General features: G+C 46.4%; 1 protein-coding gene across 1 annotated transcript; it reads left to right on the top strand.

Moving 5' to 3' along the window:
- The first annotated feature begins 53,002 nt into the window (after positions 1-53,002).
- Positions 53,003-261,598, top strand: LOC138299495 (sialic acid synthase-like). Its single transcript, XM_069237774.1, has 6 exons — positions 53,003-53,224; positions 124,127-124,342; positions 145,501-145,600; positions 156,351-156,505; positions 219,813-220,079; positions 260,890-261,598. The coding sequence occupies exons 1-6, from the start codon at positions 53,093-53,095 to the stop codon at positions 261,091-261,093; spliced, it is 1,074 nt and encodes a 357-aa protein (XP_069093875.1). The 5' UTR covers positions 53,003-53,092; the 3' UTR covers positions 261,094-261,598.
- The last annotated feature ends 26,760 nt before the right edge of the window (positions 261,599-288,358 follow it).

The raw sequence follows: 288,358 nt of genomic DNA, 5'->3' as shown, positions 1-288,358 counted from the left end.
TGCCATTCCATGTGTTCTAGCCACCAGTAGATCTTTTTCCTGGCCTCCGTGGACAGGGTGATTAATTCCAAATAGGAAAAATCCTTCCGAGGATAAAAGATCTGGAGCCATTGCAGTGCCCGGTAACAAATCTGGCCCAGGAAAATTCTCTGAATGGATGAGGCTAAGAGTCCCACCAATCAAGCCAGGAACCTCAAAGATACTGTCAAAGAGGACAGAGTTTGTCTCAATTCCTTATTGATCAATAGGATTTACTGAGATGGAAGATGTAATGTTGCTTGGCAAGAATTCACTGTGAAACCCAGAAATTCTTTCACTTGGGATGGATATGTCGTAGTTTGACTCTTGCTCTAGGCAAGACTGCTGGTTTAAGAATGACAGTTCTTATGTTTGTAGGTGACTAGGCCAATCCTACAAGTCGCAACTGTCGTCATAACCCTCCCGGCTCACAAGCAGTACCTCATCAAAAGCCCAAACAGTAAAAGGTGATTTGTGGCAGCCTTTACGCATAGACTTAAGAGTGCGACATCTCAGGGAGGTAGTAGTTAAACAGAGATTACCCCTTTCTTACATGAACAACATGTCTCAGTCAAAGACAGGCAATGGAGAAGATGCAGAAAAGTTTCAATCGTTTTTTGTTAACAAGACTGAGATCTACAATAAATTGCATGGGCTGCAATGATTAGGATAAAGAACAATGCAAGAAACAGAATGGTGAAAACAAGAGCCATGAATACAAATACCCCGACCATCTTGCAATAACATGAAATGTGAAATATATGTGAAATAGGCCCTAATATCCTAGCATGATGAACCTAATGTCTAACCTAAAGCTAGGTGTGTTAAACCTAATCTGCCAGTAACATGTCCATGAGAAGAGCCCCCCAACCCTTGTTACCTTGGAATGAGGTCTCTAGATCAGACTCCCTAGAGACACGAAGACTAGGTCAGCATCAAGGCGACGTGTAGCATAGATAGCATTAATGGCATCTGGTAGGAATTCCTTTGATTATCTTGTCTGTGTGAGATGTATTTACACAGATCTGGTAGGACCCCTGATGCAAGTATGTTCCCAAACAATAGATAAGAAAGCATGCTTGGGGCGGCAATTATATAAACAATTCCCTGAAAAGGTACACTATGTTACTGGCACACGAAAGTGGGAAAGTACATAGTGTGACAACCTATGTATCTCATTTATCTTTGACGCTGATAGTGACGCTTTTACAGAATGGCACTGATAACGTGAAGCTAAAGCATCTTCCTAAGTATAAACATGGCAGCAATCTTGGAAGAATTAATTAAATAAATGTGCTAAAGCAGAGCAAGCTAAGTAGGTTAAAAGTCACTGGGTGACGGGGGCACAGGCCTGCAAGTGAAATTCTAGGCTAACCTCCTGATTCCCATTAAAACTAAATAGGATCCATTACAGATACAGACAAGATTTTAGAATTTTGATTATGAATCCCACATCCTGTAACAAGTTGACTGCCCAGTGTGTAGATGGCAAATCAGTTTGTCCCTAGTTTGGGTCAAGATGAGCACATTATCCAGCTAAATAATAAGACGTACACCTCTAAGACTGAGAGCTTCAAACACCAGCTTCATCAACTTGGTGAAGCACCAAGGGTCGGAAGACAGTCCAAATGGAAGGGCGGTAAATTTGTACCATTGAGTTCTCCAGTAGAATTGAAGAAAACACCTGTGTGGTGGGAACATCAGGACTGACAGCTAGGCATCCTTCATATCTAGACGCACTAATCAATTGTTGACCTGTAACAGATCCCTGAGGAGATGGATACCTTCCATATTGAAGTGGCGATAAACCACTCAAGATTTGAAAGCTTTCAAGTTGAGGACCAACCGAGAACCACCTCCTTTCTTCTGCACCAGAAAGATAGTGCTGATGAATCCCCTGGGATGAGGAATCCTCTGCACTATAGCCCCTTTCTGCAAAAGACTTTGAATTTCTTTGTCTATCAAAGACAACTCTTGTTGGGAAAAAGACAGATGAGTAGGAAGCGTGTCCTGAATGGGGTTCTTGTAAAACTCTATCTTGAACCCCTGGACCGTCTATATGATCCATGGATTATTCGAGATTTTTTGGCAATGAAATAGAAAATGATGCCCCCTCCCGCTTAAACCACTTGAAGGGGAGAAATTAAGGTTTCCCTGTGGCATCTGCAGATCCAGCATAGGCACATCTGAAGGTGTTTTTGCCCTAATTGCCTCTGGATTGTTTCTGTATGGAGGGGTAGAAGGTATTTTGTCCTTGGGTGGGGCTGTAACCACCCCTCCCTCTAGGCTGGAAACCTCTGGTAGAGGTTTGATTAAATCCACGGCCTGGTGCTTGACCTCTATAGCATCCGGCTTTACAATAAAGAGAGCCCTGAAAAACTTTCTTCAGTGAGGGTTGAGCTTTATTCAGTTTAGAAAATGTAGCCACATATTTTCCCAAATCAGTCACAAAATGGTCGCCGAACAAGTGACCATTTGCCAATGCACCTGCATCCTCTGGTGCCAGTTCTGCTAATTTTGGATCAATCTTCATGAGAATGGAGTATCTCCTCTGAGGAAATGGTGCAGTTTGCATTCCTCAGCATTTAAATAGAGCTTTGGGCCCAGACCCAAATTGGAGCACTAGTGCCACCACCACTATGTACCTGAAGGAAATAAACTCTTGCTGCAAGTTAGTCCTGTGAATTCTTCCCGTGTTGGTGTGGATGCTGAATGAAACACAGCTTCTGACCCACCCAGAAACAACCCGACACCACGTAAATAAAACAAAAAAAGACCCCAATCTGTGTGAACTAAACAGCAAACCCATAAATGTACAAAAATGAAAAACCCCAGTACTCTTAGATATCAGTGCGATTGGTAAAAAACTGTGTGTAAATATAACAGCTAACCGCTAAGTATGAAAAATGACAAAGTGAAAAACCGATACCCTTTGATGATAGTACAAATGGTGAAAAACTGTGCATGAATCAAACTATCAACGATAACAAACAAGCCTCCTTCATTGTACGTATTCTATGTTCTATCAACCCAGAAGGTAAAGATGCCTCTATGCAACTCCCCCATCAGAACATGTACTCATAGTGGCATAATAGTAGACATACATTGCATCTGTGAATGAAATTTCAATAATATCAAACACATGACATAGGTTTTACAATGGAAATGATGCAATCTAAATTAAACATGTTTCTGAAACAATGCTGCACAATGGTTAAATCAATACAATAACATCACACAATAACTCATGTGAGTAAATGTGCAGTTGAAACACAGTACACCAAAGACACCAGTACTTTTTTCATGCAAAACCATGTCAACCAATTAGGAATAAGGTTGATGCATGCTGATGGGATGCTATAAAAAAACAGGACATCTCTAATTTATCATTTAACCTGTGTGGAAGAAGACTGTCTAGATATCTAACCCAGATGATCTCTCATTGGGATAACCAATTTTGAGTGTTCCATTCAAGTTTCAACAACACTGCTTCCAGAATGGTAAACCGTAACTGAGCAATGCTCTGCTTATCATCAAGTCAGTGAACCACTAGGCATGAGATTCTGTTCTTATTTCTAGGCTAGCTCTTGTGTTCAGTCATGCAGGTTTTCGATTTTGTGTTCTGTTTTGCCTACATAAAGGCGGCCACAGGGACATTTGATTGTGTAAATGCAGGAAAGTACCATCTTGCCTGGCATGTTACCCCCATTTTTCACATGTATGTCAGTATGTTTTTGCCTGTCTCACTGGGTTCCTGCTACCCAGGACCCCAGTGCTCATAGTTGTGGTCTGAATGTGTGTTCCCTGTATGGTGCCTAACTGTGTCACTGAGGCTCTGCTAATCAGAACCTCAGTGCTTATGCTCTCTCTGCCTTTAAAACTGTCACTGCAGGCTAGTGACAATTTTTACCAATTATAATTGGCACACTGGAATACCCTTAAAATGCCCTAGTATATGGTACCTAGGTACCCAGGGTATTGGGGTTCCAGGAGATCCCTATGGGCTGCAGCATTTCTTTTGCCACCCATAGGGAGCTCAGACAATTCTTACACAGGACTGCCACTGCAGCCTGAGTGAAATAATGTTCACGTTATTTCACAGCCATTTTACACTGCACTTAAGTAACTTATACGTCACCTATATATCTAACCCTCACTTAGTGAAGGTTAAGTGCAAAGTTACTAAGTCTGAGGGCACCCTGGCACTAGCCAAGGTGCCCCCACTTAGTTCAGGGCAATTTCCCAGGACTTTGTGAGTGCAGGGACACCATTACACGTGTGCACTACATATAGGTCAATACCTATATGTAGCTTCACAATGGTAACTCCTTATATGGCCATGTAACATGTCTAAGATCATGGAATTGGCCCCCATGCCAAATCTGGTATTGGGGTGCCATTCACATGCATCCCCAGGGCTCCAGCATGGACCCCGGGTACTGCCAAACCAGCTCTCTGGGGTTTTCACTGCAGCTACCACTGCTGCCAACCCACAGACAGGCTTCTGCCCTCCTGGGGTCTGGGCAGCCCAGTCCCAGGAAGGCAGAACAAAGGATTTCCTCTGAGAGAGGGTGTTGCACCCTCTCCCTTTGGAAATAGATGTTAAGGGCCTGAGAGGAGTAGCCTCTCCTGGCCTCTGGGAATGCTTTGAAGGGCACAGATGGTGCCCTCCTTGCATAAACCAGTCTACACCGGTTCAGGGATCCCCCAGCCCAAGCTCTGGTGCAAAACTGGACAAAGGAAAGGGGAGCGACCACTCCCCTGTCCATCACCACCCCAGGGGTGGTTCCCAGAGCTCCTCCAGTGTGTCCCAGACCTCTGCAATCTTGAATGCAGAGGTGTGAGGGCACAATGGAGGCCTCTGAGTGACCAGTGACAACAGGTGACATCAGAGACCCCTCCTGATAGGTGCTTACCTGACTAGGTGGCCAATCCTCCTCTGAGGGCTATTTAGGGTCTCTCCTGTGAGCTTCTCTTCAGATAACGAATGCAAGAGCTCACCAGAGTTCCTCTGCATCTCCCTCTTTGAGTTGTGCCAAGGATCGACCGCCGACTTCTCCAGGACGCCTGCAAAACTGCAACAAAGTAGCAAGAAGACTACCAGCAACATTATAGCGCCTAGTCCTGCCAGCTTTCTCGACTGTTTCCTGGTGGTGCATGCTCTGGGGGCTGTCTGCCTTCACCCTGCACTGGAAGCCAACAAGAATTCTCCAGTGGGTCGACAGAATCTTCCCCCTGCTAACACAGGAACCAAACTTCTGCTTCACCGGTCCTCTGGGTCCCTTCTCATCTTGACGAGCGTGGTCCCTGGAACACAGGATCTGGATCCAAGTGACCCCGAAAGTCCAGTGGCCCATCTGTCCAAATTTGGTGGAGGTAAGTCCTTGCCTCCCCATGCCAGACAATAATCCTGTGTACTGCGTGAACTGCAGCTGCTAGGGCTTCTGTGCACCTGTGCAAGGAATCCTTCATGCACAGCCCATGTCCCCAGCACTCTGTCCTGCATTGCTCAACTCGCTGTGTTGACCACCGGCTTCGTGGGACCCACTTTTGTAGTGTTGAGATGACTGCCATGCTCAGTTTTCTTGAACACGTGTTCAAGTGCTTCTGTGGGGGCTGTCTGCTTCTGCATGGGCTCTCTGTTTTGCTGGGCACCCCCTCTGTCTCCTCCTCCAAGGGGCGACCTCCTGGTCCTTCCTGGGCCCGGGCAGCACCATTTTTATTCAACCATGACCCTTGCAGCTAGCAAGGCTTGTTTGCAGTCTTTCTATGCATAAACAACTCTGCATCCTCCAGCACACCGTGGCACATCTTCTGTGCAAAGGAGAAATTCCTGGCATTTTCCTTTGTTGCAGAATCTTCAGCTTCTTCCACCCGGAGGCAGCCAGTTTGCACCTTCATCCGGGATTTAGTGGGCTCCTGCCCCCCGGACACTTTTGTGACTCTTGGACTTGGTCCCCTTCCTTTACATGTCCTCAGTTCCTGGAATCCGTCTTCAGTGCTTTGCAGTCTGTTGTGGTCTTTGCAGAATCTCCTATCACAACTTTAGTGTCTTTCTGGGTAAGTATAGTAACTTTGGGGTGGGGTATCTTGGACACCCTTAGTGTTTTCTTACACTCCCAGCGACCCTCTACACACTACACTAGGCCTGGGGTCCCTAAGTGGTTCACATTCCACTTTCTTAGTATATTGTTTGTGTTGCCCCTAGGCCTATTGCATCCTATTGTATTCTACAGTGTTTGCACTACTTTCCTAACTGTTTACTTACCTGATCTTGGTTTGTGTGCATATTTTGTGTATTTTACTTACCTCCTAAGGGAGTATATCCTCTGAGATATTTTTGGCACATTGTCACTAAAATAAAGTACCTTTATTTAAAGTAACTGAGTATTGTGATTCTTATGATATTGTGCTATATGATATAAGTGGTATAGTAGGAGATTTGCATGTCTCCTAGTTCATCATAAGCTGCTCTGCTTTTGCTACCTCTATCAGCCTAAGCTGCTAGAACACTACTAATCTACTAATAAGGGATAACTCTGCTTTTAAAATTGTCACTGCAGGCTAGTGACTAATTTTACCAATTCTCATTGGCACACTGGAACACCCTTATAATTCCCTTGTATATGGTTCCTAGGTACCCAGGGTATTGGGGTTCCAGGAGATCCCTATGGGCTGCAGCATTTCTTTTGCCACCCATAGGGAGCTCAGACAATTCTTACACAGGACTGCCACTGCAGCATGAGTGAAATAACTTCCACGTTATTTCAAAGCCATTTTTCACTGCACATAAGTACCTTATAAGTCACCTATATGTCTAACCCTCACTTGGTGAAGGTTAGGTGCAAAGTTACTTAGTATGTGGGCACCCTGGCACTAGTCAAGGTGCCCACACATTGTTCAGTGCAAATTCCCCGGACTTTGTGAGTGCTGGGACACCATTACACGCGTGAACTACATATAGGTCACAACATATATGTAGCGTCACAATGGTAACTCCGAACATGGCCATGTAACATGTCTAGGTCATGAAATTGTCACCCCAGTACCATTCTGGTATGGTGAGGGGGCAATTCCATGCATCCCCGGGTCTCCAGCACAGAACCTGGGTACTGCCAAATTTGCTTTCTGGGGTCTCCACTGCAGCTACTACTGCTTCCAACCCCTCACACAGGTTTCTGCTCCCCTGGGGACTGGGCAGCCTGGCCCCAGGAAGGCAGAACAAAGGATTTCCTCTCAGAGAGGGTGTTACACCTTCTCCCTTTGGAAATAGGTGTGAAGGGCTGGGGAGGAGGAGCCTCCCCCAGCCTCTGGAAATGCTTTGATGGGCACAGATGGTGCCCTCTCTGCATAAGCCAGTCTACACCTGTTCAGGGATCCCCCAGCCCTGCTCTGGCGCAAAACTGGACAAAGAAAAGGGGAGTGACCACTCCTCTGACCAGCACCTCCCAGGGGAGCTGCCCAGAGCTCCTCCAGTGCATCCCAGACCTCTGCCATCTTGAATGCAGAGGTGTGAGGGCACAATGGACAGCTCTGAGTGGCCAGTGCCAGCAGGTGACGTCAGAGACCCCTCCTGATAGATGCTTACCTTTCTCAGTAGCCAATCCTCCTCTGCGGGCTATTTAGGGTCTCTCCTGTGGGCTATTCCTCAGATAACAAATGCAATAGCTCACCAGAGTTCCTCTGCACTTCCGTTTTCGATTTCTGCCAAGGATCGACCGCAGACTGCTCCAGGACGCCTGCAAAACTGCAACAAAGTAGCAAGAAGACTACCAGCAACACTGTAGCGCCTCATCCTGCCGGCTTTCTCAACTGTTTCTGGTGGTGCATGCTCTGAGGGCTGTCTGCCTTCACCCTGCACTGGAAGCCAAGAAGAAATATCCCCGTGGGTTGACGGAATCTTCCCCCTGCTAATGCAGACACTAAACTTCTGCATCAACGGTCCTCAGGGTCCCCTCTCATCCTGACGAGCGTGGTCCCTGGAACACAGGAGCTGGGTCCAAGTGTCTCCCACAGTCCAGTGGCCCTTCTATCCAAATTTGGTGGATGTAAGTCCTTGCCTCCCCACGCCAGACAGTAATCCTATGTATTGCGTGATCTGCAGCTACTCGGGCTTCTGTGCACTTTTCCAAGACTTCCTTTGTGCACAGCCTAGCCTATGTCCCCAGCACTCCGTCCTGCATTGCCCAACTCGCTGAGTTGGACTCTGACGTTGTGGGACCCTCCTTTTGGGTCTGAGTCAACCGCTGTCGTCAGAACTTCTATGTGCCTGTTCCGGTACTTCTGCGGGTGCTGCCTGCTTCTGCTGGGGCTCTCTGAGTTGCTGAGTGCCCCCTATGTCTCCTCCTCCAAGGGGCGACATCCTGGTCCTTCCTGGTCCCCGGCAGCACCCAAAATCCTCAACCGCAACACTTGCAGCTACTATTGTAAGGCTTCTTTGCGGTCTTTCTGCGTGGAAACAACTCTGCATCCTCCAGCACACCGCAGGACACCTTCTGACCAAAGGATAAGTTCCTGGCGCCTTCCGTTGTTGCAGAATCTTTCGCTTCTTCCATCCAGAGGCAGCTCTTTTGCACCTTCATCTGGGGTTTAGTCGGCTCCTGCCCCCCTTGGACACTTGCGTAACTCTTGGACTTGGTCCCCTTCCTTTACAGGTCCTCAGGTCCAGGAATCTGTATTCAGTGTTTTGCTGGCAGTTGTTGTTCTTGCAGAATCCCCTATCTCGACTTTACTGTCTTTCTGGGGTAGTAGGGTAACTTTACTCCTACTTTTCAGGGTCTTGGGGTTAGGTATCTTGGACACCCTTAGTGTTTTCTTACACTGCCAGCGACCCTCTACAACCTACACTAGGCCTGGGGTCCATTCGTGGTTCGCATTTCACTTCTGGAGTATATGGTTTTTGTTGCCCATTTCTACCTATTGCATTCTATTGTGATTCTACATTGTTTACACTACTTTTCTAACTGTTACTAACCTGATTTTGGTTTGTATGCATATCATTTGTGTATATTACTTACCTCCTAATTGAGGGTATCCTCTGAGATACTTTTGGAATAATGTCACTAAAAAAAAGTACCTTTATTTTTAGTAACTCTGAGTATTGTGTTTTCTTGCGATAAAGTGCTACATGATATAAGTGGTATAGTAGGAGCTTTGCACGTCTCCTAGTTCAGCCTAAACTGCTCTGCTATAGCTACCTCTATCAGCCTAAGCTGGTAGAACACCTCTATTCTACTAATAAGGGATAACTGGACCTGGCACAAGGTGTAAGTACCACATGGTACCCACTATAAGCCGGGCCCGGCCTCCTACAATTATATAATGGTTTGTTCACACTTCGCTTGTTCATCAATATGATTTCACACAATTATTTAGAATTTATGTGTCACGCTGTGACTGGCTGAATTTTATTTGTTAGATAATTTTATTCTTTTGCATGTGTCCTTTCACTGTATAGCGCTATAACGCCATTGGGCATGTTCAAACTATATATAACTGCATTGAATAAATTACGGAGCACCACTTGGTTGTTTGTGAAACATCACAGGATGACAGGTCACACCGGACCAGAGGCCGTGTGTGCTTGGATTGGACTGGTGGAAGATTAGTCATGTGATCAACAGGCCGATCTATGGGCCATGAGATATACACAAAGAAAGGGCAGGGGAAAAGGCTGAAAGGTGTGTCTCTAGGGAAGTACCATCTTGCCTGGCATGTTACCCCCATTTTTACTGTCTGTATATTTTTTTTGCCTGTGTCACTGGGATCCTGCTAGCCAGGACCCCAGTGCTCATAAATTGTGCCCTGTATGTGTTCCCTGTGTGGTGCCTAACTGTATCACTGAGGCTCTGCTAACCAGAACCTCAGTGTTTATGCTCTCTATGCTTTTAAAATTTTCACTGCAGGCTAATGACTAATTTTACCAATTCTGACAGGCACACTAGAACACCCTTATAATTCCCTAGTATATGGTACCTGGGTACCCATGGTATTGGGGTTCCAGGAGATCCGTATGGGCTACAGCATTTCTTTTGCCACCCATAGGGAGCTCAGACAATTCTTGCACAGGACTGCCACTGCGGCCTGAGTGAAAAAACGTCCACGTTATTTCACAGCCATTTTACTCTGCACTTAAGTAACTTATAAGTCACCTATATGTCTAACCTTCACTTAGTGAAGGTTAGGTGCAAAGTTACTTAGTGTGAGGGCACCCTGGCACTAGCCAAGATGCCCCCACATGGTTCAGGGCAATTTCCCCAGATTTTGTGAGTATGGGGACACCATTACACGCGTGCACTACATATAGGTCAATACCTATATGTAGCATCACCATGGTAACTCCGAACATGGCCATGTAACATGTCTAGGATCATGACATTTTCATCTCCAATACCATTTTGGTATTGGGGGGACAATTCCATGCATCCCCGGGGCTCCAGCATAGAGCCCGGGTACTGCCAATCTAACTTTCCGGGGTTTTCTCTGCAGCTACCGGTGTTGCCAACCCTCAGACAGGTTTCTGCCTCCCCTGGGGCCTGGGCAGCCCCGTCCCAGGAAGGCAGAACAAAGGATTTCCTCTGAGAGAGGTTGTCACACCCTCTCCCTTTGGAAATAGGTGTGAAGGGCGTGAGAGGAGTAGCCTCTCCCGGCCTCTGGAAATGCTTTGAAGGGCACAGATGGTGCCCTTCTTGGCATAAGCCAGTCTACATCGGTTCAGGGATTCCCCCCAGCCCTGCTCTGGCGCGAAACTGGACAAAGGAAAGGGGAGTGACCACTCCCCTGACCAGCACCTCCCAAGGGGAGGTGCCCAGAGCTCCTCCAGTGTGTCCCAGACATCTGCCATCTTGGATGCAGAGGTGTGAGGGCACAATGGACACCTCTGAGTGGCCAGTGCCAGCAGGTGACCTCAGAGACCCTTCCTGATAGGTGCTTACCTTTTGTCTGTAGCCAATCCTCCCCAGAGGGCTATTTAGGGTCTCTCCTGTGGGTATCTCACCAGATAACAAATGCAAGAGCTTACCAGAGTTCCTCTGCACTTCCCTCTATGACTTCTGCCAAGGATCAACCGCTGACTGCTTCAGGACACTTTCAAAACCACAACAAAGTAGCAAGAAGACTACCAGCAACATTGTAGCGCCTCATCCTGCCGGCTTTCTCAACTGTTTCCTGGTGGTGCATGATCTGAGGGCTGTCTGCCTTCCATCTGCACTGGAAGCCAAAAAGAAATCTTCCGTGGGTCGACGGAATCTTCCCCCTGCTAATGCAGGCACCAAACTTCTGTATCACTGGTCCTCTGGGTCCCCTCTCATCTTGACGAGCGTGGTCCCTGGAACACAGGAACTGGATCCAAGTGTCCCCGACAGTCCAGTGGCCCTTCTGTCCAAATTTGGTGGAGGTAAGTCCTTGCATCCCTGCGCCAGACAGTAATCCTGTGTACTGTGTGAACTGCAGCTGCTAGGGCTTCTGTGCACTTTTGCAAGACTTCCTTTGTGCACAGCCTAGCCCAGGTCCCCAGCATTCCGTCCTGCATTGCCCAACTCGCTGAGTTGGACTCCGACTTCGTAGGACCCTCTTTTGTCGTGTTGAATCAACCGTCATGCTTAGATCTTCTGAACGCCTGTTCAAGTGCTTCTGCAGGTGCTGCCTGCTTCTGCAAGGGCTCTCTGTGTTGCCGAGCGCCCTCTCTGTCTCCTCCCTCAAGGGGCGACCTCCTGGTCCTTCGGGGCCCTGGCAGCACCCAAAATCCTCAACTGTGACATTGGCAGCTAGCAAGGCTTGTTTGCGGTCTTTCTGCTTGGAAACAACTCTGCATCCTGCAGCACACCGCGGACATCTTCTGACCAAAGGAGAACTTCCTGGCGTCTTCTGTTGTTACAGAATCTTCGGCTTCTTCCACCCAGAGGCAGCCCTTTTGCACCTTCACCCGGGGTTTAGTGGGCTCCTGGCCCCCCGGGACACTTTCCTGACTCTTGGACTTTGTCCCCTTCCTTTACAGGTCCTCAGGTCCAGGAATCCGACTTCAGTGCATTGCAGTCTGTTGTTGTCTTTGCAGAATCCCCTATCTCGACTTTACTGTCTTTCTGGGGTACTAAGGTAACTTTACTCCTACTTTTCTGGGTCTTGGGGTGGGGTATCTTGGACACCCTTAGTGTTTTCTTACACTGCCAGCGACCCTCTACACCCTACACTAGGCCTGGGGTTCATTCGTGGTTTGCATTCCACTTTTGGAGTATATGGTTTTTGTTGCCCCCTAGGTCTATTGTCTCCTTTTGCATTCTATTGAGTGTTTACACTGCTTACTTACCTGATTTTGGTTTGTGTGTATTTTTTGTGTATATTATTTACCTCCTAAGGGAGTATATCCTCTGAGATACTTTTGGCATATTGTCACTAAAATAAAGTACTTTATTTTTTAGTAACTCTGAGTATTGTGTTTCTTATGATTTAGTGCTAAGTGATATAAGTGGTATAGTAGGAGCTTTGCATGTATCCTAGTTCAGCCTAAGCTTCTCTGCTATAGCTACCTCTATCAGCCTAAGCTGCTAGAACACTACTACTGTACTAATAAGGGATAACTGGACCTGGCACAGGGTGTAAGTACCACAATGTACCCACTATAAGCCAGGCTAGCCTCCTGCAGTGTCTCAATTGATGATCTGGCCCAGATGGGAGTAGCCCTGCAGCACTGGGAGCAAGCGGTGATTAAGGCATTTGCTGAAACGAAAAAGGTTGAAATTAAGAGGGATGGTGCAGGCTGAAAGGAACGAGAGGAAAGGGCAAGTCTGAAATTCACAAACAAATACAAGTAATGATATCAAATAAATACAATAAGGGCCAGCTGTAAAAAAATAAACAAAAAGGCAGTAGCCAAGAAAGTTTTTCTGGCTGGCTGGTCACTCCAAACCTGAGGCAAGGTGTCTTGGGGAGAGGGGAACATAGTCATAAGATACATGGGCTGACCAGTGACACAGGGTCTCACAAATGAAGAGGACAAGGACAAATGTTGGAAGATGCAGCACAGGGGATGAGGATATCCAGGTGAGAGGGTCCTGCAGCCAGCATAGGGAGCACAGGGGTGTGGTATGAGACAGGGGCCAGAAGAGACAATGGGTACACATACGTGGATGAGGTAGGGTCCCAGAAATAAGGGATAAGGTCAGTTGAGCAAAAACCCAAAGTTCACACACAAATGCAGATACGGAGAACATATAGTTGCAGCTCTTAATCAGCTGCAAAAATGTTCAGAGAAAGTGGGTAACATCATATGCTGAATTTCTACTAAGCTGGTCACCCAAGGCTAAACAGAGTGTCTGTAATCCACATACTGTCAGTCAACAGACATCTCTCCAGAGTCCAGTCCAAGACGTGATAGGTTATCCTGCTGTGGAGCTTTTACTGTGCTGGGCTGTCTGTGCTCTCTCTGGTGTTGCCATGATGCAGGCCAAGACCGAGTGAGTCGAAAGGTGAGTATGTTTGTTTAGTCTCCCTCGGACCTGGACAAGGTATGGAAGAGGTCCAGAATGAAAGAGGCCAATCAGTCCCAAGATGTTGTACAACGGGATGTCCGTGTGGCAAGAATTACTGATTGCTGCATTGACAAATGTTTGACTATGAGCAGTTTTTTGGGATGTTGGTCCACTCTTGGTGAAGGTTCACACCTCTTGCAGTTTCCGGTTTCAAATGTAGATACTGGATCTAATCTGTATGCAAAAAGAGAAAAAAACTTGAAAGCTTAAAGGGTGTAGATCAAGTGTTTGAAATGTGCACAGTTGTGGAATATGTAAGATTGTCTAGGTCAGAATAATGCAACATCCACCCAGGAATCAGTTTTCAGACATAAACAGCTTTTCGGAATGTAATTCTTGATTTACGGGCTACATCGTAGACTATATATGGCAAATGTGTCCTTACATCGTTTCAGGATATATATATATATATATATATATATATATATATATATATATATATATATATTTTTTTTTTTTGGTTCACATCGTTCCCTTTCAGTAAACTAAAGGATATTTAAATAAGAGCTATTTCAGCAGCTTAGGCTTTCTGCTACATCAAGGGTTCCTTCGAAAAAGACAATTAGGACATAAATCTGGGTGGCCAACCATAATATATTAGACATTGCTACACTCGCATGGTGTAGGTAACGGTGCGTTTGTTGGGGTTACTAGGGCAATCAGTCAGCAAATTATTTTCATTGGTTACCTTGATGGTAGTCGCTGTGATATCTGGAAGAAATTAGTATTGTACAATAAGTTGCCAAGATAATATAGAACAAATGAATTGCACTTCTACTCTGAGTTTATATAAGCACTGATGTCTCAGAACTGAGGTGCTCACAGATCTTTTGAAAAGCCCGTTCATCAAGACATGCATAATATATGAAAATCTATGCCTTGAGTAAATCAACACACCATACATCATTATCACTCTAAGTGGCATATTTGCAAGCCCCTATCACCACCTTGTACCACCCTAGCATATTTTTTTTTACACTGATGCGACGTTAAGGAGGCCTTTCACTTGCGCCAAATTTACAAAGAGGTGCAATGCTTGCATTGAGCCACTTGGTAAACCATTGCACCACAGTATGCCTGTGCCAGGCATAATGTATGCAAGGGCGACGTCCCGACACAGGGCGGCCCGAAGAAATGGTGTGATGAAATTTAAAACATTTCACTGCACCATTTTTCAGTTATTTTTAACACCTGCTCAGAGCAGGTGTTAAAAGGATGGTCCCATTTTAATAAATGGGCCTTCGTGTGCTTTGCTGCGCTAGTGTCTAAATTTTTTACACTAGTGCAACAAAGCGCGTCAAAAATGTTGATGCTGTTGTCTTAACGATCGCCATGGTGCGTCACATTGTAAATATGGTGCAACCATGGTGTTGTTGGGAGGGATGACGCAAGAAAAGTGGCACATCGGGAATGACGCACCACTTTCGTGTAAAAATTCCCCTAAGTATAATATCCACACAGCCTCACAGGACACCTCTATCCTGATTTCCAAATGCACTGGTATCCTACTCCTGGTATATCTACAGAGCTGAAAGGAAAAACACTATTTTCTAAATCTTTTTTTGTTGGACTCCCACTTTGTCTCAAAACATTTCAGTAGCTGCTTTATGCAAGTAATTCCATCTGAAACAATAGTTTAGTGTTTAGAATGTCTGCTACAGAGAGTTTCTTAACTGGCAGGTTCACGGGTTCATATTCCTGAAGCACTAACTCAAATGTTTATTGTGGTCAATGCAAATGACTACCACTGGCTTTAGAAGCTTGATGCTGACTGCCTCAAAGTGCTCCACTTTATAGGTGCTGTACAAATGCAATTTCATCTGCAGGTCCCAAGAGGGATCCTTAATGCAGGGGCCGGCAACTTTGGAATGGTCTGTCTCTGCAGGTAAGAATAAATGAAGTATTACTTCAAATTCAGAAGTAATTGAAGATCTGCCTTGATTTGTCAGTGCTTCTACGCATGTCCTTTGTTTACTTCTTCATCTCTCAGATGGTTCTAGCTTTCAGTGGCATAAAACATGTAGGTGCCCAGCAATTTAAAATCAAATTGAAATGCTTTAATAAACCAAAGTATAAAATGTGATAAGTGTAGGTCTTTCATTCTATCCATTCTATTGTTGGTTACAGAAAAGAACTTAAATAAAAGCTGTCAAAAGATTGGCTAGTTGACCACATGCCATGGAAATTGTATAACCTGTAGGTAAGAAGCTCCATTTCCAAAGACATAACTCAGAAAGTTGAGTGTCTACTACAGTGATGTGTGAGTAGCTTGTACGTCACAGGTTCTGAAGATAATGAAGATCACTTAGGGGGTCAATACAACATTGGTGGTAAAAGCCGCTTACAGCCGTGCAGAAGACTGCCAACACACCGCTGCGGCCGCGTGTAGGAGGCTGGACTGGCTTGTAGTGAGTACCAAGGGGTACTTGCACCTTGCACCAGGCCCAGTTATCCCTTATTAGTGTATAGGGTGTCTAGCAGCTTAGGCTGATAGATAATGGTAGCTTAGCAGAGCAGCTTAGGCTGAACTAGGAGACGTGTGAAGCTACTACAGTACCACTTAGTGTCATATGCACAATATCATAAGAAAACACAATACACAGTTATACTAAAAATAAAGGTACTTTATTTTTATGACAATATGCCAAAGTATCTTAGAGTGTACCCTCAGTGAGAGGATAGGAAATATACACAAGATATATATACACAATAGCAAAAATATGCAGTATAGTCTTAGAAAACAGTGCAAACAATGTATAGTTACAATAGGATGCAATAGGGAAACATAGGGATAGGGGCAACACAAACCATATACTCCAAAAGTGGAATGCGAACCACGAATGGACCCCAAACCTATGTGACCTTGTAGAGGGTCGCTGGGACTATTAGAAAATAGTGAGAGTTAGAAAAATAACCCTCCCCAAGACCCTGAAAAGTGAGTGCAAAGTGCACTAAAGTTCCCCTAAGGACAAAGTAGTCGTGTTAGAGGAATAATGCAGGAAAGACACAAACCAGCAATGCAACAACTGTGGATTTCCAATCTAGGGTACCTGTGGAACAAGGGGACCAAGTCCAAAAGTCACAAGCAAGTCGGAGATGGGCAGATGCCCAGGAAATGCCAGCTGCGGGTGCAAAGAAGCTTCTACTGGACAGAAGAAGCTGAGGTTTCTGCAGGAACAAAAAGGGCTGGAGACTTCCCCTTTGGTGGACGGATCCCTCTCGCCTTGGAAAGTCGAGCAGAAGTATTTTCCCGCCGAAAGGATGCCAACAAGCCTTGCTACACGCAAATTGTGCGTTTGGCGTTTTTGGACGCTGCTGGGGCCCAGGAGGGACCAGGAGGTCGCAAATTGGACCTGAAGAGAGAGGGGACGTCGAGCAAGACAAAGAGCCCTCACTGAAGCAGGTAGCACCCGGAGAAGTGCCAGAAACAGGCACTACGAGGATGCATGAAACGGTGCTCGCCGAAGTTGCACAAAGGAGTCCCACGTCGCCGGAGACCAACTTAGAAAGTCGTGCAATGCAGGTTAGAGTGCCGTGGACCCAGGCTTGGCTGTGCACGAAGGATTTCCGCCGGAAGTGCACAGGGGCCGGAGTAGCTGCAAAGTCGCGGTTCCCAGCAATGCAGCCCAGCGAGGTGAGGCAAGGACTTACCTCCACCAAACTTGGGCTGAAGAGTCACTGGACTGTGGGGGTCACTTGGACAGCGTCGCTGGATTCGAGGGACCTCGCTCGTTGTGCTGAGAGGAGACCCAAGGGACCGGTGATGCAGCTTTTTGGTGCCTGCGGTTGCAGGGGGAAGATTCCGTCGACCCACGGGAGATTTCTTCGGAGCTTCTGGTGCAGAGAGGAGGCAGGCTACCCCCACAGCATGCACAAGCAGGAAAACAGTCGAGAAGGCGGCAGGATCAGCGTTACAGAGTTGCAGTAGTCGTCTTTGCTACTATGTTGCAGGTTTGCAGGCTTCCAGCGCGGTCAGCGGTCGTTTCCTTATCAGAAGGTGAAGAGAGAGATGCAGAGGAACTCGGCTGAGCTCATGCATTCGTTATCTAAAGTTTCCCCAGAGACAGAGACCCTAAATAGCCAGAAAAGAGGGTTTGGCTACCTAGGAGAGAGGATAGGCTACTAACACCTGAAGGAGCCTATCAGCAGGAGTCTCTGACGTCACCTGGTGGCACTGGCCACTCAGAGCAGTCCAGTGTGCCAGCAGCACCTCTGTTTCCAAGATGGCAGAGGTCTGGAGCACACTGGAGGAGCTCTGGACACCTCCCAGGGGAGGTGCAGGTCAGGGGAGTGGTCACTCCCCTTTCCTTTGTCCAGTTTCGCGCCAGAGCAGGGGCTAAGGGGTCCCTGAACCGGTGTAGACTGGCTTATGCAGAATTGGGCACATCTGTGCCCAACAAAGCATTTCCAGAGGCTGGGGGAGGCTACTCCTCCCCTGCCTTCACACCATTTTCCAAAGGGAGAGGGTGTCACACCCTCTCTCAGAGGAAGTTCTTTGTTCTGCCATCCTGGGCCAGGCCTGGCTGGACCCCAGGAGGGCAGCTGCCTGTCTGAGGGGTTGGCAGCAGCAGCAGCTGCAGTGAAACCCCAGGAAGGGCAGTCTGGCAGTACCAGGGTCTGTGCTACAGACCACTGGGATCATGGAATTGTACCAACAATGCCAGGATGGCATAGAGGGGGCAATTCCATGATCATAGACATGTTACATGGCCATATTCGGAGTTACCATGGTGAAGCTACATATAGGTAGTGACCTATATGTAGTGCACGCGTGTAATGGTGTCCCCGCACTCACAAAGTTCAGTGAATTGGCTCTGAACAATGTGGGGGCACCTTGGCTAGTGCCAGGGTGCCCTCACACTAAGTAACTTTGCACCCAACCTTTACCAGGTAAAGGTTAGACATATAGGTGACTTATAAGTTACTTAAGTGCAGTGTAAAATGGCTGTGAAATAACGTGGACGTTATTTCACTCAGGCTGCAGTGGCAGGCCTGTGTAAGAATTGTCAGAGCTCCCTATGGGTGGCAAAAGAAATGCTGCAGCCCATAGGGATCTCCTGGAACCCCAATACCCTGGGTACCTCAGTACCATATACTAGGGAATTATAAGGGTGTTCCAGTAAGCCAATGTAAATTGGTAAAAATGGTCACTAGCCTGTCAGTGACAATTTGAAAGTAATGAGAGAGCATAACCACTGAGGTTCTGGTTAGCAGAGCCTCAGTGAGACAGTTAGGCACCACACAGGGAACATATACATGCACACCTATGAGCACTGGGGCCCTGTGTGACAGGGTCCCAGTGACACATACATATAGGCCACAAACCTATGAGCACTGGGGTCCTGACCAGCAGGATCCCAGTGACACATAACAAACATACTGAAAACATAGTGTTTTCACTATGAGCACTGAGGCCTGGCTATCAGGATCCCAGTGAGACAGTGAAAACAGTGACAAACACCCTGACATACACTCACAAACAGGCCAAAAGTGGGGGTAACAAGGCTAGAAAGAGGCTACCTTCTCACACCGCGGAATTCCGCCACAGCTATTATGACCCACATCTCGGAATCTGACAAAATTCAGACACCCACACAAGTCCGCCACACCAAAGGTCAGTGATAAACTGGCGAAAACAAAACCGACACCGTAACGCCAACAGAAAAACGCCCACACTATCACGACACACAAATCCACGCGGCGGTCTTTCAACCGCGGTATTCCATTGGCGGTACACACCACCGCACTCAAAATACACACACATCTACAAACCACCACCACATTGGACAATTTGAAATACACACACCTGATACACATACACACACCACTCCCACACACCCAATACAATATAAAACACACACCCACATCACCCACAAACCCCTACGACCACAATTACATTGGGAAGGCCAGAGAGAGACACCACCATCAACAAACTAGCATCCACAGGCACACAACACCATCACCAACACAACTTCCACACACAAAACACCACACACCACTACATATCACCACACATATCACCACACACACCACCCTACACATCACCTACACCACCCCATAGAACAGCAAAGAAAGCCCAGGTTCTCGGAGGAGGAGCTCAGGGTCATGGTGGAGGAAATCGTCCGGGTAGAGCCACAGCTATTTGGATCACAGGTGCAGCGCACCTCAATTGCAAGGAAGATGGAGCTATGGTGAAGAATAGTCGACAGGGTCAACGCAGTGGGACAACACACAGGAAATCGGGAGGACATCAGGAAGAGGTGGAACGACCTACGGGGGAAGGTGCGTTCCATGGTCTCAAGACACCACCAGGCGGTTCAGCGGACTGGTGGCGGACCCCCAACTCCCCACCCACAAATAACAACATTGGATGAGCAGGTCTTGGCGATTCTGCATCCTGAGGGCCTTGCAGGAGTCGGTGGAGGAATAGACTCTGGTAAGTTAAATCTTAACTATTACATCCCCCACCCTACCTGCATGCTATCACATACCCCCACCCTCGCCCCCACCCCTATCACTCCAACTCCTCACAAATGTGCCAATATCACAAACCACACATCCCAACACCAAGCCCTGCATGCAACAACAACGCATGGACACCCATCACTAAAGCATGCCCACTGCACATACCCATACACCCCCCTAAACCATCATCACACAAGCTCACACACAGGAATGCCAGCACTGGGGTGCACGGTCACCCACCCATTGCACACCATGACACACACAGAAGCAATACTCATGCCTTTCTACCCCTGCAGGACCACTACCCAACGTCACCAGACAGGAGGGTCCAGACATGTCCACTCCACCCACAGAAGAGGCCCACAGTGATGACAGCATCTCTGTCCACCTGGATCTAGATGACCAGCCCGGACCATCAGGGGCCTCGGGACAGTCGGTTCCCCTCACACAGGCACAGGCCACCACAGACCTTCCCCCCTCAGGAAACACCAGCACAGCACCCACCCAGCGGGCCCATACCTCCGTCCCCAGGACACGTCAATCAGCTGTGTGTCCACCACTACAGGGAACCCAGGATAACCCACCACCCCAACAACAACAGGGACCTGGGGGCAGTGGCAGTGGGCACACGGTCCAGGGGACCGAGGCCCAGGAACACAGGGGAACTGGGAGGGCTGCTGTGTGACAGGGGGCGTACAGGCCAAGAGAACCCACTCTCCACGAGGCCCTCTCCTCCATCATGGGAGCCTACCACCGCTCCCAGGAGACGATGGCAACAGTACTGGCCAAGTTTCAGTAGACCCAGAGGATGCAGTAGGGACAGTATTTGGGGTTCAGGGAGGAACTCAGAACCATAAACTCCCCCCTGGGCACCATCATAGGGGTGCTGAAGGAAGTATTCAACAACAGGAGGGACACTGTGGCACTACAAGGGGCCCCTGACACTAACATGGACTATGAACTGCCCACCACCTCCGCCGGCGCTAGTGGACAGGAGGCACCGCCACAGGACCACCACACCAGCACCCCACCCTCTGCAGACGGAGAACCACCCCGCAAACGGTCACTGAGATCCAGGAACAAGACAAAGCACGATGCCAAGACCCCCGCCAAGAAATGGGACCACCCTGATTGTCATCCCACTGTCCCACTTTGTCACCCTGTCCATATTGAAACTGCCCCACCTCCACTTCCTATGCCCATATGGGCAATGCACCTGTGAGACTAATAGACTGGACTCTGCCATGGACACTCCTCCGTCATCACCCCTCACCATTTAACTTCCCCCTCCAATATTTTGTATTTAAATAAACACACCTAAAGCTCCAAAAGATCTGGAGTCTGTCTGTGATTTCGAAATAGTGTATTTGGAATTACAGTGACAAAATGTTCTTGAAATGGTAATGTCAACATACATTGCCCATTACATACACTGAACTTGTTTTGTATATTATTCTCTTATGAAAAGTAAACAATGACAAAGTGGTAAGTAGTTGCAAGTACTTATCTCACCGCAGCACAACCAATGTAGGAGGCTGGCCTGGCTTGTAGTGGGTACCAAGGGGTACTTACACTCTGTACCAGGTCCAGTTATCCCTTATTAGTGTAGAAAAGGTGTTTCTATCAGCTTAGGCTGATAGAAGGTAGCTATAGCAGAGCAGCTTAGGCTGAACTAGGAGACATGCAAACCTCCTACTATACCACTGGTGTCAAATGCACAATATCATAAGAAAACACAATACACAGATATGCTAAAAATAAAGATACTTGATTTTTATGACAATATGCCAAAAGTATCTCAGTGAGTACCCTCAGTATGAGGATGCCAAATATACACAAGATATATGTGCACAATACCAAAAATATGCAGTAATAGCAAAAGGAAGTAATGCAAGCAATGTAAAGTTACAGTAGATTTCAATAGGAGCACATAGGTATAGGGGCAACACAAACCATATACTACAAAAGTGGAATGCGAACCACGAATGGACCCCAAACGTATGTGAACTTGTAGAGGGTCGCCGGGACTGTAAGAAAACAGTGAGGGTTAGAAAAATAGCCCACCCCAAGACCCTGAAAAGTAGGTGTAAAGAGCACCTATAACCCCCAGAGAACACAGAAGTTGTGATAGGGGGTTTCTGCAAGGAAGACCAACACCAGCAAAGCAACAACAGTGGATTTCCGGACCTGAGTACATATGAAACAAGGGGACCAAGTCCAAGAGTCAGGATGATGTCCAGAGTGGGTAGATGCCCAGGAAATGCCAGCTGAGGGTGCAAAGAAGCTGCCACTGGATGGAAGAAGCTTTGGTTTCTGCAAGAACGAAGAGGACTAGGAATTCCCATTTGGAGGATGGATGTCCGACGTGGTGAAGAAGCTTGCAGAGGTGTTCCCACGCAGAAAGACAGCAAACAAGCCTTGCTAGTAGCAAGGGTCGCTGTTAGGGTTTTTGGATGCTGCTGTGGCCCAGGAGAGACAAGGATGTCGCCTCTTGGATGAGGAGACAGAGGGGGCGCCCAGCAGGTCAGGGAGCCCTCACAGAAGCAGGCAGCACCCGTAGAAGTACCGGAACAGGCACTTAGAAGAGGAGTGAACCGGAGTCCACCCGAAGTCAGAAAAGGGAGTCCCACGACGCCAGAGGACAACTCAGAAGGTTGTGCACTGAAGACTAGAGTGTCGGGGACCCAGGCTTGGCTGTGCACGAAGGAAATACTGGAAGAGTGCACAGGAGCCAGAGCAGCTGCAAATCACGCGGTACCCAGCAATGCAGTCTAGCGTGGGGAGGCAAGGACTTACCTCCACCAAACTTGGACTGAAGAGTCACTGGACTGTAGGAGTCACTTGCACAGAGTTGCTGAGTTCCGGGGACCACGCTCGTCGTGCTGAGAGGGGACCCAGAGGACCGGTGATGCAGTCTTTTGTTGCCTGCGGTTGCAGGGGGAAGATTCCGTCGACCCACAGGAGATTTCTTCAGAGCTCCTGGTGCAAGAAGGAGGCAGGCTAACCCCAGAGCATGCACCACCAGGAAACAGGCGAGAAAGCAAGCAGATGAAGCGATACAAGGTTGCAGTAGTCGTCTTTGCTACTTTGTTGCGGTTTTGCAGGTGTCCTGAGGAGTCAGCGGTCGATCCTTTGGCAGAAGGTGAAGAGAGAAGTGCAGAGGAACTCTGGTGAGCTCTTGCATTCAGTATCTGAAGAATTCCCCAGAGCAGAGACTCTAAATAGCCAGAAAAGGAGGTTTGGCTACTTAGGAAGGAGGATAGGCTAGTGACACGGGTAAGAGCCTATCAGAAGGAGTCTCTGACATCACCTGCTGGCCCTGGCCACTTAGAGCAGTCCAGTGTGCCAGCACACCTCTGAATCCAAGATGGCAGAGGTCTGGGGCACGCTGGAGGAGCTCTGGGCACCTCCCCTGGGAGGTGCAGGTCAGGGGACTGGTCACTCCCCTTTCCTTTGTCCAGTTTCACGCCAGAGCAGAGCTGGGGGATCCCTGAACCGGAGTAGACTGGCTTATGCAGAGATGGGCACCATCAGTGCCCATCAAAGAATTTCCAAAGGGAGAGGGTGTAACACCCTCTCTCTGAGGAAGTCCTTTGTTCTGTCTTCCTGGGCCAAGCCTGGCTGGACCCCAGGAGGGCAGAACCCTGTCTGAGGGGTTGGCAGCAGCTGCAGTGAAACCCCAGGAAAGGCAGTTTGGCAGTACCCGGGTCTGTGCTAGAGACTCGGGGGATCATGGAATTGTCTCCCCAATACCAGAATGGCATTGGGGTGACAATTCCATGATCTTAGACATGTTAAATGGCCATGTTCGGAGTTACCATTGTGACGCTATACATAGGTAGTGACCTATGTATAGTGAACGCGTGAAATGGTGTCCTGCACTCACAAAGTCAGGGGAATTTGCCCTGAACGATGTGGAGGCACCTTGGCTAGTGCCAGGGTGCCACACACTAAGTAACTTAACACCCAACCTTCTCCAGGTGAAGGTTAGACATATAGGTGACTTATAAGTTACTTAAGTGCAGTGGTAAATGGCTGTGAAATAACGTGGACGTTATTTCACTCCGGCTGCATTGGCAGGCCTGTGTAAGAATTGCCAGAGCTCCCTATGGGTGGCAAAAGAAATGCTGCAGCCCATAGGGATCTCCTGGAACCCCAATACCCTGGGTACCTCAGTACCATATACTAGGGAATTATAAGGGTGTTCCAGTATGCCAATGTGAATTGGTGAAATTGGTCCCTAGCCTGTTAGTGACAATTTAGAAAGCAGAGAGAGCATAACCACTGAGGTTCTGGTTAGCAGAGCCTCAGTGAGACAGTTAGTCATCACACATGGAACACATACAGGGCACACTTATGAGCACTGGGGCCCTGGCTGGCAGGGTCCCAGTGACACATACACTAAAACAACATATATACAGTGAAATATGGGGGTAACATGCCAGGCAAGATGGTACTTTCCTACACAACCCCCCAAACGAAGGACAATAAGACTAGCCATGAACTGATGAGTCTTCATTGTCTAAGTGGAAATATCTGGAGAGTCATTCTGCATTGGAGTGGGTACTCCAGGTCTATGTTCCACTGTATAGTCCATTCCCTGTAGAGATTTTAGAAGTGAGTGCCAAACAGGTATGGCCTCAACTTCTTCAGTGCCCAGACCACAGCAAAGACCTCCCTCTCTATGACAGACCAACGCTTTTCTCTAGGGGTCAACCTCCTGCTGATAAAAGCAACAGGTTGATCGTGGTCCTCAGAATTGAGTTGTGATAAGACTGCCCCTACCCCTAATTCAGATGCATCAGTTTGAACAATACATTTATTGGAGTAACATGAGCTTTTAAGGACAGGTGCAGTGCACATGGCCTGTTTCAGATCCTCAAAAGCTTTCTGACAGCTAGCTGTCCACAATACCTTTTTAGGCATTTTCTTGGAAGTGAGGTCATTAAGTGCGGCTGCAATGGAGCCATAGTTCTTAATGAACCTCCTGTAATACCCACTGAGGCCTAAGAAGGCTCTCACCTGGGTCTGAGTTGTAGGGGGAACCCAATCCATGATTTTCTGGATTTCCCCTGAAGTGGTGCAATCTGTTCTCCACCTACCAGGTGTCCCAGATAATCCACTTTCCCCTGCCCTATCTGGCACTTTGAAGCCTTGATAGTGAGGCCTGCCTTTTGCAGGGCCTCCAAAACTTTCCACAGGTGGACCAGGTGATCATCCCAGGTGGAGCTAAAGACAGCTATATCGTCCAGATATGCTGCACTAAAAGCCTCCAGCCCTTGCAGGACTGTATTCACCAACCTCTGAAAAGGGGCAGGTGCATTTTTCAAAACAAAAGGTATTACTGTAAATTGGTAGTGCCCTCCAATAGTCGAAAATGCAGTTTTTGCTTTAGCATCCTCTGATAACTTGATCTGCCAATACCCTGCAGTCAAATCAAAGGTGCTTAGATACTTGGCAGATGCCAGTGTATCTATGAGCTCATCTGCCCTGGGTATAGGGTGAGCATCAGTTTTAGTTACCTGGTTGAGACCTCTGTAGTCTACACAAAACCTCATCTCTTTCCCATCTTTTAAGTGAGGCTTTGGTACAAGCACCACAGGAGAGGCCCATGGGCTTTCAGAATGTTCAACCACTCCTAGTTCAAGCATTTTCTGAACTTCTTGTTTTATGCAGTCCCTGACATGGTCAGGCTGCCTACAGATCTTCCTTTTGACAGGCATGCTGTCTCCAGTATCTATAGTGTGCTCACACCAAGATGTGGTGCCTGGCACAGTAGAAAAGAGTTCAGAAAACTGACCTAGGAGATTTATGCAGTTATCTTTCTGCTCAGCAGTAAAACAGTCTGCCAAAACTACACCTTCCACTAGAGCATCTTGTTCTGTGGAAGAGAAGAGATCAGGGAGAGGGTCACTCTCTTCTTCCTGTCCTTCATCTGTTGCCATGAGCAGGGTAAGATCAGCCCTGTCATAGTAGAGTTTTAGGTGATTGACATGGAGCACCCTAAGGGGACTCCTGGCAGTGCCCAGGTCAACCAAGTAGGTGACCTCGCCCTTCTTTTCAACAATGAGATGGGGTCCACTCCATTTGTCTTGGAGTGCTCTTGGGGCCACAGGCTCCAATACCCACACCTTCTGTCCTGGTTGGTACTGAATCAGAACAGCCTTCTGGTCATGCCATTGCTTTTGGAGCTCTTGGGTGGCCTGAAGGTTTTTACTGGCCTTATTCATGTACTCGGCCATTCTGGATCTTAGGCCGAGTACATAGTCCACAATGTCTTGCTTGGGAGATTTTAAAGGTTGTTCCCAACCCTCCTTCACAAGTGTTAGGGGACCTCTTACATGGTGTCCAAATAAGAGTTCAAAAGGGCTGAAGCCCACACCTTTCTGGGGTACCTCTGTGTAAGCAAAAAGGAGGCAAGGTAACAGGACATCCGATCTCCTCCTGAGTTTTTCAAGGAGTCCCATTATCATTCCTTTGAGAGTTTTATTAAACCTCTCTACCAGTCCATTTGTTTGTGGATGATAAGGTGTGGTGAATTTGTATGTTACACCACATTCCTTCCACATGGCCTTCAAGTATGCAGACATAAAGTTGCTACCCCTGTCTGATACAACCTCTTTTGGGAAACCCACCCTGGAAAAGATTCCCAGGAGGGCTTTTGCCACTGCAGAAGCTGTAGTGGTCCTTAGAGGAATAGCTTCAGGAAATCTTATGGCATGGTCCACTACCACCAAGATAAACCTATTGCCTGAAGCAGTAGGAGGGTCAAGGGGGCCAACTATGTCAACCCCTACCCTTTCAAAGGGGACCCCGACAACAGGCAGTGGAATAAGGGGAGCGTTTGGAGTGCCACCAGTCTTGCCACTGGCTTGGCAGGTCACGCAGGACTTACAAAAATCCTTTGTGTCCTCTGACATCCTAGGCCAGTGAAACAGGGGGACAAGCCTTTCCCATGTTTTAATCTGACCCAAATGTCCAGCCAAGGGAATGTTGTGTGCTAGAGTTAGGAGGAACTCTCTGTACTGCAGAGGAATGACCAATCTCCTGGCTGCTCCAGGTTTTGGGTCCCTTGCCTCTGTGTACAAGAGGTTGTCCTCCAAGTAAACTCTATGTGAGTCACTGACATCCCCATTTTGCTGTTTGACAGCTTGCTGTCTTAGACCCTCTAATGTGGGACAGGATTGCTGTGCCACACTCAACTCCTCCCTGGCAGGCCCCCCTCCACCCAAAAGCTCAGCAGAGTCTGCTGCCAGCTCCTCTGGTGAAGGTTCTGCACAGGGGGGAAATTCTTCTTCCTCAGAAGTAGAATCATCTGTAGAGGGAGGGGTAGTGGTTAGGGATTTACCCTTAGTAACCCTAGCTTTAGGGAGCACTTGGTCCATTGTTCCAGGATCCAAGTCACCCTGTCCTTTTTGCTTTTTGGCCTGAGCCCTTGTCAAAGCACAACTATATGCCCAGGAATGCCCAACATTGCTGCATGAGTCTCCCACTCCACTTCTGCCCAAGCTGATGTCTCTAAATTGGTCCCTAGTAGACAGTCTACAGGTAAATCTGAGGCAACCACAACTTTCTTTGGACCAGTAACCCCCCCCCCCCAGATGAGATTCACAACAGCCATGGGGTGGCTAAGAGTGTTGTTATGAGTGTCTGTCACTTGGTACTGGTGACCAAGTAGGTGTTGTTCAGGGTGTACCAGTTTCTCTATTACCATGGTAACACTGGCACCTGTATCCCTGTAGGTCTGAACCTCAACACCATTGATTAGGGGAAGTTGCTTGTACTTATCCATATTAAGGGGACAAGCAACCAAGGTGGCCAAGTCAATGGCACCTTCAGAGACTAGCACAGCCTCTGTGGTCTCCCTAACAAGACCAACCCCAATTAAATTACCAAATGTGAGCCCAGCTACTCCCTTGGATTGGCTATTAGTAGGTTTGCTCCCACCACCACTGCTATTACTAGGAGCACTAGAGGTTGCAGTAGGGTTTGTGGTAGTGGGAGGCTTGGTGCTTTTCTTTGGACAACTGGCATCAGTTGTCCAATAGCCTTTTACTTTACATAAATGGCACCATGGTGTAGGAGGCTGGCTTGGCATGTAGTGGGTACCAATGGGTACTTACACCTTGCACGAGGTCCAGGTATCCCTTATTAGTGTAGAGGGGTGTCTAGCAGCTTAGGCTAATAGAAAAGGTAGCTTAGCATAGCAGCTTAGGCTAAACTAGGAGGCGTGTAAAGCTCCTACCATACCACTGGTGTCATATTCACAATATCATAAGAAAACACAATTCACAGATATACTAAAAATAAAGCTACTTTATTTTTATGACAATATGCCAAAGTATCTCAGTGAGTACCCTCAGTATGAGGATAGCAAATATACACAAGATATATGTACACAATACCAAAATATGCAGTAACAGAAATAGAAAACAGTGCAAACAATGTATAGTCACAATAGAATGCAATGGGAGCACATAGGGGCAACACAAACTATATACTCTAGAAGTGGAATGCGAACCACGAATGGACCCCAAACCTATGTGAGCTCGTAGAGGGTCGCTGGGACTGTAAGAAAACAGTGAGGGTTAGAAAAATAGCCCACCCCAAGACCCTGAAAAGTGGGTGCAAAGTGCACCTAAGTTAACCAAAGAGCACAGAAGTAGTGATAGGGGAATTCTGCAAGGAAGACCAACACCAGCAATGCAACAATGATGGATTTCCTGACGAGAGTACCTGTGAAACAAGGGGACCAAGTCCAAGAGTCACGATCAAGTCGGGAGTGGGCAGATGCCCAGGAAATGCCAGGTGTGGGTGCAAAGAAGCTGCCACTGGATGGTAGAAGCTGTGGATTCTGCAAGAACGACAAGAGCTAGAAACTTCCCCTTTGGAGGAAGGATGTCCCATGTCGTGAAGAGTCTTGCAGAGGTGCTTACGTGCAGAAAGACCGCAAACAAGCCTTGCTAGCTGCAAGGGTCACTGTTAGGGTTTTTGGATGCTGCTGTGGCCCAGGAGGGACCAGGATATCGCCAATTGCGTGAGGAGACAGAGGGGGCGTCCAACAAGACAAAGAGCCACTCAGAAGCATGCAGCACCCGCAAAAGTGCTGGAACAGGCACTACAAAGTGGAGTGAACCAGAGCTCACCCGAAGTCACAAAGGAGGGTCCCACGACGCTGGAGGACAACTCAGGAGGTCGTGCACTGCAGGTTAGAGTGCCGGGGACCCAGGCTTGGCTGTGCACAAAGGAAATCCTGGAAGAGTGCACAGGAGCCGGAGTAGCTGCAAAACACGCGGTTCCCAGCAATGCAGTCTCTCATGGGGAGGCAAGGACTTACCTCCACCAAACTTGGACTGAAGAGTCACTGGACTGTGGGAGTCACTTGGACAGAGGTGCTGAGTTAAAGGGACCTCGCTCGTCATGCTGAAAGGGAGACCCAGAGGACCGGTGATGCAGTTCTTTGGTGCCTGCGGTTGCAGGGGGAACATTCCGTCGACCCACAGGAGATTTCTTCGGAGCTTCTAGTGCAGAGAGGAGGCAGACTACCCCCACAGCATGCACCACCAGGAAAACAGTCGAGAAGGAGGCAGGATCAGCGTTACAAGGTCGCAGTAGTCGTCTTTGCTACTTTGTTGCAGTTTTGCAGGCTTCCAGCGAGGTCAGCAGTCGATTCCCTGGCAGAAGGTGAAGAGAGAGATGCAGAGGAACTCTTATGAGCTCTTGCATTCGTTATCTAACGAATTCCCCAAAGCAGAGACCCTAAATAGCCAGAAAAGGAGGTTTGACTACTTAGGAGAGAGGATAGGCTAGCAACACCTGGAGGAGCCTATCAGAAGGAGTCTCTGACATCACCTGCTGGCTCTGGCCACTCAGAGCAGTCCAGTGTGTCAGAAGCTCCTCTGTTTCCAAGATGGCAGAGGTCTGGAGCACACTGGAGGAGCTCTGGGCACCTCCCAGGGGAGGTACTGGTCAGGGGAGTGGTCACTCCCCTTTCCTTTGTCCAGTTTCGTGCCAGAGCAGGGCTGGGGGATCCCTGAACCGGTGTAGACTGGCTTATGCAGAAATGGGCACCATCTGTGCCCATGAAAGCATTTCCAGAGGCTGGGGGAGGCTACTCCTCCCCAGCCCTAACACCTTTTTCCAAAGGGAGAGGAAGTCCTCTCTCTGAGGAAGTCCTTTGTTCTGCCTTCCTGGGCCAAGCCTGGCTGGACCCCAGGAGGGCAGAAACCTCTCTGAGGGGTTGGCAGCAGCAGCAGCTGCAGTGAAACCCCGGGAAAGGTAGTTTGGCAGTACCCGGGTCTGAGCTAGAGACTCAGGGGATCATGGAATTGTCTCCCCAATGCCAGAATGGCATTGGGATGACAATTCCATGATCTTAGACATGTTGCATGGCCATGTTCGGAGTTACCATTGTGATGCTATACATATGGCGTGACATATGTATAGTGCACGTGTGTAATGGTGTCCCCGCACTCACAAAGTCCGGGGAATTTGCCCTGAACAATGTGGGGGCACCTTGGCTAGTGCCAGGGTGCTCACACACTAAGTAACTTAGCACCCAACCTTTACCAGGTAAAGGTTAGACATATAGGTGACTTATAAGTTACTTAAGTGCAGTGGTAAATGGCTGTGAAATAACGTGGACGTTATTTCACTCAGGCTGCAGTGGCAGGCCTGTGTAAGAATTGTCAGAGCTCCCTATGGGTGGCAAAATAAATGCTGCAGCCCATAGGGATCTCCTGGAACCCCAATACCCTGGGTACCTCAGTACCATATACTAGGGAATTATAAGGGTGTTCCAGTATGCCAATGTAAATTGGTGACATTGGTCACTAGCCTGTTAGTGACATTTTGGAAAGAAATGAGAGAGCATAACCACTGAGGTTCTGGATAGCAGAGCCTCAATGAGACAGTTAGTCATAAAACAGGTAACACATACAGGGCACACTTATGAGCACTGGGGCCCTGGCTGGCAGGGTCCCAGTGACACATACAACTAAAACAACATATATACAGTGAAATATGGGGGTAACATGCCAGGCAAGATGGTACTTTCCTACACAATCCCCCCCCAAACGAAGGACAATACGACTAGCCATGACCTGATGAGTCTTCATTGTCTAAGTGGAAATATCTGGAGAGTCCATCTGCATTGGAGTGGGTACTCCCAGGTCTATCTTCCACTGCATAGTCCATTCCCTGTAGGGATATGGACCACCTCAACAATTTAGGGTTTTCACCTTTCATTTGTTTTAGCCAAAGTAGAGGTTTGTGGTCTGTCTGAACAATGAAGTGAGTGCCAAACAGGTATGGCCTCAACTTCTTAAGTGCCCAGACCACAGCAAAGGCCTCCCTCTCTATGGCAGACCAACGCCTTTCTCTAGGGGTCAACCTCCTGCTGATAAAAGCAACAGGTTGATCCTGGCCCTCAGAATTAAGTTGTGATAAGACTGCCCCTACCCCTAATTCAGATGCATCAGTTTGGACAATGAATTTTTTGGAGTAACAGGGGCTTTTCAGGACAGGTGCAGAGCACATGACTTGCTTCAGCTCCTCAAAAGCTTTCTGACAGTTTGCTGTCCATAATACCTTTTTAGGCATTTTCTTAGATGTGAGGTCAATAAGAGGGGCTGCAATGGAGCCATAGTTCTTTATGAACCTCCTGTAGTACCCAGTGAGGCCTAAGAAGGCTCTCACCTGAGTCTGAGTTGTAGGGGGAACCCAATTTATAATAGTTTGGATTTTCCCCTGAAGTGGTGCAATCTGTTCTCCACCTACCAGGTGTCCCAGATAAACCACTTTCCCCTGCCCTATCTGGCACTTTGAAGCTTTGATAGTGAGGCCTGCCTTTTGCAGGGCCTCCAAAACTTTCCGTAGGTGGACCAGGTGATCCTCCCAGCTGGAGCTAAAGACAGCTATATCATCTAGAAATGCTGCACTAAAAGCCCCCAGCCCTTGCAGGACTGTATTCACCAACCTCTGAAAAGTGGCAGGTGCATTTTTCAAACCAAAGGGCATTACTGTGAATTGGTAGTGCCCTCCAATGGTGGAAAATGCAGTTTTTGCTTTTGCATCCTCTGATAACTTGATCTGCCAATACCCTGCAGTCAAATCAAAGGTGCTTAGATACTTGGCAGATGCCAGTGTTTTACTTGATTAGAAGAGGGTTAGGACCCACCACCCCCACCAAAGTGTTTTTGTGGGCCTGATGAAGATTCATTTTTAGATTTGTCCCCACCCTTGTCTGAAGACTTACCATCCTTCTTCTTGCCATCCTTGTCACCCAATGTATGAACCTTTCTGTTCACTCTTGTTCTGACCCATTTGTCTGCCTTCTTTCCCAATTCTTGGGGAGAGGTCAGATCTGAGTCCACTAGATATTGGTGTAACAAATCAGACAAACAGATATTCAGAATATGCTCTCTCAGGATTAGATTGTACAGGCTTTCATAGTCAGAAACTTTACTGCCATGTAACCACCCCTCCAAGGCCTTCACTGAATAGTCAACAAAGTCTACCCAGTCTTGTGAGGACTCTTTTCTGGTTTCTCTGAACTTAATCCTGTATTGTTCAGTGGTTAAGCCAAATCCATCCAAGAGTGCATTCTTTAAAACTGTAAAATTATTGGCATCACTTTGCTTCACAGTAAGGAGCCTATCCCTACCCTTTCCACTGAAAGATAGCCATAGGATAGCAGCCCACTGCCTTTGAGGGACCCCCTGTACCATACAGGCACTCTCAAGTGCAGCAAACCACTTGTTAATGTCATCCCCCTCCTTGTAAGGGGGAACTATCTTATGCAGATTCCTAGAATCATGCTCTCTCACAGGATTGCTATCAGGAATACAGCTGCTGCCACCATGGGGTCCAAACCCCAACCTCTGTCTCTCTTTTTCTAAGTCTAGGGATTCCCTGTCTAGAGCCAGCTGTTGCTGTTTACGCTTCAGCCTGGTCTCTTCCACTCTCAATTTATTGAGTTCCCTTTCTAACATCATGTCATCAGGGTGGGTGGGTTGGGAATGTTTTGACACAGAAGAAAGATTTGAATGAGCAGAGGGAGACCTGTCCCTAACAGTTGGCACCGTAACAACCTGGCCTCCAGGAACAAAAACATCCCTACTTTGATGGGAGCTTCTATTACTACCAGCTATGCTAGGTGTTCTGCTAAGGGGCAGATTAGGAAGGGAACCCTGTAACACTCCCTCCAGGGCCTCCCCTAAATCAGAGTGTGAGCTATCTATCAACTTTTCAGATGAGGTGCCACCCTGGGCCTTATCATTCTCAATAAGCATATTAGACAGAAGATCTCTAGAAGGGTTCTTTCCTACCACTAAACCTCTATCAATGCAGAGACTCCTTAGGCTCTTAAAGTTAAGGTGGTCATAAACTGTATTGACCAAATTAAGAGGAGTTCCTACACCAGACATGATAGAAAAAGGTTTAGGGACAGATAACAATTAGAAAAAGTTTAAGGACTTTTTAAAGAACAGAGATAAAAAAACTTTTTCAACTTTTTGAAACTTTTAGAAAGTTTTAGGAGTACTTTTCAGCACTTAGCAGATAGTGTAAGAGAAGAAAAGCAAAACTTTTTGGTTAGGTGTACATACACTGAACTTGTTTTGTATATTTTTCTCTTATGAAAAGTACAAAATGACAAAGTGGTAAGTAGTTGCAAGTACTTATCCCACCGCTGCACAACCAATGTAGGAGGCTGGCCTGGCTTGTAGTGGGTACCAAGGGGCACTTACACTCTGTACCAGGTCCAGTTATCCCTTATTAGTGTAGAAGAGGTGTTTCTAGCAGCTTAGGCTGATAGAAGGTAGCTATAGCAGAGCAGCTTAGGCTGAACTAGGAGACATGCAAAGCTCCTACTATACCACTGGTGTCATATGCAGAATATCATAAGAAAACACAATACACAGATATACTAAAAATAAAGGTACTTTATTTTTATGACAATATGCCAAAAAGTATCTCAGTGAGTACCTTCAGTATGAGGATGCCAAATATACACAAGATATATGTACACAATCCCAAAAATATGCAGTAACAGCAAAAGGAAGTATTGCAAGCAATGTAAAGTTACAGTAGATTGCAATGGGAGCACATAGGTATAGGGGCAACACGAACCATATACTCCAAAAGTGGAATGCAAACAACGAATGGACCCCAAACCTATGTGAGCTTGTAGAGGGTCGCTTGGACTGTAAGAAAACAGTGAGGGTTAGAAAAACAGCCCACCCCAAGACCCTGGAAAGTAGGTGTAAAGTGCACCTATAACCCACAGAGAACACAGAAGTCGTGATACGGGGTTTCTGCAAGGAGGACCAACACCAGCAAAGCAATAAAAGTGGATTTCCGGACCTGAGTACCTGAGAAACAAGGGGACCAAGTCCAAGAGTCGCGACAATGTCGAGAGTGGGCAGATGTCCAGGAAATGCCAACTGAGGGTGCAACGAAGCTGCCACCAGATGGAAGAAGCTTTGGTTTCTGCAAGAACAAAGAGGACTAGGAACTTCCCCTTTGGAGGATGGATATCCCACGTTGTGAAGAAGCTTGCAGAGGTATTCCCACGCAGAAAGACCGCAAGCAAGCCTTGCTAGCTGCAAGGGTCGCGGTTAGGGTTTTTGGATGCTGCTGTGGCCCGGCAGGGACCAGGATGTCGCCACTTGGATGAGGAGACAGACGGGGCTACCAGCAGGTCAGGGAGCCCTCACAGAAGCAGGCAGCACCCGTAGAAGTACCGGAACAGGCACTTGGAAAAGGAGTGAACCAGAGTCCATCCGAAGTCAGAAAAGGGAGTCCCACGATGCCGGAGGACAACTCAGAAGGTTGTGCACTGAAGGCTAGAGTGTCGGGGATCCAGGCTTGGCTGTGCACGAAGGAAATCCTGGAAGAGTGCACAGGAGCCGGAGCACCTGCAAAGCACGCGGTACCCAGCAATGCAGTCTAGCATGGGGAGGCAAGAACTTACCTCCACCAAATTTGGACTGAAGAGTAACTGGACTGTGGGAGTCACTTGGACAGAGTTGCTGAGTTCCAGGGACCACGCTCGTCGTGCTGAGAGAGGACCCAGAGGATCGGTGATGCAGACTTTTGTTGCCTGCGGTTGCAGGGGGAATATTCCGTTGACACACGGGAGATTTCTTCAGAGCTCCTGGTGCAAGAAGGAGGCAGCCTACCCCCAGAGTATGCACCACCAGGAAACAGGCGAGAAAGCCAGCAGATGAAGCGATACAAGGTTGCAGTAGTCGTCTTTGCTACTTTGTTGCGGTTTTGCTGGCGTCCTGAGCAGTCAGCGGTCAATCCTTTGGCAGAAGGTGAAGAGAGAAGTGCAGAGGAACTCTGGTGAGCTCTTGCATTCGGTATCTGAAGAATTCCCAAGAGCAGAGACTCTAAATAGCCAGAAAAGGAGGTTTGGCTACTTAGGAAGGAGGATAAGCTAGTGACACGGATAAGAGCCTATCAGAAGGAGTCTCTGACGTCACCTGCTGGCCCTGGCTACTTAGAGCAGTCCAGTGTGCCAGCACACCTCTGAATCCAAGATGGCAGAGGTCTGGGGCACGCTGGAGGAGCTCTGGGCACCTACCCTGGGAGGTGCAGGTCAGGGGAGTGGTCACTCCCCTTTCCTTTGTCCAGTTTCACGCCAGAGAAGGGCTGGGGGATCCCTGAACCGGAGTAGACTGGCTTATGCAGAGACGGGCACCATCTGTGCCCATCAAAGCATTTCCAAAGGGAGAGGGTGTAACACTCTCTCTCTGAGGAAGTCCTTTGTTCTGTCTTCCTGGGCCAAGCCTGGCTGGACCCCAGGAGGGCAGAATCCTGTCTGAGGGGTTGGCAGCAGCTGCAGTGAAACCCCAGGAAAGGCAGTTTGGAAGTACCCGGGTCTGTGCTAGAGATTCGGGGGATCATGGAATTGTCTCCCCAATGCCAGAATGGCATTGGGGTGACATTTCCATGATCTTAGACATGTTAAATGGCCATGTTCGGAGTTACCATTGTGACGCTATACATAGGTAGTGACCTATGTATAGTGCACGCGTGAAATGGTGTCCCCGCACTCACAAAGTCTGGGGAATTTGCCCTGAACGATGTGGGGGCACCTTGGCTAGTGCCAGGGTGCCACACACTAAGTAACTTAACACCCAACCTTCACCAGGTGAAAGTTAGACATATAGGTGACTCATAAGTTACTTAAGTGCAGTGGTAAATGGCTGTGAAATAACGTGGACGTTATTTCACCCTGGCTGCAGTGGCAGGCCTGTGTAAGAATTGTCAGAGCTCCCTATGGGTGGCAAAAGAAATGCTGCAGCCCATAGGGATCTCCTGGAACCCCAGTACCTCAGTACCATATACTAGGGAATTATAATGGTGTTCCAGTATGCCAATGTGAATTGGTGAAATTGGTCACTAGCCTGTTAGTGACAATTTAGAAAGCAGAGACAGCATAACCACTGAGGTTCTGGTTAGCAGAGCCTCAGTGAGACAGTTAGTCATCACACAGGGAACACATACAGGGCACACTTATGAGCACTGGGGCCCTGGCTGGCAGGGTCCCAGTGACACATACACTAAAACAACATATATACAGTGAAATATGGGGGTAACATCCCAGGCAAGATGGTACTTTCCTACAAAACCCCCCAAACGAAGGACAATAAGACTAGACATGACCTGATGAGTCTTCATTGTCTAAGTGGAAATATCTGGAGAGTCCATCTGCATTGAAGTGGGTACTCCAGGTCTATGTTCCACTGTATAGTCTATTCCCTGTAGAGATATGGACCACCTCAACAATTTAGTGTTTTCACCTTTCATTTGTTTTAGCCAAAGTAGAGGTTTGTGGTCTGTCTGAACAATGAAGTGAGTGCCAAACAGGCATGGCCTCAACTTCTTCAGTGCCCAGACCACAGCAAAGGCCTCCCTCTCTATGGCAGACCAACACTTTTCTCTAGGGGTCAACCTCCTGCTGATAAAAGCAACAGGTTGATCCTGGTCCTCAGAATTGAGTTGTGATAAGACTGCCCCTACCCCTAATTCAGATGCATCAGTTTGAACAATGAATTTATTGGAGTAACATGGGCTTGTTAGGACAGGTGCAGTGCACATGGCCTGTTTCATCTCCTCAAAAGCTTTCTGACAGCCAGCTGTCCACAATACCTTTTTAGGCATTTTCTTGGAAGTGAGGACATTAAGTGGGGCTGCAATGGAGCCATAGTTCTTAATGAACCTCCTGTAATACCCAGTGAGGCCTAAGAAGGCTCTCACCTGGGTCTGAGTTGTAGGGGAACTCAATCCATGATTTTCTGGATTTTCCCCTGAAGTGGTGCAATCTGTTCTCCACCTACCAGGTGTCCCAGATAAACCACTTTCCCCTGCCCTATCTGGCACTTTGAAGCCTTGATAGTGAGGCCTGCCTTTTGCAGGGCCTCCAAAACTTTCCACAGGTGGACCAGGTGATCATCCCAGGTGGAGCTAAAGACAGCTATATTGTCCAGATATGCTGCACTAAAAGCCTCCAATCCTTGCAGGACTGTATTCACCAACCTCTGAAAAGGGGCAGGTGCATTTTTCAAACCAAAAGGCATTACTGTAAATTGGTAGTGCCCTCCAATAGTCGAAAATGCAGTTTTTGCTTTAGCATCCTCTGATAACTTGATCTGCCAATACCCTGCAGTCAAATCAAAGGTGCTTAGATACTTGGCAGATGCCAGTGTATCTATGAGCTAATCTGCCCTGGGTATAGGGTGAGCATCAGTTTTAGTTACCTGGTTGAGACCTCTGTAATCTACACAAAACCTCATCTCTTTCCCATCTTTTGAGTGAGGCTTTGGTACAAGCACCACAGGAGAGGCCCATGGGCTTTCAGAATGTTCAACCACTCCAAGTTCCAGCATTTTCTGAACTTCTTGTTTTATGCAGTCCCTGACATGGTCAGGCTGCCTATAGATCTTCCATTTGACAGGCATGCTGTCTCCAGTATCTATAGTGTGCTCACACCAAGAAGTGGTGCCTGGCACAGTAGAAAAGAGTTCAGAAAACTGACCTAGGAGATTTATGCAGTTATCTTTCTGCTCAGCAGTAAGACAGTCTGCCAAAACTACACCTTCCACTAGAGCATCTTGTTCTGTGGAAGAGAAGAGATCAGGGAGAGGGTCACTCTCTTCTTCCTGTCCTTCATCTGTTGCCATGAGCAGGGTAAGATCAGCCCTGTCATAGTAGGGTTTTAGGCGATTGACATGGAGCACCCTAAGGGGACTCCTGGCAGTGCCCAGGTCAACCAAGTAGGTGACCTCGCCCTTCTTTTCAACAATGAGATGGGGTCCACTCCATTTGTCTTGGAATGCTATTGGGGCCACAGGCTCCAATACCCATACCTTCTGTCCTGGTTGGTACTGAATCAGAACAGCCTTCTGGTTGTCACGCCATTGCTTTTGGAGCTCTTTGCTGGCCTGAAGGTTTTTACTGGCCTTATTCATATACTCAGCCATTCTGGATCTTAGGCCGAGTACATAGTCCACAATGTCTTGCTTGGGAGCGTTTAAAGGTTGTTCCCAACCCTCCTTCACAAGTGTTAGGGGACCTCTTACAGGGTGTCCAAATAGGAGTTCAAAAGGGCTGAAGCCCACACCTTTCTGGGGTACCTCCGTGTAAGCAAAAAGGAGGCAAGGTAACAGGACATCCGATGTCCTCCTCAGTTTTTCAAGGAGTCCCATTATCATTCCTTTGAGAGTTTTATTAAACCTCTCTACCAGTCCAGTTGTTTGTGGATGATAAGGTGTGGTGAATTTGTACGTTACACCACATTCCTTCCACATGGCTTTCAAGTATGCAGACGTAAAGTTGCTACCCCGTCTGATACAACCTCTTTTGGGAAACTCACCCTGGAAAAGATTCCCAGGAGGGCTTTTGCCACTGAAGGAGCTGTAGTGGTCCTTAGAGGAATAGCTTCAGGATATCTTGTGGCATGGTCCACTACCACCAAGATAAACCTATTGCCTGAAGCAGTAGGAGGGTCAAGGGGGCCAACTATGTCAACCCCTACCCTTTCAAAGGGAACCCCAACCACAGGCAGTGGAATAAGGGGAGCCTTTGGAGTGCCACCAGTCTTGCCACTGGCTTGGCAGGTCACGCAGGACTTACAAAAATCCTTTGTGTCCTCTGACATCCTAGGCCAGTAAAACAGGGGGACAAGCCTTTCCCATGTTTTAATCTGACCCAAATGTCCAGCCAAGGGAATGTCGTGTGCTAGAGTTAAGAGGAACTTTCTGTACTGCAGGGGAATGACCAATCTCCTGGCTGCTCCAGGTTTTGGGTCCCTTGCCTCTGTGTACAAGAGGTTGTCCTCCAAGTAAACTCTATGTGAGTCACTGACATCCCCATTTTGCTGTTTGACAGCTTGCTGTCTTAGACCCTCTAATGTGGGAAAGGATTGCTGTGCGACACTCAGCTCCTCCCTGGCAGGCCCCCCTCCACCCAAAAGCTCAGCAGTGTCTGCTGCCAGCTCCTCTGGTGAAGGTTCTGCACAGGGGGGAAATTCTTCTTCCTCAGAAGTAGAATCATCTGTAGAGGGAGGGGTAGTGGATAGGGATTTACCCTTACTAACCCTAGCTTTAGGGAGCACTTGGTCCATTGTTCCAGGATCCAAGTCACCCTGTCCTTTTTGCTTTTTGGCCTGAGCCCTTGTCAAAGCAAAAATATGCCCACGAATGCCCAGCATTGCTGCATGAGCTTCCCACTCCACTTCTGCCCATGCTGGTGTCTCTAAATTGTTCCCTAGTAGACAGTCTACAGGTAAATCTGAGGCAACCACAACTTTCTTTGGACCAGTAACCCCCCCCCCCAGTTGAGATTCACAACCGCCATGGGGTGGCTAAGAGTGTTGTTATGAGCGTCTGTCACTTGGTACTGGTGACCAAGTAGGTGTTGTTCAGGGTGTACCAGTTTCTCTATTACCATGGTAACACTGGCACCTGTGTCCCTGTAGGCCTGAACCTCAACACCATTGATTAGGGGAAGTTGCTTGTACTTATCCATATTAAGGGAACAAGCAACCAAGGTGGCCAAGTCAATGGCACCTTCAGAGACTAGCACAGCCTTTGTGGTCTCCCTAACAAGACCAACCACAGCTAAATTTCCAAATGTGAGTCCAGCTACTCCCTTGGATTGGCTATTAGTAGGTTTGCTCCCACCACCACTGCTATTACTAGGGGCACTAGAGGTTGTAGTAGGGGTTGTGGTAGTGGGAGGCTTGGTGCTTTTCTTTGGACAACTGGCATCAGTTGTCCAATAGCCTTTTACTTTACATAAATAGCACCATGGTTTTTTACTTGATTAGAAGAGGGTTTGGACCCACCACCCCCACCAAAGTGTTTTTGTGGGCCTGATAAAGACTCATTTTTAGATTTGTCCCCACCCTTGTCTGAAGACTTACCTTCCTTCTTCTTGCCATCCTTGTCACCCAATGTATGAACTTTTCTGTTCACTCTTGTTCTGGCCCATTTGTCTGCCTTCTTTCCCAATTCTTGGGGAGAGGTCAGATCTGAGTCCACTAGATATTGGTGTAACAAATCAAAAACACAGATATTCAGAATATGCTCTCTCAGGATTAGATTGTACAGGCTTTCATAGTCAGAAACTTTACTGCCATGTAACCACCCCTCCAAGGCCTTCACTGAATAGTCAACAAAGTCTACCCAGTCTTGTGAGGACTCTTTTCTGGTTTCTCTGAACTTAATCCTGTATTGTTCAGTGGTTAAGCCAAACCCATCCAAGAGTGCATTCTTTAAAACTTTAAAATTATTGGCATCACTTTCCTTCACAGTAAGGAGCCCATCCATACCCTTTCCACTGAAAGATAGCCTTAGGATAGCAGCCCTCTGCCTTTGAGGGGCCCGATGTACCATACAGGCCCTCTCAAGTGCAGCAAACCACTTGTTAATGTCATCCCCCTCCTTGTAAGGGGGAACTATCTTATGCAGATTCCTAGAATCATGCTCTCTCACAGGATTGCTATCAGGAATACTGCTGCTGCCACCATGGGGTCCAAACCCCAACCTCTGTCTCTCTTTTTCTAAGTCTAGGGATTCCCTGTCTAGAGCCAGCTGTTGCTGTTTAAGCTTCAGCCTGGTCTCTTCCACTCTCAATTTATAGAGTTCCCTTTCTAAAATCATGTCATCAGGGTGGGTGGGTTGGGAATGTTTTGACACAGAAGAAAGATTTGAATGAGCAGAGGGAGACCTGTCCCTAACAGTTGGCACCCTAACAACCTGGCCTCCAGGAACAAAAACATCTCTACTTTTATGGGAGCTTCTATTACTACCGGCTATGCTAGGTGTTCTGCTAAGGGGCAGATTAGGAAGGGAACCCTGTAACACTCCCTCAAGGGCCTCCCCTGAGTCAGCGTGTGAGCTATCTATCAACTTTTCAGATGAGGTGCCACCCTGGGCCTTATCATTCTCAATAAGCATATTAGACAGAAAATCTCTAGAAGGGTTCTTTCCTACCACTAAACCTCTATCAATGCAGAGACTCCTTAGGCTCTTAAAGTTAAGGTGGTCATAAGTTGTATTGACCAAATTAAGAGGAGTTCCTACACCAGACATGATAGAAAAAGGTTTAGGGACAGATAAAAATTAGAAAAAGTTTTAGGACTTTTTAAAGAACAGAGAGAAAAAAACTTTTTCAACTTTTTGAAACTTTTAGAAAGTTTTAGGAGTACTTTTCAGCACTTAGCAGATAGTGTAAGAGAAGAAAAGCAAAACATTTTGGTTAGGTGTACATACACTGAACTTGTTTTGTATATTTTTCTCTTATGAAAAGTACAAAATGACAAAGTGGTAAGTAGTTGCAAGTACTTATCCCACCGCTGCACAACCAATGTAGGAGGCTGGCCTGGCTTGTAGTGGGGACCATGGGGTACTTACACTCTGTACCAGGTCCAGTTATCCCTTATTAGTGTAGAAGAGGTGTTTCTAGCAGCTTAGGCTGATAGAAGGTAGCTATAGCAGAGAAGCTTAGGCTGAACTAGGAGACATGCAAAGCTCCTACTATACCATTAGTGTCATATGCACAATATCATAAGAAAACACAATACACAGATATACTAAAAATAAAGGTACTTTATTTTTATGACAATATGCCAAAAAGTATCTCAGTGAGTACCCTCAGTATGAGGATGCCAAATATACACAAGATATATGTACACAATCCCAAAAATATGAAGTAATAGCAAAAGGAAGTAATGCAAGCAATGTAAAGTTACAGTAGATTGCAATAGGAGCACGTAGGTATAGGGGCAACACAAACCATATACTCCAAAAGTGGAATGCGAACAGCGAATGGACCCCAAACCTATGTGAGCTTGTAGAGGGTCGCTTAGACTGTAAGAAAACAGTGAGGGTTAGGAAAAATAGCCCACCCCAAGACCTTGAAAGGGAGGTGTAAAGTGCACCTATAACCCACAGAGAACACAGAAGTCGTGATAGGGGGTTTCTGCAAGGAGGACCAACACCAGCAAAGCAATAAAAGTGGATTTCCGGACCTGAGTACCTGTGAAACAAGGGGACCAAGTCCAAGAGTCGCGACAATGTCGAGAGTGGGCAGATGCCCAGGAAATGCCAGCTGAGGGTGCAAAGAAGCTGCCACCCGATGGAAGAAGCTTTGGTTTCTGCAAGAACGAAGAGGACTAGGAACTTCCCCTTTGGAGGATGGATGTCCCACGTCGTGAAGAAACTTGCAGATGTGTTCCCACGCAGAAAGACCGCAAACAAGCCTTGCTAGCTGTAAGGGTCCCGGTTAGGGTTTTTGGATGCTGCTGTGGCCCAGCAGGGACCAGGATGTTGCCACTTGGATGAGGTGACAGAGGGGGTGACCATCAGGTCAAGGAGCCCTCACAGAAGCAGGCAGCACCAGTAGAAGTACCGGAACAGGCACTTGGAAAAGGAGTGAACCGGAGTCCACCCAAAGTCAGAAAAGGGAGTACCACGACACTGGAGGACAACTCAGAAGGTTGTGCACTGCAGGTTAGAGTGTCGGGGACCCAGGCTTGGCTGTGCCCGAAGGAAATCCTGGAAGAGTGCACAGGAGCCGGAGCACCTGCAAATCACGCGGTACCCAGCAATGCAGTCTAGCGTGGGGAGGCAAGGACTTACCTCCACCAAACTTGGACTGAAGACTCACTGGACTGTGGGAGTCACTTGCACAGAGTTGCTGAGTTCCAGGGACCACGCTTGTCGTGCTGAGAGGGGACCCAGAGGACCGGTGATGCAGTCTTTTGTTGCCTGCGGTTGCAGGTGGAAGATTCCGTCGACCCACAGGAGATTTCTTCAGAGCTCCCGGTGCAAGAAGGAGGCAGGCTACCCCCAGAGCATGCACCACCAGGAAACAGGCGAGAAAGCCAGCAGGATGAAGCGATACAAGGTTGCAGTAGTCGTCTTTGCTACTTTGTTGCGGTTTTGCAGGTGTCCTGAGCAGTCAGCGGTCGATCCTTTGGCAGAAGGTGAAGAGAGAAGTGCAGAGGAACTCTGGTGAGCTCTTGCATTCGGTAGCTGAAGAATTTCCCAGAGCAGAGACCCTAAATAACCAGAAAAGGAGGTTTTGCTACTTAGGAAGGAGGATAGGCTAGTGACACAGGTAAGAGCCTATCAGAAGGAGTCTCTGACATCACCTGCTGGCCCTGGCCACTTAGAGCAGTCCAGTGTGCCAGCACACCTCTGAATCCAAGATGGCAGAAGTCTGGGGCACGCTGGAGGAGCTCTGGGCACCTCCCTTAGGAGGTGCAGGTCATGGGAGTGGTCACTCCCCTTTCCTTTGTCCAGTTTCGCGCCAGAGCAGGGCTGGGGGATCCCTGAACCGGTGTAGACTGGCTTATGCAAAGATGGGCACCATCTGTGCCCATCAAAGCATTTCCAGAGGCTGGTGGAGGCTACTCCTCCCCAGCCCTGACACCTTTTTCCAAAGGGAGAGGGTGTAACACCCTCTCTCTGAGGAAGTCCTTTGTTCTGCCTTCCTGGGCCATGCCTGGCTGGACCCCAGGAGGGCAGAAACCTGTCTGAGGGGTTGACAGCAGCAGCAGCTGCAGTGAAACCCCGGGAAAGGCAGTTTGGCAGTACCCGGGTCTGTGCTAGAGACTCGGGGATCATGGAATTGTCTTCCCAATGCCAGAATGGCATTGGGGTGACAATTCCATGATCTTAGACATGTTACATGGCCATGTTCGGAGTTACCATTGTGACGCTATACATAGGTAGTGACCTATGTATAGTGCACGCGTGAAATGGTGTCCCCGCACTCACAAAGTCCGGGGAATTTGCCCTGAACGATGTGGGGGCACCTTGGCTAGTGCCAGGGTGCCCACACGCTAAGTAACTTAGCACTCAACCTTCACCAGCTGAAGGTTAGACATATAGGTGACTTATAAGTTACTTAAGTGCAGTGGTAAATGGCTGTGAAATAATGTGGACGTTATTTCACTCAGGCTGCAGTAGCAGGCCTGTGTAAGAATTATCAGAGCTCCCTATGGGTGGCAAAATAAATGCTGCAGCCCATAGGGATCTCCTGGAACCCCAATACCCTGGGTATCTCAGTACCATATACTAGGGAATTATAAGGGTGTTCCAGTATGCCAATGTGAATTTGTGAAATTGGTCACTAGCCTGTTAGTGGCAATTTAGAAAGCAGAGAGAGCATAACCACTGAGGTTCTGGTTAGTAGAGCCTCAGTGAGACAGTTAGTCATCACACAGGGAACACATACAGGGCACACTTATGAGCACTGGGGCCCTGGCTGGCAGGGTCCCAGTGACACATACACTAAAACAACATATATACAGGGAAATATGGGGGTAACATGCCAGGCAAGATGGTACTTTCCTACAACTGCCAACTCAAGCACCGCTGAACAGGGCACCGCAAACTGAGGCACTGCTGAACAGGGCACCTCCAACTCAGGCACCGCTGAACAGGGCACCGCCAACTCAGGCACTGCTGAACAGGGCACCGCCAACTCAACCTCCGCTGAACAGGGCACGCCAACTCAGGCACCGCTGAACAGGGCACCGCCAACTCAGGCACCACTGAACAGGGCACCGCCAACTCAAGCATCACTGAACAGGGCACCGCCAACTCAGGCACCGCTGAACAGGGCACCGCCAACTCAAGCACCGCTGAACAGGGCACCGCCAACTCAAGCACCGCTGAACAGGGCACCGCCAACTCAGGCACCGCTGAACAGGGCACCGCCAACTCAAGCACCGCTGAACAGGGCACCGCCAACTCAAGCATTGCTGAGCAGGGCACTACCAAATCAGGCACCGTTGAACAGGGCACCGCCAACTCAAGCACCGCTGAACAGGGCACCGCCAACTCAACCACCACTAGCCCATGAGCGGCAGGGGCACCGACGCAACTGGGACCGTCACGGGGTGCGTGATGCACTCTAGGCACCTGTCCCCCTCCAGAACCAGTGGAGACATGCATCCACTATCTCTGTCCTTCACAGGATGAAGCTCTCTGGGCACCAGTCCCCCTCTAGAACCAATGGAGACATGCATCCACTACCTCTGTCCTTGACAGGATGAAGCACTCTGGGCTCCAGTCCCCCTCTAGAACCAATGGAGACATGCATCCACTACCTCTGTCCTTCACAGGATGAAGCTCTCTGGGCACCAGTCCCCCTCCAGAACCAGTGGAGACATGCATTCACTACCTCTGTCCTTCACAGGATGAAGCTCTCTGGGCACCAGTCCCCCTCCAGAACCAGTGGAGAAAGGCATCTACCTAAGAGACTGTGGCTTTGCACTCCCCAGGATGAAGCAGTGGGCAACCCACCCACTGTAGAGACTTGAGAGACTGTGGCTTTGCACTCCCCAGGATTGAACAGTGGGCAAACCACCCACTGTATGGACTTGAGAGACTGTGGCTTTGCACTCCCCAGGATTGAACAGTGGGCAAACCACCCACTGTAGAGACTTGAGAGACTGTGGCTTTGCACTCCCCAGGATTGAAGAGTGGGCAACCCACCCACTGTAGAGACTTGAGAGACTGTGGCTTTGCACTCCCCAGGATTGAACAGTGGGCAAACCACCCACTGTATGGACTTGAGAGACTGTGGCTTTGCACTCCCCAGGATACATCATTGAGCATGGAGCCCCCTCGTGGATCTGGCGTCGTGCACTCATCCGGCTGAGGTGCCCCTCCTTCCCTTCCCCCTGAGGTGCCTGTTGTATTTCTATCTGATGCCCCTGCAGTGTTCTCTCTGATTTGATCTGGTATCGTGTGTGGGCCTCGCCCATGCATTTTGGGCCCAGTGGTCCACGGACTATAAATGGTGCAATACCTGGACTACTATTCTTGGTGTATGTTTTGTAAATAGTGTTTATAAGTATATTTTTGCGTACTGCATTTTAATATATTCCAATGGTTACACTCATTTCCTTTTGTCTTTGCATTCTTCCTGGGGGGTTGAGGGGTGTTACTATAATGTATAGATATGTATCAGTGTGTGTTTTGTAGTGGGTGAGGGTGGGGGTGTTGCGTGTGTGTGTCGATGTTTTTTGCCTCCCCTGTGTCGTAGGTGCAGTACTCACCGTGGTCTTCGACACCGGCGTTGGTGCTCCTGTTACAGGAGCAGGAAGAGTATTGCGGTTAGGATTTGGAGTTCCGGGTCCATGGAGTCGTCGTTCCTCGTGGAGTGTGTAGAGGTGAGCGTTTTCCCTTCGAAATTCCTGTTTCCACCGTGTTTTTATCCACGGTGAATCCGCCCCGGAAAAGGTGGCGGATTGGTAGGTTGTGATACTGTGGGCGGTACTTTGGGGGTCATTCTGACCCCGGCGGTCATGGACCGCCGGGGCCAGGGTTGGCGGGAGCACCGCCAACAGGCTGGCGGTGCCCCGCAGGGCATTCTGACCGCGGCAGATGCTGCGCCGCCATGGGGATTCTGACACCCCATACCGCCATCCTGTTCCTGGCGGCTCTGCCACCAGGAACAGGATGGCGGTATGGGGTGTCGTGGGGCCCCTGGGGGCCCCACAAAGAATTTCAGTGTCTGCTCAGCAGACACTGAAATTCGCGACGGGTGCAACTGCACCCGTCGCACCTTCCCACTCCGCCGGCTCCATTCAGAGCTGGCGTCCTCGTAGGAAGGTTGTTTTCCACTGGGCTGGCGGGCGGCCTTTTGGCGGTCGCCCGCCAGCCCAGTGGAAAACCCAGAATCACTGCAGCGGTCTTATGACCGCGGTGCGGTATTCTGGAGGGGGGAACTCTGGCGGGCAGCCTCCGCCGCCCGCCAGAGTTAGAATCACCCCCTTTGTCTTCCGCCTGTCTGTTGGCGGTGACCGCCAAGCTGTTTATCTGTACCGCTGTGGCGATCGGAGTGTTAAAGTAGCTGTCTTTGTTGGCGGTTTCCGCCACGGTCGTAATTCCAACTTTTTTACCGCCGGCCTGTTGGCGGTCTTACCGCCGCTTTAACACCGACCGCCAGGGTTGTAATGACCACCTTAGTGGTTCAGTACACTTGCTGAACAAAAGTATGGATAAGAGGGGAGAGGGTTGTGCTACCATCCTTGTTGGATCTTGGGTGTATTAACACACTCGCAATTTTGAGAATAAGATTGCACCATGGGGGCTTGAACTACAAGGTAATGCCTTCCAACTGTTAGAACATTATTACAGCAGTATCAAACTCATTTTGTACAACTTCCTTATAACTGACCATCTGGGGGGCTTATATTTCATAATGTATGTTTACTTTTTGCTCAGGCCTTCCCCTGTAGACAAGTGGTTATCATGCAGCCCTAAACACACTACATTGTGCAAACACACTTCAGAAATCTGAGGTCAAACCTAGTAACTTGCAAAAGAGAAAATTTGAAGGAAATGCGGCATAACCATCGGTTTATCAAAATACAATGTAACATATTTTCTATTTTCATTAAAATGCAATATATATTATAATTCTGCTGAGTAGTTTTTGTTAGGGCAGCGGTTCCATAGGAAAAGTGGTTTTATGTTGGTAATATCGTTGCCTTTGTTTGACAAACAAATCTCCACAAAAATTTGCACAAAGACAGCAATTTTTGACTAGCTTGTGAATGGGAGGTTTTGAGGTGATCCATCAAGTGGAGGCCACGAAAAAAGGGGGGAGGGCCAAAACATAAAATCATCATGCATTTTCCTTAGACTTCTTTAGGTGGAGCTGCAGGAAAAACGGCTTAATGTAATTTTACCAAATTTGACTGGGAGCTAGATCTAGGGCCACAGATTGTGCTTTTTGTGGTTTGGTGTAAATCCATTCAGTAATTTTTGAGAAATTAAGGTTTAAAAACAATTGTTTATCTGAATGGTTGAGTCTTGTGGAAGTGGTAATTTAGGAGTACAGCATTCTGGTTGGCCCAGGGAGCTTTATTTCCCTAAATTCATGTCGCTCCCATGGGAGCCAGACTCCTGTGGAAGTGAGCACTCTGATTGACTGCCAGCAACATCAGAAAAAATGTTTCTGGTGGCCATTAGAGGGATAGGGGACTAAGGGGCATATTTATACTCTGTTTGCGCCGGAATTGCGTCGTTTTTTTTAACGCAATTTCGATGCAAAACTAACTCCATATTTATACTTTGGCGTTAGACGTGTCTAGCACCAAAGTCCATGGAGTTTGCGTAATTTTTTAGCGTGGACACCTACTTTGCGTTAATGAGATGCAAGGTAGGCGTTCACGTCTAAAAAATCGACTCCGAGGCATGTGCGTCGGATTTATACTCCCGGGCAAAATTCACGCCCGGGAGTGGGCGGGTCAAAAAAAATGACGTACGGCCGCTTTTGCGCCGTTTTTTGCGCCTGCAGAAAGCAGGCGTTAAGGGACCTGTGGGCCCTGAAGGAGCGCAGAGGTGCCCTCCCATGCCCCCAGGGACCCTCCCTGTCACCCTTGCCCACCCCAGGAGGACACACAAGGCTGGAGGGACCCATCTCAGGGACATTAAGGTAAGTTCAGGTAAGTATTTTTTTTTTTTTTTTTGTGGCATAGGGGGGCCTGATTTGTGCCCCCCTACATGCCACTATGCCCAATGACCATGCCCAGGGGACATAAGTCCCCTGGGCATGGCCATTGGGCAAGGGGGCATGACTCCTGTCTTTGCTAAGACAGGAGTCATTTCTATGGGGGTTGGGAGTGAAAAAAAATGGCGCAAATCGGGTTGAGGCGAAAAAATTGCTTCAACCTGACTTGCCCCATTTCTTGACGCCCAAGCCCCATATCCCCCTACACCGGCGCTGCCTAGTGTACATCGTTTTTTTCCACGCACACCAGGCAGCGCCGGCGGCTAACGCCGGCTAACGTCATTGAATAAATACGGCGCCCGCATGGTGCTTCAGAATGGCGTTAGCCGGCGCTAATTTTTTTGACGCAAAACTGCGTTAGCGCAGTTTTGCGTCAAAAAGTATAAATATGGCCCTAAGTTTCCTGTACAGAAGTAAAAAAATTAAAGTAATAAATGGGGCAGGATAGGGATACCCTAAACCCAAAGGCTCCATGGGGTGACTAAGAAGGGCTTACCTGGGCCAAAAAAAAACTGAAAAAAATTGAGGCATAGCCAAATTGATTATTTATAGGCCTCAGGGACCAGTCCCCAGGGCTGTATTCAATAAGGGAAGAAGGGCTGCATGGACTCCATCCCATTAAAGGGCCTGGGCAGCCCACGTCCTGGGCCGAAATATGCATATAAGGGGAGGGGGGTCCTCCCAGGGACCCCAGAGACGATTTTAATATTAAAGAGGGGTATGCGGCTTCGCTCACCAACCCATCACAGGCCCAAGGGAGCCCACCACCAGGGCCGACGTTTCTCAAAATGGGGAGGGAGGCTGTGCTCTACACCCCCCCAGCCACGAAAGACCCTGGGAGGCCCATCCCACAGAGTTGCTAAAGTAACCACCCTGGAAAGGGATTTACCCAAGATCTCGCAAGCAGCGATTCCATGTTGTGTGAGGGTTGGGGGACAGTTTGTGAATGCTACAAACTCGTGTGTGTGTGTATAAGACAGTTTACAAGCTAGCCCAGCATTGCACACCTCGAACTTCCCACTTACCGCTCATTGTGTGAAACTTACTCTCGTAGATCAGTGTCTGCATTTTTTGGGGGAGAAATAATTCTTTTTTTTGTCTTAGGTATTTGAAAACATGTGTATCCAACATTATTATTTCAGTAGGATTTTCTAAACGTGATGTGATGTTTACAGAACAATAATGAGTGTTCGACGTCAAGTTCACATCAGATCGCAAAAAACTAAATGTGGAGAGATTGCAGGGTATAGAACCTGTACTGGCAAAATCAGTGGTTACATTATCAATATTTTTTTTTACATTATGCGTACTTTCAGTTCCAGGTACAGCATGTCGCAGTTATTTGCTCACAACCATGCCAAATTAGGTCAAATATCAAATCGTGATTACAAACCAGGTTTGCAGGAACCAAGGTCCACGTGGCACATTTCATTTTGGGATTATTGAAATCTGTCCCTTAAACTGAGTGGCAGAATGCAGGACGCGGCGTGCAATAAACACACGTGCAGTTTCATTAGTACCCTCCCTACAGTTGCAAAAGGTAATTTCCAGCATTCAGCAGAATGGAATTTTAGGTAGAGAGAAGTAAAATATAGTTACTTCTGCCTCATATAAGTCAAAATGTTAGCAGTGCCTTGATAAGCAGAAGCAGTGTAGTAATGTAAGCAGACATAATGACGACCCCTACTTATACACCTTGCATCCTGCAATAAAATATACAAATACTATGAGGGATCTCATCTACTTTTAATTTGCCTTTCCATTGTCGTTTCCGCTTTTACTTTGTTCCTGGCACACAGCAAAAATACTTTGAAATTGCGCGTCTTTAAAGTTCCACCAGTTGATTACAAAATAAACAACTGAAATGTCTCCTCAGGGCAGAACGGGTGAGAACAGTAGCTTTGCTCTACAAAGCTTGGTATCAAGCAGTTACCTAGGATGTAAAGCATATTAATAGGCCCTTTTTTTCCTTAGCCTTGCTGTGCATCTTAGAGGGAGCAGTGGTTGGTAAAAAATAAATGTCAACGATTTAGGGGTATGGCTGGAGGCCTGGTAATGTCAGGCAAACCACAGACACTGCCGCACTTAAGTGAGTCCCCAGTCCCCACACGCACCGTTCAGTAGTAACCTTGATAATTTGTATTTATGAGATACCTTCCAGAAAACAAACTAAAAACACAAAACTCAGAACGTTCGAGTTTTTCAAGCAGGCCGCTGAGTTTTTCATTCAGTCTCGATTTTTATTTTGCATTCTGTGATTTGTAGTCCTGGTCATCTCATCATTAAAGGAAGACTGTAAATCCCCCCAAAACGTAGAAAAAGCCCAAGACTGGATGAACTAAACATGTAAGGACCTGGTAATCTTTAAACCTTGGAATGTCAATCAAAACAGTGGAAAACGCCGCACGTTATCCATGAAGTGAAGAAAGCGAGCCCCGGCTGCCCACAATCACGAGAGAAAAAGAAATGCCCCTCTTCCGCAAAGGATCAACAGCATATCTCCAATACAACTAAACTCCTATTTAAAATGCGAAGACAGGCTGCGCTGAAAACTCACACTTTCTCACAAAATAAGCACGTTTCCCTGAAATACACTGCTAAAATATACCCGTTAAAATTAAACACATAGAAAAACGATGATATTGTACGTACCTGCCGGACAATGAAAAAGAGACCCTGCACATAGCGCTATAATTACGTGCGCGGTATCTATGCTACATCTAGTTTTCTTTGTCAAAGTGTTTAGACCCATATTTATACTTGTTTAGCGCTGCATTTGCGCCGCTTTTGCCTCAGAAAGCGGCGCAAATGCGGCGCTAAACAAGTATAAATATGGGCCTCGGTGTTTTCTCTGCTTTTGTAAAAACGGCGTCTCGAAATTGTTGCCTACGATTCATGAATCAACCCAGCCCATCACCTGTGTCGTATGTTTTGTTCTATTTGCAATATTTAACGAGTAGCCTAAAAACATTTACTTAAAACCTACGATAGAAAGCCGAAAGACAAGTGAGTTGTACCTTGTTCGATACTTTGCATCTGCTGTATCGCTGTCTGCTAATCATTATTCTAGATCGTAACCTGTTTTGCATTGTGTCGTATTCTCAATTAGCATTTTCTGAATTTGCGCAACTTGTCACAAATCAGTCATAGATAGATAGATAGATAGAGAGAGAGATAGATAAGATGAACCGCTCAGTGAGCTGTCAACAAGAAAGTGTATTATTAGACATCAAACCTATCAAAATAAAGACATGGTATGGTGCGTTTCACAAATCTACTAGCCTCTTGGTTGTGGACAAAAAATACAAAAACTAAGCAAGCCTAGACAGCTCACAGCCCTAAGGTCAGTGCTTGAAAAGGAGAAATAGAAGTGCGGGTACTCTGTAACCAGAGTACCTGTTTGTTTCTGAGAACTGCCGGTACTCTCTAATTAAAAGTATTCAGTTTTTCGAGAGAAGTGCAGGTACTCTCCCTCTCAAAAATGTACCGGCCCATTTAAAGCACTGCCTAAGGTGAAGATATAAAGAGATAATGTAGGACCTATTACTTAGATAAGAAAAACTGTCACATCAGATTTGACCAATATTTTCGCATTAAAGTGTTACATATTGTCACTGCATAAATAACAGAAACATTCATGAAGGGCGGTTATGAGGTCTTTTTTTAGACAGTCGAAGCTCGGGGCTGAAGAGCAAAGGTTCTTCAAGCAAAAATATAAATTATATTGCACAGTTATTGGAAACTCTGTTTAAGGTTACCTTAACCGTGAAGCTGTCAACACAATCTATATTTTCAACCAAAAAACAACCAAGGAAGCACCTAGAAAATGTATTGGCAGATTGAGTAAGGACTTTAAATATTCATAACAGGGGATTGGTTGGCCAGTGAATGACGTACGTGCCTCCTTGTCTTTATCTATCAGAAGTGCCAGTGGGTGCGTCCTCCTTCCCTGCCAACCGTCTCTGTGTCGCACAGTTACGAGACTGGGCATTATCACCATATTAAGCACATTTGCCGCTAATCAGTGATAAGCGATGCCTCTGGAATTCGAGTTATGTCCAGGTCGCTTGATTGGTGGGGACCACCCATGCTTCATCATCGCAGAGATCGGTCAAAACCACCAAGGCGATCTAGAGACAGCCAAGAAAATGATCAAAATGGCCAAGGTAACTAATGTGTGTTGCGAGTGGAAGGGAGGGGAGGGGGGAAAGAGGGATAGAATAAGGCGTGGGGCGGTTGAGGTACACTTTGAGGAGAAATTATTGAATTAAAATGATGGTACAGTCAGGAATCACAGGACTGACTTAGCAAAACTGAAAAAAGCTGACTAAGTAATGAGATCCAACAAAGATAAGGGATTGGAGGGGGCTAGGGGGGGGCCAAGGCGTAGAGGTTAGGCCCTCTATGGGGAGGGTCTTTAACGGGAAACTGAGACATAGCTTGAAGTTGCGAAAGAGTAGCAAGGTCAGTGCTTTAAATGGGCCGGTACTCTCCAGTACTGAGTACCGGCACTTTTTTATTTTGAGAGGGAGAGTACCGGCATATTTCAAGAAAAACGTAATACTTTTAATTGAAGAGTACCGGCACTTCTCAGAAACAAGCAGGTACTCTATTACAGAGTACCTGCACTTATATTTTTCCATTTAAAGCACTGAGCAAGGTGTTTCTGGAATAACAGGGCAGAGATGAAGCCAAGTGTGACGTGACATGTCACTTAAGTAGAGATTTGCTGAGCTTAGTTGGAAGGGAAAGTGGATGCATATTCCAAGCATTTTTCACACAGAGCGTTCCTTGCCTCTGTCCATTACCTCTAAAGTCATGTGCTTTAGCTTGCAGAGCAGGAAATGTATAGAACACTACACGTCTGCAAAATTCCTAGTTATAGTCAAGCAAATGTTTTAGTTCTAGGTCTAAAGTGTAATGGGAAATTACAGTCACCATACGTACAATCCAAATATACTCTGAAACTGAGAACCAGCAATCTTCATACACACTCAGTGATAAAAAAAACTAAGGCCCATATTTATACTTTTTTAGCGCCGCATTTGGGCCGATTTTTGACACAAAAGCGGCGCAAACTTACAAAATACAATTGTAAGGCCCATATTTATACTTTTTGAGCGCCGCATTTGCATCATTTTTTTACGCAAAATCGGCGCAAACTTACAAAATACAATTGTATTTTTGAAGTTTGCGCTGCTTTTGCATCAATAAATGACTCAAATGCGGCGCTAAAAAAGTATAAATATGGACCTAAGTGTTTTTCTTGTAGATGCCAAACTGATTTCAGTTACCAACTCACTCCTAAAAATTTAAGTATTCTCTTGCACCTCAAACTTCAATGTACCTCGCTCCTCATTGCTTTGATCTCACATCTTTCCCTTAGGATTGTGCAGTGGAGATGTTTGACCTGAGCACATTCCAAAAACTTCCTTACTGGTTCCTATTCATTAGTCCATAGATCCTGCCAGTGCCTCACTTAAATAATCGAAGTGGTTGAAACCCATGTTCATAAATATCTTGGTGTACTTGCTTTTCATTACAGCAGGCCAGTAGAAGGTATTACGATCAATGCGAAGAATCTTGAGGATATTTATAAAAACAAGTTAAACGTTCAAAACATATTTTCAATACTTCGAAAGACTTTATTGAACTCTTTCTCCAAGATCTTCTATATGGTTCTCTTTAGAAATTTCCTCTGAGATCGCTGACCCAAATCTTTTCTTTAAATTCATTCTGACTTCTTACACCCGACTCCGTCTTGTAATATTACGCAGCATTTCTGGTTATTACCTCCGAATGGAAAAATGAAAGCCAACTGAAGGGTCTTTACCTGTAATTCTTTAGAGGAACATTTGTTTTCACAGAAAAAGAATAGAGAGAAGAGCTCAATAAAGTCTTTCGAAGTATTGAAAATATGTTTTGAACGTTTAACTTGTTTTTATAAATATCCTCAAGATTCTTCGCATTGATCGTAATACCTTCTGCTGGCCTGCTGTAATGAAAAGCAAGTACACCAAGATATTTATGAACATGGGTTTCAACCACTTCGATTATTTAAGTGAGGCACTGGCCGGCCTTGTTTACAGGCATAACTGTAGAAAAAAAGTCATTGAAATTGGCATGTGTGTTGACGATAATACAATCAAAACAGAAAACGAAAAATAAAGAAAGCCTATAAAAAGTGAATGTTGGGCAATTTCCTAAGTAGGGGGACAATGGGGGTGCACCAAAGTTCTAATGAAAGGAAGTGTCTTGCTCTTGGTACTGGGCTCAAGAAAGTCTCCAATGTGACATTGAACGAGGAATCCCAGCCATAGGGAACATAGAATGCGATGAGAATAGAAGACAATGTCACGATCTGCAGATGAGGTGAAGGGAGATGATTAGCCTATCCAAGAAATATTGATATCCAAGTCCCTGCAGAGTTTTATTGGCTCTAACTACCAACTTTACCTGTATTAGAAACTCATAAAAACATTTCAGAGGACAGGGGTTCGGAATTGAGTGTTTAAACCCCCAAACATTTAGGGACATTCAAGTAGCCATGTACCATATCAGGCAGAATTGCAAACTGAGAGGAAATCTACACCAGTCATAATGGAGCTCTGCACATATGGCATTACTCAACCCAGTGCACTGTGACCAAATCATGAGGCTGACAGCATAAACACTCTCTAAGAGCTCTACTGTTAAATTCAAAGTAAATGACCAGCATGGTTACAAATAAAGTAAAGTGGACCCACAGACTGGTACAACTTTGGCAGACCCAGTCCATTGCCTCGTCTTCTAAAATAGAATCCCATACCGAGTGCCCCTAGCAAAGTTTGTTCCACGCCAACGAGCCCCAGATTCCTCACCCATACCTCTAAACATGAGTTGCATGTCCAGAATTTAATAAGACTACAAGGCTATAGAAACATTGCATTTGCTTTGTGTGCTGTAATGCTCCAACAATGATTAACCTTACTAAAATTTCGAACAATTGGATACATTACATTTTCTATTTGCTCTGCAGTTATAGTAATGCATTAGCACACGCAATTTGCTATACAATTGAACTATTGTTCGATACAAACTTTTTAAGAGAAGGCAAATGCTATTGGGTTTGCAAGCTTTTACAGTCTACCCCTACCTTTCAAACACACTGCAACTTTTACATTCCAAGTAAAAAGCACTTGCAATTCAGAACACAACAAGGGATTTAGCCATTAACGGTAAATAAAAGGCAAAAAACAATTCGAAGGCAAGCAGATGAGTTGGCAGCAAAACACCTTCTATTGCCTTCTCCTTTTCTGTTCTTAATTCAAATGTGATATGTTATATCTGACTTGTAATATTCTGAAAGATAGTATGCAGCCCTGCAAGTCTCCTCAGTTTAGCACATTGTGTGAGTATGTAGCAGCCTACACCAAGGAGCCAGATGGTGGTGTCCCAATGCTTTCTAATACTTGGGGTCTACACCTAAACCCAGAAGACCTAATGCGAAAAGGCATAGTAAATGGTGTATAGCACAAAGCTCTGACTTAACTTTCAGACACTCTAATAACAATATAAGACACCTAGCTATGCCCAATCCTTCATATAGTAACATGATTACCCTAACCTTAATTTGTAAAACAATATAAAATTCCAAATATTGTAGTGGTCCAAAGTAGTACTTAGAGCCGCCACCCACGTTGCCGAATACCAAGGGTGCATAGAATTGATTCTACATAAAGCCTCCTTCTCCCACCACCCAAAACGTCCTATCTGTGTTCTCACTCCTGCTGGTTCTTATTCGTCTCTTGTTTCCGTCTTGGGCACTATTTATAGTTCTCTTCCCCCTTTTTGCTCACTTTTCTGCCTTTCTCTGTCTTTCCCCGGATCAAAGTTTGATCAATACAAATAAGCATAATTCTCCCACAATGTACCCATCGCTTGCAACGCGATTACCTGCAATAAAGTATTGATTAGATTCACCTACCGAGCTCGTGCGCACTCTAGTTGTGCAAACCTGAAACTCCTAATTAGATGCACAGAGAATTGTGCAAGCCATTTGCTGAATTAAACACCACTGGGGCAAGAGAAGTCCCAGGTATATTTGCGAGAGTGCCTCAATTACCAGCCGGGCATTATTGGTTCTTGTCCCAGCTTTGGAAAGGGCGTTTGACGAAAAAATGTGTGATTCTAGGTATGTGTCTTTTTTTTTCTCCCTGTCTCTCAAATTGCAAAGAGGTGTCGGGTATGTAAAATATATGTACATGGATGATATAAATCAACTATAAAGTCTTCTGTCCTAAATACACTTTCAAAGTCCCCTTGACATTCAGGGTTGTGTAATCGAACCTCTCTTCAACACCCACGCATACATACTATACCTTTAAATATGCACTACCTTAGATTTGAGATGCTCCTGCTGCACATTAAACATTTTCTCTGCAAAATGCTTTGCTGCCCGTTGGTGGTAGACTCAGTGAAAATCAAAACCTAAAACAAAATAAAAGCACGTCTTAACCCCCTCGGCTCCAATCCCTTTCTTTGAAGACGTGAAGATCTGGAAATGGAAGCAAAGTAATTCAGGAGCTCACAAACTGGGTAGAAACAGAAAAGGGGTGGAGCTGAAGGGTGGAGTCCAGCGAACACTGAGTCACGATGAAGGATGATGCCACCAGTAGGAGAAGAGCCAATGAAAGCTAGTCTTTGGCAAGACAAAGGACGCTTTAGAAATTGGCAACAAGCACTGTAAAAACAATGTCAGTAAATACGTTCTGGCTAACTTTAGCGATCACAAACGGAATGCGTTCTAAGGTAGTTTAGGGCTTAGAACACCTGCTTCAGAGATCGGTGAGCAAGTCTCAAGGCATAATACCTTAACATTTGTTCAGGTGGTTTAACACACTTGCTGGCCAGACCTTTGAGTTATCTCTGATCACACTACTGAAATATAAAATACCTTTGAGGGTAATATCCCTATTGCAGTGCATGGCGTGTAACCTCTAATCCACAAATGTGCATTCATTGTAAGACAGTTCATCGGGTTAGTTAGTGAATTGCACAGATTCTTGTGTAACCAATAGGTCACAGGTTATAATCATGATAAAATAGCTTCGAGTGTTCTGCACCAGCTGCAAAGGCAGCAGCTTTCAGATTGCAAGGCAAAGGTGAATCCCGAAAGATTTAAACTCAATCAGTAGTTCTTAACCTGTGGCCCGAGGACCCCCGTGGGTCCACGACTGTTTTACAAAGTTGAGTAATATTGCAATTAATCATCAGTTAAATTTAATAAAGTATATACGAATAAGGAAGCACAATTTAAAATCTGAAAATGTTTTGTATATTTTATTATGAATTTCATTAAATATTTCAATATTTGAGCATTTGTTTGGCGTAGTCTTGTTTCGTAATTTTGTGTATTGCTTTGAGATCCAGCTCATAAAAATGACCTAGGCCCGAGATCCCCAGCTTCCAATAATGTTTCAATTGGTTCCCAGATTCCAGTAATGATTCGTTGTGGGTTCACAGAAGTCAAAAGGTTAAATACCACTGACCTAAATGGTTTATTATTCTAAGGATTGCTAAATGGGTTTCTTTGAGTAGTAATGAACACTATTAAGAACCAAAAACAGTCTAGCTTATTCTGTACCCTGTGCAAATGGTGATGATTAGTATAATTATGCACACCCCCCTTACATTCTCATTGCAGCACTTACAGACCTATATATCTTACAAAGGTACGAACTTTGGGTTGTTAAAATACTATCAAAGGGCAGCTTAACTCACATTAAGTTGCAAACTGAGGCAGTAAGTGAGTCTCTGTTTCTCTTAATGGATCGCTGTTTCTGAAATTATGAAACCATAGTATGATCACTCACTTATGCTCCAGTTGATCTCCAACACCTGCTCCCAGATAGAACACAACTGACGAAATTGAATTACTGATAGTCCGTAAAGTGAACCACTTGTGGCTTTACTGAAAACAGCCCCAATATCTCTTACCTTCAGGCTGTCCTACCAGGACAAAATCTCATCGTATGTGGGAGCCACTGCATGTGACCCGTTTTTGTTGAAAAGCTTAAGACACACTCACTATGACCTGTGGGGCTGCCAGAACCCCACTGAAACCCAGTTCCTGCACTGTACCAGCTGCGGGAAACATCCTTTACAACAAAGTCTTGCTAACTCAAGACTTTTCCAACGAGGCAAAAACAACTCAGACTCCGGATCCACAACAACGTTGTTAACGCAAGCAGAACCACACTTGCATTAACAATGACTCCCTTTTCTCTGCCTTAACCACGCATGTGCTGAACAATGCACAAGGGTGGTTGTAGGAAAGTACCATCTTGCCTGGCATGTTACCCCCATATTTCACTGTATATATGTTGTTTTAGTCTATGTGTCACTGGGACCCTGTCAGGCAGGGCCCCAGTGCTCATAAGTGTGTGCCCTGTATGTCTTCCCTGTGTGATGTCTAACTGTCTCACTGAGGTTCTGCTAACCAGAACCTCAGTGGTTATGCTTTCTCTCAGCTTTCCAAATTTGTCACTAACAGGCTAGTGACTAAATTTATCAATTCACATTGGCATACTGGTACACCCATATAATTCCCTAGTATATGGTACTGAGGTACCCAGGGTATTGGGGTTCCAGGAGATCCCTATGGGCTGCAGCATTTCTTTTGCCACCCATAGGGAGCTCTGACAATTCGTACACATGCCTGCCAGTGCAGCCTAAGTGAAATAACGTCCACGTTATTTCACAGCCATTTACCACTGCACTTAAGTAACTTTAAGTCACCTATATGTCTACCCTTCACCTGGTGAAGGTTGGGTGCAAAGTTACTTAGTGTGTGGGCACTCTGGCACTAGCCAAGGTGCCCCCACATCGTTCAGGGCATATTCCCCGGACTTTGTGAGTGCGGGGACACCATTACACGCGTGCACTATACATAGGTCACTACCTATGTATAGCGTCACAATGGTAACTCCGAACATGGCCATGTAACATGTCTAAGATCATGGAATTGTCACCCCAATTCCAATCTCTAGCACAGTACCCGGGTACTGCCAAACTGCCTTTCTGGGGTCTCCACTGTAGCTGCTTCTGCTGCCAACCCCTCAGACAGGTTTCTACCCTCCTGGGATCCAGGCAGCCCTGGCCCAGGAAGGCAGAACAAAGGATTTCCTCTGAGAGAGGGTGTTACCCCCTCTCCCTTTGGAAATAGGTGTGAAGGGCTGGGGAGGAGTACCGTCCCCCAGCCTCTGGAAATGGTTTGATGGGCACAGATGATGCCCATCTCTGCATAAGCCAGTCTACACCGGTTCAGGGATCCCCCAGACCTGCTCCGGCGTGAAACTGGACAAAGGAAAGGGGAGTGACCACTCCCCTGACCTCCCAGGGGAGGTGCCCAGAGCTCCTCCAGTGTGTCCCAGACCTCTGCCATCTTGGAAACAGAGGTGTTGGGGGCACACTGGACTGCTCTGTGTGGCCAGTGCCAGCAGGTGATGTCAGAGGCTCCTTTTGATAGGCTCTTACCTCTCTTGGTAGCCAATCCTCCTAACTTGGTAGCCAAACCTCCTTTTCTGGCTATTTAGGGTCTCTGCTTTGGGGAATTCTTCAGATAACGAATGCAAGAGCTCACCAGAATTCCTCTGCATCTCCCTCTTTACCTTCTACCAAAGGATCGATCGCTGACTGCTTAGGACACCTGCAAAACTGCAAAACTGCAACAAAGTAGCCAGACGACTACCAGCAACACTGTAGCGCCTAATCCTGCCAGCTTTCTCAACTGTTTCCAGGTGGTGCATGCTCTGGGGGGTAGCCTGCCTTCACCCTGCACCAGGAGCTCTGAAGAAATCTCCTGTGGGTCGACGGAATCTTCCCCCTGCTAATGCAGGCACCAAAAGACTGCAACACTGTTCCTCTGGGTCCCCTCTCATCCTGACGAGCGTGGTCCCTGGAACTCAGCAACTCTATACAAGTGACTCCCACAGTCCAGTGACTCTACAGTCCAAGTTTGGTGGAGGTAAGTCCTTGCCTCCCTACGCTAGACTGCATTGCTGGGTACAGCGTGACTTGCAGCTGCTCCGGCTCCTGTGCACTCTTCCAGGATTTCCTTTGTGCACAACCAAGCCTGGGTCCCCAGCACTCCTTCCTGCAGTGTACAACCTTCTGAGTTGTCCTCTGGTGTCGTGGGACTCCCTTTTGTGACCTTACATGGACTCCGGATCACTTTCCTTCCAAGTGCCTGTTCAGTAACTTTTGTGGGTGCCGCCTGCTTTTGTGAGGGCTCCCTGAGTTGCTGGGTGCCCTTATGTCTCCTCCTCCAAATGGCGACATCCTGGTCCCTCCTGGGCCACAGCAGCACCCAAAAACCTCTACTGCGACCCTTGCAGCTAGCAAGGCTTGTTTGCGGTCTTTCTGCGTGGGAACACCTCTGCAAGCTTCATCGCGATGTGGGACATCCATCCTCCAAAGGAGAAGTTCCTAGTACTCTTCTTTCTTGCAGAACCCCAAGCTTCTTCCATCCAGAGGCAGCTTCTTTGCACTTTCAGCTGGTATTTCCTGGGCTCCTGCCCACTCTCGACACTATCGCGACTATTGGACTTGGTCCCCTTGTCTTACAGGTACTCAGGTCCGGAAATCCACTGTTGTTGCATTGCTGGTGTTCGTTCTTCCTGCAGAATCCCCCTATCACAACGTCTGTGCTCTCTGGGGGTAGTAGATGCATTTTACACCTACTTTTCAGGGTCTTGGGGTGGGCTATTTTTCTAACCCTCACTGTTTTCTTACAGTCCCAGCGACCCTCTACAAGCTCACATAGGTTTGGGGTCCATTCGTGGTTCGCATTCCACTCTTGGAGTATATGGTTTGAGTTGCCCCTATACCTATGTGCTCCTATTGCAATCTATTGTAATTATACACTGTTTGCATTACTTTTCTTGCTATTACTTACCTAATTTTGGTTTGTGTTCAAATATCTTGTGTATATAACTTATCCTCATACTGAGGGTACTCACTGAGATACTTTTGGCATATTGTCATAAAAATAAAGTACCTTTATTTTTAGTAACTCTGTGTATTGTGTTTTCTTATGATATTGTGCATATGACACCAGTGGTATAGTAGGAGATTTACATGTCTCCTAGTTCAGACTAAGCTGCTTTGCCATAGCTACCTTCTACCAGCCTAAGCTGCTAGAATCACCTCTTCTACACTATTAAGGGATAACTGGACCTGGCACAAGATGTAAGTACCTCTGGTACCCACTACAAGCCAGGCCAGCCTCCTACATTGGTTGTGCAGCGGTGGGATACGTACTTGTAACTACTTACCACATTGTCATTGTGTACTTTTCATAAGAGAATCATATACAAAACAGTTCAGTGTATGTACACTTAACCAAAAAGTTTTGCTTTTCTTCTCTCAAACTTTTTACAAAGTTCTGAAAAGTTTTCTAAACCTTCTAAAAAGTTTTCTAAAAGTTAGAAAAAGTTTTTTTTCTCAGTTCTTTTAAAAGTTCTGAAACATTTTCTTCCTTCTCACTATCTCTAAACCTCCTGTTATCATGTCTGTGGTAGATTCTACTCTTAAAATGGTCAATACAACTTATGACAATTTGAATTACAAGAGCCTAAGGAGTCTCTGCTTAGATAGATGTTTAGTTATAGGGACAGATCACCCTCTGTTGTTTCCAATTTGTCACCTGTGTCTAAACATTAGAGGATAACTTGTTAGAAAGGGAACTCAAAAAGTTGAGGGTTGAAGTAACCAGACTGAAGCTTAATCAGCAACAGCTGGCCTTATATAGGGAATCCCTATACCTGGAGAAGAAAAGACAGAGATTGGAGTTTGGACCCCATGGGGGCAACAGCAGTATTCCTGATAGTAATCCTGTTAGAGAGCATGATTCCAGGAATCTGCACAAGATAGTCCCCCCTTACAAGGAGGGGGATGACATCAACAAGTGGTTTGCTGCACTTGAGAGAGCCTGTATGGTACAGGGGGTCCCTCAAAGGCAGTGGACTGCTATACTGTGGCTATTTTTCACTGGAAAGGACAGGGATAGGCTCCTTACTGTTAGAGAATGTGATGCTAACAATTTTGCAGTTTTGAAGGATGCACTCTTGGATGGATTTGGCTTAACCACTGAACAATACAGGACTAAGTTCAGAGACACCAGACAAGAGTCCTCTCAAGACTGGACAGACTTTGTGGACTGTTTAGTGAAGGCCTTGGAGGGGTGGTTACATGGCAGTAGAGTATCTGACAATGAAAGCCTGTATAATCTTATTCTGAGAGAGCATATTCTGAATAACTGTATGTCTGACTTGTTACACCAATATCTAGTGGACTCAGATCTGACCTCTCCCCAAGAATTGGGAAAGAAGACAGACAATGGGTCAGAACAAGAGTGAACAGAAAAGTTCATACAGGGGGTAACAAGGATGGCAAGAAGAGGGATGGTAAGTCTTCTGACAGGGGTGGGGACAAAAGTAAAACAGAGTCTTCATCAGGCCCACAAAAATCCTCTAGTGGCAGTGGTGGGTCCAAATCCTCTTCCAATAATCAACTTAAAAAGCCTTGGTGTTATTTGTGTAAAGTCAAAGGCCATTGGGCAACTGACTCCAGTTGTCCAAAGAAAAACACCAAACCTCCCACTAACACATCCCCTGCTGCAAATTCTAGTACCCCTAGTAATAGCAGTGGTGGTGGGAGCAAACCTACAAATAGCCAATCCAAGGGAGTAGCTGGGCTCACTATTGGTAATGTAGTTGGGGTTGGTCTTGTTAGGGAGACCACAGAGGCTCTGTTAGTCTCTGAAGGTGCCATTGATTTGGCCACCTTGGTTGCTTGTCCCCTTAATATGGATAAGTACAAGCAACTTCCCCTAATACATGGTGTTGAGGTTAAGGCCTACAGGGACACAGGTGCCAGTGTTACCATGGTAATAGAGAAACTGGTCTACCCTAAACGAACACCTACTTGGTCACCAGTACCAAGTGACAGACGCTCATAACAACACTCTTAGCCACCCCATGGCTGTTGTTAATCTCAACGGGGGGGGGGGGTTACTGGTCCAAAGAAAGTTGTGGTTGGCTCAGATTTACCTGTAGGCTGTCTACTAGGGAATGATTTAGAGACATCAACTTGGGTAGAAGTTGAATTGGAGGCTCATGCAGCAATGCTTGGCATTCCTGGACATATTTATGCTTTGACAAGGGCTCAGGCCAAAAAGCAAAAAGGACAGGGTAACTTGGATCCTGGAACAATGGACCAAGTGCTCCCTTAAGCTATAGGTAGCAAGGGTAAATCCCTACCCACTATCCCTCCCTCTACAGATGATTCTCCTTCTGAGGAAGAATAATTTCCTCCCTGTGCAGAACCTTCACCAGATGAGCTGGCAGCAGACACTGCTGAGCTTTTGGGTGGAGGGGGGCCTGCCAGGGAAGAGCTGAGTGTGGCACAGCAAACCTGTCCCACATTAGAGGGTCTCAGACAGCAAGCCGTCAAGCAGCAAAATGGGGATGTCAGTGACTCACATAGAGTTTACTGGGAGGACAACCTCTTGTACACCGAGGCAAGGGACCCAAAACCTGGAGCAGCCAGAAGATTGGCCATTCCCCTGCAGTACAGAGAGTTCCTCCTAACTCTTGCACATGACATTCCTTTGGCTGGGCATTTGGGCCAGATCAAAAAATGGGAATGGCTTGTCCCCCTGTTTCACTGGACTAGGATGTCAGAGGACACTAAAGATTTTTGCAAGTCTTGTGTGACCTGCCAAGCCAGTGGCAAGACTGGAGGCACTCCAAAGGCTCCCCTTATTCCACTACCTGTGGTTGGGGTGCCCTTTGACAGGGTAGGGGTTGACATAGTTGGCCCCCTTGACCCTCCTACTGCTTCAGGCAATAGGTTTATCTTGGTGGTTGTGGACCATGCCACAAGATATCCTGAAGCAATTCCTCTAAGGACCACTACAGCTCCTACAGTGGCAAAGGCCCTCCTGGGAATATTGTCCAGGGTGGGTTTCCCTAAAGAGGTTGTATCAGACAGGGGTAGCAACTTCATGTCTGCAGACTTGAAAGCAATGTGGAAGGAGTGTGGTGTTACCTACAAGTTCACCACTCCTTATCATCCACAGACTAATGGACTGGTAGAGAAGTTTAATAAAACTCTCAAAGGTATGATAATGGGACTCCCTGAAAAACTCAGGAGGAGATGGGATGTCCTGTTACCTTTCCTCCGTTTTGCTTACAGGTAGGTACCCCAGAAAGGAGTGGGCTTTAGCCCCTTTGAACTCCTCTTTGGACACCCTGTAAGAGGTCCACTAAGACTTGTGAAGGAGGGTTGGGAACAACCTTTAAAAGCTCCCAAACAGGACATAGTGGACTGTGTACTTGGCCTAAGATCCAGAATGGCCGAGTACATGAAAAAGGCCAGTAAAAACCTTCAGGCCAGCCAGGAGCTCCAGGAGCAATGGCATGACCAGAAGGCTGTTCTGATCCAGTACCAACCAGGACAGAAGGTGTCGGTATTGGAGCCTGTGGCCCCAAAGGCACTCCCGGACAAATGGAGTGGACCCCATCTAATTGTTGAAAAGAAGGGTGTCAAGACCCAGTTCATTGGGATCTGCACGTTGCTAATCAAGGGGCCCTCCTCCAGGCAGCACCTACTCAGTTGCCACAATGGCGCTGAGGATTGGAGAGGCCTGGCGGGGGGAAGGGACGGAAGGGAACAGCCAGGAGGGAGTTCTGAAAGAGAAATTGTTAAGCACAAAGTATCACTACATTATCATATGCTCAAAAGTAATGACATAAGAAAGCAGAAAACAGAGGTCTGAAAGGAGATTCAAGGATCTAATGATGGCACTCAGGCCAAAACCACAAGACTAAGCTACAATCACCAAAAGCATATCAAGAGCATATGTCAGAAGCTCAAAAGGAACACCGCTAACTAAATAAGAAGTAATAGCAGTTTCTTCAATCAGTAACGTCGATAAGCATGATCATCACAAGATGATAAGAAATGTCTCTCTCAATGTACGATCAGCAATAATACTGCTTCTTAATAAACACGCAAACATCAGAAAAACAACATAACAATAACTTACACGTAAGATTATTATTAATCACATAGAGACAATATTCATCTGAACTGTGCCAAAAGGTAATTGACTCTTCCCCTGAGCAAACGCGTTACCAAGGGAAAAATGCCGACTGAAAGAATCCAGTCGCTTTGACAACCAGAACTCTGCTAGTCTCTGAGAATCCAGGAGAAGTGGATACAAAGTAGCAGGATTTCACAAAGCTGGCGGGGAAGCCCCCGTCGGAACACTCTTACCAGTGCGAGTCCGTTCACTCGCTGAAGGAGAATTCTTTCTCTGGATGACAAGAGAGATGGAAAGCTCTTAAACAAGGAGGATCCAGAATAGCAAGCACTGGAACAGGGGTGGGGCTGGCTTATATAGCCTGACCACACCCAAATCATACCCAAAGATGATTGCAATGTGGGACTGCTGGGAGTTGTAGTCCTAGGCTCGGGGGCAATGCAACCCCCACTTACTATGGCCTCCAGGCAGATGGAATTTTCCACAAAGAGGGTACGAACGGCACAATCTGCAGCACAGAAGAGCTGGGCAGACGCGTATCGCATCAGGGAGATTGTGGCAACCTTTAAAGGGGTCGTTGCTGAGACCGCGCCATGGTGCAAGAGCGCGCTGAACCCAAGTCCTGACAAAGGGTGAGGTTACCTATCTGGTAGACCTGGGCACTGCCAGGAGTCCCCTTAGGGTGATTCATGTCAACCGCCTAAAACCCTACTATGACAGGGCTGATCTCACCGTGCTCATGGCAACAGATGAGGGACAGGAAGAAGAGAGTGACCCTCTCCCTGATCTCTTTTCCACCACTGAAACTGATGCTTTAGTGAAGGGAGTAGTTTTGGCAGATTGCCTGACTGCAGAACAGAAAGACAACTGCATAAATCTCCTTGGACAGTTTTCTGACCTCTTTTCAATTGTGCCAGGTACAACTTCCTGGTGTGAACACATAATTGATACTGGTGACAGCTTGCCTGTCAAGAGTAAGATTTATAGGCAGGCTGACCATGTCAGGGACTGCATAAAACAAGAGGTGCAGAAAATGCTTGATCTGGGAGTGATTGAACCTTCTGAAAACCCATGGGTGAGTCCTGTGGTGCATGTACCAAAGCCACACTTAAAAGTTGGAAAAAGGGAGATGAGGGTTTGTGTAGACTACAGAGGTCTCAATCAGGTAACAAAAACTGATGCTCACCCTATACCCAGGGCAGATGACCTCATTGATACACTGGCATCTGCAAAGTATCTTAGCACCTTTGATTTGACTGCAGGGTATTGGCAGATCAAATTGGCTGAGGATGCTAAACCAAAGACTGCATTTTCAACTATAGGAGGGCACTACCAATTTACAGTAATGCCCTTTGGTTTGAAAAATGCACCTGCCACTTTTCAGAGGTTGGTGGACACAGTCCTGCAAGGGTTGGAGGCTTTTAGTGCAGCATATCTAGATGATATAGCTGTATTTAGCTCCACCTGGGATGAGCACCTGGTCCACCTTTGGAAAGTTTTGGAGGCCCTGCGAAAGGCAGGCCTCACTATCAAGGCCTCAAAGTGCCAGATAGGGCAGGGAAAGGTGGTTTATCTGGGACACCTGGTAGGTGGAGAACAGATTGCACCACTTCAGGGAAAAATACCGACAATCATGGACTGGGTTCCCCCTACAAATCAGACCCAGGTGAGAGCCTTCTTAGGCGTCCCAGGGTATTACAGGAGATTCATTAAAAACGATGGCTGCTCTAGCAGCCCCTCTTAATGATCTCACTAGTAAAAAGATGCCTAAAAAGGTATTATGGACAGCTAGCTGTCAGAAAGCTTTTGAGGAGCTCAAACAGGCCATGTGCTCTGCACCTGTCATAAAAAGCCCATGTTACTCCAAGAAATTCATTGTTCAAACTCATGCATCTGAATTAGGGGTAGGGCAGTCTTATCACAACTGAATTCTGAGGGCCAGGATCAACCAGTTGCTTTTATCAGCAGAAGGTTGACCCCTAGAGAAAAGCGTTGGTCTGCCATAGAGAGGGGGGCCTTTGCTGTGGTCTGGGCACTGAAAAAGTTGAGGCCATACCTGTTTGGCACTCACTTTATTGTTCAGACAGACCACAAACCTCTACTTTGGCTAAAACAAATGAAGGGTGAAAACCCTAAATTGTTGAGGTGGTCCATATCTTTACAGGGAATAGACTATACAGTGGAACATAGACCTGGGAGTACCCACTCCAATACAGATGGACTCTCCAGATATTTCCACTTAGACAATGAAGACTCGTCAGGTCATGGCTAGTCTTATTGTCCTTCGTTGGGGGGGGGGAGGGGTTGTGTAGGAAAGTACCATCTTGCCTGGCACGTTACCCCCATATTTCACTGTATATATGTTGTTGTAGTCTATGTGTCACTGAGACCCGGCCAGGCAGGGCCCTAGTGCTCATAAGTGTGTGCCCTGTATGTGTTCCCTGTGTGATGCCTAACTGTCTCACTGAGGCTCTGCTAACCAGAACCTCAGTGGTTATGCTCTCTCTCAGCTTTCCAAATTTGTCACTAACAGGCTAGTGACTAAATTTACCAATTCACATTGGCATACTGGTACCCCCATATAATTCCCTAGTATATGGTACTGTGGTGCCCAGGGTATTGGGGTTCCAGGAGATCCCTATGGGCTGCAGCATTTATTTTGCCACACATAGGGAGCTCTGACAATTCTTACACAGGCCTGCCTGTGCAGCCTGAGTGAAATAAAATCCACGTTATTTCACAGCCATTTACCACTGCACTTAAGTAACTTATAAGTCACCTATATGTCTAACCTTCACATGGTGAAGGTTGGGTGCAAAGTTACTTAGTATGTGGGCACCCTGGCACTAGCCAAGTTGCCCCCACATCGTTCAGGGCAAATTCCAAGAACTTTGTGAGTGCGGGGACACCATTACATGTGTGTACTATACATAGGTCACTACCTATGTATAGTGTCACAATGGTAACTCCGAACATGGCCATGTAACATGTCTAAGATCATGGAATTGTCACCCCAATACCATTCTGTTATTGGGGGGACAATTCCATGATCCCCCGGGTCTCTAGCACAGCACCTGGGTACTGCCAAACTGCCTTTCCGGGGTCTCCACTACAGCTGTTGCTGCTGCCAACCCCTCAGACAGGTTTCTGCCCTCCTGGGGTCCAGGCAGCTCTGGCCCAGGAGGGCAGAACAAAGGATTTCCTCTGAGAGAGGGTGTTACACCCTCTCCCTTTGGAAATAGGTGTGAGGGCTGGGGAGGAGTAGCCTCCCCCAGCCTCTGGAAATTCTTTGATGGGCACGGATGGTGCCCATCTCTGCATAAGCCAGTCTACACCAGTTCAGGGATCCCCCGGCCCTGCTCTGGCGCAAAACTGGACAATGGAAAGGGGAGTGACCACTCCCCTGACCTGCACCTCCCAGGGGAGGTGCCCAGAGCTCCTCCAGTGTGTCCCAGACCTCTGCCATCTTGGAAACAGAGGTGTTGGGAGCACACTGGAATGCTCTGAGTGGCCAGTGCCAGCAGGTGACGTCAGAGGCTACTTCTGATAGGCTCTTACCTCTCTTGGTGGCCAATCCTCCTAACTTGGTAGCCAAACCTCCTTTTCTGGATATTTAGGGTCTCTGCTTTGGGGAATTCTTCAGATAACGAATGCAAGAGCTCACCAGAGTTCCTCTGCATCTCCCTCTTCACCTTCTACCAAAGGATCGGCCGCTGACTGCTCAGGACACCTGCAAAACCGCAACAAAGTAGCCAGGCGACTACCAGTAACATGGTAGCGCCTAATCCTGCCGGCTTTCTCGACTGTTTCCAGGTGGTGCATGCTCAGGGGTAGCCTGCCTTCACCCTGCACCAGGAGCTCTAATGAAATCTCCTGTGGGTCGACAGAATCTTCCCCCTGCTAACGCAAGCACCAAAAGACTGCAACACTGGTCCTCTGGGTCCCCTCTCATCCTGCCGAGCATGGTCCCTGGAACTCAGCAACTCTGTCCAAATGACTCCCACAGTCCAGTGACTCTTCAGTCCAAGTTTGGTGGAGGTAAGTCCTTGCCTCTTTAAGCTAGACTGCATTGCTGGGTACTGCGTGACTTGCAGCTGCTCCGGCTCCTGTGCACTCTTCCAGGATTTCCTTCGTGCACAGCCAAGCCTGAGTACCCGGCACTCCTTCCTGCAGTGCACAACCTTCTGAGTTGTCCTCCGGGGGCGTGGAACTCCCTTTTGCGACTTAGCGTGGACTCCAGTTAACTTTCCTTCCAAGTACCTACTCAGGTATTTTTGCGGGTGCTGCCTGCTTTTGTGAGGGCTCCCTGAGTTGCAGGGCACCCCCTCTGTTTCCTCCTCCAAGTGGCGACCTTCTGGTCCCTCCTGGGCCACAGCAGCACCCAAAAACCTCTAATGCAACCCTTGCAGCTAGCAAGGCTTGTTTGTGGTCTTTCTGCGTGGGAACACCTCTGCAAGCTTCATCGCAACGTGGGACATCCATCCTCCAAAGGAGAAGTTCCTAGTCCTCTTCTTTCTTGCAGAACTCCAAGCTTCTTCCATCCAGAGGCAGATTCCTTGCACCCTCAGCTGGCATTTCCTGGGCTCCTGCCCACACTCGACACTGTCGCGACTATTAGACTTGGTCTCCTTGTCTTACAGGTACTCAGGTCCAGAAATTCACTGTTGTTGCATTGCTGGTGTATGTTCTTCCTGCAGAATCCCCCTATCACGACTTCTGTGCTATCTTGGGGTAGTGAGTGCACTTTACACCTACCTTTCAGGGTCTTCGGTTGGGCTATTTTTCTAACCCTCACTGTTTTCTTACAGTCCCAGCAACCCTCTACACGCTCACATAGGTTTGGGGTCCATTCGTGGTTCGCATTCCACTTTTGGAGTATATGGTTTTTGTTGCCCCTATACCTATGTGCTCCTATTGCAATCTATTGTAATTCTACACTGTTTGCATTACTTTTCTTGCTATTACTTACCTAATTTTGGTTTGTGTACATATATCTTATGTATATAACTTATCCTCATACTGAGGGTACTCACTGAGATACTTTTGGCATACAGTCATAAAAATAAAGTACCTTTATTTTTAGTAACTCTGTGTATTGTGTTTTCTTATGATATTGTGCCTATGACACCAGTGGTATAGTAGGAGCTTTACATGTCTCCTAGTTCAGCCTAAGCTGCTTTGCCATAGCTACCTTCTATCAGCCTAAGCTGCTAGAAACACCTCTTCTACACTAATAAGGGATAACTGGACCTGGCACAAGGTGTAAGTACCTCTGGTACCCACTACAAGCCAGGCCAGCCTCCTACAGTGGTTAAGGCAGAGAGAAAGGGAGTCAGCATCGGGAGAGGACACGGTCAGGTAAGTGGGGTTTTGGTGGTAGTTTTTAGGGTGGGGTTGTGGGGTAATTTTGTTTTAAGGTGGTCTGGCTAATTTTATATTTAGGGCGGGTGGGGGGCGGGGTAATTTTGTTTTTGGGGGTGTGGGTAGAAGTAATTTTGTATTCAGGGCGGGTGGGGCAGGTTTTTAGGGGTGGGCGGTGGGGTCGGGGTAATTTTGCATAGTTAGAAAAGCATGCGTGGTAAATGCATTAGTGGAAACAATGCGGCCGTTGTTCTGACCGCATTGTTTAGGCATGTGTGGTTGGCGCATGCGTTGTTTCATCATACATCCCCAGCTGCTGGAACTGTAATGCAGTTTTTGATTGTCCAACAAACTAGATTAGATTTTTGCAGAGCCAAACATCAGGCCAATCTCTTCAGTGTAGTCCCACAAAACGGTTTACTTAGTAAATATAATACTAATTTCATTTTGACTACAATTTTTATGCTTCTTTATTACTTAGTCAGCATACAGTTCTCTGCACTTAGATTTACTTGGAATAGAGTTTACACTGAAGTTGGCCATGTAAGTCAACTATGCTGCTCCCTTAAAACTACAAATTGAAAAAAGTGTGTGGGGTGTTGTTGCTATCCCCTCACAGTGATTTCTCAACCTTCAAAAGTTAACATATAGGAGTTAATGATTTGGTGTCCACGGTAGCCTGTCTGGCTTTTAAATGTGCCTTGAATCTACTTCTGCAAGATAGTCACTCAGCGCTCAGTCAAAAAATGCGTGCACACAAAAACTGAATTTTGGTGTAGAATAAGAGGATGTGTATGCCTCGAAATGTGATTTTAGGATGCAGAGCAGCTACAGCAACGGTGGGGTTCTTTTAGACAAAAAGAAAGGATTAGGTGACATTGAGCCCAAGTTGTAAACACTGCGAAGGTGGTATCGCCGTTCCCTAAAGAAAGTCATAAATATGTGGGAATCCAAAAAAGCCTAACAGTGATTTTACACACCGGTTGTGCTTGCATGATTCTAGTGTAGGGCTGTCGAAGAGCAAATGAGCTCCTAAAACAGCACATTTCTCATATATGGCATGGGCTGTAAGGAAAAGAGTTATAGTTAGTGGAAACAATCCCAGTGGAAAAAAGAGATAAAAAAACTATGCTGCATTCTCACCTTAAAATCATCATAAACTGTAAATTTTCACTAACAGAAAATCTGCCTTTTTAGTGTGAGGCGTGAACATGGAAATGGGTCATTTTAGAGGACACTCATTGTTGGATTAGGAATATTTCGTTATTTATTATATATATAGCATGCACCACACCCACCCGTGCTCCCCTGAGCTGTAGTAGGTCCTGAAATAACTTGGGTAGATTAACTAAATGGCATAGCGATTTAAGAGAGCCATATAACGTTTTTGCAATAACTAGAGTAGAGTTTAGTGAAACAACCCCAGAATGCTGTCTAAATCATCAAAATAAAAGGCGTAAAAGTAGCACCGAATTGAAGCTATTAGGATAACATTAGCTTGAAGGGCTTAGGGCATAGTATACGGACAAAGACATCCAGAAAATCTTTGTTCTTTCCTGATTTTGCTAATTTTGTTTGGGTTAAAGAACCCCTCTCTAATTTGGGGATTCTGTTGGAGAAAAAGAGAGCAAATGCATTGAGTAGTTTTGAAAATAATAAATGAAACAGTAACCTTACGAAATTTGTAGACATATATCAATGCATTTTGAAGTCATATATATATTTTGTTCAAGAATGCCAGAGAATGAGCACCACTCAGAAGAATATTGACGTTTTTGAACCTAGTTCTAATGCAGTCAAACGAAGGAGAGGGTTAACCTTTTGACATTGAACTCTTCTTCTTGAGTAACGACGTTTCGGACACCTACAATAAGGAACTCATAATTTTCCCTATAATCAAAATATATATGAAATATTACTGCAGGAGAGCCCAGCAATAAAGCAAATCCTTAGAGACGTAGCTTAGTCCGTAAGATTGTGGGTGGTGGTGAGATTCAGATTTTCCAACAATCATGCTGGCAAGCAGGTTGAAAAGATATTTTCTAAAATAACTAACATTTTTAGTACTTTCAAGAGAGGGAGAATGTATGCACTTTTTTGTCTGCTTATATGTAAACAAACTCCTTGTGAAATCTGACAGTCACCTCACCAAACCCAACTGAAAACCCTTGCACCAAACTATTTATTTATCAGAAAATACATTTATTAGCGGAGCTGTAACACCCCAAAACACCCACTCCCTTGCAAATTCTTTTCTAGAAAGTTGGAATGGAGGGAGAGTAAATCACACAAGCTGACGTTCAGTACTTTTTTCTTTTTGTCTATTCATCTATAATGAGGGATGGGTTCTGGTTCATGCAAAAGTAGGGGTGGGCGAAAAGTTCAGCTCCACCAGCGAAGTTCGTTGGGGCATATTTATACTCCGTTTGCGCCGAATTTGCGTCGTTTTTTTCAACGCAAATTCGACGCAAAACTAACTCCATATTTATACTTTGGCGTTAGACGCGTCTAGCGCCAAAGTTCATGGAGTTAGCGTAATTTTTTTGCGTGAACACCTTCCTTGCGTTAATGAGATGCAAGGTAGGCGTTCCCGTCTTAAAAAATGACTCCCAGGCATGTGCGTGGTATTTATACTCCTGGGCAAAAATCTCGCCCGGGAGTGGGCGGGTCAAAAAACCCCGCATTTGCGCCTCTTTTTAACGCCTGGGTCAGGGCAGGCGTTAAGGGACCTGTGGGCTCAGAAGGAGCCCAGAGGTGCCCTCCCCTGCCCCCAGGGACACCCCCTGCCACCCTTGCCCACCACAGGAGGACACCCAAGGATGGAGGGACCCATCCCAGGGAAGAAAAGGTAAGTTGTGGTAAGTATTTTTTTATTTATTTTTTGTGGCATAGGGGGGCCTAATTTGTGCCCCCCTACATGCCACTATGCCCAATGACCAAGCCCAGGGGACACAAGTCACCTGGGCATGGCCATTGGGCAAGGGGGCATGACTCCTGTCTTTGCTAAGACAGGAGTCATGTTAATGGCGTCTGGGCGCCCCCAAAAAATGGCGCAAATCGGGTTAAGACGATTTTTTTGCCTCAGCCTGACTTGCCCCATTTTGGGACGCCCAAACGCCATTTTTCCCTACGCCGGCGCTGCCTGGTGTACGTCGTTTTTTTTCACGCACACCTGGCAGCGCCGGTCGGCTAACGCCGGCTAACGCCATTCAATAAATACGGCGCCCGCATGGCGCTTCGGAATGGCGTTAGCCGGCGCTAATTGTTTTGGCGCAAAACTGCGTTAGTGCAGTTTTGCGTCAAAAAGTATAAATATGGCCCGTTGAGTTTTGCCCACTCTGTGTTCCGCTTGAAGCACAGAGTTCTGGCAAAACTCCACCAACTGCTGCATGGCAAAGATTTTTTGCACATGTTGCAGCTCGCTAACGTTAAGTTGGCAAGCGCAAGCGGCAATTTTTGTGTTTTTCGGGCGCTAGAAGGCTTCCCAGTGAGATTTCTTAATGCAGGGGGTCAAAAAAATCTATCAGAAAATCTACTTAAGTAGCAGAAAGAAGTAGCGCCCTCTAGTGTGCCATGTGGTGCCTTTCGAGGCGATTTGACATCATGGAACAAGCGCACGGCCCTAAAAATCAGCGTTAGTAGCACAACTGCTCGAATTCCACCCACTCACGGAACTCCACAGAATCTCACAGAGCTTTTATGTAACTCCATTGAATTCCGCAGATTGAAACTCCCAACAGTTCCACCTAGGCCTAAGGCACAACACCTTGCTTTCCAAAGACATTTTAAAGAAATAAATCGCAATTTGCAATAAATAGCTAGATATGTCTGTCCTATAAGAAAACACGAAGGTCAGAAGTGAAGTTGTTTGGGATAAGCCATGATTTGGCTGCTTGAGATGTGTTTAAAGTTAACCACCATTTGATCACTAAATACGTAAATTAAATAAAGAGGGGCTATAAGTGTGGTGCGGCTTTACCCACCTGTAGTGCTGCATCGACCTGCCATCAAAATTGTTCACTCGCAAAAGCTGCCGTGCATCTTCTCTTCAAGAGATCCATGAATAATGAAGTACCACACGCTCTAAGTCTTGTTTGAACTGCTACCTCATCTGAAAAACAGGAGATGGGAAGGAAAAGAGCGCTAGACTTTGCTGCCACCTGGCGGAACTTTCCTGCACGACTCAAATCACACAAGATTTTCCTGACCTGTTCCGTTAGGCATGTGTAAATAAAGCAATTAAAATCATCCTATTATTTTCAAAGAAATTGTATTTTTGTTTCTTTACGTACATTGGAAAGACCGAGATATTTTATACACAGTTAAATAAATGTCTCAAGGTCGCATTTAACGACCAAAGAAAGCAGAAAAACATTTCCTAAGAAAATAAGTTAGTCGATGGCATCTAATTATCACTGTCAATGTGTAATGATGTCACAAGAAGAGACGTTAAAGGAAATTATGTAACAACCGTATTATGCCCATCACTTTAATGGAAATGAGCAGTCGTTATTGCCCTCAGGTGCATGGAATGGTTTTTATTTAGAACACTGTAACTGAAATACACTTAAGCCGGGTAGAGGTTTTCTACTCCAACACTTCAAGGCTTGTCTTCCTGTTTCTCCCTGTTCAATTAAAGATGCCAGTTTTTTTTTTATGTAGTATATCAAACGTGACTCGGTAATACATATATCTCTTCCAGAAGAGTTACATTACGCTTCTTGGTAAAAAACATTAATAGATTTTTGTCAATTGCTTTATTGGTGATTGCGCATCCAAATATTTAGAAAAATGTGCTAATTGGTGCATTTTCCACTCTGTCACAGATGCCATTGAGATCGTTCTAATAACTAGGGCAGGGGCATAACTGAGGTCCTTCTGCCCCTGAGGCACCCACAAAGGGGGGAGGGGAGCGGGGGAGGTAAACCTTCGGTGAGGGGGGGTAGGGCGGAGGAGGGGGCAAACCCTCCAGGGCCCCTTATTCAGATCGAGACCAGTGATTATCTGTGTGATATCTGGTGACTCAGGGCCTTTGAACTAGGGTAGACTGAATGACACTCGGCACCATGTGTTTGAGTATTCACAGCTGCATTCAGTCCAGTCCATTGCCCCTGGATAACTGTTGAAGGATTGTTGTTCTAGTTAGCAGTGAGAAACTGTGGCGCCCATTCTCCGGAGCTTCCGGTTGTGCTAAAAAATATCAAAAAATGATTTCCGAAGAAAGAGCACACACACAAGATAAGACCAAAATGCTCTTTCAAGCACGAGATGACGCCACAGGGTCCTGAATGGTGTATCTGCGCCGTAAACTTTGATCTTTTGAAGTTACAACACTAGAGACACTATTAAGACGATGTTTCAGGCTTTCGAAAACTTTCAAATAGTGTCTTAAACAACGGAATCCTCTCATATAATTTCATTAAAATGTCAGCCCCGTAGAAGACGAATAGAAAGAAGTAATTTCTCATGAAATGGCACACTAGGCTTCTAGCCCCATCCAAACGAAAATCAACTGGAAATACTGAGCACTGCTGCAGTCATTTGAAGCAGACAATTGTTATTTGTGCCCCTAGACCCTTTGATCTTGGAGGAAAGGATGGGCTTTGAATGTAGGTCATGGTATGGTTAATGAGGTCTATGTAGCCTCTGAGATATGTTTGTTGTCAACAAACTATATCAGTGCCTTTTTTTTGTCCAATCAATAAGTGAAGCTGGTGACAGAGTCTTAATCAGCTGTGTGGAAAAGTCCACTCACCTGAATGCCCAGTTTTATTTTAAGGCCTTCGTTATGAATTAGATCAGACAGCTCAATTTTCCATGGGAAAAGTTAGAATGTGATTGTCTAGATGTTTCCTGAAGCCGAACTTTCTTTCCTGTAAGAATCCCAAAAAATATGCAGTAGATCTATGAATGCAAAAAACTCTCCTTCAGTTCAGTTGCCACTCAACCTTTCTACATTTATAAAACCCATACGATTCACCATGAAACCAGCACTATAGGAGACTAGCCTGGTTTGTAGTGGGTACCTTGGGTACTTACACCTTATACCAGGTTCAGTTATCCCTTATTACTGAAATGTAGTAGTGATTTAGCAGCTTAGGGTGATAGAGGTAGCTGTAGCTGAGCAGCTTAGGCTGAACTCGGAGACATGCAAAGCTCCTGCAATACCACTATATTTGCACAGTACTTATACACAAGTAAAGACAATACTCAATGTTACCAAAAATAAAAGTAGTTTGTTTTAGTGACACAAGGCCAAAAATATCTTAGGGGCAATACTCTTTCTGGAGGTAAGTATTATACACAATATATACACTGGACACCAAAATAAGGTAAGTAATTAGTCATAGGATAGTGCAAGCAATAGCAAATACCATAGAATGCAATAGGAAGACATAGGTCTAGGGACAACACAAACCATATACTAAGAAAGTGGAATGTGAATCAGAAATTCCCCCTTGAGAAATGTAATGTGTAGAGAATCGCTGGGAGAGTAAGAAAACCACAAAGTTGAGTAAAATACCCAACCCCAGAGCCCAGGAAAGTAGGAGTAAAGTACTGCAAGTTTCCTTAGGACACACTACAAGGCATGATTAGAGGTATTGCAAGAACCAAGCAAGACTACAAACAACAAACAATGGATTCCTCGACCTGAAGACTTGTAAAGAGAGGACACCAAGTCCAGAAGTCGCAGAAGATTCCAGGAAGGACAGGAGCACCTGCCAACCTAGAAGATAGTGCAAAAGAGGATTCACCGGTTGGAAGAAGTCTACAGAAGAGCACCAAAGAAGTTGGCTGCGGGTTCCTCCATGATGCAAAGGATGTCCCACTTGGAGATGTTGGATGCAGCCGAGTTGCAGCACTGGATTCGTCCAACAATCCTTGGTTCAAGCAATGTCATGGATTGCGTCAAACTGGTGCTGCCTGGACACAGGAGGGACCTGAGGACCTCATCTCGGACTGACAAAGCAGAGGGGGCTCCCAACACTGGAGGGAACCCACAGATGACTAGTCAGCACCCGCAGAGGTCCCAGGACATGTGGTCAAAGAAGGTACAAATTATGATTGTTGCAGCACTACAAAAGAAGGTCCATTGCCACCGGAGAACAACTCAGCGAGTTGAGCGTTGTAGAATAGAGTGCTGGGGACCTGAGCCAGGGTATGTATGAAGGATTCTTGGAAATAGTGCAGAGAGGCCTCAGGAGGTAAAGATGACGCAGTGCTCAGGGGTACTGTTGCAAACGGGGGAGGCAAGCTCTTTCCTCCTCCAAATTTGGACAGGAGGACCTTAGGACAATCTGTGTCCAAGGGGTCCACCATCTGTGTTCCTAGGAGCACGCTCAATGGCAGGAGAAGAATCCAAGAGAACCAGTCATCATCTTAGAAAGTGCCTGCTGGAGCAGGGAAGTGACTCTGTCACTCCACAGGAGATTTCTTTGGTCCTTCTGATGCAGTGTGGAGATAGGGAGTCCCCAGAGCGTGACCACCGTGGAAACTGTTGAAGTTGCTGGCTGGAGCTGAAGTTGCAGAGTCGAAGTAGCCCTTCTGGACACTTTGTTGCAGTTACAGCGGTTCCTGGAGCAGTCTACGGTCGATCCGAGGTCAGAGGATGAAGTAGTAGCTGCAGAGTATTCCTGATGGAAACTTGCAAGCAGAATCTGAAGAGAAACCCACAGGAGAGACCCTGTATAGCCATGAGAGGGGGATTGGCTACCTAACCAGGTATGCACCTATCAGGAGGGAGTCTCTGACATCACCTGCTGGCCATTCAGTGGCCTCCAGAGTGTCCCCACACCTTGGAAAACAAGATGAATGAAGTCAGGGACACACTGGAGGAGCTCTGGGCACCACCCCTGGGGTGGTGATGGACAGGGGAGTGGTCACTCCCCTTTCCTTTGTCCAGGTTCATGCCAGAGCCTGGACTGGGGGTCCCTGAACTGGTGTAGACTGGCTTATGCAAGGAGGGAAGCATCTGTGCCCTTCAAAACATTTCCAGAGGCTCTAGGAAGCTACCCCTCCCAAGCCTGTAACACCTATTTCCAAAGGGAGAGGGTGTAACACCCTCCTCCCAAAGGAAATGCTTTGTTCTGCCTTCCTGGGACTGAGTTGCTCAGATCCCAGGAGGGCAGAACCCTGTCTGTGAGGTGGTAGCAGCTATAGCTGCAGTGCAAGCCTCAGAGAGCTGGTTTGGCAGTACTGGGGGCCGATGGTGGAGCCGGCAGGTTGCATGGAATTGGCTCCCCAATACCAGATTTGGAATGGGGGACAATTCCATTATCTTAGACACCTTACATAGCCATATTCGGAGTTACCATTGTGAAGCTACATATAGGTATTGACCTATATGTAGTGCACGCGTGTAATGGCGTCCCCGCACTCACAAAGACCAGGTAATTGGCCCTGGACTGCGTGGAGGCACCTTTGCTAGTGCAAGGGTGCCCTTACACTTAGTAACTTTGCACCTATCCTTAAGTAAATGAAGGTTAGACATACAGGTGACTTATACGTTACTTAAGTGCAGTGAAAATGGCTGTGAAATAGTGTGTGCACTATTTCACGCAGGCTGCAGTGGCAGTCCTGTGAAAGGGTTTGTCTGAGCTCCTTATGGGTGGCAAAAGAAATGCTGCAGCCCTAAGGATCTCTTGGAACCCCAATGCCCTGGGTACTTAGGTACCATTCACTAGGGACTTTTAAGGGGTGGGATCCAGTGTGTCAATTAGAATTGGTAAATTAAGTCACTAGCCTAAAGTGACAAATGAGGAAGCAGAGAGAGCATAAGCACTGAGGTTCTGGTTAGCAGAGCCTCAGTGACACAGTTGAGCACTACTGACAACACTCACTTTAGGCCACAAACTATGAGCACTAGTGTCCTGGCTGGCAGGATCCCAGTGAGACGGGCATAACACACTGACATATAGGGTTTTCACTATGAGCACTGGGGTCCTGGCTACTGGGATCCCAGTGACACAGTAAAAACACACTGACACACACTCACAAACCGGCCAAAAGTGGGGGTCACCATGTTGGAAAGAGGCAACTTTCTCACATTAACAAGCCCATAACATCAGCCGCCAGAGAGTTCTATGGATGTCCACTGCAGGCAAGGCTGCATTTCAAAATCTAGTGCCTGCACTGAAAGGCAGATCACTTTAAAACATGTGTTGTCATCTTCATCATCATCACGCTGATTGTTGGTGGAGCTTGTCCTTTTTGCACAGTCATCCTCAGATTTTTGCCTTCTGTTGCTGAACCCGTTTATGTTGGAATTAGGACTGTGCATTTTTCCCAGCTAATCAGTCATAAAGTGCTTGTGCACTCTCCTTAAAAAAGATACAATTGGGACATATCTGATTGTTACATTCAATACAATATAGATCCTTAGGGCCATATTTATACCTTTTGACGCACAACTGCGCCAACGCAGTTGTGCGTCAAAAATTTTAACGCCGACTAACGACATTCCAAGCCCAATGCGGGCGCCGTATTTATTGAATGACGTTAGCCGGCGCTGCGGACTGGTGTGCGTCAAAAAAAATGACTCACACCAGGCAGCGCCGGCGTAGGGGAAAATGGAGCTTGGGCGTCAAAAAATGGGGCAAGTCAGGCTGAGACAAAATTTTGGCCAATTTTAGCAATTTTAGCAAAGACAGGAGTCATGCCCCCTTGCCCAATGGCCATGCCCAGGGGACTTATGTCCCCTGGGCATGGTCATTGGGCATAGTGGCATGTAGGGGGGCACAAATCAAGCCCCCCTATGCCACAAAAAAAATACGTAAAAATATACCTACCTGCACTTACCTTTCTTTCCCTGGGATGGCTCCCTCCATCCATGGCTGTCCTCCTGGGGTGGGCAAGGGTGGCAGGGGGTGCCCCTGAGGGCATGGGAGGGCACCTCTGGGCTCCTTCTGAGCCCACAGGTCCCTTAATGCCTGCCCTGATCCAGGCGTTAAAAAACGGCACCCATCAGGCTGGGTGCTGTTTTTTAAGGCCTGCCCCCCCCTGTGCGTCAAAATGACGTCACAGTGTAAATAAGGCGCACAGGCCTGAAAGTCATTTTTTAGAAGGGAACGCCTACCTTGCATATAATTAACGCAAGGCAGGTTCCCCCTTCTAAAAAATGGCGCACATGGTGGAACTTTGACGCCCGCTGCGTCGGACGTCAAAGTATAAATATGGGGCAGTGTTTGCGCCAAATGTGCGTCAACATTTTTTACGCACATTCGGCGCAAACAGAGTATAAATATGGCCCCTAGTACTTGGTACTAAATGTACCCAGGGCCTGTCAATTAAAAGCTACAAGTGGGCCTGCAGCACTCATTCTAAACTGCCATTTTGATCAGGCAAAATAAACATTTTGCCAGCCTTAAACACTTCTTTTTAAAATGTATAAGTCACCCCTAAGGGAGGCCCTAAAGGCTTGTAGGACACTGTGTACTATTTAAAGTAGGACATGTGTGTTTAAGTTTTACATGTTCTGGGGGTGAAAAACTCTTAAAGTCGTTTTTGTACTTTTGTAAGGCCTATCTCTCATATTGACTACCACTGGGCTGCCTTATTATATTTAGTGAGTGTAGGCGGCTGGCCTGGCTTATAGTGGGTACCTTGTGGTACTTACACTTTGTGCCAGGTCCAGTTATCCCTTATTAGTAGATTAGAGGTGTTCTAGCAGCTTAGGCTGATAGAGGTAGCTATAGCAGAGCGGCTTAGGCTGAACTAGGAGACATGCAAAGCTCTTACTATACCACTTATATCACTTAGCAAAATATCATAAGAAAACACAATGCTCAGAGTTACTAAAAATAAAGGTACTTTTTTTAGTGACAATATGCCAAACGTATCTCAGAGGATATACTCCCTTAGGAGGTAAGTAATATACACAAAGGGCCATATTTATACTTTTTGACGCAAAACTGCGCCAACTCAGTTTTGCGCCCAAAAAATTAGCGCCGGCTAACGCCATTCTGAAGCGCCATGCGGGCGCCGTATTTATTGAATGACGTTAGCCGGCGTTAGCCGCCGGCGCTGTCTGGTGCGCGTTAAAAAAAATGACGTACACCAGGCAAGCGCCGGCGTAGGGGGAAAATGGCGTATGGGCGTCCACAAATGGTGCAAGTCAGGCTGAGGCAAAAAAATCGCCTCAACCCGATTTGCGCCATTTGTTTACGACTCCCAACCCCCATTGAAATGACTCCTGTCTCGCTCCCCTGTCCTCACAGCGCCACCAGATCCAGATCCCCTGTTCTGCCTTCTCTTTTGCCTGCATCGCTGCCTGTGCCCTGAGTGTCTGTGTTGCCGTGTGTCTGCGTTCGCGCTCCCCTTTTTTTCCTTCTGTATCCCCGAGTGCCTGTGCTGTGTGATCGCGCTCCCCTTTTTTCCTTCTGTATCCCCGAGTGCCTGTGTTGTGTGATCGCGCTCCCCTGGTTTTCTTCTGTATCCCCGAGTGCCTGCATCTTCTGAGTGCCGTCCCCCTTGCCCTCCCGCCGTCTCCCCCTTGTTTTTCCTGTTTTTCTGCGCCTTTCGGCACTTCGCCATTTTTCTAGGCCTCCTCGCCTTCGGAGCCTTTTTCCCGCCGCTTTTTTGCTGCTTTTTTCGCCCTACCCGCCCTCCTCCTGCCTCCCAGCTGACCCCGCCTCCCCGGCTACCCCTTAAATGGCGGCCGCTGCGAGGCAGTAGTAGTGACCCTTGACCCCAGGGTAGGTCGCTCCCCTGTCCTCACAGCGCCACCAGATCCAGATCCCTTGTTCTGCCTTCTCTTTTGCCTGCATCGCTGCCTGTGCCCCGAGTGTCTGTGTTGCCGTGTGTCTGCGTTCGCGCTCCCCTTTTTTTCCTTCTGTATCCCCGAGTGCCTGTGCTGTGTGATCGCGCTCCCCTTTTTTCCTTCTGTATCCCCGAGTGCCTGTGTTGTGTGATCGCGCTCCCCTGGTTTTCTTCTGTATCCCCGAGTGCCTGCATCTTCTGAGTGCCGTCCCCCTTGCCCTCCTGCCGTCTCCCCCTTGTTTTTCCTGTTTTTCTGCGCCTTTCGACACTTCGCCATTTTTCTAGGCCTCCTCGCCTTCGGAGCCTTTTTCCCGCCGCTTTTTTGCCGCTTTTTTCGCCCTACCCGCCCTCCTCCCGCCTCCCAGCTGACCCCGCCTCCCCGGCTACCCCTTAAATGGCGGCCGCTGCGAGGCAGTAGTAGCGACCCTTGACCCCAGGGTAGGTCACTCCCCTGTCCTCACAGCGCCACCAGATCCAGATCCCCTGTTCTGCCTTCTCTTTTGCCTGCATCGCTGCCTGTGCCCCGAGTGTCTGTGTTGCCGTGTGTCTGCGTTCGCGCTCCCCTTTTTTTCCTTCTGCATCCCCGAGTGCCTGGGCTGTGTGATCGCGCTCCCCTTTTTTCCTTCTGTATCCCCGAGTGCCTGTGTTGTGTGATCGCGCTCCCCTGGTTTTCTTCTGTATCCCCGAGTGCCTGCATCTTCTGAGTGCCGTCCCCCTTACCCTCCCGCCGTCTCCCCCTTGTTTTTCCTGTTTTTCTGCGCCTTTCGGCACTTCGCCATTTTTCTAGGCCTCCTCGCCTCCGGAGCCTTTTTCCCGCCGCTTTTTTGCCGCTTTTTTCGCCCTACCCGCCCTCCTCCCGCCTCCCAGCTGACCCCGCCTCCCCGGCTACCCCTTAAATGGCAGCCGCTGCGAGTCCGCGCAGTGGGCGCGCCTAAGGCAAGCCCGTCTGCGCCCGTCCGCGCCTGGACCCCTGGCCCCCGCGCCCCCCGCCTGACCTACGACTCCACCACCCTCGTCAACCTCAACCCCGGCCGCACTCCGGGCTGCTACCGCGCCCCTCCCAAACGGACCCACGGACCCTTCACCTGCAGCAACTGTCACTTCACCTGCCTACGGACCAACACCGCTCCCGTCAAGAACGACTCCCCCGGAAGCAATCTCCACTGCATCCTGGTCAACACCCGATCCGTCCACAGGCACGCCATCGAACTGTGGAACCTCATCAACTCTACGAACCCAGACATCGCCTTCCTCACCGAGACCTGGATGAATCCCTCCTCGGCACCCGACATCGCCATAGCCATCCCCGACGGCTACAAAATCATCCGGAAAGACCGCACCAACCGCATCGGAGGAGGCATCGCCATTGCACACAAAAACTCCATCCGCATCTCAACCGACACCGACAACTCACTCCCCGACGCCGAACATCTCCACTTCACGATCCACAGCGACCCCAAGACCACCCTCAGAGGCACCCTCATGTACAGACCACCAGGACCCCGCACCAAGTTCAGCGAAGACATCGCAGACTTCGTCAACCCTCACGCACTCTCGTCCACCGACTACATCCTCCTAGGAGACCTCAACTTTCACCTGGAGAACCTCACCGACAACAACACCACCGCCTTACTGGACAATCTCACCAACCTGGGACTGAATCAGCTAGTCAACACCCCCACCCACTACGCCGGACACACGCTCGACCCCATCTTCTCCTCCAGCAAACACATCACCTTCAGCCACACCACCGAACTCACCTGGTCGGACCACAGCTGCGTCCACTTCATCTTCAAGAAGACCACTGTGCACCACCACACCCAGCAACCACCAAGAAGACACTGGAATCGTATCACCACGGATCAGCTCGCATCAACCCTCTCCCAGAACCGACCCACCAGCACCACCGACCCAAACGAAGCCGCCAACAACCTCACCAACTGGATCTCCGACTGCGCCAACCTCCTGGCCCCCCTGAAAACTCAAGCCAGCACCAACAACCACAAGAAAAACTCCTGGTTCACCCCCGACCTCAAGGACTCCAAGAAAGAATGCCGCGCCCGCGAGAAGACGTGGCGCCTCAACCAGACCGAAGAGAACATGTCAGCTCTCAAGGACGCCACCCGCCAACACCACCAACGCCTCCGCGCCGCACGAAAAACAGCCTACCGGATCAGACTTGACAACAACGCCCACAACAGCAAGGAACTATTTGGCATCGTCAAAGAGCTCTCCAACCCGGACGCAGAAAACAACTCCATCCCTCCATCACAGGACCTCTGCGACTCCCTCTCGACCTTCTTCCACCACAAGATCACCGACATATACAACAGCTTCCCGACCACCGACGCGAACCCCCCCCCGGAACCCGCTACCGACATCGCCACCATCCTCACCTGGAGCCCAACCACCACCGAGGAGACCACCCGCGTCATGAACTCGATCCACTCCGGATCCCCATCGGACCCCTGCCCGCACCACATCTACAACAAAGCCGACGACATCATCGCACCGCACCTCCGAGATGTCATCAACGCCTCCCTCACCACCGCCACCTTCCCGGAGAGCTGGAAACACGCAGAGCTCAACGCCCTCTTAAAGAAACCCACAGCAGACCCCACCGAACTCAAAAACTTCCGGCCCATCTCTCTCCTGCCGTTCCCCGCCAAAGTGATTGAGAAAATTGTCAACACTCAACTCACCAACGCCCTGGAAACCAACGACTCCCTCGACCCCACACAGTTCGGTTTCAGGACCAACCACAGCACCGAAACCGCCCTCATCGCAGCCACGGACAACATCAGAGCCCTGACCGACAAGGGTGAGACCGTGGCCCTCGTACTCCTGGACCTCTCCGCAGCCTTCGACACGGTCTGCCACCGCACCCTGATACGACGCCTCAGCAACGCCGGCATCAGAGGCAAGGCCCTCGAATGGATCATCTCCTTCCTCTCCGGAAGGACTCAGAGAGTCCGCCTGCCCCCCTTCAGATCCACAGCCACGAAGATCATCTGCGGCGTACCTCAAGGATCCTCCCTCAGCCCCACTCTCTTCAACATCTACATGACCCCCCTGGCGAACATCGCACGCAAACACGGACTCGACCTAATATCATACGCCGACGACACCCAGCTCATCTTATCCCTCACAAACAACCCCACCTCAGCTAGGACCAGATTTCATGAAGGAATGAAGGAAGTGGCGAACTGGATGACAGACAGCCGCCTGAAACTGAACGCCGACAAGTCGGAGGTCCTCATCCTCGGCCCCACCCCCACCGCATGGGACGACTCCTGGTGGCCCCCCGCCCTAGGCAGCACTCCCCAACCCACCGACCACGCACGCAACCTCGGCTTCATCCTGGACTCATCCCTCACCATGACCAGACAGGTGAACTCGGTGACCTCAGTGTGAGAAGGTAGCCTCTTTCTAGCCTTGTTACCCCCACTTTTGGCCTGTTTGTGAGTGTATGTCAGGGTGTTTGTCACTGTTTTCACTGTCTCACTGGGATCCTGATAGCCAGGCCTCAGTGCTCATAGTGAAAACACTATGGTTTCAGTATGTTTGTTATGTGTCACTGGGATCCTGCTGGTCAGGACCCCAGTGCTCATAGGTTTGTGGCCTATATGTATGTGTCACTGGGACCCTGTCACACAGGGCCCCAGTGCTCATAGGTGTGCATGTATATGTTCCCTGTGTGGTGCCTAACTGTCTCACTGAGGCTCTGCTAACCAGAACCTCAGTGGTTATGCTCTCTCATTAATTTCAAATTGTCACTAACAGGCTAGTGACCAATTTTACCAATTTACATTGGCTTACTGGAACACCCTTATAATTCCCTAGTATATGGTACTGAGGTCCCAGGGTATTGGGGTTCCAGGAGATCCCTATGGGCTGCAGCATTTCTTTTGCCACCCATAGGGAGCTCTGACAATTCTTACACAGGTCTGCCACTGCAGCCTGAGTGAAATAACGTCCACGTTATTTCACAGCCATTTTACACTGCACTTAAGTAACTTATAAGTCACCTATATGTCTAACCTTTACCTGGTAAAGGTTAGGTGCAAAGTTACTTAGTGTGAGGGCACCCTGGCACTAGCCATGGTGCCCCCACATTGTTCAGAGCCAATTCACTGAACTTTGTGAGTGCGGGGAGACCATTACACGCGTGCACTACATATAGGTCACTACCTATATGTAGCTTCACCATGGTAACTCCGAATATGGCCATGTAACATGTCTATGATCATGGAATTGCCCCCTCTATGCCATCCTGGCATTGTTGGTACAATTCCATGATCCCAGTGGTCTGTAGCACAGACCCTGGTACTGCCAGACTGCCCTTCCTGGGGTTTCACTGCAGCTGCTGCTGCTGCCAACCCCTCAGACAGGCAGCTGCCCTCCTGGGGTCCAGCCAGGCCTGGCCCAGGATGGCAGAACAAAGAACTTCCTCTGAGAGAGGGTGTGACACCCTCTCCCTTTGGAAAATGGTGTGAAGGCAGGGGAGGAGTAGCCTCCCCCAGCCTCTGGAAATGCTTTGTTGGGCACAGATGTGCCCAATTCTGCATAAGCCAGTCTACACCGGTTCAGGGACCCCTTAGCCCCTGCTCTGGCGCGAAACTGGACAAAGGAAAGGGGAGTGACCACTCCCCTGACCTGCACCTCCCCTGGGAGGTGTCCAGAGCTCCTCCAGTGTGCTCCAGACCTCTGCCATCTTGGAAACAGAGGTGCTGCTGGCACACTGGACTGCTCTGAGTGGCCAGTGCCACCAGGTGACGTCAGAGACTCCTTGTGATAGGCTCCTTCAGGTGTTAGTAGCCTTTCCTCTCTCCTAGGTAGCCAAACCCTCTTTTCTGGCTATTTAGGGTCTCTGTCTCTGGGGAAACTTTAGATAACGAATGCATGAGCTCAGCCGAGTTCCTCTGCATCTCCCTCTTCACCTTCTGATAAGGAATCGACCGCTGACCGCGCTGGAAGCCTGCAAACCTGCAACATAGTAGCAAAGACGACTACTGCAACTCTGTAACGCTGATCCTGCCGCCTTCTCGACTGTTTTCCTGCTTGTGCATGCTGTGGGGGTAGTCTGCCTCCTCTCTGCACCAGAAGCTCCGAAGAAATCTCCCGTGGGTCGACGGAATCTTCCCCCTGCAACCGCAGGCACCAAAAAGCTGCATCTCCGGTCCCTTGGGTCTCCTCTCAGCACGACGAGCGAGGTCCCTCGAATCCAGCGACACCGTCCAAGTGACCCCCACGGTCCAGTGACTCTTCAGCCCAAGTTTGGTGGAGGTAAGTCCTTGCCTCACCTCGCTGGGCTGCATTGCTGGGAACCGCGACTTTGCAAGCTTCTCCGGCCCCTGTGCACTTCCGGCGGAAATCCTTCGTGCACAGCCAAGCCTGGGTCCACGGCACTCTAACCTGCATTGCACGACTTTCTAAGTAGGTCTCCGGCGACGTGGGACTCCTTTGTGCAACTTCGGCGAGCACCGTTTCACGCATCCTCGTAGTGCCTGTTTCTGGCACTTCTCCGGGTGCTACCTGCTTCAGTGAGGGCTCTTTGTCTTGCTCGACGTCCCCTCTCTCAGCAGGTCCAATTTGCGACCTCCTGGTCCCTCCTGGGTCCCAGCAGCGTCCAAAAACGCCAAACGCACGATTTGCGTGTAGCAAGGCTTGTTGGCGTCCATCCGGCGGGAAAACACTTCTGCACGACTCTCCAAGGCGTGGGGGATCCATCCTCCAAAGGGGAAGTCTCTAGCCCTTGTCGTTCCTGCAGTATTCACAGTTCTTCAGCCTAGTAAGAGCTTCTTTGCACCAACCGCTGGCATTTCTTGGGCATCTGCCCATCTCCGAGCTGCTTGTAACTTTTGGACTTGGTCCCCTTGTTCCACAGGTACCCTCAGTCAGGAATCCATCGTTGTTGCATTGCTGATTTGTGTTTTCCTTGCATTTCCCCTCTAACACGACTATTTTGTCCTTAGGGGAACTTTGGTGCACTTTGCACTCACTTTTCAGGGTCTTGGGGAGGGTTATTTTTCTAACTCTCACTATTTTCTGATAGTCCCAGCGACCCTCTACAAGGTCACATAGGTTTGGGGTCCATTCGTGGTTCACATTCCACTTTTGAAGTATATGGTTTGTGTTGCCCCTATCCCTATGTTTCCCCATTGCATCCTATTGTAACTATACATTGTTTGCACTGTTTTCTAAGACTATACTGCATATTTTTGCTATTGTGTATATATATCTTGTGTATATTTCCTATCCTCTCACTGAGGGTACACTCTAAGATACTTTGGCATATTGTCATAAAAATAAAGTACCTTTATTTTTAGTATAACTGTGTATTGTGTTTTCTTATGATATTGTGCATATGACACTAAGTGGTACTGTAGTAGCTTCACACGTCTCCTAGTTCAGCCTAAGCTGCTCTGCTAAGCTACCATTATCTATCAGCCTAAGCTGCTAGACACCCTATACACTAATAAGGGATAACTGGGCCTGGTGCAAGGTGCAAGTACCCCTTGGTACTCACTACAAGCCAGTCCAGCCTCCTACATTGGTTGTGCAGCGGTGGGATAAGTGCTTTGAGACTACTTACCACTCTTGTCATTGTACTTTTCATAAGAGAAAAATATACAAAACAAGGTCAGTGTATATACACATAGCCAAAAAGTTTTGCATTTCCTCTTTTCACTCTTTTCTAAGTGCTGAAAAGTACTTCTAAACTTTCAAAAAGTTCTTAAAAGTTTAAAAAGTTTTTTCTGTCTTTCCAAAAAGTTCTGAAAACTTTTTTCTCTTTGCCTATCACTTTAACTCTCTCTAAAAATGTCTGGCACAGGCCAAAAAGTTGAACTGTCCAAACTTGCATATGATCACCTTAGCTGGAAAGGAGCAAGGAGTCTCTGCATAGAGAGAGGTTTGAGTGTAGGGAAGAATCCTTCCTTAGAACTGTTAATTAATATGCTTAGAGTACAGGATAAGGCCATAAGTGCCCAATCTGTAGAAAAAGTAGCTAATGGTTCTCAATCTGATCCAGGGACTCCCCCAGGAAAAGGTTCAGGAAAGAAACTTCTCAGCCTGCCCATTACTAGACAGTCTAGCATAGTTGGTACAGAGGTTGAATCACATCATACTGATGATGTGCTCTCACATTATGCTGGTAGCCAAGCTGTTAGGGTGCCCCTTGTAAGGGACAGGTCTCCTTCTGTTCATTCCCATCATACCTCTGTATCTAGAAATGTCCCTCCCACCCACCCTGATGACAGATTGTTAGAAAGGGAGCTCAATAGATTGAGAGTGGAACAAACCAGACTGAAGCTCAAGAAGCAACAGCTGGATTTGGATAGACAGTCTTTAGAAATAGAGAGGGAAAGACAGAAGTTGGGTTTAGATACCCATGGTGGCAGCAGCAGTATTCCCCATAGTCATCCTGCAAAAGAGCATGATTCCAGGAATCTGCACAAGATAGTTCCCCCTTATAAGGAGGGGGATGACATTAACAAGTGGTTTGCTGCACTTGAGAGGGCCTGTGCTGTACAGGATGTCCCTCAAAGGCAGTGGGCTGCTATCCTATGGCTATCATTTAGTGGAAAGGGTAGGGATAGACTCCTTACTGTGAAAGAAAGTGATGCCAATAATTTTACAGTTCTTAAGAATGCACTCCTGGATGGTTATGGCTTAACCACTGAACAGTGCAGGATAAAGTTCAGAGAGACCAAAAAGGAGTCTTCACAAGACTGGGTTGATTTCATTGACCATTCAGTGAAGGCCTTGGAGGGGTGGTTACATGGCAGTAAAGTTACTGATTATGAAAGCCTGTATAACACAATCCTGAGAGAGCATATACTTAATAATTGTGTGTCTGATTTGTTGCACCAGTACCTGGTAGACTCTGATCTGACCTCTCCCCAAGAATTGGGAAAGAAGGCAGACAAATGGGTCAGAACAAGGGTGAACAGAAAAGTTCATACAGGGGGTGACAAAGATGGCAATAAGAAGAAAGATGGTGAAAAATCTCAAGATAAGCATGGGGATAAGGGTAAAACCAAAGATCCCACTTCAAATCTTAAACACTCTTCAGAGGGTGGGGATAAAACAAATTCTTCCTCTTCTTCCCAACCTGCACACATTAAAAAGCCTTGGTGCTTTGTGTGTAAAAACAGAGGCCATAGGCCAGGGGATAAGTCCTGTCCAGGTAAACCCCCTGAGCCTACCACCACTAATACATCAAGCTCTAGTGCCCCTAGCAGTAGTGATACTAGTGGTGGGACTGCTGGCAACAGTCAAGCAAAGGGTGTAGTTGGGTTCACTTATGGGTCCATAGTTGAAACTGATGTAATCAGTCCCAAGACAGTTTCTGTCACACCTAGTGGCATTGGCCTTGCCACACTGGCTGCTTGTCCCCTTACAATGGATAAGTACAGGCAGACAGTTTCAATAAATGGTGTTGAGGCCTTGGCCTACAGGGACACAGGTGCCAGTTTCACTTTGGTGACTGAAAACCTAGTGCCTCCTGAACAACACATCATTGGACAACAGTATAAGATTATTGATGTCCATAACTCCACTAAGTTTCTTCCCTTAGCTATAATTCAGTTTAGTTGGGGTGGAGTTACTGGCCCTAAGCAGGTGGTGGTATCACCTAGCTTACCTGTAGACTGTCTCTTAGGTAATGACCTAGAGGCCTCAGGTTGGGCTGATGTAGAGTTTTATGCCCATGCAGCCATGCTGGGCATCCCTGAGGAATTGTTCCCTCTCATTTCAAGTGAAATGAAAAAGCAAAGGAGAGAAGGCCTGAAAACTCAGGATCCCTCTCCAGCAACAGGTAAAAAGGGTATCACAGTATCCCCTAACCACCCTACCATTCAGGATACTATTCCTGTGGTGGGAGAAACCTCTCCTGGGGTGGCACCTGTTCCAAGGGAATCATCAGCTGGCAAAGCTGGACTCCCTGAGGTGGAAGTACCTCTCTGTGGGATAACTAACATTGGTGAGAAAAAGAGCACCATTTTAGTTAACATGGAGCATCCCTCCAACCCTCCCAGAGAAACTTTAGTGCAGAAACTCTGCACTGCCTCACAACACTTAGGACAGCATCCCTGCCCTAGTGTGGAGCTGATAGGACAGCATCCCTGCCCTGCTCCAACCCAAGAGAAACAGCATCCCTGTTCTCTCTTCCAGCCATATGGACAAAGTTTTTGCCCAGCTATGGCTTTTCTGAGACAGCATCCCTGTCTGGCATTTCCATCACTACAAATAGGTTCAGTGGACAATTCCCACTGCTCTAAACTAAAACTTACTGATAGAAACTCTGAAAATACATCTTCACATTGTTGCTTAGCTAAAAAACTTCAAACAGGGTGGTTTACATCCCCACAGGGAAGTAACCATATAGTGGATGATAAAGGGAGTAACCAGTCTATTGCAGAGCTACTCTCTACTTATCACCACTTAGACAATAAAGTCTCAACTGGCCAAGGTTAGCCTTATTGTCCTTCGTTTGGGGGGGGGTTGTGTGAGAAGGTAGCCTCTTTCTAGCCTTGTTACCCCCACTTTTGGCCTGTTTGTGAGTGTATGTCAGGGTGTTTGTCACTGTTTTCACTGTCTCACTGGGATCCTGATAGCCAGGCCTCAGTGCTCATAGTGAAAACACTATGGTTTCAGTATGTTTGTTATGTGTCACTGGGATCCTGCTGGTCAGGACCCCAGTGCTCATAGGTTTGTGGCCTATATGTATGTGTCACTGGGACCCTGTCACACAGGGCCCCAGTGCTCATAGGTGTGCATGTATATGTTCCCTGTGTGGTGCCTAACTGTCTCACTGAGGCTCTGCTAACCAGAACCTCAGTGGTTATGCTCTCTCATTAATTTCAAATTGTCACTAACAGGCTAGTGACCAATTTTACCAATTTACATTGGCTTACTGGAACACCCTTATAATTCCCTAGTATATGGTACTGAGGTCCCAGGGTATTGGGGTTCCAGGAGATCCCTATGGGCTGCAGCATTTCTTTTGCCACCCATAGGGAGCTCTGACAATTCTTACACAGGTCTGCCACTGCAGCCTGAGTGAAATAACGTCCACGTTATTTCACAGCCATTTTACACTGCACTTAAGTAACTTATAAGTCACCTATATGTCTAACCTTTACCTGGTAAAGGTTAGGTGCAAAGTTACTTAGTGTGAGGGCACCCTGGCACTAGCCATGGTGCCCCCACATTGTTCAGAGCCAATTCACTGAACTTTGTGAGTGCGGGGAGACCATTACACGCGTGCACTACATATAGGTCACTACCTATATGTAGCTTCACCATGGTAACTCCGAATATGGCCATGTAACATGTCTATGATCATGGAATTGCCCCCTCTATGCCATCCTGGCATTGTTGGTACAATTCCATGATCCCAGTGGTCTGTAGCACAGACCCTGGTACTGCCAGACTGCCCTTCCTGGGGTTTCACTGCAGCTGCTGCTGCTGCCAACCCCTCAGACAGGCAGCTGCCCTCCTGGGGTCCAGCCAGGCCTGGCCCAGGATGGCAGAACAAAGAACTTCCTCTGAGAGAGGGTGTGACACCCTCTCCCTTTGGAAAATGGTGTGAAGGCAGGGGAGGAGTAGCCTCCCCCAGCCTCTGGAAATGCTTTGTTGGGCACAGATGTGCCCAATTCTGCATAAGCCAGTCTACACCGGTTCAGGGACCCCTTAGCCCCTGCTCTGGCGCGAAACTGGACAAAGGAAAGGGGAGTGACCACTCCCCTGACCTGCACCTCCCCTGGGAGGTGTCCAGAGCTCCTCCAGTGTGCTCCAGACCTCTGCCATCTTGGAAACAGAGGTGCTGCTGGCACACTGGACTGCTCTGAGTGGCCAGTGCCACCAGGTGACGTCAGAGACTCCTTGTGATAGGCTCCTTCAGGTGTTAGTAGCCTTTCCTCTCTCCTAGGTAGCCAAACCCTCTTTTCTGGCTATTTAGGGTCTCTGTCTCTGGGGAAACTTTAGATAACGAATGCATGAGCTCAGCCGAGTTCCTCTGCATCTCCCTCTTCACCTTCTGATAAGGAATCGACCGCTGACCGCGCTGGAAGCCTGCAAACCTGCAACATAGTAGCAAAGACGACTACTGCAACTCTGTAACGCTGATCCTGCCGCCTTCTCGACTGTTTTCCTGCTTGTGCATGCTGTGGGGGTAGTCTGCCTCCTCTCTGCACCAGAAGCTCCGAAGAAATCTCCCGTGGGTCGACGGAATCTTCCCCCTGCAACCGCAGGCACCAAAAAGCTGCATCTCCGGTCCCTTGGGTCTCCTCTCAGCACGACGAGCGAGGTCCCTCGAATCCAGCGACACCGTCCAAGTGACCCCCACGGTCCAGTGACTCTTCAGCCCAAGTTTGGTGGAGGTAAGTCCTTGCCTCACCTCGCTGGGCTGCATTGCTGGGAACCGCGACTTTGCAAGCTTCTCCGGCCCCTGTGCACTTCCGGCGGAAATCCTTCGTGCACAGCCAAGCCTGGGTCCACGGCACTCTAACCTGCATTGCACGACTTTCTAAGTAGGTCTCCGGCGACGTGGGACTCCTTTGTGCAACTTCGGCGAGCACCGTTTCACGCATCCTCGTAGTGCCTGTTTCTGGCACTTCTCCGGGTGCTACCTGCTTCAGTGAGGGCTCTTTGTCTTGCTCGACGTCCCCTCTCTCAGCAGGTCCAATTTGCGACCTCCTGGTCCCTCCTGGGTCCCAGCAGCGTCCAAAAACGCCAAACGCACGATTTGCGTGTAGCAAGGCTTGTTGGCGTCCATCCGGCGGGAAAACACTTCTGCACGACTCTCCAAGGCGTGGGGGATCCATCCTCCAAAGGGGAAGTCTCTAGCCCTTGTCGTTCCTGCAGTATTCACAGTTCTTCAGCCTAGTAAGAGCTTCTTTGCACCAACCGCTGGCATTTCTTGGGCATCTGCCCATCTCCGAGCTGCTTGTAACTTTTGGACTTGGTCCCCTTGTTCCACAGGTACCCTCAGTCAGGAATCCATCGTTGTTGCATTGCTGATTTGTGTTTTCCTTGCATTTCCCCTCTAACACGACTATTTTGTCCTTAGGGGAACTTTGGTGCACTTTGCACTCACTTTTCAGGGTCTTGGGGAGGGTTATTTTTCTAACTCTCACTATTTTCTGATAGTCCCAGCGACCCTCTACAAGGTCACATAGGTTTGGGGTCCATTCGTGGTTCACATTCCACTTTTGAAGTATATGGTTTGTGTTGCCCCTATCCCTATGTTTCCCCATTGCATCCTATTGTAACTATACATTGTTTGCACTGTTTTCTAAGACTATACTGCATATTTTTGCTATTGTGTATATATATCTTGTGTATATTTCCTATCCTCTCACTGAGGGTACACTCTAAGATACTTTGGCATATTGTCATAAAAATAAAGTACCTTTATTTTTAGTATAACTGTGTATTGTGTTTTCTTATGATATTGTGCATATGACACTAAGTGGTACTGTAGTAGCTTCACACGTCTCCTAGTTCAGCCTAAGCTGCTCTGCTAAGCTACCATTATCTATCAGCCTAAGCTGCTAGACACCCTATACACTAATAAGGGATAACTGGGCCTGGTGCAAGGTGCAAGTACCCCTTGGTACTCACTACAAGCCAGTCCAGCCTCCTACACTCAGCATGCTTCAACACCCTACGCATGCTCCGCAAGATCTTCCGCTGGATCCCCACCGACACCAGGAAGACTGTCACCCACGCCCTCGTCACCAGTCGCTTGGACTACGGGAACACCCTGTACGCGGGCATCACCACCAAGCTGCTGAGGAAACTCCAACGGATCCAGAACGCTGCCGCAAGACTCATCCTGGACATCCCTCGCCACCACCACATCTCAGGACACTTGAAAAAACTCCATTGGCTCCCCGTCAACAAGAGGATCACCTTCCGACTCCTCACCCACGCACACAAAGCCCTTCACAACCTCTGACCCAAACTCATCAACAACCGCGTCTCCTTCTACACTCCTCCGCGCACTCTACGATCCGCCGGACAGGCCCTGGCAGCCGTACCCCGCATCCGCAAAGCCACCGCCGGAGGAAGATCCTTCTCTTTCCTGGCAGCGAAGACCTGGAACTCTCTGCCCAGCCACCTTCGCGCCATACCTGAACACCTCTCCTTCAGAAGGCAGCTCAAGACCTGGCTCTTCAAGCACTGATCCCCCCCCCCCCCCCAGCGCCTTGAGACCCTTTATGGGTGAGTAGCGCGCTTTATAAATGCGAATGATTGATTGATTGATTGATGCCCCCTTGCCCAATGGCCATGCCCAGGGGACTTCTGTCCCCTGGGCATGGTCATTGGGCATAGTGGCATGTAGGGGGGCACAAATCAGGCCCCCCTATGCCACAAAAAAAATTAACAAATAATACTTACCTGAACTTACCTTAATGTCCCTGGGGTGGGTCTCTCCATCCTTGGGTGTCCTCCTGGGGTGGGCAAGGGTGGCAGGGGGTGTCCCTGGGGGCAGGGGAGGGCACCTCTGGGCTCATTCTGAGCCCACAGGTCCCTTAACGCCTGCCCTGACCCAGGCGCTAAAATCCGGCGCTAATGCAGGTTTTTTAGACCCGCCCACTCCCGGGCGTCATTTTTGCCCGGGAGTATAAATACGACGCATATGCATCCGAGTCATTTTTTAAGACGGGAACGCCTACCTTGCATATCATTAACGCAAGGAAGGTGTTAACGCGAAAAAATGACGCTAACTCCATGAACTTTGGCGCTAGACGCGTCTAACTCCAAAGTATAAATATGGAGTTAGTTTTGCGTCGAATTTGCATCGAAAAAAATGACGCAAATTCGGCGCAAACGGAGTATAAATATGCCCCACAATATGAACTCACAAACCAAAATCAGGTAACAGTTAGAAAAGTAGTGCAAACAATGTGGAACACTATAGAATGCAGTAGGGAGAAATAGGCCTAGGGGCAACACAAACCGTATACTCCAAAAGTGGAATGTGAACCACGAATGGACCCCAGACCTAGTGTTGTGTGTAGAGGGTGTCTGGGAGTGTAAGAAAACACTAAGGGTGTCCAAGATACCCCTACCCCAAGACCCTGAAAAGTAGGAGTAAAGTTACCCTATTACCCCAGAAAGACAGTAAAGTCGAGATAAGGGATTTTGCAAGGACAACAATGGACTGCAAAGCACTGAAGATGGATTCCTGGACCTGAGGACCTGTAAAGAAAGGGGACCAAGTCCAAGAGTCACGCAAGTGCCCAGGAGGGGGCAGGAGCCCACTAAACCCCGGATGAAGGTGCAAGAATGCTGCCTCTGGGTGGAAGAAGCCAAAGATTCTGCAACAACAGAAGGTGCCAGGAACTTCTTCTTTGGTCAGAAGATGTCCCACGGCATACTGGAGGATGCAGAGTTGTCTCCACGCAGAAAGACCGCAAACAAGCCTTGCTAGCTGCAAGAGTCACGGTTGAGGATTTTGGGTGCTGCCAGGGCCCAGGAAGGACCAGGAGGTCGCCCCTTGGAGGAGGAGACAGATGAAGGACAATAAGCCTAGCAATGTCCTGACGGGTCTTCATTGTCTAAGTGGAAATATCTGGAGAGTCCATCTGCATTGGAGTGGGTTCTCCCAGGTCTATGTTCCACTGTATAGTCCATTCCATGTAGAGATATGGACCACCTCAACAATTTAGGATTTTCACCTTTCATTTGTTTTAGCAAAAGTAGAGGTTTGTGGTCTGTCTGAACAATAAAGTGAGTGCCAAACAGGTATGGCCTCAACTTTTTCAGTGCCCAGACCACAGCAAAGGCCTCCCTCTCTATGGCAGACCAACGCTTTTCTCTAGGGGTCCACCTTTTGCTGATAAAAGCAACTGGTTGATCCTGGCCCTCAGAATTCAGTTGTGATAAGACTGCCCCTACCCCTAATTCAGATGCATCAGTTTGAACAATGAATTTCTTGGAGTAACATGGACTTTTTAGGACAGGTGCAGAGCATATGCCTGTTTGAGCTCCTCAAAAGCTTTCTGACAGCTAGCTGTCCATAACACCTTTTTAGGCATTTTCTTGCTTGTGAAATCAATCATTAAGAGGGGTTGCTATGGAGCCATAATTCTTGATTAATCTCCTGTAATACCCTTTGAGGCCTAAAACAGCTCTCACCTGGGTCTGAGTTGTAGGGGGAATCCAATCCATGAATGTCTGGATTTTCCACTATAGTGGTGCAATCTGTTCTCCACCTACCAGGTGGCCCAGATAAACCACTTTCCCCTGCCCTATCTGGCACTTTGAGGCCTTGATAGTGAGGCCTGCCTTTTGCAGGGCCTCCAAAACCTTCCAAAGATGGATCAGGTGCTCATCCCAGGTTGAGCTAAAGACAGCAATATCATCAAGATATGCTGCACTGAAAGCCTCCAACCCTTGCAGGACTGTGTTCACCAACCTCTGAAAAGTGGCAGGTGCATTTTTCAAACCAAAGGGCATCACTGTAAATTGGTAGTGCCATCCTATAGTTGAAATTGCAAGCTTTGGTTTAGCATCTTCTGCCAATCGGATCTGCCAATACCCTGCAGTCAGATCAAAAGTGCTAAGGGCCAGATGTAGTAAAGGGTTTTTCCCATTCTGTGTCAATGGGAAAATGTGTTCGTACATATGGCCCTAAGATACTTGGCAGAAGCCAGTGTATCATTGAGCTCATCTGCCCTGGGTATAGGGTGAGAATCAGTTTTAGTTACCTGATTGATCCCTCTGTAATCTACACAAAACCTCATCTCCCTCTTTCCATCTTTGGTGTGGGGTTTTGGTACAAGCACCACTGGGCTATCCCATGGGCTTTCAGAAGCTTCATTCACTCCAAGATCCAACATTTTCTGCACCTCTTGTTTCTTGCAGTCTCTGACATGGTCAGGCTGCCTATAAATTTTACTTTTGACAGGCAGGCTGTCTCCAGTGTCAATGGTGTGTTCACATCAGGATGTTGTACCTGGTACAATTGAAAAGAAGTCTGAAAATTGGCTTAGGAGATTGATGCAGTTGTCTTTCTGTTCTGCAGTCAGACAATCTGCTAAAACTACTCCCTCCACTAAGGAATCTGCTTCAGTGGTGGAGAAGAGATCAGTGAGAGGGTCACTCTCTTCTTCCTGTCCCTCATCTGTTGCCATGAGCAGGGTGAGATCAGCCATGTCATAGTAGGGTTTTAAGCGGTTGACATGAATCACCCTAAGTGGACTCCTGGCAGTGCCCAGGTCTACAAAATAGGTAACCTAACCCTTTTTCTCAACAATTAGATAGGGTTCACTCCATTTGTCTTGGAGTGCTCTTGGGGCCACATACTCCAATACCCACACCTTCTGTCCTAGTTGGTACTGGATCAGAACAGCCTTCTGGTCATGCCATTGCTTTTGCAGCTCCTGGCTGGCCTGAAGGTTTTTACTGGCCTTTTTCATGTACTCAGCCATTCTGGATCTTAGGCCAAGTACATATTCCACTATGTCCTGTTTAGGAGCTTTCAAAGGTTGTTCCCAACCCTCCTCCACAAGAGTGAGTGGACCTCTTACAGGGTGCCCAAAGAGGAAGAAGTCCACTCTTTTCTGGGGTTCTGCCCTGTAAGCAAAAAGGAGGCAAGGTAACAGGACATCACATCTCCTCCTGAGTTTTTCAGGGAGTCCCATTATCATACCTTTGAGAGTTTTACTAAGCCTCTCTACCAGTCCATTAGTCTGTGGATGGTAAGTAGTGGTGAACTTGTAGGTAACACCACAGTCCTTCCACATTGCTTTCAAGTATGCAGACATGAAGTTGCTACCCCTGTCTGATACAACCTCTTTAGGAAAACCCACCCTGGAAAAGATTCCCAGAAGGACCACGCTCGTCAGGATGAGAGGGGACCCCGAGGACCAGGGATGCAGTCTTTTGGTGCCTGCGTTAGCAGGGGGAAGATTCCATTGACCCACAGGATATTCCTTCTTGGCTTCCAGTGCAGGGTGAAGGCAGGTGACCCCCAGAGCATGCACCACCAAGAAACAGTCACGAAAGCCGGCAGGATGAGGTGCTACAATGTTGCTGGTAGTTGTCTTGCTACTTTGTTGCGGTTTTGCAGGCGTCCTGGAGCAGTCAGCGGTCAATCCTTGGTAGAAGTCGAAGAGGGAGATGCAGAGGAACTCTAGTGAGCTCTTGCATTTGTTCTTGCTTTCGCCACTGTCATAATACTGTGGTCCAAGACCGCCAGGGTTGTAATGAGGGCCTCTGTGTATTGTGTTTTCTTATGATATTGTGCATATGATATAAGTGGTATAGTAGGAGCTTTGCATGTCTCCTAGTTCAGCCTAAGCTGCTTTGCCATAGCTACCTTCTATGAGCCTAAGCTGCTAGAAACACCTCTATTCTACCAATAAGGGATACCTGGACCTGGAGCAGGGTGTAAGTACCACAAGGTACCCACTATAAGCCAGGCCAGCCTCCTACAACGCAGTACACAGGATTACTGTCTGGCGTGGGGAGGCAAAGACTTACCTCCACCAAACTTGGACAAAAAGGGCCACTGGACTGTTGGAGTTACTTGGATCCAGCTCCTGTGTTCCAGGGACCATTCTCATCAGGATGAGAGGGGACCCAGAGGACCGGTGATGCAGAAGTTTGGGGCCTGCGTTGGCAGGGGGAAGATGCCGTCAACCAACAGGAGATTCCTTCTTGGCATCCAGTGTAGGGTGAAGGCAGACAGCTCTCAGAGCATGCACCACCAGGAAACAGTTGAGAAATCCGACAGGATGAGGCGCTACAATGTTGCAGGTAGTCTTCTTGCTACTTTGTTGCGGTTTTGCATGCGTCCTGGAGCAGTCAGTGGTCGATCCTTGGCAGAAGGCGAAGAGGGAAGTGCAGAGGAACTCTGGTGAGCTCTTGCATTCGTTATCTGGTGAGATGCCCACAAGAGAAACCTTAAATAGCCCTCAAAGGAGGATTGGCTACAGATAAAGGTAAGCACCTATCAGGAGGGGTCTCTGATGTCACCTGCTGGCACTGGCCACTCAGAGCTGTCCATTGTGCCCTCACACCTCTGCATCCAAGATGGCAGAGGTCTGGGACACACTGGAGGAGCTCTGGGCACCTCCTCTAGGAGGTGTTGGTCAGGGGATCGGTCACTCCCCTTTCGTTTGTCCAGTTTCGCGCCAGAGCTGGGCTGGGGGGATCCCTGAACCGGTATAGACTGGCTTATGCAGAGATGGGCACCATCTGTGCCCATCAAAGCATTTCCAGAGGCTGGGGGAGGCTACTCCTCCCCAGCCCTTCACACCTATTTCCAAAGGGAGAGGGTGTAACACCCTCTCTCAGAGGAAGCCCTGTCTGAGGGGTTGGCAGCAGCAGCAGCTGCAGTGGAGACCGCGGAAAGGCAGATTGGCAGTACCAGGGTTCTGTGCTAGAGTCCCAGGGATGCATGGAATTTTCCCCCCAATACCAGAATGGAGTAGTGAACTTATAAGTTACACCACACTCCTTCCACATTGCTTTGAGGTATGCAGACATGAAGTTACTACTTCTGTCTGACACCACTTCCTTAGGGAAGCCCACTCTGGAAGAGATTCCCAGGAGGGCCTTTGCCACTGCAGGAGCTACAGTGTTCCTTAAGGGGATGGCTTCAGGGTACCTAGTGGCATGGTCCAAAACCACCAGGATAAACCTATTGCCTGAAGCTGTTGGAGGGTCAAGGGGCCAACTATGTCAACCCCTACCCTTTCAAAGGGCACCCCAACCACAGGAAGTGGAATTAGGGGAGACTTTGGAGTGCCACCAGTCTTGCCACTGGCTTGGCAAGTCACACAAGAGCGACAAAACTCTTTAGTGTCCTCTGACATATGAGGCCAGTGAAACAAGGGACTAAGGGGGTGATTCTGACCTCGGCGGTAAAATGCCCTTACCGCCGGTCATAAGACCGCCATAACACCGCCGCGGCCGCGGTCAACCGCCACGGTCATTCTGACCCACAACGGCCAAACCTCCAAAAATCCGTCCTCCACTGCAGCCCGCCACATCGGCGGGCAGCGATAAACTGGAGATGACCAAACCTCCACCGTCACGCCAACAGAAATACGCCCATGCCATTACGACCCACGAATCCACACGGCGGTCATTCAAACGCGGTATTCCATTGGCGCTACACACCGCCGCGGTCAGAATACACACACATCACCAAAACACAGCCACATTGGACAATTTGAAATACACACACCTGATACACATACACACACCACTCCCCCACAATCAACCAACTATAAAACACACACCCACATCACCCACAAACCCCTGCGACCATAATTACTGAGAGAAGGAGAGAGAGACACAGCAGACAATCCATAGCAAGACACACTGAGGCACACTACACCATCACACACACCACATAGTAGCACAAAGCACCACTCACCAACACACTCCTCATCACATACACCACCCCACACCTCACCCACACCACCCCATGGCACCCCAAAGGCACCCACGCTTTTCGGACCAAGAACTCCGGGTCATGGTGGAGGAAATCCTAAGAGTGGAACCCCAGCTCTTCGGCTCGCAGGTGCAGCACACCAGTATAGCCAGGAAGGCGGAGCTATGGCAGCGGATCGTGGACAGGGTCAACGCGGTGGGACAGCATCCCAGGAATAGGGAGGACATACGCAAAAGATGGAACGACCTACGGGGGAAGGTCCGATCGATGGTCTCCAGGCACAACATTGCTGTCCACAAGACTGGCGGCGGACCCCCACCCACCCCTCCCGAATTTACATCGTGGGAGCAAGAGGTCTTGACCATCCTGCATCCTCAGGGCCTCGCAGGAGTAGCCGGAGGAATGGACTCTGGTAAGTCCCATCTCAACTACTATATCCCCCCCACCCCACCAGCATGCCAACCCACACCCCCACCCTCACCCCCAACCCCCCAGCACACATCCTCCCTGACAATGTCTCACCAGCACAACCCACCCATCCCAACACCAACTCCTGCATGCCAACACAAATCATGGGCACCCATCACCTAAGCATGACCACTGCACTAACCCCTCCCCCCCACTAAATACCCTCACAACACCTCCCTCCAGGGAATGCCTGCACTGGGGGACAAGGGCACCCACAACACGCATGCTATTGCACACACAGAAACAATAACCAAACTCTCTCACCCCATGCAGGACCCGAACGACAACACACCAGCCAGGAGGGTCCAGAAGTGTCCATCCCACCACCGGAACAGGCCCACACTGAGGATAGTAGCTCTGTCGACAGTGAACCTGATGACCAGCCCGGACCATCGGGGACCTCTGGGCAGTCGGTTCCCCTCAGGCAGCCACAGGCCACACCAGACCCGACCCCCTCTGCCGACACCAGCACAGCTCCCACCCAGCGGGCCCATGCCTCTGTCTCTAGGACAGCTCAATCAGCGGTGTGTCCGCCACTACAGGGCACCCAGGCTAACCCAACACCCCACCAACAACAGGGACCTGGGGGCAGTGGGAGCGGGCACACCGGCCAGGGGACAGAGGCCGGGGGAAACCGGGCAGCTCGGAGGGCTGCTGTGCGACAGGGGGGGGAGGAGAGGCCCAGGGAACCCACTCTCCAAGAGGCCCTCACCACCATCATGGGGGCATACCACCACTCCCAAGAAACGATGGCGACGGTACTGGCCAGGTTCACTGAGATCCAGGCACAGCAGGAAGAACGCTACATGGGGTTCAGGGAGGAGCTGAGAATCATCGGGACCGCAATGGGGACCATCGTCCTGGCCCTCCACAGGATAGAGGACGCGTTGCGGGACCATGGTGCACCACACAGGGCCCCTGTCACTAGGCCGGACCAGGAACAGCCTACCACCTCCGCCGGCGCTAGTGGACAGGAGGTCCCAACACCTCGACAGCCCCCCAGAACCCCACCTCCTGCTGAAGAACAACCACCCCGTAAGAGGAGCCTGAGACCAAAGAAAAAGACAGAGTAGGATGTCAAGACCCCCGCCAGCAGGACATACCCCCTGAACTCTTCCCACTGTCCCACATTGCCACCCTGTCCAACCATGAACTGCCTATGCTCCATCCTTCCACAGGCAAAAGAACAATGCACCTGTGAGACTGAGAACTGGACTCTGCCATGGATATTCCTCCACCCCCACCCATCACCCTTAGAATCACATGTACCGATATCTAGCACTGTAAATAAATCACATTTAGCACACAAATCTGTTTTAAGTCATGCTGTATTATTAACAAATGTATTACATATTACTGCTCAATTTCTGTTCTGTCAATTAGTCATGACAACATACCAATGTCAATACGCTGTATTTCATGGGCGAACCAAGCAGAAGTCAGGTACTGAGTCAGACAGCACTGAGAAGGGAAGGGAAAGGCAAAAATTACCCAAATATATCTGGTGGGAACTACAGAAAGTACAGATGCAGGAGGCTAGAAGCAATTGGGAAATGGCGTGGGTGATTCTTACCTGGGTGTTACTGGAAATACTGTTGTATCACTCTATCCCTATTGTCTGTGTCGTCCTCTGAGTCTTCCTCCTCTTCACTCTCCACAGGCTCCACGGCTTCTACAACACCACCATCTGGACCATCCTCCTGCAGGAAAGGCACCTGGCGTCGCAAAGCCAGGTTGTGAAGCATACAGCACGCCACGATGATATGGCACACCTTCTTTGGTGAGTACATTAGGGATCCACCAGTCATATGCAGGCACCTAAACCTGGCCTTCAGGAGGCCAAAGGTTCGCTCAATCACCCTCCTAGTACGCCCATGGGCCTCATTGTAGCGTTCCTCTGCCCTTGTCCGGGGATTCCTTACTGGGGTCAGTAGCCACGGCAGGTTGGGGTAACCAGAGTCACCTATTAGCCACACACGTTGTCTCTGTAGCTGCTCCATCACATAGGGGATGCTGCTATTTCGCATCACATACGCGTCATGCACTGACCCTGGGAACTTGGCATTTACATGGGAGATGTACTGGTCAGCCAAACAGACCACCTGGACATTCATCGAATGATAATTTTTTCTGTTTCGGTACACCTGCTCATCGTCTTTTGGGGGTACCAAAGCCACATGGGTCCCATCAATGGCACCAATGATGTTGGGGATATGTCCAAGGGCATAGAAATCACCCTTCACTGTAGGCAAGTCACCCTCCTCGGGGAAAATGATGTAGCTCCGCATGAGTTTCATCAGGGCAGACAACACTCTGCTCAAAATCTTAGAAAACATAGGCTGAGACATTCCAGATGACATGGCCACTGTGGTCTGGAATGACCCACTGGCCAAAAAATGGAGGACTGACAAAACCTGCACCAGAGGGGGAATCCCTGTGGGTTGGCGGATGGGGGACATCAGGGCTGGCTCCAGCTGGGCACACAGTTCATGGATAGTGGCACGGTCAAGTCTGTATCGAAGTATTATATGGCGTTCTTCCATTGTCGACAGGTCCACCAGCGGTCGGTACACGCGAGGATTCCTCCTTCTCATCGCAAGTCCCAGCGGACGGTGCCTAGGAAGGACAACATGGAGCACAGAGTCAGCCAAACCACATGTACGTACAGACAGCTTGCACAGTTAAAGAATGGCAATGGGTTGAAAGGCGTGTATGTGTGGCAATGCAAGGCCTAGGCCTGTGTGTCGCAGTCAAAATTAAGCCATGTGGGCCCTTGAAATGGCGGCTGCCTGACCTGTGAAGTGGGACAATGGGATGTGAGGTCAATGCGCTGGCGGGGCACACCGTGGCGGTAGGCAGTCGAAGACCGCGGCGCAAAGCCGCATTGGTTAACATTGAAGCCTATGGGTTTCAGGAACCAATAACGAAGTGCGCCGGCGGTCGCGGGACGCACCGCCGCGGTACGCACCGCCGCGGACGTGACCGCCATTTTCTATCTGCTTAATCACTCGAGACCTGATCATCCACAGGAGAGGACCTATACTGCAAGTGCTGCTGTGAACTCGGTCTGGAAGATACAATGGCTGCTGCGACTGGGGAAAGGGCCCCTGCCTTCACGTCTGAAGAGTTGGAGAAGCTCGTGGATGGGGTCCTCCCCCAGTATGCGCTACTCTACGGTCCTCCAGACCAACAAGTGAGTACACCGGGTGCTAATGGAATGGGCTATGCCTGTGTGGATTGGGGTGGATGTAAGTTGGTGGGGTGGGGGGCGAATGAGGAGTGCAATGCCCGACAGATGAGAGCATGTGCCATATGGCAAAGTGGGTGGGGGGGGGGCAATTACATCTAACATGCAGGTCATTGATGATTTCCTCCTTTCCACTCTGTACATGTCTAATAGGTCAGCGCCCATCAGAAGATCGAGATTTGGCGTGCCATCGCCAAGGAAGTCCGGACCTTGGGGGTCCACAACAGACGGGGCACCCACTGCCGCAAGAGGTGGGAGGACATCCGCCGCGGAACAAGGAAGACCGCAGAAACACTGCTGGGGATGGCCTCCCAACCTAGGAGGGGTGCCAGTCGCACCATGACCCCCCTGATGTCCCGGATCCTGGCGGTGGCCTACCCTGAATTGGATGGGCGCTTTAAGACATCACAGCAGACACAAGGGGGTGAGTATCAGCACATTCTCCTATCTTTCTGCGCAGTGGAGGCGTCTGGGTGGGGGAGGAGGGCTGTGGGTGACATTAGGCCAGGGCGCTTTCTGTAGTGTAGTCCTCTCCCTTAGGCATGGCCCTGTGCCCCCGGCCCCCACCTCGGTAGGGTGACAAGTACAGCCATTGAAGGTCCAGCATCTCCCATGTGCGCGTTTGACGTCTCTTGGCCTGTTGACTTAGTCAGTAGTACTGAGTAGTGTACCCCGAATGCGCGGCTTAGTGCATTAGGCACCTGTGTCTGTCCTCTCCGCCAACGGTGTTGACATTGCATGCACTCAACCTGGTCTTCTTTTTTCTCCCCCCACCCTTTCTCTTCATCTTCTTGTGCATGTGTGCATTAGCATCATCAGGCGGAGGAGATATGGCATCGGAGCACGAGGGAGCTGCAGGACACAAGGCCCCGGTGGGCCCAGGAACAGACACCGAGGGCACCAGTGATCCGGAGGGCGAGGGGAGCACCACGACGGGGACCGCTGGTGAGAGCAGCGAAAGCGACACGTCCTCGGATGGGAGCTCCCTAGGGGTGGCGGCAACATCCGTGCCCCCGCCTCTACAGGTACAGCCGCCACCCAGCGCACCAGCCCCGCCCTCCCAGCAGCCCCTCAGTCTTCGCTCCGTGCCGGTTCGCCCAGGAAGGCGCGCGTCTCCTTCGCCCCAGGCACCTCAGCCCCTGCCCCTGTTGCCCCTGCTGCCCTCAGTGCGGAGCTCATTGACCTGGTAAGGACGCTCATTGTTGGGCAGACAACCCTTTTGAATGCCATCCAGGGTGTGCAAAGGGAGGTGCAACAGAGCAATGCGTACCTGGAGGGCATTCATTCGGGTCAGGCTGCCCATCAACGAGCGTTCACTGCTCTGGCCTCAGCACTGACGGCAGCCATTGTCCCTGTTTCCAGCCTCCCTCTTCTTACTGCCTCCAGCCTGTCTCTGTCTCCTGTTCCTCAGCCTATCCCATCCACACCATCAGACCAGCCTGCACACACCTCAACACCCAAGAGCAGCTCATCCAAACACAAGCACCACAGATCCCGCAAACACTCACCCGAGCAACACCCAGATGCAGACATGCCAACAGCCACTGCCACCCCTGTGTCCCCCTCCTCCTCGTCTCCCTCCTCCCTCCCTGTGACGTCTACACTCACACCTGCATGCACCCCAACATCAGCCAGTGCTTCCATCACCACCTCACCCTCCAGTACAGTCCACACTCGTGCAGTCACCACCCCCACTGCCATGTACACGTCCCCTGTGTCCTCTCCCACTGTGTCTGTCACCCCCTCTTCCAAGACACACAAACGCAGGCAGCCACCCACCCAACAGCCATCCACCTCACGACAGCCTACAGCACCAGCACCTTCACCCAATGACAGCACACCTGACTCTCCTACAACCACCTCCTCTACCTCCACTTCCATCTCCACTTCTCCTACCCTTTACCTTGGCCCTAAAAAACTTTTCCTGGCTAACCTTAACCTCTTTCCCCCCAATGAGCTCCCCCATCCATCTTCAAAGAGTCCCAAGAGCACCGCAGCCACCACCAGCCCAGCTTCGGGTGTCACTGTTGTGCCTGGGTTCTGGAGCCCACCCTTTGCCAGCAGAGACACATCGATCAGCAGCAAGGACACGTCCAGCCCCCCCCCCCCCGGCAAGAGGACCCGCAAAAACAAGGACCGCCGTGCGAGGACCGACAGGGCTGCCCCCAAGGAGCAATGTGCGGCCACTTCACCACCCACACCATCTAGGGGAGGCAAGGGCCCGAGAGCCCCATCAAAGGAGCGGAAGGGCAGCAGGAGCGCGGAGAAGGTGGACCCCACATGCCACATCCCAGCTAGGAAGGAGGACACTAAGGAGGCCAGGAGTCCGTCCCCGAAGGGTCCAGAAACGTCACGGTCCGAGGGCGACTGAGCAGGGAGTCCAGGCCAGGTCTGGCTCCCTTGACCTGCTGGATGAGCACCGCTGAACAGGGCCCGCGGTGCAGAAGAGCACCACTGAACAGGGCCCGCGGTGCAGAAGAGCACCGCTGAACAGGGCCCGCGGTGCAGAAGAGCACCGCTGAACAGGGCCCCGCCGTGGAGATAGGCACCGCTGAACAGGGCCCGCGGTGCAGAAGAGCACCGCTGAACAGGGCCCGCCGTGGAGATAGGCACCGCTGAACAGGGCCCGCGGTGCAGAAGAGCACCGCTGAACAGGGCCCCGCCGTGGAGATAGGCACCGCTGAACAGGGCCCGCGGTGCAGAAGAGCCCCGCTGAACAGGGCCCCGCCGTCTCAAGCACCGCTCTTCTGGGCCCTTCCACTGAGGCACCGCTCCGCTGGGCCCTTCCTCTCAAGCACCGCTCCGCTGGGCACCGCCGTCTCAAGCACCTCTCCGCTGGGCACCGCCGTCTCAAGCACCGCTCCGCTGGGCACCGCCGTCTCAAGCACCGCTCCGCTGGGCACCGCCGTCTCAAGCACCGCTCCGCTGGGCACCGCCGTCTCAAGCACCACTCCGCTGGGCACCGCCGTCTCAAGCACCGCTCCGCTGGTCCCTTCCTCTGAGGCACCGCTCCGCTGGGCCCTTCCTCTCAAGCACCGCTCCGCTGGGCCCTTCCTCTGAGGCACCGCTCCGCTGGGCCCTTCCTCTCAAGCACCGCTCCGCTGGGCACCGCCGTCTCAAGCACCGCTCCGCTGGGCACCGCCGTCTCAAGCACCGCTCCGCTGGGCACCGCCGTCTCAAGCACCGCTCCGCTGGGCCCCGCCGTCTCAAGCACCGCTCCGCTAGGCCCTTCCTCTGAGGCACCGCTCCGCTGGGCCCTTCCTCTCAAGCACCGCTCCGCTGGGCAACGCCGTCTCAAGCACCGCTCCGCTGGGCACCGCCGTCTCAAGCACCGCTGAACAGGGCACCGCCATCTCAAGCACCGTTTATGGTTCACTGTGCCCACCATGCCTCCTCCTTGACCAGTGGAGACTGTCATCCACCTGATGGACTGTGGCTTTGCACTCCCCAGGATGGTCCAGTGGGCAGCCCACCCACTGTAGAGACATTGAGAGACTGTGGCTTTGCACTCCCCAGGATGGTCCAGTGGGCAGCCCACCCACTGTAGAGACATTGAGAGACTGTGGCTTTGCACTCCCCAGGATGGTCCAGTGGGCATGGTGGCTCCTCGTGGATCTGGTGTCGTGGACTCATGTGGCTGTGGTGCCCCCCCTTCCCTTCCCCCTGAGGTGCCTGTAGTTTTTACATCTGATGCCCCTGCAGTGTTCTCTCCAAAGGACTCAGGTCTCCTGTGTGGGCTTTGCCCTTGTTTCTCAAGACTTTGGCCCACGGACATGCTGAATTCGTAGGATGTGCAGGACTTGGTACTTCAGTTATACACTGATGTGTATGTCATTAGTTTTGTTGTGGATATCTTTCATGGTTGTACGCTAATTTTCTGGAGCTTTTTGCTACATAAATATTTATTCCAAATATGATTATGTCCTAGCATTTTTCAGGGGTGTTTGGGTGGTGTCACTGTGACTTAGTGCTCTGCATTGGTGAGTACATAGTTGGGAGGGGGGGATGGGGGGTCGCATATGTGTGTGCCCGTAACCTTTCGTTCTCCCCCTCCCGTGTGTCGTAGGTGCAGTACTCACCGTTGTCGTCTGCGCCGGACTTCGTACTCGTGGTAGATGAGAAGGTAGACGAGAGCAGGTAGGATGTTTAATTCGGGTTCCATGCTGTCCTCCTTCCTCCTGGAGTGTGTAGTGGTGAGCGTTTTCCCGTCCGTAGTCTGTTTCCGCCGTGTTTTTATCGGCGGTGCTCCCTCCCCGGAAAAGGTGGCGGATTGGTGAGTTGGAATAGTGTGGGCGGTACATTGTCTGCCGCCTGGCTGTTGGCGGTGACCGCCGCGCTGTTTGTTTGTACCGCCGTGGCGGTCGGAGTGTTAAGGTGGCTGTCTGTGTTGGCGGTTCCCGCCAGGCTCAGAATCCCATTTTTTTTACCGCCAGCCTGTTGGCGGGTTGGCCGCCGCTTTAACACCGACCGCCAGGGTTAGAATCACCCCCTAAGTCTGTTCCAAGTTTTACTTTGGCCCAAATGCCCAGCCAAGGGAATGTCATGTGCCAAGGTAAGAAGAAACTCTCTGTATCGCAAGGGAATGACCAATCTCCTAGCAGCGCCAGGTTTAGGGTCCCTTGACTCAGTATACAGGAGGTTGTCTTCCCAATACACCTTACGGTTATCACTGACATCCCCATTCTGCTGTTTGACAGCTTGCTTTCTCAAACCCTTTAGTGTGGGACAGGTCTGCTGTGCCACACTCAGCTCTTCCTTAGCAGGCTCCCGTGCACCCAAAAGCTCAGCAGTATCTGCTGCTAGCTCATCTGGTGTAGGTTCTGCACAGGGAGAAGATTCCTCTTCCTCAAAAGGGGAATCTTCTGTAGAGGGAGGGATAGTTGGCAAGGATTTACCCTTTCTACCCCTAGCTTTCTTTTGGGAGCACTTGGTCCATTGTTCTAGGATCCAAGTTTCCCTGTCCTTTTTGCTTTTTGGCCTGAGCCCTTGTTAAAGCAAATATATGCCCAGGAATGCCCAGAATTGCTGCATGAGCCTCCAACTCCACTTCAGCCCGAGCTGTCTCCAAATCATTGCCTAGTAAGCAATCTACAGGTAATTCAGTGGCTACCACAACTTTCTTTGGATCAGTAACCCCCCCCCCCCCATTTGAGATTCACAACAGCCATGGGGTGGCTAACGGCCTTATTTATACTTTTTGGTGCAAAACTGCACTGAGGCAGTTTTGCCCCAAAAAGTTTTGAACTGGCTTGCACCATTTTTTAGCACCAGCTGGGCACGATATTTATGGAATGGTGCAAGCCGGTGCAATGGGTAGGTTAGCTGAAAAAAAAGAATGACGTTAGGCAGTCTTGAATCAAAATAAATGATTCTGACCAGATTAGCATCATTTTTTGATGCTAAAGGGCATATTTATACTCCGTTTGCACTGAATTTGCGTCATTTTTTAAAAACTCTAATTCAGTGCAAAACTAACTCCATATTTATACTTTGGTGCTTGACCCGTCTAGCACCAAATTTATGGAGTTAAAGTCATTTTTTGGAAGTGGAAACCTACCTTCCCTAATGAGATGCAAGGTAGGCGTTCCCGTGCAAAGAAATGACTCTATGGCCTTAACACCATATTTATACTCTCATGCAAAAATGGTGCAAGGGAGGGAGGAGGGGTCAAAAAATGGAGCAAAGCTTGCTTTGCCCCATTTTTTAAGACCTGGGTCAGGGCAGGTGTTAGGGGACCTGTGGCCCTATTTCCATGGTGGAACACCATGGAATAAGCCCAGAGGTGCCCTCCCTAGGCCCTAGGGGCACCCACACCCACACTAGAGGGACTGAGAGGATGGGGGACCCAATCCCAGGTAAGTACAGGTAAGTGCATTTTATTTTTGAAAGTGCCATAGGGGGCCCTGACATGGGCCCCCATACAAGGCACAGGGTGCAATGGCCATGCCCAGGGGACCCATGTCCTCTGTGCTGGCCACTGGGGTGGTGGGCATGACTCCTGCCTTTTCTAAGGCAGGAGTCATGTGGCATGGTAGGTTTAGCACCATAAAATGACGCTAATCTGGTTAGAGTCATTTTTTTTTTACTCTAACCTGCCTAAAGCCATTTTTTGGTGCTAAACCCTCTTCTTCTATACTGCCAGCCCCACCCGACTAAAGTCATTTTTTAAAACTCTAGCCTACCCTTTGCACCGGCTTGCACCATTCCATAAATATGGTGCCCGGCTGGTGCACAGAAATGGTGCAAGCCGGTGCTAAACTTTTTGGTGCAAAACTGAGTTAGTGCAGTTTTGCAGCAAAAAGTATAAATAAGGGCCAATATTTTGTAAGTTTGTGCCACTTTTGTGTCATAAAATGACGTTAATGCGGTGCAAAAAACGTTTAAATCAGGGCCTTGGTGCTAGATGGGTCTAGCACCAAAGTATAAATATGGAGTTAGTTATGCACCGAATTAGAGTAAAAAAAAATGACACTAATTTGGTGCAAACAGAGTATAAATATGCCGCAGAGTATAAATATGCCCCTAAATATGGCGTTAAGGCCATAGAGTCATTTTTTGCACGGGAACGCCTACCTTGCATCTCATTAAGGCAAAGTAGGTCTCCACTTTCAAAAAATTACTTTAACTCCATAAATTTGGTGCTAGAGGGGTCTAGCACCAAAGTATAAATATGGAGTTAGTTTTGCACCGAATTAGAGTTAAAAAAAATGACACTAATTCGGTGCATAACCCCTAAGTGTGTTATTGTGAGCATCAGTCACTTGGTACTGCTGACCAAGTAGGGGTAGATCAGGGTGAACCAGTTTCTCTATAACCATAGTTACACTGGTTCCTGTGTCGCTGTAGGCCCCAACTTCAACACCGTTAATTAGGGGTAGTTGCTTGTACTTACCCATATTAAGGGGACAAGCAACCAAGGTGACATAGTCAATGCCACCATCAGAGACTAAAACAGCCTCTGTGGTCTCCCTAACAAGACCAACCCCTAACTACACTGCCAATAGTGAGCACAGCTACACCTTTGGATTGGTAATTTGTAGTAGAGTGGTGGTGGGCTTGTAGGAGGCTGGCCTGGCTTATAGTGGTACCTTGTGGTACTTACAGCTTGTGCCAGGTCCAGTTATCCCTTATTAGTAGAATAGAGGTGTTTCTAGCAGCTTAGGCTGATAGGGGTAGCTGTGGCAAAGCAGCTTAGGCTGAACTGGGAGACATGCAAAGCTCCAACTATACTACTTATATCATATAGCACAATATCATAAGAAAACACAATACTTAGAGTTCCAAAAAATAAAGGTACTTTATTTTAGTGACAATATGCCAAAAGTATCTCAGAGGATACCCTCAATTAGGAGGTAAGTAATATACACAAAGTATATGTACACAAACCCAAAACAGGTAAGTAACAGTAAGAAAAGTAGTGCAAACAATGCAGAATCACAAAAGGATGCAATAGGTAGACATAGGTCTGGGGACAACACAAACCATATACTCCAAAAGTGGAATGCAAATTACGACTGGACCCTAGACCTATGGGAGGTTGTAGAGGGTCTCTGGGAGTGTGAGAAAACAGTAAGGGTGTCTGAAATACCCCACCCCAAGACCCTGAAAAGTAGGAGTAAAGTTACCCTACTACCCCAGAAAGACAGTACAGTTGTGATAGGGGATTCTGCAAGAACCACAACCGCTACCAAAGCACTGAAAATGGATTCCTGGACCTGAGGACCTGTAAAAAAAGAGGACCAAGTCCAAGAGTCACGCAAGTGTCCAGGGGGGCAGGATCCCACTAAACCCGGGATGAAGGTGCAAAAGGGCTGCCTCTGGGTGGAAGAAGACCAAAGATTCTGCATCAACAGATGGTGCCAGGATCTTCCCCTTTGGGGAGAAGATGTCATATGGTGTGCTGGAGGTTGCAGAAGTGTTTTCATGCAGAGATACCACAAATATGCCTTGCTAGCTGCAAGAGTCACAGTTGAGGACTTTGAGGGCTGCTGGTGCCCAGGAAGGACCAGGATGTCGCCCCTTGCAGGAGGAGACAGAGGGGGTGCTCAGCAACTCAGAGATCCCCTGCAGAAGCAGGCAGCACCCACAGAAGTACCGGAACAGGCACTTCGAAGATCTGAGGACAGCGGTCAACTCAGAGTCACAAAGGAGGGTCCCACGGCGTCGGAGTCCAACTCAGCGAGTTGGGCAATGCAGGACGGAGTGCTGGGGACCCAGGCTAGGCTGTGCACAAAGGAAGTCCTGGAAAAGTGCACAGAAGCCCTAGCAGCTGTAAATCATGCAGTACACAAGTTTGCTGTCTGGCGTGGGGAGGCAAGGACTTACCTCCACCAAATTTGGACAGGAGGGCCACTGGACTGTGTGAGACACTTGGACCCAGCTCCTGTGTTCCAGGGACCACGCTCATCAGGATGAGAAGGGGCCCAGAGGACCAGTGATGCAGAAGTTTGGTGCCTGCGTTGGCAGGGGGAAGATTCCGTCGACCCACAGGAGATTTCTTCTTGGCTTCCAGTGCAGGGTGAAGGCAGACAGCCCTCAGAGTATGCACCCACAGGAAACAGTTGAGAAAGCCAGCAGGATGAGGTGCTACAATGTTGCTGGTAGTCGCCTTACTACTTTGTTGCGGTTTTGCAGGCGTCCTGGAGCATTCAGCGGTCGATCCTTGGCAGAGGTCGAACAGGGAAGTGCAGAGGAACTCTGGTGAGCTCTTGCATTCGTTATCTGAGGAATAGCCCAGATGAGAGACCCTAAATAGCCAAAAAAGGAGGATTGACTACTGAAAGAGGTATGCACCTATCCGGAGGGGTCTCTGACGTCACCTGCTGGCACTGACCACTCAGAGCTGTCCATTGTGCCCCAACACCTCTGAATCCAAGATGACAGAGGTCTGGGAAACACTGGAGAAGCTCTGGGCACCTCCCCTGGGAGGTGCTGGTCAGGGAAGTCGTCACTCCCCTTTCCTTTGTCCAGTTTCATGCCAGAGCAGGGCTGGGGGATCCCTGAACTGGTGTAGACTGGCTTATGCAGAAATGGGCACCATCTGTGCACATCAAAGCATTTCGAGAGGCTTGGGGAGGCTACTCGTCCCCAGCCCTTCACACCTATTTCCAAAGGGAGAGGGTGTAACACCCTCTCTCAGAGGAAGTCCTTTGTTCTGCCTTCCTGTGACTGGGCTGCCCAGGCCCCAGGGGGGCAGAAACCTGTCTGACGGGTTGGCAGCAGCAACAGCTGCAGTGGAGACCCCAGAAAGGCAGTTTGGCAGTACCAGGATTCTGTGCTAGAGACCCGGGGATGCATGGAAATGTCCCCCCAATACCAGAATGGTATTGGGGTGACAATTCCATGATCCTAGACATGTTACATGGCCAAGTTCGCAGTTACCATTGTGACGCTACATATAGGTAGTGACCTATATGTAGTGCACACGTGTAATGGTGTCCCCGCACTCACAAAGTCTGGGGAATTTGCCCTGAACGATGTGGGGGAACCTTGGCTAGTGCCAAGGTGCCCACACACTAAGTAACTTGGCACCTAATCTTCACCAAGTGAGGGTTAGACATACAGGTGACTTATGAGTTACTTATGTGCAGTGAAAAATGGCTGTGAAATAACGTGGACGTTATTTCACTCAGACTGCAGTGGCAGTCCTGTGTAAGAATTGTCTGAGCTCCCTAAGGGTGGCAAAGGAAATGCTGCAGCCCATAGGGATCCCCTGTAACCCCAATACCCCGGGTACCTATGTACCATATACAAAGGAATTATAAGGGTGTTCCAGTGTGCCAATGAGAATTGGTAAAATTAGTCACTATCCTGCAGTGACAATTTTAAAGCAAAGAGAGAGCATAAACACTGAGGTTCTGGTTAGCAGAGCCTCAGTGATACAGTTAGGCACCACACAGGGAACACATATAGTCCACAAACTTATGAGCACTGAGGTCCTGGCTAGCAGGATCACAGTGACACATATCAAACACACTGACAACATAGGGTTTTCACTATGAGCACTGGGCCCTGGCTAGCAGGATCCCAGTTAGACATTAAAAGCACCCTGATATATATTCACAAACAGGCCACAAGTGGGGGTAACAAGGCTAGAAAGAGGCTACCTTCCTACAGGGAGGTTTGGTGTTTTTCTTTGGACAAGTGGAGTCTCTTGCCCAATGGCCTTTTACTTTACATAAATAACACCAAGGCTTTTTCTGATTGTTAGAAGAGCATTTGGACCCACCACCCCCAGAGGATTTTTGTGGGCCTGATGAAGACTCCAAATGTTTTTTATCTTTGTCCCCACCCTTGTAAGAAGTCTTACCATCCTTCTTCTTCCCATCCTTGTCACGCCCTGTATGAACTTTTCTGTTCACTCTTGTTCTGACCCATTTGTCTGCCTTCTTTCCCAATTCTTGGGGAGAGGTTAGATCTGAGTCTACCAAGTACTGGTGCAACAAATCAGACATACAATTATTCAAAATATGCTCTCTCAGGATTAGATTATACAGGCTTTCATAGTCAGTCACCTTACTGCCATGCAACCAACCCTCCAAGGCCTTCACTGAACAGTCAACATAGTCTTTCCGGTCTTGAGAGGACTCTTTTCTGGTGTCTCTGAACTTAATCCTGTGTTGTTCAGTTTTTAAGCCAAATCCATCCAAAACTGCATCCTTCAAAACTTTGTAGTTATTAGCATCACTTTCTCTGACAGTAAGGAGCCTATCCCTACCCTTACCAGTGAAAGATAGCCACAAGATAGCAGCCCACTGCCTTTGAGGGACCAACTGTACCATACAGGCCCTCTCAAGTGCAGCAAACCACCTGTTAATGTCATCCCCCTCCTTGTAAGGGGGGACTATCTTATGCAGGTTTCTGGAATCTTGCTCTCTAACAGGATTGCTATCAAAAACACTGCTGCTGCCACCATGGGGAACTAACCCCAATCTCTGTCTTTCCCTCTCTGCATCTAGAGATTCCCTGTCGAAGGCCAGCTGCTGTTGTTTAAGCGTCGGCCTGGCCTCTTCCAACCTCAGCTTTCTGAGTTCTCTTTCCATTAAGTTATCCTCAGGATGGGAGGCTTGGGAATTGTGAGACACAGAGGAAATATAGGAATTGGCAGAGGGAGACCTGTCCCGAACTAGCTGGACCCTAGTAACGTGGCCTTTAGGAGTGAAAGGTGCCATACTAATGTGTGCCCCCCTCCCACTACCAGTGTCACTAGGTGGCCTGCTAGCTGGCAGGTCTTTGAAAGAATCCTCCCCAGCATCCTCAGGGGACTCCTCTGAGTCTAGCTGGGTTCCCCCTTTTCTATCTCCTGTTTCTGGGATGGGCCAGACTGGTTCTGGTCATTTTCTAGGAGAAGGCTAAAGAGAAAGTCTTTGGTAGGATTCTTGCCAATGCTTAAACCACTTTCAATGCAGAGACCCCTCAAACTTTTAAAGTTTAAACTCTCATATGTTGCCATAACAACTGTGGGAGTAAGCTCTACTGCAGATATGATTAAAAGGTTTAGGACAGAAAGAAAATGTTTTTGGAACTTTGAAAGAGCAGAAAAAAAACTTTTTCAAACTTTTGAAAACTTTTAAAAGTTTTCAGATCTTTTCAGAAACGTTTTGGAAAGTTTTAGAGTAGGACGTTAAACTGTTTGGTTCAATGTGTATATCTTGAAGTATTTGGTATATGTTTTTCTTATGAAAAGCACCAATGACAAAGTGGTAAAGCAGTTACAAGTACTTATCCCACCGCTGCACCACCAACGTAGGAGGCTGGCCTGGCTTGTAGTGGGTACCTTGTGGTACTTACACTTTTTGCCAGGTCCAGTTATCCCTTATTAGTAGATTAGAGGTGTTCTAGCAGCTTCGGCTGATAGAGGAAGCTATAGCAGAGCAGCTTAGGCTGAACTAGGAGACAATCAAAGCTCCTACTATACCACTTATATCACTTAGCACTATATCATAAGAAAACACAATACTCAGAGTTACTAAAAATAAAGGTACTTTATTTTAGTGACAATATGCCAAAAGTATCTCTGAGGATATACTCCCTTAGGAGGTAAGTAATATACACAAAATGTACACACACAACACAAAATCAGGTAAGTAACAGTTAGAAAAGTAGTGAAAACAATGTAGAACACAATAGAATGCAATAGGGAGAAATAGGCCTAGGGGCAACATAAACCATATACTCCAAAATTGGAATGTGAACCACGAATGGACCCCAGGCCTAGTGTAGTGTGTAGAGGGTCACTGGGAGTGTAAGAAAACACTTAGGGGCATATTTATACTCTGTTTGCGCCGAATGTGTGTCAAAAGTTTTGACGCACAATCGGCGCAAACCCTGCCCCATATTTATACTTTGACGTCCGACCCCGCGGGCGTCAAAATTCCACCCTGTGCGTAATTTTTTGGAAGGGGGAACCAGCCTTGCGTTAATTATATGCAAGGTAGGCGTTCCCTTCCAAAAAATGACTTTAAGGCCTGTGCCCCATATTTATACTCTGATGTCATTTTGATGCACAGGAGGGGGCAGGCCTTAAAAAATGGCGCACAGCCTGATGGGCGCCGTTTTTTAACGCCTGGGTCAGGGCAGGCGTTAAGGGACCTGTGGTCTCAGAAGGAGCCCAGAGGTGCCCTCCCATGCCCCCAGGAACACCCCCTGCCACCCTTGCCCACCCCAGGAGGACACCCAAGGATGGAGGGACCCATCCCAGGGAAGTTGAGGTAAGTTGGGGTAAGTATTTTTTTTCGTTTTTTTTTTGTGGCATAGGGGGGCCTGATTTGGGCCCCCCTACATGCCACTATGCCCAATGACCATGCCCAGGGGACATTAGTCCCCTGGGCATGGCCATTGGGCAAAGGGGCATGACTCCTGTCTTTGCTAAGACAGGAGTCATGTCAATGGAGGTTGGGCGTAAAAAACAGTGGCGCAAATCGGGTTTGAGGCCTGAATTTTGCCTCAGACCTGACCTGCCCCATTTTTTGAGGCTCAACCCCCATTTTCCCATATGCCGGCGCTGCCTGGTGTGAGTCATTTTTTTTTTACGCACACCAGTCCGCAGCGCCGGCTAACGTCATTCTATAAATAAGGCGCCCGCATGGCGCGTTGGAATGGCGTTAGCCGGCGGTAAAATTTTTGACGTACAACTGCGTTGGCACAGTTGTGCGTCAAAAAGTATAAATATGGGCCTAAGGGTGTCCAAGATACCCCACTCCAAGACCCTGAAAAGTAGGTGTAAAGTTACCGTACTACCCCAGAAAGACAGTAAAGTCAAGATAGCGGATTCTGCAAGGACAACAACTGACTGCAAAGCACTGAAGACGGATTCCTGGACCTGAGGACCTGTAAAGGAAGGGGACCAAGTCCAAGAGTCACGCAAGTGTCCAGGGTGGGCAGGAGCCCACTAAACCCCGGATGAAGGTGCAAAAGGCCTGCCTCGGGTGGAAGAAGCCAAAGATTCTGCAACAACAGAAGGTGCCAGGAACTTCTCCTTTGGCCAGAAGATGTCCCACGGCGTGCTGGAGGATGCAGAGTTGTTTCCACGCAGAAAGACCGCAAATAAGCCTTCCTAGCTGCAAGAGTCACGGTTGAGGATTGTGGGTGCTGCCAGGGCCCAGGAAGGACCAGGAGGTCGTCCCTTGGAGACTGAGACAGAGCGGGGCGCTCAGCAATACGGAGAGCCCATGCAGAAACAGGCAGCACCCACAGAAGCTCCTGAATAGGCACTTAGGAGATCTGAGGATGACGGTTGAACAAAAGAGGGTCCCACAACATCAGAGTCAAACTCAGCGAGTTGGGCAATGCAGGACGGAGTGCTAGGGACCTGGGCTAGGCTGTGCACAAAGGAAGTCTTGCAAAAGTGCACAGAATCCCCAGCAGCTGCAGTTCACGCAATACACAGAATTACTGTCTGGTGTGGGGAGGCAAGGACTTACCTCCACCAAATTTGGACAGAAGGGCCACTGGACTGTCGGGGACACTTGGACACTTGGACCCAGCTCCTGTGTTCCAGGGACCACGCGCATCAGGATGAGAGGGGACCCAGAGGACCAGTGATGTAGAAGTTTGGTGCCTGCGTTGGCAGGGGGAAGATTCCGTCTTTTCACAGGAGATTTCTTCTTGGCTTCCAGTACAGGTGAAGGCAGACAGCCCTCAGAGCATGCACCACCAGGAAACAGTCGAGAAAGCCAGCAGGATCAGGCGCTACAATGTTGCTGGTAGTCTTCTTGCTACTTTGTTGTGGTTTTGCAGGTGTCCTGGAGCAGTCAGCGGTCGATCCTTGGCAGAGGTCGAAGAGGTAAGTTCAGAGGAACTCTGGTGAGCTCTTGCATTCGTTATCTGGTGAGATACCCACAGGAGAGACCCTAAATAGCCCACAGAGGAGGATTGGCTACAGAGAAAGGTAAGCACCTATCAGGAGGGATCTCTGACGTCACCTGCTGGCACTGGCCACTCAGAGCTGTCCATTGTGCCCTCACACCATCCAAGATGGCAGAGGTCTGGGACACACTGGAGGAGCTCTGGGCACCTCCCCGCGGAGGTGCTGATCAGGGGAGTGGTCACTCCCCTTTCTTTTGTCCAGTTTCACGCCAGATCAGGGCTTGGGGGAATCCCTGAACTGGTGTAGACTGGCTTATGCAAGGAGGGCACCATCTGTGCCCTTCAAAGCATTTCCAGAGGCCAGGAGAGGCTACTCCTTTCTGGCCCTTCACACCTATTTCCAAAGGGAGAGGGTGTAACTCTCAACCTGTCTGAGGGGTTGGCAGCAGCAGTAGCTGCAGAGGAGACCCCAGAAAGTTAGTTTGGCAGTACCCGGACTCTATGCTGGAGACCCGAGGATGCATGGAATTATCCCCCCAATACCAGAATAGTATTGGGGTGAGAATTCCATGATCCTACACATGTTACATGGCCATGTTCGGAGTTACCATTGTGACACTACATAGAGGTATTGACCTATATGTAGTGCACACGTGTAATGGTGTCCCCACACTCACAAAGTCCAGGTAATTTTCCCTGAACAATGTGGGGGCACCTTGGCTAGTGCCAGGGTGCCCACACACTGAGTAACTTTGCACCTAACCTTCACCAAGTGAGGGTTAGACATATAAGTGACTTCTAAGTTACATAAGTGCAGTGTAAAATGGCTGTGAAATAACATGGACGTGGCAGTGGCAGGCCTGTGTAAGAATTGTCAGAGCTCCCTATGGGTGGCAAAAGAAATGCTGCAGCACATAGGGATCTCCTGGAACCCCAATACCCTGGGTACCTAGGTACCCTATAATAGGGAATTACAAGGGTGTTCCAGTGTGCCAATCAGAATTGGTCAAATTAGTCACTAGCCTGCAGTGACAATTTTAAAAGCAGAGAGAACATAAACACTGAGGTTCTGCTTAGCAGAGCATCAGTGATACAGTTAGGCACTACACAGGGAACACATGCAGGGCATACTTTATGAGCACTGGGGTTGTGGCTAGCAGGATCCCAGTGACACAGGCAAAAACAAACATACATACAGTAAAAATGGGGGTAACATGCCAGGCAAGATGGTACTTTCCTACAATGAGTTAGATTTGGAACATGCAGAGAAATTCTGTTTACACTCAATTGAACTGTAATTTAGAATCTTCTCCAATGATGGTCACAATATGTTACAATTCTGAAAATGTCACATTTAGAAAGAAATGTTCTTGTCCCAATTATTTGTTCCTTCTGGCCGTGTCCTGGGTCACATGACTGTGAATGGCTCTGCTGCTGATCTGTGTGTATTGCTTCTTGGCAGTAACATAAAGGGGGCTGAGGTGTGAACATGATCGGCCATCCTGGCAAGATCACTGGGAGGGGATATTCCCAGCCTCATCTGCGCTTCAAAGGGCTTTGCCTTCTGCGCACAAAGGAATCCAACACCATGCCTATCCTGCCTTTTGTCACTTCCCAGACAGTTTGGATCCTTGACACAGGAAGGGAAAGAACTTTCCAGAACCACATGATGGCGTAGGACAAGGAATGCCCCCAAACAAAGGCTGGCACCAGGTATAAATATTGGACCTCCAGAGCCACTTATGAGAACACTCCTAGACCTGTGTAAGGTAAAGAAGATGGACTGCTCGGCTGCTAGTGGACTGCCCAGCTGCTTTAAGGACTACCTTGACGGAGGACTGGACTTGCTTGTCTTCAGCCCAGGCTAACCACAGTGACTACAATGGTCAGTTGACTGAACTCCTCTGTGAGCTACATGGGACCCAACAAGCCTTGAGTGGCCTCCCTGCAACTGCTCAGCTGACCCGGTGCAACTGGACCTGCCCAGACCTGCAACTGGATCGGCCTGAGACCTGGTGGCCTCTGCTTGAGTAAGTCCCTGATCACCAAGTGGTGCCTCCCCAGGTGCTGGATACTTGGCTAGCATCAGAGTGTGCTCCTCATAAAGAAAAGGTGAAGAAAGCACTGGAGTTTATGCTTTGTGGGACCATAAATGGGCCCACAAATGGTGGTCAAGACAACCGCCAACCGGACGATTTTGTGAGACTTACTTTGTATGCCACCAGTGACAACTGGCAACACAAGACCGGGACTTTGCGCTACAGCAACAACAGCCTGCAACGACCACTAACATGAAGCTACAGCCTTGACCATCAACCAAGCATGACCAGCTCTTCAATCTACAGAGATGATTGCCTGTGACGCCTGACCTGCTCTTTCATCCTACAGTGATGACTGTCCGCAATGCTCAGCCTCCTCCTTGTGGCTTCCTCCAACTCGCATGGAACATTTTGTGTTGGACTTTGAAGATAACTCTTCAGCTGGACTAACTTGATCCCTGTATCCAACCTGCTTTCCATCGAGGTCGGCTTGAATTTGCAACTTTCTAGTGCATCCAGATGACCACGAGTGGAGCATTTTTCTTCTGGGCACTATTTAAGAATTTTGAAATTACATATCTCTGGATCTACTGATTGAATTTTTGCCAATCTGGTATAATTTTATTTATTAAAATTTACTCTATTTATCTAAATTGCTTCGGGGGTTTCTCATGAGGTATTTTGACTTTATTACGGTTTGTATACTGCATAAATACATGTTGTATTCAAAATGAAACTGACTTCTTTATGCCAAGATACCAGAGGGTTAAGCACAGGTTAATTTAGTGACTTTTGTGGTTTGCCCTGACAAAGATTGTGGTTGTTGTTGTTATTCTTCTTCTTTTTCTTCTTCTTCTTCTTCTCCTTCTTATTATTATTATTATTATTAATAATAATAATAATATAATTACATAACAATATTAGCAAACAATGAGAATGATGATACTAGGAATAATAATAGTAATAACTATATTGATATTATGTGTAACAATAATAGTATTATTACTATTACTAACACTACTACTGTAACTATTTTTATTTGGAAGAGCTCCAGGAAAAAAACAATACAACAAAAACAAGACAAGATGTCTTGGAAGGGTGATAGTTTTACCCTTCCGTAGTGTTTTGTTTGCTATCATCAGATTTCTAATGCTTTCTCTAATACTTTTGTATCACTCATTTAATAAATTAAATATTCCATTGCATTGTTCTTTATACCACTGCTATATAAATTTGTCTGAGAGATATCAGACGTTCAGCTAAAACAGCGAATAATTCTGAATCCACGTAACTGTCTTAGGGGTGCATTTAGCTGAGTCCTCTTCGTGCATATATCTACAGTTCATTGTGTATAAAAACTTCTATTGCACTTTTTAGGATTGCGGTGCAGACTGTGCCAAGTTCCAGAAGAGTGAGCTGGAACATAGATTCATCAAGAAAGCTCTGGACAGACCATACACCTCCAAGCACTCCTGGGGAAAGACTTACGGAGACCACAAGCGCCACCTGGAGTTTAGCCACGATCAGTACAGGGAGATGCAGAAATATGCAAACGAGGTTGGAATTTTCTTCACGGCCTCTGGCATGGACGAGGTGAGGTATTTCTTTTGTATGAGGGCTACCACTGTCAATATATTAGGTTTGCTGTTACATACAGTGAAACTTCCCACTAAAACAGGCCATCTAGTACAATGGAAAACCGTTCTTTTTGTCAAGCCTTTCATCTCTATCGTACGCATTCAAGAATGTTATTTTATATTATATTTGCTTGAATTTTAAGACCTATTGTGACGTAATTGACCAGAGAGCCTTGTGAAAGGCAGAATCTGACAATGATGATCATGTTCGATCCATATGGCACGTCCACTCTTTACGGGGACACAAGAAACACCACTCTCGTCAGCAAAGTAGGCCCTTATCAGTGAGCTCTAGTTTGACCTTAGGTGCCACAGTAAGTTTTGAAAAGAAAATGTAAATGCCAGAGTTTACAGTCATGCGTTATAGTCAGTAGCAACATGGAGATCATCAACTTTTCCGTACCTTGTCATCGCACAAACACCTGTAGGCATGGCAAATCAGGGTTTAGTTCTATAACTGAATGAATTTAACAATTGCCACCCAGGCCTTCGTTCAACAAGAGCTTCGTGTTTTTGCTTCTATACTTGCAAGTTCTCTGATAACTGGTAATTAATTAGGCTCATTTACAGCCTGAAGGTTAGACCGCCCAGCCTCAGTCTCAGTGGATGAAGTTGCACCTCCACTAAATTGGTGGGTAGACCGACACATTTAAAGGATTCCACTAACTTGGTGGGACGTTTTTCCCCACAGACGGCTCCCACTAGCACATTAAGGCGCATATTTATACTTTTGTAGCGCCGCATTTCCGTCATATTTTGACGCTCAAGCGGCGTAAACTTACAAAATAAAATTGTGGCCCATATTTATACTTTTTTAGCGACTCATTTGCGTCATTTATTAATGCAAAAGTGGCGCAAACGTACAAAATATAATTGCATTTTGTAAGTTTGCGCTGCCTTTGCGTAAAAAAATTTAAGGAAATGCAACGCAAAAAAGTATAAATATGGGCATGTATTTTGTAAGTTTGAGCCTGTATTGCATCAAAAAATGACGCAAGTGCGGCGCTAAAAAAGTATAAATATGGGCCTTAGGACCCGATTTATGAAAAGTTAGCGCTGCCTTTATGCTATTTTTTTATGCGAAAGAGGCGCAAACTTACAAACTATAATGATATTTTGTAAGTTTGTGCCGTTTTGTGTATCTTGTAAGTGTGCACGGCTTTTGCATCAAAAAATGACGTGAAGGCGGCGCTAACTTTTCATAAGTCGGGCCCTTAGGGCCATATTTATACTTTTTGGCACAAAACTGCGTTTGCGCAGTTTTGCGTAAAAAATTATAGTGGCGCCTTGTGCCATTCCAGGATGCCGGCCAGGCGCGAAATTTAGGGAATGGGGCAATCCGGCACAGAGGGTGGGCTAGCGTAAAAAAAAATGATGTTAGCCGGGTGGGGGTGACGGTATAGAAGGGGATTTTGCACCAAAAGATCACGTTAGGCTGGTTAGAGGCAAAAAAAAGCATTTAAGCGACCTAGCGTCATTTTAAGAAGCAAAACCATCCAAACCAAAAGACTCCTGTCTTAAAAAAGACAGGAGTCATGCCCATCACCCCAATGGCCAGCACAGGGGACAAGGGTCCCCTGGGCATGGCTATTGCACCCTGTCCCATGCAGGGGGCCCCAAGATGGGCCCGATGGCACTATAATTAAAAAAAATGCTTACCTATACTTACCCTACTTACCTGGGATGGGGTCCCCCATCCTCTGGTGTCCCTCTGGTGTGGGTGGGGTGTTCCTGGGGCTTGAGGAGGGTACCTGTGGACCCATTTCATGGTGTTCAAGCATGGAAATGTGTCCACAGAGGGCCCCTAATGCCTGGTCTGACCCAGGTGTTCACTAATGGTGCAAAGCAAGCTTTGCACCGTTATTTAGTCCCTCCTCCCACCTGTGCATCATTTTAGCACGGAGTGAAAAATATGGGGCTATGGGGTTAGCACAATTTTTTGGATGGGAACGCCTACCTTGCATCTCATGACGCAAGGTAGGTTCACACATCTGAAAAATGGTGCAAACTCTAATATTTTGACTTTAGACATGTCTAATGTCAAAATATAAATATGGAGTTAGTTTTGCACCGAATTTGCATAAAAAGTTGATGCAAATTCGGTGCAAATGGGGTATAACTATACCCCTTAGTTAGTGGAATTAAAGTCATGAGTGTGCAGGCCGGAAAAGTACCCTCCTATGGGCATCAACATTTTCAGTACCCAAATTAGAAGTCATTTTGATGTGCTACCAGAGCATCAGACCCACCTTTCTGCAGTTCTGCCGGAGTCTAACATGGTTTACTTGGCGTACTGTCACAGAGGCGGCCCCACTTAAAATGGTGACAAACCAAAATACCTACATTGAGTGGCTGGGACACCAGCATATTCAGCGGACCTCTCATTCCATTTCGTGCAGTTGACAGGAGATCCAACACAAGGAAGGTGGTCTTCCCCTGCCTTTTCCCCTAGAAAGGGACATGCTGAAATATAAATGCTTAACATAACGAGATGTGACGATTTTCAGTTTGTGTGAGATACAAAAAATCCCTAACAACGATTCAGCAGGCATCAGATGCAGTGAAAGTGTAGTCCTGGAGAACGTGGGGCCCTGTGCTCCAGACATGGACCCTCATTACAATCCTGGTGGTCGGTGTTAAAGCGACGGTAATACCGCAAACAGGCCGGTGGAAAAAAATGGATTACCACCGTGGCGGAAACCGCCAACATAGACAACCACTTTGACACTCCGACCGCCATGGCGGTACAAACAAATAGCGCGGCGGACACCGCCAACAGACAGGCGTAACACAATGTACCGCCCACCCTATCACAACACGGCTATCCGCCACCTTTTCCGGGGCAGAACCACGCAAATAAAAACACGGCGGAAACATTACACAGAAGGAAAAACACACACCTCTCCGCACCCCACTAGGATCCAGGACGCCATGAAGCACGAACTGCAGATTCTGCCGGCGATGGTCTTCCTGCTCCTCTATCAGGAGCTCCAATGACAGCGGCGACGACCACGGTGAGTACTGCACCTACAACACAGGGGAGGGGGAGGAAAAAGAGAGTGACACACACATGCAACACGCAACACCCCCACCCTCACCCACAACAACATACACACAAACACATGCTGCAACATTACACATACACCTCCCCACCCCCAATGAATAACGCAAGGACAAAAGGAAATGATTGTAATGATTGTAAAAAAAAAGAATCCATCAGTCAAAACTCAAAATCCAGTATATACAATTATGTACACCAACTACACAAGTCCGAATAGTGCACCGATCATTGTCCGTGGACCACTGGGCCCAAAAGGCATGGGCGAGGCCCACACTAGATACCTAACTCCAAACGGAGAGAACACTGGAGGGGCATCACATAGAAAATATACAGGCACCTAAGGGGGACGGGGAGGGGGGCACCTCAGCCTGATGAACGCACAACATCACTGCTCCACGAGGGGGCTCCATGCCCTTTGATGTATCCTGGGGAGTGCAAAGCCACAGTCTCTCAAGTCTCTCCAGTGGGTGGTTTGCCCAATGCTACATCCTGGGGAGTGCAAAGCCACAGTCTCTAAAGTCTCTCCATTGGGTGGTTTGCCCAATGCTGCATCCTGGGGAGTGCAAAGCCACAGTCTCTCAAGTCTCTCCAGTGGGTGGTCTGCCCACTGCTGCATCCTGGAGAGTGCAAAGCCACAGTCTCTCAAGTGGATAACAGTCTCCACTGGTTCTGGAGGGGGCTTTGTGCCCAGAGTGCTTCATCCTGCCAAGGACTGAGGTAGTGGATGTGATACTCCACTGGTTCTGGAGGGGGCTTTGTGCCCAGAGTGCTTCATCCTGCCAAGGACTGAGGTAGTGGATAACAGTCTCCACTGGTTCTGGAGGGGGCTTTGTGCCCATAGTGCTTCATCCTGCCAAGGACTGAGGTAGTGGATAACAGTCTCCACTGGTTCTGGAGGGGGCTTTGTGCCCAGAGTGCTTCATCCTGCCAAGGACTGAGGTAGTGGATGTGATACTCAACTGGTTCTGGAGGGGGCTTTGTGCCCAGAGTGCTTCATCCTGCCAAGGGCTGAGGTAGTGGATGCCTTTCTCCACTGGTTCTGGAGGGGGCTTTGTGCCCAGAGTGCTTCATCCTGCCAAGTACTGAGGTAGTGGATAACAGTCTCCACTGGGTCTGGAGGGAGCTTTGTGCCCAGAGTGCTCCACGTGTATTGTGGCTGCAACAATACACTTGCCTGGGCGTGTATGCCATGAGATTGCAGAGGTACAGGTAGGTTGATACGCCATGGAGGCAGAGACATACCCCACACTTCTGCAGCTTTGCATTCCATATGCAGGTGGTGCCACTGGCTCAGTATGTCGCGGGGCTGCTGGCGGTGCTTGCGGCGGTGTCCGTCGCGGTGGTGCTTGCGGCCGGCTCTGTGGCAGCGGTGCTTGCGGCGGGAACTGTGGCGGCAGTGCTGGCTGCGGGGTCTGTGGCAGTGGTGCTGGCAGCGGGCTCTGTAGCAGATGTGCTGGCAGCGGGCTCTGTGGCAGCGGTGCTGGTGGCGGTGCAGGTGGTGGTGCAGGTGACGGTCTTCTCTGCCGCACAGGTTGGCATTGACGTGGACAGAAGGTGTGACACTGGTCCCTCAGTCGGTGCTACCATGCCCTCTCCTGACCTGCCCTTCAGTTTCTGGCCCTTCCCCCCCTTTGATGGTGGCGCAGCTGTCTTGCCACTATCCCCTTTCGTTTTCCCTGACCCCTTGGTAGCAGGTGTTTTCGGCTTCTCCCTCCGGGATGTGGGCACCTTTTTCACCTTGGCAGGTGGCAGAATGTCCTTGCCCTCGCTCCGTGACACACTGGCAGCGCTGATGGTTGGCGCGCTCCATGATCCCGCAGATGCTAGCACCACTGCGCCTGGGGGTGTGGTGGCTGAGGTGCTGGGACCTGGAAAGCCTGGCCCTAGGGGAAGGACGGGGGGGAGGTGCAGGGAAGAGGTCAATATTAGCCAGGGAAAGTTTTTTAGACACACTGGGACGGGTAGATGGAGGGGGTTTGGGAGTGGAGGTAGAGGAAGTGGTTGTAGGAGGTGTACATCTGCTGAATTTGGGTGAAGGTGCATGGGCTGGAAGCTGTTGTGAGGTGGATGGCTGTTGGGTGGGTGTGTACTTGCGTTTGTGTACTTTGGGAGGAGGGCTCACAACACACTGGGAGAGGACACTGGGGATGTGTGAATGGTACTGGGGGTGGTGAGTGCACATGAGCGGTTTGTGGTGATGGGCGTGCTGGTGATGGAGGTAGTGGCTGAGGATGTAGTGCATGCAAGTGTAAGTGGAAACGAGACAGGGAGGGAGGAGGGAGATGTGGAGGAGGGGGACACAGTGGACACAGTGGAGGCAGTGGATGTTGGTATGAGTGCATAGGTATGATGCTTGTGTGAGTGCCTGTGGGATTTTTTGCTTATGTTTGCCTGAGCCACCCTTGTGTGTTGAGGTGTGTGCATGCTGGTCTGATGGTGTGCTTGGGATAGGCTGAGGTACAGGGGATTGGGTCTGGGAGGAGGAAGTTGGAGGGGGAGGCTGGACACAGGGACAATGGCTGCCATCAGTGCTGAGGCCAGAGCCTGAAATGTTCTCTGTTGGGCTGCCTGCCCAGAATAAATGCCCTCCAGGTATGCATTTGTTTGTTGCAAATGCCTCTCAACACCCTGGATGGCATTCAGAATGGTAGACTGCCCAACAGTGAGGGATCTCAGGAGGTCAATAGCCTCCTCATTGAGGGCAGCAGGGGGTGACTGGGGCAGGGCCTGAGGTGCCTGGGGCGAAGGAGATGCCCACCCTCCTGGGTGAGAGGGCACAGGACACATGCTGAGGGGCTGCTGGGAGGGCGGTGCTGGTAGGGGGGGTGGCGGCTGTACCTGTTGATGCAGAGGGCACAGAGGGGACCACCACCGTAAGGGAGCTTCCATCAGAGGAGGAGTCGCTGTCACTGCTGTCTGCTCCTGTCCCCGCTGTGAAGCTCCCCTCGCCCTCCGTCCCACTGGTGGCTTCAGACTCCGTTGTTTTGCCCTCCAGGGCCAAGTGGGATGCAGCTCCCTCCTGCTCAGGTGCCAAAGCTCCTCCGCCTGATGATGCTATTGCACACAAGAACAGGGAGACCACAAAAAGGGTGGGGGGGGACAGAAGAAAGACATGTTCAGTGCATGCCACACCACTACCATTGGCGGACACAACAGACACAGCAGCCCTCAGCACTACGCCATGCACTTATAGTTCCTAGATTTATCACATGCCCATGGGGTACAAGGCCTTAGCCCGATTGCTGCACACCTGGAAGTCACAGGAGCCTGAATATGTGTAGATGGCACTAACCACTAGTGGGGTTGAGGTGCCACAGAGCCTGCCTCACAAGGGACTTTGCCTTCAAAGCTCGCCCTGGCCCAGGGGAACCCAATGCCCACCTCCCCCGCCCAGACACATTGTAATGCCCACAAAGTCAGCAGAATGATAGTGTACTCACCCCCTTTTGGTTGCTGTGATGCCCTCAAGCGCCCATCCAACTCCGGATACGCCATCACCAGGATCCGGAACATGAGGGGGGTCATGCTGCGACGGGCACCCCTCCCACGTTGGGAGGCCATCCCCAGCTGGGCCTCCACTATCTTCTTGCTCCAGCGGCGAAGGTGATTCCATCTTTTCCTGCAGTCGGTGCTCCGTCTGTGGTGGACCCCCAGGGTCCGGACGTCCTTGGCGATGGCACGCCAAATATCGTTCTTCTGGTGGGCACTGACCTAGAGGAATAGTACAGGGGAAAAGGAAAGTCTTTACCAGTCTGGACCGTCATCCTCTTTGGCCCACGTTCCCACCCTTGCCCTGACGCACATACACTCACCGTCTGCACATGCAGGCCACAGTACCCTCCCCATTTTTCTTCCATCCACACCACTCCAAACAGGCATTGCCCATGCAGCATTCTCACAGTGTACTCACCTGTTTGTCTGGAAGACCGTACAGTTGCGTGTACTGGGGGAGGACCCAATCCACTAGTTTCTCCAACTCCTCCGAAGTGAAGGCAGGGGCCCTTTCCCCAGACACATGAGCCATCGTCGCTTCCAGACTGATGTTACAGCAGCACTTGCAGTGTAGGTCCTCTCCTGTTGAAGGTCAGGTATCAAGTGAGGGAACAGACAGAAAATGGCGGTCACGTCTGCGGCGGTGCGTACCGTCACTGCTGGCGTACATTGTCATTCGCTCCTGGGACCCATAGGGTCCGATGTTAACCAATGCAGGATTGCGCAGCGGTCTTCGACCGCCTACCGCAACGGTGTACAACACCAGCGCAGTTACCTCATATCCCCTTGTCCCACCTTACAGGTCAGGCAGCCGCCATTTCAGGGGGCCACATGGCATTAATTTTAACTTTGTCACACCAATGTAGGCCTTGCATACACACAGTAACAGGTACATTGCAGATTAATAAATGTGTGCAAATGAAATTTTGTGATACCTCAGTGTTGGCTGACTCTCTGCTCGCTGTTCTCATCCATAGGGCACGTCCGCTGGGGCAGGTGATGAGATGGCGGCATCCTCCGGTGTACAGACCGCTGGTGGACCTGTCGACAATGGAAGAGAGACACGTAATAGTCACCTACAGACTTGATCGTGTAACAATCCATGAACTGTGTGCCCAGTTGGAGCCAGACTTGATGTCAGCTATCCGCCATCCCACAGGGATACCCCCTCTAGTGCAGGTCCTGTCAGTACTCCATTTCCTGGCAAGTAGTTCCTTTCACACAACAATGGCCATTGCATCAGGGATGTCCCAGCCAATGTTCTCTAATGTGTTGTCCAGAGTGTTGTCTGCCCTGCTGAAACACATGCGCAGCTACATCGTGTTCCCTCAGGTGGAGGATTTCCCCACAGTGAAAGGTGACTTCTATGTCCTGGGACATATCCCTAACATCATTGGTGCCAGTGATGGGACACATGTGGCCTTGGTACCCCACCGCAGGAGTGAACAGGTTTACAGAAACTGGAAGAGCTACCATTCGATGATTGTGCAGATGGTGTGTTTGGCCGACCAGTACATCTCCCATGTGAATGCCAAATTTCCTGGCTTAGTGCACGACGCTTACATTCTGAGGAATAGCAGCATCCCTTATGTGATGGGGCAACTCCAGAGGCACCATGTGTGGCTACTAGGTGAGGACAAGGACCCTATACAGTGTGAATAGTTGTCTGGGCTTGTCCCTATGGGTTAGTGTGTGTCTAACAGTTGTCCCTCGACATTTGCAGGTGACTCTGGTTACTCCAACCTGTCATGGCTACTGACCCCAGTGAGAAATCCCAGGATAATGGCAGAGGAACGCTACAATGATGCACATGGGCGAACTTGGAGGGTGATTGAACGGACCTTCGGCCTCCTGAAGGCCAGGTTCCGATGCCTCCATATGACAGGTGGTTCACTCTACTACTCACCAAAGAAGGTGTGCCAGATCATCGTGGCCTGCTGTATGCTACACAACTTGGCTTTGCGACAGCAGGTGCCTTTTCTGCAGGAGGATGGTCCAGCTGGTGGTCTTGTGGCAGCTGTGGAGCCTGTGGACAGTGAAGAAGAGGAGGCAGAAGAAGAGGATATTGACAACAGAAACAACATTATCCAGCAATACTTCCAGTGAGACACAGGTAAGAATATGTCACTGTCTCACACATCTCATTCTATTGTTGGAGCTAGCATAAGTCTGTCATTTTCACTCAGTGTATGGACCCTGACTTGTCACTTTGCCTTTCCATTTAACAGATGTGGGTCCCACTTTGTGCCCTCTACTATATTTCCTCCAGTCCTACAGCTGTGTTTCATCGGTATGTGAAAAATTAAATTGACATTGCTATATTCCATAGTTATTGCAATTACACATTTGTGAAAGCACAGACTGACTCCAGATTGTTTTGTGATTGAAGTGTGTTTATTTCTGTGCAAATAAGTGGAGGGGGTTGTGTAAAATGGGCAGGGGTGATGGTGGAGGAATGTCCATGGCAAAGTCCAGTCTATTTGTTTCACAGGTGCATTGTCCAATGGGGCATAGGAAGTGGAGCAATGGCAGTTGATGGATGGACAGGGCGACAAAGTGGGACAGAAGGGTGACATTCAGGGGAGATCTCATTTCCTGGCAGGCATCTTGGCAATGTTCTCTGTCTTTTTCCTGGATCTCAGGGACCGTTTGCGGGTGGCTCTCCATCTGCAGGGGGTGGGGTGCTGGTGTCGTGTTCCTGTGGCAGTGCCTCCTGTCCACTAGCGCCGGCAGAGGTGGAGGGCTGTTCATCATCAAGGCTAGTGTCAGGGGCCCCTTGTTGTGCCACAGTGTCCCTCCTGGTGTTGACAAGGTCTTGCGGCACAACTGCAATGGTGACCAGGGTGGTGTTAATGGACTTCAGTTCCTTCTTGATCCCCATATAGTGTTCCTCTTGCAGCCGCTGGGTCTCCTGAAACTGGGCCAGTACTGTTGTCATCGTCTCCTGGGAATGATGGTACGCTCCCATGATGTTGGAGAGTGCCTCGTGGAGAGTGGGTTCCCTGGGCCTGTCCTCCCCCTGTCGCACAGCAGTCCTCCCAGTTCCCCTGTCTTCCAGTTCCTCTGTCCCCTGAACCGTGTGCCCACTGCCACTCCCCCCAGGTCCCTGATTGTCTTGGGTTGGTGGGTTTGCCTGGGTTCCCTGTAGTGGTGGACACACTGCTGATTGACGTGTCCTGGGGACAGAGGGATGGGCCCGCTGGGTGGGTGCTCTGCTGGTGTTTCCTGAGGGGGGAGGCTCTGTGGTGGCTTGTGCCAGTATCAGGGGAACTGACTGTCCCGAGGTCCCTGATGGGCCGAGCTGGTCATCTTGATCCAGTTGTACAGAGCTGCTGTCATCACTGTGGGTCTCTTCTGTGGGGGGACTGGATATGTCTGGTACCTCCTGTCGACTGACGTTGGGTAGGGGTCCTGCAGGGGTGTAAAGGCATGATTATTACATCTGTGTGTGCCATCATGTGCAATGGGTGAGTGACCCTGTACTCCAGTGCTTGCATTCTTGTCTAGGTCTTTGTGTTATAATTGGTTTGGGGTCTGTGTGGGTATCTGTAGTGGACATGCTTGGGTGATGGATGTCCATGCATTGGTGTTACATGCAGGGCTTGGTTTTGGGATGTGTGGGTTGTGTTGGTGGGGTACCTGTGGGTTGTTGGGGTGATGGGTGTGAGTGTAAGGGTGGGAGTATGTGATGGCATGCAGGTGGGGTGGGGGGGATAAGGTAGTAAAGATTTGCCTTACCAGAGTCCAGTCCTCCTCCTACTCCTGTGAGGCCCTCAGGATGCAGTATTGCCAAGACTTGCTCCTCCCATATTGTTAGTTGTGGGGGAGGAGGTGGGGGTCCACCGCCAGTCCTCTGTACAGCAATCTGGTGTCTGGAGACCACGGAACGCACCTTCCACCGTAGGTCGTTCCACCTCTTCCGAATGTCATCCCTAGTTCTTGGATGCTGTCCCACTGCGTTGAACCTGTTGATGATTCTGCACCATAGCTCCATCTTCCTAGCAATAAAGGTGTGCTGCACCTGTGATCCGAATAGCTGTGGCTCTACCTGGACGTTTTCCTCCACCATGACCCTGAGCTCCTCCTGAGAGAACCTGGGGTGTCGTTGAGGGGTCATGATGTGGTGTGGGTGATTTGTGAGGTGGTGTGTGTTATGATATGTGAGGGGATGTGTTGTTGTGTGTTGTTTGAGGTGCGTGGATGTTGTGTGAGTGATGATGTTGTGTGTCTGTGGATGCTGGTGTTGTTTAAGGTAGTGTATCTCTCTGGCCTGCTTTCAATTTCTGGTAGTAAGGGTTTGTGGTTGATGTGGGTGTGTGCCTTATATTGGATTGGGTGTGTGGGTGTGGTGTGTGTATGTGTATTAGGTGTGTGTATTTCGAATTGTCCAATGTGGTTGTGTTTTGTAAATGTGTGTGTATTTTGAGCGCGGCGGTGTGTACCGCCAATGGAATACCGCGGTTGAAAGACCGCCTCGTGGGTCGTGATAGTGTGGGCGTATTCCTGTTGGCGTGATGGTGTCAGTTTTGGGTCGTAATAGCTGTAGCGGAATTCCGCCGCCACAGCAGTGTGTTGGCGGTCTTCTGCACGGCGGGAAGTGGGATTTACCGCCAGGGTTGTAATGAGGGCCATGGATTTTAGTTCCCAACCGGATACAATTGGTTCCATTTATTCTACTAGGCCTATGACACTCCTGCTACGCCCCTCTCCTTAAGGAGTCATAAAAAAGAAAAGTACCAACCCGACTACCACCTCTCAAAATCTAAAAAACAGTTAAACACTATAGTGCAAAATGATAAACAACTACAAATAAAAATCTCCTAAAGCACATACACAAATAACATGGCCTGTAAGTATTTACATCATATAAGCCTCCTAAACTGGATGCCAAAAGTTTGCTTTAGCCACCGTTCAGGCACAGTTCAAACATGCATGGTTGTGTTTTTTTAAAAATAATTTTACACGTTTCTCGTGGCTTACACTGCAGTCTTCTTAGTTACCTAAATATTTCAGCTAGCAGCTACCCAATGTAGACATGAAATAAGACGCCTAATTCACAAAGCCTTTTTTAGTATTTGACCTATATATGGAAATTCACCAATACATCACACTAAGTGGTGAGTGTATGTCCAACACATCTACTGAAAAGGCTGTTTATATTAAGACGATATGTATGAGGACATGGTCTTTGTCTCTTGGTAAGTAGAAGACAAAATAAACAAGCCCAAGTCTTTGAAATCTGTGCACTAACTACATGCATTAACCCCATCAGCTCAGTTTCCACTGTGGTAAAAATGCTTTGCCTTCAGACGTAGTAGGGCGTCAATTGATAGTTTGCAACTCAAACAACGCCAATGGTTATACAGCAAAACACAACATCTATACAACTACATTTATTGCAGAACGCTCCTTCTTTCCTTACTTGCTTCATCATCACTAGCAGGAGGAATTCCATATCTCTGTGGAGCGCCACGTGGGGGATTGTCCACCTCTGAATTACCACACACCCTGCAAAAAAATGTAATTGTTTGTAAGATTCTTTGACAATTAATGAGTTTACCTGAACAAAAAATGCACCGGAACTAGACTTGAGTGTTTAATAGCTGACTAATGCTTTATCTAGTAGAAATTGTGATAAACCAACTTGAAGATAAAACAGACACACGATTTCACGAACCGAAAAAGTATGGTCTAATCCAAAACTAGACTAGCAAATAAACAATCATAACTAGTAAAAAACCAAATGGCACAACACTTGGAAAATTAGAAAATATTGAGAGATCAGGAACTAGAAGAAAATATAATACGAATTTGAAGGTAGGTGTTGTTGGTGATTTAGGGTCTGATCTCGAAGAATAGACTGATCATGATTTTAATACAAATATAACCTTTAACCTCCTCTACCAGAATGGCAATAATAATACAGATACATTTGAAAGTAAGTTAATAAAAATATTGAGAACATTATATAATTGAGTTTATACCTGGGGGGTATAAAAACAGAAATCTGGAGCTAATGGAAGTCAATTGGAGAAAAAGCTGATGACATACATATTGTACGTAAGCCCTCGGAACTACGAGGTACAGTGAAAGTGTAACTAGACAGTTCCCTGAAAAACGTTCATAGATGACTGGTGAAATAACATGCTCAGGCAAACTGAAATTATCTGATGCATGAAATTAAATGTGTAACACTTTATGAAAGGTTTTCAAATAGAATTTTATGATGGTAAAAATGTATTCCTAGTATACAATGTCATACTGTGTATATTTGTATTTTAAATTCAAAGCCCTTAGTAAAGTATTTCAGGCTTTGTGGACAGAGCAAATGTCTCTTAAATAATCAATCTGGAGATAGGTCATGCAGACTGAAAATAATTTTATGCTGCATAGATTATTGGGATTTCTCTAAGGACGTTATTTCCAGGTATGCATCTACAATGACAGACTCACGACACTTAAAACAAAATACCTCCAGTTAATCCAATTTATACTAGGGTGACCAACGAAATGGTATAACTTTGCCTGAAAAAAATTATATTCACTTTAGGATTCATACTACAGACAAATGCAAGGATTGGTTTTAGCCACCATCTTTCTCTCTTCTGTGACAAAGTGATCATTGTATGTTCGGATAAGATGGTGACATAGGGCAAGGTAAATTACACATTTACAGAAATTATGTATTCATTGCTCTAGTGATCTTCATGTAACCTGAGATGATGACCTAGTGTAATTTGATCGATTTGTGGGAATATTACATGCAATGTTGTTAACCTGTAATTTAAATGCAATAAATGTAAAGGACATTTTTATTAAGTAAATCTTAGATTGTTTGTGCTGAATCCCTTTTTTTAATCGGAAATGTATGTAGTACACCTGCTATAAATTCTTTATTCCACTTGCAGAGGTCACTCTCTGCTTCTCTAAACCAGAGAGTTCTACTTTGAGTGATTCTGTGCCAATCCTATTTGCTCAACACACTCTGTGCTTCAGATGGATTTTTTCAGGATTGTAAAAAAATAGAGTTAGACGATACCCACTTAAGGTATTACAAGATAAATATGATGAAGTTTGGTAAAGAGAGACATTTTGATTTGCTAGATATGGCATTCAGGGATTCACTGTGTATGGTAGGATAAACAAGACACATCTCATTTAAAGACTACTAAGTTGAGTGATCAAACAAATAGTGGTCTATCTTGAGAGAACCATTGGGAGTCCAGAGCTTAGATGGGGTTCTAGCAGAATACATAGATTCAGAATATTTAATCACTTCTAAGAAACAATCCAGCTTGAGCGAAAATATTGTCCAAAACTATTTAGTTTGGAGACACAGCCACAAAGAAAACTAGAGCAGCTGATCCTACCCAGAAAGTGCTCAATAATTTTCAATGTTTGCTACCTATGTGCTGTTGGAAATGACCTGCATTTTGCGTGGTATATCCCAAATGTTTTGCCCTCACTGTTTTTGATGGCTGTAGAACTCTGTGCACTTTAGCTCTGATAACCAGTGTTAAAGTGCCTGTGCCCCATTTTAACCATGATGAAACTGACATACCATTTATTGGCATATTGAGCTTAACTATATGTTTGTCGTACATGTTGCCATAGTGTAGCCAAGAAGTGTAAGTTAAAAGTTACATGTGGAATGCAGCACCCATTGTGCCATCCAGAACAGTGACCATGTAAATATGACTATAGGCCAACCAGCTGTAGGCTAGCTGTGCAGAATTAATCTGCAAATTCAACACGTCCGAAAACCCCCTTTTGACAGGTCTACACTTTCTATTTAAATATTCATAGGTCACCAATAAGTAGGTCTTACTGTCGTAATGGCAGGGTTCTTGTAACATAAAAGTAAGACATGTAAAAGATAATGTTAAACATGTCTTTACAGTGAAAAGGCCCTAAAAGCTGTTTTCACTGTAGCAGAGTTAGCTGCTCCATAGGATGGCATTGGGATATAATATTACATTTAATATTGCCATCCCTGCCAAGGAAGCAGTTACAAAATTCCTTGTTGACCTTTTGAAATATTTATTATAAACCCAAGCTATTGGTAAAGTCAGATTTGTAATGAACATTTTGAAAGAGATACTTTTAAAAAGTAAAATTTTCCCTGCTTAAAGCCTCTAGATACCCATTTGCACCTGTCACTCGGTAGCTGAATAGCCCCTTTGATGAGGTGTGAACTTGGACCCAGAGCTAAGACAAAAACTTTGGGTGTGGGGAGGTATTCTGTTCCTCTTGCAGAAGAACCATCTAGGCTGTGCCTAAGAACTTAATTAACTACAAATGTGCCTATCCTGTCACAGGCTGATATAGCTAACACCTGGGCCTGCACCCTCCTTTGTCCTGCTAGTCCGACAGGCAACAATCCTATTGGGAGAGGATCTGCCGCCAGTATTGGTTTTGTGTTACCACAGAGGGGTTGCTCATTTCCCTGAACAGAACTCTAAGGTGGGCAGAATGGCTCTGCACAGGGGAGGAAAGGTTCTGCCATCTTGGTTTTAGGTACAGAGGGGTACTGTAGAATTTGCTTGCAGTAGGACACACGGGAAGTGCTGCAAAAGTGGGTAGGGATTGCCACTAGGAACTCTACTTCTCTTGGTTAAGGAAGGGATTGGAGTGCCAGCCATAAAAGTGTCACCTACCTAAATATGACACCCACTGTACCTTCCTCAGAACAGTTTCTGGATATGTCAAAGAAGAGAAAAGTGCTAGACCTGTTGCCTGTGATCTGAAAAGAGTCTTGAAGACTGGATCTGCTGTCCCTCTTTTACCTAGGAAAAAGAAGTGGACTACAAGCATCATAAGACAGGCCTCCTGTTCAAGCTACAGTAACACAATAAGATACAAGAGGCCTTTCCTGTGAATGCTCAGCTGACCAGTTCCAACTGGACCTGACCAGGACCCTACAGCTGTCCTCTGCTGGAGTGAGTCTGACTCTCAAGTGCTGTACCCAAGGTCCTGGACCCTTGCGGTTGTAAAATGCACTCCTCCTAATCTTTCCAGATACCTGGGATGTAGAAACATTTCAGTCCAAAGACTTTCTAAGGATGGAGCTCAACCTGCCAAATCAATCTGATGAAGATGCATTGTATCTGGGCATAAAAGATTCAGGTTGCATCAGCTCAGAGCTTTTCTACAGCAACAAATCCAATTCAGAAGGATGTCACAGAGAAGGATCAGACTTCATGGAGCCCTTTTCAGCTACAGGCTGCGACCTTGCCGCACTGGAAGAATCTGAGCTTCAAAAAAGTAACTAAGTCTGAAGCTAGCAGTCTTCACCTGTAGGAGGCTGGCCTGTTTTGTAGTGGGTACCTTGAGTACTTACACCTTATACCAGGTCCAATTATCCCTTATTAGTGAAATGTAGTAGTGTTCTAGCAGCTTAGTCTGATAGAGGTAGCTATAGCAGAGCAGCTTAGGCTGAACTAGGAGACATGCAAACCTCCTGCAATACCACTTATAATTACACAGTACTTATACACAAGTAAAGACAATACTCAGTGTTAAAGGTAGTTTATTTGGGTGACCCAAGGTGAAAAATATCTTAGAAGAGCCCCTGCCAACCCAGAAGAGGGTGCAAATAAAGAGTCACAGGTTGGACGAAGACTGCAGAAATGCACCCAAGCAAGATGTCAGTGGGTTCTTGCATGATGAGATGAATGTCCCACAAAGAGATGTTGGATGCAAGTGGTTTTTGGTGCTGGATTCGTCCAACAAGCCTTGGTTCCGGAAAAGTCGTGTTTTGCGTCAAAGTGATGCTGTCTGGACCCAGGAGGGACATGGGGGCCTCAACTCTGTGTGAGGAGGAAGAGGGGGCTCTCAGCACTTCAGAGAGCCCTCAGAAGATCAGAGAGCACCCACGGGAGTCCCAGGACACGGGGACAAAGGAGGTGCAAAATGCAGTTGTTGCGACACTACACAGGAAGGTCCCACGCCGATGAAGAATAATTCAGTGAGTTGAGTGTCACAGGATAGAGTGCTGGGGACCTGGGCCAGACTATGCTTGAAGGAATTTTGCAAATAGTGCACAGAGGCCTCAGGAGGTGAAGAAAACGCGGTGCACAGGAGTACTGTCGTACTCTGGGAAGGCAAGGTCCTACCTCTTCCAAATTGGGACAGCAGGACCTCAGGACGGTCTGTGTTGAAGGGGCCCACCAGCTGTGTTCTAAGGAGCACGCTCGACACCAGGAGATGAGTCCAAGAGAACCGGTTGTCGACTTAGAAGGTACCTGCAAGAGCAGGGAATTGACTCCGTCACTCCACGGGAGATTTCTTTGGTCCTTCTGGTGCAGGGTGAAGACAGCGAGTCCTCAGAGCGTGTATACCATGGAAACTGTTGCAGTTGCTGACTGGAGCTGAACTTGCAGAGGAAAAGTATCCCTTCTGGATACTTTGTTGCTGTTACAGCAGTTCCTGAAGAAGTCTGCAGTTGATCTGAGGTGAGAGGATGAAGTAGTGGCTGCAGAGGATTCCTGCTGGAAACTTGCAAGTAGAATCTGAAGAGAAACCCACAGGAGAGACCCTAAATAGCCCTGAGAGGGAGATTGGCTACCTTATCAGGTACGGACCTATCAGGAGGGGCTCTGACGTCACCTGCTGGCACTGGCCACTCAGAGCCCTCCAGAGGGTCCCCACACCTTGGAAAACAAGATGGCTGAAATCTGGGACACACTGGAGGAGCTCTGGGCCCCTCCCATGGGGTGGTGATGGACAGGGGAGTGGTCACTCCCCTTTCCTTTGTCCAGTTTCAAGCCAGAGCAGGGACTGGGGGTCCCTGAACCGGTGTAGACTGGCTTATGCAAGGAGGGCACCATCTGTGCCCTTCAAAGCATTTCCAGAGGCTCGGGGAGGCTACCTCTCCACAGCCTGTTACACCCATTTCAAAGGGAGAGGGAGTAACACCCTCCTCCCAGAGGAAATACTTTGTTCTGCCTCCCTGAGTCTGAGCTGCTCAGACCCCAGGAGGACAGAACCCTGTCTGTGAGGTTGGCAGCAGCTGTAACTGCATTGCAAGCCTAAGAGAGCTGGTTTGGCAGTACTGAGGGTCCATGGTGGAGCCCCCAGGATGCACAGAATTGGCTCCCCAATACCAGATTTGAAATGAGGGGACAATTCCATGATCTTAGACACCTTACATGGCCATATTCGGGGTTACCATTGTGAAGCTACATGTAGGTATTGACCTATATGTAGTACACACGTGTAATGGCGTCCCCGCACTCACAAAGTCCTGGGAATTGGCCCTGGACCATGTGGGGGCACCTTTGTTGGTGCAAGGGTGCCCTCACACTTAGTAACTTTGCACCTAATCTTCAGTAAATGAAGGTTAGATATATATGTGACTTATAAGTTACTTAACTGCAGTGAAAATGGCTGTGAAATAATGTGTGCACTATTTCATGAAGGCTGCAATGGTAGGCCTGTGGAAGAGTTTGTCTGAGCTCCTTATGGGTGGCAAAAGAAATGCTGCAGCACATAAGGATCTCTTCGAACCCCAATGCCCTGGGTACCTGGGTACCATATACTAGGGACTTATAAGTGGGTCAGGTGTGCCAATTGTAACTGGTAAATGAAGTCACTAGCCTATAGTGACACATTTAAATGAAGTGAGAGCATAAGCAGTGAGGTTCTGGTTAGCAGAGGCTCAGTGACACAGTTAAGCACTACTGACAACACACACATTAGGCCACACACTATGAGCACTGGGGTCCTGGCTAGCAGGATCCCAGTGAGGCAGGCAAAGCACCCTGACATATAGGGTTTTCACTATGAGCACTGGGGTCCTGGCTGTCAGGATCCCAGTGACACATTAAAAACACACTGACACACACTCACAAAGAGGCCAAAAGTGGGGGTGACCATGCTGGAAAGAGGCTTCTTTCTGACAAATGGGCAAAGGTACTAAAAATATCTGGCTGGCAAGGGACCATCTCTGGGCATGAAGTTCAAATTTTTCCCACTCTGAGCTTCACCAATACCTCGTCCTGCAGCTATCCAACTTTGTCAAAAGGAAAGGTAAGGAATGCACTGTATCTATGCGATACAGCGCATTCCTGTCCCAACTGTGCTGGTGCCGTTTTGGCTGCCTTTCGCCAATGCAGGCACTCTAGCACCATGGTGCAAGGGTATCTGCAATGTCAGCAGGATTGTTTTTGCACAGGAAGGGGCACCCATGGAACACGTCTCTGTTGCAGAGTAAGGAAACAGTGATTTGCACTGTCTTGCCTTACTCCATATCTGTGAGGCCATTCAAAAATGTAAAGTCACACAAAGTGGCTTTGCATGGCCTCATGGATATGGTTGAGAGGGTTGTGCTACTGCTGCATCACTAAAAGTGACGCAACAGCAGCACAAGCCTCTAATAAATATGGCCCTTGGTTTCTGTATCTGACCTGTGCTCCAACACGATTGGTCTTAACTTGTACCAATGTCAAGCACAACCACGTGACCACAGTTATTGCTTAACAGTTTTTGGCACTATTTTGAACCTTCAAATTTAACTGTCCATAATTCAGGTTTCCGTAATTAGATGTTCATATTTTTTCTATAATTATATTTACTAACATTGCCTCTATTTTTCTAAAATGGTTTGATGTTTTTCTTGTAGTTTGTTTTGACTTTAATCCTGTTTGAGATCTGCATACATATTTTACACATTACTTCTAAGTTAAATCTCCCTGCTCTTTGGCTTTGCTACGAGGAGATTAAGCTCATGTTAATTTAGGGACTTTAGTAATTCACCTTGACACGGAATTGCGATTATTATTATAGGTTTGTACCTACCCCTTCAACTAATACCCACGTTTTCTACTTGCGCAAGATACATTTGCTTGTGGGTATTCTAAATAGGATTTATTTACATATTTGGAGGTCATTCTGAAAACCAGGTGTAACTGCATCTCTTGAGTAGGTCAAACTTCATAACGAATCTGGAATCTGGAATCATTGTCATTGTCAGTTTAAACCACATTGGAATGGGAAGAAGCAGATCAGACACTTTCATGATTCAAGTGACACAGCATTTTTGAAATCCAACAATAAATTAACTGTTAAACAGTACTGGTAGGTGAAAGTGAAAGTGAAAAAATGAACATGCGTATTTTGCCATGTTTAAAATGAAATTTGGAAGCCATAAGGAAATGCTATAAGTTGTGTCTTAATATGTGTTAGATCTTAGCCTGTGTCGTTTCAGCATTGCTTTTTCTTAACAGGTAACACAAATAAAGGCCCAGATTTATGAGGGCCTAGCGCCATTCCAATGCCACATCAGTGTCATTTTTTTACGCTAATGTGGCGTTAGACGGCCAAAAACACAGCGCCATATTTACAAAGAGGCGCAATGCTTCCATTGCACCACTTTGTAACCCCTTGCCCCAGATTATGCCTGCGCCAGGCATAATGTATGCAAGGGGGGTATTCCGGCTCTGGGAAGGCCGAAACAATGGCGCAAAGAAATCTAGGAGATTTCTTTGCATAATTTTTATTGCCATTTTTAACACCTGCTAAGAGCAGCCGTTAAAAAGAGTCTCCCATTGTTTTAAATGAGCCTCTGGGTGCTTTGAAGGATTAACGTCAACATTTGTGACGCTAATCCTGCAAAGCGTCGGACTAGTGTAAAAAATTATGACGTTAGTCGCCCTGACTTCCGCCATGGTGCGCTGTATTTTAAATATGGCACACACATGGTGAGGGTGGGGAGGCGCTAAGGGGTGCAAGAAAAGTGCGCCACATTTCATAAATCTGCCCCAAAATGCCTTGGGGTATGTCATGTAGGATTTATAACTTGCCAGAAGGCCACAGCAATATCTTCAAATGTTAACAACAGAACTGATTCATGAAGCAAGCAAAATCAACACATGAAGAAGGCAAAGTATATCTTACATCATATCTGTAATATATTGTGCTTTTTTATTAGCATACATTGCCATGTGACTTAGGTGTAATCTGTTTTGTCCTAAATGGATAGGTATCATTATAATTCCACACATGTGTGTAGTTTACACAAATCTATTACACATTAATAAGGGAAGATGTGAGATAATGAACATTTTAGCCTGTGCTTTTCCTTTGGTTAATGAAACACCCCATTTATACCCTTTTTCAAATAAACTATACTGATTGGTAGGCTTCCCCTCACTTTCTAAACAACAAGCAGCTGGTCCATTAATGTGAAAATAAGAGTCAAAATATGGATCAGCTTCATTCGTAAATGTTTATTAATACCCCAAAAAGTTGACAACTTTTTAAGTGTTAGAATACATAGGTTGTCGTTTTACATTTCTGTGACACTCTCCATGGAATGCTACTCTTCCAATTACAGAGAAAATTTACCTGAGCAATATGTACCCTCACACTGCATACAAAACACGCACCAATCATGGAATGTCTAGGTACATTGCACATATATTTTACTTTTATGAATCATATGTAATTTCTGAATATACGCATTTACCTTTTTGGTATATGCCTGCAGTCGCCGGCATAAAAGCTTGTGACTCGGCAGAGATGTTTTCAAAAGGGGGCTCATATCTTGATTTCTATTACAGATGGCAGTTGAGTTTCTTCACGAGTTGAATGTTCCCTTTTTCAAAGTAGCATCAGCCGATGCAAACAATTTCCCATATTTGGAAAAAGTCGCAAAGAAAGGTAAGTATATTTAACTGCAGAACAATGTACCAAATAAAAATACCCACTGATCTTCTAAGATTTAAGTATGTAATTGTAGAATTATTGCAGAAACGTACCATTGCCAATGTATAAGGCAAACAAGAAGGCCCCTAGTTAACCAATGTTTTATATCACTTCATAGGTCTCTTCTGGTACAGAAAGACACCCACATCTCACCTTCACAGATACAATCCCCAGGAAGGTATCAGAGCAGTCCGCCCCATGGCCGCAACTACTACCCCTACAATGTAATTTCTACCGAAGCATAATTGTCAGTTATATGGCATCTGCACCCTCCCACACCCTCTTCAAATGAGCAAATCAGGCCGAGATAAACATGCACTATATTTAATAGATATGTGCAGTTATGAATTAAAAACATGTTCTGCTCATCTTTTTAATGCTTAGGTGCCCAATATTTACAATTGGTCACCTAGGAATCGGTAAATTGAAACATCTTTGCTGGAGTTAGATAACGTTACAGGCCTAAGATGTAGAAAAGTTATTCCTGTCAGTGGCATAGAATTGGTTCGATGAGCCCTTCTGCAGACACAGAAATGGCTATCTTACCCCCAGCCTGGGCATTAAAAGGCAGCTATAATTCAGACAAAGTGACCCCCCCTCGCTCCTGGGCCCTTCTGGCACTGAGCCTGCTGCACTATTGATAGACACACCCCTGATTCCAGTAAGCATTACAGTATTATCAGGTAAAAAACAGTCTGAGTTATCCTTTTAAAATTGGGACTGCTTCATCCTGTGGGGGCCGATTCATAAAGGTATTTGAACATTTAAGTGTTACGTCCGTGACCAGAAAGCACATTCCCCATTAAATGCCAGATTCTGACCCTGTTAATCAAGATTAATGAACTTTTTAAAAAAGCAGATTATACTTATTGTGGAGGAAAATCAGTAAGTTTAGTATAAGGCGAGAGAAAAGGCATAAATGATGAGAATAATGTACTAACTGGGAACCTTTGACAATGTCAAGTTCACAAAACCTCTGCAGATAGTTCTGCTAACACAGAATTTTGATTGCAACATGTGTTACAGGAGTGATATAATAATGTAATTGACCATACATATATTGTGTTTTTTAATGTTACTAATGTAAAGTGGATCACCTACATCTTATTATGGACGGTGCATTTACTGTAGAGAATCAGACATGCACATACATGTGTGTTTTATTGTTTGATTTTAACATGCCGAATTGAAGTCTATCTATCTATCTATCTATCTATCTATCTATCTATCTATCTATCTATCTATCTATCTATCTATCTATCTAAAAAAAAAACAAGAAAGGGATGGTATAGCTAGGTTCTGAATTTACTTGCACAAAACCAAAGAAATTCAGCTGTTAGAGTTAGTTCAAGTAACTATAACTCCCGGCCTAACGTAACTATAACTTGTGCTCTCGCCATGCACTTTTTTTTCTTCAATATTTTGACTGCTAATGTTTCACTGATATTTTTATTGACGTTATAAAAGTTGTCATGAGTGCTGTAATATCTGGGGTAATTAACAGTGCGTGGCGAGGACGCTAGTATAGTTACCTTAGGCCGCAAGTTATAGTTACTTGAAATATTCATAACTAAAATTGCTGAATTTCTCTGGTTTTATGTGAGGAAATTCAGGTCCCCAGGACTTCGGGGGGGGGGAGTAATGAAAATTACTATACATTAAAAAAAATAGAAATTCACTGAAAAACACAAAGGCTACAGGGAAGTTAGAGTTAGGAGAGAAAATTAAAGAAAACCATAGAAATTCACTTAAAAAAACAAAGGTTATAGGAAAGTTATAGTTAGGCTCACATTTTAAATGTACAAAACCATAGAAATGTGCAAGTTATAGTTAATCTCATGCCCTAATGTACCTATAACTCACGCCCTCACCATGCACTACTAATTACCCTACAAATTATGTATCTCATGATATCTTTGATAACATCATTGATGATAATGTCAATGTAATATTTGCAGTAGTAAATTCAGCGTTGATGACATATTTGATACCATTATTGATATCACAGTAGCATTTGCAGTAAAAGTTTTGACAAAAAACTGCATGGTGGGTGTGCAAGTTATAGTTAACTTAGGGCACAAGGAGGACACATTTTTTCAAAGATGTGAAATAACTTTGGCAGCATATGTGAGGAGCAAGATTGCATTAAATGAAGCCTAATTTTGAAAAAACACGTGGCCTTTGGATTTTGAAATATTTAAGCCTGGATTATATTTTGATGTGAGACTGTGATTAAAAATGCTATTAAGCATGATTTGTATACATATGGCAGTCAGCAATGGTATATTGACATTTCAGGTGCATTATGGGATTAGTAGGAATGCACGCTGGTTATGTGTGATCTGTGATTGAAGGCGTGTGATTAAATGCACTGAGATTTGGCTCATCTGTTAGCAAGGCCACTTACGGCAGAAAAGCGTCAGGCTTGATATGCTGCCATTCCAGCTACAATAAAATGCTAGTACTTCATAGAGCTAGGCTTCATCATTTTCTTCTTCTAGTGTGATTAATGTGCGGGACGCTCCATGCCCGTTTTTGAAGCCTCCCTGCAGGGATGGTGGCTCCTATCAATTTGTGAAAATATATATACATATATTAGATACTGGCAGTCGCAAAAAGTATTTTTTGACTTGCCTATATCTTTGTCACTGTTTGATAAATCTTCACAAAATCTTTCAAAAAAGTGTCCCAGAGATTCTTGGAGCGCATGGAAAGTTTTGGGGTTATTTGTCAAGCGGTGACCGAGAAAAAGGGAGCCAAAAAAACATTGCATTTCCCATATTCATTTCTTTAGGAGCATGACATGACTACAGCCCCAGACCACTGGACGGAATTACACCACATTTGGCAAAAAGCTAGCTGTTGGCACGCAGGTTGTGCGTTTTGATAATTGGTGTAAATCTAAGAATCCGAGAAATTTAGGAAAATTCAAATTTGTATATCTCTGCCCACAAAGTATTTGTGAACAAAGACGAGCTCATGCAGGGAAATGCAGTAGTCTGATTGGCTGCTAACACTTCAAACTAGGAAGTAACTAAAACTCACTCCTAAGGTAACTATAACTCGCACCTTCGCCATGCACAGCTAATTACTCCACATATTATATCATTGATGACGTATTCTATGCCATGTTTCATAGTCTCGCTACAACATTTTCAATAAAATTATTGATGAGACAACTGTGCAAGGCAAAGCTGTGTGTTATAGTTACCTTAGGGTGGGAGTTTTAGAACTGTAACTATGACTGCAAAATTTCTAAGGTTTTGTACGAATAAATTCAGAACCTAACTGTAATATATATATATATATATATACATATATATATATATGTATATATATGTATATGTATATATATATATATATATATATATATATATATATTACTTAGGTTAGTGGAGGTCACCACAAGGTTGTTATAGATTTTTGTTTTGCTAATAACTATGGCACCGTTTGATGAATCTTCATAAAATTATTCCAAAAAATGTGACACTCACTTCAGTGTATCTAGGGATGCAAAGACTCTTTGAACTCTCCTGATCTTGTGCTGAGATCTGATTGGCTGCAAACACTTCAAAAAGGAAATGTTCTCAACTATATTGGGACTTGACTTTAGCAGAGTCCCAGAAAAAATGATTAACAAAAAGATAAGGGGTCAGGGTAGGGACATCCTGACTCCTTAGCTCTGGTTCTGAGGTCCCAGAGGGACCCTCCTCAGAGCAAAGAAAGCATTTTTTAAAAACTTTTTACAGTAAGTCATGGTGAATCCGTAGGTCTAGTGAATTTTCTTTAAAGAGTGGGGGTTCCTGCGCTTGTTTAAATGAAGCCCCTGAGTGGCCCTGGAACATCCAGGGGCATTGAACTGTTGAATACAGGGAGCCGCCTGCCCCAGCCCCAGGGCCACAACCTCTCTGGGGTGAATGTCTAATGTCTCTAGCCCTCCCCTGGGCTAATATTCAATGCAATTCAGCAGGCCACCTGGCCCCCTGACATACCTGGGAACCGCAACCTCCCTATTGTCTAATGGGCTATTGTCTAATGATATCCGGGGGATCTGCATGGCCCCCTCAGCCCGTGGACTGCCATCTCCCCGGGGATAATGTCTAAGTAAATGCAGGGGGATGCTCCACCTTGTGCAGCCCTGGGGACTGCCACCTCCCCAGGGCTAATATCCAATTAAATATGGGGGGCAACCAGCCCACCAAAGCCCACGGGACCGCCACCTCCCCAGGGCTAATTTTAAATAAGACATGGGGTCCACTTCAGAATACCAGCCACTAGGACCACCACCTCCTTTGGGCCAATTAAAATGTTGGAGGGGGCCGTGCGGCCCCCTTTGTGGAACCAATAATGGCCCTGTGGACAGCAACCCCCAGGGCCAGCTCCTGCTATGTCCCAGGGTGCCCACACCGGGACATGGCTGTTTGATGTCAAACAGCTCTCACTTGCTGGAAGAGGAGGTTTCCTCTGTTTCTGTACCTGCATAGATGCAGGCAGGGAAACAGAGGAAACTTCTCACATACAGGGAGCTGCAAGTTTAGCAGTTCCCTGTCTGTGACAGCAATGTCTGCTCCTCCAGGAGGTGGGAAGCTGGCTGGGACAACAGAGGCCTTCAGGCTTCCCCCGTGGTCCCCAGTGGTGGTGAGGACGCAAGTTATAGTTACCTTAGGGCACGAGTTATAGCTACTTGAAATAACTAACTACAACAGCTGAATTTCTATGGTTTTGTACGTGTAAAATCTGAACCTAACTACAATGTCCCTGTAACATTTGATTTTTTTAGTGAATGCCTTAGGTTTTTTTAATTCTATTCCCTAACTATAATGTTTCTGTAACCTTTGTTTTTTCTGTGAATTTCTAGTTTTTTTTTTTTTTAACATTAACAAAGATGCCCATTGCCATGCACAGTTGTGGTGGCCAGGGATTTGACACAGGGCCTGGCTCCATAATTCCCTTATTTACTGCAGTATCCTCAGTAGAAAATCCTTCCAATTTTCCACTTCGACTCCATCAAGATGGCATTCAGATGCGGCACACTTTTGCCATGAATCCAGAATGTTAGCACTCTAGTTGCTCATTAGAAAAGTGTAAGCTGCTAATCACCAGGGAGTTAACTGGCAGTCTGCTGCTGGTGTTGAAAGTGCATGTTTCAGTCAGCATGACAGAATGTTTTAATGAAATAGAAGAGAAAGATATTTGACAAACTCACTTAAAACGTGCTATTTTTTCTTTCTAAACCACAAACCATACATTTTATGACAAAATTAACCACCCTCTTTGTATTCCTTCGTAAATTAAATGTTTGATGTTTTACCAGTTTGATTCAATCACAATGGCTTCAGGTGTGACGTTAGTCATAAATGAAACTGTTAGCGCTCTAGTTGTTCTCTAGAACACAACGGCAGGCTGCAGTAGAACACATTGGAATAAACTGACAGGCTGCTTCTGTTGGAAGTCCATATTTTACTGAAAATGTCTGACTTTATTCTCATATGGCTAAGAAAGATAGTGTGAATTTATAGAAAATATGCTCTCATTTTCGCTTCTGGAACACCTTCCATTACCTCCATGGGAAAATCATGAGAAAACAGTTTTCTCTCAAACATGACTCATGAAGTCGTAGCAGGGTAAAATCATCATAGAACACACCACAGTTCCTAAAATTAGTATGGTACCATTAACAAATGATTTATATTGTAACTAAAATGTATTACCATGAATATGTTCTCCTTTTTGTGACTCTTAAAACTCATTTATTCACTACAATGCATTTCAGTGGGGTGCTATAAAATATATTGGTCCCAAGATGGCTGCCATCACTTTCTGGGTGAAGTGCTAACAGCCAATCAGATCTTGCCATGAGATGTGTGCTTAGGCTCTGCCCAGATATACAAATGTTTCCTTTATTTTCTAAAAAACTACTGGACAGATTTACACCAAATAAGAAAAAACTGTCTCTCTGGACCAAGATCTACCTTCCTGCCAAATTCAGTGTAATTCCATACAGCAGTTCAGGCTGTAGTTGTGTCTAAAATCTATATGGAAATCAAAATGGGAAACACACTTTTTTAACCCCCTTTTTTCTCGGCCTCTGCTTGACGGACCACCGTTAAATGTGCCTTTGAGGTCATATTAAGTTAGCGTAAGCAAAGGGCTGAAATATTTAGTTCTTGTTGTTAACTTCAATGTGGTGTTTTGCTGTCATTGCAATGTTCTTTCTTTGCAAGTTAATTCGTGCAAGTCTATAGTTAATGAAAGGTACGATGTGTGTTAAAGATGAGTAATGGCAGGATACTTTGGCAAGGACAAATGTAGTGCTAACGAATAGAGAAGAAAGGACTCCTGTCTGTGTACCCACCCGAGAGACATTCAAGATCATCATGCTGTACAAATTCTGGGATGTGAGGTTCGATGGGAGGTGCCAGATTCAACTGTGCAAAGACAATGGGAAATTACTAGTCTTGATCATGTGGTTTTCTCAAAGGTTCTGTGGGTTAAATTGGTATACACCTAGTTATAGTAGGACAGACTGTAATTAGCCTTTGACAAAAGCAGATTCCCATGAGACTTGGAGGGGTATAGACTTCTCTACAGTACTCTTATTCCTTTGTGTGGCTTTATGCTACACTTCTCCTCTCTACCTGAACTTCTACTGAGGTTTCTGCTGTGCTGACACTTTCCTACATTTCCGAAGAATTAATTATGATTTCCTTTTAGTTTAAAATAGGGTAATTAGGTTAACTTAGTTTTGCCAATGATTTAGCAAGAGGATCACTACTTGAATTCCGATCATCAGATCTTATTTCTTATCTTTGGTATTGCCTCAACTAAAATTCTTTTATACCTCATGCTCATACGATTCAACTTTGCTCAATGATTTACTTCACCTTTGGTAATTCTATACTTACATGGTATGTCCTTGAGATTCAGTTATATCAGTTTGGCTCTTAATTTGTAATAAACATTTGAACTTTATTCTCTACTTTCTGGATCATCATGCTGTCCAAATTCTGGGATGTGAGGTTCGATGGGAGGTGCCAGATTCAACTGTACAAAGACAATGGAACATTACTAGTCTTGATCATGTGGTTTTCTCAAAGGTTCTGTGGGTTAAATTGGTATACACCTAGTTATAGTAGGACAGACTGTCATTAGCCTTTGACAAAAGCAGATTCCCTTGAGACTTGGAGGGGTATAGACTTCTCTACTCATATTCCTTTGTGTGGCTTTATGCTACACTTCTCCTCTCTACCTGAACTTCTACTGAGGTTTCTGCTGTGCTGACACTTTCCTATATTTCCGAAGAATTAACTATGATTTCCTTTTAGTTTAAAATAGGGTAATTAGGTTAACTTAGTTTTGCCAATGATTTAGCAAGAGGATCACTACTTGAATTCCGATAATCAGATCTTATTTCTTATCTTTGGTATTGCCTCAACTAAAATTCTTGTATACCTTATGCTCATACGATTCAACTTCACTCAATGATTTACTTCACCTTTGGTGATTCTATACTTACATGGTATGTCCTTGAGATTCATTTATATCAGTTTGGCTCTTAATTTGTAATAAACATTTGAACTTTATTCTCTACTTTCTGGATTTAATGTGTGACCATATAGGTTATACTGTTACTTGATTTGAAGTATTGCTTTTACTCCCCTTTCTCCCAACGGGACTCCTAAAAACGTATTTTGAATGAAGAGAAGTAAGAAAATGGGCATCAAGCATCTTCAGTTCCCCATCCTGAAAACACTGCTTTACATTGACATCATGCTTGAATCAAGGCTTCAGTGGTTAGGGTCTTGCCAGGGTTGAGCACAAACAGAAAAAGAGAACGGGCACTCCATGTCTGGCCCAAATCATAGCAAAATATCTAAAAAAAAAAACACTGAAAGAAGGGAGTCGCTGGGGAGTGAAAATACAGATATTTTCCTTAATGTGGGAGAGAATGGATACTGTGAGTGCCCCCCTCACTAATGGCTCACCTGCTGACATTCCCTCAACATTCTTCCTAAGCTTTTTATTTGGACAGTTAAGTGCCTTGCCATGGCTGCAGAGTGTTTGCCCAATGCCCTCCAGATGCAAGAAAGAGGAGGCTAGTTCTTCACAAACATCCTTTGTATCACCCGGACCATAACTGTGGTGGAGCAACCAGTAATGAACACATGGTTTTATAGGCCTGTGTGTAAAGACGGAAATCACCCCAATGGCTGCAGTTTGAATTTTAAAATACAGAAATAAACTAGGTTCAATGTTCCGTTGGGCCTCTGGGCCCCACTGACACTGCACCTGCTGCACCAATAGAAGCTACCCCTTGAGAGGAACCTATCAGTGTCATGCTGAAAGTCAGTGCAGGAAATAAAATAACACCTCGTAAAGGCACAATGTATGTGATGAATGATAGGCTTAGGTGAATAAATGTACTGAGAATGACCACGCATGTAATGCTGACAACTCTAGCAGAAAGAAAGCTTGAACTGGTTTCTCAGACTCTTAAACATTTGCCATCAGCTTTAAGTGGAAGTCATGGAAAGCTAAGCAATCTATCTCAGCATAGTATCATGTGCATGTTAGACCTGAATCTCTGAAACAACTCACTGAGTTACTTTCTACACGGCATTGCTGCAGATGCATTAATCACCTGAACTCTTTTACTATTATTAGACACTAACGCTTTAGTTCGTGTCTTAACCCACTGAGCTATATCACTGATTGATACACTGGCCTAGTTGACATAACCATTCAACTCACTGGTATAACATTCCTAATGTTGAAATCTTCAGGGAAAATGAAGGTCACATACTAACATTTTGTTGAGGCTACTAGAGATTTTTAGCCTTCTCAGGATGAATAATGTACAGGCTCAGTTATAGGTAATAAAACGTGATATGTAGAGTGCAAATAAACATGTGCGTGTCACATCCTCATATGAGCAGTCCTCAAAACCTTATTTCAAAGGTAGTAGTTGATCAGATAATGTTCATTCTTTGAGTTCATGGCACTACTTGGGTTACATACGTTGCATGAGTATAAGGTTGTGTTATAAGCTATTAAATATAATGGTGCTTACTGTTTCCAAATATTCCTCTTATAAATAAAATCTATATTTATGGATTTGTGAGGTTGTTAGATTTCACTCCACATTTTAGTCCACATACTTAGGCCCATATTTATACCTTTTGACGCAAATCAGCACAAAAGGTTTACTGCCGGCTAACGCCATTCCAACGCATCAGCCGGGCGCCTTATTTATGGAGGGGTGGGCGAGGGTGTCAGGGGGTGTCCCTGGGGGCAGGGAAGGGCAACTGTGGACTGCTTCCATGGTTGGATACCATGGAAATGAGCTCACAGGTCCCTTAACGCCTGCCCTGACCCAGGTGTTAAAAAATAACTCCAAACTGGTTTAGAGTAATTTTTTAGGGCCCTCCCGTGCGTCATTTTTGCACGAGAGTATAAATAAGGCGCAAAGGCCTTAGAGTCATTTTTTGCCCCTGGAACGCCTACTTTGCATCTCATTAACGCAAGGTAGGTTTCCACAGTAAAAAAATAACTCAGACTCCATAAATTTGCCGCTAGACAGGTCTAGCGCCAAAGTATAAACATGGAGTTAAGTTTGCGCCGGATTTGCTTAAAAAAAAATGACGCAAATCCGGCACAAACAGAGTATAAATATGCCCTTTAGTTCCCTGCAACAGGGCTCTTATACAGAGGTCTTAGGCCCATATTTATACTTTTTGATGCAAATCCGCGCCAGTGCTGATTTGCGTCAAAAAGTTAACGCTGGCTAACGCAATTCCAAAGCACCAGCCGGGCGCCTTATTTATGGAATGACGATAGCCGGCGCTGTGGCCTGGTTAGTGTCAAAATAAATGACTCTGACCGGGCAGCAGAGGCGTAGGGAAGAATGGGGGTTGTGCATCAAAGAATGGTGCAAGTCAGGTTAGAGTCAAAAATATTGACTCAAGCCTAAGTAGCGTCATTTTTTGACGCCAACCCCCATGGAAATAACTTCTGTCTTAGCAAAGACAGGAGTCATGCCATTGTGCCCAATGGCCATTCCCAGGGGACTTCTGTCCCCTGGGTATGGCCATTGGACATAATGGCATGTAGGGGGGCTCAAGTTAGGCCCCCCATGCCACTTTACAAAATAAAACAAAATACTTACCTCTACTTACTGTAGATGGGTCCCCCCATCCATGGGTGGGCGAGGGTGGCAGGGGGTGTCCCTGGGGGCAGGGAAGGGCACCTGTGGACTGCTTCCATGGTCAGAGACCATGGAAAGAACCCACAGGTCTCTTAACTCCTGCCCTGACCCAGGCGTTAAAGAATGACTCTAAACTGGTTTAGAGTCATTTTTTAAGGCCCTCCTGTGCGTCATTTTTACATGGGAGTATAAATAAGGCGCAAAGACCTTAGAGTCATTTTTTGCCCTGGAATGCCTACGGTAGGTTTCCACGGTAAAAAAATGACAAAAACTCCATAAAGCATAAAAATGGAGTTAAGTTTGCACGGATTTGCGTAAAAAAAAAAATTTACGCAAATCCAGAGCAAATAGAGTATAAATGTTCCCCTTAGTTCTAAGCCTCACGCCTATTAGAGACATTATAGACTAACCGCCATTTCTTCTCACTTAAAGCACTGGGTCGAACTGACTAGTTGTACATCTAACTGGAAATATGATTCTAATTAGTTTTGTTTCCTTCAGGGCGTCCAATTGTGATTTCCAGTGGGATGCAGTCTCTGGACACCATGAGTCGAGCTTATCAGATCGTGAAACCCATCAATCCGAATTTCTGCATCCTCCAGTGCACAAGCGCTTACCCATTAGACCCAGAGCATGTCAACCTTCGGGTCATAAAGGTCAGTAAAATGTTTTGACATTTTATGATACAAAAATATTGCCAGAGGTCTTTCTAGTGAAGAAATATTATCATAAAATATATTTAGTGCACTTGAAAAATAAATAGCCAGTTGTTCTGAGACTAGCATTTCAGTAATGAACACATCCTACTACAGTTGGATTCTCCAAGCATTCCTATTCCTGCCAAGGCCCTCATTATGACTGGCCCAATATATAGTGTAATGTTCAAGGCACCTGCTAATACCTGAATCCTCATCAGGTGTGATAAATACGTCCCATTATAAGTTCTATTGGGAGCAACATTTTTACTCCACCAAAATCCACTTTCTGTCCATGATAAACACCAATAGTTTTGATCTGGCAATGTATATCACAAACCTCATAATTGCAAAATGTGCAGCAGCAGGATTTAGCACATATTTTGCAATTAAACAGGTCACTTGTAATCAGGATACAAATAAGCCACAAACAAAGCAATTTAAGCAGAAATACAGTCTACATAACTGTAGGAAAGTACTATCTTTCTTGGCATGTTACTCCCAATTTCTGCCTGTTTTTCAGTGTGTTTTTGTTGTCTCATTGGGATCCTGTCTGTGGCCTATATGTCAGCGTGTTTTACTGTGTTGTCAGTATTCTTTACTATGTCACTGGAGTTCTGCTAACAAGAACCCCAGTGCTTATGCTCTCTATGTTTACCAAACTTGTCACCATAGTCTAGTGACTCCATATTCCAATTCAAATTGGTACACTGGACCCCCCTTATAAGTCCCTAGCATATTGTACCTAGGTACCCAGGGCATTGGGGTTCCAGGAGATCCTTATGGGCTGCAGCATTTCCTTTTGCCACCCACAAGGAGCTCATACAAACACTCCTTCAGGACTGCCACTGCGGCCCGAGTGAAATAATGCAAACACTATTTCATAGCGATTTTCACTGCACCTGGTAACTTAAATGCCACCTGTATGTCTAGCTTCAGTTACTGAAGGCTAGGTGCAAAGTTACTGTGTGTGAGGGAAGCCTTGCACTAGCAAAGGTGCCCACCACATTGTCCAGGGCCAATTTCCCGGACTTGGTGAGTGCGGGGACACCATTATCAGCGTGCACTACATATATGTCAATACTTATATGTAGCTTCACATTGGTAACCCCGAATATGGATATGTGAGGTGTATAAGATTGAGAAATTGTACCTCAAATCCAATTCTGGTATTGGGGGCCAATTCCATGCACGCTGGGAGCTCCACCCTGGACCCCCAGTACTGCCAAACCAGCTCTCTGAGGTTTCCATTAAAGCCCCAGCTGCCGCCACCTCACAGACAGGTTTCTGCCCTCCTGGGGATTGAACAGCTCAATCCCAGGAAGGCAGAAAAATGCATTTCCTTTAGGAGAGGGGTGTTACACCCTCTCCCATTGGAAATAGGTGTTACAGGCATGGGAGGGGTATCCTCCCAGAGCCTCTGGAAATGCTTTGAAGGGCACAAATGGTGCACTCCTTGCATAAACCAGTCTACACCGGTTCAGGGACCCCCAATCCTTGCGAAACTGGACAAAGAAAAAGTGACCACTACCCTGTCCATTACCACCCCAGGGTTGGTGCCCAGAACTCCTCCAGTGTGTCCTAGACTTCAGCCATCTTGTTCTCCAAGGTTTGGGAACACTCTGGAGGCCTCTGAGTCGCCAGTGCCAGCAGGTTACATCAGAGACCCCTCCTGATAGGTCGATACCTGATAAGGTAGCCAATCCCCCTCTCAGGGCTATTTAGGGTCTCTCCTGTGGGTTTCTCTTCAGATTCTACTTGCAAGTTTCCAGCAGGAATCCTCTGCAACTACTACTTCATCCTCTGACCTCAAATCGACCGCAGACTGCTCCAGGAACTTCTGTAACAGCAACAAAGTATACAGAAGGGCTATGTTTCCTCTGCAACTTCAACTCCAGTCAGCAACTGCAACAGTTTCCACAGTGTGCACGCTCTGGGGACTCCCTGTCTTCACCCTGCACCAGAAGGACTGAAGAAATCTTCAGTGGAGTGACGGAGTCACTTCCCTGCTCTTACAGGCACCTTCTAAGTCGACGACCAGTTCTCTTGGACTCCTCTCCTAGCGATGAGCATGCACCTTGGAACACAGGTGGTGCTCCCCTTCAACACAGACTGTCCTAATGTCCTGCTGTCCAAATTTGGAGGTGGTAAGAGCTTGCCTTCCCCGTTTACGCCAGTACCCCTGTGCACCCCGTCATCTTCACGTCCTGAGGCCTCTGTGCACTATTTGCAAGAATCCTTCATGCACAGCCTGGCTCAGGTCCCTAGCACTCTATCCTGTGATGCTCAACACGCTGAGTTGACCTCCAGCGGCATGGGACCTTCCTTTGTAGTGCTGCACCAACTGCAATTTGCACCTTCTTTGTCCCGTGTCCTGGGACCTCCATGGGTCGTGCTTGGTCATCTGTGGGTTCCCTTCAGTGTTAGGAGCCCCCTCTGCCTCCTCAGTCTGAGTTGAGGCCTGCCTGAACCAAGGCTTGTTTGACGAATCCAGCACCAAAACTCACCTGCATCCAACATCTCTTCGTGAGACATCCACTGCATCATGCAGGAACCCGCGGCCATATTCCTTTCGTGCATTTCTGCAGTCTTCGTACAACCGGGGACTCTTCATTTGCACCCTCTTCTAGGTTGGCCAGGGCTCCTGTCCTTCCTGGAACTTCTTCTGACTTCTGGACTTGGTCTCCTCTCTTGCCAGGTCTTCAGGTCCAGGAATCCACCATTTGTTGTTTGTAGTCTTGCTTGGTTCTTGCAATAACTCTAATCACAACTTGTAGTGTGTCCTAAGAAAACTTGCAGTACTTTACTCCTACTTTCCTGTGCTCTGGGTTGGGGTATTTTACTCACCTTTGTGGTCTTCGTACTCTCCCCGCGATTCTCTACACACTACACTTGTCTGTGGGGGGGGGGGGGTATTCGTGATTCATATTCCACTTTCTTAGTATGTGGTTTATGTTGCCCCTAGACCTATTTTCTCCCATTGCGTTCTATAGTATTTCCTATTGTTTGCACTATCCTATGTCTAATTACTCACCTTATTTTGGTGTCTAGTGTATATATTGTGTATAATACTTACCTCCAGGAAGGGTATTGCCTCTAAGATATTTATTGCCTTGTGTCACCCAAATAAACTACCTTTATTTTTGGTAACACTGAGTCTTGTCTTTACTTGTGTATTAGTACTATGTAACTATAAGTGGTATTGCAAGAGCGTTGCATGTCTCCTAGTTCAGCCTAAGCTGCCCTGTTATAGCTACCTCTATCAGCCTAAACTGCTAGAACACTTCTACATTTCACCAATATGGGATAACGGGACCTGGTGTCAGGTGTAAGAACCCAAGGTACCCACTACAAACCAGGCCAGCCTCCTACGCGGTGAACAACCATACCATTTGTCTTTTGTTTTCTGTGGACCCTTGCTGTGCTGGGAAGCTTAGTGAAGCGTGTAAGTTTGTTATCACGTGTGCCCACTGTTCACCGATCTTACTTGTCTCACCTTCAAAAATCGATGGTCCATTGGCCTGCTTCCAAGGATCATATTTTACCTTGTCCTTCTCACTATATTTGATCCTCTTCGTCAGTGGGCATAAACTAGTTGCGGATTGCTGGCAGCTGAACATATAAGGTGGTTGTCTCGCTCCTTTGAGGTCTATTTCTATTGTGACAGGGTTGTGTCCACTCTCAGATATTTCGGTCACAGCATAGTTTAGACATCTGTGCCATAATGCCGAACTCAAAAAAATATAGTCTAGTGTGGAAATATTTTTGAATGTTGGAATGGGTGGGCCCAGCATCGTGGTCTTGCAATGAGACAATCTCAGTTCGTATTCTTTGAAGAAGGTTTCTAAGGCGGATCTTAAGGGATCTCTGGGGAGTCCTGCCACCTGTGCAAGGTGTCAAGTGTTGAAATCTCCAGCGATTAAATGTTCATGATATGGATACTTGTGTAAGTATTCCTTTAGTGTAGACAAGATTGACTTGAGCTTTGTCTGTTTGGTTTCTCGATTTGGGTTTATATATAAGTTTATGATAGATATCAGTTTTAGTTTTGTGGTCAGGGCTAGTCCGTATATGGTTATTACGTGGACATCGCTGGTTGATTCCTCCCAAGGGACTAGTTTAAACACTAGATCTAATTTGGCATATGTTGCAAGACTGCCCATGTGCCTTCCGAACAAGTTATTTTTTTTTTGCAGGAGTCTGAGTGGTTGCAAAACCAGGTGTAGATTGTGGTTCCTTCAACCAAGTTTCCTGGAAGCACAAGATATCTGAATGTTTAGAAAGCCCTCAATGTTAGGGCTGGCAATGAGAGAGTCCAGCCCCACCAAATTCCAACTGATAACCTTGATCGCTTTATCTGAGTTAATTGGTGGGGGTCCTATAGTGTTAAAAATGCATTTTCCCTTTGATGTTCAGGGCTGTGGGAAGCAAATCCCAGGCATGCCTTCCCGTGGTGCTGTGATCAGTTCTTGCATTCTCCGGTTGGGGCTCTCCGACGTACCTTATCAGCTTTACGGAGATTTTCTTATCTATTGTCAGGGGTTTTACCACCGGGGTGCCCCTCAGGGCTCTGAATGATCTTTTGGATGGGCGTGTAGCCTGGTTTCCTATGGTCAGCACTCGAGGGTAATGCTATTTTCCTAGTTTGCTGATTTTTATGCCCCAGTCTTCCAGCAGTCCCTCATATTCAAATATTTTATCAACCATGCCCCGGTTAGACCAAGATGCTAATGTAGATTCGCTCGGGCAAATCCATGCATATTTGTTGAAGTTTACTGTTAAGAGATCCCCTAATGTAAGGTTCGAGAGTGATGGTATGTGATGCAGTAATTGCAAGATATTTGACATCTTAAGTATATCCCAAGGACCCTTTGATGCATAATTATTATTGTCAGCTGTTCATTGGTTACCTTCTGATTTGCACTGTTTGTATTTGAAGACCCTTGGTGCTCCCACTATTTCTCTAGCCTGTATGTAGTAGGATGTTCTCATATAGTGGTATGTATGGATATTTGTTATCTGTGCTCTCTGCTCCAAGCATCCACCTGAGCGAACTCTATTGCTTCTATGCGTACAGACTTCCCAGAGATATTCCTCTTGTCTACCTTCCTTTTCCATTCCCAACAGTTGGTTGCTGTTGCCTTGTATGGATACTTCCTGGAGTTGATGCCAAGTTGCAGGACTCATCATGATCCCTCTATTGTATCTTTCATGTGATTTAGGAGCATTGTGGTTTACGTGTAAGGGGGTCCCTACTGCCTTGGCCCATGAGATGCTCCTCCTGCCGTCTGGGTCCGGCTGATGATTCGAGGGGACTGCTTCTTATTGGCAGCCCCTTTTATGGGGACGTCACCCCCCTCAACCATGACCAATTGCTCTAGGCTCATCGCAGATCACTGGCCAGTGAAGCTGTTTGTTTTCCTGTTGGGACTGAGTTGTCCTTTCCTGTTTCACGGTCTTTGCCATTAGGGAGCACCTGATCAGTGTCTGCTTTGTGTTCTTTCGGCCCAGCGTTATGGCTGTCTTCCAAGTTTTTGTCCTTATGAGACTTTTGCTTCCCCTCCCCAGCCTGATCGGTTGCTATACTGATGTGTGCCTGAGCGCAGGTTTCATGTGTCACGCTTGATTGCGGTCTCTGCAGAAAGATTGGGTAGGACTGTATCTGACCGGATGCCCTCGGGTGATTCCCAATGCAGCTCTGTATATTGTTGTTTTTGTGGCTTTAAATGTTTTATAGCTATTTTTTCTGTTGTCTTGTTAGTTGCGGTTGATGCTTGATCCTGGGGTCATGCTCACACAGAGACTTGTGGTTTACGTCAGGGTCTTGCTCTTCTGTGCTGTTTCCAGAAGTGCTTGTATCTACAGAGGGCTGCTGTGTTGAGAGTTTCACTGTTTGTTGCATGTTATTTGGTTCTGTCTCCATGCTTCCATCCTCCCCTTCTGGAGGAACGGCAGAACCCCCTTTGTAGGATGGTTCAATAGACACTGTCTTCTGCCGGTTTTCCACTGCTCATTAGCCAGTTATTTTTTTGTTGTTGTTTCTGGTGGCTGTATTACAGGGCTGGATAATACTGGTTAGTAAGCCTGGCAGGGTCCCTAGTTTATATGTTATGTCATCATTTTGTGACACCTCCACCACCTTATCCTCCTTCCATCTGTTGTCCCAGTTATCTAGTTTCCCAGATAACGAGTTCAGTTTGCTGTCTAGTGTTAGGACACTTTGGGCCAGCATGTGGCTTAATCCCAGATGGATCTCCATTTTGTGTGACTGCCAGGTTGGGGCTTTAACTGCAGCTAGGAGGGAAGCATTGATAGTCTCTATGATGTAATCTGATCTACCCACTTCTCCCATCTAATGTCAAATCAATTCCCAACTTGTTAAGGAGTTTCCACAGTTTTGATCTGTTGATGCAGTTAACAGCCATCGACAATTCCATAAAAGCGAGATGTAGTATAGTCTGTTTTGCCTCAGTATAATTTCCAATAATCAAGTGTCGATTGAGACATTGCTCTATTGTTCTATACCATTATGAAAGCCAAACTGGCAGGGATTCAAGATATTATTTTTGTTAACCCACTACAGTATTCTGTTAAACAGAACTCTACCAAGAATTTTGGTGGGGATGTCAATCAATGAGATAGGATGGTAGCATTTGGGATCTGAACAATTCCCTTTCTTAAAAATAGGGACAATAACCAAAGTAACCCAGAAGTTTGGAATCATAGAAATGGTACAAGCTATTGTAGACGTTAGGCAGCAGTGGGGCCTGAATGATTATGTTGCACTTAATTATGACAATCGGGACTTCATCCGGCACTGGTGCTTCCCCACCTCTCCGTCGCACTCTACTGAATGGAAACCAAGACTTTCTGCAAGGGAACTAATAAAACAAGCATTTGCAATGCAACGGGTGTCGCATTTGCTCAAGTTAGAGCTATTAGCGTTGTGTAGGAGGCTGGCCTGGTTTCTAGTGGGTACCTAAAGTACTTACACCTTATACCAGGCCCAGTTATCTCTTATTAGTGAAATGTAGTCAGTGTCTAGAAGCCAGGCTGTCTAGAGGTAGCTGTAGGCAGAGCAGCCAAGGCTGAACTAGGAGACAGGCAAAGCTCTTGCAATGCCTCTGTAGTCACACTGTACTCACACACATGAAAGAATACTCAGTGTTACCAAAAGTAAAGGTACTTTATTTTAGTGACACAAGGCCAAAAATACTTTGAAAAGTATACTCCCTTAGGAGGTAAGTAAATTAAACAACATGTACTCTAGTAACCACAAACAGTTAAGTAAAAAGTCAGAAAATAGTAAAAATAGTGAGAATCACCATAGGTTGCAATTGGCCTAGGGGGAACACAAACCATAGAGTAAAATCCTGAAAGGTGAAATTTGGTTTCCCACCTAGGCAAGTGTTGTTTGTAGAGGGACGCTGGGAGTGTAAGAAAACACCAAAAGTAAGTAAAATACCCCACCCCAGAGCCCAGGAAAGCAGGAGTAAAACACAGCAAGTTTCAGAAAACACACTAGAAGTTGTGGTAAAAGACAGTGCAAGAACCAGAAGAGAATGCAAGACACCAACGATGGATTCCTGGACCCGAATGCCTTTAGAAGAAGGGGACCAAGTCCAAGAAGCACTGAAGAGTCCAGGGAGAACAGGAGCCCCTGCTAACCCGGATTAAGGTGCAAAAGGAGAACCACCGGTGAGAAGACAAAGTCAGTATTACATCAAAGAAGATAGATGCGGGTTCCTGGTTGGTGCAAAAGATGTTGCACGCTGGATGGATGAATGCACTCTGGTTTGCGTCACTGAATTCCAGCAACAAGCCTTGGTAAATGCAAAACTTGTGTTTTGCAAAAAATGGCGCTGCCTAGGCCCAGGAAGGACTAGGTCGACTCTACCCCGGAGAGGGAGACAGAGGGAGCTCTCAGCAACTCAGAGAGCCCTCAGAAGACCAGGCAGCATGCACAGGAGTCCCACGGCATGGGGACAGAGGAGTTGTAAATAGAGGTTGTCACAGCACTACACAAAGGGATCCCACGCTGCTGCAGAACAACTCAGTGAGGTGAACATCACAAGATAGAGTTCTGGGGACCTGGGCTATGCTGTGCACAAAGTAATTCTTGGAAAAGTGCACAGAAGACTTCGGAGCTGCAAAAAACATGGTGCACAGGGGTGCTGCCTGGCACAGGAAGGCAAGCTCTTATTCCACCAAATTTGGACAGCTGGACCTTTGGACAGTCAGGGTCACTTCGGTCCACCACCTGTGATCCAGGTTCCACGCTCGTCATCAGGAGAGGGCACCCAGAGTGCGGGTTGTCACTGCAGAGAGGTGCCTACTAAAATAGGGAAGTGAATCCGTCACTCCACGCGAGATTCCTTTGGTTCTTCTGGTGCAGGCTGAACACAGTCAGCCTTCAGAGCGTGCACAACCTGGAAACTGTTGCAGTTGCTGGCAGGAGATGAAGTTACAAGTTTGCAGAAGTCATCTTTGCTTCTTTGTTGAAGTTATGGAGAGATACTGGAGGAGTCAGCGGTCGATCCTTGGGTAGAAGATGAAGTAGAGGATGCAGAGGATTCCTGCTGGAGTCTTGAAATCCGAATCTGAAGAAAGACCCATAGGAGAGACCCTAAATAACCCTGACAGAGACATTGGTCACCTAACCCAGTATGCACCTATCAGGAGGGATCCCTGACGTGACCTGCTGGCACTGGCCACTCAGATGCTCCCAAATTTCCCAGACCATCCTGAAAACAAGATGGCAGAACCCAGGAACACTCTGGAGGAGCTCTGGGAACCACTGCTGGGGTGGTGATGGACAGGGGAGTGGTCACTCCCCTTTCCTTTGTCCATTTTCATGCCAAAGCATGAACTGGGGGTCCCTGAACCGGTGTAGACTGAATTATTCAAGGAGGGAACCATCTGTGCCCTGCTAAGCATTCCCAGATGCTCTGGGAGGATACCCCTCCCATGCCTGTAACACCTATTTCCAAAGGGAGAGGGTGGAACACCCCTCTCCTAAAGGAAAAGCATTGTTCTGCCTTCCAGGGATTGAGCTGCTCAAGTCCCAGGAGGGCAGAAGCCTTTCTGAGAGGTGGCAGCAGCTGGGGCTGCAGTGGAAACCTCAGAAGGTTAGTATGGCAGTACTAGGGGGACATGGTGGAGCCCCCAGAGTGCATGAGATTGTGCCACCAATACTGGAATCTGTATTGGGGTACAATTCCCAGTTGTTAGACACCTTACATGGCCATATAAGCGGGGTTACCAGTGTGAAGCTGCATATATGTATTGACCTATATGTAGTGCACACTTATAATGGCGTCCCTGCACTCATGAAGTCTGGGAAAATGGGCCTGGACGATGTGAGGGCACCTCTGCTAGTGAAAGGGTGCCCTCACACACAGGTACTATGCACCTAACCTTCAGGGTCTGAAGGGTAGACATATAGGTGACTTATAAGTGACCTGGTGCAGTGAAAATGGCTGTGAAATAGTGCCAAAATAAATGCTGCAGCCCATAAGGATTCCCTGGAACGCCAATGCCCTGGGTACTAGTATGTACCATATACTAGGAACTTTTAAGGGGGGTGGGGGCAGTACGCGAATTTGGAGTGAAATACTGAGTCACTAGTATGTAGTGACAAATTTATAAACAGAGAGAGCATAAGCACTGGAGTTCTGATTAGCAGGACTTCAGTGACAATTTAGAAAACAGCGAAATAGACTGACAAGTAGGACACAAACCATAAGCACTGGCGTCCTGACTAGCAGGATCCCAGTGACACTGTCAAAACACACTGACAAATAGGTAAAAAATGGGGGACACCATGCTAGAAAGAGGCTATTTTTTCACACGTTGTAAACTCCTAACTGGACTTTTCTTGCCACATAAATTGAAAGAAAAAAAACGAGCGTGAGCGTGCTATATAAAGCGCGAGCACGCTATATAAAACCCTAGCGCGATCGCGCTGCATGGAAAATAAAAAGATAAAGTAGTGCAGAAACCAGGCTGAAAACATGGAGCCTCGCAATTTTACACTAGTTGGCCGGTGTGCTAAATGAGGGATAAACACAGGATAAGGCATGGCGTATGCATGCCTTTCACTAATGAAATCAAGCGGGTTTTAACAGGCAAGCTGACGAACCAATGAAAGTGAGAGGCGTGACATGGACTTGGTTAAAAGCCCAAAGAGAGATTACAACAGGGACCAAGCGCTTGTGCACTAGTCCCTAAAAAGGTGATGAATCCCTAAGAACTACCTTCGCACAATTAGACTCACTATCTGCATAAATGTTCTCGGTGGCACCAATGTCTCCCCATTTATGTGACAGCAAGTTGATGTACTTTCCTGGTCTAAAGATCTCATACTTGATACACTTCTCCAAAAGGTCTTACTATCTTTGGTTTGGGCAACTCCAATTAGTAAGGCCCACTGGCAGGTGATAACTGCCTTCCTTCTCTTACTTATTACTAACTTATAATACCTTCGCCGGATGGCCAAAAATGCACAATTGCTGGGGTGCATATTTAAAGCTCTACGCAAAAGGCGACTGGCCAGAAAGCATTCATGGCTGAACCAACAATTGGCCTTGTGTGTTGATTTAGTAGGTGCAGAATGGGACTGTCTGATCCTAACACAGAATGCAATAAAAGAGATAACAATCGCCCCTTTTTCAATATCAACCATTAAGCAACCCAAAACTAACTGCACATGTTCAGCTCTCACCTTTCTGAGAAAGTCTGGGGAGTCAGACAATTTCCAGCAAAGTCTGAGATTATAAATGGTTGGCGATAAATTACTAAGGCCAGGTACAACTTGTGGGATATCGCCAAGGGGCACTTGTAAGGCTATCTCAATTGGATTGTGGTCGTCAAAATTTTTGTACTAATAACAGTGCCAGCAAGCAGGAAGTTTCTTAAATTTCGGGAACTGAAACTATAATCAATTTCTAAGGAACTATTCCTTCTCCTAAAAGTGGGTAACCCCGGCTTGCCAGACCCAGCTCCCTCCATCACGTTATGCAGATCAGAGGAGGTGAGAAAGACCTCCAACTCTTTGCCTCTCTTGTCAGTTCTTGTAGGCGCCGCTGGCTCTTTTCCTACTTGGAGGCTAGGTAATCAAGAGTTAAAATCGCCCCCCAGGCAAATATACTTTTGCTGATCCTGATGAGATTTACTCTCCACAGTGGCTGATACATAATCAAACAATTCCCGGTATTTTTGATTGGGCACATTAAGATATTCATCATTATAAAAGTTGATGAGAAACAGTGATGGGCCTACTTGTAAAGAACAGCTTGATAATCACTTCCTGGGGGTTTCACCATCTTTGCATGGCCCCCAAGTAATAGATTATTCCAGATGGTCAGTCATTTAGAGGCTTGGTCGGAATGGGACAGTACAGCAGTTATGGTAAAACACATGGTCCCTGATTTATACTTTTTTTAGCCGCATTTGCGTTATTTTGGTATGCAAATCGGCGTACACTTACAAAATATAATTGAATTTTGTAAGTTTGCGCCTCTTTTGGGTAAAAAAATGACGGAAATGCGGTGCTAAAAAAGTATAAATCAGGGCCATAAAGCCTTTGAAAACTATGGGATTACTGTCCCATGTTTCCTGCATTATTATAATGTCCTATGACTTTATAAACAATTGCCAGTCAGGAAGTGATATCTTGGAATGGAGGCCAGCAATATTCCAATTTAATATATTAACTTGGGAGTTTTTGGCATGCAGGATCATTAGGGCAGAAGCTGAAATGGGCAATCCGGCGTTAATATGAATTCACTTGACAAAGCGTTCTCTAGGCAATAAGACTTTAAAGTTGTGCCTAGACAATCAGGCTATGTAGGGATCATGGGCACTACTGGAGCAGGATCTGCCAGTTTCAGGGGCCTTGGATGTGCGATGTATTTTCCAGATGCCATCAGTGCACCCCTCACAGCTGGCCTGGGCATTTTCAGCCAGTCAACCTCATTGCAGTCTGCTAAGGCTGCATAACTGTTATTGCATATAATACCCTGGGATGGCTGGGGCCAGTAGTCAAAAAGAGATGGTTGTAATGTTTGCTTTGGTGGCTTATAGAAATTGCCCAAGGTGTAGGAGGCTGGCCTGTCTTGTAGTGGGTACCAGAGGTACTTACACCTTGTGCCAGGTCCAGTTATCTCTTATTAGTGTAGAAGAGGTGTTTCTACCAGCTTAGGCTGATAGAAGGTAGCTATAGCAGAGCAGCTTAGGCTGAACTAGGAGACATGCAAAGCTCCTACTATACCACTGGTGTCATATGCACAATATCATAAGAAAACACAATACACAGATATACTAAAAATAAAGGTACTTTATTTTTATGACAATATGCCAAAAGTATCTCAGTGAGTACCCTCAGTATGAGGATGCCAAATATACACAAGATATATGTACACAATACCAAAAATATGCAGTAATAGCAAAAGGAAGTAATGCAATCAGTGTAAAGTTACAATAGATTGTAATAGGGGCACATAGGTATAGGGGCAACACAAACCATATACTCCAAAAGTGGAATGCGAACCACGAATGGACCCCAAATCTATGTGAGCCTGTAGAGGTTCGCTGGGACTGTAAGAAAACAGTGAGGGTTAGAAAAATAGCCCACCCCAAGACCCTGTAAGGTAGGTGTAAAGTGCACCTACAACCCCCAGAGAGCACAGAAGTCGTGATAAGGGGATTCTGCAAGGAAGACCAATACCAGCAAAGCAACAACAGTGGATTTCGGGACCTGAGTACCTGTAAGACAAGGGGACCAAGTCCAAGAGTCACGACAGTGTCGAGAGTGGGCAGATGCCCAGGAAATGCCAGCTGAGGATGCAAGGAAGCTGCCACCTGGTGGAAGAAGCTTGGTGTTCTGCAAGAACAAAGAAGACTAGGAACTTCCCCTTTGGAGGATGGATGTCCCACGTCGTGAAGAAGCTTGCAGAGGTGTTCCCGCACACAAAAACTGTAAACAAGCCTTGCTAGCTGCAAGGGTTGTGGTTAGGGTTTTTGGATGCTGCTTTAGCCCAGGAGGGACCAGGATGTCGCCACTTGGATGAGGAGACAGAGGGGACGCCCAGCAAGTCAGGGAGCCCTCACAGAAGCAGGCAGCACCCGCAGAAGTACCAGAACAGGCACTAGGAAGAGGAGTGAACCGGAGTCCACCCGAAGTCAGAAAAGGGAGTCCCACGACGCCGGAGGACAACTCAGAAGGTTGTGCATTGCACGTTAGAGTTTCGGGGACCCAGGCTTGGCTGTGCACAAAGGAAATCCTGGAAGAGTGCACAGGAGCTGGAGCAGCTTCAAATCACGCGGTACCCAGCAATGCAGTCTAGCGTGGGGAGGCAAATACTTATCTCCACCAAACTTGGACTGAAGAGTCACTGGACTGTGGGAGTCACTGGGACAGAGTTGCTGAGTTCCAGGGACCACACTCGTCGTGCTGAGAGGGGACCCAGAGGACCGGTGATGCAGTCTTTTGTTGCCTGCGGTTGCAGGGGGAAGATTACGTCAACCCACAGGAGATTTCTTCAGAGCTCTTGGTGCAGGAAGGAGGCTGGCTACCCCCAGAGCATGAACCACCAGGAAACAGGCGAGAAAGCCGGCAGGATGAAGCGATACAAGGTTGCAGTAGTCGTCTTTGCTATTTTGTTGCGGTTTTGGACGCGTCCTGAGCACTCAGCGGTCGATCCTTTGGCAGAAGGTGAAGAGAGAAATGCAGAGGAACTCTGGTGAGCTCTTGCATTTGGTATCTGAAGAATTCCCCAAAGCAGAGACCCTAAATAGCCAGAAAAGGAGGTTTGGCTACCTAGGAAAAAGGATAGGCTAGTAAGAAAGGTAAGAGCCTATCAGAAGGAGTCTCTGACGTCATCTGCTGGCCCTGGCCACTCAGAGCAGTCCAGTGTGCCAGCACACCTCTGAATCCAAGATGGCAGAGGTCTGGGGCACGCTGGAGGAGCTCTGGGCACCAACCCTGGGAGGTGCAGGTCAGGGGAGTGGTCACTCCCCTTTCCTTTGTCCAGTTTCGCACCAGAGCAGGGCTGGGGGATCCCTGAACCGGTGTAGACTGGCTTATGCAGAGATGGGCACCATCTGTGCCCATCAAAGCATTTCCAGAGGCTGGGGGAGGCTACTTCTCACCGGCCCTGACATCTATTTCCAAAGGGAGAGGGTGTAACACCCTCTCTCTGAGGAAGTCCTTTGTTCTGCCTTCCTGGGCCAGGCCTGGGTGGACCCCAGGTGGGCAGAAGCCTGTCTGAGGGGTTGGCAGCAGCTGCAGTGAAACCCTGGTAAAGGCAGTTTGGCAGTACCCGGGTTCTGTGCTAGAGACCGGGGGATCATGGAATTGTCCCCCCAATGTCAGAATGGCATTGAGGGGACAATTCCATGATCCTAGACATATTACATGGCCATGTTCAGAGTTACCATTGTGACGCTATACATAGGTAGAGACCTATGTACAGTGCATGCGTATAATGGTGTCCCCGCACTCACAAAGTCCGGGGAATTTGCCCTGAACGATGTGGGGGCACCTTGGCTAGTGCCAGGGTGCCCACACACTAAGTAACTTTGCACCCAACCTTCACCAGGTGAAGGTTAGACATATAGGTGACTTATAAGTTACTTAAGTGCAGTGGTAAATGGCTGTGAAATAACATGGACGTTATTTCACTCAGGCTGCACAGGCAGGCCTGTGTAAGAATTGTCAGATCTCCCCCCATGGGTGGCAAAAGAAATGCTGCAGCCCATAGGGATCTCCTGGAACCCCAATACCCTGGGTACCTCAGTACCATATACTAGGGAATTATAAGGGTGTTCCAGTATGCCAATGTGAATTGGTGAAATTGGTCACTAGCCTGTTAGTGACAATTTAGAAAGCAGAGAGAGCATAACCACTAAGGTTCCGGTTAGCAGAGCCTCAGTGAGACAGTTAGTCATCACACAGGGAACACATACAGGGCACACTTATGAGCACTGGGGCCCTGCCTGGCAGGGTCCCAGTGACACATAGACTAAAACAACATATATACAGTGAAATATGGGGGTAACAAGCCAGGCAAGATGGTACTTTCCTACACAACCCACCCCCCCCCCCAAACGAAGGACAATAAGACTAGCCATGACCTGATGAGTCTTCATTGTCTAAGTGGAAATAACTGGAGAGTCCATCTGCATTGGAGTGGGTACTCCCAGGTCTATGTTCCACTGTATAGTCCATCCACTGTAGAGATATGGACCACCTCAACAATTTAGGATTTTCACCTTTCATTTGTTTAGCCAATGTAGAGGCTTGTGGTCTGTTTGAACAATGAAGTGAGTGCCAAACAGGTATGGCCTCAACTTCTTCAGTGCCCAGACCACAGCAAAGACCTCCCTCTCTATGGAAGACCAACGCTTTTCTCTAGGGGTCAACCTCCTGCTGATAAAAGCAACAGGTTGATCCTGGCCCTCAGAATTGAGTTGTGATAAGACTGCCCCTACCCCCTAATTCAGATGCATCAGTTTGAACAATGAATTTATTGGAGTAACATGGGCTTTTTAGGACAGGTGCAGTGCACATGGCCTGTTTCAGCTCCTCAAAAGCTTTCTGACAGCTAGCTGTCCACAATACCTTTTTAGGCATCTTCTTGAAAGTGAGATCATTAAGTGGGGCTGCAATGGAGCCATAGTTTTTAATGAATCTCCTGTAATACCCAGTGAGGCCAAGGAAGGCTCTCACCTGGGTCTGTGTTGTAGGGGGAACCCAATCTATGATAGTTTGGATTTTCCCCTGAAGTGGGGCAATCTGTTCTCCACCTAGTAGGTGTCCCAGATAAACCACTGTCCCCTGCCCTATCTGGCACTTTGAAGCCTTGATATGGAGGCCTGCCTTTTGCAGGGCCTCCAAAACCTTCCACAGTTGGACCAGGTGATCATCCCAGGTGGAGCTAAAGACAGCTATATCGTACAGATATGCTGCACTAAAAGCCTCCAACCCTTGCAGGACTGTATTCCCCAACCTTTGAAAAGTCACAGGTACATTTTTCAAACCAAAGGGCATTACTGTGAATTGGTAGTGCCCACCAATAGTCGAAAATGCAGTTTTTGCTTTAGCATCCTCTGATAACTTGATCTGCCAATACCCTGCAGTCAAATCAAAGGTGCTTAGATACTTGACAGATGCCAGTGTATCTATGAGCTCATCTGCCCTGGGTATAGGGTGAGCATCAGTTTTTGTTACCTGGTTGAGACCTCTGTAATCTACTCAAAACCTCATCTCCCTTTTTCCATCTTTTGACTGAGGCTTTGGTACAAGCACCACAGGAGAGGCCCACGGGCTTTCAGAATGTTCAACCACTCCCAGTTCAAGCATTTTCTGAACTTCTTGCTTTATGCAGTCCCTGACATGGTCAGGCTGCCTATAGGCAAGATGTCTCCAGTATCAATTGCAGGTGCTGTAGTGGTCCTTAGAGGATTGCTTCAGGATATCTTGTGGCATGGTCCACTACCACCAAGATAAACCTATTGCCTGAAGCAGTAGGAGGGTCAAGGGGGCCAACTATGTCAACCCCTACCCTTTCAAAGGGAACCCCAACCACAGGCAGTGGAATATGGGGAGCCTTTGGAGTGCGCCCAGTCTTGCCACTGGCTTGGTAGGTCACGCAAGACTTACAAAAATCTTTTGTGTCCTCTGACATCCTAGGCCAGTGAAACAGGGGGACAAGCCTTTCCCACGTTTTAATCTGACCCAAATGTCCAGCCAAAGGAATGTCGTGGGCCAGAGTTATGAGGAACTCTCTGTACTACAGGGGAATGACCAATCTCCTGGCTGCTCCAGGTTTTGGATCCCTTGCCTCTGTGTACAAGAGGTTGTCCTCCCAGTAAACTCTATGTGAGTCACTGACATCCCCATTTTGCTGTTTGACAGCTTGCTGTCTGAGACCCTCTAATGTGGGACAGTGCTGCTGTGCCACACTCAGCTATTCCCTGGCAGACCCTCCTCTACCCAAAAGCTCAGCAGTGTCTGCTGCCAGCTCATCTGATGAAGGTTCTGCACAGGGAGGAAATTCTTCTTCCTCAGAAGTAGAATCATCTGTAGAGGGTGGAATAGTGGGTTGGGATTTACCCTTACGAACCCTAGATTTAGGGAGCACTTGGTCCATTGTTCTGGGATCCAAGTCACCCTGTCCTTTTTGCTTTTTGGCCTGAGCCCTTGTCAAAGTAAAGATATGCCCAGGAATGCCTAGCATTGCTGCATGAGCCTCCAACTCCTCTTCTGCCCAAGCTTATGTCTCTAAATAATTTCCTAGTAGACAGTCTACAGGTAAATCTGAAGCAACCACAACTTTCTTTGGACCAGTAACCCCACCCCCCCCAGCTGAGATTCACAACAGCCATGGGGTGGCTAAGAGTGTTGTTATGAGCGTCTGTCACTTGGTACTGGTGACTAAGTAGGTGTTGTTCAGGATGTACCAGTTTCTCTATTACCATGGTAACACTGGCACCTGTGTCCCTGTAGGCCTGAACCTCAACACCATTTGTTAGGGGAAGTTGCTTGTACTTATCCATATTAAGGGGAAAAGCAACCAAGGTGGCCAAATCAATGGCACCTTCAGAGACTAACACAGCCTCTGTGGTCTCCCTAACAAGACCAACCCCAACTAAATTACCAAAAGTGAGCCCAGCTACTCCCTTGGATTGGCTTTTAGTAGGTTTGCTCCCACCACCACTGCTATAACTAGGGGCACTAGAGGTTGCAGTAGGTTTTGTGGTAGTGGGAGGTTTGGTGCTTTTCTTTGGACAACTGGCATCAGTTGTCCAATGGCCTTTTACTTTACATAAATAGCACAAGGCTTTTTTACTTGATTAGAAGAGGATTTGGACCCACCACACCCACCAGAGTGTTTTTGTGGGCCTGATGAAGACTTATTTTTAGATTTGTCCCCACCCTTGTCTGAAGACTTACCATCCTTCTTCTTGCCATCCTTGTCACCCCCTGTATGAACTTTTCTGTTCACTCTTGTTCTGACCCATTTGTCTGTCTTCTTTCCCAATTCTTGGGGAGAGGTCAGATCTGAGTCCACTAGATATTGGTGTAACAAATCAGACACACATTTATTCAGAATATGCTCTCTCAGGATTAGATTGTACAGGCTTTCGTAGTCAGAAACTTTACTGTCATGTAACCACCCCTCCAAGGCCTTCACTGAATAGTCAACAAAGTCTTCCCAGTCTTGTGAGGACTCTTACTGGTTTCTCTGAACTTAATCCTGTATTTCTCAGTGGTTAAGCCAAATCCATCCAAGAGTGCATCCTTCAAAACTGCAAAATTATTGTCATAACTTTCTCTCACAGTAAGGAGCCTATCCCTACCATTTCCATTGAAAGATAGCCATAGGGTAGCAGCCCACTGCCTTTGAGGGCCGCCCCTGTACAATACAGGCCCTCTCAAGTGCAGCAAACCACTTGTTAATGTCATCCCTCTCCTTGTAAGGGGGAACTATCTTGTGCAGATTCCTGGAATCATGCTCTCTCACAGGATTACTATCAAGAATAATGCTGCTGCCACCATGGGGTCCAAACCCCAACCTCTGTCTCTCCTTCTCTAAGTCTAGGGATTCCCTGTATAGAGCCAGCTGTTGCTGTTTAAGCTTCAGCCTGGTCTCTTCCACTCCAAACTTTTTGAGTTCCCTTTCTAACATTTTGTCATCAGGGTGGGTGGGTTGGGAATGTTTTGACACAGAAGATATATTGGAATGAACAGAGGGAGACCTGTCCCTAACAGCTTGCACTCTAACAACCTGGCCTTCAGGAACAAAAACATCCCTACTATGATGGGAGCTTCTAATACTACCAGCATTGCTATGAGGTCTGCTAGGGGGCAGGTTTGGAAGAGAACCCTGTACACCTCCCTCAAGGGTCTCCCCTGGGTCAGAGTGTGAGCTATCTACTAACCTTTCTGATGAAGTACCACCCTGGGCCTTATCATTCTCAATGAGCATGTTAGATAGAAATTCTCTTGAAGGGTTCTTTCCTACCACTAAACCTCTATCAATGCAGAGACTCCTTAGGCTCTTAAAGTTAAGATTGTCATATGTTGTATTGACCATTTTAAGAGAAGTCCCTACATCAGACATGATAGAAGAAGGTTTAGGGACAGTGAGAAGAGAGAAAAAGTTTCAGGACTTTTTAAAGAACAGGAAAAAAAACTTTTTCAAACTTTTTGAAACTTTTAGAAAGCTTAGAAGTACTTTTCAGCACTTAGCAGATGATGTAAGAGAAGAAAAGCAGTTTTTTTTGGTTAGGTGTACATACACTGAACTTGTTTTGTATATTATTCTCTTATGAAAAGTACACAATGACAAAGTGGTAAGTAGTTGCAAGTACTTATCCCACCACTGCACAACCAATGTAGGAGTCTGGCCTGGCTTGTAGTGGGTACCAGAGGTACTTACACCTTGTGCCAGATCCAGTTATCCCTTATTAGTGTAGAAGAGGTTTTTCTAGCAGCTTAGGCTGATAGAAGGTAGCTATAGCAGAACAGCTTAGGCTGAACTAGGAGACATGCAAAGCTCCTACTATACCACTGGTGTCATATGCACAATATCATAAGAAAACACAATACACAGATATACTAAAAATAAAGGTACTTTATTTTTATGACAATATGCCAAAGGTATCTCAGTGAGTACCCTCAGTATGAGGATGCCAAATATACACAAGATCTATGTACACAATACCAAAAATATGCACTAATAGCAAAAGGAAGTAATGCAAGCAGTGTAAAGTTACAATAGATTGCAATAGGAGCACATAGGTATAGGGGCAACACAAACCATATACTCCAAAAGTGGAATTCGAACCACGAATGGACCCCAAATCTATGTGACCTTGTAGAGGGTTGCTGAGACTGTAAGAAAACAGTGAGGGTTAGAAAAATAGCCCACCCCAAGACCCTGTAAGGTAGGTGTAAAGTGCACCTACAACCCCCAGAGAGCACAGAAGTCGTGATAGGGGGATTCTGCAAGGAAGACCAACACCAGCAAAGCAACAACAGTGGATTTCCGGACCTGAGTACCTGTAAGACAAGGGGACCAAGTCCAAGAGTCGCGACAGTGTCGAGAGTGGACAGATGTCCAGGAAATGTCAGCTGAGGATGCAAGGAAGCTGCCACTGGGTGGAAGAAGCTTGGTGTTCTGCAAGAACGAAGAGGACTAGGAACTTCACCTTTGGAGGATGGATGTCCCACGTCGTGAAGAAGCTTGCAGATGTGTTCCCACGCAGAAAGACTGCAAACAAGCCTTGCTAGCTGCAAGGGTTGCGGTTAGGGTTTTTGGATGCTGCTGTGGCCCAGAAGGGATCAGGATGTCGCCACTTGGATGAAGAGACAGAGGGGGTGCCCAGCCAGTCAGGGAGCCCTCACAGAAGCAGGCAGCACCCGCAGAAGTACCGGAACAGGCAGTGGAAGAGGAGTAAACCGGAGTCCACCCGAAGTCAGAAAAGGGAGTCCCACGACGCCAGAAGACAACTCAGAAGGTTGTGCACTACAGGTTAGTGTGTCGGGGACCCAGGCTTGGCTGTGCACAAAGGAAATCTTAGAAGAGTGCACAGGAGCCGGAGCAGCTGCAAATCATGCGGTACCCAACAACGCAGTCTAGCTTGGGGAGGCAAGGACTTACCTCCACCAAACTTGTACTGAAGAGTCACTATACTGTGGTAGTCACTGAGACAGAGTTGCTGAGTTCCAGGGACCACGCTCGTCATGCTGAGAGGGGACCCAGAGGACCGGTGATGCAGTCTTTTGTTGCCTGCAGTTGCAGGGGAAAGATTCCGTCGACCTACGGGAGATTTCTTCAGAGCTCCTGGTGCAGGAAGGAGGCAGGCTACCCCCAGAGCATGCACCACCAGGAAACAGGCGAGAAAGCCGTCAGAGTGAAGCGATACAAGGTTGCAGTAGTCGTCTTTGCTACTTTGTTGCGGTTTTGCAGGCGTCCTGAGCAGTCAGCGGTCGATCCTTTGGCAGAAGGTGAAGAGGGAAATGCAGAGGAACTCTGGTGAGCTCTTGCATTTGGTATCTGAAGAATTCCCCAAACCAGAGACCCTAAATAGCCAGAAAAGGAGGTTTGGCTACCTAGGAAGGAGGATAGGCTAATAAGAAAGGCAAGAGCCTATCAGAAGGAGTCTCTGATGTCACCTGCTGGCCCTGGCCACTCAGAGAAGTCCGGTGTGCCAGCACACCTCTGAATCCAAGATGGCAGAAGTCTGGGGCATGCTGGAGGAGCTCTGGGCACCTCCCCTGGGAGGTGCAGGTCAGGGGAGTGGTCACTCCCCTTTCCTTTGTCCAGTTTCGCGCCAGAGCAGGGCTTGGGGATCCCTGAACTGGTGTAGACTGGCTTATGCAGAGATGGGCACCATCTGTGCCCATCAAAGCATTTCCAGAGGCTGGGGAGGCTACTCCTCCCCAACCCTGACACCTATTGCCAAAGGGAGAGGGTGTAACACCCTCTCTCTGAGGAAGTCCTTTGTTCTGCCTTCCTGGGTGAGGCCTGGCTGGACCCCAGGAGGGCAGAAACCTGTCTGAGGGGTTGGCAGCAGCAGCAGCTGCAGTGAAACCCCGGGAAAGGCAGTTTGGCAGTACCCGGGTTCTGTGCTAGAGACCCGGGGGATCATGGAATTGTCCCCCCCCATGCCAGAATGGCATGGGGGGGACAATTCCACGATCCTAGACATATTACATGGCCATGTTCGGAGTTACCATTGTGACGCTGTACATAGGTAGAGACCTATGTACAGTGCACACGAGTAATGGTGTCCCCGCACTCACAAAGTCCGGGAATTTGCCCTGAACGATGTGGGGGCACCTTGGATAGTGCCAGGGTGCCCACACACTAAGTAACTTTGCACCCAACCATCACCTGGTGAAGGTTAGACATATAGGTGACTTATAAATTACTTAAGTGCAGTGGTAAATGGCTGTGAAATAAAGTGGACGTTATTTCACTCAGGCTGCACTGGCAGGCCTGTCTAAGAATTGTCAGATCTCCCTATGGGTGGCAAAAGAAATGCTGCAGCCCATAGGGATCTCCTGGAACCCCAGTACCCTGGATACCTCAGTACCATATACTAGGGAATTATAAGGGTGTTCCAGTATGCCAATGTGAATTGGTGAAATTGGTCACTAGCCTGTTAGTGACAATTTAGAAAGCAGAGAGAGCATAACCACTGAGGTTCTGGTTAGGAGAGCCTCAGTGAGACAGTTAGTCATCACACAGGGAACACATACAGGGCACACTTATGATCACTGGGGCCCTGCCTGGGAGGGTCCCAGTGACACATAGACTAAAACAACATATATACAGTGAAATATGGGGGTAACATGCCAGGCAAGATGGTACTTTCCTACACAAGTGTAATGTGACAAACTTGATTCCAGCTGTTGCCTCCAGTGTGCAGATGCCCAGTAATTTCCCTGCACTGTGAGGGTGCCTGAAATTTACAATGATGCAGTCCTTGGCTATGATTTTACCAGAAGGGCCAATCCAAATGATCCTCCATGCATTATAACATCATTACTTTCCGTAGGGCTGAAGTTCTGGTGCGCACCAAGCTAGTGGGTAACCTTGTTCAATAACTCTGCCCATGTCTCCTTCTGATTGTGTTTTAAGGGCAGCACACTTGCCTTCATCAAATCATAAGGACAGGCCTCAGAAGGTAGATTTAAAATTGTAGAGTTAGAATTATTAACCATACGTCAGCCTCCCATGTGCAACCTGCCCATGTGGTTCTGGCTATCAGCTGTGGTTGGTAAATAATTATTGCCAACAACCCTTGCACCCTGATTAATGTCCATATGGCCTGGGCTACCATTTGGCATGTCACTCTGTGTAGCGGGCATGGGGTTGGCTGCAGCCTGGGCAAATGCCTTGCCTTGAATGTGGTTTCTGGCTGCACACACTGAGGGCCTATCACCAGGTGCACTGCACACGTGGTACAGTTGGACCTAGCAATAGACGTCCAAATGGAGTTTGAGAAAAGTTTCTATGTGTATTTCTGTTGGCTCAAGATTATTTTTTACTGATCTTACTTGAACTTCCAGGATCATGGAAAGTCTAATATAAATTTAGTCAGTATTAACATTACCCATAGTTAATGAGCTTAGCCCCTTTCCAGTTGATATTTGCCCTGACTGGTATTTCGCCTTGAAGTGCGGATACTAGACTTTTTACGATAAGTTGCAGGTTCAAAAGGAGAAGTAAGGCTGTTGTACCTCAAAGGGGCTGGATAGATACCAGGGTTTATTATAACGGTTGTAGCTCCTTAAATGATGGTGGAACCGTGGAGGGTGTACTCTGTTTCCCCTGCATCCCTGACAATGACCTCCTCCATGAGGCTACTAATGTGAGCTACACCTATGCTATTTGCTACACCACAGAGGCTGCTCCCATGCCCTAAGGTTAGTCTATGTTCGGTTAGGGCAATTTCTTTTGACGTATTCCCTATTGCACGTTCCAGTATGGTGTTATTACATGTAGGTTTGTGTGGGGGTCCAGAACATCCAGCCACCTTGCACTTGCCCATTCTGGTAGAACATTGAAGAGAATGTCTCCCCTAATTGTCAAAAGTTAATCACCCGTATCAGAGCGGTGGCCCAGCCTTGTCTGGCAGCAGACAGGTACAGACCCGGGAACGTCATGCGCTACGGGGAAAGAAGCCTCTTTTTGAAGTGCCCAACTGGTGTGAATTGCAGCATCCAATCAACACAAGCTTTATTCAGTAATAAGTAACCATCAAAGCATAAAACCACAGAAATCCAAAAATTACATACATAATAAATAAATGAATAAGAAAGATAAAAGCATCAGTCACTAATAAGATACGATTTTAAAAGACAGGTGCATGTGTGCCATGCGGCCACAAGGAACCTGCTAACCGCATAAATTATTGTATCACAAACAGTATCCTGATGGCGACACTGCATTGTCGTATGCCCATATTCCGGCAAGCTGGACGCATCCATTTACACCGGGGAAGGGCATACGCTGGACAGAAAAACATAAAATGTGCAACAGATTCAGAAACATGATTACAGCCAGGACATAGATCGGATAACCGGTAGTAGTCTCCTGCTACTGATTGAGGACATTAACGGTAAACACCCAAATCTAAAACGAGCATACAGGCTCTTGCCCAATAGGTCAGGGATGAAATCTAAATAAGATTCAAACTGAGGATACCATTTAAAATCAAGGAATTGAGCGGTCAGTCGTCCATATGATGTACATAGAGAATAATTATTTCTAACATAAGACCAATAAACAGATTTCAGAAATTGTTTCTGGGCTTTTCCCAAATTCTGGGGATTCTCCCAATAGTTCCCAAGTCCCAGGGTGCGAAACCATTTAGACACATACCTTAGCCAGGGGATAGAGACTGCATTTGGTCTATTTAGAATGTCTAGAAGGGAGTCCCTATAGACAGCAAGCTCTGGTGTAGTCCAGATCCTTACCCAGAAAAGTAAGGGTCTCAGGGCTATCACATCAGAGATGCGATTAAGCCCGAGATCCAAAAAGACCAGAGTCAAAAGTGTACTACGTGGACATGCAAGTAGAGCTCTGGCAAAATTATTTTCACCCACAGACAATTTGTTGGTATTAGAAGAGCCCCACACCTCAGCACCATAAGCCACAGCACTCTGCGCTTTTGCCAAATAAATCTTAATAGCCGGGGAAACAGCTTTCGTGGCAGTACTGTTATAGAAGAGCAGAATGGCGCCTGACCTGTGCTGAAGAAGTTAAACACTTTTAATGATCTGGTTCTCCCAGTGCATGTTATTTGTGATTCTTACTCCCAAATAATCTATTGAGCAAACCTTGCTTAAGGGAGCCCCATCTAAAGTAATAATACATCTCCTAACTGGTTCTGAACTGAGTACCATCAGTTTGGTTTTACTGGCATTAAGTTCCAGGCCATGGTCTGCCCAGAAAGCATTAAACCTATCAACAAGGATCTGAAGACCCATAGGAGTTTAGAAATGAGGAGGGAATCATCTGTGAAGAGTAATATGGGATTTTTTTGCGCATTAGGGGAGGGAGTGTCATTTTGACAAGAGGACACAACATGCACCACCTCATTAATAAATAAAGTAAAAAGAGTTGGTGCAAGAACACATCCTTGGCGAACCCCCCGCTGGATGGCTATAAGATCAGTTAGTTAACTGATGGCTACCCCATCCCATCTGGGCATATGTAGTCTCATGCAACCATTGTAGCAGATAGATTATATTAACAGGGGTACCTATTCGGCGCAGAACATCCCACAACTTTTCTCTGGGCACCATGTCAAAGGCAGACCGAAGGTCTACAAAGACAACATATACATTTTGCTTCACCAGGGCATCCTATTTCTAATATAAGAGGGTCAGTCTAAAAACCTGATCCACCGTGCTGATTTTCAGGCAAAAGCCCACCTGAAGTGGAGATAGCACCTGATGTTCTTGTGCCCAGTCCAATAGCCTATCCAAAAGCTGCTTAGCAAAGATTTTCTGAAGATTATCAATAAGGCTGATTGGTCTATAATTAGCAGGGGAACTCGCATCACCCTTTTTATAAATGGGGATTATTTTGGCTCCTTTCCAAGTACTTGGAATTGGGCCCCCTGTGGCTATGGCATTTGATATCATATTTATAAGCCAGGACCAGCTTACTGGTTAAAATGTTAAAAAAATCTCCCGGTATCTTATCAGGGCCTGGTGCTTTGGCAGATTTCAAAGAATTAATAGCAGCTGTAGTTTCCGCCAACGAAAAAACAATACAGTCTTCATGACTAAAAATATCCGTACTTTGATCAACAAGCTTATGACACATTCTAGCCAGCTGCAAAGGGAGGGGTTCCTGAATCACAGGAATACTAGGTGGCACAAAAAGTTGGAAAAAGTACTCCACCCAGCTTTCAGGTTGGATACGGACGAATTATACCATTGTCCCCTCTAGGTCTATTGGACAATAACTTCCAAAATATCCCACTGTCATTATGTTTAGTTGCATCAAGCAATTTCTGCCAAGCTATGTCTACCCAACTTTTTTTTGCCTGAATTAAGATTTTATTATAGGTGAGTCTAGCTATTCTAATCGCCCCCTGTGAGCGAGTCATAATGGCTGACTTTAGAGCTAATTTGGCATTAGGCTTTAAAATTATCAGAGGATTGCTTGGTAGTAGTCGTCCTGTAAAAAATAGCCTGTAAATTCCTTACCATTCCTTCATGAATGCTAAGGATAGGAATGTCACTAACCTCATGCCCCCTATAGCCGGCCATAACATCTAAAAATAATTAGATTTTCCTAATCAAATAAGGGTTAGACATTACTTTTGCCCAACTAACAGGAGTATGACTATTGTTCAGGAGGGACCCTGAAAACCACAGTAATATGGGTATTCTGCGATCTTCTAAATACGTTACTGTGTAAGTGACGAAGGTCCACCTTCATGTCTATTGACAATGACCAAGGCCTAACATCCACTAAAAAATAGTCAATAACACTGGAAAACAACCCTCGCTTAAAAGTAGGTGCAATATTCGAATCAGAACAAGTGCTTCCATTGCATGCTCTTAATCCATATTTAAAACAGAGGTAGGTCAACTGTAAGGCAGCACGTGAGCCAGTACACTGTGTATTTTTCATCAATTGAGGAATACCCCAAAGTTCATCCTCTTCGACCGTCAAGTCACTATTTAAACAAAAAGGTCCAAAAATGCAGTTCATTTCCCCTGCAACCACTAATTTGGTTGAGGGATGCAAAGTATCCTTATATTTGGACAACTGAACCAGTGTCTGAGACTCTAGTCCCCGAGAGACCGTCCTGGCATATACATTAATTATAGTCATCTTAAAATCAGGGTTAAATATAAGCTGGACACAAAATAAATCGGGAGAGTCTATGTTTAGGAAAAAATTATCACACTGTAAGTTCTTATTTAACAGTATCATAAGTCCCCCCTTAGCATGGCCAAAGCCCCCCAATGCTGGCTGGGCCACGGAAAAATATGTCAGAAACCTATCCAGGAAAATCGGGTCTTCAGCCCAAGTTCCCTGGAACAGGCAAATGTCCTGCTTGTTAATATAATTAACCCACTTGGGATCTCCCAACTTCTTGCCCAGCTCAGCCAGATTCCAAGACATGATGGAGAGTTCTGAACTAATTGTCAAAACTCTAGGGCTAGAGCACAGAGCTTCTCCAGAATTTACAAACCCCTCTCCAGAACTAGTCCCAGAAAATAGGGTATGTTAAGGGGGAACGATAGGCAGTCAGTCTGCTTCTGATGGTGAATGAAGATGGTTGACTAACGGGACCAAAGTACACCTTTGACCAGGGTCGCATTCCCTGCCCACTGGACCATCATATAAAATTGGAAATCTACCAGAGGGCTGATGGAGTTTGAGTCTAATACCAACCCTCTGGGATTCCTGAGATAACAGGTACGTAGTTCAAAATCAATGAGGTTATCCACCAGCAACCTGTCTACAAGACTAATAGAGATAAAATCGAGGTTTGAACCTAACTGACTGTGTCTGCCCCCCTCAAGAATATCTGCACGAATAACAGAGAGGCAGTTTCACTGAGCTTGTAGCCAATAAATGACCTTATTTATGAGGGAGTCCTGGGTTTCCCAGGAGCCAGTAGGTCGCTTTGGTACCCCAACCACATGAATAGTACTTCCTTTACTCCACGAGCCTCGACCCTCATTCTTAACAACAGGTCGGCTCGTTCCAACCCGAAATAAAACATCACCAAATTGTTTGAAAAAATCAGTAGAGGAAATAGTTGATCCAGCATGCACCTGAGTACCAATAGTCCCCCGAGAACCCTTAGCAAGATCAACAGACTGGGCTTTATGCGACCCCTCTGGCCTGCATGTGTTCCTGTCTTTGAGACCAGAATTGCAGCATCCCTCCTCCACCCACACAAGCAAAGAGCAGAATGGAGCTTGCAGTCTGCCCCCAAAGTCTCTCTCAGCTCATTCTGCACTACAGGAAAAGAAGCGTCTTTTTTGAAGAGCCCAACTGGTGCGTGTTGCAGCGTCCCTTCTCCAGCCACACAGGCACAGAGCAAGTTGAGGTTTTCAGCCCATCCGCGAAGCCTCTCTCCGCATGTAGAGAGGAAGTACATATCAGGTATGATACTTAAGCATTAAGCTAATGATGTAAAATGAGGTTTTTACTGGTATCATTGACTGGCATTTTAGAAGAGGTATTACGTCATGGCTGGAAGAGATCTAGAGCTTATAATCCAAGCCACAAACAAGTATCTACTGGTTGAGAAGACTATGGTCCTAGAGGAGTCAAAAGTAAGAATTCTACAGGCAGTCCTATATCTGTCTGGGCCCAGTACAAGGCATAGGTGGGGGTGACACCATTTGCCTTCTAGGGCTGATGTAATATGGAGAGAGAAACAAAAAATGAGCAGTGTCCTTAATTTTATACCCACACAGTTTGCACTCTTGCGTTAGAAGGGAACCTGCAGAGCATTTGCTAGTAAAAGCCCTGAGAGGAAGAATACCAAAATGAAATTTAATATATACACTTTCCGCAAGAGAGAGGGCAAACTCATCAAGAAAATCCTTATGTTTGTGGAATGGTTTGTATGACAAGATCTGAGTAGATAAAGAACCCAGATTAGTGGACTGGTGCCACTGGCAAATAGAAAATCCCAGTAGTTTTTTAAAGAAAAGATTTAGAATTTAAATTGATAGACTCAGGAGAGGTGTAAATCAATAAAAGACCTAGTTTTGTGAAGCATTTCTGTAGGTGCATAAGCCACTTGATTTTATGGCCTGAGTCTAGATTTTTAATTTCTAAAAGGTCCCTCTGAAACAGGCCCAGATCTCAGTTCCACCAAAGTCTGACCCAATAAAGGAGGGTTCTTAGGATTGCAAGATGTTCAATGCCTCTGTGGGTAGTATTGATGATTATGGGTAAAGAACTGGTGGACCTGGGCAATTAAAGCAATAATGAAAGGAAATTAAACTCCTTCACCTTTACTGGGTTAAGATTGGTACTTCCCCATAACTCAGCATCATAAAGTGCTGCTTTTTTGGGTTTGGGCCTTATATTTCTTCAAAGCTGGTGAAATAGGCTGCTGTTAGGTGGCTTTGTGTATTTTTCAAATACCAGCCAAGGTGTGATAGATAGTCAACTGCTTTGGAGAATTACCGGCAACCAGGAAAAGAAGTTTGTTATCCTTACCCATAGGTAATAAAAAGTGTGCACCAACTTCAGAGGAGTATTACCAAGGGTGAATCAGAACTTAAACATGTTTATGAAGTCTAAAGGCCATACGTTTGGTCTTTTGGGTGTTAATTCCTATCCCTCTAGAAAGACAAAATCCCTCAAATTTGGTTAGGATGGTTCGTATGCCAGATGGTGTCCGATAGAAGAGTAAGGTATTATCTTGTGAAGAGGAGTGCATAGACCTTGTTTTTGTTCAACTTTGGGACATCAACTTTCTCAACATCAAGATGGTCAACAACCAGAGAAAGTAAAATGGGTGCCAATACTCATCGCTGGCGAACTCCCCTTTATAAGGGGATGGGGTCTGTCATCTCTCCAGCAGAGCCCCATCTCACCGTCACATAATTAGATTGATGGAGCCTGATGAGGATTGCAAGAATATTGGGGGAACTCCAAGATCATCTAGAACTTCCTAAAAAGTATGTGTAGGGACCAGATCAAACGCAGCCCTAAGATGAACAAAGGCCACGTAAAGATGGCCTTTCAGAAGAAAACATATTTTAAGATGATGAGAAACAAAATGAAGCAATGGGTCTGTAGTAATGATCTTGCACCAGAACCCTGCCTGAAAGAGAAATAAGATGTTGGCTTCATCTAGCTAATCCTGAAGCTTGGAAAGAAGCTGAAAACAAAATATTTTTGGAGATTGTCTAAAAGGCATTTAGGCCTTCAGGGTCACTCCTATCCCCCTTCGTAAAGATAAGTATGATATGTGCCCCAGATCAGGTATATGGTAAGTCTACTCCTTTAAGAATGTCATTAGAAAGGCAATTTATATCAGGAGCCCAAATATCAATCTCTGATTTAAATGTCTCCTGTGAGAGAATCAGGTCCAGGGGCCTTTCCTTGATGTAGGGATTCAATGGCTAGTCTTGTATCTGCAAGAGAGAAAGAAAGATCTTTGTATAGTGAAATAAAAAATGTGGGGTTAGCGGAAATAGGTTGATCATATAAAGTATTGGCATAAAGGATCGGGAAGTGGCCTATCCAGACTGATGGTGGAATAAAATGGTGGCGCTGGCCCCAGAATGGTCATGTGAAATGATCCTCCAGAAAAACACATCTTGCCTACCCTGGGCATCTAACAACAGTGTGTTAGGGTCAGGGTAATAGTATGCATTAGCCAACTTGGCCAGAAGGAAAGTGTCAATCAATCAATAAATCAGGATTTGAAAAGATAGGCTAATTACCCAGCAGGTTCTCCAGGTACTTGCATGTCCCGGAGGCTTATTAGAACAGGCAGGTCTTGAGGGACATTTAGAATTCCGGAAGTGAGGTGATGGTCCAGAGATGTGTAGTGAGGCTGTTCCAGATTTTTGATGAGATCTGGGCAAAGAAGCGTCCTTCACTTATACTTCGGTAGATGCGGGGAGTATGACCAAGTGAAAGGGAGTGTAGTCTTCTCAATGGTTGGTGTGGTTGTCTCAAAAGTTTAGGAGGTGGTTAATGTACAAGGGTCCTTGGTTTTGTAGAGCCTTGTGTTCTTGGGTGAGCAGCTTGAATTGGTATCTCTTCTGCATGGGGAGTCAGTGGAGTTCACAGAAAAAGATATTCCTAGCCCCTATTCACATGAAACAGGTTCATTGCTGATCACCAATGTTAGAAATGGTGTCTCCAGTTGGCAGAGGTATTCACCTTTGTCCAAATAGGGACCACACTACTAGTCAGGGTAAGTCACACACATTCCAAACTATCCTGTGCCCACCCTCTGGTAGGTTGGCACTGAGCAGTCAGACTTAACTTAGAATGCAATTTGTAAAGTATTTGCGCATTAAATCATACAGTAACAGTGGAAATACAACAAAAATGCACCACATAGGTTTAGAAAAATATAAGGTATTTCTCAAGTTAAATTAAGATCAAAACGATAAAGATTCAATAAGCACAAGTTGAAATATCACTTTTGCAAGTTTAAAAAGAGTCTTAAATCTATTAAATCAACAGTTGTCCTTTATTTGCAATAAGTACCTGGTTTGCATAAAAAATAACACGCATGGAGACCGCAGAGGAGGAGGTGAGTGGAAAAATGAGGTGTGCTTTGGAATTTCCGGTACGGCACAGACAATGTGTAGTTTCTTCCCACTTAGCAAGGGGTTTTGCATTGAATTTGGTGTGCAGTCTTGGTTCCTCACTGCGATGCGGGTTTCACTTTGACACCCAGGGACGATGCGGGGAAAGTCCTGGGCCTGTGGGAAGGAGTCACAGCCGTTGGTCGATCCGGCAGACGATGCGTTGAATTTTCTGTTGCACGGCAGGCGCTGCGTCGAATCTTCACTCAGGAAGTCGGGCTGTGTCGTTGAGGCTCAGCTGTGCATTGATCCGGTAGGGCTGTGCGCTGATTTTCTGGTCGCAACGCAGGTGCTGCGTCAATCTTCGCTTGGGAAGTCGGGCTCTGTCATTCCGGTTTGGCTGTGCAGTGGTTTTCACATTGCAGGGCAGGCTGTGCATCGTTTCCGACAGGCTGTGCATTGATTTTCAGCTCACAATGAGTTTCCTTGAAGAGGTGAAGTATTTTTGGCCCTGAGATTTCACAAAACAGGAGGCAAGCTCAATCCATGCCCCTGGAGAGTACTTCTCAGCAAAATCAGAGGGCAACAGGGCAGCAGGGCAACAGCAGGGCAGTAGTCCTTCACAGCAAAGCAGTCCAGAAGAGTCCTTTGGGTAGCCAGATAGTTCTTCTGGACAGGTTGCAGGTTCAGATCCAGAAGTGTCTGATCTGGTGGGGTCTGGGACCCCGTTTATATACCCAAAAATGCCTTTGAAGTGAGGGAGACTTCAGAGTGGTTTTGAAGTGCGCAAGGTCCCCTTTCAGTACAGGTCTGTCTGCCAGGGTCCCAGTAGGAGGATTGGCAGTCCATTGTGTGAGGGCAGGCCACTAGCCTTTGAAATGTAAGTGTCAGGCCCTCCACCCTCTGAGCCCAGGAAGACCCATTTAGTATGCAGATGAGTGCAGGTGTGACTGAGTATCCAGTGTTGGTGGTTGTCTAGGTGAAATGCACAAGGGAGCTGTCAACCAGCGCAGCCCAGATGTGGATTGGAGACAGGCTGTAAGGCACAAATTGAATTTAAGTACAGAGAAATACTCACTTTCTAAAATTGGCTTTTCTAAAATATAATAATAAATCCAACCTCACCAATAAGCAGGATTTTGTATTACCATTCTGCCCATACTAAAAATTACCTGGCTACCCCTTTCTGATCAGAACCTACCACTCAAACAGTATATGAGGGTACCCTTAATGTTATCCTATGAAAGGAGCTGGTCTCACAGTAGTAGAAAACAAATTTAGGAGTGTTCCACTACCAGGACATCTAAAACACACATGTACGTGTCCTGCATTTTACCTACATAGCACCCTGCCCTATGGGTTACCTAGTCCTTACTTTAGGGATGACTTGTATGTAGAAAAAGGGGAGTTTCAGGCTTGGCAAGTACTTTTAAATGCCAAGTCTAAGTGGCAGTGAAACTGCACACACAGGCCTTGCCATGGCTGGCCTGAGACATGGTTAGGGGACTACTTATGTGGGTGGCACAACCAGTGCGGTAGGCCCACTAGTAGCATTCAATCTACAGGCCCTGGGCACATGTCATGCTCTTCACTAGGGACTTACAAGTATTTCAAATATGCCAAATGGGTGTGAACCAGTGTTGCCATGTTTAAGGGAGAGAGCATATGCACTTTAGTACTCCTTAGCAGTGGTAAAGGGCAGCAAAAACAGTGTCAGAAAAGCGGAGAGAAGAAGGCAAAAAGTTGAGGGATGCCCAACCTAAGGCTGTCGGGTCTAACATGTGTCCCCCTGCCCACCCAGCTGAAAGTGGAGAGAGCTACCCAACCCATTGGGAGCTCTCATCGCCAAGGTGGAAGTATCTGGAGAGACCATCAGCATTGGCGTGGTCAGTCCCCGGGCGATTTTCCACCATAAAGTCCATCCTCTGTTGGGAAATGGACCACCTCAAGAGTTTAGGATTTTCACCCCTCATCTGCATGAGCCATCTGAGGGGCCTATGGTCTGTCTGAACCCAGAAGTGAGTCCAAACAGGTAGGCTTCTTCAGTGCCCAGACCACAGCAAATGCTTCTCTTTCTATGGCACTCTATCTTGGTTCCCGTAGTAATAGTCTTCTGCTAATGTAGACTACTAGTTGGTCTAGGCCCTTCGCATTCAGCTGTGCTAGAACTCCCCCTATGCCATGCTCTGGAGCGTCTGTCAGCAAGATGAACTCCTTGGAGTAGTCATGCACATGGCTTTTTTGAGAGTCAAAGGATTTCTGACAAGCCTCTGTCCACTTCACCAACCTAGGTTGCTTCTTAGATGTGAGTTCTGTTAAGGGTGCCACTATGGTGCCATAGCCCTTAACAAATCTGTGGTAGTACCCAGTGAGACCCAAGAAGCCTCTCACCTATGTCTGGGTTCTAGGTGGTTGCTTGATCTTGATTGTCTCATTCTTGGCCTGGAGTGGCTGCACCTTGCCACCACCTACTAGGTGTCTCAAGTACATCACGGAACCATGCCCAATCTGACACTTACTGGCCTTGATTGTCAAGCCTGCCTGCTGCAGAGCCTGAAGCACCTCTTTGAGGTGGAGCAGGGGTTCCTCCCAGCTTCAACTGTAGTTGTCAGTGTCGTTTAAGTAGGCTGCGCAGAATGCATCCTTGCCAGTTAGGACCCCGTTAACCAAACGTTGGAAGGTAGCGGGCATTTTTCAGTCCAGTGGGCATTACTCTGAACTGGTAATGTCCCTCAGGAGTAGAAAGAGCAGATCTCTCTTTAGCCCCCTCAGTCAAGGCGATCTGCCAGTACCCTGATGTGAGATCAAAGGTACTGAGGAATTTGGCAGCGCCTAGCCTGTCTACGAGCTCATCAGCTCGGGGATGGGGCGAGCGTTATCTTCGTGACAGGGTTGAGACCGCGATAGTCTACACAGATCCTAAGTTCTGGCTTGGCACTGGGAGCAGCAGTCTTGGAAACCAGCACCATTGGGCTGGACCAGGGACTGCTGGACTTCTCAATCACCCCAAGAGCCAGCATCTTGGCAACTTCCTCCTTGATGCTAGTCCTCCCTTTGTCTGACAACCTGTAAATGGTGTTCTTTACAGGGGGACTGTCTCCTGTGTCAATATCATGGACACACAAGTGTGTGAGTCCGGGGGTGAGGGAAAACAGGAGGAGTACTGTTCCAGTAACTGGTAGCAGTCCCCTCTCTGATCCAGGGTCAGGGAGTCAGAGAGATTGACACCCTTCAGTGACCCATCACCTTCTTTGGCAGAGAGGAGGTCGGGGAGAGGTTGACTCTCCTCTTCCATACCCTCATTTGTCACGAGAAGCATGCTGACCTCAGACCTCTCATAATCAGGCTTTAGTCGGTTCTGATGGAGCACCCTTAGCGGGTTTCTAGGGGACTTGAGGTCCACTGGGTAAGTGGCCTCTCCCTCCGCTCCTTGATTTCAAATGGGCTAGTCCAGCGGTCCTGGAGGGCCCTAGGCTCTACTGGCTCCACCACCCATACTTTGTCACCAGGTTGAAATTCTATCAGGGTGGTCTTCTAGTCATACCATTGTTTTATAACCTCTTGACTGGCCTCGAGGTTGGTCTTGGCCTTCTTCCAGAAGCACTGCATCTGGTTAAGGAGGGCCAGCATGTAATTGACAACATCCTGGGGGGGGGGATTCCTGGGAGCTTTCTCCTACTCCTCTTTTTCCGTATGCTTAGGGGTCCCCTGACAGGGTACCGATAGAGAAGTTCAAAGGGGCTGAACCCCACTCCTTTCTGGGGCACCTCTCTATAAACAAAGAGAAGGCATGACAGGATAACGTCCCACTTACGCCTCATGGCCTCAAGGAGGCTTGTGATCATGCCTTTCAAAGTCTTGTTGAATTTTTCTACAAGACTATTGGATTGAGGATGGTATGGGGTGGTGAACCGGTAGGTCACCCCACACGCATCCCACATGGACTTCATGTTTGCAGACATGAAGTTTGTGCCTCTGTCAGAGACAACCTTTTTTGGGAATCCCACAGGGGTAAATATCCCCATCAGAGCTCTGGCCACCACTGGTGCAATCACTGTCCTCAGAGGGATTGCCTCTGGAAAGCGGGTGGCATGGTCCACCAAAACCAGGCTAAACCTGTTGCCTAAGGCAGTCTTGGGGTCCAAGTTACCGTTGACATTGATGCCCACCCTTTCAAAGGGGGTGTCAATGATGGGGAGTGGGATCAGGGGGGCCCTGAGCCTTTTCCCACTAGCCTGGCAGGTTGGGCAGGACCTACAGAATGCATCTGAGGCCCCCCCACATTCTGGGCCAATAAAAGTGGGTGACAAGTCTGGGGAAGGACTTGTCTTGTCCAAAATGTACCGCCAGGGGATGTCGTGAGCCAGACCCAGAAGGAAGGCCCAGTAGCACAGGGGGACCACCAACACATGTGCTGCTCCAGCTTCCGGCACCCTAGGTTCACTGTAGAGGAGATCATTCTCCCAATTGATATGGTGGTCATGCAGACCCACTCAGGCAACCCTAATCTACAGGTGATACCTTAGATCAATCTCCTTCCAAGTAGTATGCTCAAGGTCATTGCCTAACAGACAGTCTACAGGCATGGCAGGACTCACAGCTACTTTCAGAGTCCCAGAGACCCCCCCCCAACTCAAAGGTAACCAGAGCAACAGGTAGGTGGCTTTCACAATTGTCAGCAACTGTGACCTGGTGGAATATTTTGGGGATAACCTGCTCTGCTGACATCAGCTGACCCCTGACAGTAGTCTCGCTTGCTCCTGTGTCACGCAGATCCTCCACCCTTTGTCCATAAATGGTGAGCCACTGCCTATACTTGGAAGTATTAGCAGGCATATGGGCTTTTATTACCATTTCCTCATCCCCCAGGCACACTAGGGACACCTCTGTCTGTTTCCCAAAGCTAACTGGGACTACCTCCTCCCTGAGTGCTGCACTAGCCAACCCAGGTGTTTGCCCTCTGGGGACACTAGGAGTCGCCCTTACAGTGACCATACTTAGTGTACATTGGGGTACAACCTCCCTTTCTTAGGATCAAAGAACCCTGGTTTCTTTTTGAAATAAGTTTGGGACTGGTTATCGCTATCCCATTGGGAATTATTTTGGGGGGCTTTTGAGAACTTCTTATTTTTTATTTTTTTTCCCCCCTCTTTCTTCTGGTGAGAACCCTGACCACCTTTGTAGGTGTCCCCCATATACCTTTTTGGACACTCTGGTGCTAACCCAGAGGTCCACCTCCTTAGCAAGCTTCCTAGGATCAGTCAGCTTACTGTCAATCAGGTGCTGGTGCAACTCTGTAAAGCAAATACTGAACATATGTCCTCTCAGGATCAAATCATACCCTTATAATCATTTACTTCACTGCCCCTCACCCATCCATTCAGTGCCTTGCTAGAAAAATCAAAAAAGTCTACCCCAGCTTGTGTGGAGTGTTTGGTACTGTCCCTGAATTTCTGGTGATACTTTTCAGGGGTCAGTCCAAACGTAGCAATTAAAATGGCTTTCATGTGTTATGGTCCTCTGGTTCCATTGTGAGAAGTGTGTCCCTCCCAATTATTGGTACATGGATAACATTGGTTCAATTGATCTTTAACTTTGGGTAGGTGGTGTACACGTAGCTATTGTATGTCACTGTTCAAACACAAGTTTTATCCTCACCGATGTGTTTAAGGGAGAGAGCATGCTTCATCCTCGGGTCCACCTTGGACCCTGTAAGCTAAGGTAGGCTTCAGCTAAATTTTGGGAGCACTTTGGATAGCCTGCTGGGGGTCTAAATATAAAAATACTTCACTAGTCACTCAAGTATCCCTTTGTTATCCATGATAGTGGGTATGATTAAAGCAATATGTTTGTGAGGGTCTTTTTATAAGGAATTATGGTCCTATACCCTCTTTTCCGCGTCAACATGTTTCAGTCCTTTATTTGCCCATACAGTGGTCCCAGGCCTTCATCAGTACGAAAAACAGAGGAACCCCAGTCCCTGGCCTATTCATCAAGTTGTCTGTCAGTAGTTGGTGACAGAAAATGTTTTACTCACATGCATGTAGGGAGCACACTAACATCCCTGGAGTATGTGAATTAAAGACGGTTCCTGAAATAAAAGAAACATATGAGGAAAAAAAAAAACTTGTGTCACATTCTATACATAGTGTGGGCTACATTTGTGATGAACTGTAGTGGTTTTCAATATTCTTCACTGGAACCCGCATGCTCAATATTTCAGGTGTATTGTATGCACACAGTGTCTGTGAGAAGAAGACAATCTGAAGCCCAATTGTGCGTCATATCAGCCATTCCAAGAAATGACTGTAGAAAACAACTCACAAGGTAAAGTGGATAGAAAAGCACACGCTGTGTACATGACAGAACAGAACAATAATGGGATCATTCAATGGATGTAATAAAATTATGGAATACACAAACCTCTTTTGGGTAGTCATCATGCTTCTCAGGGGGAGACGGAGGGCATGAACCTGTAGTCATACACTGGATGTGAGATATTTAAATGTCCCCCCATTATTGTCACCATATTTTCCTTTTACTGCTCATCTCCAAAAAGCTTCAGCTCTCAAAGTGATGTTACCACCAAGGCCCCAGGATATAGGACCTGTGGCCTAACGTTATGGTTCAATATTCATAATGAATGAGCCTAAAATCTTAATCACAGGGAAGTAAAAGGGGATCATGCAACTGACTCCATTATTCACAGTGGCGTTGAATGTATGCTTAACCTCATCATGCACACCCAAACAGCTCTACTTAGCCATCACTCTCATATTTATATATTGTACACATCATTAAATTTGATAGAGATCATGACTGCCACCAACCATCTAATTTAGAAAGCGGGGGGAGCACAGTGAAAGCAAAATGGCTGTGCAACTGTTTCCATAATTCACACTTTCAGTGGGGTCACAAATGTGCTCAGCCCCATAAGCACACTGACCATGCAATGCTATATTATCATTACTCTCAAACATATATGTACAGGTTGACTGAATAACAATCACATGTGCCACCTCTCATGGGATTGGGAGGGGAAGATATGACTACCCTCTTCTTTTAAGGAAGTAAGATGCTCCATTCTCACGTTTTCAAGGGTAACACCCTGCCCAAGAGAAACTCACTCGTGTCCGCTCAGCCCTGCCTTGTGCTGCTGTATGCATTGCCACTGGACATATCGGGCACCATTTTAAGGCATGGCCATTTGCATGACATACGCCAAACACAGAGAAGGGACTCCTCCCGCACAGGTTCCACCTTAATCAACATTGTCGAAGAACTAAGCATAATAAGTTATTTATGTGACCTACTGTTCTTCCTGCACCCCGAGGTAAAGTCTACTCATGAATATTTCTCATATTACTCTTTAGAAAACAAAGTACCATGTTCTAATAAGATTCTGATGGCAGCTAGTTTTTATAATGTATCTCAGTGAAGTAATGGGACTCTACAGGAATATTGTCACAATTCACCCACAAAGTTACCATTAGTTTCAATGTAACTGCAAAAGCATTGTAGATGGCCCATACTGCAAAAGTGTCATGTCTGGGAGAGATGGATTTTCAATTGTGTGTAATACAAGGAGGATGGATTCTCACTTGTAGTTTTCTGTTTCTAAAAACAAAAAAAATACAATAGAACATTACTTGGGGGCAGTGTTATATATCAAGTTATCTAAAACAACATTCATTGATTACAAATCACAGGGTCTTGTAGTGTACAAATAATCAATGCTTCTTTTATCAACCAGATAAAAAAAAAAATGACAGTTCTACCTGTATATGACTGTTAATTAATTTTGCCTTATACTCATTAAGTCGTATTAGAGCATTCCAAGGAATGTTGTCGTTCAGCCCTGTGTCGTGAGTTCTAATTCTATGCACCCATTTTTGTTCCTTTTGTAAGAGTAGTCTCTGATTTTTTTGATTTGTTCTATATAATTGTCCAGTTAATGTTGTTTTCAGTATGTGCCATTTCCAGGTAATGTGCGGTCAAACTTGTTGAGGTCTTTTTGCATCGGATGGTACTCTTGTTTTACACAATCCTTATTTTGAACTTCTGTGACATCATCCCTATGTACTTCAAGACACTTAATAAGGTAAACAATGTATTCAGAGCCAGTTGAGTTGCCTGAGGTGGAATGTGATGTGGGTTCATAGGATAAGGCTGAGGATGAGTCTGGCTGCAACGTTCTTTATTGTCTTAAGTCTCTGTAGGAGGAGTGTGGCGATTCCTATGTAGAAAGTGTTGCTGTAGTCCAGTCAGCTGGTGAGGAGGGCCTGTGTCAGAGTGCATCTTGTATGTAGGAGTAGCCACTTGAAGATCTTAAGTGCCATGTGCAAAGTGAACAAGCAGGTGGATGAGATTGCGTTGATCTGTGATTTAATGGTGAGCTTGTTTTTAAATGTTGATTCAGAGGTTTCTGGTGTGGTCCGAGGAAGTGAGTGCGGGCTCTAGCTCTGATGGCCACCAGGAATCGTTCCTTGTGTTGCTGCTATTGCCAAAGAGCAGAACTTCCGTCTTGTCTTCTACTTCTTGTTTTTCCTTTTCAGGCCTATAAAAAGTGCAATGTGCGCAATATAGCATACAAATGTAAAATATGCAATAAAAAAAATTAAGAATGTAAGAAAATGTAATACATTCCTATAAGGGCAACCTTATCAAATAGCAGCATACATACAAACAATCAAAATACAACAGAAGCACATATCTATAAATATGACCAAGAAATGCACTTTCCAACACAATCCATCAAGAGCTTGAAGACAGCTTAATGAACATGAATCAATGGATCACAACACAAATCTGCTGTTCAAGGAAGACTTTGCGATAATACCTATACACCCACCACTAGTGTCCCAGGGCCTTAATAAATGTTCTACAAGGAACTTGAAAGAAAATTTAGTTAAGCACTCAACAGTCCTACCCCAGGGCCCCAATAGATATTGAAAAAGGATCAGAAAAATTAAGAGATCTTATAACATATCCTTTTATTCACAGCTTATACTATAAATTTGTGGGCCGCCGCAGCAGAATGTATATTATATTTAATAAGTAGTGGCCTTAAAAAGTGGTGACAAATATTCTGTAATACGGGGCACACAAATAATACATGATTAGAATCCTGAATGTGTAGGTGACACAGCTCACATCTTGTATCTTTTTTAGGGATTTTGCCCCAAATGCCCGTGATCATACGTAAAAGGAGCAAATCCAGTCAGTAAAATAATTAGCCTTCTGATCCCATGAGGTAGATTTCATAATAAATTTGGCTGAGGTTTACTCCCCAGATTGCTCTCCTGCACCACCTGATTTTGTGGATTTAACTGATATAGGGCAATATCTCTGGCAAAGCTTATCTGGGACACAGAGACCTTGTTTAGGCTCTTCAAACTAGATTTGGGCACACACCCATTTACATTTAGATCAACCCCAAAAGTTTTGTTAGCCCGCACAAAGGACCTGAAACACACAGTCCTTTCTTTCAAAATGGAAAACATTTTAAACCCCAAAGCTGCCCGTAATGTTCACTCCTCACCACCCAAGAGAGTTTCCCCATCTTAGAACAGCAGCCAACACAAGAGAAAAAGAAGATACTGCAACAGACTCTAATCAGTTGCCCATACATCATTTTAATCCAGTGCTTCCTTACAAAACAGAGTATACCTATCTTTCAGCTGCAAAACTACCGCTTTGCCACAAAACGTGTTGGGTATACCAGATGTAAGGAGCAACGTAAGGTTAACTATATATATATATATATATATATATATATATATATATATATATATATATATACATAATTAACATCATGTTTCCATAGGAGATGCATTTTTTGTGTTAATCTCCACAAAACATTCTAAAATGTGCTACATTTTGACTAGTTTAGGCATGGAAAGTTTCAGAGTGATCCGTCAAGCGGGGACAGAGGAAAAAAGAGGGGGTCCCAATGTTTTCCCCATTTATTTTTCCATAGGAATTTTAGATACAGCTACAGCCCAAACCCCTGAAAAGATTTACACCAGCCCGCATGCTTCCAGCAGATAGTAACAAACTTGTGTTCTCTTTCCCTGCCCGCACTGATGCGAGCAGGGAAACAAAACGAATATTGCTCCTGCCTGGAGTGAGCAAGTATAATCAACTGCTCCCTCCACGTGGGAGCAATGCTGGCTCCCGCACTATGCAGGGAGTTGGCTGGGGCTGTGTGGGCCCTGGGGCCAAACCTTTTTTCTGCAATTCAGTCCCAGGGGATGTCCGCTGTTCTGCCACTCCCCCTCCTGCTTGCCCTACATGTTCCATAGTGCTGTCATTGCCTCTCTCGCCTGCCCTTCATTGCCTGAGTCCATGCCCCTGTCCCTTCCCTCCATGGTCAGTTGGTAAGCCCGTGCCCCGCCCTCCATGGCCCATTGTTCTACCATGTCCCCTCCTCCCTCTCCTGCATGGTCAGCTTGCTACCCTTGCCTCCATACCCCCGCCTTCTGTTGTCAGTGTGCATGCTCTACCCCATCTTGCCTGCTCTCTATGGTCCATTGTGCTGCTACAGCCCTTCCCACCTTCCATGCGTGATCAGCTTGTTGCATCTACACCCCTCCCGTAGCCCTTCATTATCTGTGTACAGGCCCCTGACCCCTCCCTCTTGCACTTCATGGTCTCTTGTGCTACCACTGCCCTCTCACCTGCCCTGTGTGGTTTTTATGCTGCCAATATCCCTGCTGTCCATGGCCCGCTGTTCTGCCACTGCCCCTCCCGCCAACCTTGCATGGTCAGTTTGTTGCCTTTGCCTCTATTCCTTCCCTCTGACTTCTGTTGTCAAGTCTGTGACCCTGACCCCTTTCTCCCCACAGTGTTCCAATGAATGCTACTGGTGTTCAAAGTACACGTTTCAGTCTGCATGTGAGAACGCTTTACTGAAATGGAGGAGGAAGATGTTTGAGAACGCATAGAAAATGTGTCTTTTTGCTTTTTACAGCACGACTAAACAATTCAGTTCATTTGAGAAATTGTAAAGGAAAAGTTTTACGTTTTACAGTTTTTATCTAATCAATATGGCTTCAGGTGTGGCACACTTTTGTCATAAATAAGAATGTTAGCGCACTAGTTGTTTATTATAATGCTGTGAGAGGCTGCAGTATAATGTTGTGGGAGTCACTAGGCACTGGGCACCATTCTTACCATTCCTCCTGTGATAGACCTTTGCAATATGCATGAGTGATAAAGGAGAGTTAGCTTCTGTTCAAAATTTAAATACCAGTGTAACCCATTTTGTCACAAATTAAGGACCAAGAAATGGTAAATAAAGTTAAACTAATTTTATTACAGATTCAAAGCCAAACTAATATAGATGAATCTCAAAAACATGTTATATAAGTACAGAATCACCAAAGGTGAACCGAAACGTTGTATAAGATTAAATCGTAATTATATAAGGCATACCAGAATTTCAGTTGAAGCAATACAAACAATGAGGAATAGAATCTGATGATCAGTGTACAAGTTTTGATCCTCTTCTCTATTCATGAATTAATATAAAGCAGTCTAAAATAATCATAAACTAAGTTAAAGTCAGGATAACTTAGTTAATTCTGGGAAAATAGGTTAGCATAGTGGAGACCTCAGTAGAAGTAGAGGTGTTGTGTAGCATGAAGCCACACAAAGATAATAAGGGCAGAGAGGTCTATACTCCTCAGAGTCCAATGAAAATCTGTTCTCTTAACTAACAGTGTGAATACCAATTAAGCCCCCAGAACCTTCTAGAATTTAACTTCATCAACACCTTTAGTTTTCCATCTTCCCACAGTTGAAAATGGCAACTCCATTTGAATCTCCCATACACATGAATAGAAATCTTCTTAGTTTATTAGCACCTCTTGTCCCTGCCAAAGTTTCCTCCCGGACCTCACTTTCTCTAACACAGAATATGCCTTTCACTAACTGTGGAATCTTATGAACGCATCTGCAAGGAAAAGAACATTGCAGCACAAGCAAAATTTCACAGTGAGGTTAAACACAAGAAACCAAATGCTTATGGCCTTTGGTCAAGCTAACTTAGCAAAACAGTCAGTGCACATTTGGAATAAATGGTTAAAAGTGCATTTTACAGTTACAGAATAAATGCAAACATTTAAAAATGAAAGCATGAGTACATAAGGGAAACTTCAGTAAAGCAGTATAACTCAAAATGCACAAATGTAAATATGAATGAGAACTACAAACGTTCATGTTAAAATTAAGTATTAAAACACACACATATATGTAACTCTAGGCTTTACAGTGAATGTACCATTTAATAATTTATTTTGGTGGTTCACTTTACATTAGTAATGTTAGGGCACGCAGAATATATGACCTTAATCACAAGTGTGTTTGATTTCCATAACGTATAGGGGTGAAACCGAACGTACGCTTCTCCATGAAATAGCATGTTTTACAGAGTATGTCAGACTTTATTCTCATGTGGCTTATGAAGATAGTGTAAATTTACAGAGAATAGGCTCTCGTTTTAGCTTTTGGAGCATCTTCCATGATCTCTATAAAAAAAACGTGAGAGAATTTTTTTGAGTCTCAAAAATCCAAGCACAGGATCAGCATTTTACATTGGCCAAAATAACCTAAGAATACACCAGACAATCTAAAATTAGCATAGTGTACCACCAACAAATTATATACATTGCAACAAAAATTTATTACCCTTTATATGTACACCTTTTGAGACCCTAATAAACAGTTTTTTTCTACACTGAATTTCAAATGGATCATTTCCCAGAGTCCTGTAATGTTTGCCACAACATGTTGTCAATGTTGTAGTCAGCCAAACAGGGGAGGCCCTTTGGGACCTCCTCCCACACATGCCCTTTGGGGTCAGGGTGTACTCACCCTGCCCCCTGACATATTTTTTAATCCATTTTCAAGACACAGTGGACCATGTCCCTGAGTGCTGTAATGGTTGCCACACCTTATTCTTTAGGTTGTGATCAAGCAGTCAGGATTGACTAGTACATTTTAAAGTGGCCAATCAGAGCATACCTGGACAGGCTTTGCACAGAGTTCTCTATTTCACAAAAGCCTACTGAACAAATGTACATAAAATCATAAAAAGTATGCTTTCTGAGAAATATGGTGTAATTCTACTCAGCCATTTTTTCCATTGCGCTGTTTAAAATCCATATGGAAATTGCATGAGTAAATTGTTTTGGAACCCCTTTTTCTTGACATCCATTTGGCAGATCACTCTGAAACTTTTCATGAAGGAGCTGAGGTGGTTGAACACTTTTTTTTAAAGGGGGGTGAACATTTATCCTACAGTACTAAAGTTATTAGGAAAACAAACAGTGTTTCTTGTTTGCACAAAGTACCTGGTTAGCGTCAAAGATAACACACACAGAGACCGCAGAGGAGGAGTTTGGTGGAAAAATAGGGCATGCGTCGGAATTTCTGGCGCAGCACGGACGATGCGTCGGATGCATAGTTTCTTTCCAGTTTATATACCCAAAAATGCCTTTGAAGTGGGGGAGACTTCAAAGAGTGGTTTTGAAGTGCACAAGGTCCTCTTTCTGTACAAGTCTGTAAGCCAGGAGGTCCCTAGGGGTTTTGGCAGTCCATTGTGTGAGGGCAGACCAATAGCCTTTGAAATGTAAGTGTCAGGCCCTCCACCCTTCCAGCCCAGGAATATCCATTCAGTATGCAGATGAGTGCAGGTGTGACTGAGTGTTCTGTGTTTGTGGTTTTCTGGGTGAACTGCACAAGGGAGCTGTCATGCAGCCCAGCCCAAACATGGATTGGAGACAGGCTGTTAAGACACAGATGGATTTTAAGTGCAGAGAAATTCTCACTTTCTAAAAGTGGCATTTCTAAAATAGTAATTTAAAATCCAACCTCACCAAAAAGTAGGATTTCTTATTACCATTATGGCCATACCAAATATGACCTGTTTACCTCTTTCTGATCAGAATCTACCACTCAGACAGTAAATGAGGGTAGCCCTAATTCAATCCGATGAAAGGAGCAGGTCTCACAGTAGTGGAAAACAAATTTAGGAGTTTTCCACTACCAGGACAGATGAAACCCACATGTACCTGTCCTGCCTTTTACCTACATTGCACCCCGCCCTATTGGTTACCTAGAGCCTACCTTAGGGGTGAATTATATGTAGAAAAGGGGTGGGGGCGTGGCCAAGATGGCTGCCGAGACGGACGCTTAGAAAACAGCTCCGCCTCAGACCTGTGAAAACTCCTGCCAGATATAGCGAATCCACCAGCCATGAATTATTAAATAGCGGTGGTAACTAAGCAGAGGTGACCTGGAATACCCGGGGGTCAATATTAGATACCGGAGCTGCTGGATTGAACTGACAGTGAGTGTGGCCTACACAGAGGTGAGAGGAACAAGGCCTGGGCCTGGGCAGAGGGTGGATGTGGGGGCGGAATGGAGTGGCACTGGTTCGACTCTCGTTCAACTGGTGCCCTGCTCGTGGCGGAACGAGGCTGAAGCCTGGGCTGGCAGCAACAGCTAGGTCTACACTGCTCCCTCGGAGGGCCTCGAGAGTCCCATTTCAAGGAGCTCCATCGGTCGGCGAGCACCGGACTAGCGAGGAAGAACCTGACCCGCAGACCGGCACTGACAAACCGAAGATGCTCGGTGAATGTGGAAAGAGGCATGCAAAATAATAGCCCTCAATTGCGCCTGTGAGGGTACGCCAAGTAGATAAAAAAGTACAACTTGATTTCGGAACTGTTTCTAAAACTGCATTGTTACCCTCCACAGAGCGATTGGGACAGTATGGAAAGCCCTACCGAGAGGAGACCTTGGGAAACACACACACCACAAATGCAGTAACTCACACAGGTGGCAAAGCCCGAAGGCACAGCTGGCAGATGTGCACTGGAGTGGTATAGGGAGATTTGGGTGAACATACAGTCTCAGGGAGACACCTGGGTTCTGAAAGGCGTTCCTTACTGCTCCTCCTTGGGGTGCTTTGTTAAGGGGCCCTACTGATTGTCACTTGCCACGCTAGTGGACTGGATCCCATTACAAGGGCTGGCGCTGGAGAACCGACCCATGAGGGGAGCTTGGGAAGGTGCGAGTTAAGCAATAGCCTCCCGCTCATGCCTGTAAGAAAACTCAAACCAGATGAAGGGGTGCAATCTGATCAAGGTGCCCCTTCTCACACTGCGAGGCCGCCCTTCACACAGTGATGCCTCGGGACAGCATGAGAAGTACTGCTAAGAAGGGAAAATAGGAGACACACTTACCACAGGTACAGCAAGCCAAGAAGCTGACCCTACCCATAGGTGAGGCTGATTGACGTGAATCAATCTGTACAGAGCAATCCAAGAAAACGCAGGAATTGATATGGACAATTGAGTGGTGAGAGGCACCATTTCTGTAACATTGCTGCTGCGGAAGCTAGAGAATCAGATCCCTGGGCGAATTCTGGCTGTACAAATGCTGGGAATAGGAATTGTGTGAAAGAAATGATGGGTAAAACCAATGCCGCCAGATCTTCCTTGCGGTGTGAGCAAGAAGATCCCGCTGAACAGTCACTGACTCTGCAGAACTTGGAAGCCACCCTTCAAACACACTCAGGACAATTAGAGAAGATACTGCAGGCTATCATGGACACCAAGCTGTCTCTGGAGAACAGAATAGACACAGTTTCCCCGGATTTTAACCTGCTCAGGGCTGACCACCATACACTGACAGATAGGGTAACAGTGACAAAATCAACCATACAATCCATGGATCCCACAGTTTCAGAACTGCGGAATCAAGTGAAGCGACTAGACTTAGAAGTGAAAACATTACACCAATGAGCATAAGATGCAGAGATCACTCTGTAACAATGTAAGATTCATAGGATTTCCGGAAAAATGGAAAGGCAGAATACAGAATTATTTCTAGAGCAATGGATCATGAATATGGTGCTGAAAGGGACAATACCAAAAATGTTCTCTATAGAACGGGCCCATAGGATCTTAGGAAGACCACCAGCCCCAGGAGTGCCTCCCCATCCACTTATAGCACGCTTTTTTAATTATACAAATCAAGATATGATACTACAACATTTTCGGAACAATGGTCCTGATCGTTGTGAAGGGGCCTCCATAACGGCTTATCCGGGCTTTATGGTTGAGGTGCAACGCCAATGTTATTCCTACGTGAAAATCAAACAAAACCCTTCAGGACCACAAAATCAAATATGCTCTGATGTTTCCTGCCAAACTCCGATTAACTATGGACGATCACATCCATATATTCCCTCCACCAGAAGATGCCTGGACATGGATGCCTGCTAAAGGCATCGCCCAACCTTCAACCGAGGGTGAGGACCGATAGGAATGGCTAACTCCGGTTGCCCGTCGGCGGTCCCAGAAGAGATCACAGGCTAAATCCACAAAAATGCAAGCAGCTACAGAACGTGTGAAAACACTGCAGGATACGGTAATCCACACTGAAAATTCTTTTGCACTATTGCAAAACAGCTCATAGATCCACTCAGACTCAGATAAGGGAAGTTCTGGATCGACGTTCACGGGTGTGACTATAGGCCCCGGATGTTACTCCCCAAACAGCGGATGACCTCTAGGAATGAGGCATAAATTTCTTAATCTCACACTCACCTGGGAAAGTGATCTCGTCACCCATGAAGACACGAGATGTGGGCCTTTACCGATTAGACAAAGCAGAATGTGGGACTCCAGGGGACCACAGGGACCTCTGCTCTGAATTGAAGGGAGGACAAGACATACAGGCTGATAACAGAGAGTTATTTATACTGAATCGGCGAATGCTTTATAACATGGAAAGAGCTGTGGATGGCTTTGTCTTGTCTAACTTTTATCCTTTTTACAGGGCCATGGCACTGACTCTCAATGGAAGCTGCCACGTCTCCCCAGACAGTTTCTACATGGACAGCCCTCATTTGTAATTGTTGTATGCTTTCTCTTTTGTTAGTATTAGGGGTAATTAGAGGTGAGCCTGTGTGCTACCAGTTCTGGCGTTTAAGGTTACTCTCGGGGGAGAGGGGGGCTACACATAGTATATATCAACAGGTTGCACTACAGTCCAATGCAATGATCATACATTTACGCCATAAAAAGTTGCAGATTAATACCCCCAGCGATGGGAACATACCAAAACACACAACACCAAGAACTCTCATAAAACACGGGTACCTACAATTTAAACACTATACAGAGCTATAATATTCTATCATGGAATGTGTGAGGGATAGCCACACCTGCCAAGAGACATCGAATTCACTCATTCCTTAAGCGTCAAAGTGTTCACTTCGCTATCCTACAGGAAACGCACCTGCTGGACAGTGAACTACAGAAATTAAGGAAGCGCTGGCGGGGTCGGATATACGGCACCTCTTCCTCTGCATTCGCGAGGGGGGTCCTGATATGGATTGTGCCATGGGTACCTTATGTGCAACAAGCCCAGAAAGCAGATACAGGAGGACATTATGTTGCATTGGAGGGGCAGTTGGATGGTAGACCATTGTCGATCATGGGGGTCTATGACCCCAATTTTGCACAGAGTGAATTCCTAAAGGCACTTACTCCTGCCCTACTGGATTACCCTATGGTTCCTAACATTTGGGGAGGTGACTTCAACTGTGTTCCTGATGTGGAATTAGACCGTTCATCCTCTCCTGTAGAAGAAGCAATAAGTAGGAGAACCTCTGGTTCTTTGACATCTTGGGCTAAGGATAATGGATCGCATGATATGTGCCGTACAGGCCATCCGACACACAGGGAGTACTCTTTTTACTCCCCGATACATGATCTCCGTACCAGAATAGACTTGATCTGGGGAACCTCCTCTATGTGCCGTACAATAATACACTCAAATTATCTTGCTAGAACTCCCCACTGCTGCTCACCATTCGATGGGGGAAACGGCTCTCCATCGTACCCACCTGGCGACTGCAGAGTAAGGCACTAATGGATACTCCATTTAGGGAGGAATTAGCCAGTTGCATTATACAATACTTGAGACTTAATACTGGCTTTGCTGCCCTGAGGGCCACGGCCACGGCCATAAGGGGTGGTAAGGGGTTACTGTCTGTCGGCCACATGGAGAGTGTGCCGTTTGCTATGCAAGGAAGTTATCACACTGGAAAAGGATATGCGTGCACTGGAAATAGAAATCGCACATCACAAAGTGCCATATGAGTGCCTTTGTGATAAATGCAAATTATATGATAAGGCAGACCAGCGCCTACGTCAACATGATTACTATTATTATCTAACAAGATTGCGTGCAGAGGGTGACCAGTCTGGTCGGCTTTTGGCATGATTAATCCACGAAGAGCGGCAACACACCACAATGGGGATGATAAAGCTGGTGGATGGGACAACGGTTTCCTCCTAGGCTGCCATCAATGACGCATTCAGAAAATATTACTCAGTGTTATACCAATGCAACTGACACGCGATACTCCACAGCTGGAATGCTTCCTAAATGAGACACAGCTCATAAAGCTTTCCCTTGAAGAACCCTTCCGATTGGAGGAAATTAACTTGGCCATATCGCAAATAGCCTGCAATAAAACACCTGGCACAAATGGTTTACCAATAGAATATTATGCACATACTCAGCACACCTCTCCCAACCATTACTATCTGTGTTCGAGGAGGTGTGGACCCGAAGGATGCTCCCGGCATCCCAATGAGGGGCGCTGATAGTAGTACTCCCCAAACCTTGTTGTGAACCCACAGATGTAAAATCGTACAGACCCTCCTTAACCTTGACTGTAAGATATTGGGCAAGGTGTTAGCAAATAGACCTGCCCCTATCATTCATACCTTGCTTCAAGAAGACCAAAATGGTTTTATACCAAGTCGTAATACGTTTCTGAACATACGTATATTATTAAGCATTCTCTGTGATACTCTGTGATACTCCATCTAAGGCATACAGTAGTGTAGCTTTGTCTCTAGACATAGAGAAAGCATTTGACACTCTAAGTTGGGAATTTTTATTTGCCCCATTAAAGCATATGTGGTTTGGACAGGGATTTGTGAGATGGGTGCAGACTTCATACGCCAATCCAACTGCTAGGGTAAAGACAGGAGGACTGATATCTGAGAGTTTTCCAATTGGCAGAGGGACGAGACAGGGTTGCCCACTGTCACCCCTTTGTTCGCTCTCGCGATGGAACATTTTGCTGCTCAATTACACATGCGAGCCATGCAATGGGAGGTCCGCATGATGGGGACGTTTCATATCATATCACCGATTTACCAGGAAAATGGAAGAGATACGCTGACCAATGTGATTTTACTATTGGACACTTTTGGAGCAGTGTCAGGCCTTTGGGTAAACTGGTCCAACTCTTGCTTATTTTCCCTAGTCAAACTACCAACCACCGTCAGGGAGGCACTCCCTACATACAGACTGGAATAGTGCTTAGACACCTTTAAATACCTGGGTATTCAAGTGTATCATAAGACAGATGCCTTGACGGATGGCAACCTGGGATGCACGCTTCGATCAATGAAAGGCTTGCTCCAATTCTGGAGCCCATTGAATCTTTCTCCCTTGGGCAGGGTGGCAATAGCTAATATGCTAATTCTACCAAGGCTAGTACTCCACAGAATTGCCCATAATTGTTCCCAAGAGTTTCTTTTGTGAACTAAATAGCTTACTACTGGGGCTCATATGGGGACAAGATAGACACAGAACTGTACTCAGAACCCTGCAATGTCCATTACAGGAGGGGGGCTTGGGCGCACCGAATTTTGAACTTTATTACGTTGCAGCACAATTGCAGTGGCTGGTACATTGGTTGAGAACTTGGAGGCGTCATGGGTATGGACATATCTGGAAAATACCCCCTTATACACATGGCTATCTGAATGCACACAAAAACTAATAGGGGACAACCTTTTACTGAAAGAAGCACATACCAGCTGGCAACGATATGTCCAGAGCTGAAAATCTATTCCCCCTACTCGTCCCTTATCCCAAATACCGGGTGGCACACATTTACTCATATCTCATTCCATTGCTCCCTGGGTAGAAGCGGGGATGGAGACAGTAGCGGAATACTTTGAATATGGCCCCTTAATGTAATTCAAAGCTATTCTGGAACTTACCTCATTGGGACCGGGACACTTTATTACCTATCACGCCACCTGTCACGTAATTAAAACTGCCTAGGGACAAGGAGATAGGGAACCTATGAATTCCCCCGCCCCTCACACATTGTTGACAGATATTGGCTCGAAAAAAAGAAATAACCACCCTGTATAGGGCATTATCGACCAATGAAGTCACGCAACATGAGGCGGAACTTCACAGATGGAACTCAGACCTCCCTCAGCCTCTGATGCCCAAAATGTGAATGGAAGTTCTTCAGCAGGTACAGAGGGCATCCCGTAACCCTAGATTTCGATACACAGAGTTTAACTTTCTTCACCAGACATATCTCTCCCCATATCGTATCAGACGCATGTAGCCTACATCACGCCCTGGATGTCCTCAATGTGGGTTTCCTGCGGCCCAATTTCATCATATGGTATGGGAATGTAGCCCGTTGCAAAGAGAATGGCAAGTAATAGTGGCAGAAGTTTCAGGTATTACTGAACATATATTTACCCCCAACCCAGAGTCCTGCCTCCTGGGAATACGCCCTAGACCCAAACAGCACATGCACATTCATAAGTTTGCAGATTTTACTAATTGCTATGAGATGGAAAGCATCTCGACCACCAGAGGTTTCCAGTTGGCGTAATATGACATTAAAATGGGCACGCACAGAAACACTTATATTATGATCCCTACCTGATAAGGGCTAGCTGTGTACGGGCTATGACACATGGGAATTACTAGTGACAAAATTAGAGGCCAAAAATGATGATCGTCCACCGTGATTAAACATTTAGAAAGCAGGATCACTGTACTATATATAAACATACCCCACTTAATCAAGATGGTCTAGTTATAATCAACCTAAGATAAGTCTGTATTAAGGTAAGGTGAAATCACATAGGGCCAGATGTAGGAAGCCTTTTGCGCCTCGCAAAACAGTTTGCGAGGCGCAAAAGGCTTAACGCGACGCACAACCTCAAATTGCGAGTCGGTACTGACTTGCAATTTGAGGCTGCGACTCGCAAATAGGAAGGGGTGTTCCCTTCCTATTTGCGACTGCATCGCCATGCAGAGTTGCTTTGGGACCGCGAATGCTGTCGCAAACCAACTCACAGTTGCCATCCACTTGAAGTGGATGGTAACTCATTCGCAAAAGGGAAGGGGTCCCCATGGGACCCCTTCCCCTTTGTGAATGCCAATAAAAATCTTTTTTCAGAGCAGGCAGTGGTCCTATGGACCACTGCCTACTCTGTAAAAACCGAAACCAAATGGTTTCGGAATTTTTTCTTTTTGCAGCTCGTTTTCCTTTAAGGAAAACGGGCTGCAAAAAGAAAAAAAAATGCTTTATTCAAAAAGCAGTCACGGACATGGTGGTCTGTTGTCTCCAGCAGGCCACCATCCCTGTCAGTGCCTAGACTCGCTATGGGGTTGCAAACTGCGACCCACCTCATTAATATTCATGAGGTGGGTCTTTGCGACCCCTTAGCGAGTCGCAGAAGGTGTCTGAGACACCTTTCTGCTTAACATTTTGCGAGTTGCAAATTGCGAGTCGCTATGACTCGCAATTTGCAAGTCGCAAAATGTTTTTTTGTTACATCTGGCCCATGTTTTTTTGTTACATCTGGCCCGAATAGATCGCTCCGTGTAAATTTGAATCGGATCACAGACCCGACAGGACTAGCTACCCAAAATGGGTCAAGAGGGAGTGATGCAGGTGCAATACTCCATTTGTCTACGCAAGCGCCATATTGGTTTGTAGGAATGAATGTTGATGAATGAAACAAAATTGTTAACAGAGGGGTTACCCAGAAATTAGGAGAGGTGTAATGCACGGGATGTAATCAGGGTACTGTAACATATGGTAATATATGCAAATACTGTTCTACGTCATGTATCAGGATCAATGGACAATGTTATTTGAATGTAATGCATATTAACCCGTTTCTGTAACTACTGCAGACAATATGTTTTGAAATTAATAAAACAGATTAAAAAAGAAATATGTAGAAAAGTAGGGAGTTTACGGCCTGGCAAGTATTTGTAAAAGCCAAGTCGAAGTGGCAGTGAAACTGCACACACAGGCCTTGCCATGGCAGGCCTAAGACATGGTTAAATGGCTACTTGTGTGGGTGGCACAACCAGTGCTGCAGGCCCACTAATAGCATTCAATTTACAGGCTCTGGGCACATGCAGTGCACTCTTTTAGGGACTTGCAAGTAAATCAAATATGCCAATTGGGAATGAACCAATGTTACCATGTTTAACGGAGAGAGCATATGCACTTTAGCACTGGTTAGCAGTGGTAAAGTGTGCAGAGTCCTAAAACCAGCAACAACAGTGTCAGTAAACTGGAGGGAGGCAGGCAAAACTTTGGGGGATGACCACCCTAAAGCTGTCAGGGCTAACACAGTCTCATAAAAAAATGTAGAATAAATATTAGGAAACATTGCCTACTGATACAGTGCTTAGCAAAATTAAATTTGTGTTGCCTTCACTTGGGATTGTATATGCAAACAGGTGTTGTCTGAATTAATACTGCCAATCTGGGGACAATGGCAAAGAGTATTGTTAGAAAGCTCCTTTAGAGAGAGGGTGTATTATTATTTGCTGGGTTGCAAGAAAAGGGTAGATGACCTAGAACACAATGGAGCAATATCTGGATCTGGGTGATGATTTGGGAAATGAGGGATAATATCTGTTAAAGAAATGTCTTGGAAAAGAAGGAGACATTCCAGTATAGCTAAAGAGGATTGACACAGTATGCAGACTTTGGCCCACGTTAATCATGCCGACGAACATTTTGCCGCCTGCAATGAAGCACTTAATTAAACAGCTCTACAGATGTAAATGGAGAAATGCCTGTGAACATAGTTGGGAGGGGAATAAGGGAAGCCAACCCCCTGTTAAAAAAAAAACAGCATCACTGCAGGGCAATCAACACGGCAAATAATGGTGTCCAGAGTGTGTTGGTGTTCCTCCTGCAGCAAAATGTCTGCAAATTGTGTGGCACAACTAGGAGTGTGAGAAATTTACATCATTTGCTTTCATGAAATTATGTATAATGACATGTAAATTATGCAAAATGCAAGACTGTCGTTTAGCGCTACATTTTATAGAAAAATGCATCCGTCCATCAATTTTTCACTTAAGAACACATGTGCCACTAAAAAGTAGCACAAGACAATTGCTGTGAACAACAGCTGCTCGGTACTGGCTCTTCACATTGGAGTAATTTTGGGGATTTTAAGTAACACTCATAACAAGAAACTCCAGACATTAACGCAAATAACTGCATCATTTAAGTGTCCCATAGGAATAGACAAATCAATCAATCAATCATAAGATTTATAAAGCGCACTAATCACCCATTAGGGTCTCAAGGCGCTGGCGGGGGGAAAGCTACTGGTCGTAAAGCCATGTCTTTAGGTGTTTCCTGAAAGTTAATAGGTCTTGGGTCTGGCGAAGGTGGAGCGGTAGGGAGTTCCAGGTCTTGGCGGCCAGGTGGGAGAAGGATCTTCCTCCGGCGGCGGTGCGGCGGATGAGGGGAACGGGGTGAGGGAGAGGCTGGCGGAGCGCAGGTTGTGGGTGGGGGCATGGAAGGTGAGTCTTTCATTGAGGTAGGCTGGGCCTGTGTTGTGGAGGGCCTTGTGTGCAAGGATGAGGAGTTTGAAGGTGATCCTCTTTCGTATTGGTAGCCAGTGTAAGTCTCTGAGGTGGGGGGTGATGTGGCAGGGGCGTGGGATGTCCAGAATGAGTCGGGTGGATGCGTTCTGGATTCTCTGCAGCTTTGTTTGGAGTTTGGTTGTTGTTCCTGCATATAGGGTGTTCAGTCAGCTGCTGACCAGGGCTTGGGTGACAGTTTTCCTGATTTCGACGGGAATCCACTTGAAGATTTTGCAAAGCATGAGGAGGGTGTTGTAGCAGGAAGACGAGATGGTGTTGACCTGCTGAGTCATGCTGAGTGTGGAATCCAAGATGAATCCCAGGTTACGTGCGTGGGTGGTGGGAGGTGGTGCAGATCCTAGGGAGGTGGGCCACCAGGAGGCGTTCCATGCTGAGGGGTTGGCTCCGAAGATGAGGATCTCTGTCTTCTCTGCGTTTAATTTGAGGCGGCTTGCTTCCATCCAGCTGGTGATGGCTTGGAGTCCGTTGTTTTTTGCAGCTGTGGGATCGTTTGTGAGGGAGAGGATTAGCTGAGTGTCGTCTACGTAGGAAATTATGTTGATGTGGTGTGTTGGTGCGATATTGGTGAGTAGGGCCATGTACACGTTGAAGAGCGTGGGGCTGAATGACGAGCCTTGGGGGACGCCACAGATGATTCTGGAAGCTTCTGATAGGAACGGTGGAAGGCGGACCCTCTGGGTTCTGCCTGAGAGAAATGATGAGACCCAATTGAGTGCTTTATCGCGGATTCTGGCGTTATGGAGGCGTGTGCGGAGGGTGTGAAGACATACTGTGTCGAAGGCAGCGGAGAGGTCCAGGAGGATGAGTGCTGCTGTTTCTCCTTCGTCGAGCATGGTCCTGATGTCCTCTGTGGCAGCAATGAGTGCGGTCTCTGTGCTGTGGTGTTTCCGGAATCCGGATTGGGAGGTGTCGAGTGAATACATGGTTTTTGGAGATATTAGAAAAAAATGAAGAGGCCTGTATACTTAGATGATGTCCCCTTGGAAAGGGTGTGTACCTTTGATTATCTAGGTATTAAAGTGGAAGATTCACATCTTTGTCATTCCCAGCGCCATAAATCTTTATTATGCCTGAAGCAGAGGGCGGGGGAATTGTCAGATTTGCCTCTAGTTCCCCGAAATTTGCAATATCTCCTGCACTGGAAATATACAAAGCTCAAGCTAGGGGGGCCGCCTTATATGGAGCTGAACTTTGGGGCCATTGTAATCTGGCGAATCTGGCTAGGGCGGAAAATCAGGTTCTAAAAATGATGCTAAAGGTTCCATCGAGTACCCCATCCTTGCCCATTCACCTGGACCTAAATCTTTTTTCAATCTCACAGATTGCTGCCCTAAGGCCCCTGCTGTTTTGGATTCGGCTGTGGACAACAGATGCCCTAACCCCTTTTCGGTGTGGTCTCCTCAATGTGGTGGGCCGTGATTTTAGTATTAAATCTAAATGGTGTGTTTTCGTTGAACAATCCTTTTCTCGTCTTGGCTTAGGTTCCTATTGGCATGATCCTATTTCTATTCCTAAAAATGCTGCACAGCTGTTAAAGGATGCTTATTGGCATAATGTTCAGGTTGGACAATTTGCTAGTTCTATTCCATTGTCTATGTCCGACAATTTTTTACTTGTTAAATGTCATTATGAATTTGAGCCCCTTTTTGGATGCAAAGTTATCTCCATTTGCTCGTGCCCTCTTTATTAGGTTTAGGATTGGGTCTCTCCCTCTGTGCAGCCTTACGTACAAATGGTCCAGTACAACTAATAGATCTAAAGGTTGCCGATGGGTTGTAAAAGTGAAGAAACTGTTTCACACGTTTTCTTCAACTGTCAAGCATATCACAAACAAAGAGCACTTTGGCTCATCCCGCTTTGCAAACAATTAGGGGTTAGATCCTGTCTCCACGCTGAGAGAATTTTAAAATGCGACCCGTCCGTTCAGATAGCTCTACCAGTGGCAAGATTTCTTGAGTCTATCTGGCGGTTGAGATTAGCAAGTTTAAGGGTCAAAACTGTGTAGTTATTGTTTAGTTTTATCTATATATATTTATTCAACTTGGATGTATGATTGCAGTTTTTGTTGTACAGGACATAGACCTTGGTTTGGTTCATTATGGATTATTTATAGACCTATGGAACTGATCCGTTACTTTATGTCGTGAGAATTTTAAAACGAAAATCATCCACCCAGACAGTTTTTTTAATGGGGAAAAAAAGGGGAAAATTTTTGTATGATTCTGACATCTGAGATTAGCAATTTTAAGGAGCAAGAGTGGGGAATTAATTTGTAGACTTATTTATTTATATTTATCGAATTAGATGTATGATTGCTCCACAGTATATAGATATTGGTGTATTATATTTTTAACCAGTGTTGATTCATGGAACTATTGTCATTATTGAGTACAGCCTTTCATTATATTAAGTGATGTTTATCTGACTGCTTATTTCTTGTTTGTTTTTTAAAACTTGTCTTGTCCCTTTTAACTGTGCTTTTACCTTATTTTTTTAGTACCCCCCTGCTTTTAGAAGCCCTCTTTCTTTTTGTTGTTTATTGTACTTTAATGGTTTGTTTTTACTTACCGAAATAAAGATTTGACTGAGTCAGTCACTGTGTGTGTGAGTGCCTTGCTGTGTTCCAGGAATCAAGATAGTTGGCTGTTCACTACTTTTTTCGATTACTTTGGCTGGGAATAGGAGGAGGGAGATTGGTCGGTAGTTCTTTGGTTGTCTGGGTCTGCCTTGGGTTTTTTAAGCAGGGCGTTGACTTCTGCGTGCTTCCAGCTTTCTGGGAAGGTGGCTGAATTGAAGGAGCTGTTGATGGTGTTGCAGAGGTGGGGAGCGATGATGATATTTGCTTTATTGAAGATATGGTGTGGGCAGGGGTCCGATGGTGATCCGGAGTGGATGGAGGCCATGGCGTTGATGGTGTCTTCTTTGTTGACGGGGGTCCAGGTGTGGAGGAGGTGGGTGTTACTTGGGGGGTTGGGTTTGTGGGTGTTTGTAGTCAGCTGTTGAGTCTGGGGGTTGAAGCTGTTGTGGATTTCTTCTATCTTTTGATGGAAGTGGGTTGCGAGTGAGTTGCAGACCTCCTGTGATGGCGGGGGCACGTTGGAGCAAGTCTTGGGAGTGGAGAGCTCTTTAATGATGCCGAACAGCTCCTTACTGTTGTGAGCGTTGGTGTCAATGTGGTTTTTGAAGTGGGTCCTTTTGGTGGTGCGGATCAGTTGGTGATGTCTGCGTATAGCATCCTTGAACGTGATGTGGTTGGAGTTGGTCGGTTCGTGGTGCCATGTTTTTTCCATTCTGCATCATAGCGATTTGGATTCCTCTAGGTCTGGGGTGAACCATCTGGCCTTGATTCTGTGGAGGGTGTTTTTTGTTTTTTGGAGCGGTGCAAGGGTGTTGGCGCAGTCCTCTATCCAGTGATTTAGGTTGGCGGCGGCTGCGTTGGGGTCCATGGTCTCGGGGGGTGGGTCCTGGGCAAGTGTGGAAATCAGTTGATCCGTTGATATTTTGCTCCAGTTGCATCGGGGGGGTTGAGTGCGGTGGTGGTGGATGACTGGCTTCTGGTAGGAGAAGTGGATGCAGCAGTGGTCTGTCCAGCTTAGTTCGGTGGTGTGGCTTATATAGATGTGGTTGCTGGCTGAGAAGACAGGATCGACTGTGTGGCCTACGGAGTGGGTAGGTGAACTTACGAGTTGTCTGAGGCCGAGGTTGGTGAGGTTGTCTAGCAGGTTGGTGGTGTTGGCGTCGTTGTTTTCTAGGTGAAAGTTCAGATCACCAAGGAGGATGTACTCTGTGGAGTCGAGGGCGTTGGTGCTGACGATGTCGGCGATGGCTTCGCAGAATTGAGAGCGGGGGCCTGGGGTTCTATAGATCAGAGTTCCTTTGAGGGTGGTGTTGGCGTTGATGTGGATTCTGAAGTGGAGGTGCTCAGCGAGGTTGAGGGTGTCGTGGGTGCTGCTCGAGACTCTGTTGGTGCTTTTGTGGACTATGACGATTCCTTCTCCTGGCTTGTTAGTGCGATCTCTTCTGGTGATTTTGTAGCCTTCGGGGATGGCTATGGCTATGTTGGGTTCTGAAGCCGAGTGTGTCCTTGTTTCGGTTAGGAAGGCGATGTCCGGTGAGGTTGAGGTCAGTAGGTCCCAGAGTTCAATTGCGTGTTTGTGGATGGAACGGGTGTTGAGTAGGATGCAGCTGAGGTGGTTGTCAGCAGGTCTGTCGTGGTGCTTTAGGGTGCAGGTGTAGGGGCATGCTTGACAGGAGAAAGGTCCCTTGGTGTTCTTTGGGGAGGACAGGAAGCAGGTGGTGGAGGGCCGTCCTGGATTGAGGGCGTGGAGATCGCTGGCAGTGTAGTGGCATGGGGGGCGTGGGGGCCTTGCGGGCCAGGGGGAGTGGTGCAGACGGCCTTGCCTTTGGCTTAGAAACAAATAAAACAATAAACCAGCAGAGTGGAAGGCAGCTCGGGGCTGCGGCGAGGGGAGTGACCTGCCTGCTGGAAGCAGGGTCAAGGGTCGCTCCTGCTACCGCGCCACGGCTGCCATAAGAGGGGAGGTGGGAGGGTGTGGCAGCTGGGAGGAGGGACAGCTGGGCGAATGGGAAGGCTGGGGAGTGAGGCCGCAGGGTTCAGCGGCGGGAAAGGGGATGGAGAGGTGGTGGGGGGAGTGGGGCGGGGAAGCAGCCGCAGGGATTTGTAAAGAGAAACAGAACCAAGCCCAGGAGGCTTAGAAACAAATAAAACAATAAACCAGAAGAATGGAAGGCAGCGCGGGGTGACGGTGAGAGGAGCGACCTGCCTGCTGGAAGGAGGGTCAAGGGTTGCTCCTGCTACTGCGCCACGGCTGCCATAAGAGGGGAGGTGGGAGGGTGTGGCAGCTGGAATGAGGGAAGGCTGGGCGAATAGGAAGGCTGGGGGGGTGGGACCGCAGGGTTCAGCGGCAGGAAAGGGGAAGGAGAGGAGGTGGGGGAGGGGGAGGGCCGCGGGGACACAGTGGCAGGAATTTGTAAAGAGAAACGGAACGAAGCCCAGGAGGCTTAGAAACAAATAAAACAATAAACCAGCAGAGTGGAAGGCAGCGCGGGGTGGGGCAGCGGCAAGAGGAGAGACCTGCCTGCTGGAAGGTCCCTCATTTTGAGTCTGGTGTTCTTGAGACCGCCAGACCTACGGTGGTGGTCCGACTACCACATTACAACCGTGGTGGCACCACCACGGTCAGACCGCCGACACCGCCAGGTTGCTGCCAGACGGCAGGCTGGTGGTCCTGGTGGTTGTAATCCGCCAGGGCAGAGCTGCCTTCTGGATTACGAATCACCATACTTCAAGCCTTTTCATGGCTGTTCTACTGCCATGAAAACGCTGGCAGAATGGTGGCCGCGGGGCCCCTTGGGGCCCCTGCACTGCCCATGCACTTGGCATGGGCAGTGCAGGAGCCCCCATGCACAGCCCCATCGCGCATTCCACTGCCCAAATTAAGGGCAACATTAAGGCCCTGCTCACCGCAGGGCTGGCGGGTGGAAACTCTGTTTTCGCCTGCCGGCCCTGCGGTGAACTCCAAATAGGGCCGGCGGTGTTTAGACCACACAGGTGGTCTCTCGGCGGTATGAGTTTGGCGGGCGGCCTCCGTTATCTGCCAAACTCATAATGAGGGCCATAATGTTTATTGTATCATTAAGTTTAAACAAAATAAAAAATTGTCTATTCCACACAACTCAGCATACAGCATGGGACAATGGTCTAGCCCACTTTATCCAATAGTTCCTGGAGAGGCTGCAATAAAAAGAAAAAATACTGTAGTCAAACCTTTGATGAAAAATCCTAACCTGGACCGATTGTTGTAGTCCAGTTATATGCCTATATCTCTCCTCCCCGTGACCTTAAACATAGGGGTGACGTTTCTTGCTAAGTGGCTAGCAAACGATTTTGAACAAAATATCCTACCGGATGTAGTACAAACTGAGGGGCATATTTATAACTTTTGGGGCGCAGGTGAGTGCAATAAGTTACCTTGCTGTGCTGCCTTGCATCACAGGGAAAGGGCAGGAATGTGCCTATCTATCCAATGTGAAGCATTCCTGTCCTTTTCCCTTGTGCTGGTGCTGTTTTGGCAGCCTGGCGCCAACACAGACACCCTTGCACCATGGTGCAAAGGTGCCCATGTTGTAGGCAGGATTGTTTTTGTGCAGGAATCAGCACTTTCATGAACAAAAACAATCCTGAGAGGCTCCTATAAAGAGGTAAAAACATGGAAAAATAAATATATTTCTCCTTGTTATGCCTCTCCTGGGGAGGTGTGTCTTTTTGGTGCATTCCCAGGTTTGCCAGGTTGGTAAATCTAGAAATGAGGAAAAAACTTGGGAGTTGAGTGGGAGCATCCACGCAACGTCCATGGAACGTTTCCCTTACACAGAGTAAGGCAGCGCAGCAATTTACACTGCATTGCTCAGATTTGTGAAGCTATTCAAAGCCAAGCAAAGTGGCTTTGCTTGGCTTCAAAAATCTGTCCTAAGGTTTGCACAATGTTGTTTGGTACAAGAGCAACACAAATTGGATCATAAATATGGCCCTGTGTTTCAACTTCCCATGGAGAACAAAACCGCTCTGATGTCAACTTTGAACAAATTAAAGTGGAGTCTGGACAGAGGGCTTCCGGCAGGTCTTATTGTTCAGACCTCTTTGTAGAATTTGATATGGTTGAGTGTTTGGCAGAGACAGTTCTTTCAGTGTCTGTCTTTGCTTGGTTCTCTTCGTTTTTGGAAAGTCCATCTCATTTTCTATCAATAACACCTTTCAGGTCCAAAGTAACTCAGGTCGCTAGTTGGAGAACCCAGGGTTCTCACTATCCCTTGTCTTCTTTAATATCTGTGTTCGAGTTTTGATTCTCTTTATTTCTTCAATTGGCCTTGGCCAATTCAGCAATTTCTTAAGCCCTGCCTTACTACATACTTGGATGAGTAAATACATGTTAAAACTGAACGCAATAGAAAAGCTCTAGGGCTAGCTCTTAGAATATGTACATTTGAGCATATTACTGAAGCCTTGCTTAAATTCCCCCCTCTTTCCAGTTAGCAAAGGGTACTTTTTAAAGCTTTATGCCTGACCTATAAAACTATGCGCTGCATCCAAGGCAGCGACACTTTTCTTGCGCCCCTTAGCGCCCCCTAAAGCCACCATTTGTGCACTGTATTTAAGATACAGCGCACCATGGCGGTAGATAGGGAACTAATGTTAACATTTTTGACGCTAGCTTGCCACTTTGCAGGATTAGGGTAAAAAAGGTTGATGGTAAACCTGTAAAACACATTGAGGCCCATTATAAAAAATGGTGTGTCTTTTGAAATGTTAACACCTGCTCCGTGTAGGCGTTAAAAATACAGCAAACAATGGTGCAAAAAATCTTTTGGATTTCTTTGTTCCATTTTTTCGGCCCCCTAATGGAGGAACACCTCCCTTGCATTCATTATGCCTGGCGCAGGCATAATGTGGCAACAGGGGTTACAAACTGGCACAATGTATGCATTGTGCTACTTTGTAAATATGACACTGCAATTTAGGCCTCATTGGGCAACATTAGCATAAAAAAATGATGCTAATGTGGCGCAAGGAGACACTAGGCCCTCTTAAATCTGGGCCTATATATTTTATGATGGCCCTGGTGTTTTGGCTCGGCTTCCTAAATATGCTCCTGGGTCTGCTTTGTGATCTTCCTTAGACGTTATTACAATTGTTTCGCGTTTCAAAAAAGGTTGAATCAGGAGAAAGTCTTTCAATTCAAGCCACGAAGATCTTAAACCAACTGTCAAGTCCGCTCCAAGATTGTGGATTGCAGAGTGTTTAGCAAGATATTAAACTATCATTTATCTAAATATAAAGACAATTGTGATCCATCTGTTAATATCAGTTCCGAATAGTTTGTAAGATACTGACATTATTTTATTTCTTCTTTCGTTCTGTCACTCTCCTAACACCAAGATGCATTTGTGGTGCATGTTTACGTTTAATATGTATATTCATCCATTCATTCATACAAGAACAAAAAATGCTTGTTCTGCAGCATGGTTACTTGGAGTCAATTTGTGATGGCAAATAAAAGGTTATTACACTGAATAAACAGAATACTTACCAATGATTAATTATAACTAAACGAATAAGGTAGATACATTCTGACTTTATATGCTCAATACTCATTTGTATATTTTATTTCTTTCTTGCAGACTCTTCAAGAGGCATTTCCTGACATCCCTATTGGATACTCTGGCCATGAAGGTGGCATTGCCATTTCCATTGCAGCGGTAGCATTGGGGGCCAGAGTAGTGGAACGACATGTCACTTTGGACAAAACCTGGAGAGGAAGTGACCACCAGGCTTCTCTGGAACCAAGCGAGTTGGCTGAGCTTGTGCGATCAATCCGCACTGTGGAGATGGCCATGGGATCTACGATTAAACAGTTTATACCATGCGAGGCAAGCTGCTTTCAAAAGGTAATTTTCTATTTAGTTTAAATGTATCAACAATGCGTGTACAAATAGATATATAGGGACATTTCACCAACTGCGTTTTTTAGTACATTTCCTATAAAACTTTTTTTTTTTATACATATCCGTTTGCAAATGAAGTAAAATGTGTAATTATTTGTGTATGTGTTTGATGAATGCTTGTTTCCCTATTTTTTTTGTTTTTTTTGGCGTTTCAAATCATCAACAATCTTTAGGCCAGGGCTCCCGGCAATGATTCAGAGGAGGGGTCCCCGCATTCTAATAATGATTCAGTGGGGGTCCCCAGGTCCCAGTAATGATAATGTGGGGGTCCATAGAAGTCAGACTGCTCTATATCACAAAATAAAATAGGGGACAGACATTAAGGGGGTCATTCAGACCCCGGCGGGCGGCGGAAGCCGCCCGCCTGGCGGGAACCGCCAAAAGACCGTATCGCGGTCAAATGACCGCGGCGGTCATTCTGACTTTCCCGCTGGGCCGGCGGGCGACCGCCAGAAGGCCGCCCGCCGGCCGAGCGGGAAAGCCCCTTCAACAATGAAGCCGGCTCCGAATGGAGCCGGCGGAGTTGAAGGGGTGCGACGGGTGCAGTGGCACCCATCGCGATTTTCAGTGTCTGCACAGCAGACACTGAAAATCTTTATGGGGCCCTGTTAGGGGGCCCCACGACACCCGTTCCTGCCATCCTGTTCCTGGCGGTATTTACCGCCGGGACCAGGATGGCGGGAAGGGGGTCGGAATCCCCATGGCGGTGCTACAAGCAGCGCCGCCATGGCGGATTCCTTGGGCCAGGGGTAAACCGGCGGGAAACCGCCTGTTGCCCTTTTCTGACCGCTGCTTTACCGCCGTGGTCAGAATGGCCCTGGAAGCACCGCCAGCCTGTTGGCAGTGCTTCCGCGGTCCCCGGCCCTGGCGGTCATGGACCGCCAGGGTCGGAATGACCCCCTAAGTGACTTTCTCCCCCAATCGAATCTACATATCTGCACAATGCCTGACCAGCATGCAGGTCAGAGTCATCTTTGGCACTGTGACAAATTGGGTTGTTGGTTGACTGAGGTGTGAGCCCTGGTAAAGTAACAGCCATAATCATTTGCAGGGAGAACCACAAAAAGTCACTAATTTAACCTGTGCTTAACCCTGGGTAGGTTGTCACATAAAGCAGTCAGGCTAATGTTGAAGGCAATGTGCTTAGTATTTATGCAATATTCAAACAGCAATACAGTGAAAACACAACACAATAAAAATACCAAACCAATTTAGAAAAACAGAGAACATTTTAGGACAGGTAGTCCTCTCAGTAGTGAGATAACAAAATAAATCTGGTAGTGTTTCATTGCTAGGACATGTAAAACTAACAAGTACATGTCCTACCTTTTAATTGCACAGCACCATTCCAAATGAGCTACTTAGGGCCTACCTTAGGGGTGACATATGTAATAAAAGGGAAACTTAAGTGTTAGCAAGGGGTTTTAAATGTCGACATGGCAGTGGACCACTGCTGTCAGGCTGCAATGGCAGATCTGGGACAAGTTTTGAGGTGCAACTTAATTGGGTGGCACATTAAGGGTTACAAGCACACTGGTAGTATTTAATATACAAACCCTGGGTATATGTTATACCACTCTACAAGGGACTTACATGCAAGTTAAATATACCAAACAGGTGTATGCCAATCAAGCCATGTTTATGGGAGTGAGCCCAAGCACTTTAGCACTAGTTAGCAGTGGTTAAGAGCAGAGAGGCCTATGAGTAATAAGCAAAAATCAAGCAAAAGTAGGAGGAGGAAGGCAAAAGGTTTGGGGTGAACCTGTAGAGAGGGCCATTTCCAACAAGACCCCCTCCAGCCTAAAGCTAGGGTAGCGCAATGAATACCTTGATGGACTTCCTTGCGTAGGCACTAGAACGTGGACAATGGCCCTCTTCTGCAGGGGCACTTGTCAGTTCTATGCCTCTCTGAATTCAGCTGGACCCCTCTGTCTACACTCTTCTGAGCCACTGAACTGACCCATGGGGAACCCTTCTCCTCACCTGCGGACTACATCTGTGCAGCACCTAACCTTAATTTACTCACAGATGCATCTCAGTAGGGAGGCAGTACCACCGTAGCCAACAAAGTAGATAAGCCACTCATGATTTTCTATCACCATTGCTGCTGGAATCCACTTGTTTGGTTTTAATGTCCAGATCCCTCATGTTTTTTGCATGCTCCAACTGTAGTTTCTTTGCAGCCAAGGCACTCTCAGCTTTTTCCTTCTTCAACTTAATTTGCTTTCAGCAAGGCCCTTTCAGCCTCAGCTTTCTCTTTCTCCAGCTTTAGTTTGGCCCGCTCTGGCTCCAGCTTGAGCTTCCTTTCCTCCCTCCTGTCCTTCAACTCTGCTTGTGACAGGCCTCCGGACACATTTCTCCTTGCCCCATCTACGTCATCTTGGGCCTCCTGGTCATCTACTGGGGTTGAGTGGGGTAGCTCAAAGTCCTGGGCCTGGTCCTTTCCCTCTTCCTCATGGTCATCCACCCCATCCTCCTCTGAGTTGGCCCACCTCCTTTGTTCCTCCTCAAATGCCTTAAAAGCCATCTGGAGATCCAGCTTGGTAGCCCCCTTTACTGCTGTCAGTCCCTTCTGTTTGCAGAGTTTCAGCAGCTCAGCCTTGCTGAGGGTGTCAAATGTTGCAGGCATCCACCTCCATGAAAATAGTGGAAGGTAGGGTTACTTAAATTTAGAAAAAAACACAGCCAATGGAGACTAAGGAGAATTTTTAAAAAAGGGATTACTCTGATGTCAAAATATTGATCTTGAATGTTTGTGTAACACAAATCACTGTGTGGTACTGCGCAAATACAAGTCCTGATCCACACTTCTGAACACCAATGTGACAAATTGGGTTGTTGGTTGACTGGGTTGGGAGCCCTGGACAAGCAACAGCCACAATCCCTTGCAGGGTGAACCACAAAAGGTCACTAATTTAACCTGTGCATAACCCTGGGTGACTTGGCACAAAAAGCAGTCAGGTTAATCCTGGATGCAATGTAGTAAGTATTTATGCAGTACTCAAACATGAATACAGTGAAAACACAACACAATAAAAATCCCAAACTAATTTAAAAAAATAGAGAACATTTTGTGAAGTGTAGGCCTCTCAGTAGTGAGAAAACATATCAGGTAGTGTTTCACTACTAGGACATGTAAAACTAACATATAGATGCCCTACCTTTTAATTACACAGCACCCTGCCCTATGGACTACTTAGGGCCTACCCTAGGGGTGACATATGTGTAATAAAAGGGGAGTTTAAGGCTTCACAAGGGGTTTTAAATGCCATGTCAAAATGGCAGTGGGCCATTTCCTTGAGGCTCCAATGGCAGGCTTGAGACAAGTTTTAAGGTGTGATGTCAGTGGGTGGCACAATAAGGGCTGAAGGCCCACTGGTAGCATTTAGGCCCAGATTTATGCAAACATAGCAGTGCTGCACCACTTTTGAAACGCAGTGGTGTGCCGTAGTTAGAGGAATGCAGTGCACCCCTGCACTGGCCCTTAATTAAGCTGCTTAGTGCCAACGCAGGCATCCTTTGACCATACTGCAAGGGTGTCTGCATTGAGGGGATAGATTGTTTATGTGCAGGCAGGTAACCCTTCCTGCACATTAATAATCTATAATGGTGATTTGGAACTTATATGTGTGCTGCAAAATGTACTAAAGCGTCATCTTGAATGATTGATTATGTGCAGGAAGGTGTCCCTTCCTGCATGTAAACAATCATCCATGGCATTTTGCTTCTTCTATGTGTGCTGCAGAATGTAGCACACAGAGAAAAAGCAAAAAACGAGGAGGAATAAAAGCATTCCTCCTCGTTCTGCAATGCTAACATCAGCCCTGGGGTGGCGTTAATTTTTGGTGCTGCCTCAGGTTTATGACAACTCGTAAATCTGAGGCAGCGTCAAAAGCAATGGGTGTTGCGGTGGAATGCCCACAGCAACACCCATTGCACGTCCCTCTGCGCAGAAAACTGCATCAGATTGGCCCATATTTACAAGGAGGCGTAACACCACAAAAAAGTGTCATTATACCTCCTTGTAATTATAGAACAGTGCTTAGCGCCAACGGAGCTTCCTTAATTTACAGGCCCTGTGTATATGTTATACCACTCTACAAGTGATTTACATGTAAATTAAATATGCCAATCAGGTATATGCCAATCAAGCTATGTGTCAGAGCTCCAAAAGGAAGACATGGTGGTGCTTTTCATCCAGCATGCACGAAGATGCAGAGCACAGGACCAACAACAGCAGCTTCCACAACACCAGCAGGGACCCCAAAGGCAACACAGAAGGCAGGAGAGGATATTCCGCACCAGGACAACCCTTCTGGGACCCCGGCATCAAGACATCATCCAGAGGTACAGACTCAACTGGCAAGCCATTCAGCAGCTGCTGTGCAACATTGATACACAGTTGGCACCTAGCTTGCAGACACCACACATCATTCCACCAGAGACCAAGCTGCTAGCTGTCCTATACATGTTGGTAAGTGTCTCCTTTCAAACCACTGGGGCCCTGGTTGCCGGGATCTCACAGCCCTCATTCTCTGCCTTCCTACCCAAGGTATTGGATGCCATCATCTAGCTCACACCCCGCCACATCACCTTCCCCAACACACAGCTGAAGCAGCAGGAGACCAAACAGGGCTTCTATCAAATCAACGGCTTCACACATGCTTGGTGCCATTGACTGCACACGTATGCATTGTGCCACCTGCTGCAACCGAACATCTATACCGCAACAGGAAGCACACACACTCCATCAATGTGCAGGCCATTGTCGATCGCCAGGGATTGATCACCAACATTGTGGTAAAGTATCCTGGGAGTGTACATGATTCATTCATCTTCTGCCACTGCACCATCAATCAACACTTCCAGGATGGACGATATGGAAATGGCCTACTTGTTGGCAAGTACAGAAACCTACTTATATACACACAGCACAGCAACCCTGTAGGACACACAACACATACACCACTACATTGACACGTGGGCAGGAAGACACTGGGGTTGTGACACTGCTAGGCATGTTTGAATTCCTGACCCAATGGGATACCCACCTATGGACAAATGACAGATCCAAATAACAACAGATGCCACTCCACAGACACAAGGGAACAATTTAAAACAACACAATGACATGACCTTAACTGGCAGTACAACTTGGAAGATTAATCTTTCAATATCACATCAATAACACTCAATCAAACACCCTTCCAACCAATAAGTACTGTGTAAGGGGTGTGCAATGTGTTTTGCTGCAGGTCAAACACCATGAAACACATAGCATGATGATGATGACTCTAACAAAGATAACATGGAATCATTGAGGCAGTACCAATATCTCACATCACTCCTGCTCTGACATTGCCCAATACCAATAAGCAAGTGGACTGTGCTAAGAACACATATTGATGTGACAATATTGAAAGTGCACATTGCTACACATACGGTTTGAGACAATTACACATATACACTACAGATGTACAGGCATATGGACCTTCTGACACTCAAAAGGTCAAACTCACAACCAAGTTAGCCAGCTGAACTGGACCAGGTTCAGTAGTATAGGTACACATTTGAACATGAGTCAACTCGGCAAGGGCAGAGAAATAGGTCTGCAGAGAACTTGTCACACATGGGATATTTATGCATTGTCAATTGTCAACAATTCAGTGCTGACAACTTATGGAGATGTGTTGTACATTGTCACCTAGCCAATTCAAAAGGCCTCACTGATGATTAACAAATTCTATTGCATATGTTAAATTGGATGGGATGTCCATGCCATATAGATGCAACCGTGTTACCACCACATTGATCCACAGTTGGCACCCAGTATGGAAGTATTCCGTGAATTGATTCCGTGTATGGAAGTATCACGTCATCCCCAGTTAAGACACACGGACACCACTTTCACATGACATAATGCAAGGGAGTACACAATGTACTGCAACTTTACAAAAATACTGCTGACATCCGGTCAATCAACCAAACACCAGTTCAGATAATGGAACAACCCAATGCTGATGGTACATCCTAGAAGCCTAGGATTCCACACAATAACATAAACACAGATGAGTCACAGACAACACAAGAGAACAACTGCCATGCAAAGTGATAATCTTGGTGCAAGCAACATCAACATTTTCTCACTCATTTTCTCTTTCAGCTGATCAGGGGTTTGGTATCTAACCATGGATCATGACCCCATTTGCAAACCCAAGCACAGCATCAGAGCATGCCTATAATGAGGCACATAGGAGGACACACACCATAGTCGAGAGGACTTTTGGCATCCTGAAGTCAAGATTCAGGTGCTCGACATCTCCGGAGGAAGCCTCCTATACTCACCAGAAATGGTCTGCAAGATTATTTTGACCTGTGCCATCCTGCACAACATTTGTGTAAGGAGGAACATTCCCCTCTATAAACCACACCCACAAATGGCTGAAGAGGAGGAAGAGGACGTGGTCTATCAACATGAGGGGGACCATCCAAATACAGCTGCAGAATTGCGACGGAGACAACACATTGTCCAAAACTTCTTTTATCTATAGTCACCATCACCACTGTCTTACCATATGTCATTAAACACCCATTCTAATCACTATATCATGGTCTGGGTAATAATTTTTGCATCACAGGATCCATAATCCGAGTGTAGCCTCATGGAGCATTGCAGCAATACATATTAGGATACTGAAAAATCCACATCACATTTGATGGGTATGAATGAGCAGCCAACTTTACACACACTGTAAATTACATATATCGTGTCCATATCACATTTGAAGGGCAATAGCAGAGGACCACATCTATTTCACACATACATGTTGGCAACATGGTTCATTGCAGCATATGGCACACAACAAAGACACCATCATTCAATATGGAAAAAATGCCTCATACATGAGGCAGTGCATGTGCTATTGCATTGGTAACAGGAATGTATGACCAGACCCTTGACAGCAGTAAGTGCGACATCAGCTAACTTTGCAAGGAGTATGTGTGACAAGAAATCCATGTAAGCAGCAAATGGATAGCACGAGTGCCCCAGGTATGACTAGCATTGCTCTCAAGACATCCCCTGCACATGCCATCCCAGGTCATAAGTCCTGCCACTGCCATGTTTTCTGTCTCTCCCCACCCTTCTCGAAGGGGGCCTGGAAATGGACTATTTGTACCCAGATAATCCCTCATCTACACACACAAAGGCTCACATTCTGACTCCAGTCTGCTTCCCTCTTTAGTATGGTATGCCATAGTCATTGTTCATCTGTCTGCATGGACTTCTGGTCGGATAATGCACTGCCTTGTAGTCTGTAGGACCTGTAATCACCTGTCCATTGCTTCCCATGTGAAAGGTACTGTTGGCCCTTTGAACTTGCTTCTCACGTACAGGACTTGTGAGAGACTGAAGCTGCACACACCTGTGAGCACCTTCATGCAGACCAGCCATTTGAACATGCACTGCCCTTGCCTGGAACGGCATAGAAACTGCCATTATATGTATATCACTGTTATGCATTGCCGTAAAAATCACTTGTGTAACACAGGCCCTGGGTTATTGTGTAATGTTGCAGCACACAGGACAAAAACAGTATACATTTTCCACAGTGTTGTTCCAGCTTTGACCAGTCCCAGTCTGCTCACTATGTATTTGCTTTGTTCATGTTTGTTCCTGATTGACCCTGCATCCTGTTAGCCTGACTGGTTCCTGTCTTTGCATTACCATAAAGGTTCCCTGTGGCTACATTTGTCTCATAGTTGTTTTCCATGCCCTCACTTTCCTCCTGGGGTATTGTGTTAGGTAGGTCTACAATGAATACTCAAATATATTGTATAGTGTAATCAGTTTACTTATTGTATCATGGGGAGGAACTTGTCTTCAAATAGCCTAATCACGGCCCATCCCTTGTCTGGGTTTCATGTATGCATGAGTGACAAAAAGTGGCAGTGTACCATGGCTGTATGCATGGATTAGGTACGGTGCCTCCAGCACAACAAACAACGTTAGATAATGTGCATGAAATGTCAACACATGTTTGTATCCTGATGGTCCACACACTGATTCACATCGGCCCCAACATATTGATGGGGCTTGCGTGGTGAATAGCTGTGAGATTAATCAGCACAGAGGCACTGATGTTCCCGGCTGCAATGGGAATTTTAGAGGCCACCCTGTGTACAAATGTTGTGATGAAACCTGCTGGTTTAAAATTCCTGGTCCATTAACTTTGTGAGCACACCAATGTTGCCCTGTTGTCAGTCTCATAAAACTTCTGCAGTGCCATAGCTGGACTATCCCCATGTGTGTTCTCAATTCCTCTTCGTCTTTCGTTCAATTCAGCTGTGAAGGATACTTTGTTAATGCAGGGAATGGCTCCACAGACTCATGACTAGACCTGCACGTAACTGTGACAACATGGACCCAATAATGACACAGGCTACACATGGGCCCACACACTTGAACTGGACACCTTTGCGCAATTAACCACTGGAAATATGTGAACACGTGCTGCTTGGTCTGCTGGCCCTCCACTGCCACAGGAGGAACATAGGTCATTCATTCGACTCAAACTGTGGGGTGACATTACATTTTTGGATTGGTTTTGGGACTCTGTGTCACAAACACCGTACCCACATAGAATTTTCAAATGCCTGACTCATGGGTAGTATTGAAACAAGTGACCAGGAAGTGGTATCCAACATTCCAGGACATGTGATGGCTTAGTCTTTGAACATTGCCATGATCAACCATCCTCTATGTATCCTGTGCATGGTTTGTCATTGGAGATGCTTATGTCCCAAACATTTTGTAAGTTCAGATAGCATTTGTTGCTACGTGTATGACAAACACATTTCCTTACTCATTTCCACACTGAATAGCATCTGATGTTTGTCCCCATTGACAACACATGCATACAAACACATTTATGAAAACAAGTCTTGTGATGTTCACACAGTGGGACAACTAGAATTGTAAGAGCCAATTCACACACATTGACACACAGGCAATGAGTTACTGTATTGAGTTGCGTAGCCTTGCTATCCTCTATTGATGCACAACCTGCTCAAACATAGTAATACCAATTTGTATTCCAAAAGTTTGTGGATCCATTGAGTCAGTGAAGAGTGCAAATCCAGTACACCAACTGGAGGATCATGGTCTGCAGTAGTGTGATCTGCCACATGTGCCCATACACTGCACAATGTAGGTGCAAACAGCCTATCTCTGTATAGTTACAGCTGTCATGTACTATAAAATTTGAGAAATGCCCCAAACCCTGTAAAAGACATAAATTTTGATGCATACGTGTAAAAAAAGACACACATGCATCAAAAAATGCTGCATATGCGTAGAAAAATGACACTCACTGCCATGATACATCCATTGGCCCTGAGCGGTAATTCCCACACTGCCATGAAATTAGTTAACTGTGAAACATATTTGAAAATATGGATGAGGGTATTTTCTAAGCATGTGCATAAAAAAAAAATGATGCAAGCATTATAATATTTTGACGCATCATAATAAAAACGCACCACATTTGAGGCAGGAATGATGTAATAGGATTTTCTGTTTACATAATTGGTATAGTGGGTGTACTTTCACTTTCACTTTGCAGTCTGTGATTTTTCTTGACTCTGTGGTTGTGTTTGTCTCTCTGTGAATATTGTAAATTTGTCTCCTGTGTGCTCTTTATATTGTCTTTTGGTGTTTTTAAAGTGTCTGTGGTATCCTGTGTAAGTGTATTTTTATCATTTCTGGTGTCTAATTTTATCTTTGTACTGTTGGGAGTCTGTTGTGGGTAGTGTTACATGGGGATAGTTGGGCTGTTTTAGTGTTAATTACTTTTCATTTCCCTTCATTATCCTCTGTACCCCTTAATTCCTTTATTATTTCAAGCATGTTGGGTAGGCCACGTCTCGGTAGAATGGGAGAGGACGAGCTGGGGGGATTCATTTGGCTGGTGTGCCACTTCCTCCCATTGATGATAGAAGCAGGTGGCCGGGTGATATAGGGGTATCACACAGAGGCAAGGAGGCTCCGGTAGGCAAAGGCTCTGTACCATCTGCAAACAATATACAACACACCGTGCAACGACCAGCAGCTAAAGCACCGTTGGGCTGACCTTGTTGCCAGGGAGCAAGACCTGCTGGGCCACCTGGGGATTGTGATTGGTGGCCCTGTTGGTGAGTACAATTCAGAGTAACGTACACATTTAAATGCTCTGTAGTGACAGTAGCAGATTTGTTCATATGTTGCAGGCAATGTTTTTGGACAAGTGGAATGCAAGTTAAACATACAGTGGCCACGAGTTATACAATCATTGCTACACATTACCATCATTTGTTGACGCAACAGCTGCACGGATTTACAAAACACAACTGGAGCCTGTAAATTAGTGCTGCCTTCACATCAATAGATGATGCAAATGTGGCTCTAACATATGTTTTAGGCATGGTCTGTGAGTGTACCAGGAAAGACATGTTTTTAATCCAGATACTTTCAAGAATCAATGTGTCCCCCAATTATTTCTGAAACATGTCTGAACTGGATTCTGACAAATATGTACCAAGTTATTTCTAACCTCAGGTAACATCTTAGGCTGATAGTTTGACTTGGTTGTGCCTCAATTAAATTAGGGATGGATGCAAAAGTAATGTACACGGGTTCATATCTAAATGTTTGGTGCTATTTTCCATAGCTTTGGCACATAAAATGAAGCAAATTATACAAATTGAGGGGTAACAACTAACCATGGCCCTCTGTTTATTGTACCTGTGTGTTTTACATTGGTCTTGGGAACAATAGCTGGAACAGAGCTAATGCATTTGCCATCTGTGTTACTCTATAGCCATGAACTTCTCATAAGTTATGGGATCATCATGGGATACCTGATGTTGGGGAATGCATGATCACAATGTATTACGTGCATGATGTCGGGTAAGGGACCCCTGACCAATTCCATCATACATATAAAGTTCACTAATACTTTGCTAGTTTAGTTTGGCACACCCATGCTGATCTAGTGCAGCATATGTGTAAGAACTAACTTCCCAGTATGGAGGCTATCACATACATGGGTGTATGCTAAGATCAGAAGACCAGCATTCCTGTGACTGCTGCCATTCCGAAGGTACATACAAATTGAAACCTACATCATCATGATTGACACAGTGGTACATTTACTAAACCATGTGTTAATAATATGACAGTGTCAGTTTGCTGTATATCCGCTGATCAACCAACTTGGCAAATGTAAGATAATGAATGTGTCTCACTGTGATTTCCAAAACCCATAATGGGTACACAGGGCAATGAGTGACACATTTCAGGTGCAATGACTACACCTGTGCCCAGGCAGTCTGTCTTGAATGACTAGAATATACATTGTCAATGTATATCTCCTTGTTGTATCCAAATATTAAAACTGGACAATCCATGGCTAGCCTCAAACTGTCACCAATTAATGCACAGGATCCCTGCCATTATGGTGTCATAGGGGACATATGTGGCTCGGGGTATACTGTTAATGTAGCATATGTAACCTAGACACAACACAGGCCCTACATGTAAGTGACCATAGAAAGCATGATAAATCTTGACCTTAAATCTACCCACAAGTGCGTCACACAGTAAATGATTGTCCCTTGATGCACAAGCCACAATACCTGAGTGACTGGAATTGCAGTGCTCAAGGAAAGTTGCTTTGCATGTCACTCATTACTACAAATGATGAGAGGAGTACACTCCATAAATGAGTCTGCAAACAATTGATGGAGCATGTTTGTCACCACATGATAGTTAGAGCCACTGCATGTGTGCAGATATGTGTGTATCACTCACTGGAGTGACCGGAACTGTACATGTTTGCAGTGGTATGTCTGTTGCAGTATTATCATGCCTGAGAGGCTGGACTTTCAGATTTAATGTTACACACAGTAATTTCTCCCTTCCATGCTTTACAGGTGGACCTGCCCCCTACACAATCAGAGAGGTGGCTCAATTTGCAGACCCAGACATATCCAGTAAGTGTTGATATTTTAGTTCTGTTTTGTGTTTGCAGCTGTTGTGTGATTGACTCCTGTGTGTTGGACACATAGCAAGGTATGATGTGCTGGGTGACATTTGTTGTTAAATGTTTTATAAAGAAAATTTTGCAGAGGGCCATATTTATGATTTAGTCAGCAAGTCAGACTCTGAATCTCACAGAATAGGAATGCCTTAGTCTTACCCACAGACTTGAGCCTCCCTGTTCCCTAATGAACATGTTCAACTGTATGTTTGACTTCCTAGCAGAATGTAGCTCCACATGTTGTGCTACGTTTTTAAGTGGCACTTGAGTACAATGTCATAGGTGTGCATGCAGCTCATGGCCAGATATGTGCTTGCCTCTATCTGCTTGTTGTAAGACAGATATTAGTGGTATAAAATTATGTTGACAATTGTCTGCATTTACAAATATAAATGTGGATGGGACTGTCCAAGGTTTGGGTGTATCCTAGTTGGACATCCTTCTTACCTGTGGTGGACTGCCCAAACCCATGTACAGCTGTCCAAAGCTTCCTGGGTGCCCTAGATGTTTGAAAGTATTTGTTGCTTCTCCACCCCCCACCCGAGGCACAGTCTTAGGGTTATGAAATGTGTACCTAGGTGTGGTGATCCAAGTTTAGTACCAAGACATGTAAATCTGTAAATCAATTGTCCAAACCTAGGATACCCACTCATGATTAGCAACTGCAGTCCATCCTGCCAATTTCATTTACAAATCACAGATCTTGTGGCCCTTGATTGTCATCCAGAAGATAGTCATTAGTTGGCCTGTCACATGTGGAGGACTTGCAGCATTTTGTACATGACAAATGGCTGAACAATGATGCATAGGTAATTTAAGTTGTTACACATCTTTCAGAGCATAGCTGTGCTGTTAGATAGGACATGTGTAGGCTGCGTTGGCATGTATTTCCTCAGGGCGAATCTGTGATCTGTATGGTGATATGGCCTGTTTCAGCTACATTATATGTATTGTCTGATTTTTTTCAGTAGCTATATCACACAATGAAGTACCTAATGTTTGGCCTTATCTTTTTTAACAGCAGCCAATATGAATGCCATCCAGATTCTGGAGTTTCAGCGCAGGGCGATGCATTGCTGGCACATTCTGGATGTGGAGTCTGGGTTCGGCCACATGGCACAGTGTTATCGCCATGAAAGAGCCTCAGGAGAGTGGAGGGCATTTGCCCAAGGGGGCCCTTCGGTGTCCACAGCAGCCGCCACCGCCAGCAGCACCACTACCACCCAGGTGGCACCAAGCATATCAGGCACCACTGCAGGACCATCAACCTCCACTGCTCCCGGACCTATGACAGCATCACCTGCATCTCCCCCTACAAGCATGGCACCAACAACCGGACAGACATCTACAACTGGCACCCAGACCACCCCAGCTGCAGTCATTGACCCTGCAGATTTCCAAAGGATGCAATGTGACATGCAACATATGTTGAGGAGAATAAACAGGCTGCAGCAGGAAGTGGCACAAATTAATAAGAGGGTGTGTGCCATCAAGAAGACCCTGTGGAGGGCGAACTTGTGAAAATTATACCCTCTGCCATGAATCCCTCCCCTCCCTCCTCTTTCCTGGTTCTTTTAATTAGTGGATTTAGGGGGCTCAGTGTTAGGTTAGAATAGGCTGTTAGTTTAGTTAGTAGTTAGGGTTGGGGGTGGGGTTATGATCATTTAAAATGTTTATTCACTATGTGTGTGGGTGGGTGAGTGGTGGATGATGTTGGGGTTTTGGTGTTTTAAAAAAAAAAGGGAAAAAAATAAAATATAAAAATACCAAAAAATATATATTTGTTTAGTATAAGATAGTATGTGTTTAGGTTAGTATATGTTGTCCTCCATGTTTCCCGTCTTATAAGGAGGGGTGAGGGGGTTGATGTTTAGAGTGTTTAGTTAAATGTGATAAGTAAGTTTAGCTTAGGTTGGTTAGGGCCTGTTGTGGTTAGGATAGATTAGGTTAGTTAAGGTGTTTCCCCAGGTTTTATCTTCCTTTTTTACTGTTAAATAAATATTTAAGTACTCCTTTAAAGTATGTGTCAAATGCTTGGAAATCAGGGCCTTGTCATGGCTGAACAATGTCTCTTTAGTATTTGCATTTGTTTCCCATCCTGCAACCAATTCCCAATTGAGCTGTTACATTGGCAGCTACACCAGAGCTACTTTGCTAAGATTCTGCCATCCATTGCACCCACCACTCAAGGTTACTATGGATCCCAATGTGTTGTTAATTTTTTATGTATGTTTTCAATCTCACATACTTTGGGACCAGATTTGATATTGACGACACTGTGTTACGTCTGCCTGCAGCCTGATGTTCAACGGAAGCCTTATAAGGTGAGTGGTGGTATGATCTCATGTAGTATGGTATACATAACTCACACCTATCATTTGTTACATTGTTCAGCCAGGTTACTTATTTGTATGCACACTCATACACACCCATCCCTGCTGTATGGTGTGTGTGAGGAAAATGTTGGGTCAAATGTCACATACTTAAAGATTGTCTTGAAGAAAAATTTGAAGACAATCATTTTTGCCTTAGACATCCCTTGAGGAAGACTTTTTTTGTCCAACACAGCATTATATTGTATAGTTTCTATTTACCTCAGATTTAACCCTCAGGAAGGGCAGATGATGGTACAATCCAGACCACAGTGCATAGTTATCAGCCCACATTCTGGGCAGTTGTATTGACATTCTATAATCATTGACATGAGGCAAACATCACTGATGTCCCTCACGGTTGATGTGTCACATTACACAGAGACAAAGTGGTTGTGTAAGTGCTATTTATTATAAAGTGCTGTAGTGCTACATTTACATTGTCCTTGATTGTGAGTCCATTAGTGTGACACCTTCCATTGTGACCCTGCACAAGTGCAAAAGGACTTGTCATTGGACATGCTGGGGTGAAGTGTCAGACAGTGCAGAGGGACATGATTTGCCAATGAGTTAGTGAGAGACAATGACAGGGCAGAGTGACAAGATAAACAGTGGGCTGGAGAACAGTGCTTGAGAGTAGCTGTTGCAAGACTGGCATGTTACAAAGCACAGGACCTTGGTTATAAGTGGCCATGTGGCAGGGACTAGTGCTACCGGGTACTCTTACGGGTGAAGGTTATCTGTGCCACGTCTTCATCTTCTGATATGTGTGTTGTCTCCTCTGCCCTTGGTGGTGGTGGTTGTGAAGGGGCAACACACACCTCAGTGTTTGAAGACGTGGAGTCAAACATCCTGGGTGGCTGCCAACTGTGGGGCTATTAAGGGCAGTACTGCAGCAAGGAGGAGCTGTTGGTTCTTAAGAATAGCAGCCACATCACTGTGGTAGGCAGCCAGGTCGCCCCTGAGGGGGTCAATATTGCATTCGTGCACGCGTTGAAAAGTTTGTTGTTGGAGGTGTTGTGTCAACTCTCTTATAGCTGTGCTGATTTCCTCCACACTTTTTTCAAGTTCTTGCAAGATTGATGTTCGCCCTTGCATGGCTGTTGCCTGTTCTGCAGTTGACATCATGCACGAACGTACCCCCTCTAGGCTGGCTGGCATATTTTTCATCCCCACCTGCACCTCCTTGGCCAGCTCCCGCTGTACTCCAACTACAGTTCTCTCAAAGCTGGTGCCAGTGTCATCAGAGTCGTCGGCTGGGTTGGAGCTGGCAGGTCGTACAATTGGGGTGGTGGGTGGGTCCTCTGTGATGGCTGCTGTATCTGTGCTCCTCCTTGTGACTGAAGGTGGGGCCTGGAGGGTTCCAAGGACATCTTGGAAGGTCTGCTGGCTGATGTTTGTCAGCTCGGCATCCATGTCATCAGGGAAGTCCAGGACAGGCATATCCCCAGGAGAGCCATCGTCCTCTGCAATGAGATATTGTACAATTAGTGTGCCTGTGTTGTTGGATTTGTAATGTGACGTGCCTGCCTTCCTATGTTTTGCACATTGTGATCTTGGTTCCTGTTCATTGTTCCTGTCTATAATATTAGCATTCTCCCAGGCCTATGCCCCACCTGCATGTCACATGTAGTATGGTCAGTTTGGGGACTTGTCAGCATCACATCCTCTAGGTGTTGGTTGTGGCTAAATTGTATATGCCACCTTCTTGTCCTACTCAACCCTCCGTCTATTTCCGTTCTCATGGTGAGGCCTTGCACTGGCTGTGGTTATTCTGATGGCACTTGCATCACACTTAACAATCTGGAACTGACCCAGTCTCAGATATTTCACATCCAGCTATATTTTGGGGAGACCGAGCATATACTTTGTATAGCATTGGCATGGCACACTACAGATGTCAGCATTGGTAGTGTGTAATGTTGATGTTGGGGAATGTGTGCTACATTAGATTGCACTGATGGTCCTAGCAGTGTTCCATTTCCTCTTCTGACTGTGAGGGTGATTTTCACTAGCCGGTGACATATGTCCTCCCCCTCAATGCTGTTGTCTGAGCAGTATGACATTTGGGATGTTGCATGGGGTCATTGGAGCAATTGTGACCCAGGCACAGGGTGGACCCTGACATATGCAGCATGGGTATGACATTAGTGCTGTGTACCTCATAATGTTTATGACAATGGCTGATGTTTGTAGCAACTATGGACATTCACATTTGACAGGATTAGAACATTTGTATTGATTACAGGGGATTGATAACGTTGTCATCCTGAACCCTCTAACTTGGGTGTGTTTGATCCATGGGGGCGATACTGCCATTAGCTACTTGACCTGAACACACAGCAGAGGTGGTAGTGTCAACTGTTGTCACTGTTAAATTCCACTTGCAGATATGGCCTGAGACTGTTAATTGGGCCCTAGTTCATGTAGGGAGAATACCAGCTGTCGTGTGACAGCAGGCCAGTTTTACGTTGTACCCTACCCTCCTGGACTGGCTTTACCTTTCCAACATCCTTGGCATACCAGCATAACGCATGCAAAGGTTGTTGGTGTAGCGTAGTACTGTGCCCCAGGTTTCCTCTGAACAGCCCATGCCCCTGTGCCATGCCCCTTTACCCATGCCACTCCCAGAATATGATGACTTACATGCATTGTGTAGTAGGTATGCCCCCCGCTTGCAGTTAACATTGGCGCATTTGAATTTCCCATGCGACTTACCCTGCATCTGTGTTGTCTCCTGGTAGTCTGCGTTGTCCTGTCCTTGAATCCCTGTGACAATCTCCTCAGGGATGACAGCTGCCACCATCTCCTCCATGTGGTCCAGGGCCTCCTGCGGTGCTGGACTCCCACCTCCAGACTGCAGTACTGCCTTCCTGTTCCTGGCCATCTTTTCCTTGGTCCTGCACTTGCAGTCATACCAGTGTTTCTTGCACTCAATGACTGTTCTCCGTACTTCTGCCACACTGTTTATCTTGTCAACAATTTGTTGCCATATTGCAACTCTCCTATTAATTGGCAACTTTGAGGTGACAAAAAGTTGGTGCTGGTGTTCCGTCACCTCTTTCACCAGAATTTCCTGCTCCTCTGCACTGAAGCGACACTTCCTTTTCTTCTAGTCCCTCTCCTGGGTCTTGTGTGGGTCCTCCTGGCTCGTCCTGGTCTGTTGTCATCTTCCTGGGACTATAAACAAAGGAGAGGGACCTGGGAGATTGATGGTCCAGTGCACAGTCTCCCATATATAGTAGTAAGAAAAGAGGGGTGCACTGTTCCAAAATAAATCGGACTATTTTCTACAGGAGCGAGAACCCTCAAGCATCACATTGGATGTAAGATTTCATCATTGGGAAAGCTCCTCGTTAGGCCGGTGCTGCAATGCCTAACGGGCTCCACTGAGGGGTCTCTTAACCGTATATGCTCTACTGATAGTTAGAGATAAGGAAGGGTATCTGAGATTACCCAAGTAGTATAGGAGAGAAAACAGAAGTAAAATTGGTTATCCATCTACGCTCAATAATCATGATTTTAATCAATACTACTGTGATGGAGACCAAAGTTAAAAACAAGAGGGGAGTAAGACTGAGTAATAATGCTCATCTACTCGCACACAAAATATAAGTTTGAAGAAAAACCCAAAAGTGGCTTCTCAAAAAAGGGGTCTACATGTTTCGTGTCTGGTGGTCCATACGGATCCCTCGACGCTTCATCAGGACCATAGAAAAACTTCTCCCAAAAATCAAAAATCCAAATAGGAGCAAAACTTGCAGTCACTTACTGTGAAGTTGTTTATGTCAGTCAAAGTCGCCCTAAAAAATAAATAAAGCAACAGCATGTAGAAAATAAAGTGGCCATTAGTTACACATGAACGGAATAGGTTAAGTACATCATGTGCAAGACAAATATAATCATCTAAAATAAAAAAACATTTCTTAAGGCTTACCATCCCCGGTCTGTGGATAGAGCCCCATGGGAATCAAATATCAGTAACCGGAACAAACAATCTAAATGTCATGATAATGTAAAAGAAAAATATCAAGAATAATACCAAAGACAATCAGGAATAAAGTGAAACAGTTGTCTAAAATATAGGTATTATTGTAAAGTCAAAGTGGAAAGAAATGAAAATATTTTGGTTAAAATATAATTAAATCCGATGGCACAATAACACCTAGTATCACCCGTGTAGTCCGAAAAAACTAACTTAAACGATCGTGGTCAGAGAAGGAGAACTCAACCCTCTCCACCGTCGGGATCGTGTGGACATATCGCGGGGATTTTGTTGGGTCAGTGGTAAAGGTATGGGCAATACGAAGTACTTACTTCTGTTACCGGTGCATAGGTCAATTAGCACCTACCCTCCTGATAGCGTCCCCGTGCCAACAAACAACTTGTGTCTCCGTGGTCCTCAAATACGTAATGAGGACCCGGAAATACAATCGAATGTGCGCGCATCTCGCGCTGTCTGTTAGGTGGTCATGGAGACCGAAAATCGAAGACGGACTATGGCTCCGTCGACTATGCGCGTGTCTCACGTTATCTAGTCGTAGGAGCAAAAAAACGAAATCGAAGAAGGACTTGCGCTCCGTCGCCATTTTTCGAAAGGAAAACAACCGAGTTCATAACTATTGAGTCCAGGCAAAGTGAAAAAAAGACTCTGGGGGACGCGGGTTGCGCTGTTGGTTTGTCCTGACTCTCCTCACCTGGGGGCTGACATCGGAGCACCGGAGCTAAAGGGCAGGAGCCCTTTAAATTCTTCCTTTGCGCTCCCGCTCGCGGGGACGCGGGTTGCGCTGTTGGTTTGTCCTGACTCTCCTCACCTGGGGGCTGACATCGGAGCACCGGAGCTAAAGGGCAGGAGCCCTTTAAATTCTTCCTTTGCGCTCCTGCTCGCGGGGACGCGGGTTGCGCTGTTGGTTTGTCCTGACTCTCTTCACCTGGGGGCTGACATCGGAGCACCGGAGCTAAAGGGCAGGAGCCCTTTAAATTCTTCCTTTGCGCTCCCGCTCGCGGGGACGCGGGTTGCGCTGTTGGTTTGTCCTGACTCTCCTCACCTGGGGGCTGACATCGGAGCACCGGAGCTAAAGGGCAGGAGCCCTTTAAATTCTTCCTTTGCGCTCCCGCTCGCGGGACGCGCGCGGGTGCGCCCGGGCAAAGCCCGGGCCAAGGGCGGGCCCGTCCGTGCCCGTCAGAGGCCGAAGGAGGCCGGGCTGGGCCACCCCTCTTGGTCCTAAGGCACGGCAATTGCCCCTTCTGCATAGGGAAGTACCCCAATCTCTCCTCTATATTGTGACATAGTACCATAGTACCATTCGCCAATGGGGAAGCGTAAGGCCAAAGACAGCCCGACTTTAGGCTCTGGCAAATCCAAAATACTCAAAATCAATAAGACTATGTTACCCCACACTAGCCATGTTGCCAAGGAAATAGACGATTTAATAGAAGAGGTAGAACAGATTCTAAACAACAAGGAGAAGCCTAGTCGAAAGGGCTCAAAATCTGGCACGCTTATTCCATTTCTAACATCTAGTTCACACACTGTTGTTAACTCACATTCTGTCGCCTCATCTCACCAACCACTCCAACAGTCGTTGCCTTGTCAAGATCCCATTGCCCTCCTTACACCCTATTCTGAATTAGATGCTCCTAGAGCTTGCACACCTCACCCTTCAATTTTATGCTCTAATCGTTTTTCTCCGCTGGCATCCATTGATTCGGACAATCAGCAACCAGCCGTCTCAACTCTGCCATGTACAGTGAGTCCTCCTCTACAAAATGATCTGTTCACATTGGTGTGTAGCCTTAAGACTGAAGTTGGCGAGTTGAGAGCATTATTGCTTGAAATTACCACCCTTCTTAAAAACAAATATTCTTCCCCTATTAGCGAGCCTAACTCAAACCTTTTGCCTACCATGCATCCACCTGCAAAAGGCGTTTTATCAAACGGGCCTCTTTTGCCACTAGCTTGTGCTGCAGGTCCCATAGACGATCAGTGTCCTGCAAAACAGCTTACGTCCTCTTTTGGAAGAACTACTCCTCTCCTTCTTAATGTTCCCTTCAAATGGGATATTACCAAAGCTTCATACCACAATCATAAATTAATTAGCAACAACTACATATACATGTGCAATGTTCCACCTTTGCCTCCAAACGTGAGAGAAGACAAAGCCTCACTAACAAACAAGGTCTTGCACTGGGTGAGACATACCAGGGGTTGTGGTTCAATCATCCATGATGACATTGTATCTGTCGAACGATCTAATGGTTCCCCTGGTCTCTCTGGTCCTAGTGACTTTATAACACTTAGGTGGTCATTCCGACCTAGGCGGGCGGCGGTTGCCGCCCGCCCGTCGGAAGCCGCCTGAATACCGCCCCGCGGTCAATAGACCGCGAGGGGTATTCTGACTTTCCCGCTGGGCCGGCGGCCGATCTGATTCAGATCGCCCGCCGGCCCAGCGGGAAAGCGCCTTCCACAAGGAAGCCGGCTCGGAATCGAGCCGGCGGAGTGGAAGGCGTGCGACGGGTGCAGCAGCACCCGTCGCGCTTTTCAGTGTCTGCATCGCAGACACTGAAAAGCCTAGTTGGGCCCTGTTAGGGGGCCCCTGCAGTGCCCATGCCATGGGCATGGGCACTGCAGGGGCCCCCAGGGGCCCCAAGACGCCCGTTCCCGCCGGCCAGGTTCTGGCGGTAAGAACCGCCAGAGCCAGGCCGGCGGGAAGGGGGTCAGAATCCCCATGGCGGCGCAGCATGCTGCGCCGCCATGGAGGATTCCCCAGGGCAGCGGGAAACTGGCGGGAGACCGCCAGTTTTCCCTGTCTGACCGCGGCGTTAGCGCCGCGGTCAGAATGCCCTTAGGGGCACCGCCGGCCTGTCGGCGGTGCTCCCGCGCCCGTTGGCCCTGGCGGATTGTATCCGCCAGGGTCAGAATGAGGGCCTTAGTCTTAAAAGCCCACATTTGGTAGCAGGCCTCATGGAAATGGAAGCACGGTCTATACGCAGGAAGTCCTCAGCAATTACTCTTTCAGCTAGCTGTCCTATTGCTAGCTATATGTGTGTGAACCCTTCCACTAGATCAGCCAATTTGGTCCCGAACTATTCTACAACTACTCAAGATATAAGACCAACAGGCCATCAGGTCCAGAGAGATCCACTCCCTGATTTGGCCCCTAAGTCCTGTTTTGGCCCTGTTTCAAGGGCCCAACTAACCCATGATCCTGGGGCTACCTCGGATATTGACTGACTATGTCTCACCAACCTTTGCACAGCTACAGCAGCCATGAACTTTCCATCTAATTCACCTTGCCCAGGCTCTCTTCTTTTATCGGACCCACAACCTGGAACTATTAATAATACCACAAGTTTATTTAAGGCGAACCCCGTTGCCAGTTACGTCCAAGTTGATACTACCACGAACTCAAACATCTTTTGTGCCCAGCACACAGCAAAACTTTTGTCCTGGAATGTGGCTGGCATTAACAGCAAACTTGTTGACACTGAGTGGGGGGCATTCGTCGGAACTTTTAACGTCTGCATGTTCCAGGAAACATGGGCAACGCATTGTACATACAAACAAGGGTATAGCTCTTTTTTCAAGCCTGCTAAGCCATCTTTAGCTGGCAGGGCGGCAGGGGGTTTAATCACATGGGTAAAATCTACAGAGGGGAGTGGTACAAAGGAGATATATGTGGATTCCCATGATATTTTGGCCGTTGCTATCTACCCAGCCTCAGGCTCTCCTGTCCTTTGTCTAAATATTTATAGCAGACCGGGACCCTCAAATCACCGATCTCCCACTGTCGAGCTATTGAATATCTTAATCTCAGACCTTTGCCTCAAATATCATATCATAATAGCTGGTGACTTTAACGTTCTACTTGAACTTAATGCAGATCACATAGAGGTCATGCAGTCTGAAGATAGTGTATGGAATATCCCTCCTCCTGCGACTTCTCATTCTACCCAGCAAAATTCATATAAACCATGCGTTAGGGCCTCACAGATAGTGGATCTCATGATATCCCATGGCCTTCGTTTGGGTAATGGCCGCTTTCCAGCGGACATTCCGGCCAGACCAACCTTCTTCAGGGGCTCATATAGCAACAAATTGGATTATATCCTCTTTGATTTAAGACTATGGCACCATATTCTAGACCTAGAGGTGGGCTTTCCCCATACTAGTGATCATGCTCCCCTCCAGATCACATACAAGAGACCTCTCCTAGTAGGGGTCGCATTTCCTCCTGTCTCCTCTACTGCTATGGAGCTGTCTAGTAATAGGCGTACCGTCAGGTGGGACTCCTTTGTGCAATCAAACAAGCTTCAAGGAAAATTGCGTGCCCTAACCTCTTCTCATCAGTTATTTGATACCAACCTTATTCTGGCTCCATTAGAAATATTGCCTCTCCATCTGGACCTTTTTGCCACTTTGAAAGAGCTGTTTACTAAACGTCCTAGGGCACTGACTATCTCCTGTATTCGACCACATACTAAATGGTTCAACAAGAGGTGTAGGGAGGCCAAAAATACTTTGGCCATCGCGCTAAGGACCAAGGACAGATCAGGCATCATCAATGCTAGACGCCATTATGCTTCTACTTGCAATAAAAGTAAACTCGAGTACGAAGAGGGGCTATGGAGCAATTTACTTGAGGCAGCTACCGTCCATGATTCCAAACGGTTCTGGCTCCTAGTTTCCTGTGGTGATCAGAACCGCGCATCTCACCTGGAGTCTTATATCCCTCCTGACATCTGGCTCTCCTACTTTAAGGAATTGTATGGACCATTGCTGGCAAGTCATTTTCCTGACATAATTTCGGAGGAGCTAACAACTTTTGACGAGCCCATGTCTTTCTTGCCCCCTTTTACACTGAACGAAACTGTGTCGGCCATTGCAGCCCAGAAAGCAGCAAAAGCCCCTGGGATGGACGGGATCCCCTCTGATATGTTTAAAGTGGACCAGAATACCTGGGGCCCATATATTAACAGACTTTCTAATGCCATCTTGATTAGCAGAATTTATCCTGACTCATGGAAAGAGGTGATCATAGTGCCCATCCATAAGAAAGGAGAGAGGAACAACCCGGGTAATTATAGACCTATCAGCCTCCTCGACAACCTTCAAAAAATTTTCTGTTATCAGTTGTTGAGCAGGCTGAACAAGTGGCTAGTTGAAAATCAAATCTTAAATCATCTACAAGCGGGCTTCAGAGAAAAAATTAGCACATTAGATCAGATATTTCGTTTTACTTCTATTAAATGGAAAGTTGTCGATGTTGATTTAGGCCACCTATATGTAGCATTTGTAGACCTAAAATCGGCCTTTGATCTAGTACCCCGCCACAAACTGTGGGAAGTTCTGTCTAAAATAGGAGTCCCGTGCTCTATTTTAAATATTATCAGGGATCTTTACACTGGCAACTATGGTAGAATTAGATGGGGCCCACAAGGTGAATTAACAGAAAAATTCCTTACTGCCCGAGGTGTAAGACAAGGTTGCGTTCTTGCCCCTACCTTATTCCTTCTCTTCATAAACGCATGCATCCCTTATCTTATGGAGTGCTCTAACGACTCGCCTAAAATAGGAGGGCAGAAGATCCCCTGCCTTCTTTTTGCCGATGACACCCTGCTGGTATCTCAAACAGCCACAGGCCTTTCAACCCTGCTTTCAAGATTCATTGACTATTGCAATGATTATGGGCTTGAAATTAACCGATTAAAAACCAAGTGCATGGTGTTTGGCGATAGGAAAGGCAGAATGAGACGACCTATTTATTTAGAGGGTGCCGCGCTGGAAAGAGTCAGCGACTTTGATTATTTAGGCCTGAAATTAGAAGACTCGCACAAGTGGCAGCGCCACATCCAGAAGGCAACTTTACGATTGCAACAGCGAGCGAGTGGCATTGCAAGATTTGCAGCTAGATCTCCTAGCTTTGCCATGACGCCCGCAGTAGAAATTTATAAACTACAAGCAAGAGGGGGAGCAATTTATGGAGCTGAACTGTGGGGCCACTGTTGCCTAGATGATTTGATAAAAGTGGAGAACTCTTTTTTAAGGTCACTGCTAAGAGTTCCTTCCAGTACCCCACTGCTCCCAATACGCATGGACCTAAATCTCCCTTCTATCAGCCAGATTGTTGCACTCAAGCCCCTGTTGTACTGGATTCGCTTATGGTCAACAGATTCTCTCGTCCATTATAGATGTGCGCTAGTTAACTTGATGGCCAACAACACTAGCTCCAAAATCAAGTGGTGTGCATATGTAGAAAGGACCCTCTCGCTTCTTGGTTTGGGGTCCTATTGGAAGGAACCATTATCTATCCCTAAGAACGCAACCCAGACACTAAAGGATGCTTTCTGGCTCCACGCTCAACTTTCCCAATTGTCCGCTGTCTCGCCATCATCCATGACGGGAAACTTTCTATATTTTAAATGCCATTATGAATTTGCCCAATATATGGATATAGTATCTTCTCCGTTTGCTCGTTCATTATACATCAGATTCAGGGTGGGCTCCCTTCCTTTGCGTTCCCTCACATATAAATGGTCTAATTTTAGTTGTTCTTCTAAGATGTGTCCGATGGGCTGTGCCAGAGAAGAATCAGTAACTCATATTCTCTTCCAATGCCCGCATACTCCAAACAAAGAGCCCGTTGGATTATTCCTCTGTGCAGAAGTAAGGGTTTTAAAAACTGCTCGCTAGCTTTGAGAATTTTTAAATCTGATTCATCGGTTTTAGTGGTTTGTTGTTTGTCAAAATATTTAGATTCAATCTGGAGTATCAGACTGAACACACTTAAAAAAGCAGAGGGAAATTTAACAATGAATGTGGCAAGCAACAATTGATGGACTTATCATTGTATGCACATATTACTTTTATTGGTTCAGACGTATTCCCTACCTGTTGTTTTTATCTCGTTTTGTTCTTAGATACTTTTTAAATAGAAACATCCTTTTTATCTGATATGGTTTGCCAGGCTTGTATTTTATTCTTTTACCCACAATGTGTTTTTACGTATAACTATAAGGTGCGATTTTCCAGTAGGGAACTGTTTATGTGTAAATATTTCTCTCTTCTTTTTTCTCTCCTTTTTAATCTTTTATGACTTAAATTGTTTATCATGTAGCTTGCCTTTCCTTTTTTATGTGATGTGCTTTTATGGTATTTATATTTACCGAAATAAAGCTAATGATGATGATGAAAAAAAGACTCAAAAATTGTAAAAACCTTTCTCATAAAAGGTTGTGAAAGACTCCAAAATTGTGAGTTACTAATGCCAGAATCTTAAATATGTGGGCAGTGGAAACAGAATTGTCAAAACCTCAGTAGGCAAATACAGTCGTTAAAATTATATGAAGGAGTCACACAATATAGAGATTTCGTCATAATAGAGGGATAAGTAAAATTATTAGAGTCATGGGGTCGCTAATAAACAGATTATGTTGTGATAAAAATTACAAAAATAGTCAGTGTGTTCAATTTATCAGGGAATATCGATAGCTAGTGTGAAGACAGTTTATCTAGGGGTGAGTGAGGACCATGGAATTTCATCATTTAGTCCCCGGGTTGAGGTACCCAGCCGGAAAATCCAACGTTGTTCGATTCTAAAGAGAGACTGTGTAATGTTGGGTTTGACTCCCCTCTTGTTTTTAACTTTGGTCTCCATCACAGTAGTATTGATTAAAATCATGATTATTGAGCGTAGATGGATAACCAATTTTACTTCTGTTTTCTCTCCTATACTACTTGGGTAATCTCAGATACCCTTCCTTATCTCTAACTATCAGTAGAGCATATACGGTTAAGAGCCCCCTCAGTGGAGCCCGTTAGGCATTGCAGCACCGGCCTAACGAGGAGCTTTCCCAATGATGAAATCTTACATCCAATGTGATGCTTGAGGGTTCTCGTTCCTGTAGAAAATAGTCCCATTTATTTTGGAACAGTGCACCCCTCTTTTCTTACTGTCATCTTCCTGGGGTCTGTCCAAGCATCTGGGATCCATTTTGGCTCTCCTTAGCACATTTTGCTGTGTTTGCGCCGCTTTTTGACGCTATTGCATCAAAAAAAGGTTTGTATCCGGTTTGCGATGTTGTAAACCGGCTCACAGTCATTTTCGCCGCGTTAACATTGTTTTTCTTTACAGCGTAACGCATTGGTTTGAGTAAAAAAATATGACTCACACCTGTGGTTTGCGCCGCCGTGCGTCAAAGTATAAATTTGAGGTATGAGCGGCGCAAGTAAATGGCGTTAGCCGGCGGTAAATGTTTTGATGCAAAAATACGTCGTCGCAGTTTTGTGTCAAAAAGTATAAATATGGCCATAGGAGACTCAGAAGTGTAGTTAGGAACAGGAAAACTCCACTTTTTGTATAAGAGAGTTCCATGCACAACACGAAATTTGGTAATAACAAATGTCAACCAGTAAGCAAAAAAAAAACTGTGGAGTGTGTTTTTCTCCTCTCAATTCAAATAAAACCAAAAGTCAGAATTGAAAGTTTACTTGTTCGTATTGGTCACAATAAGCACTTCGATGGTTCTGCAGTCTTCCATTTCTGGTGGTTTTGTACTCCTAACACACCAGGACAAGACGCTGCATTTACATGTGCTTCGGTGTCAAATGTTCGAGTGTTTGCATTTAGCACCAAGACGCAACTGGTTCGATTAGCCGGTAAACAAACCTCAATCCGGAACCTTGGTTCAGGTTTAGAATAAGCAAAGAAAGAGGACTGTGGGATTACGCACAATATCACCACTTGCTTTCAATATATCAATATCGGTCCTGAAAATGAAAAAAAAAATACTTATTAAGCTCTGCTTGGTGGGGGGCAGTGTTGCTGGAGGGTGATGTCTACAGGAAGGGCTTGTGGCAGGAATTAACAGGGTAATTCTCTCGAGCAGAGGTTACGCTGCTTGGGTGTCCTGAATTTTTGTGATGTCTCATGTCACCACTGCAGTATTTCCAGTATTGCTCAGCAGGGTTACTATCCTTGTAATTAAAATGTACCTGCACTTCACAGCAGGGTTATTATACTTTAAGTGACCAAAATAGCCTCTTCTCATACCTATTTTTTCTTAGTTACATAGCAAAACAAATGAGACCCATTTAATTTTTAGTACCATTGGGATAACCATTGGCGTTCCTGTACTTTCCATTTTATGCAAATGTATGTATTAGATGTACAGTGAATTTACAATAATTGTGGATACAATACATGGAAAAATTTTAATTCGATGATGTTTTCTAGGTATACTTTTGAGAAGGCACCAAAATTAATTGCATGTTCCATATGTGTATTTATTGTTGCAAATTTATGTATTGGTCCACATAATTTTACTGCAAATATAAAGATAAGGTCCATGAAGTATTTTCCACTCCGGGCAGCAACCGGTTTGCTCATTTTAGCACTTTTTCTATCGGAATTGTTTGTGTTTTTAATATTGTCAAATTTACTAATAATCTAATCTGTATTTAAATTGTTATCACATTTCTAAAATACAGAAAATGGAAAAAGAGAAAGCCTACCTCACTGATATTCACAATATTGTTCGGCTTGAGACCCAATCCATATTGGAATTTTACGACTCACCAATTAGCACCTAGGGCCAGATGTAGCAAAGTATTTGCACGTCGCAAACGGCGAAAATCGCCGTTTGCGAGGTGCAAATGCCTCTTTGCTATGCAGAAATGCATATTGCGAGTCGGGACCGACTCGCAATATGCATTTCAGAATCGCAAATAGGAAGGGGTGTTCCCTTCCTATTTGCGATTCGGAGTGGCATGCAATACCATTTGCGACCGCATATGCGGTCGCAAATGGCATCGCAGTTACCATCCACTTCAAGTGGATGGTAACCCACTCGCAAATTGGAAGGGGTCCCCATGGGACCCCTTCCAGTTTGTGACTGGACCCACAAATATTTTTTCAGGGCAGGGAGTGGTCCAAGGGACCACTCCCTGCGCTGAAAAAATACCGAAACTAAAGGTTTCGGTTTTTTTTTTAAGTGCAGCTCGTTTTCCTGTAAGGAAAACGGGCTACACTTAAAAAAAAAAAAAATGCTTTATTAGCAAACAGTCACGAACACGGAGGTCTGCTGACTACAGCAGGCCTCCATGTTTGCGAGTGCCTCTACTCACTATGGGGCCGCAATTTGCGACCCACCTCATGAATATTCATGAGGTGGGTCATTGCGACCCCATAGCGAGTCGCAGTCGGTGTCTGAGACACCGTACTGCATTGCAAATTGCGACTTGCAATTTGCGAGTCGGATGGACTCGCAAATTGCAAGTCGCAATTTGCAGACTTGCTACATCTGGCCCCTAGTTCGGTTTGCAAAATTATTTACTGTTCGTAAAAACGCTAGTTGCACATTGCAAGCGGTTTTTAGTGTACGAGTCCAAATTCCTGCAATGGGGACCGCCAAAGTCACTAAATTAACCATAAAATTCCTGTGTTCAAACAGACTGACTATACTAATGTCTGTTGGCATATTTGGAAATTTGGTGACATGCTCTTACCTTAGCTATCTTGTTCTGTGTATTTATAAACATTTTTTATGGATGTCGCTGGATCTTTTAAGCACAGACACCTCGGTTCAGTTATTGAACTTGTCTAATGAATTAATATCAAATGGCATTTTAAACATATTTTTTGTGTTGTGGATCTCAGTTGCGAAAATATGTCATTCCTCAAAGACCAACTGCTAACTGTAAAAGAATAATATCCTTAACATGGAAACATTATGAGGCAAAGGAGTGAACTTCAGCACCACGGTCCTCCCTCCTCTCATCTGCCTATGATAACCTACACACACCTGTACGTCTAATTTCAAAATATAGGAGTTTGCACAATTTTTTAGATGAGTGAACCTGCCTTGCATCAATGAGATGCCAAGTAGGCGTCCCTATCCAAAAAATGGTGCTACCCCCATAGCTCCATATTCATCCCACCATGCTAAAATGATGCACGGGTGGGAGGAGGGGCTAAATAATGGTGCTAAGCTTGCTTAGCACCATTATTTAACACCTGGATCAAGTGTTAGGGGACTTGTGGATCAATCTCCATGATTAAACACCACAGAAATGGGTCCACTGGTGCCCTCCCCAAGGCCCAGGAACACCACCACCAGAGGGACACCGGAGGATGGGGACCCTATCCCAGGTAAGCTCAGGTAAGTATTTTTTAAATAGGTTTTTTTGCCATCGGGGGCTCTAACTTGGCACCCCCTGCATGGCACATGGTGCAATGGCCATGCCCAGGGGACACTTGTACCCTGTGCTTGCCATTGGGGTGGTGGACATGACTCCTGTCTTTCCTAAGACAGGAGTCATGTTTTTGGTGGTTGTGTGCCAGGAAATGGCGCTAGTCTGAGTAGAGGCATTTTTTTACCTCTAACCAGGCTAGCATCCTTTTTTAAGACGCTAGTCCAAGTCTAGCGTGGGCTTGCGACATTCAATTAATGCGGCTCCCAGCTGTCGTTGTATAATGAAGCAAGCCGGCGCTATACTTTTTGGTGCAAAACTGCATTCCCACAGTTTTGAACCAAAAAAGTGTAAATTCAGGCCCAAATTTAATGCATCCATAGCACTAGCATTATTAGGCATTACGTTGTGATGATGACCCAGCAGTCGTCTTTATTAAGGTGCACTAAAAGGGCACTGGTAGTAACTTCTCTGTGCTAGCCCCATCCACAAATAAACGACCCGGAGATCTGCAGGAATGAACAGAGGGATCTGACACAGTCTCTTAGAATTAGATCAGGCATCTGAACTATTTCCAAAGAAGAGGTGGGATAGTAGCATACAAAATACTTTGCAGTGTATTTACCAACATATGCTTGAGTACTCCTGCTATCCATTTTTGCACTTTTTTGGAGGTCCGTTTAATGTATGTTGTGTGTGTGAGATTACGCCAGCAAACGTAGCACAAAACTTGAATAAATATATCATGTTGTGTATTGCAGGGTAAGGTAGGAGCACAAAGACAAATGCACAAATCCAAATGGATATATTTTTTATCAGTATACAAGGACTTAGTACAAAATTCAAGCCAGCATCACAATTAGCCAAGGAAAACATTTAACTGACCTTTGGAACCTTTGTTACCTCTGCGTGCTAAGACAGTCAAAACCAACAGAAGCAAAGTAGGGGGTGTGGAGGGTGAGAGCAAAAAGGATAATATTTGGATAGAACACATTTTTTCCCTTAACAACAACATGGTAAGGGATGGAGGAGAGGGGGAGGAAAGAAAATCAAAGCAGATATTTCTTCAAGATTGTCCATGACAAGGTTCCAACCTTTGCCTGCTTCATGAAATGATCATATATAGTTTGCCGTCAAAGGGTTCATTTGTAGATCCTTAGGGCATTTTGGGATCAGTTGCAGAGAAATCCTGCTCAACGAGAATGCTCACTGAATGACACCCCCGGGTGGAATCACACTGTCTAAGATGTCTGGGGAAATGTTCACATAAACGTATTGGTAACTATATTAGGGTCTTCATAAACATCACCGGACACTGCACCCAAATGCACCTGAACACCCTCTTCAAACTCCAGTATTGACTGTTTTGGATGATGACACAATGTTTGCATAAGCCTAAAATACTTAGGGCCATATGTACTAAAGCATTTTCCAATAGACACAGAATTGGTAACACCCTGTGATACATCTAGTCTTAGTCCCAGACTTCTCAATGTGTCCAGGTAGCCACATCCTAAACCACTCACGGACCAATGTCATAGCCTCTGGTCCTATGAAAGGTATTATATCTTTGGTTGGACTTTTTTGTTGGGATTAAATCCTGGCTCTCATCTCCTTCATGTCAAAAATAGTGCTTCTCCTTCTTCCATTTCAAAAATTTGGTTTTGACCCACAAGAGATGTACTTTGGAGATGAGTGGTGTTCCTTTTAACAGCTGGAAAAGGGAAATGCTACCAATGGACTAGAGAGAAATTTTATACATCCACTACCTATCTTTAAAATTTCAGAGACACGGGGATATGTCCTTGGGGGACAAGATGAATACTTTCTTTAACATACTTATTGAAACGTACCTTATGGGTATTGCAATGTGGGTCTTTAAATGCAGGCTTGATGTGCAGATATATTATGGAGAAAGAGAAACTCCGACATTTCCTCAAAGTAAATTTTACTCCATTTTGAAGTAGCAATGTCTACAAGATCATTTTCTGTACTGAACACTTCCATGAAGAACTCAAGTGCCTCATATGTGGTTACTCTCCCACCAAATTTGACCTTGGGCTATTCAGAATGCTAATCTATAAGGACAATGGTATACTACTGTACATGTGAGTGGGTGAACTCTTAAATGTTTCAGCTACAACAAAATCCAATTTTTGCCCCGGACAACTTGTCTGTAGTATGAGTTGCATAGATTGGGTAGCACTTTTGCAATTTGTATCACATGCAGTGTACATTTCACATCATCTGAGCAAATTATCATCTTCAGCATACTCCCCAGTCTCTAAAATGTACTTTTGAGTAGGGGATTTGGAACAAACATCACAATTAGCCCCTTGTGAAAAATCAACATTAGTGATTCTCAGACAGCTCCTGGGGAACAAACGTTTTGCAGTGGAAGACACTGTCTCCCACTATACTCGTTTGCAAAGAGACTTAGGGAAAATAATATAATGTTGCTTTTATATTTTGAACTGAGGTCATCCCTCATAAGTGTATTTTTTACATGATTGAGTAATTTGTCCTTCACATGTTCAGATAATCACTGCTCTTCTGTAAACTATTTTCCTTGTGTGAAACGAACATTATTAATGCATGCAACAATATTTATCTTACGCTCATCAGGCTCGCTCACAATGTAGTCTGGGCATGGTAAATGGGAGAAACAGTCCACAGCTTGGTTCTTGCTCCCTGGCACATATGAAAGCTCAAAATAATATTCTCGGAGCTTTGCACAGTGCCTAGCAATCTCTACATTCGAGACAAAGGCTTTCCCCTTGTGTAGGCGTTTATGTATTAGTACATGATGGCTGCAATATTCCTCACAAAATTCCCATTGTACTAACTCAACCCAGCAAAGAATATCTTATTTTCTGGCAAAAGAGTATCTTAGATGACACTCATCAATTACTCCTCAGAATCACTCCTTTGGCAGAGACAGTGTGACCTAAGTAATCATCCTTGGGTTACATCATCATCCTTCTCTTGCTGTATGCTAGGTGGATGTTCCTCGGTTACTTGCACAACTTTTGTTTTGACAGTTCGTTTACCATAATATCAGATATTAGTAAAGGGCCTTGTTCACCTGCAGATGTTACATTCTTTGGTAATTGCTGGGTAACTTTTGCAGGTTGCCATATAAAATGGATTCCTGCAGTTGTAGCTCAGAGCTTAAGAATCACATCACTTCTGCAGTTTCTCATAGGCTCTTTATTACTTTGCTTCCCGCTTACGCAAACTCAATTTCCTCTTCTGTCATGCTTGCCCTCATAGCCTTTCTTTATCCATGTCACAGATTGCTCCTTGGTTGCCTGACACACTGGCTAGCAAGATGCCCTGCTGTTTTCTCTGCACATTTCACCAGTCAATGCTGTGTCAACGATTACTGCAAATGCCAAAACACTAAGCCAGGTTCTGCCATGAATGCTGCTGCCAAGCCTTCATTTTTCAAATGGTGGCACACAAGATTGGCCTGCTTGTGCTTATAGTCAAGAAAATGAGCTCAATAAGATGGTGAAATAGATATATTTTTATTAGCAGGCAATGACTTAGAACAAATTTAGGATAGCATATCGTCTCTCCAAGGAAAATAGCTAATTCACCTTTAGAATCTTCATGACCTCAGCATTCTAAGCCAGGCAAAATCCAAAGATGTAAAAGGGTGAGGGGCACAATCAAAAGGGAAACAGCGTGCACATAATGCAAAGCTGGAGGAAGCCTGATTCATATTTCCTTGAACAAATCATTGACCTATAAAATTAGAATTTGTTTAATGTTGAATTTAACAGGCAGTAATGACTACATATTAATAACAGTACAGTTCAATGAGCGCAAACCATTCAGATATGACTTTAAAATCAAAACTCTTTATCAGCAATCACAACAGCACAGTGAAACAAAGTAGGCAACCCCAAACACAAATTTGCTATTGAATAGAAATTAGCAACTCTCCCTGAATTGCACAGTGAGAAGTAACAGTATGATAACCCGTATTTCCAGTATTTTGTAGGATTGCCCTGTGTTTCAGGAGTTTTTCATGAGTTCCGTACTCATAATCTGTGGACTGCTGGAAACCCTCTGCCTCGTTGTTATGATGGCCACCTGACACCTGCATCAAAAGAAACTGAGTGTGGCAGTCAGCCTGGGACATGAGATAGTCCACCTCAGGGGCAAAGCTTGGAGATTTAGGAACATTCTTATGAAGGTTTTGCATTCCTTTTGTACCATGCAACGGTGCGCAAGGGCAACACAAACTTTAAGTCAGATTTATCAAGCCAAGCAAGACCACCTTGCACTGCACCACATTGCTTGATAAAATCCAAAGTAACACAATGCGAATCGCTGCTTTGCATTACTCTCCCTCAGGAATGTGTTCCATGGGTCAAGTGTGAGTATTCCCACACATCCGCCTGTTGGGTTTGGCACATTCTTAGATCTACTAACTTTGGTAAACCTGGGAATGTGCCAAAATGCTACATCTCTACAGAGGAGACGTTAGATGGAGAAATATATTTGTTTCTTCTTGCTTTTTACTCCTTATAAGTGCTGCGTTATGCAACATACATAGAAAGAGGAAAAAGCCTCAGAAGATTGTTTTTGTGTAGGAAGATGTGCTTTCCTGCGCAAAACTATTCTGTATGCAACACATGCACCCTTGCACCATAGTGCAAGGGTGTCTGCATTGGTGCTAGGCAGCCAAAAGGCACCAGCAAACAGAAAGGACATCATTTTATCTTAAATATGGTGCATTCCTACCCTTTCACACTGCGTAACACAGTGGCTTGCTGCGCTGCATGGAGGCTGCCTAAATATTCCCCTTAAAATCACGGTCCAAGCACAAAAAGTGTTAATATGCACATTGCTGTGTACAGTGTAGTCAGTGTGATTTTTGAACACTGCATAGCAAGTGTTCAACCCAAGGTTGAACGTTCTTGTTGCATGAGATGCTTGACCTCTGGCAGGTAGTGATAGACATTAGACATAACACTTTGATCCTTAAAATTATTCACTATTCAAAATATCAAATGTCCTCCTAATCAAAGAAATCACAGTATTTATGACAAATATACATCAACTGGGGCAATACATTCTGATTGTCATTTTATATACAAGTTTACAAAGAATTATAAAAATGAGTCCGAACATGACCTCTTAATGTAAGAAAGACCTGGTTACTGTCCATTTCGGTCCCTACATGCCCCATTCTTGGCTAGCATTTCATTACAATTCTGACCTGCCGATGTTGAGTGGTACACATGCATGACCTGCCTTGTGAAAAGATGTTAGAATGTTGGACACCCTCATGACTTTGAATGTAAATGTTGAATCATTATGGTAAAAGAAACCTCTATGATAGCAAAGCCTACATGGGAAAGGTGAAATAAGCATTTTATGGTGGCATTTCATTCTGTTTTCAGTGTTCTTAAGCATGGACATCTGTGTACAACCGTAAGTCAGAGATTTGGATGGGGAGATTTTTAAAGAATTGATAGGTGTGGACTTAGCACTCTCTGCAGGGTCATCCACAAACATCTGGCCTTCACCTTTTCTATTTTTTTGATGAATTTGTTTTTGTTGGCCTTGGAACTCCATGCACTTTACCACTAATAACCATTACTAAGTGCTTGTGCTCATTCCCTCAAACATGGTAAAATAAGCTTGCATCTGACTGGAATATTTAATTTACTTATCAGTTCCTTCTAAAGTGGAATATCATATACCAAAGGCTGGTAAATTAAATGCTAACTGTGGGCCTGAAGCACGTATTGTGCCACTTACCTCAGTAGCACTTTACAATATGTCCTAGGCCTGCTATTGCAGCCTGTGTGTGAGAGAATTAAGCTGTCAATTTGATGTGGCAAAACAACACCTTTACCAAGTCTTAAACTCTATTTTTATTTCACATAAGCCATGTGTTTTCCACTTCTGTGAATCCTACCTCTCACGTAGGATAACAGTGGGTTACCTTATTACATTTAATGAGTGCAAGCAGGTAGGAAAGTGAACTTTGGCAACAATGCAGCATATAAGGAAAGCATATGATGCTTTTAATTCAAGCTCAGATTTTCCTGCCTAATCATTGAATCTGAATTCCTTGCTATTCTATTAGACTAAAGGTAGGTTCAGAGAAAAATGTCAACATTTCAGAAACTTCATTAGAAGTTCTGATGATGAGGGAGATGTGAGTAGCATAAAGCCACCTGGTCTACGGAAAAGGGAGAGGTCTGCTCTAGTCAAAGGGAATCTGAATCTCAGACTAACTAAGCACAACTTTAATCAACCTCAAAATCTTCCAGTAGTTGGCATCACAGCCACGGTAATTTCCACTAACTGGGCACAAATTTGAATCATATCTAATTAGCCTTTGCTCTCTGCAGTGCACATCTGTGTGACCTTGGATTACTTTCATGTTCAGGAATCCGAAAGGGGAGTTTGTCTTTACATCTCCTGGCTACTGGCCCCCGTCCTTGGCAACCCATCACACACTTCCTTCTCTATACTTAACAATGTGCTTCTCATTACGGTACCGTCCCACCTGCAGAGGGAAGAAAAATAATACACAAGGAAAACAAGCTTCATGTCGAAATTAAACACAGAAATTGTGTAGGCCTTAACTCCAGCCTGCCCAACACACTTTTAACACACATTTAATTATTAAAGTATACATGAAATTCTCATAAACGCAATATAGTAAGAAATGTTTATTGGAATATATAATTCTAAATGTTATAACACCAATACATTTGAATAATGTTTGCATAAATGCAATATACTTGAGATGTTTGCAGGCCTCTACTTATATGTGCACTCTGATAATATAGCTCTGCAGTGCACCACATCTACAGGGAAAGTGCTTCACACCTGTTATATATGCAGCTGAAAACTATTTTCCAAAGCATAATGGTACAGCCAGGTTATGTTCTGTCAAAAGAGACACCTACCTCAGTTGCACTTCAAAGGCACTGGCCCGGTTCACACACAGAGTACTTTATACTAGCCTATTTTGCCCCCAGACAGACTGGCACCAGAGCGGGCAGGGAGGCAGGAAAGTCTAGGGTAACTCCAGAAGCTTCTCACACTTCAAAGTGGGCACAAGGTATAATTATTGGACCCTCTGACCAACTCTTCAGATCACTTCTGGACCTGTGGAACATTCAGAAGAAGGGCTGCTCTGCTGCAAGAAGGACTGCTCTGCCGTCCTGCTGCTCTGCTGCCCTGCTGCCTGTGTAAGAAAGACTGGACACGCACCTTGAATCCAGAACCACCAGAGTGACTCCAAGGGCTTGTTAGCTGGTGTCGTGAGCAGAGCCTCAGGGACAGAATAGGCTCCAACCATTTTAAAACTGCACCTGGACTCTGCCTGTAGTGATGCATCCCCAGTCCTGGACTCTTAGCAGTTGGGATACATGTGCTCTGCCAGCCCTCTGTGTTCGCCATCAGAACTGACGGAGGGCAACAGAATCCGGCACAGCATCACAGCTCCTTCTTGAAACTGACACTGCAAGACACAACTTGAGACAACAGCCCACATTGCGTCTCAGAACTGCCCTCATCAAGGACATGAGGCAGGTTTTAAGGTTCTCCCTGATTTGAGGTAACAATGGTGACTACCTAAGGTGCAGGGGCAAGGTGTTCCAGCTATTTTATGCAAGATAGGCAAAGGATCTTCCTCCAGCAGAGGTCTTCCGTATGTGCAGTGCAGTGGCTAGTACCTGTTGAGCAGAGCAGAGAGGTCTGGTGGGGGAGTAGAAGGTGATGCAGTGGTTGAGGTAGGTGTGTCCTAGGTCGTGGAGGGCTGAGTGCAAAGTGCAAAGAGAATGCAGTCCTTTCTATTTGTAGTAATTCCATTGGACTATTTTTCCCTTTGTAGATGTTTTGGGGCCAATTGACAACCACATGCAAGAGTACATTAGAGGAGTCTACATTAGTACATAAAGGAAAAGCAAGTAGTGGAAAATCACTGTTAGAAATTGGGTTTCTGGTTGGCAGAGGTATGTGTCAATTCCTAGGAGGACACCAACACACCTTAAATTGATCTGTGCTCACCCCCTGGTAGCTTGGCACAGAGCAGTCATGCTTAACTTAAGAGGCAATGTTTTAAGTATTTCTGCAACCCCTCAAACAGTGAAACAGTGAATAAAAGCACATAAAAAGATACCACACCTGGTTAGATTAATCAAGCTTAATTTAATGAACAACACAATACCAGAACAACAAACATCCAATAAGTAGAGCCGGAGTTATGAATTTTTAAAGAATAAACTGAAATTTAGTGCTTAAAAGCATAAAGCTCCAACTGGGGTTATCTGTTCGCAAAAGACTGAGTCAAATCTGAGAGTTCAGACCAACTGCCATAAAGTGCAGGTCAGATAAAGGGACCAGCCTTAGCCCACTGAAAAGTACCTTGTTTGTATCAACTTCGAGAAAGATAAGGGTAGCAGAGGAGGGGATGAATTATTGTCGATCCTTGGGATGGAGGAGATGCGTCAGTTCAGAGCTGTGCAAAGTCAGAAATATGTTGAAAAGGGAGACGATGCTCTACACAATCAGCGATGCTCTGCACTCAATCCTTGCAGCAACGGTGATGCATTGGCATTGATGTAGATGCACCGGTTTCGAGTGCTGCAATGACATCAATGTGGAGATTCTGGGTAGAGCAGCACTTTATGCCAACTTCCAAGTGCCCAGGACTGGATTGGTACAACTTAGAAGGGCAAGATTCTCTGTTGGCAGAGTCAAGGTGCTGTGTAACCCTGGTCAGAGTTTGCAGAGTTACGCTACGCACAACTCAGCATAGTGGCCAAAACACACTGCTGTGCTATGTGGAGTTCTGCGAGCGGTTGAGTGGGTTTAGGTTGCGGCGTGAGGGCTGTTTTTTAGTGCTTGATATTTGTCCTTCACTTAAAAATCAGCATAAATGGCACCATGCACAGTGCAAGAGGCACTGCTTCTTTTCTGCCACTTGAGTAGATTTTATACTCAAGCAGCAGCTTCCACAAAGCGAGCGGGGGTTTCTCGACTTGAGAGGTAACAACCACCCGAGACCACCCTCATTGAGAAATCTCGCCGGGAGGTGATCTGAGTAAGATTTTCCTTGCTTGCACAAATGAGAAAAAAAACTGTTACACGTAGGTTTTTGGAACCTCGCACTCTAAGCCCACCCCTAGTACTGTAGTAGGTGAGTTGGGAGTCTTTTGTGTCCCTGAGACAACAGAAAGCAGGAGACCAGTTAGCTGGCCCTTGGAGTCACTCTGGTTAATTGGTTCAAGTGTTGTTGGTCTAGTCCTTCTCACCCAGGCAAGCAGGGCACGAGGTAATCACAGCAAGAAAGCAGTTCTTCCAGACCAGCAATCCTTCAGCTTCACAGCAGTTCTTCTTTCTGGCAGAGTATCCACAGGTCCAGAAGGGCACTGAATCGATAGAGTCAAAAGACCCGTTTTTGTACCTAGAGATGCCTTTGAAGTAGGGAGACTTCAAAGAAGGGCTCTGGGGTACACAGAGAACCTCCCTTCCTGCCCTGGCTTCAGTCTCATTACAAGGGTTTAATCAGTCCTTTATGTGGGGAGAAGACAGCTTATTCAGGTATAAGTATGAGGCTGTGTCCGGCTCATTCCATCCTGCCCAGGATGTGGATGATCATCAGTCAAACCTAAGTGTTGCAGTCTAGAGGGAATGCACAAAACCTAACTGTTACCCACTCCAGATGGGTAGTGGAGATAGGCTGCAGGAACACAGTGCTAAGAGCAGGAAAATGCCAACTTTCTAAAAGTGGCTTCTTCAACATTGTAACAATAAATCAGATGTTTCCAACAAAGAGTATTTAATATTACAATTCTGTAGGTAATAAAGATGACATACCTACCGCTTCTCAATAAGGAATTACAGCCTTTTAAATGTAATAAGGAATCCCCAATGTTACCCCATGAGAGGGGTATGCCTCACAGGGGTGAAAAAACACATATGAGATTTTTTGACTAGCAGGGCATGTAAAACTAAAAAATATATGCCCTGCTTTTTATTTACACAGCCCCCTACCATATGGACTACCTAGGGCCTGCCTTAGGGATGACTTCTATGTAATAAGAGGGAAGTTTAATGCTTGGTAAGGAGTTTTAAATGCCAAGTCAACATGACACTGTAACACTACATTCAGGCTTCAGTGGCAGGCCTTGAACATGTTTTAAAGTGCTACTTAAGTGGGTAGCAAAAGCAGTACTACAGGCCCATTAACTTACATGCCATGGACACACGTACTGCACTTTACCAGGGGCTAATAAGTGAATTAAATATGCTATACCAATCAAACCATGTATTAGGGAGAGAAAACACATACGTTAGCACTGGTTAGCAATGGTAAAGTGCACAGAGTCGTAAAGCAAACACAAATAAAGTTAGCAAAATTGGAGGCAAGCAGGCAAAAGATTTGGGGAAAGACCACCCTAAGGCTGACAGGTCTAACAACCACATTCATAAATCTTTAAAAGTAAGAATTAAAGTACACTAAGTAAACATTCTATGAAAAAATGAAAAGAACAAGCTTCAACTATTGAATGGTATCTCTACAGTTTGCCATTCAATGATACTCTGTTTCTCTTTTCCAAAACAGTTGCCTGTTTTCCACTTCTAACATCCTAACAGCGTAAGGGTGTGGACCAGGAGTGAAGTGGGAATTAGTTTTTTTCCATGCTGAGCTTGATGTCTTTTGTGCTCGTCATAAGGGGAAGTTGATGCTGTGAGAGTGGAGTATTGTGCTAACTAGATACCAGGTAATAAAACTGAAAAAAAGAGGGAAAGGGCTTGCAGGTTTATCAGATAAATTCAATTATAATCAGAAAAGAGCTGAGGGTGGGTGGGCAACATGAGATGCAAAGGGAAAAGGCAGCTATATGGTTCCCACTAATGAAGGAGAGTTCAATAAGCTCTGTGAAAAAAAATTCAAAGATTTTGGACTCACAAATGTCACACATACTAAGCAGGTGCAAAAATATCCAGGCATTTTATGAGAAGGAAACTACTTTCATTTACATTTCTGCCAATGTTAAAGATTTGTATCAGGTTATAATTATGTGCTATCAAACAGAATGATAGATGTTTGTCCATCTTTCTTTTTTCAGCTGGGAAAGTCTGTAGTCGCTAAAATGGACATTACTGCAGGCACTGTCCTCACCCTTAACATGCTCACTGTGAAGGTGGCAGAACCTCCTGGCTTTCCTCCTGAAGAGATCTGTAGCTTAGTGGGCAAGAAGGTCAAGATTGATGTTGGTGTAGATGAACTTATCACCAAGGAGACAGTAGAAGACAACAATAAAAAGTTGTAGTAATGAACACAAAGCACTTTGAGACTTTGTCATGACCTAGAATTGTAGTCTATGGAAAATATTAGAATTTGATCTTTTAAACTGCATTTGTTAATTTCTGAAGAGATCTGTAGCTTAGTGGGCAAGAAGGTCAAGATTGATGTTGGTGTAGATGAACTTATCACCAAGGAGACAGTAGAAGACAACAATAAAAAGTTGTAGTAATGAACACAAAGCACTTTGAGACTTTGTCATGACCTAGAATTGTAGTCTATGGAAAATATTAGAATTTGATCTTTTAAACTGCATTTGTTAATTTAAGTTCTATTTGTTGCACTATGTATACTTTATGTATTGGAAAGTTTCTTTATGAACGTGGTTTGAAATGTGTGTTCTTTTTTGTAAATTTATGATGGGATTTACATAGTTTGCCTTGTAATGCATGCTGTACAGTACGTGAAAGCTATCTATTCTTACAGAGTTCTTTATAAAAATAAATAATAAAATGACTAAATTGCAAAAGTAATCGTGCATGGTTTTGTATTCAGACTTTTATAAAAAAAGAGTGATATTATCTCAGATTTCATAAAATGGGACCTAAGACTCATACTGTTAAAACATACAAGAACATTTTTAGCAAAAATGATCAGTTCAGGGAATTTACACAATGTGTGGACTTTAAATACAAGAAGGCTCAGGAGCCCATGATGCACATCCAAAGACGGTAAGAGGAAAAACAACCTGTGGGACAGATTCTGGAATAAGAATATAGAAGGCTGGAAAATTCAGAAATATCTTCAGCAGTAATATTTAGATGTGAGTTCATGCAAGACTGATGGTATTAACGACAAATGTTTTTCTGAAGGTAAGGCAACATCAGGATGGGATATGGAAAGAGAAGGAGAGTCTTCAGGATGGTCTGAACACAGTGTTATATATGAACTCTAAAAAAAGGACAGATTAGTTTAGTGTACCCAGTGGTTGTAACACAAGATTTATCTTACATGTTAGTGGGCTACGTACAGCCCCAAGCCACATACCATGATTTTAAGAGGACAGGGGAAGCTCAGGCAAGACCTACTGTAGAGAAGAATGAGGAGACTAGATCATGGTGCTGCTAGAGACAAAGAAGCTATTATGAAAGTTGTGACTAAATAAGAAAATAGAGTAATATGAGTTTTTACATTTATTTTCCAAACAAGCTCAGTGCTTTTTGATCTTATTAATACATATACAGTAGGAGAAGATAGTCAGACTGTTTGTATTGCACCTAAAGCTAAAACAAAAGTTAGAATCAGGGTACTGATGAGGAACTTTGCTCCATGCAAATTCTGATGCAAAGTCATGGTCATCTGTACCCTCTGATGAATTTTTTTAGTGCTGACTGAGGGTAGACAACAAATTCAAGACATTGTAATAACCTAAAGCACATTTGTCTCCACAAGAAAGATTGAGAGTGGTAGTTTTAAAAACAAACAGTTTTAATAAAATATCTGCATAGTTGCAAACTCAAATCATCATAATTAATTAAATTTAGTAGCCAATACATAAATTCATTAGCTGATATGTTCAAAGAAATTCAGTATCGTAAGAGCAAAGACAAACCGTTATAAAGTTGTCTCAAACAAATTATAACAAATTAATTTCTCCCACAAAGGAAGAATCTTACACTGCTAAGCTAGGGGAAAGTTGTGGAAGATTTGGGAGGAGTCAGGATAAAGGGATTCTGCCAGAAAGCCTCTGAAAGGCAATAGTAAGCATCAGCTCATAAGCAATGGAAAAGAGAGTTCTAGTTCTCAGCTCCTCTGTTATAGCTTAAATCACACCTCTCTAACATGTCTTTATATCTAACATGATTCCAATGAGGAGGCCCAAACAGGCTAAGGTTGAAACAGATAAGGCAAATTCATTACCTTCTCAAGCTAAGGTATAAGGAAGTCTATCTAAAGGACCTTCAAACATTCAGTTATCCAAAATATATTAGGATACATTTGAACCAAGCTGTTCTCTAGAGGTGGTTGTTACTGCGTGCCTCACGATTGCATAAGAATAAACATTCAAGCGAGAACAAAAAACAATAGATACAACATTCAAAACTAGGGGTCAGGCTTCTTCTAGAATAAAGAGAGACATGAGAAGAAACAGGATTGCAGTCTGATGTTCGCCATCTAAAAACAAGGCCTATATCCTATATCTGATAGAGTCTTCTAGCTGCAGATTCCTTACCTTTAAATTCCCTGGCGTCAGCTTCGAATCTGGAATTTTTGGATGAGCAATACCCTGCACGTGCCGTCGGGTGGTGTTGTTTGGATCCATGTGGTGTCATCAACGGCGTGAGAGCCGTCAGTGACATCACGGTCACCTAGAAAGGCACCACCCCGGCATGGGTAAATCCGTTCCTTTCCTTCTGCGCCGGTTAAGAGCAGGTCCGGGATCGAGCTACCCTCTGCCTTTTTTAGCAGGCCTTTTTGTTGAAGATTTTTCGTGTTTCCACGAGGATGTCATAGAAGAAGACGGGGTTCAAGCCGCGTGCCGCCTGCCATTGTGCCATGTCGGTGACAGACCCCCTCAACAGAGACCAGGGCGCAAAGTCGCAATTGGCTCATGGTGCCCCACAGGTGGTGCAAGCCCCATTCTCATTCCAGATGATCCGGAGCCAGAACGATATCGTACAACACCGATTCTGACTTCGACGGTGCTGACACGGCCCAGAACAGTGCCTGAGGCTTATTTTGAACAGCCAGGCACAGGAGAGGAATGGGAGGGGTCTGAGGACCCTTTAGAGTATGGATTTCAGGAACAGGACTGGTATGAGAATCTAGGGGAAGCCAGTGGACTGGATACTTCTCCAGATACTGGTATGCTATCACCTCCTTCTGTGGCTACGGAGGAGGAAGCGTCATATGCCATGGTGGTGCGTAGAGCAGTTGAGGTTCTGGACCTAGATTTGCCTACAGTGCCGTCAGGACTAATCTCCTGACAGAGATGCTTCAGCCGGGGATTGCTACATCGGAGCCCTTCAACTAAGCCCTTACTGATGTCCTGCTGGGTACATGGTCCAAACCCACCACAGGGGCTCATGTAAATAGGACAATTGGCCTCCACCATCGACCAGCTCCTAAAGACCCTAGTTTCCTCACCCAACACCTTACCCCGGAGAGCTTGGTGGTCCAAGTCTCCACCTCCCATGGTGCCTTCCCTTCTGCTCCCCCAGATAGGGAATCAAAGATGCTTAACCAACTTGAGAAGAAGATGTTTTCTTCCTCCAGCCTGGCATTGAGGTCCGTAAACACCTCATGCCTACTAGGGATGTTTTTCCCATACTTTATGGGATATGGTGTCACAGGTGCTGCCACAGGTCCTGGAGGGCGTACGGGACACTCTCAATCAAGTTTACAATTCGGTGGTTTGGACCCGACCGACTCACTGGGCAGGGCAATTTAATCAACAGTGGCCCTTCGTGCCATGCCTGGCTTTGTACCACTGGCTTTTTGGGGATTTCCTGGCAAGCCTGATTGACATGCTGTTCAATTGTTCACGCTTTTTTGGAGAAAAGGCGGACTTGGTACTTGAGCGGTTCAAGGACTCTCGAGGTACTGGCAGATCCTTGGGCCTTTCAGTGCCTGCTCTTCATCAGTCTGCCTTTCGCCCCTTTTGAGGCTTCGGAAGGGGCAAGGTACAAAGCCACCCACAGGTTAGCCACTGTCCTCCATCATCACAGCATCCACTGAGAGAATAAGGTCGTGGTACCTTCAGACCCAGAGTGTCTAGCTAGAGGTGGCCACCACCGAGAACCCTCTTACGCAACACCCAAGCCCTCCTAGTATGGTTCTGCAAGACCATATTTGTCCAGTTGGAGGGAGGATTCAATTTCATCTCCCTGACTGGCGGTCCATAACATCAAACAAATGGGTCTTGCAGATCCTACAGAAGGGCTATTCCCTCTCCTTTCAGTCTTTCCCTCCCTCTATCCCTCCATTTAAAGAACGGCTGATGGAGGATTATTTAATCTTGCTATGCGAGGAAGTTATGGCTCTCATGGCCAAGGGACCCATAGAAAGTGTCCTGATGTCAGAAGTAGGCAGTGGTTGTTATTCCCGCTACTTTCTGATTCCAAAAAAGAACAAGGGTCTTCACCCTATCTTGGATTTACGGGATGTCAATCTCTTCCTCAAAATAAAGAAATTCAAGATGCTCACTCTTGCTCAGGTCTTGTCTGCCCTAGACCAAGGAAACTGGATGGTAGCGTTGGACTTGCAGGATGCGTATTTTCACATCCACATTCTGCCCACCCACAGGCGTTACTTGCGGTTCAAGGTGGGCCACAAGCACTTTCAGTTTACTCTGCTCACCTTCAGTCTCACCAGTGCCACTCGGGTGTACAACAAGGTGATGGTGGTGGTAGCAGCTCTTCTGTGTAGGCTAGGGATTTCAATCTTCCCCTACCTCGGAGACTGGCTATCGAAGGCTTCTACACCCCAGGCTCTCGTCAACCACCTTCAGACTACGGCAGCCCATTTGCTGGGGTTCACTACAAACGTGTTGAAGTCACACCTGAGTCCCTCTCAAAAGCTCCCTTTCATCTGTTGTGTTCTAGACCCAATTTCGGGTTTCTTCTCTCGAGCAGTGAGTCCAGGATATTCAGGTTATGATATCGATGTTTCGGCCTCTATCCTGGATTTCAGTGAGACAGACTCTGAGGCTGGTGGGACTCATGGTTTCCTGCATCCTGTTAGTAAAACATGCCAGATGGCATATGAGGGCTCTGCAGTGGGACCTGAAGTTCCAGTGGGTGCAGCATCAGGGAAATCTTACCGACACGGTTCAGATCTTGGAGGGAACTGCAAAAGACCTGCAGTGGTGGTTAGTGAACTGTGATTGGGTCAGAGGCAGACTCCTCTCCCTTCCAGATCCATATCTTACAGTAGTGACAGATGTATCACTTCTGGGTTGGGGTGATCATCTGGAAGAGGCGGAGATCAGAGGCCTTTGGTCTCCGGCAGAATCCGTACTCCATAACAACTTGCTGGAGCTCAGGGTGATCCGAATGGCACTGAAAGCATTTCTTCCTGTTGTGAAAGGGAAGATACACCACTGCAATGTGGTACTGCAACAAGCAGGGTGATGTGGGGTCCTGCACCCTTTGTCAAGAGGTGCTGCATATCCGGATATAGCTGGAACACAAGGGCATATCCCTAGTGGTTCAACACCTGGCAGGTTCTCTGAATGCCAGAGTGGGCAAGCTCAGCTGTCAATGCCTAGACGATCACAAACGGTATCACCATCTAGAGGTGGTGCAAGGACTCTTTCAGCAGTGGGTAGAGCCTTGGTTAGATCTTATTGCCTCCACAGAGAACACGCAATGTCAGCAGTATTGCGCGTTGGAGTTTCCAAGGCGGCAATCGCTCGGCGACGCTTTTCGTCACAAGTGGAGTTCAGGCCTCCTGTATGCTTTTCCACCCATACCTCTCCTGCCCAAAGTTCTCAAGAAGATCAAGAATGACTGGGCCCAAGTCATTCTAGTCCCTTCAGATTGGGCACAGAGAGTCTGGCATTCCGAGCTTCTCAAAATGAGCATCAATCCTCCAATCAGGCTGCCCCTTTGGGAGGATCATCTGTCGCAGCAGCAGGGGAGGGTTCTCCCCCCGAACCTGTCAACTCTGCTCCTTCATGCGTGGAGATTGAACAGTGGCAGTTGATGGCTTTTGACCTTCCTTCCTAAGTCTGTAAAGTTACTTTGGCAGCCAGGCATCTCTCCACTAAAACAGTATACACCTGCCGTTGGAAACGCTTTGTATATTATTGTACTGAAAGGTCTATTGACCCTCTTTCTGCTTCCCTTTCTGATATCCTTCTCTTTACACTTTGCCCAGCCGGGTTCTGCTTTGGGTACTCTCAAGGGCTATCTTTCTGCCTTATCGGCATTTCTTCGGCTGCCTGATCAGCCTTCTCTGTTCAAATCCCCCAATGTACATAGATTGCTCAAAGGTATTGTACTTATGTATCTCCTTACGCCCTTTGTTATGTCATAATGGGACTTAAACCTGGTCCTCACATTTCTTATGTGTGTTCCCTTTAAGCCTTTACAGAACTCTCCGGCTGCTCACGATCAAGACAGCCTTTTTAATGGCAATAACAGCTGCAAGGAGGGTGAATGACATGCAAGCTCTGTCTTCATAGCCACCATACTTTACTATCTATCCAGACAAGGTGATACTCAGAACTTATGCCTCTTTCCTCCCCAAGGTGGTGAACCTATTTCATCTGGGTCAGAACATCACCCTGCCCACCTTCTTTGCTCCGCCGCATCCCTCTAAGAAAGAGGAGTGACTCCAGCCGACTGGACCCAAAAAGAGTGTTGTCCTTGCCCACACAAAAGAGTTTTGGGTGGATGACCAACTCCTTGTGGGGTAAGTTGGAGCAAAGAAGGGTTGGGCAGTACAGAAGTAAACCATTTCGCGCTGGGCCATTCTCTGCATCAAGATCTGCTATGCATTGGCCAGGAATCAGCCTCTGGAGGGCTTGAGGGATGATTCTACCAGGGGCAAAGCTGCTACCACTGCGCTAGCTCGGGGCAATCCGGTCCTGGAGATTTGTCATGCGGCAATGTAGGTGTCTTTGCACACGTTTGCAAAACATTACAGCCTGGACATCCAGGTTCGGAGAGACAGACACTTTACCTATTCAGTCCCACAGGGCTTTTTAGTGTAAAGGAGATCTATCCACGGCCCATCGCTAGGAGGTCATGGCTTGGGTATCTATTCAAAGGTAAGGAATCTGCAGCTAGAAGTCCCTATCAGATGAACTAGTTACTTACCTTTGGTAATGCATTATCTGGTAGAGAATCTATCTAGCTGCAGAGTCCTTACACCCACCCATGTCTCGCCACTCCGCGCATATGTCTAGTACGGTTAGGGTTTATCCCTTTCAGGGCCCTAGTTTTGCACAGACAAAATTTTGGTTTTCTCCATGACTCTGAGCTTCTGGCGTGGGAGATTGTGGGTAAAAGAACTGACATACAAACACCGGGGTGGTGCCTTTATAGGCGACCATAACATCACAGATGCCTCCAGCGATGCCATGCGGAGCCGAACGACGCACTCGATCCCAACGACGCCACGGAACAGCGCACACAGGGTATTGCTCAGTAAAAAATTCTGGATTTGAAGCTGACATCAGGGAATTCAAAGGTAAGGAATCTGCAACTAGATAGAGTCTCTACCAGATAATGCGTTACCGAAGGTAAGTAACTTGTTTATTAGGAATAGTTAATGCAAACATGAATAACACATTTTTAATACATTTGCATGTGCACATGTTAATGTTTATGTTAGGGCATAACATTTAATTATGAAAAATAGTGAAAGTCATCAAATAGTACATCCACATTTCTTTCTAAAACCTCACTTTACACAACAGTCGTCAACTTTCACAGCTTATGTCTGGACTCTTCCAGATATCTCAGTTTATTATTTATGTGGCATTTCAACTCTTCCAGCTCTATCTCAGCACCTTTCCTTTTTCTCCCATTGAATTGAAACAGCTGCTTTCCTCTATTGCATGTTGCCCCTCCCTTTGCAGTAGCCAGTTTTACTCCCCTTCTAAAAGGAAATAGGCATATCACACAAAATGCAGTGATTACTGTGGGGGTCAGTATACTGCCTAACAAATCACTGCCAATGCCACTAATTCACAGAAACCACAGAAAAACGTGTTGTTTTCAAGGCACTTTGTTTCTTTCAAATCTTTAAACTCTCTATAAGCGTCTGGAATATTAGTAACAAACCTATTAATTCCACTACTTACAGTTGGAATATATGTACAGCACTGCTGGACACTTAAAATGTGGCAAACTCTGTCCTTATTCATGAGTACAAAAGCTAAAGCAAGCCTGTTCACAAAACCATTGCTCTCATTACTACAAGCTCAGTGTTAATAGCAGTTAAAGTTCCATATTTATTAGTAGCAATGCAGTCAGCCTATGTAGACAGTTTTCTAATTCTTAAGGCACTCAAAAATATCCCTAAGGAAGAAATCATAGTGCCAAAGATGTTATCTACTACTTGTGAAGCACTACATTTAGTTCTTCCATGAATCACTACTCCCTTATCATCTATTTTATCTGCATGATTATCTTAATAAACACTAAAGCTAATTAAGCGTTGTCAATCCAATATTCAGGAAGTTGAAGGTAAGCATTCTTCCTGCATTCACAATAAACTCCTGGAGTGATAGGATTGTAATCAAGTAAGTTATTGTTTGAGGGGGCACAAATCTTACTCAGACAACAAACGGAAACCTTCTCAAGGTAAACCACAAACTTCCCTCAATTAACCTCTGATAGCTTGACCAACAGCCAAAGCTTAACTTAGAGGCTCTGTGAAAAGTAGTTATGCAGCACACAAACAGTAATAAAATAAAAACACAACTCATGAAATACCTTAATACAATTTGGAAAATAGAGAACATTTTAATAAGTAAAATGACACCAAAAGAGGTTAAATCTAAATAGTAGAACCAGAGTTATAAAAGTTTTTAGTGAAATCTGGTGCCTAAAAGATCAAAGCGTCACCTGTAGGTATCTGGTCACAAAGGACCGGGTCAAAGTCAAAAGTTAAGGCTGACCACAATGGAACACATGTCAGGTACACAAGGTGGACCTGGCATGGTCTGGGCTTATCTTCAGGCTTGGAAACATTTTGTAGAAAAAGTCCATGAGAAAGTAGAGTTCAGCTGAGCAAGGCAGTAGGCTGTGTCCGAGGAGGCGATGTTAACACTGGGGAGCTGCAAGACAAAGTCTCTGTGACACTGTTGGTGAAGCAGGAAAAGCAGAATTTCTAGACTGATGATAGTGTTGACTTCTATGTGTCTATGTGGCGGTTGAACAGCTCTGCCCCCAGCTACCAAGGAGGATGGCACACCTTGGCCTTACCTAATACCTAATACTCTTTGTGTCATTGTCTGGGTGGAATACACCAAGTCCAACAGCAGAGCCATTCACAATCATGTAACTCAGGACTCTGGCAAAAAGCACAAATAATTAAGACAAGAAATTGCTAACTTTCTAACAGTGACATTTTCAGAATGGTGACGTAAAATCCTACTTTAACATTAAAGAGGATGTTAAATTACAACTCATTTGAGTCTAAACATGACATCCCTTCCTACTCTCAATCCACAGTTAGCACTCATCAAATGTAATAAGGTAAACCAGTGTCAGTCCAGGCAGAGATAGGCCTTACAGTAGTAACAAAACACATTTAGGAGTTTTGCACAACCAGGACATGTACAACTTGAATCCACATGTCCTAATTTTTATTCACAATGCGCCCTGTGCTATGAGTCTTTAGGGGCCACCTCAGGGGTGACATATGTATTATAAAGGAAGGTTTATGTCTGCCAAAAGGTCTCTTTTGCCAGGTCAAATCGACAGTTTAAAACTGCTCTACAGACTGCAGTGGCAGGCCTGAGACATGTTGCAAAGTGCTACATTAGTGGAAGGCATAATTAGTGCTGCAGGCTCACTACTAACACCTAATTTACAGGCCCTGGGTACATGTAGTACCATACAATAGGGAAGCACAAGTAAATTAAAAGCACCATTTAGGTATAAGCCTGCTCTACCATGTTTCAGGAGAGGGTACAACCCTTTTGTATTGGTTATTAGTAGTGAAGTGCACAGTGCACTAAAACAAACAAAACAAATCTAGCAAATCAGGGGGGATAAAGACAAAGGTTTGGGAGAATACCAAAGCAATGGTGTCAGGTCCAAAATGGATCTTTCCCAGAAAATATTTGTTTACCATTAACCTTCAACCTCTGTACACATTTGCTTCAGCCCACCGTCTGAGAATGATTAACCTATTCCCTTCAACTCATGAAACACAACTTCCCTTCTTGTTTCCAGTCTAAGTTTAGGTTTGGATGTTTTCCTGCTTTGTTCAACTTTTCGTCTTCCTTTTCTCAATCCATCTTAGGTATTTTCCTTGCCTTTCCCTCAATTTATTTGCTTCTATGTTTCAATTCTCCAATAAAGTCCCTCTCAGCTCTAGTCAATTTACAGATCAGCCTGGCCATGTGATAATTAGGAATAGGAAGTTGTGTGACAGGTCTCAAATAGTGCACTGTTCTTTCTACAGACTTTACTCAAGCATTCAGCTTTATGTTCTTATACATAGGTGCATAATGTAGAAGTAAATCATAAGTAAATTGTTGACTTCAGAATCAGATCCTAACCGTACAGCTAGCTTTCTTTCAAAGAGCAGCCCTACTGTTCTACTGAAGCCTAGGACCTAACATCAAACGTAATATTTAAAAATGCAAAATATTAATATTTAGCATTTAAACGTGTTACTTCAAATGCAGTAAATCACAAATCAAACAATAGTCTCTGGGGTAGCACTACTCTTAGAGGTTTTTCAAAAACTCTGTGCTAGCTCTCAGCCTCTTGTGTTCTAGAGTCAGGCTCACTTCCAGAAAAGTAAGTCTATTCAGGAGCCGAGTAGCTTTGACTAGGCACCCACTGTCTATCTGATCTTCATGACTACTGGCTGTCAGCTGTCACTTTGCTCGCTTGTCTCTGTTTCTCACTGATAGTTTCTGGGGTACGTTGCTCTGACACAACAGCTCTCAGTCTTTCACCCCTTTTTGGCCATCTGTATCATCTTGACACACTTCCGGTTGATGTGCTTACACCTTCTGTGAGCTCATGCACACTTTCAGTTTCAGCTGCTTACTTTACTTGGCTACTCTTGACTCATTCAACACGGGCTCTGCATTTGTTTAGACTTTACTTTGAGACCCTTGTGCACAATCTACTCCTCTCTCTGGAAATTCAGTTTTCAAAGGAGCTTGACTCTGCTAATCAGTCATTGCTCTCACCATTTCTTCATCGACTTGCCCACTCTGTTGGTGTGCAAAACACAAATCCAGCTCAGGAGGCCTTCACACTTGACAGCAGTGTATGCCACAAGGAATGTTTGAAAGGAGTCATCCCAGCAGGGGTACTAGACCAGATTTCCCGATGTCTGTTTCTTCACCCAGACCCAGTCCCTAAGACATAGGTTATAGCAATTCTCTTGCCTTGGAAGTCAAGTCACCAACTCAACCTGGTGAGAGACAAGAACACAACATTTCAGCAAGCCACTTGCAGTAGTCAAGAATCACATAATCTGGTATATTCACAAGGTCAGCTGCAGGCAGATCAGGAAGCTTCATGGCTCTTCGCCATGAGGATTGTCTGGGGGAAGACTTCAGCTTTCCCGATCAGGGGTGTTTCGGAGGCCCATCCAAACCAGAAGAAGGGAGATAGGTCATATAATGGAAGTGGGTACACACACTTTGGCTAATCAAGACTTCAGTGTTCCTTTAATCTGTTCAGTAATACCAGATGCCTCAGGCCTATCGCTACAATGGAACCTCATTTTTAAAGTATGTCTCATGATATTACTCCAGAGAAATTGGCAAGTCAAGCTTGGGAATCAATTCCCCCCAAAATAATTTGGCCACTGTGAGACCGTCATTTCTCATAGTCGGGTATGCTTCCACTCAACAAAGAAACAAAGCAGATCATCACCTAGATATAGCTAGTTGCATGTGAATAAAAGGACCACATGATCTTCCTATATAGCTCAAAGGCAAAAATGTGCCACCTGCATGGTAGACAAGTAATACACCTATGACACAGGTTATATGCAATAACCCGGAAATGAAAGTTGAACCAGTAAGTTTTGAAGAAATGAACCATAGGAGACAACGCGGTATACTGTAGGACCAGTCTCCCATCCTTCAAAACCCAGACCTCATCCTGATTCTTTACATAGCCTGACCTAAACCACTTTTCTTTTTTGGGCTTTGGGGCTTCTTCCTGAATATACTCATGCTTACAGCTATCAGTAGTGGTTAGCAATCAGTTTGAGACAAGTTCATTTTCAGGGTCACATGAATCTGCCCTTTTAAAAGTACAAGCTCACAAGCACAGTGTCTTGCCATCTCATCTTTATAGCGGTTTCTGGCAGCCACAAAATCGCATAAAATCATGGACCATGTCAAACCCATACTAACAGTCAGTATAGATTTTAACTCTCAAGCTGCTAAAGCACAGCATGCCTGTGCACACTATATTTTGCACAAATAAGAGGATTCTTAAATACCCTCTAAAGTGCATACAGCATGAGCTGCCTTCAGAATTCCATATGCATCTCTTAAACAAGAGCCGCATACAAACAGACTAAAATCAAACTCTTCCAAGGGGATGTTTATAATATCAGGTCTTGGCTTGGTACACAATTCTGTCACATCCAGACAACCATGCTCAACCTCGTCATCATCCTCATCAATTGGGGGTATTGGCGAAGTGTAGCTAGGTTAATGATAGTACACCGTTTTAGAGTAACTTGCTTAGTGGCTAGGATTATCTGTTCCTACCTAGTAAGCTTACTGTTCACTATGGGTTGTGTTCAAGTGGTATCAACAAAATTTCAACTGAATGGGGAATCATGACTATAAGCAAGTAGCCCATATTAATGCCCTCACACTGCTCTATGCTGAAACCAACTCCAGCCATTACCTTTAACTATCCAGGCAATACTAAGGCTACCAAATCAAAACTGGAGAGAAGTAAGCAATGGGTTATTTGGCTTCATCGTGGATCTGTGTTTCAACAGACAGGGGCACTGTTCAAGGTTGTGGCAAGTAAAGTACAACATTCTTCTCATAATCAGACATTCCTAGTGTGGGAGTATGGCAAAGTTTTTATCTCAGCTCTAGAAAGGCACTCAATGGTTGTCCCAGGGTAGCAGATCAGACACATCTTTGTGTGTAAGCCTCTGTAGAGACTTTGGGCCTGATTCTAACTTTGGAGGACGGTGTTAAACCGTCCCAAAAGTGGCGGATATACCACCTACCGTATTACGAGTCCATTATATCCTATGGAACTCGTAATACGGTAGGTGGTATATCCGCCACTTTTGGGACGGTTTAACACCGTCCTCCAAAGTTAGAATCAGGCCCTTTGTCACTTGGGAAAACTTGGGAATCCACAACACCCTGACTCTTCTTTGCTTTGGTCAGGAATTCATTCTCAGGAGTTTAGAAATTCTCTGTTAGGACTCTTTCCTAGCTCCCTTCTCAATGTGATGTCCCAGATACTGAATTACCCTCTAAAAGTACTGCTATTTTGTATGGGAAACTTTGTGTCTATTCTCTTCTAAGTGGTTCAACAAAGCAATGGTGTCTCCGTTGCATGCATCTTGGATTGTCAACACCACTAATAGGTTATTGATGTACTGAACCAGAACCAAGTTCCATTCCAACTGGAAGGACTCCACATTCTTCTTCAGCATCTGACCAATAATTGAGGAGTTTTCCATATACCCCTGTAGGACTCAGCACCACAACAGGATTTCCTCAAAAAATTTGAAAGCAAAAAAATATTGACTGTCCTAATGGAGAGGAATGGAAAAGAGTGCTTGACACAGATCAGTGACTGAAAACCACTCACTATCTCAAAGGATGTGGAGAAGTATCATGGCAGAGTTCATTACTATGTGACAACATGTAATTACTATTTGGTTCACTTTTCTCAAACCTCGCACGATTCTCCACTTCTTATTTGGTTTCTGCAAACCCATCACAGATGAGTATAGGGTCTCCCTAATATCTCTCTCAGAATAGCCGCTCTGGCATGGATTCAATCATGGTCATAATTCCAGCCACTACCTTATGTGTCAGGCTGTCATGAGGTGTGTTCTAGGATACTCTCCATTAAGCTTGATGGTTATTTGTATGGGCTAACCATCTTTGATAAGACCAAAGCCTTTGCCTTTTGCATGTAAAATACCAGACTGCCGTTTTCACTAAATCTTCTAAATCAAGAGGTAGGTTTATCTTGTAATGACAGGAATAGCCCAATGGCTTCTTCCTGCATATTCAACTTGAAGTCTATGTACTCATCATGTGTCTGAAGCGCAACACCATCCAGAATGAAATAGATCACACAACTGAGTACGCAGGTAAATTCCTGCCCAATAGATCGACTGGACTCATCAAATCTCATATTCTAAACTGGCTGCCTTCTACAAAATGGACTTGTCTTCCAGCAAGGGGAAGGTTTGGTACCACTACTATTCTATCGGTAAAGTGGGGAGCTGCAGTATCAATCAGAAATGATACAGGGTAACCATTCATCTCTCCGTCTACATGTGTCCCACTTTGGTTTACCTTAAGAACTGTGCCAAGTACACAATCCTCCTCTCCGCTAAGAGACCGTCATTCCACTGGAACTATCAATGATGGGGAACTGTTGAAGGCTTTCAGTGTATAGGAATAGATTCTTCTTAACCTTCAGGTTGGGTTTCTAGCTGCACCTTGGCCAGCCCATATTTTGTTTCACCATTGAAGCGTGGGGCACACTGGCATTAAATGGCCTTTAAACCTGAATATTTTGCATTGCCATTACATTCATTTTTAGCATTTGAGCATCAATTTGCTTTTGATTTGGATTCAGTCTATAACTCACGTTTTCAGTGGCTTACCCTGATACAAATATAATACTGAGCATCCTTCTTCAACATGGCTATGTTTATCCCTTAATTCTGATCAACAGCTGTCCCTTGGCTTCTGCCCTGCAGAACAAAATTTCCGTTCCTCACAGTCTGACAACCACCTTGATAACCAACTTGTTGCCTTCCTGAACACTAAGACCAGGGCTATATCCTGTGCTTGCCACATATGGGCTGTTATGACATCCTTTAAGTGCCAGTTTAGTCTGAGCCAACATGTATTCTCCTTGTTCATTTTCTGCTTCATCTCCAGAGCAATACTGCAATACTTCAAAATACCTCCCAGCCATCCTTCTCAGTCTTCCTTTCAAAGGGTCTGGGCGCAATCATACGCCTCACACCCCACTATGTCTGGTTCCCTAACACCCAGCAACTGCAGCAGGAGACCAAGCAAGGTTTCTATCTAATTGCCTGGTTCCTGCATGTGCTTGGTGCAGTGGACTGCACCCATGCCCAACTGGTGTAGCTTCACAATGGTAACTCCGAATATGGCCATGTAACATGTCTAAGATCATGGAATTGTCCCCCCATTCCAAATCTGGTGTTGGGGAGCCAATTCCATGCATCCTGGGGGCTCTACCATGGACCCCCAGTACTGCCAAACCAGCTCTCCGAGGCTTGCACTGCAGCTACGGCTGCTGCCACCTGACAGACAGGGTTCTGCCCTCCTGAGGTCTGGGCAGCCCAGTCCCAGGAAGGCAGAACAAAGCATTATCCCTGAGAGCAGGGTGTTACACCCTCTCCCTTTGGAAATAGGTGTTACAGGATGGGAGGGGTAGCCTCCTCCAGCCTCTGGAAATGTTTTGAAGGGCACAGATGGTGCCCTCCTTGCATACACCAGTCTACACCGGTTCAGGGACCCCTTCTCCCCTGCTCTGGTGGGAAACTGGACAAAGGAAAGGTGTCGGACCACTCCCCTGTCCATCACCACCCTAGGGGTGGTGCCCAGAGCTCCTCCAGTGTGTACCAGACCTTAGCCATCTTGCTTTGCAAGGTGTGGGGGCACTATGGAGGCCTCTGAGTGGCCAGTGCTAGCAGGTGACATCAGAGACCCCTCCTAGGTCCATACCTAATAAAGTAGCCAATCCCCCTCTCAGGGCTATTTAGGGTCTCTCCTGTGGGTTCTCTTCAGACTCTGCTTGCAAGTTTCCTTCAGGAATCCTCTGCGAAAACTTCAGACTTTTCTGACCTCGGATCAACCACAGCCTGCTCCAAGAAACGCTGTAACTACAACAAAGTGTCTACAAGAGACACTTTTCTTCAGCAACCTCAGCTCCAAGTCAGCAACTGCAACAGTTTCTATGGTGTGCATGCTCTGGGGACTCCCTGTCTTCATCCTGCACCAGAAGGACCAAAGAAATCTCCTGTGGAGAGACGGAGTCACTCCCCTGCTCCAAGCAGGCACCTTCCAAGGCGACGACCGGTACCCTGGGACTCCTCTCACAGTGACGAGCATGCTCCCAAGGACACAGAGGGTGGACATCATCAACATAGACTGTCCTGAGGTCCTGCTGATGCAATTTGGAGGAGGTAAGATCTTGCCTTACCCGAGAACGACTGTACCCCAGTGTATTGTGTCTTATTCGCCTCCTGAGGCCTCTGTGCACTCGTCCCCAGCAGTCCACCCTGTGATGCTCAACTCACTGAGTTGTTCTCTGGTGGCGTGGGACCTTCTTTTCTTGTGCTGCATCAACTGCATTTTGCACCTCCTTTGAACCCGGATCCTGTGACTTCTGGGGGTGCTGGCTGGCATCCTGAGGGCTTTCTGAAGTGCAGAAATCCCCCTATTCCTCCTCACAAAGAGTTGAGGCCCCCAGGTCCCTCCTGGGCCTATCCATCTCCATTTTGATGAAAAAAGCACGTTTGCTGTAGCCAAGGCTTGTTGGCGACTTCCAACATGAAATCTCATCTGCAACGATCTTCAGGCCATGGGACATCTTTTGCATCATGTAGGAACCCACTGGCATATTCCTAGGGTGCATTCCTGTAGTCTTTGACTAACAGGGGTCTCTTCTTTTGCACCCTCTTCTGGGTTGGAAGGGGCTCCTGTCCTTCCTGGAACTTCTTTCCACTTCTGGACATGTCCCCCTTCCTTTGCAGGTCTTCAGGTTCAATAATCTAGCAGTTGTTCTTTGCAGACTTGGTTGGCTGCTGAAAAATCCCAAAAATGAGGTGCAGTGTGTCCTAAGGAAACTTGCAATACTTTACTCCTGCTTTTCTGGGCTCTGGGGTGGGGTAATTTACTTACCTTTACTGTATTCTTACTCTCCCAGCGATTCAGCACACACCACACTTGTCTAGGGGGGAATTCATGATTCACATTCCAGTTTTTTAGTATATGGTTTGTGTTGCCCCGAGACCTATTTTCTCCCATTGCATTCTATAGGATTTCCTACTGTTTGCATTCTTTTATGACAATTTACTTGTCTAATTTTGGTGTCTAGTGTATAAATTGAGTATAATACTTACCTCCAGAAGGAGTACTGTCTCTAAGATATTTTTGGTAATGTGTCACCCAAATAAATATCTTTATTTTTGGTAACACTGAGTATTGTCTTTATTTGTGTATAAGTACTGTGTAACTATAAGTGGTATTGCAGGAGATTGCTTGTCTCCTAGTTCAGCCTAAGTTGCTCTGCTATAGCTACCTCTATCAGCCTAAGGTGTTAGAACACTACTACTTCACTAATACAAGATAACTGGACCTGGTATAAGGTGTAAGTACCCAAGGTACCCTCTACAAACCAGGCCAGCCTCCTACATTAGTGGTGTAAGGGTGAGATAAGTACTTACAATTGCTTTACCACTTTGTTTCCTGTAATTTTCACAAGAAAAACTTGCTCAAATACTTAGAGCATGTATAATATATATATAGAAACAATTTTCTAAACTTTCTTAAAAGTTCTTTAAACTTTACAAACGTTTTTACAAAGTTCTGAAAAGTTTTCTTCTTTTCTCTAAAAAGTTAGCTCTGTTATTCTACTAACATTTTACTTACTTTCCTAAACTTTTTTTTTTCGATGTGTTTAGGAAGGTAGCCTCTTTCTAGCCTTGTTACCACAACTTTTGGCATGTTTGTGAGTATATGTCAGGGTGTTTTTACTGTCTCACTGGGATCCTTCTAGTCAGGACCACAGTGCTCATAGTAGAAACCCTATTTGTCAGTGTGTTTTATATGTGTCACTGGGATCCTGCTAGCCAGGACACCAATGCTCATAGTTTGTGGCCTGTATGTGTTCCCTGTGTGGTGCCGAACTGTATCACTGAGGCTCTTCTAATCAGAACCACAGTGTTTATGCTCTCTCTGCTTTTAAAATTGTCACTGCAGGCTAGTGACCATTTTCACCAATTCTGATTAGCACACTGGGGCACCCTCATAATTCCCTAGTATATGGACCCTAGGTACCCAGGGTATTGGGGTTCCAGGAGATCCCTATGGGCTGCAGCATTTCTTTTGCTACCCATAGGGAGCTCAGACCATTCTTACACAGGCCTGCCACAGCAGCCTGAGTGAAATAACGTCCACGGTATTTCATAGCCATTGTACACTGCGCTTAAGTAACTTATAAGTCACCTATATGTCTAACCCTCACTTAGTAAAGGTTAGGTGCAAAGTTACTAAGTGTGAGGGCACCCTGGCAGTAGCCAACGTGCCCCCACATTGTTCAGGGCAATTTCCACAGACTTTGTGAGTGCGGGGACACCATTGCACGCTTGCACTGCATATAGGTCACTACCTATATGTAGCTTGACAATGGTAACTCCGAATATGGCCATGTAACATGTCTAAGATAATGGAATTGTCCCCCCATGCCAAATCTGGTATTGGGGTGCCAATCCCATGCATCCCCGGGGCTCCAGCATGGACCCTGGGTACTGCCAAACTAGCTCTCTGGGGTTTTCTCTGCAGCTACCGCTGCTGCCAACCCCCAGACAGGTTTCTGCCCTCCTGGGGTCTGGGCATCCGAGTCCCATGAAGGCAGAACAAAGGATTTCCTCTGAGAGAGGGTGTTACACCCTCTCCCTTTGAAAATAGGTGTTAAGGGCTGGGGAGGAGTAGCCTCCCCCAGCCCCTGGAAATGCTTTGAAGGGCACAGATGATGCCCTCCTTGCATAAGCCAGTCTACACCGGTTCAGGGATCCCCCAGCCCCTGCTCTGGTGCAAAATTGAACAAAGGAACGGGGAGTGACCATTCCCCTGTCTATCACCACAGAGCTCCTCCAGTGTGTCCCAGACCTCTGCCATCTTGAATGCAGAGGTGTGAGTGCACAGTGGAGGCCTTGGAGTGGCCAGTGCCAGCAGGTGACGTCAGAGACCCCTCCTGATAGGTGCTTACCTGGTTAGGTGGCCAATCCTCCTCTGAGGGCTATTTAGGGTCTCTCCTGTGGGTTTCTCGTGAGATAATGTATGCAAGAGCTCACCAGAATTCCTCTGCACTTCCCTCTTCGACTTCTGCCAAGGATCGACCGCTGACTGCTCCAGGACGCCTGAAAAACCGCAACAAAGTAGCAAGACGACTACCAGCAACATTGTAGCGCCTAATCCTGCCGACTTTCTCAACTGTTTCCTGGTGGTGCATGCTCTGAGGGCTGTCTGCCTTCACCCTGCACTAGAAGCCAAGAAGAAGTCTCCCGTCGGTCGACGGAATCTTCCCCCTGCTAATGCAGGCACCAAACTTCTGCATCACAGGTCCTCCGGGTCACCTCTCATCTTGACGAGTGTGGTCCCTGGAACACATCTTAGCTAGATCTAAGTGACCCCGACAGTCCAGTGGTCCTTTTGTCCAAATTTGGTGGAGGTATGTCCTTCCGTTGTTGCAGAATCTTTGACTTCTTCCACCCCGAGGAAGCCCTTTTGCACCTTCTTCTGGGGTTTAGTGGGCTCCTGCCCCCCCGACACTTGCGTGACTCTTGGGCTTGGTCCCCTTCCTTTGTAGGTCTTCAGGTCAAGGAATCTGTTTTCAGTGCTTTGCAGTCAGTTGTTTCCTTTGCAGAATCCCCTATTTCGACTTTACTGTCTTTCTGGGGTAGTAGGGTAAATTTACTCCTACTTTTCAGGGTCTTGGGAGGGGTATCTTGGACCCCCTTAGTGTTTTCTTACACTCCCAGCAACCTACACACTACACTAGGCCTGGGGTCCCTTCGTGGTTCGCATTCCACTTTTGGAGTATATGGTGTGCGTTGTCCTTGGGCCTGTTGTGTCCTATTGCGTCCTATTGTATTATACGGTGTTTGCACTACTTTTCTAACTGTTTACTTACCTGATTTTGGTTTGTGTGTATATTTTGTGTATTTTACTTACCTCCTAAGGGAGTATATCCTCTGAGATACTTTTGGCATATTGTCACTAAAACAAAGTACCTTTATTTTTAGTAACTCTGAGTATTGTGTTTCTTATGATATAGTGCTATATGATATAAGTGGTATAGTAGGAGCTTTGCATGTCTCCTAGTTCAGCCTAAGCTGCTCTGCTATAGCTACCGCTATCAGCCTAAGCTGCTAGAACACTCCTAATCTACTAATAAGGGATAACTGGACCTGGCACAAGGTGTAAGTACCATCAGGTACCCACTATAAGCTAGGCCAGCCTCCTACATTGGTGATGCAGCAGTGGGATAAGTACTTGTAACTGATTTACCACTTTGTCATTGGCGCTTTTCATAAGAAAAACATATAGCAAATACTTCAGAATATACACAGTTAACCTAAACAGTTTAACTTTCCTTCCCTAAACTTTCTAAGAAGTTTTAGAAAAGTTTTCAAAAGTTTTCAAAAGTTTTTCTCTTTTCTCTAAAAGTTTCTAAACTTTTTTCTCTCTACCTTAAACTCTTTCTAACAATCATGTCTGTAGTAGAACTTACTCCCACAGTTGTCCAGGCAACCTATGGTAGTTTAAACTTTAAAAATTTGAGGGGTCTCTGCATTGAAAGAGGTTTAAGTATTGGTAAGAATCCCACAAAAGATCTTCTCCTTACCCTTCTCCTAGAAAGTGACCAGAACCAGTCTTTCCCATCACAGGATCAGGAGGTAGAGGAGGGGGGTACCCAGCCAGACTCAGAGGAGTCCCCTGAGGATGCTGGGGAGGGTTCTTCCAAGGACCTGCCAGCTAACAGGCCATCTAGTGGCACTGGTAGTGAGAGGGGGTCACACACTAGTAGGGCACCTTTCACTCCTAAAGGCCAGGTTACTAGAGTCCAGCCACTTAGGGACAGGTCTAACTCTGCCAATTCCCACAGTTCGACTGTGGCTCACAATTCCCAAGCCTCCCACCCTGCGGATAACCTGATGGAAAGGGAACTCAGAAAGCTGAGGTTGGAAGAGGCCAGGCTGAAGCTAAAACAGCAACAGCTGGCCTTAGACAGGGCATCTCTGGATGTAGAGAGGGAAAGACATGGGTTGGGGTGAGTTCTCCATGGTGGCAACAACAGTTTTCTGATAGCAATCCTATTAGAGAACAACATTCCAGAAACCTGCATAAGGTAGTCCCCCCTTACAAGGAGGGGGATGACATTAACAAGCGGTTTTCTGCACTTGAGAGGGCCTGTATGGTACAGTTGGTCCCTCAAAGGCAGTGGGCTACTATCTTGTGGCTATCTTTCACTGGTAAAGGTAGGGATAGGCTCCTTACTGTCAGAGAAAGTGATGCTAATAACTACAAAGTTTTGAAAGATGCACTCTTGGATGGATTTGGCTAAACCACTAAACAATACAGGATTAAGTTCAGAGACACCAGAAAAGAGTCCTCTCAAGACTGGACAGACTTTTTAGACTGTTCAGTGAAGGCCTTGGAGGGTTGGTTACATGGCAGTAAGGTGACTGACTATGAAAGCCTGTATAATCTAATCCTGAGAGAGCATATTTTGAACAATTGTGTGTCTGATTTGTTGCACCAGTACTTGGTAGACTCAGATCTGACCTCTCCCCAAGAATTGGGAAAGAAGGCAGACAAATGAGTCAGAACAAGAGTGAACAGAAAAGTTCATACAGGAGGTGACAAGGATGGCAAGAAGAAAGATGGTGAGAAATCTCAGGATGAGCATGGGGATAAAGGTAAAACTAAAGATCCTTCTTCAAATCCTAAACACTCTACAGGGGGTGGGGATAAATCACCTTTTTCCTCTTCACAACCCACACATATTAAAAAGCCTTGGTGCTTGTGTGTAAAAATAAAGGCCATAGGCCAGGGGATAAATCTTGCCCAGGTAAACCCCCTGAGCCTACCAACACTAATACATCAAACTCTAGTGCCCCTAGCAGTAGTGGTAATATTGGTGAGACTGCTGGCAACAGTCAAAATAAGGGTGTAGTTGGGTTCAATTTTGGGTCCATCATAGAAACTGGGGTAGTCAGTCCCAAGACAGTTTCTGTCACACCTGGTGGCATTGGCCTTGCCACACTGGTTGTCCCCTTACAATGGATAAGTACAGGTAGACAGTTTCAATAAATGAGGCTCAGGCCTACAGGGACACAGGTGCCAGTATCACTCTGGTGACTGAAAACCTAGTGTCTCCTGCACAACACATCAGTGGACAACAGTACAAAAGTATTCATGACCATAACTCCACTCAGTTCCTCCCCTTACATACAATTCAGTTTAGTTGGGGTGGAGTTACTGGCCCTAAGCAGGTGGTAGTATCACCTAGCTTACCTGTAGACTGTCTCTTAGGTAATGACCTAGAGATCTCAGGTTGGGCTGAGGTAGAGTTTAATACCCATGCAGCCATGCTGGGTAGTCTTGAGGAATTGCTTCCTCTCATTTCTAATTAAATGAAAAAGCAAAGGAGAGAAAAAGGCCTGATAACGCAGGATCCCTCTCCAGCAACAGGTAAAAAGGGCATCAAAGTATCCCCTACCCACCCTGCCATTAAGGATATCATTCCTGTGGTGTGAGAGACCTCTCCTGGGTTGGCACTTGTCCCAAGGGAACCATCAGCTAGCACAGTTGTACTCCCTTAGGTGGAAGTACCTCTATGGGGGATAACTAATATTAGTGAGAAAAAGTGCACCATTTTAGTTAACATGGATCATCCCTCCAACCCTCCCAGAGAAACTTTAGTGCAACAACCCTGCACTGCCTCACAACACTTAGGACAGCAGGCCTGGCTTATAGTGGGTACCTTGTGGAACTTACACCCTGTGCCAGGTCCAGTTATCCCTTATTAGTAGAATAGAGGTGTTTCTAGCAGCTTAGGCTGATAGAAGGTAGCTATGACAAAGCAGCTTAGGCTGAACTAGGAGACATCCATTAGTTATGGACATCAATAATCTTGTACTGTTGTCCAATGATGTGTTGTTCAGGAGACTCTTTTGTAGGATTCTTTCCTATACTCAAACCTCTATCAAAGCAGAGACCCCTTAAACTTTTGTAGTTTAAACTCTCATATGTTGCATTAACAGTTTTGGGAGTAGGCTCTACAACAGACATGATAATATAGGTTTAAGGATAGAGAGAAAGAAAAAGTTTTAGAACTTAGGAATCACAGAGAAATAACTTTTTCAAACTTTGGGAAATCTTTTAGAAGTTTTTTTAAACTTTTCAGAACTTTGTTAAAAGTTTTAGAATAGAAAAGTAAACTTTTTGGGGTAAGTGTACATACATTGAACTATTTGGTAAATGATTCGTTTATGGAAAGTACCAAATGACAAAGTGGTAAAGCAGTTGCAAGTACTTATCCCACCGCTGCACCACCAATGTAGGAGGCTGGCCTGGCTTATAGTGGGTAACTTGTGGTACTTACACCCTGTGCCAGGTCCAGTTATCCCTTATTAGTAGAATAGAGGTGTTTCAAGCAGCTTAGGCTGATAGAAGATAGCTATGTCAAAGGAGCTTAGGCTGAACTACTTGACATGCAAAACTCCTACTATACCACTTATATCATATAGCACAATATCATAAGAAAACACAATACTCAGAGTTACTAAAAATAAAGGTACTTTATTTTTATGACAATATGCCAAAAGTATCTCAGTGAGTACCCTCAGTAAGAAGGTAAGTAATATACACAAGCAATATGTACACAAACCCAAAACAGGCAAGCAAGAGTAAGAAAAGTAATGCAAACAGTGTGGAATTGCAGTGGGATGCAATGGGTGAACATAGGTCTAGGGGCAACACAAACCACATACTCCAGAAGTAGAATGCGAATCACGAATGGACCCAAGACCTATGGGAGCTTGTAGAGGGTCACTGGGACTGTAAGAAAACAGTCAGGGTGTCCAAGATACCCCACCCCAAGACCCTGAAAAGTAGGAGGAAAGTACCCCCACTATCCCAAAAGAACACAATAGTCGTGATAGGGGGATTCTGCAAGAACCACAAACACCAGCAAAGCACTGAAGGCAGATTCCTGGACCCGAGGACCTGCAAGTCAAGGGGACCAAGTCCAAGAGTCGCGATAGTGTCCAGGGGGGCAGGAGCCCAGGAAACCCCAGATGAAGGTGCAAGGAAGCTGCCTCCGGATGGAAGAAGCTTAGGATTCTGCAACAACGAAGAAGACTAGCAACAACTCCTTTGGATGGAAGATGTCCCACGTCATGCTGAAGGTTGCAGAAGTGTTCACATGCAGAAATACTGCAAACAAGCCTTGTTAGCTGCAAGGGTCGCTGTAGAGGTTTTTGGGTGCTGCTGGGGACCAGGAAGGACCAGGATGTCGTTCCTTGAAGGAGGAGACAGAGGGGTTGCCCAGCAACTCAGAGAGCCCCCACAAAAGCAGGGAGCCCCCACGGAAGTAACAGAGCAGGCACTTAGAAGATTTGTGAACCGGAGCTGGCTCAGAGTCACAAAGCAGGGTCCCACGACGTCGGAGGCCAACTCAGAGGGCTGAGCACTGCAGGGCGGAGTGCTGGGGACCCTGGCTAGGCTGTGCACAAAGGAATCCATGGAGGAGTGTATAGGAGCCGGAGCAGCTGCAAATGACGGAGGACACAGGTTTGAAGTGTATCGTGGGGAGGCAAGGACTTACCTCCACCAAACTTGGACTGAAGAATCACTGGACTGTGGGAGTCACTTGAATAGAGTTCCTGTGTTCCAGGGACCACGCTCGTCAGGATGAGAGGGGACTCAGAGGACCGGTGATGCAGTCTTTTGGGGTCTGCATTAGCAGCGGGAAGATTCCGTCGACCCATGGGAGATTTCTTCTTGGCTTCCAGTGCAGTGTGAAGGCAGATGACTCCCAAGCATGCACCACCAGGAAACAGTTGAGAAAGCCGGCAGGATGAGGCGCAACAATGTTGCTGGTAGTCGTCTTGCTACTTTGTTGCGGTTTTGTAGGTGTCCTGGAGCAGTCAGCAGTCGATCCTTGGCAGAAGTCGAAGAGGGAAGTGCAGAGGAACTCTGGTGAGCTCTTGCATTTGTTATCTGAAGAATTCCCCAGAGGAGAGACCCTAAATAGCCAGAAAAGGAGGTTTGGCTACCAAGAAAGAAGGATTGGCTACCAAGAAAGGTAAGAGCCTATCAGAAGGGGTCTCTGACGCACCCTGCTGGCACTGACCACTCAGAGCAGTCCATTGGGCCCCCAACACCTCTGTTTCCAAGATGGCAGAGGTCTGGGACACATTGGAGGAGTTCTGGGCACCTCCCCTGGGAGGTACTGGTCATGGGAAAGGTCACTCCCCTATCCTTTCTCCAGTTTCACGCCACAGCAGGGCTGGGGGATCCCTGAACTGATGTAGACTGGCTTATGCAGAGATGGGCACCATCTGTGCCCATCAAAACATTTCCAGAGGCTGGGGGAGGCTACTCCTCCCCAGCCCTTCACAACTATTTCCAAAGGGAGAGGGTGTAACACCCTCTCTCAGAGGAAATCCTTTGTTCTGCCTTCCTGGGCTGGGGCTGCATAGACCCCAGGAGGGCAGAATCTTGTCTGAGGGGTTGGCAGCAGCAGTAGCTGTAGTGGAAACCCCGTAAAGGCAGTTTGGCAGCACCCGGGTTGTGTGCTAGAGACCCGGGGAATCATGGAACTGTCCCCTCAATACCAGAATGGTATTGGGGTGACAATTACATGATCTTAGACATGTTAAATGGCCATGTTCGGAGTTACCATTGTGAAGCTATACATAGGTAGTGACCTATGTATAGTGCACGCGTGTAATGGTGTCCCCGCACTCACAAACTCCGGGGAATTTGCCCTGAGCGATGTGGGGGCACCCTCGCTAGTGCCAGGGTGCCCACACACTAAGGGCCAAATGTAGGAAGAAAGCAAATTGCAACTCTCAATTTGCTATGCAGAAAGGTGTCTCAGACACCTTCTGCAACTCGCAGTGGGGTCGCAAAGACCCACCTCATTAATATTAATGAGGTGGGTCGCAGTTTGTGACCCCATTGCGAGTCTGGGCACTCACGGGGATGGTGGCCTGCTGGAGACAGCAGACCTCCATGTCCGTGACTGCTTTTGCAATAAAGCAGGTTTTTTTTTCTATCTGCAGCCCGTTTTCCTTAAAGGAAAACAAGCTGCACTTAGAAAAAAATACCAAAACCTTTTGTTTCGGTTTTTTTCAGAGCAGGCAGTGGTCCGTTGGACCACTGCCTGCTCTGAAAAAAAATTTGTGTGATCATTCACAGGGACCCCCTTCCCGTTTGCGAATTAGTTACCATCCACTTCAACTAGCATCGCGTTGCGAGTCGCAAATAGGAAGGGAACACCCCTTCCTATTTGCGAGTCGGAACCGACTCGCAAAATGCATTTCTGCATCGCGTAGAGGCTTTTGCGCCTCGCAAACAGCATTTTTCGCCGTTTGCGAGGCGCAAAAGCCTTGCTACATCTGGCTCTAAGTAACTTGGCACTCAACCTTCACTAAGTAAGGGTTAGACATATAGGTGACTTATAAGTTACTTTTGTGCAGTGAAAAATGGCTGTGAAATAATGTGGACGTTATTTCACTCAGGCTGCAGTGGCAGGCCTGTGTAAGAATTGTCTGAGCTCCCTATAGGTGGCAAAAGAAATGCTGCAGCCCATAGGGATGTCCTGGAACCCCAATACCCTGGGTACCTAAGTACCATATGCAAGGGAATTATATGGGTGCACCAGTGTGCCAATGAGAATTGGTAAATTTAGTCACTAGCCTGCAGTGACAAATTTAGAAAGCAGAGAGAGCATAAAAACTGAGGTTCTGGTTAGCAGAGCCTCAGTGATACAATTAGGCACCACACAGGGAACACATATAGGCCACAAACTTATGAGCACTGGGGTCCTGGCTAGCAGGATCCCAGTGACACATAACAAACACACTGACAACTTAGGGTTTTCACTATGAGCACTGGGCACTGGCTAGCAGGATCCCAGTGAGACAACGAAAACACCCTGACATATACTCACAAACAGGCCAAAAGTGGGGGTAACAAGGCTAGAAAGAGGCTACCTTCCTACACCCTCCCAGAGAAACTTTAGTGCAGCAACCCTGCACTGCCTCACAACACTTAGGACAGAAGCCCTGCCCTACTGTGGAGCTTGTAGGAGAGCAGCCCTGCCCTACTCCCACTCAAGAGAAACAGCAACCCTGTTCTCTCTTACTGCCATATGGACAATGTTTTTGCCCAGCTATGGCTTTATTGAGTGAGCATCCCTGTCTGGCATTCTCATCATTTGGCACAGGCCCAGTGGACAATTCCCACTGCTCTAAACTAAACTATACTAATAGGAACTCTGAGAATATAACTTTACAATGTTGGCTAGCTAAAAACCTCCAAATAGGGTGGTTTACATCCCCACAGGGAAGTAACCATACAA

This window comes from Pleurodeles waltl, chromosome 1_2 (assembly GCF_031143425.1).
Source record: "Pleurodeles waltl isolate 20211129_DDA chromosome 1_2, aPleWal1.hap1.20221129, whole genome shotgun sequence".
NCBI classification, from domain to species: domain Eukaryota; kingdom Metazoa; phylum Chordata; class Amphibia; order Caudata; family Salamandridae; genus Pleurodeles; species Pleurodeles waltl.
Note: the sequence above shows the minus strand (reverse complement) of the source record. Positions and strands in the feature narration are given on the sequence as shown.

Excerpts from the sequence above, each read along its gene's own strand:
- LOC138299495 (XM_069237774.1), top strand. The coding sequence starts at position 53,093 with ATGCCTCTGGAATTCGAGTTATGTCCAGGTCGCTTGATTGGTGGGGAC. Across the intron at positions 124,343-145,500 it reads CGGCCTCTGGCATGGACGAG|ATGGCAGTTGAGTTTCTTCA; the intron begins GTGAGGTATTTC and ends TTTCTATTACAG. Across the intron at positions 220,080-260,889 it reads AGGCAAGCTGCTTTCAAAAG|CTGGGAAAGTCTGTAGTCGC; the intron begins GTAATTTTCTAT and ends TTCTTTTTTCAG.